The sequence below is a fragment of the Bos indicus genome, chromosome 4 (genome assembly GCF_029378745.1).
Source record: "Bos indicus isolate NIAB-ARS_2022 breed Sahiwal x Tharparkar chromosome 4, NIAB-ARS_B.indTharparkar_mat_pri_1.0, whole genome shotgun sequence".
NCBI classification, from domain to species: domain Eukaryota; kingdom Metazoa; phylum Chordata; class Mammalia; order Artiodactyla; family Bovidae; genus Bos; species Bos indicus.
Genome location: NC_091763.1, coordinates 89,382,285 through 89,654,742, shown reverse-complemented (window position 1 = coordinate 89,654,742; position 272,458 = coordinate 89,382,285). Strand labels below are relative to the sequence as shown.

Sequence of the window (272,458 nt, the reverse complement as noted above, 5' to 3'; positions counted from 1 at the left end):
GAAGGAAAGTTATGACCAACCTAGATAGCATATTCAAAAGCAGAGATATTACTTTGCCAACAAATGTTCATCTAGTCAAGGCTATGGTTTTTCCTGTGGTCATGTGTGGATGTGAGAGTTGGACTGTGAAGAAGGCTGAGCGCCGAAGAATTGATGCTTTTGAACTGTGGTGTTGGAGAAGACTCTTGAGAGTCCCTTGGATTGCAAGGAGATCCAACCAGTCTATTCTGAAGGAGATCAGCCCTGGGATTTCTTTGGAAGGAATGATGCTAAAGCTGAAACTCCAGTACTTTGGCCACCTCATGCGAAGAGTTGACTCATTGGAAAAGGCTCTGATGCTGGGAGGGATTGGGGGCAGGAGGAGAAGGGGACGACAGAGGATGAGATGGCTGGATGGCATCACTGACTCGATGGACGTGAGTCTGGGTGAACTCCGGGAGTTGGTGATGGACAGGGAGGCCTGGCGTGCTGTGATTCATGGGGTCGCAAAGAGTCGGACACGACTGAGCGACTGATTTGATCTGATCTGATCTGATCAAAAACAACAACAAGCCAACAAAACAAGCAGAAATCAGGGAGGAGTAGTGCAATGGCAACCCACTCCAGTACTTTTGCCTGGAAAATCCCATGGATGGAGGAGCCCAGTAGCCTGTAGTCCATGGAGTCACTAAGAGTCGGACACGACTGAGCGACTTCACTTTCACTTTTCACTTTCATGCATTGGAGAAGGAAATGGCCACCCACTCCAGTGTTCTTGCCTGGAGAATCCCAGGGACGGCGGAGCTTGGTGGGCTGCTGTCTACGGGGTCGCACAGAGTCGGACACGACTGAAGCGACTTAGCAGCAGCAGCAGCAGTGGTTGACAAAAAAAAAAAAAAAAAAAAGGAAGAAATAACAGCAAAACTTACAAACAAGGAACATTCACTAGAAAGTAATTCCACATGCAAGTTAAAAGCTGTACAAGTTACTTTGTCACAATTTGAGAAATACTTAATAAAGCCATCTCTTCTGTGAAGGAAGTCACAAACCAGAAATTTTAGAACTCAGAACAAAGATGGTGAGACAAAAGAGGAAATAATGTGTGAGCTGATAGTACTTGGGAAAGAAGTTAGAAGGAATAAAAACAATCACAGAAATGAAGGAACACAAATAACAGAAAGTGATGGAAGTTCTGAAGGAACACAAAGAACCGAAACTGATGAAAATATAGTAAGTGAAAGAGTAAATACAAATTTGTGTCAAACTTAAAAGTAATGGAGTTAAGGAAAATTGAGAAGAATCAGAGAGACTATATTTAAAAAGAAGACAGACAAACCAAGCCAATATAGAATAACTGGAGTCTCCAAAGATAAAAAAAGACAAAAATCTATATTTAAATATTCCATTCCAGAAAACTCTCATTTTCTGAAACTAGCAGAGTGTATCATAGCAGTAGAAGTGAGCCAGAATGACCAATAATAAGCTATATCCCAGTCAAGTTATTAAACCTTGACGATACAGAAACAAGCAGGAGAAAGTGGGCAAAGGGGGAGAACAAAGCAAGCTTCAAATTTCTCTGCAGCAACAGATAATAACAGAATAGAGTGAAAAAATATCCAAAATATCATCAAAGAAAGAAAAGCCCAGGGTTTATTATACAGACAAATATACAAGAATTATAGAAATATTATTTCCATGAACATTAAGTATCTACTTAAAAAATTGTTATAAAAATCATTTTTTCAAAAAGTCATATTGATTGACTGAGATCAACTAATTATATTGATAGAATTGAGACTAAAATAAAAATGGAGATTAAAGTGGCTTGACCATACAATTTCTATTTTCATTGCTCTTTATTTCCTCCTGCATCTTTGAGTTTCCATTTGGAAAAGTTTCCCTACTGCCTGAATAAAACCCTTTAGCATCTTTTTGTGCCATGTTACTGACAGATACTCACAGTTTTGTTCATCCAAAAATGTATTAACTTAACTTTCATTCTTAGTGAATTCTTTCACTCAATAGAGGATTTCCGGTTGGCATTTTGAAGTTGCTATTCCATTACCTTTAAAACCACAATTCTCTTTTCTAGCAAGAAATCACCTGCCAGTGATCATTGTTGCTCTCAAGATAATCTTTTTTTTTTTTTTTTAATTCAGCTGCACTTGGCATTTTCTTACATCTTTTTAAGTATTATATTCCCTATCTACTCCTTCTCTCAACAATCCTACTTAAATTAGAATGACTCACTTGTGTACTTTACATTCTCTTGCTTATTTTCAGTTTTGATTTGTCCATGTTCTTTCTGGGCATGTTCTTCTGACCTATCTGCTGCTGCTGCTGCTGCTGCTGCTGCTGCTAAGTCGCTTCAGTTGTGTCTGACTCTGTGCAACCCCATAGACGGCAGCCCACCAGGCTTCCCTGTCCCTGGGATTCTCCAGGCAAGAACACTAGAATGCGTTGCCATTTCCTTCTCCAATGTGTGAAAGTGAAAAGTGAAAGTGAAGTTGCTCAGTCTTTGTCTGACTCCTAGCGACCCCATGGACTATAGCCTACCAGGCTCCTCTGTCCATGGGATTTTCTAGGCAAGAGTACTGGAGTGGCTTTCCATTGCCTTCTGATCCATTAGTTCACAAATGCTGTCCTCATCTATATCTAATATATTGAGAAATCTTTACTGATTATTTCTAAATCTTGTTATTACATTTGTTGGCCTTAAAATAATTTATTTCTCATGGTATCCAGTTCTCTACAAAATTAAGTTCATATTTTATCTCCTTTAACTTATTTTTGGAGCGGGGGGAGACTCTCTGATGGCTCCACTATCCGGAGACCTATGGGTTTATTCCATTGCTTATTTCTGCTGGGTTTTTTTCACCCTGTTTCTTCTCCTTGTCCACCATGATATCCTGAATACTTTTTATTATGTTACCAGACATTGTATTTGCAAAATTTATTGTATAAATAATTTATTTGAGATAAGGTTTCACCATAGGTGATTTATCTTTAGTTTTGCTTGGGAGGAGAAGGGGATGACAGAGGATGAGATGGTTGGATGGTATCACCGACTCAATGGACATGAGTTTGAGCAAGCTCCAAGAGTTGGTGATGGACAGGGAAGCCTGGAGTGCTGCAGGCCACGGGGTCGCAAAGAGTTGGATACGACTGAGTGACTGAACTGAACTGAGGGGCAGTATAAACATGGGATTGTGTTTATCCACTCCTGGAAACTGAAATGTTCCAGAGCTGACATCAGTCTCCATGACAGCCTTTCTATTTCCAATTTTCCCTTCTTCTAAGGCTGTGGCCTGTTGAGAATCCTCTGCAAGGACATTGGCACCCACCAGACCCCAATTTCCTTCACAGGCCTTAGACTCCAGCTCTGCTCCCACAGAAATACGGAATAAAATTAGAGTGGTTTCTTTCCTGACATACCTCAAAAGTAATCATTATAAGCAAAAATTTAATTGTAACTTTCTTTTTTTACAATTTAAAGAAACTATAGAAGCAATGGAGGAAACTATGGAGAATTCACATATAAACTTAAAGTTGGAGAGGATATTCATACCATCACTCAAAATCCGGGGTTCTCAAAGAAAAGACTGATAACTTTCACTACCAAAAAAACCACTTCATGTCAAGAAATGCCATAAATGAATTCAAAAGGCAACCTAGGAATATATCTGTGATTCTAAAACAGATGAAGAACAACTCTTGCTAGAATGTATGTTACAAAAACTAAATTACAAAAATGAAAAATGGCAAAGGTTATGAGAAGAAAAGAAAATGCAAGCAGCTGCTAAACACATAAACAGATTTTAAACTCATCTATAATGAAAAAAATAAACTTATCTTGAAAAGTCACCTGATCTTATCATATTTTCAAAAACTGAAAATTCAAAATAACAGACTATGAGGAAACAGACATCTTCATATATCTCTGACTGGAATACATATTGCTGCAATTCTTATGAACAAAAATTTGGCAATAACTATCAACATTACAGAGATCTTTGACACCATAATCCAATACGACATATTTTTCAGATATGCTTGCACAGGTAGAAAAATGATACAGATGTACATACATTCTGTCTTATAAGCATTCTGTCTTACAGTAAAAGCTTACCTTTGTAATATCAAAATATACGTCAAGCTCATACGTCAACACAAGACATATCAAATAAATTAAGGCATGAGGACCATAATGATAGCTTTTATTTTCATAGATATATCACCATCCTAACACCTATAATGTATCTTATTATATATATAAAATTTAAATGATTACTGCTGCTGCTGCTGCTAAGTTGCTTCAGTCGTGTCCGACTCGGTGCGACCCCATAGACGGCAGCCCACCAGGCTCCCCCATCCCTGGGATTCTCCAGGCAAGAACACTGGAGTGGGTTGCCATTTCCTTCTCCAATGCATTAAAGTGAAAAGTGAAAGTGAAGTCGCTCAGTCATGTCTGACTCTTCGCGACCCTATGGACTGCAGCCCACCAGGCTCCTCCGTCCATGGGATTTTCCAGGCAATGATTACTAATATACTCTAAAATGAAAAACACAGTAGCACAAATTAATATAAACCCTATAAAGTAAACAAAATAAAGTAAACAAAGATTTATCTAAGCATTCCAATTGACTTTGCAGATGGACAGGAATAATGAGGGTTCTGTCAACAAAAGGAGAGATTGAGAAAGAGACTATCGGGATCCATCATCCTACAGTGTGTTTTAGAATATAGGAATGGTATATTTTATAAGTCTTTCAATAACAGAAAATAACTCTTGGTTGCCTTCAGAACTTCATGACAAATTGACTGGAAATAAAATTCTTAGATAAATTACCTTTTGTTTTAATATCGGGTATGTAATTACTTCACTAATAAATTCTTCTCCATCATCTTATGAAGTCCATGATAGTAGTGACTGTGATTATTTTATCTGCTTATTTTCCACCTAAGTTTGTATCTGATATAGAATTAAGTGTAAAATAAATACATTTTAAATTAATAAATGAGCAAATGAGTAATGCAAAGAAATACAGAAAGCCCCTATCTCTATTACTTCATTTTCTTCTAGCATTTACCATTTGAGAAAAGATATCTAAGGAATGGCAAGCTGTGCTCTGTAGAAAATAAGCTGTATGTTCTAAGTTCATGTTTACAGGACTTTTAAATCCTCCTTTGAATTTGGTAAAAATATATCTCTGTGTGAGATTTTTATAGTCTGTAGCATAGGACCATTTTTAGTTGAAACTATTTGGATTCAACATTTAAATACCATACCTTTATTAAAATGCAATTATGTCAATCAGTAATGCAAGATCTTGGGCAAAAATGTGAAGACATTAATAACTAACACAGAGTACTCGCCTTGTACCAGATACTCTTTCAAGGTTTCCATAAAAACAAAAAAAACAAAAAAAAAACATTTATCCCAAATTAACTTTCTGAAGGTAGGTTAATTATACAGGTGAGGCATCTGAGATAACAAAGGTTAAGGATGTTGTCCAAAGGAAAGGACCATTTGGGCGTGAAGAGATTCTTCTAGATGTTTAAGATAAACATCATCTACATGTATGTAAAATATGTATGCATAGAACAGATGTGCAGAAGAAATTCAGCAGAGGTTACTTTCAGGGGGCACTGGAGGAATAAGGATCTACAGTGAGAGGAGAATTGATGTTTTACCATAAACACATTTGTACAACCTAAAAGGTTTGCTATGTGCATATGCTACACTTTCAGTTTAAAAATAAAAAGAGGGAAAATACTACATATGTTCAATTTGAGTTACTTACACTCCATTTGGCAAGAGATGTCAAATGAAGGGAGGAAAGACAAGGCCTAAATTTTCAATGTCTTACTCATGGTCTGTCCTGTTTCACAGAGAGTATTTAGGATACTTTATAGATGTAAAAAATATGTATTTTATATATGATACAAATAAATCTTTAGGGAAAAAATATAATACAAATATAGTTTGTTTATCCTTATTTGAATTGTTTTATACTTAATTCATTTTAAAAGGTTATTGTGAAATATATGTAATATATCCATGCATTAGTAACTTTATTAATAGAATGATTTCACTAGCTACATGTTCTGAGATGCAGAGGCATTTCTTTGAAAACAGCACTGGCTTTTTTAGCCCCACAATTCCAGCTTTGTAATCATTCAATATCAAATCAGTAACAAATCTCATAATTCTCAAAGCTATGCTGAGGTGGTATGATGAGATATTGGTCTAAAATATTGTTTCAGTTGTCAGGAAAAACACCTGTAAGGAGAACTAGTCTATTTGTCTGTTTCAAAATGAGCTTTTAAAAAAGCTGTAATCTGAAAGACGAGAAATAAATGACAGAAGACAAGACTGATAGTACGATGAGCCACTACCCTTATTTTGCCTTCAGCTCAATCAGTCAACAAAATAATAATAATTCACAGGACACAGGATAGAATGGGATGTGGTTGGCAGAGCTTTCTTCACTTTTGAGATAAATACAGGTAAGCAAAGACCTTGAACCTTAAGAAAAGCACTTAATCTCTATTGAAAAATACATTTTAAATAAATACCTATTTGCTGTAAAAAGGATCATATCATTTGAAGAGAGAACAGCTAGCAATGATGGCTGACATTTAATAACACATTCCAGTCAACCCTGCACTCTACATTCATTGTCACATTTAATATCCCAGTTTCTATATGTTCAAAATGGTGAAACAAGTGCCACAAGGGTAAGTGACTTACTCAAAATGAAACACCCTAGAAACAGAAGAGGAGAAACTCAAATCCAGGACTGTCAATTCCAAGTCCTGAGTTGGGCACACAGCATTTATTCACCAGATATTTATCTCACTCCTTTCTGCTAGGTACTCTCTTAAAACTTTAGGATTCAATCATCTGAAGGAGCATACTTGTTAATGGGGAAGATTAATAATATCAAGTTAACTAACATTTTTAAAGTTATATTTTGTGATAAAATATATAATGGAAATGAAGAGTGAGCTGTGCTTAAGACTGAAATGAGGCCTCTTTCAGTGGGGACCTCTGAACGCCTTCTCAGAGGTTGTGGCACTGAGCTGGGCTCTAATGATCAGAAGAAGCTGCTTGTATAGAGAAGGAGAAAGGACATTAGAAAAAGAAGGAAAAACAAAGTTAAAGGTTCAAAGAAAAAACTTTACCTGTTTATGGAACAGGAAGGAGGCCAGTTTTCTGGACTGCGGAACCAGAGAGAGAAGTCTAAAGAAAAGGGAGTGGGGCCAGATTATTAAGACTTTATATATCAGGAAAGGAACTTGAATTTTATTCTAAATACAACAGAAATTCATTTAAGGAGTTTAAAACAGAAAATAACTAATTTTAAAATACATTTTTAAATATAAAATTGGTTTGGAAAATCAACAGTAGTACTTTTGACTTAATTGTACAACCTGTACTTGAACAACTATAGTTTTGAGAATGAGAGAAGGCCTTACTAATAATTACACCACAACAACAGATCTAAACTAGGACTGTTCCAGGTATATTAGCTGGGTTTTGCTACATAGCATTATACCCATTGGATATAAGCAACATTTACTTAGCCCATGATTCTATCAGTTCAGTTCAGTTCAGTTGCTCAGTCGTGTCCGACTCTTTGCGACCCCATGAATCACAGCACGCCAGGCCTCCCTGTCCATCACCAACTCCCGGAGTTCACTCAGACTCACATCCATCAAGTCAGTGATGCCATCCAGCCATCTCATCCTTTGTCGTCCCCTTCTCCTGCCCCCAATCCCTCCCAGTATCAGAGTCTTTTCCAGTGAGTCAACTCTGCATGAGGTGGCCAATGTACCGGAGCTTCAGCTTCAGCATCATTCCTTCCAAAGAAATCCCAGGGCTGATCTCCTTCAGAATGGACTGGTTGGATTTCCTTGCAGCCCAAGGGACTCTCAAGAGTCTTCTCCAACACCACAGTTCAAAGGCATCAATTCTTCGGCGCTCAGCCTTCTTCACAGTCCAACTCTCACATCCATACATGACCACTGGAAAAACCATAGCCTTGACTAGACGGACCTTTGTTGGCAAAGTTTCAATATGCTATCTAGGTTGGTCATAACTTTCCTTCCAAGGAGTAAGCATCTTTTAATTTCATGGCTGCAGTCACCATCTGCAGTGATTTTGGAGCTCAAAAAAATAAAGTCTGACACTGTTTCCACTGTTTCCCCATGTATTTCCCATGAAGTAATAGGACCAGATGCCATGATCTTCATTTTCTAAATGTTGAGCCTTAAGCCAACTTTTTCACTCTCCACTTTCACTTTCATCAAGAGGCTTTTTAGTTCCTCTTCACTCTCTGCCATAAGGGTGGTATCATCTGCATATCTGAGGTTATTGATATTTCTCCCCACAATCTTGATTCCAGCTTGTGTTTCTTCCAGTCCAGCATTTCTCATGATGTACTCTGCATATAAGTTAAATAAGCAAGATTCTATAGTCAGACTCATTCTGTTATCTGGGTCTGCTTAGCTTAATCCCTTGATTCAAGCAGAATGAAGAAGGCTAGTTGGTGGCCCAGTGACCTAAGATGGCCTCTGGATCACTCTAGACTCACATATCTGGCTGTTTTTCATCCAGGTAAGGACGCAAATGTGCCAATGATCTCTACTTATCCACCAGGTTGACTCACCCACATGGTAACAACAGGGTTCTACAAGCAACAAAGGCTGAGGCTACAAGGCCTCTTGAGGTCTTGGCTCATAACCCGTTATAACTTGTACTTACTTCATCATTTGTACTACATTCAGTGTGTCAAAGAAGGCCACAAGACAAGCCCCAGGTTTAATGGGTGGAGAACCAGACTCCATCTTTTGGTGACAGTTACTATAGAATATTGTGGCCATTTTGCACATTTGTCAACTCTTATGTTGACAGTTTGGGATGTTGTATAAGATGGATGTTCTGTGTTAGAATAATCCTTTAAACCCTCCATAAACCATCCATATTCTCAGAATAAAGTAGACATCTTTAAAGTAGACACTTAAATCAGACATAATCTCCAAAAATATAGGTCACACATAGAAGATATTTGCCCATTCATGCTCCTATGTCTCCTGGTCACTCAAATTGACTCTGAGGCAAAATACTCTTACAGCTCAAGGATTCTCACCCTTGAGCAGACATTTTGATGGTAGCTGAAACACTAGTGACTGCAACAGGATAATTAATTGCCTGTAGGGGGAGGAGGAGAAGGGGACGACAGAGGATGAGATGGCTGGATGGCATCACCAACTCGATGGACATGAGTTTGAGTAAACTCCGGGAGTTGGTGATGGACAGGGAGGCCTGGCATGCTGCGATTCATGGGGTTGCAAAGTCAGATATGACAGAGCGACTGAACTGAACTGAACTGAACTGAACTTGCCATATTATCTAAGGAAATTCGAAGGACACATGGTAAAACTTAAGAGCAATAGGAAGGAAGTGCAGGTCTCACAACCTGACATGTTATTAGCTTTACGCCTCTTCTGGTATACTCATGTCTTGTGCCTATGGTGCAAGATCACCACTAGCCCACAGTGTAACCAGATCCCCTCCTCCTCCTCCAAATCAACTCCCAGTAGACCAAGATTTTACAAAAGTTTTTATTTATTTTTTTTTCAGCCATGCTGTGTGGCATGGGGTCAACCAGGGATCAAACCAGCATGCCTGCATTAGAAACACAGAGTCTGAACCCCTGGACTATCAAGGAAGTCCCCAGAAGTCTTCATTTTGAAAAGCTTCCTAGAATATCTTAATGGGCCACCAGGTTTGAGAAACGCTGATGTTATGGACAAATTTATAGTTGAACCTAGATTCTCACTTAACTCTTACTCATTTGTGTTTTCTTGGAACTAAAGAAATCATAATGTATAAGTTATTTTCTAAGACAAGACAAAATATCATTTCAATTTCTGTGAAATACTTTCACTAGAAAAAGAAAATTTTGCATCACTAAGAAATCCTTCTTAAGCACAATATATCTCAAATTTCAGACACCTGGTTCCTATAAATTATAATAGTTTCTCAGGGATATGGCTGGCAGATGCCACTTTTATGGAGTGAATCGTCAAGACTGGTACAGTATTCTCCTGAAAAGAATACTGAAATGTATAAAAATGAATGATAACAACCACAGAGCACATAGAAAAGAAAATTCTGCTCAATCACACCTAAACTAATGGAGAACAGAATCAGTGCAAAGAGTAAGGTTTGCCATTTCTTCCTTTTGTGTACACCAAACATTGTTAAAGTAATAATAGCAGTAATGCTATAACCACTGAGTCCTACACTATAGCCCCCACAATGCTTCTCACTAAGCACTGTACTTGCATTAGTCTATTTAATCTTCACAAAATCATGAGATAGGAATATTATCCCTCCTTCAGATATAAAGAATCCAGAATGCAAGACTGTTAAGTAACTTATCCAAGTCACACAGCTGCTGATAGAGCTGGGATGAGACCAAGGTCATCCTATTTCAAAACCCCAAAATTCACCCATTACTTTAACCTGCCACGGAGTGAGATGAAGGAGCACAGCAAAAGCAGAGAAGTGACAAGAAAGCTGAAAACATGGTCATGATTTCTCAATATACACTCAGAAATAACTACAAATTTGGCTTCCAAACTTGAGCTTCTCCCAACCCACAATTCAGGTAAATATGAACTACTCCCAGAGGAAAATGAACACAGCATTATGTTCTATTATTATGCTCATCTTCTAGTCCTTTGCACTTAAGAGAATATTATTAAGCTAAAATGTGGGGGGGGGGGGGTTTCCCTTTTTGAGGGGGAGTATTGTTTCTTTTGGGAGAAGGCAATGGCACCCCACTCCAGTACTCTTGCCTGGAAAATCCCATGGATGGAGGAGCCTGGTGGGCTGTAGTCCACGGGGTCGCACAGAGTCAGACACGACTGAAGCGACTTAGCAGCATTGTTTCTTTTACCATATCCATAACTGCCAGTAAGATGAAAATTTATTTTGTGCTTAATCAATAAAAAATAATGGCATTCAAGGGCTTCCCACCAAGTGAACAAAAGTCATTGGTAAAAATTATTTGTTAAGTCCAACTGAATGGGTTCCATACAAACGGGCAAACAGAAAGCAATGCAAGTCATCTTCTAACACATACCACTATATGAATGTGTCTTCATATACAAGAAAAAGGACATTTCACCAATTTGCCAAGTAGGGCATGAATTTTCACAACTACTCAAGTAAAACTTAGCCATATATGGATTATTCTTAGGAATAATTTTGTTTGAAAGTGATTTATGTCTCACCTAGCAATAAACAGTCAGTGCAGATCATCTGAATATAGCTTGCACTGTAAATTTTTGCTGAAAAGCTTTTCAAATCATTAGTAAAGACTTTTAAATATATATAGCTCTATTTTTTTGCTTCTGTTATTATATCTTCTGATTGGGAATTTGTCTTGTGAAAATTCACACAGCAAATACTTTAAGTTGTTTTATTAGATGTATTCCATAGAGACATTGTTTCCAGTAAATGGAATGTGTCTGCGTGCTAAGTCGCTTCAGACCTGTCTGACTCTGTGCAATCCTATGGACTGCCTCTGTGCAATCCTATGGTCTTCAGCCTGACATGGGGTTCTCCAGACAAGAATACTGGAGTGGGTTGCCATGCCCTCTTTCCAGGGATTTTCCCAACCCTACAATTGAAACCACGTTTCTTACATCTACTTGCATTGGCAGCTGGGTCCTTTACCTCTAGCACCACCTGAGAAACCCAAATGGTGTATTTAATATTACATTTGTGGTTTCAGTCACATTGGAGAAGGCAATGGCACCCCACTCCAGTGCTCTTGCCTGGAAAATCCTATGGACGGAGAAGCCTGGTAGGCTGCAGTCCATGGGGTCACTAAGAGTCGGACATGACTGAGCGACTTCACTTCACTCACTCACTTATCTATCACATATCTTTATTTTCTCCTGGATATTGTATGTTTATTTTCTGTGCTATCATTATTAAGAATTATTAATAACTGCCTAAATTCATTTTAGGTACAATTTAATAAGTCAAATTTAAATGTTTTGCAGATATCATAAAATTCCCTTATGACTCAGAGCTGCATGCTGGGTTCAATTATTTGACTGTATCTAGATGTGAGTCAAGAAAATAAAACCATATATTTTCTGGGAGTATGTTCTCAATTTTATAAGCCCTCCAATCTCCTCCTATTTTTAAGAACAAAGAAGAGGCACGAAGGGAGGTGTAAGAGCATTTGACCCAAATATCAGATGTGTAGAGACCTGTACCTACATTTTAGAAAGTAAAGAAGGGTGATGTTTTACCGTAAACACAGAAGTCCTGAAATACATCAATGCTGCAAAATCAGAGTGAGATGGCAGGGCCAAGGTGACAGGAAAACTACACGGTCTTAACAAACTTGTAAGAGGACATTATCTTTCTTTTAAAATGCTCAGTTTAAATTAGTTCCTCATAACCGCTGTAGAAAAAGCAGGAAATAATCTTTACTCTTCAAACAACTTGATAAAATCTTTAATCTGTAGGTAAGCAGAGTGTGCAGGTGTGTCAGGAACTCCACTTAAAAGAAGTAGACAAGAAGCAGAGCTACACAGCCCATCTAGACAGGGAAAAAAAAAAAATACCTAAAACTTTGCTTTGTGGAGCTGAATAATACAACGAGTTGTTATACCAATCAAATTACATAAGAAATAGCCAAATGTCTGTTTTGTGCTGTGTGGAGACAGACACTAACAATCAAAGCTAGGGAGTTTTAATGAGGAGACTTAATTAAGACACACATCATCTTACGAAAACATGAGTCTTTAATTCTGAGAAAAATCACTGCCAAACTCAGTTCAGCTGTGCTAATTAGCAAAGACTGGGAATTCAGAAAATCAGGCTGTTAGAAAAAGGTATGCTAAAGAGTGACTATAGAGTATTGGCCACAGAGTATATTGTCGGGGTTCTGATCCTACAACAGAAACCTGCAGATGTGGAAAGGGACAGGTCTTCAAATGATACTCGACCAGACCTTTCCACGAAGAGCAGAGTTCTATAAACAACCTGATACCTGGGAACCTCAAAACCAGAGACCAAGGTTTTGGTCTCATTACATTCTTTGGCTATCCTTTAAATTTTTGAATAGCTCAATTTAATTGAAAATAGTGTCTTCAATTGAGCTACATCTGTCTCCTTAGGGTTTTCATTTATTGCTTAATTCTTACTCTCTGAAATTATCCAGATGAAGTCTAACCCCATTTCTCATACAAAAATCTGTTTTCTCTTTCCTAACACAATAGGACTCCCTGCTGTTTCTACTGTCCCTCACATAATCCCACTTCAGACCTTACCACCATCTGGGTCAGTCTCTTCTGAAAAAGATCAGTTGCTGTTTTTCTTAAAACTGTGGTACCTCGAAGTGTAATCTGTTCAGTGTGTCTCCAGTCCTCTGGATTCTGCTGCTGCTGCTGCTGCTAAGTCGCTTCAGTCGTGTCCGACTCTGTGCGACCCCATAGACGGCAGCCTACCAGGCTCCCCCGTCCCTGGGATTCTTCAGGCAAGAACACTGGAGTGGGTTGCCATTTCCTTCTCCAATGCACGAAAGTGAAAAGTGAAAATGAAGACTCTCAGTAGTGTCTGACTCTTCGCAACCCCATGGACTGCAGCCTACCAGGCTCCTCTGTCCATGGGATTTTCCAGGCAAGAGTACTGGAGTGGGTTGCCATTGCCTTCTCCCCTCTGGATTCTAGAATTTTGTAATTGCTACCCAAGTTTGCATTAACATTTTGGTAGTTACAACACACTGTTCACTGATTTTGAACTTGTAATCAGCTAAAACACCTGTTTTTTTCTTATGACCAGCTATTGAGCCAGGTTCCTCTGTATTTCATACTCTACCAGCTGTTTATTAATTTAAGTTCAAATTTGTTTAATATTTATTGAACAAGTGATCAATGTACACTTGTTGAAAAATTAGAAAATCAGCAAGATGAGCAAGAACATAAATTAAGTATAAAGCATCACTTTACTCCAAACATTTGAAGAAAACTGCTGTCTACATTTTTTAAATACTTTCCCAAGTGCCTTTTTGTATACATACACATGCTGACTGTTGGGTATTTATGTGAATTTTTGTATACACACACAAAATGTAATTATTATATATAATGTATACTCTATGATATATAGTATTATTATTGTTCAGTCGCTCAGTCATGTTTGATTCTTTGTGACCCATGGACTGTAGCCTGCCAGGCTCCTCTGTCTATGGGATTTCCCAGGCAAGAACACTGGAGTGGGTTGCCATGTCCTTCTCCAATAAGATTATTATAGTATTACTATATATACTTTATATAATAATATATACTCTTTTGATCTACCCTTTTTTTTTCAATTGCACTTTGTAAATGTCTGTAAAATTTTAAAGATACATATTTTCCACCTACGTTTTTCTTTAAAAATGCCCTCACAATATTTCAGTTTTGGAGGTAATGTTGTTCCAGGTACTACGGCTATGTATAATAATAAACCACCTCAAACTGTAGTGACTTAAAACAACAGTATTCATTTTGTTCACAAATCTGCAATTTGGAAGTATTCAACAATTTGTCTGCTCTAGTTAGAATCAGCTGTAGTGACTCAAAGGCTGGAGGCTAGCATCATCTGAAATCTCATTCACTTAGATGATTAGTAGATACTGGCTGTTGGCAGCAATCTTACCTAGGGCTTTCTCATGGAACACCTACAGGTGACCTTGCCATGAGGTCTGGGCTTCATCCCAAGCTGAGTTTCAAGGGAGAAAAATCCCAAAGGAGAGAATCAGGTGGAAAGTCTTTTGCCTTTAAAAGTCATCCAGTTTCACTTTCATCATCTGTTACTCAGTGAAGGAGCCATAAAATATTGCCTAGTTTCAAGGGGAAGGAAAACGGTAACTGGGGAGTGACAAGGTTAAGGAAGAACATGTGGGACTGAAAATACTGTTGTAACTATCTTTGGAAATCAGTATTTCCACAGCCATAATTCATTTAACCTATTTAATACTATTTAAAATTTTCACCAATATAAAAACTGCTGCAAAACAATTCTCAAATAGACATTTGTGAGTATTTTTACAATTATATCCCTAAGATATTCTGAGACCAGTGCTTACAAAGTTTAAGCACATTTTTTAAGGCTTTTGATAGATATTGGCAAAATGCGACTCAGGAACATGAATGGCAATTTAGACCTTAATTATTAGTGTATTAAAGGAAAAGCCCATTTCTTAACTCAAGCTTAAACCCTGGGAATTATCAAATTTCACAATACTAGCCAGTTCTATATTATTGTTATTTAAATTTGAGTTTCTTTGATTACATTTGAACATTTTATATGTCTACTGGTTATTTGTATTTCTTCTTAGAAATTGCTTTTTTCTTGCCCTTTGATCACTTTTCTTTTGATCTCTCTCTTTGAAGTTTGTGTTAGAGAATTTTATGTATTAACATTAAACCCTGTCAAATATATTGCAATGCTTTTCCTGATTTGTTATTTGCCTATTTCACTCTATGTAAAGTTCTTAAACTTTCCTGTTTGCAAAAGAATACTCAGCTATATGTATACATATAGCTGACTCACTTCATTGTACAGCAGAAACTAACACAACATAGTAAAGCAATTATGTCGTTGCTGCTTAGTTGCTAAGTCGTGTCCAACTCTTTAGCGATACCATGGACTGTAGCCAGCCAGGCTCCTCTGTCCATGGAATTCTCCAGGCAAGAATACTAGAGTGGGTTGCCATTCCCTTCTCCAGGGGATCTTTCCGACCCAGAGATCAAACCCGAGTCTTCTATGACAAGTCTTCTTTACCACTTACCCACCAGGTAAGCCTCTCTTAAAGACCTACACCTACATAAAAATTAACCTATATTTTCTTCTAATATTTTAAGATTTAATTTTTATATAAAGTCCTTAATATGAAATTTTGGTTTATGAAAAGAAGACTACATTTTTTTCTAAATAATTATCTCTTTTCTCAAATGCTGTTTAAAAATTCATCATCTATCAATTATTTATGTATTATTTATCATACACCAAATATATATTTTTTAAATTTTCTTTATGATTCCATTTATCTGTCATTTCCAATTTATATCAAGCTATACTACCCATTTATCAATGAATTTTTACTACACTATTCTATATACTGCTGCTTTATGGACAATGATATATAAACTTTTTTGTTTCTTTAGCTCATTTGAGAATTTGATGGACTGTTTAGATTCTCTACTTAGAGAAATGTACATATATGCATACACAAAATTGTTTTCATTCAATTTCCTACAATTACCCATCTCTGACATCCATATAAGGTGTCTTCATCTTTGCCAATATCACATGAATTTAACTCTAAATCTTTTTATTTTTTAGACAGTTATTTTGATTGAGTTCTCTTTTACATTTCATTTCATTATATTTGTTTGTTGATAACATATAAGAAAGCTGTTGACTTTGTTAATCCTTTTCATCCAGAATTCTTTTTTGAATTCTTTCAAGTCTATTTGTTTCATAAAATTTTTATGTATTCTATATAGGCTTCCCTGGTGGCTCAGATGGTAAAGAATCTGCTGCAACACCAGTCAGAATGGCTGCGATCCAAAAGTCTACAAATAATAAATGCTGGAGAGGGTGTGGAGAAAAGGGAACCCTCTTACACTGTTGGTGGGAATGCAAACTAGTACAGCCACTATGGAGAACAGTGTGGAGATTCCTTAAAAAACTGGAAATAGAACTGCCTTATGATCCAGCAACCCCACTGCTGGGCATACACACTGAGGAAACCAGAAGGGAAAGAGACACGTGTACCCCAATGTTCATCGCAGCACTGTTTATAATAGCCAAGACATGGAAGCAACCTAGATGTCCATCAGCAGATGAATGGATAAGAAAGCTGTGGTACATATACACAATGGAGTATTACTCAGCCATTAAAAAGAATACATTTGAATCAGTTCTAATGAGGTGGATGAAACTGGAGCCTATTATACAGAGTGAAGTAAGCCAGAAGGAAAAACATAAATACAGTATTCTAACGCATATATATGGAATTTAGAAAGATGGTAACAATAACCCTGTGTACGAGACAGCAAAAGAGACACTGATGTATAGAACAGTCTTATGGACTCTGTGGGAGAGGGAGAGGGTGGGAAGATTTGGGAGAATGACATTGTAACATGTAAAATATCATGTAAGAAACTAGTTGCCAGTCCAGGTTCGATCCACGATACTGGATGCTTGGGGCTAGTGCACTGGGACGACCCAGAGGGATGGTATGGGGAGGGAGGAGGGAGGAGGGTTCAGGATGGGGAACACATGTATACCTGTGGTGGATTCATTTTGATATTTGTCAAAACTAATACAATTATGTAAAGTTTAAAAATAAAATAAAATTTAAAAAATAAAAAAATAATAAAAAAAAAAGAATCTGCTGCAGTGCAGGAGACCCAGGTTCATTCCCTGGTTAGGGAGGAGAGGGGAATGGCCACCCACTCCAGTATTCTTGCCTGGAGAATTCCATGGATGAAGATACTGCTGAGCTATAAAGTCCATGGGGTCACAAAGAGTCAGATATGACTGAGAGATGAACACTTTCACTAGACAATCAAACCATCTTCACTGAATATAATATGTCCTTCTCTTTCACAGCATTTAAATATGATATATATCATGTCAGAATATTTACAATATACATCTTGGTTATAATATCTAGAACAAGGCTTCATAATAATAGATATAATATACTTTTATTTTACTTCTATTATTTTTTTCCATTTTTTTAACGCATGAGTTAATAAGAATGCAACGAAACTTTCACCTGGTTACATGTGCAAGATAAAAATCCTTTACTATGTTCAATTTCCTTCTGTTTTTCATAAGTTTTTCTTCTATTCCCAGTTTATTAAACATAAGTGCCTTTTTAGAGTTTTACTGAGATATAATTCACTTACCATTAAATTCATCTTTTTAAAGTATAAAATTTAGTGGATTTTAGTATGTGCTCAGTTTCTCAGTTGTGTCTGACTCTTTGCAGCCCCATGGACTAGAGTCCACCAGGCTCCTCTGCCCATGGAATTTTCCAGGCAAGAATACTGGAGAGGGTTGCCATTTCCAATCCCGGGGAATCTTTCTTACCCAGGGATCAAACCCACATCTCCTGCATTGCAGGCGGATTCTAGCACCACCTGGGAAGCCTGGATTTTAGTATAGTCAGAAAATTATGCAACCATTACCATTATCCAATTCCAAAACATTTTGTCACTCCAAAAGGAAATCATTTGTTTCATTTGCTAATAGTCACTCACCATTTCCTGCTTCCCCTAGGCCCTGGTAACCACTAACTTACTTTTAGTTTCTATAAATTTGCCACTTCTGGACATCTCATATAAACACTTTATTAGTGAATTCTGCCTATTATTTCAACTCTTCATGTATGGATGTGAGAGTTGGACTGTGAAGAAGGCTGAGTGCCGAAGAATTGATGCTTTTGACCTGTGATGTTGGAGAAGACTCTTGAGAGTCCCTTGGATTGCAAGGAGATCCAACCAGTCCATTCTGAAGGAGATCAGCCCTGGGATCTCTTTGGAAGGAATGATGCTAAAGCTGAAACTTCAGTACTTTGGCCACCTAATGCAAAGAGTTGACTCATTGGAAAAGACTCTGATGCTGGGAGGGATTGGGGGCAGGAGGAGAAGGGGATGACAGAGGATGAGATGGCTGGATGGCATCACTGACTCGATGGACGTGAGTCTGAGTGAACTCCGGGAGTTGGTGATGGACAGGGAGGCCTGGCGTGCTGTGATTCACGGGGTTGCAAAGAGTCGGACACGACTGAGCGACTGAACTGAACTGAACTGAATTGAAAGATTTTTCTGAATCCTGATTCTACTCCAGATCATATTAGCTATTAATTTTGTACTTCCAGATAAATGTTGGTCAATTTTACATATATGCCTCTGCATCTTAAGTCATTAATAAATTTCATAGAAATGTGTCGATTACTTATGCAACTTCTATGTAGACGTCTCCTGTTACTTTGGTATTAATATAAAAAGCTAAAAATTTACTCATCTTTAGAATCATCTTGTCTGCACATCTCAGTTTTGCCTAAAAAAAACTGTTAAGTGATTAGGTTAAAACATAATACCTTGTTTCTCCTGTATCAATCAAACTTTGCCAAATGCTGAACTTAGTTTTGGAAGCAAAGTTTATTCTAACTCACTACATACTACTCCTAATCAATGAACCTTGTTCTGTATGTGAATAAATTATCTCTTTCATAATGAAAGCCAGACTCTTTTCTAGTATTAACTACAAACTTTAATGACCCATGATTTTCAGAACAAAACTATTAAAAAATCAAAGTGTCACAGCTTTTCCTTACTTTACATTCTATGACTTTTCCCTTTTCCATTATCTGAAAAATCACAGGCAATGTGGCAATTACTAAATCTCCACTTTAGTGTCTGCTTTGTAAACTCCACAGCTTAGATAGATAAATGGTGAAAGGGGAAACAGCATAATCCACATCAATCTGCCAAGATGCTAGTGATTCTTGACCCACAGTTTATGAAATGTTCTACACTGAATGTTAACAGATAATTCAATATATCATTTCTCCCTGGAACATTTGATCACTATAAATTATAATGAAAGATGAAGAGTCAAAGACTCCGACATACACAGCAGTGGCATAGAGAAGGGCCAAAGAATGGTCCCATAGAGCACTTCAGATTTTCATGCCCCTCCTCACCAACAAGGTCTGATACCTGCTTCTGGGGCTAGGCTGGACCTGCCACCAGTGTGATAAAGGTGGTAAGGCAGGTATGGATGCTGCTCTGTCCATGCAAGCTCCTTTCCTAGCCCAATTCTTCCCACCCCTTGGGCTGTCAACTGCAACCTCACTTTTGGACAGACTTGACTTTCCACCAGAGTACAGCCTCAATCTCAGAAGACATCCATCTCCTGGAATCAATCTCTTTCTAATTCCTTCTTGTAAAAGCACTTGACCTCACAGCCCACCAGAATTTTGGCCTTGTGCAGATGTGTGTATACGTATATGTATCCTGTAGAACCAAAACGAAATGGAGTCACTTATGTCGGAGACAAAATGGAGTTGGTTAATGTAGGCACATGAAAGAAAAATTAAATGTAACTTAACCTAACATTAGTTACAGGAAATTGACAGCTCTTCTCAGAAATTAGCAGAGTCCCCCAGCCAATCCACAAATGCCAAGTGTGCTCACACCGTCTTTGGACCTGGTTGGTCCTGACTCAGCAACCTTTACCCGAAAAAGGAAGAAGCCACCAGGTCTCCGCTGAAAAAGACAATACCTTCTGCATTTACTCCATAAAAACCCTTTGGTTCTTAGAAGTCATTTGTATTATTTTATTTTCTTCTGGCTTTATTTAAATTTCCTTTGGAATATCAATGTCTTTGTTACTGGTTTCTAAGAACTCATTTATGACAAAGGACGTTAACCATTTGTCATGTAGTGCAAATGAAATATCATGTTTTATTGGCATCAATTTACTATGGTGGTCTGTATTTTTGTTATGTATTAAAATATCATTATGTAGTGATTAAAAAAACAAAACAAAAAACTGCAGTCAGTAAGCAACAGGAAACGTTGCCAGGTGCCTTGAGTTTCCCGGTTTTGCAGGCCCTAAGCCTTGAAAATAAATTCATCTTTCTGCTTTGTTTTATTCAGTGTGCAGAATTTGGTTTTGGACAATACATACCTGTGCACCCATAAGAGCCAGAAGTCCATACTGAATGACACAGCCCATGCCCTAAAAAAGAAATGACAGAAAACCTTCTTCAAAAAACGGGGAACGGAAAGTTTGTCTACACCCGGCCGCACTGTGTTGTCGTGGAGAGTTACTGAGTGTCACACTGAACTTTCGGGAGAAGTAGCAGGTATCGCGCCTGCGCACAGCAGTAGCTCCTGCTGGCGGTGGCAGGTCCGCTGACAGATGTGTGACAGAAGCAGTCTGTGTGGAGGCCCCTGCACCCCAGGGAAATCGCCACCATTAGCAGCATCTTAGCCGACACCTCTGGGATCGAAGCCGAGATGGCTCAGACTAAAAGTACCAAACCACTGCTTAGAGCTGCTTAAGGCTCTCTCTGTTAAGCTTCACAGAAAACTCGTTTCTCCAAAAGGTGGTGGTGGTGTGAGCCAGGTTTTGGTGTGGCCAAGAGAGGTGATGCTCCAATTGAGTTAGTGGGCTTTCTAACTATGGGGAAGTCCAAGCAGTTCAGTAGCTTGGCCAAAGTATATTCCGAAATGGCAGCCGGGATTCACTCCTCTGACCACTGTGTCATCAGACACAAAGGAACCAAGATCCAGCTCCTGGATCCCTCAGATATCATTGAAAGTGTCAAGGATGGAAAAGGTAGAGAGGCCATCAAGTCATTGCAGTGGCCCGAATGTGTCACTTGACCCTGATTGTTCTGGGTGCTCTGAAACCTTTGAGACATAAGAATATAATTGAAAATGAGCTGGACGCCTTTGGCATTCGCTTGAACAGCAAACCCTTTAATATTGGCTTTCAGAAGATGGATAAAGGAAGCATTACTCTGAAGGCCACTTGCTGCCAGAGTGAGCTGGATGCTGAAATTGTAAAGAGCATTCTAGCTGAGTACAAAGTTCGTAATGCTGACGTGACCATAGCAATACCACAGGGAATTACTTCACTGATGAGGTGGAAAGAAGCAATTTATATCCTCTGTAACTGTGTGTTAGTTAAAGAAGATTGATCAGATCTCCACTGAGATATTGTATATCATCTATAAGAAGTCTCACTGTACCCACCTCTGCCCATCACTGGGATTTTGATAAATTGTTGGAAAAGATCTGGTAGTATCTGAAATTTGTGAGGACTTAGATTAAACCCAAAGGCCAGTTCCCAGATTAAACATACCCAGTTCAATGTTACCTTACCCAGGACAACAATGAGGATTACTGCTGAAAATTAATGAAAATATTATCAAAGAATTTAAATATGTTCCAGTCTGTGGTTTCTCTGTGAAAGACACACATGAAAATAGTTAATGGTTGGGGAATAAGAATGTCATTCAGACATGTAAACCTTCTCTTTCCCCATCTTCCATGCCAACCACTACAGCCTTCCCCATGACTAAGAAAACTACCCCAAACCCATTCTGTATTTGGATCAGGATTCATAGGAGGGAGATGGATGCACCCAAACTGGAACTTCATTTATTTTCATGTCATCTTGTACTTGGAACTGCATGAAGGGCCAGGTTTAAAAATATATATATTCATTAAGATTTATTTATTATTTATCTATTTGACAATTTATAATTAAGATGGTCATAGGATCATAAACATTTTTGAAATCTTGTTCAGGGCATGAGTATGCAAATCTGCAAATATGTAAACAAGGACACCTTAACTGAGGTGAGGCTAATGAATATTTAATAAATTCTTGAGCGACGTAACCTTTCAGTGATGATGCTATCTCTGATTTTCATGCTTGCATATAAGACACATCAGTAATTACTTATTTAAACTTTCACCTGTCATCATTTAATTAGTGGAAATAAAGACAAACCTGAATATATTATACTATTGAAAAAATGACAAAATATTATAAATACCAAAGAGAAAAAAATTGTGAGAGCTCATTTAAGACCACTTCTGTTGTTTTATAAATATCTGTATTTACAGAGATATATTAAGATAAATATCAGCTTTATGGCAACCCAGATATTTCTGTTGACTTATGAATATGATTGATTAGAACTGCTACAAAACAGAAGAAAAGGTAAATCCTTAAAATATTCAATTTTGGAATGTGTCCATGACCTTTTGTGCCTTGTGCCAATGTGATGAATTATTCATAGAACACTGATAACACTGTGACACATAAGTCTTATACACAAGGAATCACTGAACTGGGAAATGGAAGATTGTAATTCTCATTTTGGCTCTGTCATTACCTTTTGACCTTAGCCAATTCATTCATTCATTCAACAAAATCTTAGGAAATTTCTCCCATGTGCTATGCACTATACCAAGGAATGGGATGTAGCAATTAACAAAATGTCCCCAAACTCATAAAACTTACAATACAGTCATTTAACTTCTATTCATTTACTTTCTAGTCAAGACACATGATTTTTTTTAGTCTCAAGTGCTTTCATTTTTAAATGAAAGAATTGGGTATTTATAATATCCTATCCTGAGTCCTCATCAATAAAACACATGTTTTCATATGTACTTCATAGTAATTATAGGTTGTCCTGTTGCAAAGTTCTTATGTGACCACCAGCAACTGTTTCTTGAGCCAACTGGCATTCTGTTATATGTCAGATGCTATCAGAGTACTCACTAAACAATGCACATGTCCATTTCATCACCTTGAACTAACTCAGAGCATTCCAACCAGTGTGAATGGGCTGTGGGAGTGGGAGATGACCGTAGTTCCCTCTAGTTTTAGGGTAGTCTGATAAGGATATGATAGGTTAGAGTACCTGGCTTGTGATCTCCTAAAGGAAACAACCTCATATATCTCCTTTATTGTATTGTATACGTATTTCATTTTATAGGTATACCATGATGTGAAAGAAATTGGAAAGTATTACTCTACGCAACCAATTTACAAAATAAAAATGCAAATATTACAAAGTATTAAAGAAAAAAGCAAATTATAAGAGCAGAAGAAAATTAGGAAATAGTTACTGTCAAGTTCTAAACCTCTTTTAGAGCACCAAAACTAATTTAATATTATCTGCATAAAATTGGAACCAACAGATATTAGACTATTTCAGAGAATACAAAACTATACATGATTATGCCATCAAATCTAAAGTGAAGGAATAAGTAGCATCTTTTGTCAGAAGTCTCAAGCTATAAATTAATCATTTCAGTTTATGAAGCGATGTCCCCTTCCCCTTTTTATGATACGTTTATAAATAATCATTCTCTAAAAGGGTTATAAATAGCCTCTATGTTTGTAAAGTTGAAAAATATACATTACCAAACCTAAATTCCACTGATTACATCCCTTTCATCCTAAAGGATAATTATTTTTAAAGCTTTCTTGTTCTGACTTAAATATAAATAAATAAATTGGATCAGAGCCCTGATTTATTTAAGAACTCCTGTTGATCCTACCTACCATCCCTCGAGTTTCTCAAATCTGCCCACCTGCACATTTACATAGCCACTACCTTAAGTCTGTCTTTTATGTCTATCATCCAGTCCACCTCCCCATTGTTTCCAGAATGCTTCCCTGTACTCTTCAAAGTGTTTTGAAGGATCCATTTTGTCTATAGAAATGGCTTTCACTGAAGGATAAATATGCAAGCTACTATAGCCTTAAAACTGTTTTAGGGAGGGATTTGTATGTTTTTCAAGTAGATTTTATTTAAGAATTAATGACACTGGTCAGCTGACTAAAGTCAAAGTTCTTTGATATGGCACCCAAAGTCCTTCTCGATATGCCCTCAGCATTTCTCTTTAGTCTTTTCTTTTACTGTCCATATTGGAAATGGATAGTAAACTGTCTGCATGCATGCATGCATGCTCAGTCACTTCAGTCCTGTCCGACTCTTTGTAACTCTATGGCCTATAGCTCACTAGGCTCCTCTGTCCATGGAATTCTCCAGGAAGAATATTGGATTGAGTTGCCATGCCCTTCTGCAGGGGATCTTCCAGACCCAGGGATTGAACCCACGTCTCCTGCAGACGTGGAATCTTTACCCAGTGAGCTACCTGGGAAGCCCAATGTGGTCTACGTGTGTGCTAAGTACATACCAAGTCACTTTAGTCGTGTCAGACTCTTTGTGACCCTGTGGACTGAAGCCTCCCAGGCTCCTCTATCCATGGGATTCTCAGGCAAGAATACTGGAGTGGGTTGCCATTCCCTCCTCCAGGGGGCCTTCCTGACCCAGGTATCAAACCCAGGTCTCATGTCTCCTGCACTGGCAGGCAGGTTCTTTACCACTAGTGCCACCTGGGAAGCCCCAACACTGTTTACAGTTCCCCCCAAATATTGGTGCATCAAATGCTGGTGTATATAAACATTCCTTTCCTTTGCTTATGATATCCTCCACCTGCACTTGTCACATCCTTCAAGCACACTTTTCTGATCTTCACAGATAAAATTAATCACTCTACTCCCTCCATGTTTTACATCTGCTGCTCTTACAACACAGAGATAAAAGTGTGCTTCTGTCCACCTTATCTGCTAAATAGGATCTGTCTGAGTACAGACAGTGTGGATTGTGTCTTATTCAACCAGTGTAAGCCCAAGCATATTAAGTACACAGTAGTTATAAATTAAAGGAAAATCTTTCCTACGAAGTTTTTCATAATATTCATTGAACCTTTAGAAGCCAAATTATAGTTGAGGAGCCTTGAAAGATAATATGATGTCAGCCTTGAAAAAATATTTTCAACTCCTTACAAAATTAAAAACAGTTTAGTTCTGTGTAGTGAAGAAAAGGTTTGATGTTACAATGCCTATATTCAAAAGTCCTTATTCATTTCAGTAATGACTATGAACTGGGCAGTGTGCTAGGTACTGAGATTGAAAGATGAATAAGAAAGGATCACTAGAACCTTCAGTTCAAAATTATATCTGATTATCTATACTAGTTTCTGGAAGGAAATGAATGTGAACTGGTATTTTTCAATATTTAGTTACTATTATATCTTGCCTTTGTTTCACAAAATAGACTCACCCTGCAGTCACATGGCATATGCTTTAAGATTCTGAGAAAAATTATTTTAGACCTAAACTCTATACCTAGCCATAACAGAGAAGCCATCCCGAAATGGAGTTCCCAGCACTGCTAGTTTACATCATCTTTTTAAAAAGAAAGCAGTTTAAAGAGAGATTCTCATTCTCAATGTGTTCCAGGTAAAACAAGTGTCAGTATTTCTTCTGAATGCACTAACATGGGTCATATGCCACTTTCTGAATCGATCACTCTGGCCAAGAGAATAAAATGGTTAATGGGCCAGACTTAGGTTATATCTATGTGCCTGGAAAAAGAGTAGTAAGGGTAAGATGTCAATCGCATCTGAACCAGATTGAGAGTGGGCTCTTCCAAATATAATCAACTCAATGATATAAAAAGAAAGAGAAAAAGATGCTGAAAATCAAACAACACAAGTCTGTTATAGAGTAAGAAGAAAGAAAACCTCAAAATCATATGAATGTATGCTCTGCCTTCAGCATTATTCCTCACTAAGAATGTGAAAACTGTTGTGGTTCCAGGTACAGTAGATAGGGAAAAGAATGTCTTGCTACAATTATAAAAACAGGTGTGACCTCACCAACTTCAGGGAAATGCCTGGAAACTCCCAGGCATCCATGAGCCACATGTTGAAAGCCACTGCCATGGATAATGCTTCTTAAATTTTGATGTCTTACATTAATCTCTTGGGAATTCTGTGTAGATTGTGATTTGGTTGGTCTTGGATAGAACCTAAGATTCTTCATTTCTAACAAGCTTCCAGGCAATGTTAATGCTGCTGGTCCATGAATCATTTTTTGAGTAGCAAAATTTAAGCAATAAGGACATAATCAATTCTCTTGAATCCAGAGTCAGAGAATTCATGACTGGTTTACCCTGTTGTTGTTCTCTGTATATCTATTATTCTCTTTCTCTACACTGCCATCACAATGTCAATTTTGTTTTAAGACTGATTTCACTCTTTAATTATGGGATGTCTTGTAAGAAACATCTGAGCTTTATACTTCACTCATTGATGTCCAGCTGGTAAAAGTACTTCCAACCCAAAGACTTCAGTGCATGCTTCTGAACCTCTTAAACTAATTTCTGTAGCCAGAAAAATGCCATGTGTGATTGGCTCAGAGTTTGATTGGCTCAGAGCTGGGATCTATGAGTCATTCACTGTGTTGGGGGTAGATGGTTTATTCTAATTAATTGAAAAGCTAAATGGTGAGGTATAACATTGACCAACAAATTTTAATTAAATTAGCATAAAAAAATAAAAGGGTGAATTATATGATATAAACATTGCTTTGCTTCAGTCACTCAGTCGTGTCCAACTCTTTGCAACCCCTTGGACTGCAGCACGCCAGGCCTCCCTGACCATCACCAGCTCCTGAAGCCTGTTCAGACTCATGTCCATCAAGTGGTGATGCCATCCAACCATCTCATCTTCTGTCATCTCCTTCTCTTCCCGCCTTCAATCTTTCCCAGCATCAGGGTCTTTTCAAATAAGTTAGTTCTTTACATCAGGTGGCCAAAGTATTGGAGTTTCAGCTTCAGCATCAGTCCTTCCAATGAATAATCAGGATTGGTTTCTTTTAGGATTGACTGGTTTGATCTCCTTACTGTCTGAGGGACTCTCAAGAGTCTTCTCTAATACCGCAATTCAAAAGCATCAATTCTTCGGTGCTCAGCTTTCTTTATACTTCAACTCTCACATCCATACATGACTACTGGAAAAACCATAGCTTTTACTAGATGGACCTTTGTTGGCAAAGTAATGCCTCTGCTTTTTAATATGCTGTCTAGGTTGGTCATAACTTTTCTTTCAAGGAGGGGATATGAAAAATAAATGTGGAAATTACAACACCAAAAAAGAAGGAATAGGAAGAATGAAAAAAATGACAGTGTTAAGTAAATAGATAATAATTAATTTCTATTAATAATTAAAGTGCTGGAAATGGAGCAATGATTAAAATAATGGAGTTAGAACTTTTTCTAATGTTTAAGAACAGAGGGGTCTCCTGTAGGCAGATTCTTTACCATCTGAGCCACAAAGGAAGCCTTAAAATACAACCATTAATCAAAAAATCAACAAAAGAGGGGAAATAACAAAAAACAAAAAGAGATGAGTGAGATTTACTTATTATAACCACAGACTTTTACATTATATTAAAATATTTTACATGACAGAAACTTTGAAATATGAAGCAACAGGAAACATGAAAAGAATAAAATGAAAATGTATGACCAGTATCATTGTTATGAACATATATTTGTAGACACACATATAGTCATGAACATGTAGATGTGCAAATATATATAGTTATAAAATACATGTGTAAAATGTTTCAGAAATGAGACATAAACACAAAGTAATAAGTGGGTTGAAGCTGCAGGGATTCTGCAAGGTGAGAATAGCTCACAGAATTCCCATGGGACTACAAGAAAATTGAAATGTTCCACAATATCAGGTAGCCAGAGTTAACAAAAAGATGAGGGGAAAGCCTGCTGGAACTTGAGTTTGAACCTTTAAAAGATGTCACAGACTTTTTTACAAAGAGCCACAGGGTAAATATCTTCAGCTTTGTGGGTCTTCTGTTTCTGAACAAGTCTTTAAAAATATAAAAATATATTTTTAGCTCAAAAGCCATGCAAAACTGAAAGTGACCCACCAGCAGTAGTTTCTGATCCTGTTTCATAAGAAGTTGTGAGCATAGATGAGGTGAGAGGATGGAGATGCAGCCATCTGACCAGATACTAAGCCAAGTTGCCCTTGTCCTGGAGGATAAATCTGTAATAATCACAGTATCTCTGTCACACCACTTCTAATTTCCCATCTCTCCTCTCCTCCTTTTCCTCATCCTCTCACCCCTTCTCCCTTTCTTTCAAGAGGTTCCCAATTTTCCTTTGGCTAAAAAAACCCAATTAAAATTATTTGCCTTCTAAAATTTAATATTAAACAAAAATTTAAAAAAAAATTACTTGCTTTCTCAGACTCCCTTGGAGGTCAAATAATCACATACGTTATTAGTGGCCAAGAAGGTAAAAGCAAAGTACTTAATGGAATTTCCAGAAATTTTAGAAGGTATAATTATAGCTGACATTCTACACAGGCATTTGCTTTTTTCACTTTCCCTTTCATCCTCAATATCACAAATGCATGTGGGTACAGGAGCCCTCTGGAGTGTTTGAGGAGGAAAATCACAAGGTAACAACAGGGAAACAGATTTGAAAGAAGCTTATACATCTATGATATCATGGATAGCTTATATCTTTTGTGAGAAAAAAAAAAAGATCTTTATTTGATGAAACCATTGCATCTGGTATGATCCATTGATGTTTTCTCTACCACTGACTCCATTACAGAACCAAAAGCAATAACTGATGCACCATTGCAGTGTCATAAAGAGGACTGAAACATTCTTATGAGACATAAGTAGGCTCTAGTCTGAAGCAAAGATCCAGTAAAAGTAATAACAATTTTCTAAATCCTCCAAAGGAAAAGCGCAATTAAAAGAGAGGAAAGGGAAGGAGAAGGACGTGTAGGTAGAGAAAGGAAGGAAATGAGAGAAAAGGTTCAAAATACAATCAAATATATCAGCGTGCAAAGCTTAGAATGCTCATGAAGGAAGCCAGCTGTCAGAATAAAAATCAGAACATGAATTTACTATATATTTTATTAGAGAAAACAGATAATAACTTTAAAAATAACAATGTTAGCTATTCACAAACATAAAGACTTAATATCCATGAAATGCAAATACAACTTTTGAAATGAGAAAAAATGAAAATGACACAAACAGGTTACAACGTGTCATTACACGTGTAGAATGGTGACAAAATTGTGAAAACACACAAGGTGGTATATTCATTGTGAATAAGTACATGCAAAGTAATGGTATGAATTATGTAAAGGTTTGATGAATAAATTCAAGTTAGTTGCTGTTTCTGAAAGAAGGGGAGGAAGGAAAATGTTGTTGACAAGTTGACAAATGGTCTGCAGGAGGTTTCAGTAGCATGTTATGTATTATTTTATTTAAAATTTTTTAAATTAAGAATAGAAGAATGATGGGATTTCTCTTTTTTTTCAACCCACCTCCTAGAATAATGAAAATAAAAACAAAAATAAACAAAGGGGACCTAATGAACTTAAAAGCTTTGACATGGCAAAGGAAACCATAAATGATATAAGAAGATAACCCTCAGAATGGGAGAACACATTTGCAAATGAAGCAACTGACAAGGTATTTATCTCCAAAATATAGTGCAAACAACTCATGCAGCTCTCTCTCTCTCTCTCTCTCTCTCTCTCTCTCTCTCTATATATATATATATATATATATATATATATATATACACATATATATATAATTAAAAAAATAGAAGGCCTAAGTAGACATTTCTCCAAAGAAGACATACAGATGGCCAACAAACACATGGAAACATGCTCAACATCACTAATTATTAGAAAAATGCAAATCAAAACCGCAATGAGGTATCACCTCTCACTGGTCAGAATGGCCATCACCAAAAAATCCACAAACAATAAGTACTGGATATGGTATGGAGAAAAGGGAACCCTTTTACATTGGTGGGGATGTAAATTGATACAACCACTAAGGAGAACCGTATGGACGGTCCTTAAAAAAATAAAAATAGAACTATACATATGACCCAGAAATCCCACTCCTGATCATACTTAGACAAAACCAGGTTCAAAAAGATCCATGATCCCTAATGTTCATTGCTGCACTATTTACAATAGCTAGGACATGGAAACAAATGTCCATCAACAGAGGAATAGATAAAGATGTGATACATATATACAATGGGCTTTTATTCTGGCTGTGTGGTAAGGAATCCGCCTGCCAGTGCAGGAGACACAGGTTCAATCTCTGGAACAGAAAGATCCCCTGGAGAAGGAAATGGCAACCCACTCCAGTATTCTTGCCTGAGAAATCCCATTGTCAAAGGAGCCTGGGCTGCAGTCCATGGGGTCACAAAAGAGTCAGACATGACTTAGCACCTAAATAATAACAAAACAACGTATATATAGTGGAATATTATTCAGCCATAAAAAGGAAAGAAATTTGCAGAGACTTGGAGAGACCTAGAGGAGAAGGCAATGGCACCCCACTCCAGTACTCTTGCCTGGAAAATCCATGGACGGAGGAGGCTGGTAGGCTGCAGTCCATGGGGTCGCTAAGAGTCAGACACGATTGAGCGACTTCACTTTTCCACTTTCCACTTTCATGCCTTGGAGAAGGAAATGGCAATCCACTCCAGCGTTCTTGCCTGAGAATCCCAGGGACGGGGAACCCTAGTGGGCTGCCGTCTATGGGGTTGCACAGAGTCGAACACGACTGAAGTGACTTAGCAGCAGGAGAGACCTAGAGACTGCCATACAGAGTGAAGTAAGTCAGAAAGAGAAAAACAAATATATAATATCACTTATATATAGAATCTATAAAAATGATAGGTATGAACTTATTTGCAAAGCAGAAGTAGAGAATGGACATATGGGTATGGGGGCAAGGGGAGGAATGAATTGAGAGAATGGTTTGACATATATACACTACTATGTATAATAACTGATGCTGAATCAAATCAAATTTTTAGAGCCAGCTGCCAAAGAAAATGTAAGACAAAAAAGAACAAGTTAAATTAATTCCAAAGAAGCAAACAAAAATCCAAAATCCAGTTGCTAAAAGCACCTGATTTAGTTTTTACAACAAAGCAGTAGTATAAAGGGAGAAGGAGGAGGGGGAAGTTGGGAGAAGTAGAGCAGTGGGAAGAACTGATCTAGATTTTTCAAGAGTCTTAAGAAACATTAATTTGAAATATTGATGTTAACTAAAACAATAGTAAAAAGACATTCTAATGAGTCATGGAGAGTTGAATATGGGTAGTAGTAGCAATAACAAAGGTTAGGTAAGGCAATGTCATAAAATCTTGATAACTGGGTGGTGGATATAGAGGATTCCGTTTGTTATTTTCAGTACATTCTTGTATTGAGTTTTAAATAAAATATATCTTAATATAGTACTTTCCTAAAATATCAATACATGTTAGAAAATATAACAAAATGGTCTAGGTTTTTAGCAAAAACTTAAAAGTAAATGGAGAAGGCAATGGCACCCCACTCCAGTACTCTTGCCTGGAAAATCCCATGGATGGAGGAGCCTGGTAGGCTACAGTCCATGGGGTCGTTAAGAGTCGGACACGACTGAGCGACTTCACTTTCACTTTTCACTTTCATGTACTGGAGAAGGAAATGGCAACCCACTCAAGTGTTCTTGCCTGGAGAATCCCAGGGACGGGGGAGCCTGGTGGGCTGCCGTCTATGGGGTCACACAGAGTCGGACACAACTGAAGTGACTTAGCAGCAGCAGCATTAATAGTAAATATCTAGGAATAATTGCAACGTATACATAATAAATTTTTAAAATTTTATTAAAATTTTTAAATGTCTAAAACAAAACTTGAATAAAGAGTTTCATGTTCCTAGCTACAAAAGTAGGATATTATAAAGATGTTGATTCTTTCTATAATAATGCCATTCCTATAAATATCCCAAAGGACTTTGTATCAAATAACAAAAATGATAGAAGGTTTTTCTGAAAGGATAATATAATGGAAGGATGATATAATTTTTCCACTACAATAATATAGTGGAAGAATATAATAAAGTAATATAAATGGAAGAAAAAAGATAATTTTGAAAATCACATCAGATGCTAACAATCTTAAACTTCCAGATATTATAAAATTTAGTAAATAGACTGCAGAGACCCCATGGACTGTAGCCTACCAGGCTTCTCCGTCCACCAGATTTTCCAGGCAAGGGTACTGGAGTGGGCTGCCATTTCCTTCTCCAGGAGATCTTCCCGACCCAGGGATTGAACCCAGGTCTCCCGCATTGTAGGCAGATGCTTTTACCGTCTGAGCCACCAGGGAAGACTCCAGATATTATAAAATTTAGTAAATAGACTGCAGAGGGCACACATATAGAGAAACATTAATATAATCAGATAGAAAGTACAGAAACAGATTTCCTTAGCATTTTTTTAAAGTGGCATTTTTAACTCTCAGTATAAACAATTCTTTTTGTAACAGCTGGTCAAATTCTTAGGAAATGATTCAGTTAAATCCCTTTCTTACTCTATTTCAGTTCAGTTCAGTCTCTCAGTTGTGTCCGACTCTTTGTGACCCCATGAATTGCAGCACGCCATCACCATCCCTGTCCATCACCATCTCCCGGAGTTCACTCAAACTCACGTCCATTGAGTTGGTGATGCCATCTAGCCATCTAATCCTCTGTCGTCCCCTTCTCCTCCTGCCCCCAATCCCTCCCAGCATCAGAGTCTTTTCCAATGAGTCAACTCTTTGCATCAGGTGGCCAAAGTACTGGAGTTTCAGCTTTAGCATCATTCCTTCCAAAGAACACCCAAGGCTGATCTCCTTTAGAATGGACTGGTTGGATCTGCTTGCAGTCCAAGGGACTCTCAAGAGTCTTCTCCAACACCACAGTTCAAAAGCATCAATTCTTCAGCGCTCAGCTTTCTTCACAGTCCAACTCTCACATCCATACATGACCACTGGAGAAACCATAGCCTTGACTAAATGGACTTTTGTTGGCAAAGTAATGTCTCTGCTTTTGAATATGCTATCTAGATTGGTCATAACTTTCCTTCCAAGGAGTAAGCGTCTTTTAATTTCATGGCTGCAGTCACCATCTGCAGTGATTTTGGAGCCCCCCAAAATAAAGCCTGACACTGTTTCCACTGTTTCCCCATCTATTTCCCATGAAGTGATGGGACCAGATGCCATGATCTTCGTTTTCTGAATGTTGAGCTTTAAGCCAACTTTTTCACTCTCCTCTTTCACTTTCATCAAGAGGCTTTTTAGAGAAGCAAATTCCAAACACTTTCCAGTAAATTAAAAAAATACCCTCAAAATCTAAACATTGCAAACAGAGGAAATTTAATACAGAGAATTAGTTTTTCCTATGCTGAAAATCTATAAAGGTGCTGCAAAATGTATCAACAGCAGAAAGCTTTTATTACTCCTGTGTGATTGAAGGACAGAGGGTATTAGCAATATTACCAGGGCCCAGGATCAAAGATAAAGGAGAAAAACACTGGGAAAATATTGTTGTGTTAACTAAAATAACAATTTTAAACAAAAATTATAAAAATAATTTGAGCCATAAAAAAGGGGATAAATGTGTGCAACATACATAATGTATTTAATATATAAGTAACTTTAAAGATAATTTGCAAAAGAAGAAATGTAAATAACATTTTTATTGCTCAACTTTATGTACTAGAAATTAAATACTGCAAGTAAACCTAAGATAAGTCTGTATTAGCTCAATAAATATCTAACATTTAAAAATCAATAAGCCAAAAAAAAAAAAAAGAATGTAGATCATATGCTACTTTTGCAATAGTAAATGTAGTTTTAGTTTTAAGGTTATATATATGTATATATATATATTTACTCCTAGCTGAATACTGAATGGGGAAAACTGCAAGCCCACTTTGCAAGTATTAGAACATTTGTGGAAATAGCAACTAACGTATAAAAATAGATGGAGTTGCTTTATAAACATATGCATGGACTAGGGGGATATCTTTACTAAGAGAAAGAGAATATAAAATAAAATTATAATTCTAAGAAATGGATAAAATTATTTTGAAGAATTTTCAGCTTAGTTGGAATTCTTGCCACATAAAAGTGCTAAATCTATGCTTTTTGTGGAAGGCAAACATGTTATGTTGTTTTTTTAAACAAAACTCTACCAGTCAGAGTTCTTCATTGTAAACAAGAGCATTGAGTTCTGGCCAACCAAAAGAGAGGAGGAATTTGTAAAAAGACTTAGAGATAGTCCCCAGAATCTGTTGGTATGCAGATAAGCAAGCTTGGAAAATAAGTAAAATCATGAGAGATCAAGGAACACAGTAACTGATTTCTTACTGCCTTTCTGTGGATCATTGCTATGAGTGAACATTCGGCGCTGTTCCATTGGCCTCACAAGTACCCGGTCATCAATGCAAGAATGAATACTCATGGTGTCACCTTCTTTGCCTCATAATCTCAAAATTAAATATCTTTAGCTATGGCCCTAATACAGGCTTCCCAGGTGGTGCTAGTGTTAAGGACCTCCTGCCAATGCAGGAGACATAAGAGAGGCAGTTTCAATCCTTGTGTTGGGAAGATCCCCTAATGGAGGGCATGACAATCCACTCCAGTATTCTTGCCTGGAGAATCCCATGGACAGAGGAGCCTGGAGGGCTACAGTCCATAGGGTCACAAAGAATCAAACACAACTGAAATGACTTAGCACTCATGCACCTGTTTACTGGGTCATAAGGGCTAAGAAGTAGAGTTTCTTAGCCCTTATGTGCACTTCTCTTGATCCTTATGTACACTTCTCTTGGTCTTTTCAAATCACCTGGTAGATAACTTAGATGAGCACACACACACACACATATGGTGTGCCAGAATCCCTATTAACCTATTTCCACTTTACTTTTACCTTGAGTTGAGGTTGTACTGTGTTCAGTGTGCCCAACTCTTTGCAACTCCATGGACTGTAGCCCATCAGGGCCTCTCTGCCCATGGAATTTTCCAGGCAAGAATACTGGAGTGGGTTGCCATTTTCTTCTTCAGAGGATCTTCTCAACCCAGGGATCAAACCTGTGTCTCCAGCATCTTCTGCACTGGCATGCAGGTTCTTTACCACTGCACCACCTAGGAAGCCTTTATTTTTATCTACTTGCACTTATGTATACATATACTTATGTGTGCACTAGTTGACTTATCTGCTTGCCAAAATTCCATTATATTTGTTCTAATACCTTTTGTGTATGTTGTCCATCAATCTAAAATTGCTTAAGTTAACCTACTACTATACAAACTAGTGAAATATGAATGTGAAGAGTAAGTTGATTCTTTAAAAACTAAGTTGAATATATTGACATACTCAGTAAAATTAAAGTCTTCAAAATTATTATCATGTAGGCATGAAACAATAATAAAATGTAGGGAAAATCTATATGTCTATAAAGATCAAAGCACTTAAATATTTTTGCAAGTGCTTTGAAGTTTTCAGCCAGTTTAAGAGGTTTAACTTGATGAGGTTATTTTGAAAAGTACAATAGTAATCTAAGCAGGGGGAAAAAAAAAAAAAAACCCTTTCTTTACACAAAGGAATCTTTTGTCCTATATAAAAACCATTGATAACTGTACTTTTTATACTTATTTATAGAGTTTTTTCCTTTTGGAATTACATAAAGCTGTACTCTGTCATCAAAATAACAAGTGATCTAGCAAGCATTGTTCCTCTCTTAAAGTAAGTGATACATGATGAAGCAACTTTCCCTGTGGAAAGGACATCCATCCTGATAACTGGTCCCCCAGAAAGTCCACTGAGCTTGCAGAAGCATATTTTCATGGGATTTATTGCCTATCCTTTGTTATGTACTTGTCCTACATGGGCATTGAAGGCACAAATGGTATTTAGCTTTTCATGTCTTGTCAGTGAGCCATCAGTGGGCCCAGCTGGTAACCCATGGGCTGATGACATAATGAAGATTCCTACAGGCTTTGGCTCTATTTGGCATGAATCCCTGAGATAACACTGAATTTCTATTACTGCCCCTGCTTAGTGTAATCAAACTTCTCCTGCATTTTTCAAGTATTAATATGTTGAGAAAGACAAAACATTATTTCCAAGCTTAATTCCTAGTAAACATTTATGAGAGGTGGTAATACTTTCTTCAATAAGGATTTGAATAAACAGTTTGACAATTTGATAAGTAATTAACTACATTTATGATAATCCATTAACATGGGCTTCCCTGATAGTTAAGTTAGTGAAGAATCTGCCTGCAATGCAAGAGACCCAGGTTGGATTTCTGGGTCGAGAAGATCCACTGAAAAAGGGATAGGCTACCCATTGCAGTATTCTTGGGCTTCCCTTGTGGCTTAACTGGTAAAAGAATCCCCCTGTGATGTGGGACACCTGGTTTCAATCCCTGGGTTGGGAAGTTCCCCTGGAAAAGGAAAAGACTACCCACGCCAGTATTCTGTCCTGGAGAATTCCATGAACCGTATAGTCAATGGGATCACAAAGAGTCGGACACAACAGAGCGGCTTTCACATGATAATCCATTAACATTCTTCAAAATGTACCCATCTCCTGCATTTGCCAAGCCAGATGGTGAAATAAGGATATAATAAGGACTGCCAAAATTGCAACTTTCAAATGATTGATACTCGTTGATGTTTAGTTGTTCAGTCATGTCTGACTCTGTGAGTCCATGGACCACAGCACACCAGGCTTCCCTGTCCTTCACCATCTCCCAGAGTATACTCAAACTCATGTCCATTGAGTCATAAGGCCATCCAACCATCTCATTCTCTGTCATCCCCTTCTCCTCCTCCTGCTCTCAATCTTTCCCAGCATCAGGGTCTTTTCTAATGAGTCAGCTCTTCGCATGCATCAGGTGGCCAATGTATTGGAGCTTCAGCTTCAGCAACAGTCCTTCCAATGAATATTCAGGGTTGATTTCCTTCAGGATTGACTGGTTTGATCTTGGACTCTTTGCAGTCCAAGAGACTCAAAGAGTCTTCTCCAGCACCACAATTTGAAAGTATCAAATTGGACCTTCTTTATGGTCCAACACTCACATGCATACATGACTATTGGAAAAACCATAGCTTTGACTATACAGACCTTTGTTGGCAAAGTAATGTCTCTGCTTTTTAATGTGCTGTCTAGGTTGGTCATAGCTTTTCTTCTAAGGAGCAAGCGTCTTTTAATTTCATGGCTGTAGTCACAATCTGCAGTGATTTTGGAGCCCAAGAAAATAAATTCTGTCACAGTTTCTATTGTTTCCCCATCTATTTGCCATGTAGCGATGGAAGTGGATGCTGTGATCATAGTTTTTTGCCATGATCTTATGAGTATCAATGCCATGATCTTAGCAGTATCAAGTCAATGATTGATACTACTTCTGATATATTGCCTTTGCAAAGAAAACCTCTAGGATCTTCCCTCGCTCCACACCGTCCCTACATTGTGAAGTCAGGGAACCAAAGTGAGGAGTTTGTCAGTTGCTGGGTGTACCTGGTATAGCCTTCCAGATTCATTTTCCATCCTTTCCCACCGTCTTCACCATCCCAGGAGACTGACCTGTATGAATTACACCATGGACTTCTGAAGTCCTCTGATATATGGTTGATTTTAGCCAATAAGAATTCTTTGCAAGGGAATGAAGTCAGGGTATTTCTTTTCCTGGTTTCTTCTCTTTGAGTTCAAGTCACACTAGCTACATTTCTTGATAGAAAGCTGCTGTTCTCAAGGCAGCCATGTCTGAACTCCAACTTCCCTTCAGGTTTTGATGACTTCTCCCTTCCCTTATACCTTTGGCTCTAGGGATGGTAATAACCACACTGTTGCTAGCCCTAGTTTCCCTCACTGTCCTATGTGGCGTTTCTCCCTCCTTCCTATGCCTTTGAAATTAGCCCCTTTGTTTTAAAAAACAACCTAAAAAATAAATTAAAATATCGAAAAGTATCCTAATTTGAGTGTTCTGCTTGCCTTTGAGGCTCAAATTGAAAAATCAGTGCATGTATCACCCAGTTGCCACCAAAAAAGCACAGTAATGGGCCTGGGTTCTACTAGGTTTCATATATATTTGGACTAAGATCCAATACTCACAGTCTTCTAATGGAATATCTCTGCTGCTCATTTGGGATCAAATCAAGTGTCCAAAGCCATCAAGAATTCTGGGTATATATTTTTCCTCACCATACATTTCCCCATCATTTGCCTGGAAATGGCCACAGGTCCCCCTGTGGATGGCTAAGAGGGAAATTCATCGACATACTTGTTATTATTGCAACATCCCCTTTATTAGAGGAGCTGTCTATGTATTTCAGTCCTGATTCCATCTTTAATTAGCTATCACCGATAGCTGGTAAGTTAGGTAACCCTAATTGCCACATGGATGCTACCTTCTTTTGAGCCATCTATACTTCTTTTGCCTCTGTTGGTTAACAGTCTCTCTTTGTCCTCCACATCTTGTGGACTGAACTTCTCATAGAAATTAGGAAGTCCTTGTCATCTGCAGTGTCTCTCATGGAGACAAAAATCTCTCATCATATTGATTTTTGCTTCACTGTTTTCTCCAGCACTAAGAGAGGCCTGGCGTGCTGTGATTCATGGGGTTGCAAAGAGTCAAACACAACTGAGCAACTGAACTGAACTGAACCCATGGTAGCTTGGATGTTTTGCAGGTTGATATTTTTATTTCTATCAAGAAGTAATCCATGAGTATCCCCACCTTAGGGTAAACAATTACTAAGTCATTTCTGAAAGATGTTGGCAGTCTACTCACCACTTAATTGTCATGGCCTAGGTGATGGCACCCCACTCCAGTACTCTTGCCTGGAAAATCCCATGGATGGAGGAGCCTGGTGGGCTGCAGTCCATGGGGTCACGAAGAGTCGGACACAACTGAGCGACTTCATTTTCACTTTTCACTTTCATGCATTGGAGAAGGAAATGGCAACCCACTCCATTGTTCTTGCCTGGAGAATCCCAGGGATGGGGGAGCCTGGTCGGCTGCTGTCTATGGGGTCGCACAGAGTCGGACACGACTGAAGTGACTTAGCAGCAGCAGCAGCAGAGGAAAAAAATGTTACGTCATTTTTCTTTAGAGATATACTTAGGGGGTAATTTACACCTAGTAAATCTGCTACAATTTTGGATTAGTTTCATTCGTCATGTTAATATGTTTTACTGATGAACTTTCATACAGAATTCAAGGGAAAATAAAGAATACAAAGACTGCCACTATGTTTGCAACTTGAGAAAGTTTGTAATGTTGGGAAAAGGATTGTGGGAATCATTTTTTTGTTTGTTTTATATATGAAATTTCAGGTTCCTATTAGATGTCTAAATTGCAGATAAACTATATGATCTGAAGTTCAGGAATGTTCAAAGATGCAAGTTTGAGGGTCAACTGAATGTAAACAGTATGAAGAGCCTTAGGACTAGATGAAATTATTTGTGAAAAAAGGGTAAGGGAAAAGAGGAAAAGGGCAACTCTCTGATCTATGAGGTAGACAAATTCTGAGACATTTCGGATAAGAGAAGGAACCAGAAATGTAAGATGAGAAGGAGCAGTCACTGAAAAAGTGTAGTAGCAGGGAAGTGAAGAAAATAAAGTGGCCCAGAAAGACAGTAATGGTTAATTGTGTCTAATGCTGCAGAGAATGTAGTAAGATGAAGACAGAAGACTTACCAAGAGGCTATCAATGTGCAAGGACTATTTCACTGGAAATATCAGATGGTAGCTCATCTAGAGTCACTGAAGTGAGAATGGAAAAGTGAAACTTTGCAGACAGCAAAGAAGCTTCCTTAATAAGTCTTGCTGTCAAAGATTCCAAAAAGTATTGTGAAATATAAGTTTTGCAGTCAAAAAAAGAGTAAGTTTTTGTTTTAAGGTTGTATATGCTAAAACATATCACAAGAGAAGACCCTATACATGGACATCACCAGATGGTCAATACCAAAATCAGATTGATTAAACTCTTTACAGTCAGCAAAAGAGACTGGGAGCTGACTGTGGTTCAGATCATGAAATCCTTATTGGAAAATTCAGAAATAAATTGAAGAAAGTAGGGAAAATCACTAGACCATTCAGGTATGACCTAAATCAAATTCTTTACAACTATACAGTGGAAGTGACAAATAGATTCAAGGGGTTAGATCTGATAGACAGAGTGCCTGAAGAACTATGGACAGAAGTTTGTGACATTGTACAGGAAGCAGTGATCAAGATCATCCCCAAGAAAAAGAAATGAAAAAAGGCAAAATGGTTGTCTGAGGAGTCCTTACAAATAGCTATGAAAAGAAGTAAAAGGCAAAAGAGAAAAGGAAAGCTATACCATTTGAATGCAGAGTTCCAAAGAATAACAAGGAAAGATGAGAAGGCCTTCCTCAGTGATCAATGCAAAGAAATAGAGGTAAACAATAGAATGGGAAAAACTATAGATTTCTTCAAGAAAATTAGAGATACAAAGGGAACTTTTCATGCAAAAATGGACACAATAAAGGTCCATACATAACAGAAGCAGAAGATATTAAGGAGGGTGGCAAGAATACACAGAAGAGCTACGCAAAAAAAAAGATCATGACCCAGATAATCACGATGGTGTGATCACTGACCTAGAGCCAGACATCCTGGAGTGCAAAGTCAAATGGGCCTTAGGAAACATCACTATTAACAAAGCTAGTGGAGGTTATGGAATTCCAGTTGAACTATTTCAAATCCCAAAAGATGATGTTGTGAAAGTGCTGCCCTCAATATGTCAGCAAATTTGGAAAACTCAGCAGTGGCCACAGGACTGGAAAAGATCAGTTTTCATTCCAATCCCAAAGAAAGGCAATGCCAAAGAATGCTCAAACTACCGCACAATTGCACTGATCTCACATGCTAGTAAAGTAATGCTCAAAATTCTCCAAGCCAGGCTTCAACAGTACATGAACCGTAAACTTCCAGATGTTCAAGCTGGATTTAGAAAAGGCAGAGGAACCAGAGATCAAATTGCCAACATCCATTGGATCATCAAAAAAAGCAAGAGAGTTCCAGAAAAACATCTACAAAGATCATATAAAATAACTCTTTCCTATAAATTCATATAGTCAGTTCTTTCACACAGAACAATTTTGTTGATTTTTGCTGAAGTGTTCTGTCCATGGCTAACTTATGGTTGCAACTGAACAAATGTAGCTCAATGTTAATGTTGGCTGATTTTCATTTCTGTTAACAAGGAAAATGAAAGGGAAACACTGAAGATCTATATATGAATATTACTTGGTCAATGACATGAGGGACTTCTTTGTTGAATCATATAATAATTTTTTTTAAATTGGAAGAATATTTAATTAATTTTTCAATATTTTCAATATAACAGCAACATACAAGACACTAGTTAAATTTCATCTGTTTTCTTAACATTTTTCTGTTGTTTGCTTAAGTTTAGATAGCCAGTAAAACAGTGTATCAAGTTCTGCAGGCATGAGTGTGATCAGTCTCTAAGTCATGTTGGACCCTTTGCGATCCCATGGACTGTAGCCTGCCAGGCTCCTCTGTCCATGGGAATTCCCAGGCAAGAATACTGGAGTGGGTTTCCATTTCCTTCTCCAGGGGAATCGTCCCCACCCAGGGATTGAACACATGTTTCCTACATCACAGGCAGATTCTTTACCACTGAGCCACCTGGGAAGCCAAGTTCTGGTTTTAATGTTACATCACTAAATACTGAGTTGACAAGTGGATAGTAGCATTCCATGATATGATTTTTTCCATGATTTAGACACAATAGGTATAAATAAATTCAAGATAATAGTAAAATGTAGTCAATTAGGAAGTGATGAGTTTTGAATAGTTACTACCAGTAGTCTTGCCTGGATAATCCCATGGACAGAGGAGCCTGGTGGGCTACAGTCCATGGGCTCACAAAGAGCTGGACATGACTGAGCGACTAAAACCATTGTTTCAAATCTAATGCATTTAATTATAAGTTTATGTAATAATGTCTGTAGGCTTTACAATAACATCTAGATTTAACAACCAGCTCACAAAATTCCTGAAAGTTTAGCTTTTACATGCTTGTTCAAACCAGGTCTTTTACTCGTAGGGGTCAAACGACACAGTGCTTCACAGGCTATTCTAACAATGTTTGATGCCAAGCTAAGTGCAAAGGCAAGCCATTATGTGTTTAAACATTTAAAAGTGGAATAGTAGGAAAAATTAGACCCAGAGGAATATAGCCAGTTTATTTAATAAAATCTTGTTGGTTGTTTAATACTTCATCAAAATAGGAGAATTTAGAACCACGGTTTGATGGCATTAGGGAAGAGTTACATTGGAATGTGCCACAAAGATTGGAATTAAATGATTTTTAAACATCCCTTCCAGCTTAGTTATTCTGCAATTCTCCATGACTACACCAACTGTTGGGAATATGAAAATATAGGGCCCACAGCTGATCTTGGATCTTGGATAACTGATGCTTCAAGCCCAGTAGGTTTCAACAGAAAGCATGCTGATCTCAACTATAACAAGTTATTTTGCTAGTTCCAAAATCTTCTGATAAATCTGGTGCAATTAAAAAATAGGTATGTGGAAAATAAGATGTTATCTGTGGGTTTCTAGAACTGAACTAAACATGTGTGAATGGTTCATATAATAAAAGGTGAAAATGAAATTTGTTTTTATTGCTATAAAGCTAATGAAAAAAAAAATACGTTAGGGAAAGGAAGTGAAGCCATCATAACATTTGCTGGTAAAACGCCATTCCTAGTAGGAAAATTTTAAATAGGGAGGAGAGATGAAATCACTCTACAATGAAAAGATAACCTGACCAAACATGAAATTTTGCTAAATCCTTAGGAAAACCAAAATTAAACTGCAGAATTAAAAGATGTGATTTCTACACCTGTGACATTAGCACACTGGTTGTTTCTCAGTGTCACTCTCAAAAGTGGTTTGATGGGAGCCAAAGTGTCTTTTGGCTTGTGAGCCTAAGTGATAAATTGCTCTGCCAGCATGATCTCCCTCTCCAAGCCCACAGAAGCCTTTCATTACACTCTCAGTGACAGTCCATTAACAAGTCTAGCTAATCAAACCCCAAACTACTCTTATTAAAAGTTTAAGCTTTCAAACCTCAAAACAACAAAATTCTGTAAAGCAATTATCCTTCAATTAAAATAAATAATTTTTTTTTAGTTAAGCTTTATTGAACTTGTTGAAAATAACTCAAAAGAAATGTTCTATCTAGTGAAATAACACTGAAAATGGTTAACCAACCATAAATATAACCATGGGCCTAAGAGGTAGAAATCCTTTAAAATTAGAGAAGCATGATGGTTAATAGTGAAATATCAAGAGAATTGATTGAAAGTGTATTTATCTTTCAAATTATTATTTTAAAAAGAGAGAAATTTTCTTGCAATTACTAGTAAACAATACTCTCAAGAATGTGTACCCCAATGTTGATTGCAGCACTGTTTACAATAGCCAGGACATGGAAGCAACCTAGATGTCCATTGGCAGATGAATGGATAAGAAAGCTGTGATACATATACTCAGTGGAATATTACTCAGCTATTAGAAAGAATGCATTTGAATCAGTTCTAATGAGGTGGATGAAACTGGAGCTTATTATACAGAGTGAAGTAAGTCAGAAAGAAAAACACCAATACAGTGTATTAATGCATATATGGAATTTAGAAAGATGGTAACAATGACCCTATATGCGAGACAGTGAAAGAGACACAGGTGTAAAGAACAGACTTTTGGACTCTGTGGGAGAAGGCAAGGGTGGGATGATTTGAGAGAATAGCATTGAAACACGTGTATTATCATATGTGAAATAGATCACTAGTCCAGGTTTGATGTATGAGACAGGGTGCTCAGCACTGATGCACTGGGATGACCCTGAGGGGTGGGATGGGGAGGGAGGTGGGAGAGAGATTCAGGATGGGGAATACATGTACACCCATGGCTGATTCATGTGAATGTATGGTAAAAACCACTACAATATTGTAAAGTAATTAGCCTCCAATTAAAATAAATTAAAAAAATAATAATTCAACAAAATGAATGTAGAGTGAAATTAACTTACTTATTTTTCATAATTCAGCTCTATATTTAAGAACCTCATTTATTTGCATGTTTCACATTCTTTATTGATCCATGTATAGAAAGGACAGAATAATTAAGTTATTCTTGTTGAAATAGTATATTGATTAAAAAAACATTAATAAATATTTATTACTATCCATTGACAAGCATTGATATCCAACATAACATACTAATTCAGAGGAATAAAAGATTTACCTAGAAGCATAAAAACTAAAAATATAATGAACTAAATTACATAAAATTATTTAATCTTTAAAAGCAATATTCCCCAAAATCCTTTTGAGCCTGATCCTGTATCATTAGTTAGAAAAGAGTTACCAGCTATTGGGATATAATTCTTTAAAAAAATTTTGTTGTCACATTGTCTTGAATATGCAATGCATCATGTTATGTCACCCCCATGTAATGTAATATGTAGAATGAATAGTTTTCACTATAGGTACTTAACCATCCCTTAAATTCTCCTCCATTCTGCTTCTTTATTTGATAGTAGGATTAATTCTCATCAATTTTCTTTAGAAGTCAGTTAAGGTCTTCAAGTGTCTGATTCAGAGACAGAATGATTCCATGCACAGGTTCTTAATGAGCACATGGGTATAAATTATCCATATGGATTAGAGATAATAGCTAGAGAGAAAGAGAATGATGGGGAGAATGCATCTACAATTTGGTTTGAAAGAAGGCCCTTGTCATGAGTGTGTGAGTGAGTTGGCAGAGTCATTGTCTAGTGATCCTCTGTTAGAATATTAAAGATCTTTGAGGCATAAGGAAATGTTAACAGTATTAAGTTAATGCTTTCTATACCAATTTCCATGAAAGATAAGAATACATACTACTGACATGATCAGTTATATTTTTAAAAGTGAGAAATTATTAAAATCTCAATTACTTTCTTCCAGATGAGTAAGTTGTACATAATAGTAAACACCAAAGATTTTTTTTGTTCCAAATAAATAAAAAAATCCATGCCATATGAGCACATAATAAATGGTCAAGAATGGGGACTGTAATGAGAGAAAGAATAATGAAGTCACCTCAAATGTCTTTCCATATGTGGAGTATCTTTTATGAGTAACTGTCATGCTCTGACCCAGGATTTTCCACTTTGAGAAGCTTCTCCTAACAAAAAAATTAGATATGTATGCTAAGATTTATATGTAATGATTTTCATAGAAGTTAATTAAAACAAATATATTATTCAGTTCAGTTTAGTTCAGTTGCTCAGTCATGTCAGATTCTTGCGACCCCATGGATTGCAGCACACCAGGTTTCTCCATCCATCACCAATTCTCCGAGCTTGCTCAAAATCATGAACGTTGAGTCGGTGATGCCAGCCAACCATATAATTCTCTGTTGGCCCCTTCTCCTGCCTTCAATCTTTCCCAGCATCAGGGTCTTTTCCAATGAGTCAGTTCTTTGCATCAGGTGGCCAAAGTATCGGAGTTTCAGCTTCAACATCATTTCTTCCAATGAATATTCAGGACTGATCTCCTTTAGGATGGACTGGATGGATCTCCTTGCAGTCCAACGGACTCTCAAGAGTCTTCTCTAACACCACAGTTCAAAAGCATCAATTCTTCAGCACTCAGCTTTCTTTATAGTCCAATTCTCACATCCATACATGACTACTGGAAAAACCATAACTTTTACCAGATGAACTTTGTAGGCAAAGTAATGTCTCTTCTTTTTAATATGCTGTCTAGGTTGGTCATTACTTTGTTAGCAACCTAAATATTTTACAAATGGGAAATGGTTAAATCTATCATGATTTAGTTATAAAATGAAACACCATGCAGTTGTTTTAAATGATGCTGAAGAATAATATTAGAAAAGAAAGTACATTTTAATATATTATTAAATGGCACAATTTGAACATCTGGGATTATTTAGCTATGTCTTAAATATATACATAAATACATAACTCATCTCATTTATATTTTAAAATTTATATGCAAATTATACACACACATAATGAAAAATATATACCTAAAATTAACAACTGTATCTGAGTGGTGATTATTTATGCTTTTTATACTTTCATTTTTTTCTTGTCTGTATATTTCAAATTTTCCATGTGACTATTGTATTTTTATAATGTTACTAGCTATTGAATGATCTCCTAAAGGATTTTTTAATAGATACTGATAGGACTAAAAAAGCATTTAGTGAGTACACTGATTTGATTTGATTTGATTTGAAAATTAAGGTTCTAAAGTATCCAGGAGTCATAAATCAGAGTTTATAGCCAATACTAACATGAATACTATAACAAAGGACTCTGGGAATCCAAAGTATCAACTTTAAGTATTTGTGCAAGCTGCAATCTAAAAATAACCTAGAGTCTTCAAGTACCTTAGGATAGTAGAACACTAAATCAAGTAGACACTTCTTGGACAAGTTCATTATGAGGTGGTCACAATGATTGCTAATGCCTGAAAATCCATAATTAGACAATGTGGCACTTCCTTCACATCCTGAACAAATGAGGGGAAAGCTAAGAGATCAGTGAGTGGGTATGAGAATCTAAGCAGCAGATGGCTCTGGTGGTCTTCAGCAGGTGCTCATTTACATATTTTGGCCATAACCTTCCTCGTCTTTCCCCCAGCATGGCATGATGTTCTGGCTTGAATGCACATTTAGATGAAAAACTGTGTGACCTACTGAAAAAATGTACTAAATATAGAGTCTTAGATTTGACTTGTGATCCCAGCTCTTATATTAAGTATATTCACAATCTTAAACATGTCCTTTAACCTTTGGGAATGACTTTTATCACAACCAATCTTTCTGGTTTCTTTAATATTCATTCAGAGATCAAAGGGAACTAATGGAAAAGTGTGCTTGCAAGGGATGAATTTTCACCATAAGTCAGATATTTTAGAGCCCAGATTTTGGGAAGAAACAGAATGATGCAGTGGGCAAAGCCACAAACATTGGAGATCAGGAAATTCTGGTCCTCTCCCTGTCAATAGTCCAAGTATGACCTTCAATACATATAAATTCATACATCCTCAATTTATCAATGAGCAAAATGTGGTTAGGAAAATAGGGAGAAGAGAAGATAGGAGTTAAGTTACACTGTCTTTAAGATCTTATTAAAATGTAAAATGCTTTGATCATCTATGAAGTGAATAATCCAGTAGCTTTTTTGAGAAAAGTAAATTTATTCTAGAATTTTAAATGAATACCATATGGTAATTGGATATATAACATTACCAAAATAAAAGATATGGATAAAAGACCATCCCTGCAACAAAATGATAAATGATGGGACATGAGCATGTGTTAGTTGCTCAGTAACGTCTGACTCTTTGAGACCCCGTGGACTGTAGCCCACCAGACTCCTCTATTCATGGAATTCTCCAGGGAAGAATACCAGCCTGGGTAGCCATTCTATTCTCCAGGTTATCTTCCCAAACCAGGGATCAAAACTGGATCTCCTACATTGCAGGCCAATTCTTTACTCTCTGAGCCACAGGGGAAGCCTCTTATTTCATTTCCATTTCTTTAAAAATTTCTTTGCGTTGATTGGGCCCCCACCCACTGGTGGGTAGGTCACATAGATTGCACATGTATTACAAAGAGAGTATTCAGTTCAGTTCAGTTCAATTTAGTCGCTCAGTCATGTCTTACTTTTTGCAACCCCACAGACTGCAGCACAGCAGGACTCTCTGACCATCACAAATGCCTGGAGTTTACTTAAACTCATGTCCATTGAGTTGGTGATGTCATCCAACCATCTCATCCTCTACAGTCCCCTTCTGCTCCCACCTTCAATCTTTCCCAGCATCAGGGTCTTTTTAAGTGAGTCAGTTCTTTGCATCAGCTGGCCCAAGTACTAGAGTTTCAGGTTCAATATCAGTCAGAATGAATATTCAGGACTGATTTCTTTAGAAAGGACTGATTGGATCTTTTTGCTGTCCAGGGGACTCTTGAGAGTCTTCTCCAACACCACAGTTTAAAAGCATCAATTCTTGGGCACTCAACTTTCTTGATAGTTCAACTCTCACATCCAACGTGAATACCGAAAAACTCTTAGCTTTGACTAGACTGACCTTTGTTGGCAAAGTAATGTCTCTGCTTTTTAATATACTGTCTAGGTTGGTCATAACTTTTCTTCCAATAAGCAAGCACCTTTTAATTTCATGGCTGCAGTCACCACCTGCAGTGATTCTGGAGCCCCCCAAAAATAATATCTCTCACTATTTCCATTGTTTACCAATCTATTTGCCATGAAGTGATGGGACCAGATGCCATGATCTTAGTTTTCTGAATGTTGAGCTTTAAGTCAACTTTTTCACTCTCCTCTTTGACTTTCATCAAGAGGCTCTTTAGTTCATCTTCACTTGCTGCCATAAGGGTGGTTTCATCAGCATATCTGAGGATATTGATACTTCTCCTGGCAATCTTGATTACAGCTTGTACTTAATCCAATCCAGTATTTCTCATGATGTTCTCTGCATAGAAGCTAAATAAGCAGGGTGACAATATACAGCCTTGACATCTTATTTGGAATCAGTCTGTTGTTCCATGTCCAGTTCTAATTGTTGCTTCTTGACCTGCTTATAGATTTCTCAGGAGGCAGGACAGGTGATCTGGTATTCTGATCTCTTGAAGAATATTCCACTGTTTGTGGTGATCCACAGGATCAAAGAATTTGGCATAGTCAATAAAGCAGAATTAGATATTTTTCTGGAACTCTCTTGCTTTCCTGATGATCCAGCAGATATTTGCAATTTGATCTCTGGTTCCTCTGCCTTTTCTAAGTCCAGATTGAACACCTGGAAGTTTGTGGTTCATGTTGAATCCTGGCTTGGAGAATTTTGAGAACTACTTTGCTAGCGTGTGAGATGAGTGCAATGGTACAGTAGTTTGATCATTCTTTGGCATTGTCTTTTCAGGATTGGAATTAAAACCAACCTTTTCCAGTCCTGTGGCCACGGCTGAGTTTTCCAAATTTGCTAGCACATTGAATGCAGCACTTTCATAGCATTGTCTTTTAGCATTTTAGATAGCTCAACTGGAATTCCATCACACCACTAGCTTTGTTCTTAGTTATGTTTCCTAAGGCCCACTTCACAAGAAAATTAGAGATACCAAGGGAATATTTCATGCAAAGATGGTCTCAATAAAGGACAGAAATGGTATGGACTTAACAGAAGTAGACGATATTAAGAAGAGGTGGCAAGAATACATAGAAGAACTTTATTAAAAAAAGATCTTCACGACCCACATAATCACAATGGTGTGATCACTGACCTAGATCCAGGCATCCTGGAATGTGAAGTCAAGTGGGCCTTAGGAACCATCACTATGAACAAAGTTAGTGGAGGTGATGGAATTCCAGTTGAGCTTTCTAAAATCCTAAAAGATGATGCTGTGAAAGTGCTGCACTCAATATGCCAGCAAATTTGGAAAACTCAGCAGTGGCCACAGGATTGAAAATGTCAGTTTTCATTCCAATCCCAAAGAAAGGCAATGCCAAAGAATTCTCAAACTACCACACAATTGCACTCATCTCAAACAGTAGTAAAGTAATGCTCAAAATTCTCCAAGCCAGGCTTCAACAGCACATGAACTGTGAACTTTCAGATGTTCAAGCTGGATTTAGAAAAGGCAGAGGAACCAAAGATCAAATTGCCAACATCCACTCGATCATTGAAAAAGCAAAAGAGTTCCAGAAAAATATCTATTTCTATTTTATTGACTTTGCCAAAGCAGTTAACTGTGGAAAATTCTGAAAAAGATGGGCATACCAGACCATCTGACCTGCCTCTTGAGAAATCTGTATGCAGATCAGGGAGTAGTAGTTAGAACTGGACCTGGAAAAACAGACTGGTTCCAAATAGGAAAAGGAGTACACCAAGGCTGTATATTGTCACCCTGCTTATTTAGCTTCTGTGCCGAGTACATCATGAGAAATGCTGGATTGGATTGAGTACAAGCTGTAATCAAGATTTCCAGGAGAAATAGCAATAACCTCAGATATGCAGATGGCATCACCCTTTCAAAGAAAGTGAAAAAGAAAACTGAAGAGCCTCTTGATGAAAGAAAAAGAGAAGAGTGAAAAAATGGTCTTAAAACTCAACATTCAGAAAACTAACATCACGGCATCTGGTCCCATCAGTTTACAGCAAATAGCTGTGGAAACAGTGGCAGACTATTCTGGGGGGCTCCAAAATCACTACAGATGGTGACTGCAGCCATGAAATTAAAAGACGCTTACTCCTTGGAAGAAACGTATGATCAACCTAGATAGCTTATTAAAAAGTAGACACATTATTTTGACAACAAAGGTGGTCTGTCTAGTCAAAGCTATGGTTTTTCCAGTGGTCATGTATGCATGTGAGAGGTGGACTATAAAGAAAGCAGTGCCAAAGAATTGATGCTTTTGAACTGCTGTGTTGCAGAAAAGTCTTGAGTGTCCCTTGGACAGCAAGGAGATCCAACAGTCCATCCTAAAGGAAGTCAGTCCTGAATATTCATGGGAAGGACTGATGCTGAAGCTGAAACTCCAATACTTTGACCACATGATGCAAAGAACTGACTCATTGGAAAAGACCCTGATGCTTGGAAAGATTGAAGACAGGAGGAGAAGGGGACAACAGAGGATGAAATGGTTGGCTGGCATCACTGACTCAATGGACATGAGTTTGAGTAAACTCCAGGAGTTGGTGATGTCAGGGAGGCCTGGTGGGCTGCAGGCCATGGGGCTGAAAAGAGTCAGACACAACTGAGGACTGAACTGAACTGAATTAATTTAATATTAAAGACTTCCCAGTTCATGTGAACCTGAGACTCATTTAACTTTATTTCTCTTCTATTAAGAATTGTTTGGTTTATAAGCACTTATTTTTATTTAAGCCAATTAAATAGAGCTCTTTTAGAAATCAATGGTGGCTATGCTATCCCAAAACAAAGATGAATAAAGGGACATCAGTTTAGTTCAATTCAGTCGCTCAGTCATGCCCGACTCTTTGCGACCCCATGAACTGCAGCATGCCAGGCCTGCCTGTCCATCACCAACTCCCGGAGTTCACTCAAACTCACCTCCATCGAGTCAGTGATGCCATCTAACCATCTCATCCTCTGTTGTCCCCTTCTCCTCCTGCCCCCAATCCCTCCCAGCAACAGAGTCTTTTCCAATGAGTCAACTCTTCGCATGAGGTGGCCAAAGTACTGGAGTCTCAGCTTTAGCATCATTCCTTCCAAAGAAATCCCAGGGCTGAACTCCTTTAGAATGGACTGGTTGGATCTCCTTGCAGTCCAAGGGACTTTCAGGAGTCTTCTCCAACACCACAGTTCAAAAGCATTAGTTCTTCGGCGCTCAGCCTTCTTCACAGTCCAACTCTCACATCCATACATGACCACAGGAAAAACCATAGCTTTGACTAGACGAACCTTTGTTGGCAAAGTTTTGTCTCTGCATCAATTCTTCAGCACTCAGCTTTCTTCACAGTCCAACTCTCACATCCACACATGATCACTGGAAAAACCATAGCCTTGACTAAACAGACCTTTGTTGGCAAAGTAATGTCTCTGCTTTTCAATATGCTATCTAGGTGGGTCATAACTTTCCTTCCAAGAAGTAAGTGTCTTTTTATTTCATGGCTGCAATCACCATCTGCAGTGATTTTGGAGCCCCCAAAAATAAAGTCTGACACTATTTCCACTGTTTCCATGTATATTTCCCATTAAACAAATAATTTACCAACACATTTTGATATGTGAATAGAAAATAATTGATGTATCCATTAGGTGTATGTTATTTTCTTTTCTAATAATAGTTATATATAAAAGTTCTTTCTTATGCATAATATTTCCGTCAATTATTAGTATCATTATATATAATGATATTAATATCATAATATTGTGTTAGTGGGTTACATAGTCTATTATTTGTACCATAAACATTTGTCGTGATCCTTTCAGATTGTAGAACTCTTGCCTAATTCAATTCAATTTTTAATAAAACTAATAGAACTTTTGAAATAGTATATTAAGTAAATATTAAAATGTTAAAGAAACTATTGAGACTAGCTTAAAACTTGTTTTGTGGAAAGTGACTAGATTTTTCTATTGACTGCTATTTATTTAACACTTTCCAAGTATCAGATAAGATCAGATCAGTTGATCAGTCATGTCCGACTCTTTACGACCCCATGAATCGCAGCACGCCAGGCCTCCCTGTCCATCACCAACTCCCGGAGTTCACTCAGACTCACGTCCATCTAGTTAGTGATGCTACCCAGCCATCTCATCCTCTGTTGTCCCCTTCTCCTGCCCCCAATACCCTCCAGCATCAGAGTCTTTTCCAATGAGTCAACTCTCCGCATGAGGTCGCCAAAGTACTGGAGTTTCAGCTTTAGCATCATTCCTTCCAAAGAAATCCCAGGGCTGATCTCCTTCAGAATGGGCTGGTTGGATCTCCTTGCAGTCCAAGGGACTCTCAAGAGTCTTCTCCAACACCACAGTTCAAAAGCATCAGTTCTTTGGTGCTCAGCCTTCTTCACAGTCCAACTCTCACATCCATACATGACTACTGGGAAAACCATAGCTTTGACTAGACGAACCTTTGTTGGCAAAGTAATGTCTCTGCTTTTGAATATGCTATTTAGGTTGGTCATAACTTTCCTTCCAAGGAGTAAGCGTCTTTTAATTTCATGGCTGCAGTCACCATCTGCAGTGATTTTGGAGCCCGAAAAATAAAGTCTGACACTGTTTCCACTGTTTCCCCATCTATTTCCCATGAAGTGATGGGACCAGATGCCATGATCTTCGTTTTCTGAATGTTGAGCTTTAAGTCAACTTTTTCACTCTCCTCTTTGACTTTCATCAAGAGGCTTTTTAGTTCCTCTTCACTTTCTGCCTAATAAGGGTGGTGTCATCTGCATATCTGAGGTTATTGATATTTCTCCCGGCATCATGATTCCAGCTTGTGTTTTTCCAGTCCAGCGTTTCTCCCAGTCCAGCGTTTCTCATGATGTACTCTGCATTTAAGTTAAATAAACAGGGTGACAATATACAGCCTTGACGTACTCCTTTTCCTATTGGGAACCAGTCTGTTGTTCCATGTCCAGTTCTAACTATTGCTTCCTGAACTGCATACAAATTTCTCAAGAGGCAGATCAGGTGGTCTGGTATTCCCAAATCTTGAAGAATTTTCCACAGTTTATTGTGATCCACACAGTCAAAGGCTTTGGCATAGTCAATAAAGCAGAAATAGATGTTTTTCTGGAACTCTCTTGCTTTTTCCTTGATCCAGCGGATGTTGGCAATTTGATCTCTGGTTCCTCTGCATTTTCTAAAACCAGCTTGAACATCAGGAAGTTCACGGTTCACATATTGCTGAAGCCTGGCTTGGAGAATTTTGAGCATTACATTACTAGCGTGTAAGATGAGTGCAATTGTGTGGTAGTTTGAGAATTCTTTGGCATTGCCTTTCTTTGGGATTGGAATGAAAACTGACCTTTTTCAGTCCTGTGGCCACTACTGAGTTTTCCAAATTTGCTGGCATATTGAGTGCAGCACTTTCACAGCATCATCTTTCAGGATTTGGAATAGCTCAACTGGAATTCTATCACCTCCACTAGCTTTGTTCATAGTGATGCTTTCTAAGGCCCACTTGACTTCACAATCCAGGATGTCTGGCTCTAGGTCAGTGATCACACCCTTGTGATTATCTGGGTCGTGAAGATCTTTTTTGTACAGTTCTTCTGTGTATTCTTGCCACCTCTTCTTAATATCTTCTGTTTCTGTTAGGTCCATACTATTTCTGTCCTTTATCGAGCCCATCTTTGCATGAAATGTTCCTTTGGTATCTCCGATTTTCTTGAAGAGCTCTCTAGTCTTTCCCATTCTGTTGTTTTCCTCTATTTCTTTGCACTGATCGCTGAAGAAGGCTTTCTTATCTCTTCTTGCTATTCTTTGGAACTCTGCATTCAGATGCTTATATCTTTCCTTTTCTCCTTTGCTTTTCACTTCTCTTCTTTTCACAGCTATTTGTAAGGCCTCCCCAGACAGCCATTTTGCTTTTTTGCATTTCTTTTCTATGGGGATGGTCTTGATCCCTGTCTCCTGTACAATGTCACGAACCTCATTCCATAGTTCACCAGGCACTCTATCTATCAGATCTAGGCCCTTAAATCTATCTCTCAATTCCACTGTATAATCATAAGGGATTTGATTTAGGTCATACCTGAATGGTCTGGTGGTTTTCCCTACTTTCTTCAATTTAAGTCTGAATTTGGCAATAAGAAGTTCATGGTCTGAGCCACAGTCAGCTCCTGGTCTTGTTTTTGCTGACTGTCTAGAGCTTCTCCATCTTTGGCTGCAAAGAATATAATCAATCTGATTTCGGTGTTGACCATCTGGTGATGTCCATGTATAGAGTCTTCTCTTGTGTTGTTGGAAGAGGGTGTTTGTCATGACCAGTGCATTTTCTTGGCAAAACTGTATTAGTCTTAGCCCTGCTTCATTCTGTATTCCAAGGCCAAATTTGCCTGTTACTTCAGGTGTTTCTTGACTTCCTACTTTTGCATTCCAGTTCCCTATAATGAAAACGACATCTTTTTTGGGTGTTAGTTCTAAAAGGTCTTGTAGGTCTTCATAGAACCGTTCAACTTCAGCTTCTTCAGTGTTACTGGTTGGGGCATAGACTTGGATTACCGTGATATTGAATGGTTTGCCTTGGAAATGAACAGAGATCATTCTGTCGTTTTTGAGATTGCATCCAAGTACTGCATAGTCATGTCATAAGCTGTGTGTTATAAAATCAAATTAATTATAGAAAATTCTCCCCGGCAAAGTAAAAAAAAAAAAAAAACCATCTAGACATTTGATAATTTAGTAAAATGTGTTAATACTGCAATAAGTAAACTAAAGTTTAAAAAAAATAAATGCAAAGTTTTCTACAAAGTTCATTCATTTATTAAACAAGGTTTAATCAAATTATCTGTATGCAGCACTGCAGTAGACATTAGGTAAATATTTGAGAAGAAAATCATTATAATCTCAGATTCTTTGTATAGTTCTTTAGTCCTTGTGATATGCTGCTGATCTTTGTGCTGGAATAGCAACTTCTTATCCCTTGAGAATTTTCAGTTACTTGCAACTTTAGAAAAATGTAAAGAAATTTCATATGTAAAGACCAGCTTAAAGGAATAGTACTAGAGGTCACAAAGAATCCCTTCACCCTAATTATTTTTATTCTAGGATGGAGGAAAATGAATAAGTTTCAGATACAATACGGGTTAATCATTCTGTGTATGAATTATGACATCTCTTAAAAAGATAATACCTTCCATGTTGAAAATTCATAGTTTTTGGACAGATGACAATGAATCATATTCAAAGGTGACAAATTAGTTGCTATAGATTTTGTATTTGTTGATAGAAATGTATTTCAATCCCAGAAAGAAAATAACGATGAAATTCTGAAATCTAAGCAAATTATCAGGTTTTCAAGTGAGTATAATATAATACAATAAAAATAATTACAGAGAAGGAAATGTTCAAAAAATCTGTGAACTTCATTTCTTCTGCAGTAGTTGCTTCAAATCCAAAAACAATCAAGAGCTTCCTTGTTACTAAGACTTAAAATGTTTGGAAGAACTTAGATGTGTCTAAACTTCTCTGAAACCCACTCTCCAGATAGAAATTGAAGTTTTCTAAAATTAACAGTAAGAAAGACAGGCCAAATCTATCAGAAGTGAAAGCATTTTTAAATAATGATATAAAAGTCAATCATATTACTTCAGGTAAATAGACTCAATATATGTACGCATAAATGTATGGAAGAAATCATTTGATTAGTACAGAAATGTAAAATGTTTACCATTAGTTCTCTTAAAAGGCTAAGGTGGAAATAATGCATAAATAATTACCCCAAAGTTTACAAACCACATTCCAGTGGTCACCCACCATTAAGTTAAGAGACTAAAAGGCCACATCTGACCACCTTTTACTCTAGTTGGCATTTCATGTTTTCTCTTTTATTTATTTTCTTCCTGGTTTTTAAAAGAAATCCTAAAAAAAAAAAGAGAGAGAAATCCTAATAGGTAGCAGTTCTAAAACTTACTTCTTTCTCTAATGCAGAAAACTTGCAACAGAATTATTTAAAATGATAATAACAATAAAAATTTGCAAAGCACCATGTAACTGAAAAACAATTTTACATTGATAATTTAATTTTCAGAAATCCCTTTAAAGTCTATATTGATACATTGCAAACCATTTTGTTTCTTAAAGATAGATTGCAATGCATATAGAACTTGAAGCTATTTCTGTGATAGTAAGGATTGAGTTGTTCAAATCCGTCACTGAATCTTCTGTCTTTCATGCATATTCAGAGTAAAACTGAACTACTAAATAAGCTTATCAGCAAGAAAATTAAGATTTAAAAAACTATATATATATATATATATATATATATATATACATCTCAAAATTAGGTAGGGGTACTGCATGAATGTAAACACTTGTAATCATTCTCAAGAATAAAAGAGAGAGAAAGAGAGAGCAGAGGAATCCATTTTTATTTCTTTAAAATTAACTGAGATTTCATTTTTATCCCCCAAACAGAAGAGTTATATGGATCATTTCCCTTGACAGATCTAACATCTTAAAAAGGAAGGCAAAATGTAACAAGTATTTTTATATGGAGATATGCAGTGAATCACCATGTAAGAACTTACAATTGGAGGGGCAAAGAGGGTAAGTATTTTCTCAATAAATATCTTCTCAAGAGCTTTTAGAAATAACATTCTCTTCTATGCTGCTGCTGCTGCTGCTAAGTCGCTTCAGTCATGTCCGACTCTGTGCGACCCCAGAGACGGCAGCCCACCAGGCTCCCCCGTCCCTGGGATTCTCCAGGCAGGAACACTGGAGTGGGTTGCCATTTCCTTCTCCAATGCATGAAAGTGAAAAGTGAAAGTGAAGTCGCTCAGTCGTGTCCGACTCTTCGCGACCCCATGGACTGCAGCCTACCAGGCTCCTCTGTCCATGGGATTTTCCAGGCAAGAGTATGGGAGTGGGTTGCTACTGCCTTCTTCCATTCTCCTCTATAAGGTATACCTTATACATCAGCCTCATCTTCTTAATGACAGATGGCAAATATCAAGTCCATAAGGGAAGTTTAGGAACTAGGCAAGAGAAAGTAGAATGAAGAAATTTCTTCTAAAGTCATTTGACAAATCTGTGGTGGGGGGTGGGGGGAAATAGATGCTCAAACTTTAAACTTGATCTTTGTTGCCTGACTGAATAGACCATGTTCCCTCTCAGGATATGCGGGGTTGAGTAATTCTTACGGCACTAGAAACCAATGGGAAACACTGATTCTGTTTCAAGCTTCAATGGGTGTGAACCGACAGGTAGTCTGATGAAGGTAGTCATATGATTTCTTTATAAGAAGATGTTTGACAAGCTGTCAAAACTCTTTTGGAGAGAGAAATAGTGGATAGGGTTGCTCTAAGGAATACTTGTCAATTCAGTTATCTCATTCCTACATCATATTTTGATGCAAGATGAGTAATCTCCATGGGTCTCATGCTAAGAATCAGATTAAAGTAACACGAGTCAGATTGATTTTGAAACATAAATTTAGTTAATGTCATCAGAGCAAGATGACATTCATGCCAAAATTTTACCATGAAGTAAGCTTGTTTTTAACCAAGGTTTAAGACAAAACTTTATAATAAACAGGTATAAGTCTATGGCTTAGTCAAATAATTCAATACTATAGTTCAGAGAGTTGTAATAGATCTTCAAAAGTTAGAATCTGAAGGGAAAATCTATCTGAGAATAGGGGAAAAGCATTAATTCTCTGACAGCAGACTAAAACCTGCAATCTGCCTTCTGGGCAATGAGATCAAGAAACCAGTGTACAGTTGACATGTTGAGTGGAACATGATTTTTTTCAAAACTCAATTCTGTCATGCACTAAAATATTTTTATGACTTAACATTTCTTTTTTTTTCCCCCTCTGTGTCCAGATTTGGATTTTATTCTTTCACAGCAGGATACCCAACATAGAATATCAGTTCAGTTCAGTTCAGTTCAGTTGCTCAGTCGTGTCGACTCTTTGCGACCCTTTAGAACTGCAGCACCCCAGGCCTCCCTGTCCATCACCAACTCCTGGAGGTTACTCAAACTCATGTCCATTGAGTTGGTGATGCCAGCCAACCATCTCATCCTCTGCTATCCTCTTCTCCTCCCGCCTTCAATCTTTCCCAGCATCAGGGTCTTTCAAATGAGTCAGTTCTGTGCATCATGTGGTCAAAGTATTGGAGTTTCAGCTTCAGCATCAGTCCTTTGAATGCATATTCAGGACTGATTTCCTTTAGAATGGACTAGTTGGATCTCCTTGCAGTCCAAGGGACTCTCAAAAGTTTTCTCCAACACCACAGTTCAAAAGCATCAATTCTTTGATGCTCAGCTTTCTTTATAGTCCAATTCTCACATCCATACATGACTACTGGAAAAACCATAATTTTGACTAGATGGACCTTTGTTAGCAAAGTAATGTCTCTGCTTTTTAATAAGCTGTCTAGGTTGGTCATAGGTTTTCTTCCAAGGAGCAAGTGTCTTTTAATTTCATGGCTGCAGTCACCATCTGCAGTGATTTTGGAGCCCTAAAAAATAAAGTCTCTCACTGTGTCCACTGTTTCCCCATCTATTTGCCATGAAGTGATGGGGCCAGATGCCATAATCTTAGTTTATATATAGAATATAATTGCAAATATTCAACTGTGCAACGACTTGGTATTTCTTAAGGAATACCATCCATCTACTTGGCCCTCTGTGATCTCAACTCCATTTGCCTTTCCAGTCTTGTTCCTTGTTCCCTACATTCCAGTTACACTAGTCCAGTTTTTTGATGTCTACACATTGCCTGCTAGCCTTCACTGCTAGTCTCTTTCCATGAATTCCTTTCTCTCTCTCCATTTCTGACTGCTGAAATCTTACCTAATTTTTAACACTTAGTACAAATACTCAAAGCCCATATCTTCCAAGGAAAATACCCCTGATTTCCTAGCAAGAATTATACTTTTTTCACACATATAGATCTTGAGTTGACTCTATAGCTGACTCAACACTTTTTGCCATAAATCATAGTTAATTGTATTTATTTGTCTCTTCCCTATATATAGTCCTGAAAGTAAGGAGTTATATTTTTGTCACTTTGTATCTCATTTCTATTTGAAAGGTTTGTGGAATTTAACTAAATGAATGAATAATCAGACTAGGTAATCAATGTTACATTTAAATATCCTTTATTTTTAAAAAATGAACAAAATCTCAGACTGTCTTTACAGGTTTGACTTTCCATCTTATGCAAATGGGGAAAAACACCCTCTAGGATCTTCTGCCACATGTCTACTTTGCCATTTGAGTGCCCAAGTATGATCCTAGGATCATAAAGCTCTGAACAGTATCGTGTATTCATGCCCAAAAGCACCACACAATTTCTTCTCATTTGGGATTTTAAGAACAGTCTCTGGGCAGAACATCACACCAACTGCACTCTAAATGCTAAACATTAAAGTTGGAGACATGAGATGTTGACAATAACTATTATATACTTTTAGGTATATGTGGAGTTTCATATGCCAGACTAAAATGAAAAACATTTCTTTGATGTGCAATAACTGCAGGGTATTCCACAATAACATTGTGAATTTTCCTATGCAGCAAAAAGGAAAAGGATCTTTGTGTTCACTGATTTAAAAGAAAAGCATTATGTTGGAGTTATTATCTGACATGTGCTCAGATCTCACCAGACACTCTCAGCAGCTAACATCTACTAACTAAACCTTGTCATATTAATATTTTATGAAGACACGGGCTTAAATGATCAATATAAGAACTATCTCTCCCAGAAAACCGTGACTTCCTGCTCTAGCAATCCCACAGAAGTCAGGTCTTTGTTTTTGGATGCTAATACCTATAGGCATCCAGACAAGGGTTACTCAGTACTGAAACTGATTGGCGTGAGATAAGAAGAAAGAAAGTTGGGCTGTGCGGGAGCAAATAGCCTCAGTTTCAGAATCATTTAATTCTCCATTACTCTGGCTCTGTATCTCTGTTCTCCAGTTACATTGCCCTAGCTCCTTCAAGTGATGAATATTTCTGATTCATCAATATTTTGACAAACCCATCTCCTACTGCTGCTTCAACTTCTCCAGATCTCTGTTCCTGATCACTTACATGAAGCTTAGAAGTCCTGCTCTACTTGGTTTCTTTTATCTGTTTTTACATAGCATTGGGTGCTTCTCTTACCTGGACCTACTGTTTGTCTGTCTTTGACTTCCTTCCGTACAGTTCTTTAGGGGCTTCCCTACCCACCGCCTGAAGAAGTAATCATAAATATCAGTTTTTACCTTCTCAACTTTTCTCAAATACCAGTTGTAATTCAACTGATTAAAAGCATTGAATTAAAAAAAAATTTATGAGAAATGGTTTATCTTTAAATGTTATATTTTAGAACAGAATATGATCCTTTTACTGGCATTGAGATCTAGTTTTCCCTATGAATACACTTTTACCTAATGAATACTAAGATATAGGAAATCTTGTCAACATTTATGAAAGTTAAACATTAATTCTAAGAATAAAAATCTACAGCAGATATGAAATTCTCCATTCATGGTCTACCTGCCTCCCCATCGTAGGTGCCCTGGGTGCTCCTCACCTCCCACTGATACCATCTTGGCAAACCCATTACCATGTGTTTTGCCTTTATTCCCAAGGAGACTCGAAGGATTTTAAGTGTAGACCAGAAATAATATCTCAAAACCATTCAAACTAGAAAGACTCCTATACTTCCCTTACATTAAACCAATCCTAGGTGAACATCTATCTAAAATCAAGGAAGCAAAGAATTCTCCAGAGTAAACTTCTCAGTCTTAATGTCTTGTGAATATTAGTGGGATTTAGTAGTTCTGTTTATTTTGTTGGCTATAGCTGCAAATAGTTTCACATTTGTACTATAAACAGGCTTACATCTTATTCAACAAATGTTTACATTTCTATTCATTAACAAACCTCATTCCTCTCTGGACCAAAAAATTAGCCATTTTAGGAGTCATGCCTGCTTATCTTCTTGGCAAATGTCTTTATCCAGATGCACTGAGAGAATTAGAACACATTTGGGAGCAATAGATAAAAATTTGATAATATTTTAAAATATGAATCTCTTGATACATAGACAGACATTAAAATTCTGCCAGAATTTGGAAGTAAAATTGCATTTGCAAAAATAACTTTATACATTCTTAAAAACATCTTACTCATAATTTCTCAGTACAGAATCTTTCTCCCATGCCTGCTTTTTTTCTCTTTTAAAAGAACGCTGACTTTTAGAATTTAATTGGCTATTAAACTGCCATGTCATAGATAATAAAGTCACATGTAACTTTTAAATATCACACAAAGAGACATTGAGGGCAAATATTTATAATGTTAAGTGCTCAGTGAAAGTATAATAAAAATACTTTTAAGTTTGTATTGAAAAAATCATATGCCCTACACTGTACACCTTTATTTAGAAAGTCAAAATGAAATGTTCCTAAAGATACTTAAAAAGTTATATAATAAAAATTCATTGTTTATTAAATAGTTCATTAGTAAAGTGAGTGCATTTTTCATGCTAGAATTTATCAGCAAACTGGTATTTACTTGTCTTTGTATGTGTACAGAATTTTTTATCTGCCAGAGTAACAAATGCTATCCCTGAATGTAGAGCATTCACTATGAAAAATTATTGATGAAAACAAACAATAAGTCATTGTTCAATTTTATGGAAAGGTGTTGGGTGGAAATTAAATGAATTGAATTAAATACTATCTGACAGTTGGATGATCATGCTGAACTAATTAGTACAACACTAACTGAAAGGAATGGAGAATTGGGAACCAAGCCAAGATATCTCCTTTTAAACAGGCTCTTCTGCTCCCTTTTAAAGAATGTGAAGGAAATGACAATCGCTAAATGAATGCTTCACTTACCCCATAAATAAAACACTAACAGTGAAGATGGTATAACAGTATCACAAGCATCAGTGAGATTGTGAATCATTTCACAGTTCTATTTTAGTAACCATTTTCTCCCCTCACTGTATGGTCATTTTTTAAAAAACAATTAAAACAGTAATACCTTGAAACATAATTTTTTAAATTATTGTTATAACCTGCTAAAGTCTTTCATCCAAGCAATTGATATCAATGGAATTTGCTCAAGGTAGCATCAAGGGCTTCCCAGGTGGCACACGTGATAAAGACCCAGACTGCCAATGCAAGAGACATGAGAGATGCGAGTTTGATCCCTCGATAGGGAGGATCCCTTGGAGGAGGAAATAGCAACCCACTCTAGTATTCTTGCCTGGAGAATCACATGGACAGAGGAGCCTGGTGGCTTACAGTTCATCTGGTTGCAGTTAAATTGAGATCAGTTCATTCGCTCAGTCATGTCTTTGCAACCCCATGGACTGCAGCATGACAACCTCCCTGTCCATGGCCAACTCCCGGAATTTACTCAATCTCATTTCCATTGAGTTAGTAATGTCATCCCGCCATCTCATCCTCTGTCGTCCCCTTCTCCTTCCACCTTCAAACTTGCCCAGCATCAGTCTCTTTCCAAATGAGTCAGTTTGTCGCATCAGGTGGCCAAAGTATTGGAGTTTCAGCTTCAACATCAGTCCTTCCAATGAATATTCAGGACTGATTTCTTTAGGAAGGACTGGATGAGTCTCTTTGCTGTCCAAGAGACTCTCAGGAGTCTTCTCCAACATCACAGTTCAAAAGCAGCAGTTCTTCAATGATCAGTTTTCTTTATAGTCCAACTCTCACATCCATACACGACTACTGGGAAAACCATAGCTTTGACTAGATGGACCTCTGTTGGCAAAGTAATGTCTCTACTTCTTAATATACTGTCTAGATTGGTCATAACTTTTCTTCCAAGGAGCAAGTGTCTTTTAATTTCATGGCTGAAGTCACCATCTGCAGTGATTTTGGAGCCCAAGAAAATAAAGTGAGTCACTGTTTCCATTGTTTCCCCATCTATTTGCCATGAAGTGATGGGACCAGATGCCATGATCTTAGTTTCCTGAATGTTGAGTTTCAAGACAACTTTTTCACTCTCCTCTTTCACTTTCATCAAGAGGCTTTTTAGTTCTCTGCTTTCTACCATAAAAGTGATGTCATCTGCATATCTGAGGTTATTGATCTTTCTCCCAGCAAAATTAATTCCAGCTTGTGCTTCATCCAGTCCAGCATTTCCATAATGTACTCTGCATATAAGTTAAATAAGCAGGGTGACAGTATACAGCTTTGATGTACTCCTTTCCCTATTTGGAACCAGCCTGTTGTGCCATGTCCAGTTCTAACTGTTAATTCCTGACCTGCATACAGATTTCTCAGGAGCAGGTCAGGTGGTCTGGTATTCCCATCTCTTTCAGAATTTTCCAGAATTTGTTGTGGTCCACATGGTCAAAGGCTTTGGCATACTCACTAAAGCAGAAATAGATGTTTTTCTGGAACTCTCTTGGTTTTTCTATGATCCAACAGATGTTGGCAATTTCATCTCTGGTTCCTCTGCCTTTTCTAAATCCAGCTTGAACATCTGAAATTTCACAGTTCACGTGCTGTTGAAGCTTGGCTTGGAGAATTTTGAGCATTACTTTACTAGTGTGTGAGATTGTGTGGTAGTTTGAACATTCTTTGGCATTGCCTTTCTTTGGGATTGGAATGAAAACTGACCTTTTCCAGTCCTGTGGCCAGTGCTGAGTTTTCCAAATTTGCTGATATAATGAGTGCAGCACCCTCACAGCATGATCTTTTAGGATTTGAAATAGCTCAACTGGAATTCCATCACCTCCACCAGCTTTGTTCATAGTGATGCTTTCTAAGGCCTACTTGAACATGGTCCACTGGAGAAGGGAATGGCAAACCACTTCAGTATTCTTGCCTTAAGAACCTCATGAACAGTATGAAAAGGGAAAAATATAGGACACTGAAAGATGAACTCCCAGGTCAGTAGGTGCCCAATATGTTACTGGAGATCAGTGGAGAAATAACTCCAGAAAGAATGAAGAGATGGATCCAAAGCAAACGCAACACCCAGTTGTGGATGTGACTGGTGATGGAAGTAAAGCCTCATGCTGTAAAGAGTGATATTGCATAGGAACCTGGAATATTAATGTTCACTCTTGCTATCTTCTGTTTGACCACTTCCAATTTGCCTTGATTCATGAACCTGACATTTTAGGAATCAATGAGCTAAAATGGACTGGAATGGGTGAATTTAACTCAGATGACCATTATATCTACTACTGTGGGCAAGAATCCCTTAGAAGAAATAGAGTCGCCACATAGTTAATAAAAGAGTCCTAAATTCAGTACTTGGGTGCAATCTCAAAAATGACAGGATGATCTCTGTTAGTTTCCATGGCAAACCATTCAATATCACAGTAATCCAAGTCTATGCCCCAACCAGTAACGCTGAAGAAGCTGAAGTTGAACGGTTCTATGAAGACCTACAAGACCTTTTAGAACTAACACCCAAAAAAGATGTCCTTTTCATTATAGGACATATGTTGGGCATTATAGGGCACTGGAGTGAAAAAGTAGGAAGTCAAGAAATACTTGGAGTAATAGGCAAATTTGGCCTTGGAAAACAGAATGAAGCAGGGCAAAGGCTAACAGAATTTTGCCAAGAGAACACACTGGTCATAGTGCATGACAACACCCTCTTCCAACAACACAAGAGAAGACTTGTGTTGAAGAGAAGACACATGGACATCACCAGATGGTCAACACTGAAATCAGATTGATTATATTATTTGCAGCCAAACATGGAGAAGCTCTATATAGTCAGCAAAAACAAGACTTGGAGCTGACTGTGGCACAGACCATGAACTCCTTATTGCCAAATTCAGTCTTAAATTGAAGAAAGTAGGGGAAACCACTAGACCATTCAGGTATGACCTAAATCAAATCCCTTATGATTATACAGTGGAAGTGAGAAATAGATTTAAGGGACTAGATCTGATAGACAGAGTGCCTGATGAACTATGGACGGAGGTTCATGACATTGTACAGGAGGCAGGAATGAAGACCATCCCCAAGAAAAAGAAATGCAAAAAAGCAAAATGGTTGTCTGAGGAGGCCTTACAAATACCAGTGAATAGAAGAGAAGTGAAAGGCAAAGGAGAAAAGGAAAGATATAGCCATTTGAATGCAGAGTTCCAAAGAATAGCAAGGAGAGATAAGAAAGCCTTCCTCAGCGATCAGTGCAAAGAAATAGAGGAAATCAACAGAATGGGAAAGACTAGAGATCTCTTCAAGAAAATTAGAGATACCAAGAGAACATTTCATGCAAAGATGGGCTCGATAAAGGACAGAAATGGTATGGACCTAACAGAAGCCGAAGATATTAAGAAGAGGTGGTAAGAATACAGAGAAGAACTATCCAAAAAAGATCTTCATGACCCAGATAATCACGATGGTGCGATCACCAACCTAGAGCCAGATCCTGGAATGTAAAGTCAAGTGGGCCTCAGGAAGCATCACTACGAACAAAACTAGTGGAGGTGATGGAATTCCAGTTGAGCTATTTCACATCCTAAAAGATGTTGGTCGCATAGTTGGACACAAACTGAAGTGAGTTGGCTCGCACACACAGGAGCAAGGTAGACCCCACGCAGCATATATGAGGAAGATAACCATTCTCTTCAGGTCTTGGTTCCAAAGCAGACGACTATGGCAGCAGGAATATAAGCCCTCATGTACTGTGCACTCTAATTCTTCATTTTCAGTTGTTTGGACAGGTAGTGAATGTGTTGGGCAGACCTCACAGAGGTCTACTTAGCAGGAGAAAGCATAGATCTACACTGATAGAGTATTCTAGAAGTAAATGTTGCTTAGGATAATCATTTCTAGAATTCATATAAAGCCAAGAACTGGTACCCAAGGTCAAAGTGTTGGTGAGTTTCTAACAACCCTAAACTTTTATCTGAAGCTGACCCTCTGCCTTATTTGGTAGAATTTTGTTTCATCCCTGATAATGGGAAAATGTTGGACCTGCTTTTCTTGCTCTGATCTTTTTATTTTTCTCTCTTCTACATCATTTTCACCTCTATCCAGGTCTATTACTGATTTTATATAGCTCTTCTTGCACCTATGTGTATTTCCCTGGAAGTTATATATAAGATTTGGTTTTCTGGTTTGATATTAATCCCATTACTCTCCAACTTCTTGAAAGAAGTTTGGTCATACCAGAGAAGGAATAGGAATCAGCATTAAAGAAAGTTTGTAGGTAGGAAAATGTTATTAAATTAAAAGTCTGTCAAGGCAATAAATGGAGGAAAACGATGTGAAATTAAAAGACTGAACAAACAGAGACAAATTAGAATGTGATAGTTGTAATATTGAGATTTACTTTTTAAGAGAGTTACCAACAAAAAAGGAAGGATGTTGGTGACCACTTAAGTAGAGTGCCATCTGTGTTGTAGCAGTAAGTCAGAAAACTTAATAGGACCTGTCTTTCTCTTTGAATACCTTTGTCCACCCCACTCCAATCTTCCTGAATAATTCCTGTTTGTTCCTCAACTCCTTCCACCTGTCTCTCTCATATCACCTTATTTTTTGATAACATTTGACAGCATCTGTGTCTAATGTGTTGTATTTATTTGTGAACATGTTTATCAGCTCTTTTTCCTAATAGAGTATATGTTGTGTGATACCAGAAGGCTCTCTTGTTTACAACATATAGCCAGCACTAAGCATGGGGCCTGGCACAATATTGATGCCTAATAATTTTGAGACATACATGCATGCTTGCATAAATGAAGGAATTAATGAATGAATTCAAGGTCTAATTCAAGCATCATATCCTTTGTAAAGCTTTTACTATACACCTTAGTAACTTCTTATAGTGAGAGTACCTTCTATATTCAGTTGTATTGTGTTCTACCTTAACAAATTCATTTTTTCACTTTTGACCTCTAACAGAATATTCATCCCTTAAAGGCTGGATCATGTATTATTTCTTTTTGGAACTCCCACTTAGGGTATGGTTTTGTGATTAGATGAACATTTTTGAGAATATATTATTGGGAGCCCAGAACCATCCTGACTGCAAGAGAAAATCCAAATTTTCTAAGTTATCAAATATGAAAAATATACTTTATAATTCAGATAGCAGAGAGGTTTATATTATTTACTTATGAAAATATGTCACATTTTAATTACATATATTTCTTTACTTGTAAACTCTATATTTTAATCACTTCCTTAGCTAAAAAAATAGCTGTCGATGTTGGCAAAATTTGTATGCAGGTCAGGAAGCAACAGTTAGAACTGGACATGGAACAACAGACTGGTTCCAAATAGGAAAAGGAATACGTCAAGGCTGTATATTGTCACCCTGCTTATTTAACTTATATGCAGAGTATATCATGAAAAATGCTGGACTGGAAGAAACACAAGCTGGAATCAAGATTGCCAGGAGAAATATCAATAACCTCAGATATGCAGATGACCCCACCCTTTTGGCAGAAAGTAAAGAGGAACTAAAAAGCCTCTTGATGAAAGTGAAAGTGGAGAGTGAAAAAGTTGGCTTAAAGCTCAACATTCAGAAAATGAAGATCATGGCATCTGGTCCCATCACTTCATGGCAAATAGATGGGGAAACAGTGGAAACAGGGTCAGACTTTATTTTTTGGGGCTCCAAAATCACTGCAGATGGTGACTACAGCCATGAAATTAAAAGACGCTTACTCCTTGGAAGGAAAGCTATGACCAACCTAGATAGCATATTCAAAAGCAGAGACATTACTTTGCCAACAAAGGTCTGTCTAGTCAAGGCTATGGTTTTTCCTGTGGTCATGTATGGATATGAGAGTTGGACTGTGAAGAAGGCTGAGTGCCAAAGAATTGATGCCTTTGAACTGTGGTGTTGGAGAAGACTCTTGAGAGTCCCTTGGACTGCAAGGAGATCCAACCAGTCCATTCTGAAGGAGATCAGCCCTGGGAAATCTTTAGAAGGAATGATGCTAAAGCTGAAACTCCAGTACTTTGGCCACCTCATGCAGAGAGTTGACTCATTGGAAAAGACTCTGATGCTGGGAGGGATTGGGGGCAGGAGGAGAAGGGGACGACAGAGGATGAGATGGCTGGATGGCATCACTGACTCGATGGACGTGAGTCTGGGTGAACTCCGGGAGTTGGTGATGGACAGGGAGGCCTGGTGTGCTGCGATTCATGGGGTCGCAAAGAGTCGGACACGACTGAGCGACTGAACTGAACTGAACTGAACTGTAGACAAATGCAATGCTATCAAACTCTAAAGAATTCTTTCTAAAAATTGATTAATAGCTTTTTCACTTTCTTGAACTTATCAGATGGTAAGATGCCTGAAAATAACTGTGAGTTTCTCTACAATGCTTCATAAAAACTCAAGGAGTACTAGAGACTTGACAATACATATTAATCGAAAGGAAGTCATATTCTACCATTTTGCAAATTTCCATTTAGTAAAAACTCTCTATATTTAACCAAATCAGAAGAAGATATGTAGGCTACAAAAGCACAGACATTTTCCTTTTGTAGCAATAGAAATAGAAGACTTTGATTTCTTATGGACTCTGTGGGAGAGGGAGAGGGTGGGGAGATTTGGGAGAATAGCATTGAAACATGTATAATATCATGTATGAAACGAGTCGCCAGTCCAGGTTCGATGCACGATACTGGATGCTTGGGGCTGGTGCACTGGGACGACCCAGAGGGAGGGTATGGGGAGGGAGGAGGGAGGAGGGTTCAGGATGGGAAACACAGGTATACCTGTGGCGGATTCATTTTGATATTTGGCAAAACTAATACAATATTGTAAAGTTTAAAAATAAAATAAAATTTAAAAAAAGTTGTTATAGTTTTCTCTATAATGGATATTAATTTGGTTGTTGCCCAAACATGTATGAGTTGTATGTGCTACAGATTTCTTAAAAGAAGAGTGAGATTATTGGGCAACGAAATATCCCAGTTTCCATGAATTCCAACCTGAGAAACTTGACTTTCAGTGCTAAAATGAGGCAGACCAAATGGTTGTTCACCTTACACTGACATAGCATTATTTTTTCTTTTCTAACTTAAATAATATGCTTGAAAGACTTTCTGGAATTTTACAAGAAGGTGTCTCTAAGGCACAGTTAGAGAAAGGAAGGTAACTCATTTTTGTTTGAAAGGTTGACACTTTTATGTTTTATTGTTCCCCAAGATGGTCATTATTATTTATTTATAATAGTTGTAAGGGTACATGGCACTTATAAACACATAAAATACAAAGCTCCTGTGAGATTTTCTATCTAACTCAATATAGGGTACACTATATAAGAGCATAGGGGGAAGTAGAAATGGGCTAGAAAAAAATCAATACTGGTAGGCTTAGTGGGAGAAATGTGTTCTAAACTTTCAAGGAGAGATGTCAAGGAATAAAAAGAAGTTTGTTCAAGTAGGACTAATATGGTATCAAGCCTTTTGAGAATTATACATTCATAAGTAACAGGAAAATAGATTCTTAAACCATTTTTCTTGTTATATCTTCCTAGTGAGATTTTTTTTTTTAATCATTTTACAACGACCCTTTTAACCTGATTAATGTTTCCTTCCTTAATCTGTTTTTCCTGAGAGTTACATAGTCACAGAATCTTCTTGTGGTTAATATGTATCAAATACAACATTTTTCTTCCCCTTATTTTCAAACATACTGAAGGGCAGTTAAGGTAAACACTTACTTCTAATATTTTTATTTTAAAGTTCTGATTTCATTCACATTGATGACAATGTTATTTTATATGATTATCAATGAAATACGCTTTTAAAATAAAATATTAAATATTTAAATTTTTTCTTGTCAAAATAGTTTTCTTTCTGGAAGGCTTATTTTTTGTGCTGCCAAAGACATGTTAAGAAGCAATAAATTTCATTTTAAAACCAAAATTTATTCTTCCAGATAAATATCACAAAAAATTTATTACAAATCCAGGTCTTCTTACAAAACATGAATGATTTCACATAGTTCCAAAATATCTTCTAGCCATACAGGCTTGACTAGCTTCATTTTAACTGGTGACAAAGTTAAGAAGCTGGATATCTGCATTAAATATATATGGATTTTATTCACAAAAGAAGACAAGCAGAAATCAAGGTATACAATATGCTTCAGTTCAGTTAAGTTCAGCCGCTCAGTCATGTCCACCTCTTTGCAACCCCATGGACTACAGCACGCCAGGCCTCCCTGTCAATCACCAAATTCCAGAGTTCACTCAAACTCATGTCCATTGAGTCGGTGATGCCAGCCATATATCTCATCCTCTGTTGGCCCCTTCTCCTCCTGCCCTCAACCTTTCCCAGCAACAGTATCTTTTCAAATGAGTCAGTTCTTCACATCAGGTGACCAAAATATGGGAATTTCAGCTTCAACATCACTCCTTCCAATGAACATTCAGTCTGATTTCTTTTAGGATGGACTGTTTGGATCTCCTTGCAGTCCAAGAGACTCTCAAGAGTCTTCTCCAACACCACATTTCAAAAGCATCAATTCTTCGGCGCTCAGCTTTCTTTATAGTCCAATTCTGACATCCACACATGACTACTAGAAAAACCATAGCCTCGACTAGATGGACCTTTGTTGGCAAAGTAATGTCTCTGCTTTTTAATAGGCTGTCTAGGTGGGTCACAACTTTTCTTCCAAGGAGCAAGTGTCTTTTAATTTCAAGGCTGCAGTCACCATCAGCAGTGATTTTGGAGCCCCCCAAAATAAAGTCAGCCACTATTTCCACTGTTTCCCCATCTATTTGCCATGAAGTGATGGGACCGGATGCCAAGTCCCATCACTTAGTTTTCTGAATGTTGAGCTTTAAGTCAACTTTTTCACTCCCCTCTTTCACTTTCATCAAGAGGCTCTTTAGTTCCTCTTTACTTTCTGCCATAAGGGTGGTGTCATCTGCATATCTGAGGTTATTGATATTTCTCCCAGCAATCTTGATTCCAGCTTGTGTTTCTTCCAGTCCAGCATTTCTTATGATGTACTCTGCGTATAAGTTAAACAAGCAGGGTGACAATATACAGCCTTGATGTACTATTTTTCCTATTTGGAACTGGTCTGTTGTCTCATGTCCAGTTCTAACTGTTGCTTCCTGACCTGCATACAGGTTTCTCAAGAGGCAGGTCAGGTGGTCTGGTATTCCCATCTCTTTCAGAATTTTCCACAGTTTATTGTGATCCACACAGTCAAAGACTTTGGCATAGTTTGTATGAATTTATATATGTGGCATACTTCATCAGTTAGAATGATTGTGAAGTCATACATCTAATAAATGTATATAGCATATGGTATAACTATAACTTTTCTTAGCTCCAACAGAAAGATATTGACTTAAAAAATATTGACAACCTGAAAGTTGAGAGTTTTGTTATATTCAGTGGGAATTTTAGAATTTCAAGCCCAGGAGACAGCATCTCAAATGACCTAAGTGAAAGAACTACTCAAGGAGACAAGGGGACTAGCCAGGTAAATAGAAGTTTTACAACAAAATGCAGGTAGTGTAAACATCAAAAGTTTTTTGTAAATTAAAGTAAAATAGATATAACAAGTTAAGAAATTTAGTTTTTCTTTGTAGTAGAAATGGAAGAGTCTGGGAACACTAAAATCATTCCTTTGATATGGACCTCAGCTATCTGAAGGCAGGATCCTGTTTTCACATCCTGAGCTCCTTAGATACTCCCTCAGGGCTTACCTTAGGGAGTGGCTACAGTCTCAGTTCCTTCAGTGGCTCATTTATGATTCTTTGTGACTCCATGGACTGCAGCACTCCAGGCTTCCCAGTCTATCACCAATTCCTGGAGCTTGCTCAAACTCATGACCTTCCAGTCGATCTGTCATCCAACCATCTTATCCTCTGTTGTCCCCTTCTCCTCCTGCCTTTAATCTTTCCCAGAATCAGGGTCTTTTCCAATGAGTGAGTTCTTTGAATCAGATGGCCAAAGTATTGGAGTTTCAGCTTTAGCATTAGTCCTTCCAATGAATAGTCAGGACTAATTTCTGTTAGGATTGACTAGTTTGATCTCCTTGAAGTCCAAAAGGCTCTCAAGAGTTTTCTCCAACACCACAGTTTAAAAGCATCAATTCTTTGGCACCCAACTTTCTTTATAGTCCAACTCTCACAACCACACATGACTACTGGAAAAATCATAGCTTTGACTAGATAAACTTTGTGGGAAAGTAACATCTCTGCTTTTTAATATGCTGTCTAGGTTGGTCAAAGCTATTCTTCCAAGGAGCAAGCATTGTTTAATTTCATGGCTGCAGTCACCATCTGCAGTGATTTTGGAGCCCCCCAAAATAAAGTCTCTCACTGTTTCCTCTGTTTCCCCAACTATTTGGTATCAAGTGATGGGACCAGATGCCATGATCTTCGTTTCCTGAATGTTGAGTTTTAAGCCAACTCTTTCACTCTGCTCTTTCACTTTCACTGAGAGGCTCTTTAATTCTTCTTTACTTTCTGCCATAAATGTGGTGTCATCTGCATATCTGAAGTTATTGATATTTTCCAGGAAATCTTGATTCCACCTTGTTCTTCATCCAGCCAGGCATTTAGCATGATGTACTGTGCATAAAAGTTAAATAAGCAGGGTGACAATATACAGCCTTGATGTATTCCTTTCCCAATTTGGAACCAGTCTGTTGTTCCAAGTCCAGTTCTAAGTGTTGCTTCCTGACCTGCATACAGATTTCTTAGGCGGTAGGTCACGTGGTCTGGTATTGCCATCTCTTTCAGAATTTTCCAGTTTGTTGTGATCTATAGTCAAAGGCTTTGGTGTAATCAATAAAGCAGAAGTAGAAGTTTTTTCTAGTATTCTCTTGCTTTTTTGATGATCCAGTTGATGTTGGAAATTTGAATTCTGGTTTCTCTGCCTTTTCTAAATCCAGCTTGAACGTCTAGAAGTTCACAGTTCACATACAGTTGAAGTCTGGCTTGGAGAATTTTGACCATTACTTTGATAGCATGTGAGATGAGTGCAATTGTGCGGTAGTTTGAACATTCTTTGGCATTGCCTTTCTTTGGAATTTAAATGAAAACTGATCATTTTCAGTCCTATAGACACTGCTGAGTTTTCCAAATTTTCTGGCATATTGAGTGCATCACTTTCACAGCAACATCTTTTAGGATTTGAAATAGCTCCACTGGAATTCCATCACTTCCACTAGCTTTGTTCATAGTGATGGCTCCTAAGGTCCACTTGACTTCACATTCCAGGATGTCTAGCTCTAGGTGAGTGATCACACCATCATGATTATCTGGGTCATGAAGATCTTTTCTGTACAGTTCTCTGTGTATTCTTGCCACCTCTTCTTAATATCGTCTGCTTCTGTTAAGTCCATACCATTTCTGTCTGTTATTGTGCCCATGATTGCATGAAATATTCCCTTGGTATCTCTAATTTTCTTGAAGAGATCTCTGGTCTTTCCCATTCTATTGTTTTCCTCTGTTTCTTTGCATTGATCTTGAAGCAGGCTTTCTTATCTCTCCCTGTTTTTCTTTGGAACACTGCATTCTGATAGGTATATCTTTCCTTTTCTCCTTTGTCTTTAGTGTCTCTTCTTTTCTCAGCTGTGTGCAAGGCCTCCTCAGACAACCATTTTGCCTTTTTGTATTTCTTTTTCTTGGGGATGTTCTTGACCACAGCCTCCTGTACAAGGTCAAAAACCTCCATCCACAATTCTTCAGGCACTCTATCAGATCTAATCCCTTGAGTCACTTCCACTGTATAATCATAAGGGATTTGATTTATGTCATACCTGAATAGTCTATTGGTTTTGAGTACTTTCTTCAATTTAAATCTGAATTTTGCAATATCTGAGCCACAGTTAGCTCTTGGTTTTGTTTTTGCTGACTGTATAGAGCTTCTCCATCTTTGGCTGCAAAGAATATAATCAATCTGATTTTGGTGTTGACCATCTGGTCATGTTCATGTGTGGAGTCTTCTTTTGTGTTGTTGGAAGAGGGTGTTTGATATGACCAGTGCATTTTCTTGGCAAAACTCTTTAGCCTTTGCCCCGCTTCATTTTGTACTCTAAAGCCAAATTTGCCTGTTACTCCAGGTATTTCTTGACTTCCTACTTTTGCATTCCAGTCCCTTATGATGAAAGGGACATCTTTTTGGGGTGCTAGTTCTAGAAGGTCTTGTAGGTCTTGATAGAACTGTTCAACTTCAGCTTCTTCAGCCTTACTGGTCAGGGCATAGACTTGGATTACTCTGATATTGAATGGTTTGCCTTGGAAACAGAGATCATTCTGTTGTTTTTGAAATTTCACCCAAGTACTGCATTTAAGACTCTTTTGTTGACTATGATGGCTGCTCCATTTCTTCTAAGGGATTCTTGCCCAAAGTAGTAGATATAAATGGTCATCTGAGTTAAATTCACCCATTCCAGTCCATTTTAGTTTGAAGGAGGAAACAGACAGAGCTGGACTCCATCTTAGTCCTGTTCATGCTGATCATGCTCGGCCACCTCTCCAATGGACTCTGAACTCTGTGCTTAGTGCCTATGGAAACTACAACAGAAGGAAAAGACCCCCTCTAGACAGGGGAATCTTGAAGATCATATCCATGGGGAAATGTATACCCACATACATGGGGAACACATGTATACCTGTGGTGGATTCATTTTGATACATGGCAAAACCAATACAATATTGTAAAGTTAAAAATAAAATTTAAAAAAAAGTTTAAAAAATAAAATTAAATTAAATTTAAAAAGTAAAAAATAAAAGTAGTAAGCTAAAATCCATATACAAACAATTGAAATTGGGCTATGCCAACAAAAAGTGACTTTTGAGATTTTTAAAATGCTGTTAATAGTTCTTGTGTTAATCTTGGACTTCAGAATAAAAGATTAAAAACAAACAAACAAAAAAATCATATCCAGGTTACTCATCACCTAAGAGAAAACATAATCTAATCACCCCTGCCTCCAGACTGGTCATAAATTCTTTCTGTATCTTTCAGAATGTAACCATAGGCTTATTGATTATTAACTGTTTGGAATGTAACCACAGGCTTATAGATTATTAACTCTTTGTAATGTAATCGTGGGCTTATTGATTATTAACTGTTAGAACACATAATACATGAATGATGGGGTTATTGTGATTGTATTTACCCTTCCTTTGTTTATGTAAGTCTCAAGGAATTTGGGGTGGTGGGTTTGGACACATACACAAGGGGTATAAAAGATTTTCACAAATGCTGGTCGGAGTTCTTGGCTAAGAGGAGACTGCTTTGGGCCCTCCGGTATAATAAACTGCACTCCACTATCTGCATTGTCCTTCTGAGTGAGTTTGTTTCCCGGAACGCGTGGCTATAACAAATTCACTGATTCCTAAAGTGTCGATGTTCACTCTTGCCATCTCCTGTTTGACCACTTCTAATTTACCTTTATTCATGAACCTAACATTCCAGGTTCCTATACAATATTTTTCTTTACAGCATGGGACTTTACTTTTATCACCAGTCAAATCCACAACTGGGCCTTGTTTTTGCTTTGGCTCCATCTCTTCATTCTTTCTGGAGTTATTTCTCTACTGATCTCCTGTAGCATATTGGGCATCTACTGACCTGGGGAGTTCCTCTTTCGGTGTCCTATCTTTTTGCATTTTCATACTGTTCATGGGGTTCTCAAGGCAAGAATACTGAAGTGGTTTTCCATTCCTTTCTGCAGTGGAACACATTTTGTCAGAACTTTCCACCTTGACCCGTCTGTCTTGGGTGGTCCTACATGGCATGGCTCATAGCTTCATTGAGTTAAACAAGGCTGTGGTCCTTGTGATGAGTTTGATTTGATTCCCTCAGGGTTCACCTTAGGGAGTGGCTGTAGTTTGATGGCTGCTAAATGGCTTCCCTGGTGGCTCAGAGGTTAAAGCGTCTGCCTGCAATGCGGGAGACCTGGGTTCGATCCCTAGGTCAGGAAGATCCCCTGGAGAAGGAAATGGCAACCCATTCCAATACGCTTGCCTGGAGAATCCCATGGATGGAGGAGCCTGGTGGGCTACAGTCCATGGGGTTGCAAAGAGCTGGACACGACGGAGCGGCTTCACTCACTTAAATGGCAGATATTCTTCTCCTTCCTGAGTTCCCTCAGGGCTCACCAGCTCACACTGAAGGGCTGCAACTGTTGATGACTGTGAAATCCTTTTTACTAGTATGGCAGGAAATACTCCATTTCTCAAAGGTTTTACAGAACATAAAACTTTGTTTTACATTACGTGCTGACATTATTTTATATATTTTTGAACTTGTGTTTTGGTTGAAAGTTGATCTAATTCAAACATGGGCATGTGAGTGTACTCACTCTTATCTGAGTCTTTGAGATCCTATGAGTTGCAGGAAGGGGGACCCCTTCCAGGGCCGAAAATGCGCTCTTGTCTAACACTTGGAAATAAATCTGAGGAGATACATGCGCTAACAAAGCAAGATATTTTATTGGGAAGGGGCTCCCAGGAGGAGAGCAGTAGGGTAAGGGAACCGAGGAGAACTGCTCTGCCAGCTCTGGCTAGCAGCCTCGGGTTTTATGATGATGGCATTAGTTTCCAGGTTGTCTTTGGCCAATCATTCTGATGAAGAGTCCTTCCTGGTGGTGCACACATTACTCAGCCAAGATAGATGCCAGTGAGAAGGATTCTGGGAGGTGGTTGGATGCATGGTATCACCTTTTGACCTTTCCTGAATTCTTGTATTTGGTGGTGGCTTATTAGTTCTATGTTCCTTAAGGACCTCCTGTCATAAAAACAACTAATGCAAATGGTTACTGTGGTTTCAATCAGTGTACTTCACCTAACACATAGACTGTAATCCTCTAGGCTCCTCTGTCCATGGGATTTTCCAGGTGGGAATACTGGGGTGGGTTAACCATTTCCTTCTTCAAGGGATCTTCCTGACCCAAGGATCAAACTGGAGTCTCTAGAGTCCCCTGCTTTGGCTGGCTGGTTCTTTACCACTGAGTCACCTGGGAAGCACACTTCCAATATATTAAAATATATATTTGATTTTCTGTAATTCTACAGGTTCAGTGTTGTAGGATGAAGATTTAAGCATGCTGTTGCAACAAAATTAAGAGCTAATATTGCCTGCCTTAGCTGTGAGATCATTTCATAAAGAATTGTTTTGCTCTGTTGCAATTCCCAGTGGATTTTAATCTCATTTTATCGTAATTTAATCTTTTAAAATCTTTACAAGTGATGTTATTATTATTATGTTAATACCTCACACACTAGTAAAGTAATGCTCAAAATTCTCCAAGCCAGGCTTCGGCAATATGTGAACAGTGAAATTCCAGATGTTCAAGCTGGTTTTAGAAAAGGCAGAGGAATCAGAGATCAAATTGCCAACATCCGTTGGATCATCGAAAAAGCAAGAGAGTTCCAGAAAAACATCTATTTCTGCTTTATTGACTATGCCAAAGCCTTTGACTGTGTGGCCAAAGCCTTTGACTGTGTGGTTAAACAAACTGTGGAAAATCATGAAAGAGATGGGAATGCCAGACCACCTGACCTGCCTCTTGAGAAACCTGTATGCAGGCCAGGAAGCAACAGTTAGAACTGGACATGGAACAACAGACTGGTTCCAAATAGGAAAAGGAGTACGTCAAGGCTGTATATTGTCACCCTGCTTATTTAACTTAAATGCAGAGTACATTATGAGAAACGCTGGACTGGAAGAAACACAAGCTAGAATCAAGATTGCTGGGAGAAATATCAATAACCTCAGATATGCAGATGACACCACCCTTATGGCAGAAAGTAAAGAGGAACTAAAAGGCCTCTTGATGAAAGTGAAAGAGGAGAGTGAAAAAGCTGGCTTAAAGCTCAACATTCAGAAAACTGGTTCATGGAATCTGGTCCCATCACTTCATGGGAAATAGATGGGGAAACAGTGGAAACAGAGTCAGACTTTATTTTGGGGGGTTCCAAAATCACTGTAGATGGTGATTTCAGCCATGAAATTAAAAGACGCTTACTCCTTGGAAGGAAAGCTTGACCAACCTAGATAGCATATTCAAAAGCAGAGACACTACTTTGCCAACAAAGGTCCGTCTAGTCAAGGCTATGGTTTTTCTTGTGGTCATGTATTGATGTGAGAGTTGGACTCTGAAGAAAGCTGAGCGCTAAAGAGTTGATGCTTTTGAACTGTGGTGTTGGAGAAGACTCTTGAGAATCCCTTGGACTGCAAGGAGATCCAACCAGTCCATCCTAAAGGAGATCAGTCCTGGGTGTTCATTGGAAGGACTGATGCTAAAGCTGAAACTCCAGTACTTTGGCCACTTCATGCAAAGAGTTGACTCATTAGAAAAGACTCTGATGCTGGGAGGGATTGGGGGCAGGAGGAAAAGGGGACGACAGAGCATGAGATGGCTGGATGGCATCAGCAACTCGATAGACATGAGTTTGGGTGAACTCCGGGAGTTGGTGATGGACAGGGAGGCCTGGCGTGCTGCGATTCATGGAGTCGCAAAGAGTCGGACACGACTGAGCGACTGAACTGAACTGACTGAATTACCTTCTAAAGAGCTTATTTTTTACCTTGTAGAAATAATCGACTCATTTCTCACATTTAGGTGAAAGTGTAATATTTTTGTTTTAAATATATCGTGTTTTGCCGCTCATTCACTTTTCTATATCCATTATTTAAGTTTCCATTGAGTTGTCGGGATGTCAAATAACAGTAGCACCACAAAGTGAGTATAAGGGCTTTTCATTAAAGATGCATAAGCTTCAATAGTCTTTCAATTAGTTATTGATAAATGGAAAATGACATTCTCCCCAAAAGAACAAGGGAAAAAAATGCCTTGTATTTATCTCAGAACTTTTCTGTTCAGTCAAAAAGAAAAAGCATCACTGCCTGCATTCTTTCCATTACAGTGAAACTTTAGTATCTGAACCATCACAATAGAGACTGTGAAAATGATAACAGTTTCCTAGACACCAATAATTAAAAATTAGTCCTAAAAGTCTTAAGTATTTTTGTATAAATTATCAGAACTGAAAGAATAATGTCAAGTACAAAATAAAATGTATATGTTTTTGTCACTTGATAAATTTAAATTTTCTTAAAGATTTCCATTGGTGTTATAGCTTACCTACCAATTTTTCTGTTATATACATGTTCACAGAAAGATTTTGAAATCAGTGTGAGGTAATGGTTGAACATAAGAATTCAAAGTAATATGACTGTTTTCATTTCAAAATATCTTCATTTTAAAGATGATTTACTTTAAATTTTACACAAACTCTGTATATGAACTACAGATTGTGAGGGCATACTGTTCTCAATGTAGACTTTGCTGCATTTTCACAACCTAAATTCTAGTTACTAAGTAATAAAATAACTAGCCTCTCTGGTTGCTATAAATTTATGCTATAAATCAATGCCCTAGCTACTTGTAAACAGCTTTGAAGCCAAACAGCCTGGAACAATTTAATACCAAGAGATGTGGGAATTTCCTCTATTTATCCTAATAAAGTGTTAACTTCAAAATATTTAAGTGCTTGCAGTTTTATTTAAAAGTAAAAAATACTCAGATCCAGTTATGGCAACTTAATTAAGTCACTTTTCATTCTTCAGTCTTTCTTAGGTTCTGCCATGTAACTACTGCTATAAAAAAGAATTCTCTGGAACTGATGACAATAATTGGTAAAACACATTTCTGAGCAAAGCACAAAAAACATTTTACTATACAGCCAAAGATGTTTATCCATAATAACCTTGAATTTGTCTACCCTGTAATAAAATCGCCATGTTACTGCATAGTTAGGCATTGGCTTAGAACAGAAACTGAACTTGGTTATAAAACGTTGGTTCTCCAGAGAGATTTTACTGGACTGTAAGTTAATAAACAGAAAGCTGAATTTTAAAGAGTCAGAAGACCAGAAGGGGAGCTCTCACACCCTGTGACCAGTATCTAATGAAGCTTAACAGGAAGAAGATAGACTCCTTGTTTCTTGGCAGTGAGATGTCAGCCAGTGAGAATGGTCACAAGTCAACCAATGAAAATGCTTGGATGCTTTTCCATTACCCTCTCAACTTTCCTTTTTCCCCTCTATGAAAGAGTTCACTTCTCATTCTAGGAGGTGATTTTGCAACTCTCTCTCAAAAATAAGAAGATTGGGACCTTTTCTTCCTTGTTGATTTCATTTCAAGGAGATACATTCCAGTTTCCTAGAGAGAGAAGTAGCTGGATCATAAAACTCTTCAGGATTTTATTTCGTTTCTAAAAGATTTACATGTTTCAGAGACAAAAGAAAAGCTTATCAATTGTGGCTTTCTAAAGTAAGTATTCTAAGAAAAGAGGTGAGGGAAGTCTCTCCTTTATTTTCAACATGGAGAATTGTCTCTTATTTTTAATTTATATATGCGTTTATAGTAGAATTGAAAATAGAAAGGGGAAAAGCAAAGAGAAAATCTCTGCCATTTATCATCAGACTTAAGATGCAGAAAAATAATTAGCTAAAGAGAGAAATCATGGAGAAGGAAATGGCAACCCTCTCCAGGATTCTTGCTTGGGAAATCCCATGGACAGAGGAGCCTGGTGGGCTACAATCCATGAGGTTGCAAAGAGTGGGACATACCTTAGCGACTAAACAAAATCACCAAAAAAGAGAAACAAGCATTTTTAAATTAATTTTTGATGTATACTTGTTTTACAATTCTGTATTAGTTTCTACTGTACAACAAAAAGTGAACCAGCCATATATATATACATATATATATATATATGTATATATATATATATATATACCCTCTTTTTTTTTTTCTTTCCCATTTAGGTCACCACAGAGCACTGAACTGGGTTTCCTGAGCTATACAGTAAAGATGTTTGTTTTTTATCTACTTACTAATGAGTAATATCAAGGCAGATAGTTGATATAGTTTTCATTAAGAAGGAAGTTGATGCTGTGAAAGTGCTGCACTCAATATACCAGCAAATTTGGAAAACTCATCGGTGGCCACAAGGCTGGAAAAGGTCCGTTTTCATTCCAATCCCAAAGAAAGGCAATGCCAAAGAGTGCTCAAACTACCACACGATTGCACTCATCTTACACGCTAGTAAAGTAATGCTCAAAATTCTCCAAACCAGGCTTCAGCAATACATGAACCATGAACTTCCAGATGTTCAAGCTGGTTTTAGAAAAGTCAGAGAACCAGAGATCAAATTGCCAACATCCACTGGATCATGGAAAAAGCAAGAGAGTTCCAGAAAAACATCTCCTTCTGCTTTATTGACTATGGCAAAGCCTTTGACTGTGTGGATCACAATAAACTGTGGGAAATTCTTCAAGAAATGAGAATACCAGACCACCTGACCTGCCTCTTGAGAAACCTATATGCAGGTCAGGAAGCAACAGTTAGAATTGGACATGGAACAACAAACTGGTTCTAAATAGGAAAAGGAGTACGTCAAGGCTGTATACTGTCACCCTACTTATTTAACTTACATGCAGAGTACGTCATGAGAAACGCTGGACTGGAAGAAACACAAGCTAGAATCAAGATTGCTAGGAGAAATATCAATAACCTCAGATATGCAGATGACACCACCCTTATGGCAGAAAGTGAAGAAGAACTAAAGAGCCTCTTGATGAAAGTGAAAGAGGAGAGTGAAAAAGTTGACTTAAAACTCAACATTCAGAAAACGAAGATCATGGCATCTGGTCTCATCACTTCATGGCAAATAGATGGGGAAACAGTGGAAACAGTGGCTGATTTAATCTTTTTGGACTCCAAAATCACTGCAAATGGTGACTGCAGCCATGAAATAAAAAGATGCTTACTCCTTGGAAGGAAAGTTATGACCAACCTTGACAGCATATTAAACAGCAGAGATATTGTTTTGCCAACAAATATCCATCTAGTCAAGGCTATGGTTTTTCCAGTGGTCATGTATGGATGTGAGAGTTGGACTATAAAGAAAGCTGAGCATCGAAGAATTGATGCTTTTCAACCGTGGTGTTAGAGAAGACTCTTGAGTCCCTTGGACTGAAAGGCGATCCAACCAGTCCACCCTAAAGGAGATCAGTCCTGAACATTCATTGGAAGGAGTGATGTTGAAGCTGAAACTCCAATACTTTGGCCACCTGATGCTGAGAGCTGACTCATTTGAAAAGACCCTGAGGCTGGGAAAGATTGAAGGCGAGAGGTGAAGGGGACAACAGAGGATGAGATGGTTGGATGGCATCACCGACTCAATGAACATGAGTTTGAGTAAATTTCGGGAGTTGGTGATGGACAGGGAGGTTGGAGTGCTGCAGTCCGTGGGATTGCAAAGAGTCCAATATGACTGAACGACTGAACCGAACTGAACTGAGTAATCTACATCTATGATATGCTGTTGTTTATTCACTAAGTCATATCTGACTGTTTTGTGACCTTGTGTACTGTAGCCCTCCAGGCTCCTATATCTATAGGATTTCCCAGGCAAGAATACTATAGTGGGTTGCCATTTTGTTCTTCAGACGATCTTCTCCACCCAGGATCAAACCTGGCCCTCCTGCACTGGCAGGCAGATTCTTTACCATTGAGTCACCAGGCAAGCCCACATATATGATAGGTCATGTTACTATTTCTGATATTTTTATAACATCTTGACTCAGTCTAAAGATGTTAATTAAATGCCATTCAAAGTTTCCTGTTCGGTCTCTTAAATATTGAGATTAATTTCTTCAAAAATTGGGTTTGGCAACTTATGTAATAAAGCACATGTGCTTGCTCAGTTGTTTCAGTCAGGTCCAACTCTTTGCAACCCTATGGACTGTAGTTCACCAGGCTCTCTTTGGGATTCTCTAGGCAAGAGTACTGGAGTGGGTTGCCAAGGCCTCCTCCAGGGGATCTTCATGACCTACAAATAGAACCCACATTCCCCATGTTTCCGGCATTGCAAGTAGATTCTTTATACACTGAGCTACCTGGGAAGCCCTAAAAAATATATTTTCCCCACACTAGTTCCTTATAATTTTGTTTGTTAATTTCTGTTTGTCTGGCTGTGGATATATGCTCTAATATCAGAGCTGGCCTCAGGAAACCATGGGATTGAAATGCTGGTCGACTGCCTAAGATTTATGTCTGATTATGTCTGGCTTCAGTGATGCAGGCACTGACCATCACCTCTTTGCTCTGAGGGCAAAAGCAGCTGATCCCCAGAAAAGGAGAAGATTCTGCCCAGCTATTCCACATGCACTCACCCAAGTAATCCCTTCTCTGGGGATCTCCCCAACCATTTTAATGTGTTGCTGTGTTATTGAATCATCCTTTGGTAAAGATTTCACATCTGTCCCTCTGTCCTCCTAATGTCTTTTGGGCTGTAGTTTGCACGAGCCTCTTTTCTCTGTTTTATGTATGTAACTAATTCCTCAAATTGCATGGCTAATTGATAAAAGATATTCTAGTTTTCCACCACCACTTTATATTTATTATTTTGTAAAATATATATATGGCCATTTAAAAGGGATTTGGCCAGGAGAGGGTTCTTATGTTTAGTCAGCCACCTTCATCCAATGTCCTTGTTCCACACTTCCTATGATTACTGATTAGAAGCCTGATTTTTTTCTCTGGTCCGGATTGAACTTTCCTAAGAAATTGTATAGTATCTTTGTGAATTTATTTATTCTAGAAATTTAGGAGGCTGTGTTAGCAGTACTTTTGGTGAGGAACTTTGTCACTTGCAGAATGTTTTTTCCATGTGCATTTAAGAGATGGGGCAGATTGCAAAGCCCAGAATGGCTTTATTATGGCTTACACATTAAAACACAATAATATGTGGTGCAAAGTTCTGAAGAGTATCATTAGATATTGTATTATCTAGTGGTCCTAATTGAAGGGGGCCCTTTAAAGCTTGTAATTTAATTAACTTTAGGGGTTTTAGGACTTCCTAGGTGGCACTAGTGGTAAAGAATCAACCTGCCTATGCAGGAGACACAGGAGATACTGGTTCCATCCCTGGATCGGGAAGATTTCCCTGGAGGAGGAAATGGCAACCCACTCCAGTATTCTTGCCTGGAGAAGTCCACAGACAGAAGGGCCTGGCAGGATACAGTCCTTTGGAGGTGCAAACACTCAGACATGACTAAGCACACATACATGAGGATTTTCGATATTTAATAGCGTCTTTGTTTTTCATCTCTGTGGTAGTCATCTCCACAGAATACAAATATCAGATCACAGACATGGTGTAGATGAATCCATGCAAAAATGTGGATATTTGCTCTCTCACTTAAATGAGTGTTGTTTTAATATTTGCTTTCATTAAAAAATTGGGGATATGTCAAAGATAGCTTCAAAAGTCTAACAGTTAAACTTGGAGCTATCAGAGAGTAATCAAAGTATGCAATTAAAGTTAGAATGTGCTTAGCCCATCAATCTACAAAAATGACTCTAGCAGTAGTGTGTATTTTATTATTTGAATCTGGGGAAAGCTGGAAAATTGTGAAGTATATACAAGCCTGTGGAAATTGCCCCATATACTATTCTGGAAAGTCTTATAATTTTCATATTTCATCTTATATTAATAGTTTATATGAGTATTTTTTTCTTTTTACAGTTCTCCAAGATTAGCAACAGTGCTAAACTAGGGTAATAGATAATTGTATTTGCCAAAGGGCCTCTGAGAAACCAGAATTAGATTATCGATTACAGGTCCCAGAATGTTCTGAAAAGTGTTCATATTACTGTTTTCTCATGGATTGCTGATTCATCCTCAAAAAAAAAAAAAAAAAAATAGTTTGGTGAGGTTTGTTTTACCTTGAGGTTTTTACTGTCTGGACCTTTTCTTTTTGTTTAATATTCCTCAAGGGTAAGTGCTTTACCTTCTAATTCTGTGTCCTGGAATAGATAGCTGTAAATCAGTTTTCAAAAAGTGAGATAGAGATACCTAGCATATACCATATGCCCTCTCTTTGCCTTTTTAGACCTTCTCACTCTTCTTTGATCTGCTCTCTGCCGGAAGAGCCTTACATGTATAGACCAAATCATTTGTACCCCATCCCTTCTGGTTTCCTAAGACTAGGGATCTGTGGTTTATCTTGAAGCTGGCTTCATCACTACACTGAAAGTCACATCTCTACTCAACACAGTCTTCTCTGTGTGACTTTCTCTTTCTAAGATCTAGCATCTTCTCCTTCTCCTTACTGTTGACATAAGTGGTCTCAAGTTTCACAAAGGAAAGAGTAATGGAACTGGTAATGAAAAGGAGATGGCAGTAGTTCTAATAGTGAGGTTTACATAATATAGCCAAGCTCAGATTTTGGCTCATGGAGAGTTAAACACTTGTACTAACTATTTTGTTGCAAATGAAAACAAAACAAAACAAAAAACAACCTCATGTCAAAATGTTGTAAGCAAAAATGGATTATACCTCTTATCACTGAAAAATCTAAGAGCAGATGATCAGTTATCAACAGATCTGGTGGTCAAATATTGTCATTAGGGCTGATAATATACAGTCACCTATTTGCTTTAGAACTAATACAAGATAGTAAAGAATAGTGAACAAATGGTTAGGAAATCACCCTTCAGCAAGATGACTTTTCAGTAGAGACCTCAAAGAAGAGAGCCAAGTGTTTTGAATATTTGGAGAAGAGAATTTCAGTGTGTTTAGTCTGTTTCCAAACCAGCAGAGGTCAATACTTTTTAGCAGAGAGACTGGGGGGAATATCTGAATGTAAAAGTGGAAGTGGTGAGAGGCTAGATTTTTTTTTTTTTTTTTTTTTTTGAGTGTGGTGAAAAACCACTGAAAGATATTGCTAGCAGAAGTGACATTTTCTCAATATATTTTTAAAGAATCCCTTTGGGTCCGGTGTGGGGAATTAGATGTAAAATGATAAATCTCTGCTTTAGAATATGCTATCTAGGTTGGTCATAACTTTCCCTCCAAGGAGTCTTTTAATTTCATGGCTTCAATCACCATCTGCAGTGATTTTGGAGCCCCCCAAAATAAAGTCTGACTCTGTTTCCACTGTTTCCCCATCTATTTCCCATGAATTGATGGGACCAGATGCCATGATCTTCATTTTCTGAATGTTGAGCTTTAAGCCAACTTTTTCACTCTCTTCTTTCACTTTCATCCAGAGGCTTTTTAGTTCCTCTTCACTTTCTGCCATAAGGGTGATGTCATCTGCATATCTGAGGTTATTGATATTTCTCCCAGCAATCTTGATTCCAGCTTGTGCTTCTTCCAATCCAGTGTTTCTCATGATGTACTCTGCATATAAGTTAAATAAGCAGGGTGACAATATACAGCCTTGATGTACTCCTTTTCCTATTTGGAACCGGTCTGTTGTTCCATGTCCAGTTCTAACTGTTGCTTCCTGAGCTGCATACAGGTTTCTCAAGAGGCAGGTCAGGTGGTCTGGTATTCCCATCTCTTTCAGAATTTTCCACTGTTAGTAATCCATTTTAGAAGGCTGTTAGTTTGAAACAGTGAAATGTAATTGACTTGATGGAGGTGATGGCAAGTGCCTGGATCCAGAATAGTAGATATGATGTGAAAACAGACAATAGAATTTTCAGATTGGTTGTAGAAAGTTAGAAGAAGTAAGAGCAGCCTCAAGGTGGTTTAGCCTGAGTAATTAATTGCTTGAAAGTGGTGCCATTCATTGAATTAGAGAATATTAAAAAGGGACAATTTGGAGTTCATAACATCTGGAGTTCTCTTTTGAGCCTGTTCTTGTTTGAAAGTTGGCGATATCTTCCAGAAATATGAGTGGAGATATCTAGGATGATAATGAAAATGTTAGATTATTATTAGCAATGTTAGATGTCTTACACCTATGAATTCCCTGTTGCTAGCCTGAAAGAAGTCTTCTTTTGACTGCCAGTCATGTAAAATTGAACCAAGTTCATAAAACTTGAAATTCAGAGTCATGTGAATTTCAGAGTTAGTTGATACAAGGGCTTCAAGTTATCAAATGCAGATTTTTTAAAAATCTGACATTCTGCTCCTTTACCACAGACTGGCTTCATCTTAAATTTGTTTCCTTTTTGGCCATGGAATGGCATACAGGAGTAATTGATCTACATGTTTCCTCACTTTGTATCAGAAAGATGGGAGGTTGGTTTGTCATACTGTTGCTATGACAACAGAGAGAGGAAAAAATTTTCTCCCAGAAGTCCCCAGCAAATACCTTTTCATCTGTCCTTGGGCCACATGCTCATTCCTGAATGTGTAATTGTCGCAAAGAGGAGAGAATTTTTCTGAGGGAGGAATGAATGGTTTGATATAAAGGCTAATGGGCAAAAATTGAAAGAAAAGAAGAATGTTTAATATGAGGGAAAATTGAGATTTATCCGGATTAATATTATTAGTATTGTAAATTTAACATGAATAGAATTGATTAGTGGATTACTTGGAGTACATAAACAATTCTTCATGGTCAGTACAAATGACAAAGCGGAAAAAATAAATTTTCTTTTTACCAATTCCTTTCTTTTTGATAGAGTTACAAAACTGTTAAACAAATATGCCTCTAGACTTTGGACTCATTTACACCATCTTAATATGAAAATAAGTAGGAAAAGCAAAGTATTTGTTTTTCTCCATCTGTTCTATTCCTTTGACTATGCCAGACTTTGACAGTGCCAGACTTTGACACTGTACTCTGGGTTGAATATACCCTAATTAAACTAGAAGTTTTTCAAATATGATTATATGGCAATCATTTCTATTCTACTCTAAGCATAGGAAAGATGCTTTGGACTAATAATTTTACTACTGAGGACTAGTAAAAGTAGGGCCAACACAAATGATATTTCATCTTCTAATACAGTAGCTATAACCTATCACTGTGGGGAGAAAAGATAGACTGTCATTTAGAACTTCTCACTGTTATTGTGTACAAGTGAAAAAAAAAATAACATATCCTCAATTTTCATCAAGGGGACTCTATGATATTGAATTTTCCATTTCCTCAAAAAAGGTATGAATGTAATGAATAAATGCAGATGCTATTTAAACTAATAAAAGAAAGATCTGACAGAAGTAAAAAATGTCTTTTTGTGTTAAAAACATGTTTTGAACCTAAAGCAAATGGTTCTCAATTATGCCAAATAACCATGATGAACTAAAAAACAAATGCAACCTCCTAATCAATTTTCCATTATTTAAACTATTCATTATGAAGGATTTAAAAGTGTGCCTATTTTTGATCACTCAAAAAAGATGGGTAAAAAAGAGAAAAAAAAAATCAGATTACACTTTACTACCTGATACCATGCTCTCCAACTTTCAGAACTGGACCAGAGTCTTTTAAAAACACATATGTTGAAGTCTAACACATTTTTTTTAATCCTAAGATTATAAAAAGTTCTATATGTGAGTATTATTGCATGCAGGATTTTCCAGAACTATCCTCATAGTATACTCTGCAGGACATTCAGAAAAGAGTGACTCTAAACTCAAGACATAAACCCATACATCTACAGTGTTAAGAAATTCAAAGTTCCTCTTTGACTAATCTGTCCTTCATGTCTGCTCATTTTCAGCAGTTCTTTCATTCTTATTTTTCTTTCTCTCTCTTCAGTGTGTGCTGCCTTAATTATACTTGTATCAGTCTGAACACAGACCGAGTCCCTTACTTTCTTACAGATCAATCAGTTCAGTTCAGTTCAGTTCAGTCATTCAGTCGTGTCCAACTCTCTGTGACCCTATGTACTGCAGCACACCAGGCCTCCCTGTCCATCACCAATGCCTGGAGGTTACTCAAACTCATGTCCATTGAGTCGGTGATGCCAGCCAACCATCTCATCCTCTGTCATCCACTTCTCCTCCCGCCTTCAATCTTTCCCAGCATCAGGGTCTTTTCCAATGAGTCAACTCTTCGCATCAGGTGGCCAAAGTATTGGAGTTTCAGCTTCAGCATCAGTCCTTCCAATGAATATTCAGGACTGATTTCCTTTAGAATGGACTGGTTGGATCTCCTTGCAGTCCAAGGGACTCTCAAGAATCTCAACACCACAGTTCAAAAGCATCAGTTCTTCCATGCTCAGCTTTCTTTATAGTCCAACTCTCACATACATACATGACTACTGGAAAAACCATAACTTTGACTAGATGGAACTTTGTTGTCAAAGTAACGTCTGCTTTTTAATATGCTGTCTAAGTTGGTCATAACTTTTCTTCCAAGGAGCAAGTGTCTTTTAATTTCATGATTGCAGTCACCATCTGCAGTGATTTTGAAGCCCCCCAAAAATAAAGTCTGTCACTGTTTCCATTGTTTCCCTATCTATTTGCCATGAAGTGGTGGGACCAGATGCCATGATCTTCATTTTCTGAATGTTGAGTTTTAAGCCAACTTTTTCACTCTCATCTTCCACTTTCATCAAAAGGCCCTTTAGTTCTTCTTCGCTTTCTGCCATAAGTTCTTCTTTGCTTTCTGCCTAATTGGGTCAGGCCCCAAGATTATCTCCATTTTTTGTTGTTTAGTCACTACGTTGCGTCTATTAATGCTAAAAGATAACCTCCATACTTAACATCAATTGATTTGTAAAATCCCTTCATAGCAGTACCCAGATTAGTTCTCGAATGTTAATTAAGGAAAACCAGATATCTCAAGGAATGTAATGCTTTTCTATGTATGGGAAGATGCAAGCTGGGCTTCCTGAAATCATTTCTTTCATGTGCACCTAATCTCTTTGGGGCCACTATCCTGTTTTCACATCCTGAGCTTCCTTTCCTCAGGGCTCACTGTAGGGAGTGGCTGCAGTCTGATGGCTGTTCAGTTCAGTTCACTCATGTCCAACTCTTTGTGACTCCATGGACTTCAGCACTCCAGGCCTCCCTGTCCATCACCAATGCCCGGAGTTTACTCAAACTCATGTCCACTGAGTCAGTGATGCTATCCAACCATCTCATCTTCTGTCATCCCCTTCTCCCACCTTCAATCTTTCCCAGCATCAGGACCTTTTCAACTGAGTCAGCTCTTAACATCAGGTGGCTGAAGTGTTGGAGTTTCAGCTTCAACATCAGACTTTCCATTGAACATTCAGGACTGATTTCCTTTAGGATGGACTGGTTGGATCTCCTTGCTGTCCAAGGGACTCTCAAGAGTCTTCTCCAACACCATAGTTCAAAAGCATCAATTCTTCGGTGCTCAGCTTTCTTTATAGTCCAACTCTCATATCCATACATGACTACTGGAAAAACTATAACCTTGACTAGATGGACCTTTGTTGGCAAAGTAATGTCTCTGCTTTTTAATATGTTGTCTAGGTTGGTCACAACTTTTCTCCCAAGGAGTAAGCATCTTTTAATTTCATGTGATCAACAACTTTAGCAAATTAGAAAAATTTTAATGGGTTAATGAAGGACAGCACAGGCATCAAAAAATGACGTCTCTTCAGGGACTCATGTACACCCTCTAGCTTTTCGCTGGTTCCCTCTCAATTCCTTTCTCTTCTGCACCTCTACAGAGAAACAAAGAACCATTTTGTTAGGCAACGTGTTTCATCTCACATATTGGCACCTCGAGGCTTTTTTTTTTTTTTTTTCTCGATTAACTGTTTTCTCAGAGAATCTTATTCTGAATTAACTTATGTTGATATTGTAAATGCAGATTTTTCCCAGTATTTATCTTTAGTGTAACTTAACTAAAATTTATCTCTGTTGAGACAGCCTGTTTCAATCAACCCTGTATCTCTTAGAGTCTATGAGTTACTTAGGGGCATAACAGCTTAGTTCAAAAAGGAGAGTGTCTCACTCTTCTTTCTGATAAGATCATGGTCCTTCTTGGTTTGCTCACCCTTCCTTCATGTATCTGTATCCCTGTAATGTTTACTAAACGTTCAGGCTGTTATATTCTGTTTCCAGTCATTCACTTTTTCCTTAGTGTGTGGTTTGTCCCTCAGTATTCCTCTCAGACAGAGCTTTTCACTGAACTTGATGTGACAATAACTAGAAGTTATACGTAATTTTTAAAAAATACTACTAAAATACAGGAATTGTGGTGGAATCTCTTCAATAGACTCTAATGTTTTTCTTAATTTGTGATATTCAATATTATGTTTTAAATATATCTTTATTGTTTTCATAATATACCCTGATTACATTCCTTATTTAAATTTATGCTTGAAATATAAAGTTGCTATAAATTTATGTTTGAAACATCTTTTAAACTATATAACAATATAAAAAGTTGATGCTTTAGAAATAAGATTTTATAGATACTGATATGTTTATTAGGAATGGACACAAATGCTATTAGATCGCAAAGAAATGAACTCTAAACAATGTAATCTAGTTATTACTGTTAGGAAAACTAAAGAATAAGTAGAACATGATATTGTCAAGCACTTGGGATGCAACATGATACCAAATACTTGCAGGAAGATAGCTGATTGCAATAAGAATGAGTAACAACCCCACAATTCATGCATTGGAAATAAATTTGGAGTATTGGGTGACTAGAAAATTCAACTCAAAATATCAACATTAAAAAGTAAATAGGTAAGAGCAGTATAAAAATCCTTATGAGAGATAAGAAGTGCCAGAACCTTGTAGATTAACTTCTTTCCTTATGGTCAGTTACTTAGGAGAAAAGTGTCCATCCATCATGCTCAGCTGTGTCCAACTCTTTGTGACCCCATGGACTGTAGCCTGCCAGGCTCCCCTGTCCATGAGATTCTCCAAACAAGAACACTGGAGTGTGTTGTCATTTTCTACTCCAGGGAATCTTCCAGACCCAGGGATTAAACTCATATCTCCTGCATCTCTTACAATGGCAGGTGGATTCTTTACCTGAGCCACTAGGGAAGCACTGAATCCATATATTCATGCTTTCCTTAGTGAAAAATTCTACTTTTAGCATTTATCTTTTACTAGTGAGAATCACATTTTAACTTTTCTTAAAATTGAACATTTTCTTAAAATTGAACATTCTGACAGAATGTGGTCCACCAGAGAAGGGAATGGCAAACTACTTCAGTATTCTTGCCTTGAGTACCCCATTAACAATATGAAAAGGTAAAATGATAGGATACTGAAAGAGGAACTCCCCAGGTAAGTATGTGCCCAATATGCTACTGGAGATCAGTGGAGAAATAACTCCAGAAAGAATGAGGGGATGGAGCCAAAACAAAAACAATATCCATTGTGGATGTGACTGGTGATGGAAACAAGGTCCGATGCTGTAAAGAGCAATATTGCGTAGGAACCTGTAATGGTAGGTCCATGAATCAAGGCAAATTGGAAGTGGTCAAACAGGAGATGGCAAGAGTGAACATCAACATTCTAGGAATCAGTGAACTAAGATGGACTGGAATGGGTGAATTTAACTCAGATGACCAGTATATCTACTACTGTGGGAAGGCATCTCTTAGAAGAAATGGAGTGGCCATCATGGTCAACAAAAGAGTCTGAAATGCAGTACTTGGATACAATCTCAAAAACGACAGAATGATCTCTGTTCATTTCCAAGGCAAACCATTCAATATCACAGTAATCCAAGTCTATGCCCCAACCAGTAGTGCTGAAGAAGCTGAAGTTGAATGGTAATATGAAGACCTACAAGACCTTTAGAACTAACACCCAAAAAAGATGTCCTTTTCATTATAGGGAACTGGAATGCAAAAGTAGGAAGTCGAGAAACACCTGGAGTAACAGGCAAATTTGGCCTTGGAATACGGAATGAAGCAGGGCAAAGGCCAATAGAGTTTTGCCAAGAGAACGCACTGGTCATAGAAAACAACCTCTTCCAACAACACAAGAGAAGACTCTACACATGGACATCACCAGATGGTCAGCACCGAAATCAGATTGATTATATTCTTTGCAGCCAAAGATGGAGAAGCTCTATACAGTCAGCAAAAACAAGACCGGGAACTGACTATGGCTCAGATCATGAGCTCCTTATTGCCAAATTCAGACTTAAATTGAAGAAAGTAGGGGAAACCACTAGACCATTCAGGTATGACTTAAATCAAATCCCTTATGATTATACAGTGGAAGTGAGAAATAGATTTAAGGGCCTAGATCTGATAGATAGAGTGCCTGATGATCTATGGACAGAGGTTCGTAACATTGTACAGGAGACAGGGATCAAGACCATCCCCATGGAAAAGAAATGCAAAAAAGCCAAATGGCTGTCTGGGGAGGCCTTACAAATAGCTGTGAAAAGAATAGAAGCGAAAAGCAAAGGAGAAAAGGAAAGATATAAGCATCTGAATGCAGAGTTCCAAAGAATAGCAAGAAGAGATACGAAAGCCTTCCTCTGCGATCAATGCAAAGAAATAGAGGAAAACAACAGAATGGGAAAGACCAGAGATCTCTTCAAGAAAATTAAAGATACCAAGGGAACATTTCATGCAAAGATGGGCTCGATAAAGGACAGAAATGGTATGGACCTAATAGAAGCAGAAGATATTAAGAAGAGGTGGCAAGAATACACAGAAGAACTGTATAAAAAAAGATCTTCATGACCAAGATAATCACGATGGTGTGATCACTGACCTAGAGCCAGACATCCTGGAATGTGAAGTCAAGTGGCCTTAGAAAGCATCACTATGAACAAAGCTAGTGGAGGTGATGGAATTCCAGTTGAGCTTTTTCAAATCCTGAAAGATGATGCTGTGAAAGTGCTGCACTCAATATGCCAGCAAAGTTGGAAATCTTAGCACTGGCCACAGGACTGGAAAAGGTCAGTTTTCATTCCAATCCCAAAGAAAGGCAATCCCAAAGAGTGCTCAAACTACCCCACAATTGCACTCATCTCACACGCTACTAAAGTAATGCTCAAAATTCTCCAAGCCAGGCTTCAGCAATACATGAACCATGAACTTCCAGATGTTCAAGCTGGTTTTAGAAAAGGCAGAGGAACCAGAGACCACATTGCCAACATCCACTGGATCATGGAAAAAGCAAGAGAGTTTCAGAAAAACATCTACTTCTGCTTTATTGACTATGCCAAAGCCTTTGACTGTGTGGATCACAATAAACTGTGGAAAATTCTTCAAGAGATGGGAATACCAGACCACCTGACCTGCCTCTTGAGAAACCTATATGCAGGTCAGGAAGCAACAGTTAGAACTGGACATGGAACAACAGACCGGTTCCAAATAGGAAAAGGAGTACATCAAGGCTGTATACTGTCACCCTACTTATTTAACTTATATGCAGAGTACATCATGAGAAACACTGGGATGGAAGAAGCACAGGCTGGAATCAAGATTGCCGGGAGAAATATCAATAACCTCAGATATGCAGATGACACCACCCTTATGGCAGAAAGTGAAGAGGAACTAAAAAGCCTCTTGATGAAAGTGAAAGAGGAGAGTGAAAAAGTTGGCTTAAAGCTCAACATTCAGAAAATGAAGATGATGGAATCTGGTCCCATTACTTAATGGGAAATAGATGGGGAAACAGTGGAAACAGTGTCAGACTTTATTTTTTGGGCTCCAAAATCACTGCAGATGGTGATTGCAGCCATGAAATTAAAAGACGCTTACTCCTTGGAAGGAAAGTTATGACCAACCTAGATAGCATACTCAAAAGCAGAGACATTACTTTGCCAACAAAAGTCTGTCTAATCAAGGCTATGGTTTTTCCAGTGGTCATGTATGGATGTGAGAGTTGGACTGTGAAGAAGGCTGAGCACCAAAGAATTGATGCTTTTGATCTGTGGTGTTGGAGAAGACTCTTGAGAGTCCCTTGGAGTGCAAGGAGACCCAACCAGTCCATTCTAAAGGAGATCAGCCCCAGGTGTTCTTTGGAAGGAATGATGCTAAAGCTGAAACTCCCAATACTTTGGCCACCTCATGCAAAGAGTTGACTCATTGGAAAAGACTCTGATGCTGGGAGGGATTGGGGGCAGGAGGAGAAGGGGACGACAGAGGATGAGATGGCTGGATGGCATCACTGACTCGATGGACGTGAGTCTGAGTGAACTCTGAGAGTTGGTGATGGACAGGGAGGCCTGGAGTGCTGTGATTCATGGGGTCACAAAGAGTCAGACACGACTGAGCGACTGAACTGAACTGAACATTGTAGATTTTATACCAAAACTTCCTTTTTTGCACCTTTAAAAATTATAACTTGAAATAGCTGTTACATTGATTGTTAGTCTTAGTGTAGCTTTTTATAATGCTTCAGTAAAAGTAGAAAAACAATAATGGATTGTTTTGGCATTATATGAGCTCATTGCCCTATGTAGTTGATTCAGTCTCTTTTTTCCTCCTCTTATTATCTTAAATTATACTGTATTTCATATTCAGGTTTTTTTTTATTTGTAGGACAAACTAATTGCTAATGTGAGGAAGAAAAGTGTAGGATCTGGAGCCAGACCCATCCCCAACTCAGCCACTAACTGGGAGGTTATGAAGAACAAGATTAGAAGTTGCTTGAATACGTGTAGGGAGCATTTGGGTCCTAGAGTAATTGGGAACAATCACAACAAAAAAAGAAGTTTTGTACACGTCTCTTAGATATCTTCATCATAGTAGAATATGGACATTCATAGACTTTAACAGGAAAGGAAAAAAGAAAACTTGAAAAGTTTCTGTTGATAGAGGGTAAAAGAAAAACTAAGAACGTGTGGTAGTGTTACCAAAGTTAAATTTGGCTACTCATGGCTCAAGAATCTGATACTGAGAGCCCAATATTGGGTAAAAGGAAAGAGCATTATTGAGGAAGTTGTCAACCCCAAGGAGAAGGTTGACTCATGGACCAAAGAACTGAGTCCTTACTCCCAATGGTTTGCTTGGAGATTATACAGGGGAAAGAGAAAAAAGAGCTACATGCTCGTGAGAAGGTTTCAGGGTATATGCTCAGTTCATGGACATCCTTTTGTTTGGCTGGTGATGAGATAAGCAGGAGTCAACATCATCAACTCCTGGTTCCAAATGGTCTGTGGGTCTACATGCTTGTGGGCAGCATGTTTGTGGGCAAACTCGTCTGATGGGAGTTGGGTTTTGTATCTGCAAAACAGTTCAAAAGATATGGTGCAGAATGTTTTATATAGCCCTTATAAAAAAACTGTCTTTGACTTTGTTTAATGGCTAAACTATCATTATTTAGTCTTGTTTGACAGTTTTCCTTTGTTTCTGAATTTTCTCATTTATCTGATTAAATTTATTATTTCGCTAAAGTTTTTTTTTTTTTTTTTACAGACAAGAGGCAAGTGGAGGACATGATGGGGGAGGGCCTGTCCCAGAGAGGCCCCATAAGGCCTTGTGCAGTTACAGTAGCAAGATGAAAATACTGTTTTTAAAAGTATTTAGTAAGAAAGACTAAAAAGTATCCTTTTGGCTTAGCAACAAAGAAATCTTCAGTTATCTGGAATGACAATTTAAATGTAATACGGTAAATTAGGGGTGAAATGGAATGATGGAAGCCAGAGGCAAGGAAAGAAAATTTTTTTTTCCCTTAACATTTGTTCATTCAACAAATATTCAGCACCTACAATGCGCCAGACATTGGTCACAATTGGTCACATTGGTCACAATAGCAAACAATTCTCCTTGCCTGTAGTAAGCTTAGGCTGTGGATGAAGGTGTATAAATGTCAATTGCAAATGTAAAAAATAAAATAAAATAAGCAGAAACCTCAATTAAATAGAGTTGGATTGGATACAATTAGAATTACCATTAGATACAATGACATATTATTCTCCATAGTCAAACTGACCTTTCAAAACAGTCCTTGTGTTCTAAACTTTTCCAACATATACCTGATTTATATAACTTTATTGTTGAGTAAATTGTCTTGGGGTTTATGGAGATGAACAATTATGTTTGTATTAAGATTTGGTGGGAGTGATAGGTGGACATATCTATATGTATACTGTTTGAACCCCACAGTGTTTTACTCCACTTTCAAAAAGATCAATTTGGTACTTTTCCCCATTTGTTTTAATTGAAAGTAAGATTTTTTTTTCTCATTTTAGGGCAAAGGATAACTTGAAGGACTAACTAAAAAGATAGTTTAGATGGTGTATATTTTTAAAACTAAGAACATGTATACAGATTCTGTGTTACCAAGTTTATATGTGACAGTTGAAAAAAAATTCCCCTGTTATGATCATGGTGTTAAAATTTGGGGCTTTAGTAAACTTGGAGAACCAATAGTCATAAGATCAGTGGATAGTTTCACTCCCAAAGAAATGAATTGCTCCTATGTATTTCCCTGTAGGACCCAATATTAAATCCTGTCTCAGTCCTATATATTTATAAGAACACTATAAGATGACCACCAAGGCTTTGGGCTATGCTAAACAGAAAGCCTATGAAAATATCTTCTTTAAACTTTTTTTTTCTTTCCAATAAGTTCACATTTGGATAAGTTAAAAAAGATAGTAATTACCTTTATGTTTCCAGAACACTATAACTTGGGTGATTGTTAATTTAGATATTGGGAAAAAAATAGAGTTGGGAGACTAGAAAAGTGAGATCTCACACCCTGCTGACCTCAACAGGAAGAAGACAGACTTCCCTTTCCTGGCAAAGATATTTGATACAAATGAACTTACAAAACAGAGACTCACAGATTTAAAGAATGAACTTGTGGTTGCAGGGAGGATGATGGAGGGAAGGGATAGGTAGAGAGTTTGGGATGAAGTACACACTGATGAAAGTGAAAGAGGAGAGTGAAAAAGTTGGCTTAAAGCTCAACATTCAGAAAATGAAGATCATAGCATCACTTCATGGGAAATAGATGGGGAAACAGTGGAAACAGTGTCAGGCTTTATTTTTGGGGGCTTCAAAATCACTGCAGATCGTGATTGCAGCTATGAAATTAAAAGACGCTTACTCCTTGGAAGAAAAGTTATAACTTTTAGATAGCATATTGAACCTAGATAGCATATTGAAAAGCAGAGACATTACATTGCCTACACAGGTCCATCTAGTCAAGGCTATGGTTTTCCAGTGGTCACGTATGGATGTGAGAGTTGGACTGTGAAGAAGGCTAAGTGCCCAAGAATTGATGCTTTTGATCTGTGGTGTTGGAGAAGACTCTTGAGAGTCCTTTGGACTGCAAGGAGATCCAACCAGTCCATTCTAAAGATCAGTCCTGGGTGTTCTTTGGAAGGAATGATGCTAAAGCTGAAACTCCAGTACTTTGGCCACCTTATGCGAAGAGTTGACTCATTGGAAAAGACTCTGATGCTGGGAGGGATTGGGGGCAGGAGGAGAAGGGGACGACAGAGGATGAGATGGCTGGATGGCATCACTGACTCAATGGACGTGTGTTTGAGTGAACTCCCGGAGTTGGTGATGGACAGGGAGGCCTGGAGTGCTGTGATTCATGGGGTCGCAAAGAGTCGGACATGACTGAGTGACTGAACTGAACTGAACTGGACACACTGCTATATTTCAAACAGATAACCAACAAGGACGTGTTGTATAGCACATGGAACTCTGCTCAATGTTATGTGAAGCCTGGATAGGAAAGGAGTTTGGGGGTGAACAGATAGGTATATACGTATGGCTGAGTCCCTTCACTGTTCACCTGAAACTAATCACAACATGGTTTATTAATTGACTATACTCCAATATAAAATAAGGTTAAAAGAAGACTCAATGAAAAGCCATGAATTCTTTGCTTATTAAAACTCTCCCACCTCTCTTTCCCCGTCTATACCAGCTTTCTTCTTCCCTTTCCAGTCCTTTTCTTGCATGTTTCCCCGTGGTTTCAAACCTTGAGTTGCCACGTTCTACTAATCCCAAATAAACACATCCTTGTTGGAGAATTATCTGGTAGTCGTACTTGTTTCAGATCAACACAGAGAATAAGAAGGAAAAGTTGAAAATAGGTTGAGAAAAGATGTGTAATTGACCCCTTGGATAGTTTTCCTCAAATAACCAGCTGCAGAGCTCAAATTGTTATCACAATATGAATACACAATATGAATACAGGGATGGGAGAGAAAGGGAAGATGGACTAACACATGTGCTTTCTGCTGAAAAAAAAATTTTTTTTCTTCAAATATGTTAGCTATTTCTTCCTGCAAATATATATGTACAGCAGATGTTTCAGTCCAAACAGCATTGGAAATATTTATGTGAATATTTATTTCATTCTAGTTTTGCACTGGGTGGTTTCACTTCAATGATTGGAGGGCAAAATCAAAAATAAGCAGAAGATTCACATTTAACAGCATCTCATTAATTACGGTGGCTCAGTGGTAAAGAACTCAAATGCCAATGCAGGGGAGGCAGGTTTGATCTCCGGGAGGGGAAGATTTCCCTGGCAAAGGAAACGGGCAACCCACTCTAATATTCTTTCCTGGGAAATCCGACAGACAGAGGAGCCTGGCCAGCTACACATGGGGTCGCAAAAGAGTCTGACAAGACTTAGCAACTAAACAGCTCATTAATTATAGCATAAAATCATAGTCCTATAAATCATTGAAGTGGTTGATCAAATCTGAAAAGTAGCATTCCTTCTTGCTAGATTTATTTCACTGTAAAAACTGCGTTAGAGCTCTTGCCTTTAGGGGAAGACAACTGGGAACTAAAATAAGGGCCCTGTCCCCAGGAGCTTCCAAATCTACCAAACCCGCCTAGGTCTGCGAAAGGCTCTTCATTGGTTATTGGATTTAGGAAATGCGTAGCACCGCCTCTCCTCCCTCTGCCACCCGCTGGAGAGACTGCTCGAAATTGGCGGGAGCCGCCCGAAGTGGATCCGCGGGAATTCGGGGCGCGGGAGTAGTACAGCCGCCACCCTCCCTGCCACGCGCTGGATCCTCTCTAGGTATTCCGGTAAACTTTCAGCGCATTTTAGGCCTAGACACCATCTCACAGTTCGTCCTCCAAAGGCCCGAGAACCAGCCGCTCGTATGCCCTAGCGGTCGTGTACGCATGCGTGGGACTGGGTTGCTGCCGTGCGTGTGACGTCACGAGCGCGCCCGCCCGAACGCTTCCTAGTTTTTCTTTTAAGAGAGCGGGTCAGTCAATTTCCAAGTAAGTTTGGAGATCTTGACGTGGTTACGAGGTGAGTCGGGACCTGAACCGGTATTATGAAGAGCCTGGTTTAGTTTAGATCAACATTTGGAGGAGTTATTGCAGGGAAAATCTTCATATTTGTCTTTCTCGTGAGCTTACTTGTGTCGAGTATTTTAGCGTTTTGTGAGCAGCTGACTTCAGTTAATCCATGTCTCTGCCCTCAGACGGTCATCTGGCTTGAAGAAGCTTGGTGCGCACACACTAAAACTAAATATCGATACTAGTGCGTGTCCCAGGCAATAAGTTTGGGGAAAAAAAAGAATCTGAAAATGCGCAAGTTAACAGCAGTTCAGTGGTTTCTTTCGACTGCATAGGGGCTGGAGGGAGGAGGCAACATATATTTTGGAGTCATAAACTTTTGGGGCACAGTTTACTTACACGATGTTACAACTGCCAAAGGGATTTAAAAACAAGCGCGAAACTTTTCAGCCTCCTTTCGCTTCCTCAATAGTTTGTACATTTTAAAGCACAGTGGTAAAGGCGGTTGTTAGTGCCCTTTTCACAGATCCTAAAGCTGAATTATACAAGTAGTTCTTAAAATACAAGACTAATAGAAAATGGTTAAGTTTGAATGCTTTAGGAGGATGTGTGTATTGATCATCTAATAAAATTACAGAATAATTCACCCATCCTTCTTCTCCCCCAACAGTGATGACTAACTAAAAAGGAAAAGCAAATCAAAGACGCTTAAAGCAAATTATTTACTACATTTTGGATAAAATACTGGTTTTTGTGTTTTCAGCAGTAAGTTATCAACTTCCCTAACTGAATTTGCTTTCCATCACACTATGAAGCAGATCTGATATGCCACTTGAATTAATAAAAGAAGTCAATGGAGTGCCTGAAGTTGATCTGCTAAATAAATTACACAAAGTGGATATCAGATCCCTACAGCCTGGTAGTGATTATGACAAGAAATATATCCAGGTAAGAACTGACACAACTCAGAATAGTTACTGTTTGTTTTCTGAAGTTGGATTGTCAAGTGCCTTGGAGTGGTTTTTATTTGAACTTATCCTGATGTGAGCAACTGAACTTCTTGGATGCAGAGGTCAATAGTTTTTCTCAAATTAGGGAAATTATTGAGTAATGTTTCTTGGATTTTTTTTTTCTTGCGTATTATTACTCTTCTTTTTCTGGATGTCACTTACATGTATGGTTGCATGTTGGGTTCTTTGATATTGTCCTTCTGGTCTGTCAGGTACTGTTTGTCTTTCTTCAGTACTGTTTTGTTTTGTGTTTTTGCTGAGGATTTCAGATTGTGGAATTTCTATTGATTTTGTCTTTTAAGTTGCTGAACTTTTTGGGGGGTTATAGCCAATATTTTTTATGCATATTCAGTGAATTTTTAAATTTTAGTTGTTGTGTATTTAATTTTGGGTCAAAGTTAAGAATGATGGGAAGCAGGTAAAGGGCTTACTGACAAAAGGTGTCATATAGTAAAAGAGAAATGATGTCACTTTTCAGTTTTACCCTGTAATCAATATTCTTCATGTAGACATTTGTTATCTTTCATTTTTTTTTGTTTTCCATTTTCCTGATATTTTCTGTCATATGAAATAAAGTTCTATGTATTACAGCTGGTCTTCTCTACTTCATTGTATTTAAATTCCTAATCAAATGTTGTGGGTTTTTTTGTTTGTTTTTTTGTTTTTCAAATGTTTTTTATTATTTGCAAACTCACTTCACATTTGGTTGATTAGGATGATGCTTCTTGCATCAGTTCAGTTCAGTCGCTCAGTTGTGTCCTACTCTTTGCAACCCCATGAAGCCAAGCCTCCCTGTCCATCACCAACTCCCGGAGTTCACCCAAACTCATGTCCATCGAGTCAGTGATGCCATCCAGCCATCTCATCCTCTGTCGTCCTGCCCCCAATCCCTCCCAGCATCAGAGTCTTTTCCAATGAGTCAATTCTTCACATGAGGTGGCCAAAGTATTGGAGTTTCAGCTTTAGCATCATTCCTTCCAAAGAACACCCAGGACTGATTCCTTTAGAATGGGCTGGTTGGATCTCCTTGCTGTCCAAGGGACTCTCAAGAGTCTTCTCCAACACCACAGTTCAAAAGCATCAGTTCTTTGGCGTTCAGCTTTCTTCACAGTCCAACTCTCACATCCATACATGACCACTGGGAAAACTATAGCCTTGATTACAGACCTTTGTTGGCAAAATAATGTCTCTGCTTTTGAATATGCTATCTAGGTTGGTCATAACTTTTCTTCCAAGGAGTAAGCATCTTTTAATTTCATGGCTGCAATCACCATCTACAGTGATTTTGGAGCCCCCGAAAATTAAATCTGCCACTGTTTCCAGTGTTTCCCCATCTTCTTGCATACTTGTGTTTATTAATAAAATGATTTGATTAATTTTCTTTCTGATGGATCATTAATATTATTACTGTGCTGTACCTAACTTCATCATTCTTATTTTGGGTGTTTGATATAGAAGAATTTAAGTGAAATATTTTTAAAATTCTAGCATTTTTATTGGTGTTATTAAGATAAACCCTTTTAGATATAAATGAAACGTCAGTTTGAATTCTTACATTCCTTTTTCTAACCTGCACATGTCTGCAGGTATCTCAACATTTCTTGAATTTTATTAAATGCATTTTGCTATGAAATTCACTGGTTTTTAGTATATATAGGTCTGTGAGTTTTGACAGATGTATAAAAATGTGTAACTGCAACCATAATCAAGCTGTAGAACAGGCTTTCACTCCCCCCAAATTTTATAGTCAGCTGCTACCTTAATTTCAATCCATGGCGACCACTTTTGACCAGTTTTCTCAGGTTATATAGTATTTTTTGCCTTTCAAGAATGCCATGTAAATTGAATCTTACAGTGTGTAGAGTCACACACGACTGAGTAGAGTCCTCAGTCGGACATGACTGAGCAACTGAACTGAACTGTATGTAGCTTCTTTCTTTTAAAGTATCAATATTATATGTTACACGTATCAGTATGTAGCCTTTTGATTGTGGCTTCTTTTCACTCCTTGCAGTTCTTCAAGTTGTTACATTTATCAATAGTATTACATTTTATTGATTGCTGGAATTCCACCATAGTCTGTTTATAACATTCCCCAGTGTAGCAGTACTTGGATTCTTTCCAGTATTTTGTAATGATGAATAAAGTAGCCTTAAAAACTTATTCTAATTTTAATTATGTTATTACAGTCTCTTGGATTTACATGTAACTACTTTTCTTTCACTTCAGGGAAAACTCTCACTTATCTCTTCTTTAATTTGTGGTGAAAATAGAAGAGCTGTTTTAAAGATTGGACTTCAAGGTAAATGACAAGACCATTTCTGCTTAACTTTTTGCTTATAATCTAGAAATGGGTAACATTATGTATACATACACATGTACCCTGGAGAAGGCAATGGCACCCCACTCTAGTACTCTTGCCTGGAAAATCCTATGGATGGAGGAGCCTGGTAGGCTGCAGTCCATGGGGTCGCTAAGAGTTGGACATGACTGAGCGACTTCATTTTCACTTTTCACTTTCATGCATTGGAGAAGGAAATGGCAACCCACTCCAGTGTTCTTGCCTGGAGAATCTCAGGGACGGGGGAGCCTGGTGGGCTGCCGTCTGTGGGGTCGCACAGAGTCAGACACGACTGAAGTGACTTAGCAGCATTAACAGCACACATATACCCACAAAAATCATTTTTAGTATGAACATCTATGGAGTGAAAATTTATTCTTTTACTCTAGCATCAAATATATGGATTGAAAAGTTATTATTTTCCTCTCTTAATCTTTTTCTTCAAAGTCTGTCCACTCCCCACTCCCCCATTGCTTCTGTTTTGCTTCAGATTCCTTTAATGTCCTACCCAGATATTACAATGGCTAACTCATCTCCTTATTTTCTAGTTTCATTAATGTGACCCAAACAGCAAATTGTAAGATAATGCTATTTTCAGCATGTTATTTCTTTCCTAGATGTTACGTGAGCTAATTCTTCTCCCTAGTAACCCTTAAATAATCTTGGTAAGAGTTTAGAATACTTGGAGACCAAAGTAAATCTATTCTGAAGTCTGAAATTAGTTGAATGAATGAAGAATGGCCTACAGCAGGGAATGGGAAATAAACTTTGAAGTATATTTCCAAAACTATTGGAAACCATATACATAACGGACACTGTTCTAGGTACAGCAATGTAGCTAGCAATATAACAATGACCAAAACAAAGTTCTTGCATTCATGGAGTTTACATTGTAGGGGAATAAATAAATTCAGCAAATAATTGTACAAGGTAATAATTTACAGAAATTTGGTTTGAAGAAAAATAGAGCAGGGTGTGGTGGCGTGCCTGATGTATTATCCTTTTATATATTCCTAGGTTTGATTTGCTAATGTTTTGTTAAGAATTTTTGCATTTAAATTTATGAAAAATATGGTAGGAGTCTGTCTTTTCCTGTAGTGATTTTGATTGGTTTTGATGTTGGGGTAATGCTATCCTTAGTGAAGAGTTGTTCATGGTCCCTCCTTTCCTATTTTCTGGAAGACTTTACCTGGAATTGTTTGTTTCTTCCTTAAATGTTTATAGAATTCACTGGTGAAACCACTTGTATATGGAGATTTTTTCATTTGAAAGATTTAATTCTAAGTTCAGTCCCTTTAATTGACATAGGGCTATTGAAATTATCTCTTTCTTTCTTGAGCAAGCATTGGTAGATTGTGTTTCTAAAGGAATTTATCCAGGTCATCTTGGTTGTCAGTATGTTAGTGTAAAGTCATTCATGAAATACTTTTTATATGCTTTTATTGTTGGTAGGATCTATAATGATGTTGTATTTCATTGATTTGATAATTCATGACTTCTGTCTCTCTCTCTTACTTTTTTCCTGATCACTTTGGCTGGAGATTTATTGATTTTTAAAATCAGCTTTTGTTTTAATTGATTTTGATTTTTCTGTTTTCCTATTTTCACTAACGTTTCTTTTCTGTTAACCTGCTGTTAACTTCAGTCATTGTATTGTTAGCTTCTAATATTGTATTTTTCAACTCTTTAAGTTCCTGTTTAGTTTTTTTCATGTCTCTCAGTTCTCCTCACCTATTGTCTTCTACTTTTTTGAACATGCAGTTTTAATAACTGTTTCAAAATCTTCTATGTCAATGCTTTTATCACTGTTATTTCTGAGTTATTTTCTATTGATCCCCCCCAGCTCTCCACCCTGTTCCCTCCCTACCCCAGTTCTTATGTATTTTTCCTTTCTACATTGTTGGTACTTTTTTTAACTGAATGCTGGACATTGAGAATTTTATATTATCAAATATTGGATTTATTTGTAATTCTTTAAATATTATTTGTCTTCATTTTGGAATACTGTAAATTCTCTTGGAATCAATTTGATTAACTTTGTTAGGATGGGTCTAGAGCAGCGTTTATGTCGGGACTAATTTGCCCTGATAACCAAGGAAGTGCCCTTCTGACAAGTTTACCACGTGCTTTGTGTATGAGGATTCCACTCTGGAGCCAGAGCAGTTCACAGCACTGTGTGAGTCTCAGAATTATTCTGCCTCTTTCTTTCAAGTGGTTCTAATTCCTTTCTGGGATTCTTTCCTCCTGTGCTTTTGGAGATCAGTACTCAGCCAAAGACCCAAAGGCACTCATCTCCAGAGCACTTGTCTATGCTGCTGTCTTCCTTTCAGCAACATGTCACACAAATTCTATCCACTTTGCTGTCCTCAAATCTGAATTCAGTGAGGCTGCTGGGCTTTCTTTAGATTTTACCTCCATTTTCTATTGCCTGGAATCTCCAGGAAATAAACTAGGGCTCTGGCTTTGCTTTCCTTCCCAAAGAGAATAGTTTCCTGCACTTCCTGTTGTCCAGCGTCTGCAAACTGTTGTTTATATATATAGTTGTTGTTTTTGTTAGTTTTCTCGTTTCTTTAAGGACAGAATAAATCCAGTTCCCATTACTTTGTCATGGCCAGAAATAGACATCTGACAGGGCATTTACTATACTAAAGAAGTAAGTTATATCTTGATTAGAAGCCATTGTATTTTTATTTTTGAGAACATTAGTGTTTCAATTTATGTATCTACTTATTTTGAGGAATTGGATGACAGAAGTAAGTGAAAGGAGGTTATAGGCAGATGTGTGATAGTTTTTTCATTGCTGGTGATAAAATAGCAGATTCAAGAGTTAACAAGTTACACTGCAAGTTTTGGAAAGATGTTTCATGTACTTCATAGATACATGAAAGTCTGAGATGAGAGCAGTTGGAGTAATTGAATGTTTGAAAGCTGATATTAATGAGACCTCTCTCAGATGTTACAGTAATTGAATCTTAGCATTTGGCCTTGCTTCAGTGATTCTAGGAGGTGACCTCTGGAGAACAAAGATTATGGAGAGTCTTCCCCAAAGCCAAGAATTTCCAAATGAGATTCTTCGTAGCATATCTGTTTCTTCTTTTCCAAATAATTCTTATTGTCAAAATCACAAAAAGCTCAGTTTTTACACACACACTGCTCTTTTACTCTTCAATGTATGGGTGCTACAGAGAACTCACTTGTTTAGGTTAAAACTTAAAGTTCTAATAATTATATATTACCAGAAGTTCAGTAAAAATAAAAGTATTTGGAGAGTGATGTTATACAGTATAAAAATTGAATTATTTTTATTTAGTTCTTATTCAGTATCTTCTTCAGTTCTTTTGATGGTAACCATGGGAAAGTAAATTGAAAGTGATCATTATGTGATGTTAATGTGGTATTTACAGAAATTTGTAAAGCATATTATAGTTGAAACTGGTATAATTTTGGTTTTAATGCCCAGTAGCATTCTGTACATTATTTTGGCAGTTCTTAAGGTGATAGAGTAAACTAAAAGTGAATTATAAGCATTTTAATTACTCTTCTTCATGATTTTATTTTGAAGTAACTATAGGTTTTAGAATTTAGTTGTCAGCAATTTTTTTGTGTCTATAAAAGTTCTGTATCTGAAGTGTTTTTCTGTGTGTGTTTCTCTATAGAACAAGATAATTCGAATTCAGAGATCAGCAAGATCAATATATTATTTTTTGGAAGCTTAGCCAAGGACTGTGCTAAAGTTTTCTATGAAGGGGTAAAATATTTTTATATTACTTTATCTCTTTAGAAATAGAATTATTGATCATGCTATATGTATCCTACAAGCCATTTTTTAGAAATTCATTATAGATTTGCAGATGTATGAAAAAGTATACTTTTTTAAAAAGCAACATCCTTAAAATTGAACACTCCAAAGAGATTAGTGTAACTTATCATTGACAGAAAAAGGGACAATTTTTCCTCTCACTTAAGTTTAATTTTCAGTATTCAATAGACTGTCTTAAAGATAGGTACATTTTTTCTTACTTAAAAATAGTCCTTACTAACTAAAAAATAATATGAGCTAAAGTCTATATGAGTATGTCTATAATATTTTCTATAATTATTATAAAATAAATGCCTGCTAAAATCCCAACAAGATGATACCAAACCAAACCCAGCAGCATATTAAAAGGAGAGTAAACACCATGACCAAAGGGATTTATCCCAGAAATTATGTTTGGTTCAACGTAAGAAAATCATTATACTACATTATATTACATTGTAATAGCATCACTGACTAGATGGATATGAATTTGGGCAAACCCCAGGACATAGTGGAGGACAGAGAAGCCTGAGTGCTGTAGTCCATGGGGTCTCAGAATTGGACAAATTTAGCTACTGAACACCAACAAAATACATCACATTAATAATAGAACAAAGGGGTAAAAAACACAAATAATTATCTTAATTGATGCAGGAAAGGTATTTGAAAAATTCTACATACTTTTGTAGTCAGAACACTCAGAAAAATCGAAGGGAACATCGTAACATAATAAAAGTCAATTATGAAAAACCTATAGCTAGTATACTCAATAGTGAAAGACTGAAAGCTTTCCTCATAAGGCAGGAACGTGAAAAGGATGCTTGCTTTCACCACTGCTATTCAGCCTTATACTAGAACTTCTAGCCAGAGTAATCAAATAAGAAGAAAAGAAAAGACATCTAATTTGTAAAAGAAGAAGTGAAATTATCTCTCTTCTCAGAGTAGGAAGTCAAGACATACCTGGAATAACAGGCGAGTTTGGCTTTGGAGTACAAAATGAAGCGGGGCAAAGGCTAACAAGAGTTTGGCCAAGACAATGCACTGGTCATAGCAAACACCCTCTTCCAATACACGAGAGACGACTCTACACGTGGACATCACCAGATGGTTAATACCGAAATCAGATTGAATATATTCTTTGCAGCTGAAGATGGAGAAGCTCTGTACAGTCAGCGAAAGCAAGACCGGGAGCTAACTGTGGCTCAGATCATGAACTCCTTATTGCAAAATTCAGACTTAAATTGAAGAAAGTAGGCCATTCAGGTATGACCTAAATCAAATCCCTTATGATTAAACAGTGAAAGTGACAAATAGATTCAAGGGATTAGACCTGATAGAGTGCCTGAAGAAATATGGACAGAAGTTTGTAACATTGTACAGGAGGTGGTGACCAAAACCATTTCTGAGAAAAAGAAATGCAAAAAAGGCAAAATGATTGTCTGAGCAGACCTTACAAATAGCTGAGAAAAGAAGAGAAGTGAAAGGAAAAGGAGAAAAGGAAAGATATACCTATCTGAATGCAGAGTTCCAAAGAATAGCCAGGAGAAATAAGAAAGCCTTCTTAAGTGAACAATGCAAAGAAATAGAGGAAAACAATAGAAACCAGTAGACTAGATCAATTTTCATTCCAATCCCAAAAAGGGGCAATGCCACCAATGTTCAAACTACTGCACAATTGCACTCATTTCACATGCTGTCAAAGTAATGCTCAAAATCCTTCAAGCTACGCTTTAACAGTAAGTACATGAACGAAGAACTTTCCGATGTTCAAGCTGGATTTAGAAAAGGCTGAGGAACCAGAGATCAAATTGCCAACATCCATTGGATCATAGAAAAAGCAAGGATATTCCAGAAAAACATCTGCTTCATTGACTGTGCTAAAGCCTTTGATTGTGTGGATCACAACAAACTGGAAAATTCTTAAAGAGAGGAGAAAACCAGATCACTTCACCTGCCTCCTGAGAAATCTTTATGCAGGTCAATAATCAATAGTTAGAACCAGAAGTGGAACAACAAACTGGTTCCAAATTGGGAAAGGAGTATGTTAAGGCTGTATATTGTCACCCTGTTTAGTTAACTTCTGTTACATCATGTGAAATGCCAGGCTGGATGAAGCACAAGCTGGAATCAAGATTACCATGAGAAATATCAGTAACCTCAGATACGCAGATGACACCACTCTAATGGCAGAAAGCGAAGAGGAACTAAAGAACATTTTGATGGAGGTGAAAGAGGAGAGTGAAAAAGCTGGATTAAAACTAAATATTCAAAAAATGAAGACCATGACATCTGGTCCCATCATTTCATGGCAAATAGAATGGGGAAGCAATGGAAACAGTGACTGAGTTTATTTTCTTGGGCTTGAAAATTACTGCAGACACTGACTGCAGCGATGAAATTAAAAAAGATGCTTGCTCCTTGGAGTAAAAGCTATGACAAACCTAGACAGCATATTAAAAAACAGAGACATCACTTTGCTGACAAAGGTCCATGTAATCAAAGCTATGGTTTTTCACTAGTCATGTATGGATGTGAGAGTTGGACCATAAAGAAGGCTGAGCGCTGAAGAATTGATGCTTTAAAACTGTGGTGCTGGAGAAGACTCTTGAGAGTCCTTTGAACAGCAAGGAGATCACACCAATCAATCCTATAGGAAATCAACTCTGAATATTGATTGCAAGGATTGATGCTGAAGCTTCAGTACTTCAGCTACCTGATGTGAAGAGCCAACTAATTGGAAAAGACCCTGATGCTGGGAAAGATTGAGGGCAAGAGAAGAGGGTGATAGAGGATAAGATGGTTGTATGGCATCCTTGACTCAATGAACATGAGCTTGAGCAAACTCAGGGAGAAAATGAAGAATAGGGAAGCCTGGCGTGCTCTAGTCTATGGGGTCACAGAAATGACTGAGCAACTGAACAAGTCTTCTCAGATGACCTGATCCAATATATATAAAATCTTTAAAAATCCAAAAAAAAAAAGCTGAGAGGGCTAATATATATGAATTTAGAAATGTCGTAGGGTACAAGATAGACACACCAAAAACAGTTCTACCATCCAATAGATGTGTTTGCTATGCTGTAAATGTTCTAGATCTGTGTTCTCAATATGGTAGCTACTTATCTTATTTGGCCAATGTGCACTTAAAATATGGCTTGAGGAACTGAACTTTGTATCATTTTAATTAAATAGCCACATATGGTTAGTTTTTACTGTATTGGACAGCACATCTACAGAAATTAACCACTCTGGTGTATAATACAGATTTTTTTTTCTGCATGTGTATTAAAATGATTTAAAATTGTTTTTTAATAAGAATCATATGACATCTTTGATGTTAATTAGTGATCCTCTGGATATTTGCAGAACCGGTTTTGGCAATTAACTAATATTGAAGCATATAGCTATAAAAATTACTGAGTCATAGATGTCTCCAGATAAATTGTTTAGTATTAGAAAGTACTTCTAAAATGATGCTACAGAAATATTAGATATATGGTTGATTTATGGTTGTTACTAACAAGTAAATGATACAGGGAAAAACAATGCAAAACAACAAAGTCAGATGAGATTGTCTGTACTCTGTCTCTTTTTTCATTTACATTCATTTAGGTTCAGTAAACATTTATTAAGGGCTGACATTTTGCTTGACTTTGTGCTAGGCTCTAAAGAAACCAAAATGAATAAGACACAGTGCTTGACCTTATGGTGTCCACTCTCTCTAGTCTATTGGAAATCATTTAATGGTGGTGACTATAATAGAACTGGAGTAGCAACCTCAATAAACTGAGGATGAATCTGCCTGGAGGATTTGGGAAAAGCATCAAACAGTAGGCACAGAGTTTTTAGTGGAACATTTTATCTGTTAGTCTTTAAAATTTTTATTATGAAAAATTTCAAACATAGGTATAAGTGGTAAGAATTGAATAATGACTGTCCATATTCTGAACATCTAACTTCAGTAGTAATCAGTATTTAGGCTCTTATTTCATCCATTTCATCTACTCATTTTACTGCCACAGATTATTTTGAGGCAAATAGCAGGAGTTATATAATTTAAACCCTTAAAATTTCAGCATATAAAAGAGAAAGCGTCCTTAAATTATGTATATATGTATATGTATGTATGTGTTTATGTGTATACACAAATGAATACATACACAATATAATTATACTACTGAAATGTTTTTTTTTTTTTTTTTTTTTTTTTTTTTTCCCTAATTTTATTTTATTTTTAAACTTTACATAATTGTATTAGTTTTGCCAAATATCAAAATGAATCCGCCACAGGTATACATGTGCTCCCCATCCCGAACCCTCCTCCCTCCTCCCTCCCCATACCATCCCTCTGGGCCGTCCCAGTGCACCAGCCCCCAGCATCCAGCATCATGCATCGAACCTGGACTGGCAACTCGTTTCCTACATGATATTTTACATGTTTCATTGCCATTCTCCCAAATCTTCCCACCCTCTCCCTCTCCCACAGAGTCCATAAGACTGTTCTATACATCAGTGTCTCTTTTGCTGTCTCGTACACCGGGTTATTGTTACCATCTTTCTAAATTCCATATATATGCGTTAGTATACTGTATTTATGTTTTTCCTTCTGGCTTACTTCACTCTGTATAATAGGCTCCAGTTTCATCCACCTCATTAGAACTGATTCAAATGTATTCTTTTTAATGGCTGAGTAATACTCCATTGTGTATATGTACCACAGCTTTCTTATCCATTCATCTGCTGATGGACATCTAGGTTGCTTCCATGTCTTGGCTATTATAAACAGTGCTGCGATGAACATTGGGGTACACGTGTCTCTTTCCCTTCTGGTTTCCTCAGTGTGTATGCCCAGCAGTGGGGTTGCTGGATCATAAGGCAGTTCTATTTCCAGTTTTTTAAGGAATCTCCACACTGTTCTCCATAGTGGCTGTACTGGTTTGCATTCCCACCAACAGTGTAAAAGGGTTCCCTTTTCTCCACACCCTCTCCAGCATTTATTATTTGTAGACTTTTGGATCGCAGCCATTCTGACTGGTGTGAAATGGTACCTCATAGTGGTTTTGATTTGCATTTCTCTGATAATGAGTGATGTTGAGCATCTTTTCATGTGTTTGTTAGCCATCTGTATGTCTTTTTTGGAGAAATGTCTATTTAGTTCTTTGGCCCATTTTTTGATTGGGTCGTTTATTTTTCTGGAGTTGAGCTGTAGGAGTTGCTTGTATATTTTTGAGATTAGTTGTTTGTCCGTTGCTTCATTTGCTATTATTTTCTCCCATTCTGAAGGCTGTCTTTTCACCTTGCTAATAGTTTCCTTTGATGTGCAGAAGCTTTTAAGGTTAATTAGGTCCCATTTGTTTATTTTTGCTTTTATTTCCAATATTCTGGGAGGTGGGTCATAGAGGATCCTGCTGTGATGTATGTCGGAGAGTGTTTTGCCTATGTTCTCCTCTAGGAGTTTTATAGTTTCTGGTCTTACGTTTAGATCTTTAATCCATTTTGAGTTTATTTTTGTGTATGGTGTTAGAAAGTGGTCCAGTTTCATTCTTTTACAAGTGGTTGACCAGATTTCCCAGCACCACTTGTTAAAGAGATTGTCTTTAATCCATTGTATATTCTTGCCTCCTTTGTCGAAGATAAGGTGTCCATATGTGCGTGGATTTATCTCTGGGCTTTCTATTTTATTCCATTGATCAATATTTCTGTCTTTGTGCCAGTACCATACTGTCTTGATAACTGTGGCTTTGTAGTAGAGCCTGAAGTCAGGTAGGTTGATTCCTCCAGTTCCATTCTTCTTTCTCAAGATCGCTTTGGCTATTCGAGGTTTTTTGTATTTCCATACAAATTGTGAAATTATTTGTTCTAGCTCTGTGAAGAATACTGTTGGTAGCTTGATAGGGATTGCGTTGAATCTATAAATTGCTTTGGGTAGTATACTCATTTTCACTATATTGATTCTTCCTATCCATGAACATGGTATATTTCTCCATCTATTAGTGTCCTCTTTGATTTCTTTCACCAGTGTTTTATAGTTTTCTATATATAGGTCTTTAGTTTCTTTAGGTAGATATATTCCTAAGTATTTTATTCTTTCCGTTGCAATGGTGAATGGAATTGTTTCCTTAATTTCTCTTTCTGTTTTCTCATTATTAGTGTATAGGAATGCAAGGGATTTCTGTGTGTTGATTTTATATCCTGCAACTTTACTGTAGTCATTGATTATTTCTAGTAATTTTCTGGTGGATTCTTTAGGGTTTTCTATGTAGAGGATCATGTCATCTGCAAATAGTGAGAGTTTTACTTCTTCTTTTCCAATTTGGATTCCTTTTATTTCTTTTTCTGCTCTGATTGCTGTGGCCAAAACTTCCAAAACTATGTTGAATAGTAATGGTGAAAGTGGGCACCCTTGTCTTGTTCCTGACTTTAGAGGAAATGCTTTCAATTTTTCACCATTGAGGATAATGTTTGCTGTGGGTTTGTCATATATAGCTTTTATTATGTTGAGGTATGTTCCTTCTATTCCTGCTTTCTGGAGAGTTTTTATCATAAATGGATGTTGAATTTTGTCAAAGGCTTTCTCTGCATCTATTGAGATAATCATATGGTTTTTATTTTTCAATTTGTTAATGTGGTGTATTACATTGATTGATTTGCGGATATTGAAGAATCCTTGCATCCCTGGGATAAAGCCCACTTGATCATGGTGTATGATCTTTTTAATGTGTTGTTGGATTCTGATTGCTAGAATTTTGTTAAGGATTTTTGCATCTATGTTCATCAGTGATATTGGCCTGTAGTTTTCTTTTTTTGTGGGATCTTTGTCAGGTTTTGGTATTAGGGTGATGGTGGCCTCATAGAATGAGTTTGGAAGTTTACCTTCCTCTGCAATTTTCTGGAAGAGTTTGAGCAGGATAGGTGTCAGCTCTTCTCTAAATTTTTGGTAGAATTCAGCTGTGAAGCCGTCTGGACCGGGGCTTTTGTTTGCTGGAAGATTTTTGATTACAGTTTCAATTTCCGTGCTTGTGATGGGTCTGTTAAGATTTTCTATTTCTTCCTGGTCCAGTTTTGGAAAGTTGTACTTTTCTAAGAATTTGTCCATTTCTTCCACGTTGTCCATTTTATTGGCATATAATTGTTGATAGTAGTCTCTTATGATCCTTTGTATTTCTGTGTTATCTGTTGTGATCTCTCCATTTTTGTTTCTAATTTTGTTGATTTGATTTTTCTCCCTTTGTTTCTTGATGAGTCTGGCTAATGGTTTGTCAATTTTATTTATCCTTTCAAAGAACCAGCTTTTGGTTTTGTTGATTTTTGCTATGGTCTCTTTTGTTTCTTTTGCATTTATTTCTGCTCTAATTTTTAAGATTTCTTTCCTTCTACTAACCCTGGGGTTCTTCATTTCTTCCTTTTCTAGTTGCTTTAGGTGTAGAGTTAGGTTATTTATTTGACTTTTTTCTTGTTTCTTGAGGTGTGCCTGTATTGCTATGAACTTTCCCCTTAGGACTGCTTTTACCGTGTCCCACAGGTTTTGGGTTGTTGTGTTTTCATTTTCATTCGTTTCTATGCAAATTTTGATTTCTTTTTTGATTTCTTCTGTGATTTGTTGGTTATTCAGCAGCGTGTTGTTCAGCCTCCATATGTTGGAATTTTTAATAGTTTTTCTCCTGTAATTGAGCTCTAATCTTACTGCATTGTGGTCAGAAAAAATGCTTGGAATGATTTCTATTTTTTTGAATTTACCAAGGCTAGCTTTATGGCCCAGCATGTGATCTATCCTGGAGAAGGTTCCATGTGCGCTTGAGAAAAAGGTGAAATTCATTGTTTTGGGATGAAATGACCTATAGATATCAATTAGGTCTAACTGGTCTATTGTATCGTTTAAAGTTTGTGTTTCCTTGTTAATTTTCTGTTTAGTTGATCTATCCATAGGTGTAAGTGGGGTATTAAAGTCTCCCACTATTATTGTGTTATTGTTAATTTCTCCTTTCATACTTGTTAGCATTTGTCTTACGTACTGTGGTGCTCCCGTGTTGGGTGCATATATATTTATAATTGTTATATCTTCTTCTTGGATTGATCCTTTGATCATTATGTAGTGACCTTCTTTGTCTCTTTTCACAGCCTTTGTTTTAAAGTCTATTTTATCTGATATGAGTATTGCTACTCCTGCTTTCTTTTGGTCCCTATTTGCATGGAAAATCTTTTTCCAGCCCTTCACTTTCAGTCTGTATGTGTCCCCTGTTTTGAGGTGGGTCTCTTGTAGACAACATATGTAGGGGTCTTGTTTTTGTATCCATTCAGCCAGTCTTTGTCTTTTGGTTGGGGCATTCAACCCATTTACATTTAAGGTAATTACTGATAAGTATGTTCCCGTTGCCATTTACTTTATTGTTTTGGGTTCGAGTTTATACACCATTTTTGTGTTTCCTGTCTAGAGAATATCCTTTAGTATTTGTTGGAGAGCTGGTTTGGTGGTGCAGAATTCTCTCAGCTTTTGCTTGTCTGAAAAGCTTTTGATTTCTCCTTCATACTTGAATGAGATCCTTGCTGGGTACAATAATCTGGGCTGTAGGTTATTTTCTTTCATCATTTTAAGTATGTCTTGCCATTCCCTCCTGGCTTGAAGAGTTTCTATTGAAAGATCAGCTGTTATCCTTATGGGAATTCCCTTGTGTGTTATTTGTTGTTTTTCCCTTGCTGCTTTTAATATTTGTTCTTTGTGTTTGATCTTTGTTAATTTGATTAATATGTGTCTTGGGGTGTTTCTCCTTGGGTTTATCCTGTTTGGTACTCTCTGGGTTTCTTGGACTTGGGTGATTATTTCCTTCCCCATTTTAGGGAAGTTTTCCACTATTATCTCCTCAAGTATTTTCTCATGGTCTTTCTTTTTGTCTTCTTCTTCTGGAATCCCTATGATTCGAATGTTGTAGCGTTTAATATTGTCCTGGAGGTCTCTGAGATTGTCCTCATTTCTTTTAATTCGTTGTTCTTTTATCCTCTCTGATTCATTTAATTCTACCATTCTATCTTCTAATTCACTAATCCTGTCTTCTGCCTCTGTTATTCTACTATTTGTTGCCTCCAGAGTGTTTTTAATTTCACTTATTGCATTATTCATTATATATTGACTCTTTTTTATTTCTTCTAGGTCCTTGTTAAACCTTTCTTGCATCTTCTCAATCCTTGTCTCCAGGCTATTTATCTGTGATTCCATTTTAGTTTCAAGATTTTGGATCAATTTCACTATCATTATTCGGAATTCTTTATCAGGTAGATTCCCTATCTCTTCCTCTTTTGTTTGGTTTGGTGGGCATTTATCCTGTTCCTTTATCTGCTGAGTATTCCTCTGTCTCTTCATCTTGTTTAAATTGCTGAGTTTGGGGTGTCCTTTCTGTATTCTGGCAGTCTGTGGAGTTCTCTTTATTGTGGCTTTTCCTCACTGTGTGTGGGTTTGTACAGGTGGCTTGTCAAGGTTTCCTGGTTAGGGAAGCTTGTGTCGGTGTTCTGGTGGGTGGAGCTGTATTTCTTCTCTCTGGAGTGCAATGAAATGTCCAGTAATGAGTTATGAGATGTCTATAGTTTTGGGGTGACTTTGGGCAGCCTGTATCTTGAAGCTCAGGGCTGTGTTCCTTTGTTGCTGGAGAATTTGCTTGGTATGTCTTGCCCTGGAACTTATTGGCCCTTGTGTGGTGCTTGGTTTCAGTGTCGGTATGGAGGCATTTGATGAGCTCCTGTCAATGAATGTTCCTTGGAGTCAGGAGTTCCCTGGAGTCAGGGTTTGGACTTAAGTCTCCTGCTTCCGATTATCGGTCTTATTTTTACAGTAGTTTCAAAACTTCTCCTTCTATATAACACCATTGATAAAACATCTACATTAAAGATGATAAGTTTCTCTACAGTGAGGGTCACTCAGAGAGGTTCACAGGGTTACATGGAGAAGAGAAGAGGGAGGAGGGAGTTAGAGGTGACCCAAATGAGATGAGGTGAATCAATAGTGGAGAGAGTGGGCTAGCCAGTAGTCACTTCCTTATGTGCACTCCACAACTGGACCACTCAGAGATGTTCACGGGGTTATACAGAGAAGAGAAGGAGGAAGGTAACTGAGGTGGCCAGAAGGATAAAAGGGGGGAATGAAAAGGAGGGAGACAGATCCAGCCAGTAATCAGTTCCCTAAGTGTTCTCCACCGTCTGGAACACACAGAAATTCACAGAGTTGGGTAGAGTAGAGAGGGGTTAGGGAGGAGACACAGGCGACCTGGTGGAGAAAAAGGAGGGTCCAAAGGGAGAGAGAGCAGTCAAGCCAGTAATCTCACTCCCTAGTGAAAAATGGGTCCTGAAGATTGGGTCCTTAAAGGTACAAAATTGGTAACAAATACATAAAAGCAAAAATTAAAAATCTAGAGTAGAGTTTGGAATTTCAAAAATACGACGTTAAAGAAAAGAAGAAGGAAAAGAAAGAGAGAAAGAACGAACAAACAAAAACAAACAAGGTCGCGAAAATTATAAAGAAAGTACAGGTACAAAATTGATAACTAATACCAGAAAGCGAAAATTAAAAATCTAGAGTAGAGTTTGGAATTTCAAAAATACGATGTTAAAGAAAAGAAGAAGGAAAAGAAAGAGAGAAAAAACGAACAAACAAAAACAAACAAGGTCGCGAAAATTATAAAGAAAGTACAGGTACAAAATTGATAACTAATACCAGAAAGCAAAAATTAAAAATCTAGAGTAGAGTTTGGAATTTCAAAAATACAATGTTTAAAAAAAAAAAAAAGAAGAAGAAGAAGAAGAAAAATAAAGAGAGAAAACAAACAAACAGATACGAACAATGTCACAAAAATTATAAAGAAAATACAGGTACAAAATTGATATCAAATACCAAAAAGCATAAATTAAAAATCTAGAGTAAAGTTTGGAATTTCAGATATACAATGTTATATAAAAGAAGAAGAGAAAGAAACAGAGAAGAAGAAAAAAAAAAAAAAAGTCACAGAAATTATATAAAAAAAAACTATAGGTACAAAATTGATAACATATACCAAAAAGCGAAAATTAAAAATCTAGAGTAGAGTTTGGAATTTCAAAAATACAATGTTAAAGAAAAGAAGAAAAAAACAAAGACCAAAAAAAAAAAAAAAAACCAAGGTCAAAAAATTATAAAATATATATATATGAAGTTTGCTGAAGAAGAAAAAAATAGGGTCTTTTTTTTTTTTTTTTTTTGCAAAGTAATAGGTTATAAAAGTGAAAATTAAAGGAACAATAGAGGACTTAAATTTTTTTTTTTTTTAATTAAAAAAAAAAAAGAAAGAATGATCGTAAAAATAATAAAAATATATCTAGGACTTTTTTGTTTTTTTTTTTTGTGGGTGTTGTGGGTTCAGTTCATTTTTGGCTAGTTCCTTGGTCAGATTTATATTTCTCAAGATCTATAGGCCCCTTCCTATGTAGTCCGTAGTAACCACAGGGTTTTGATCTATTGCCTGTAGCTTCCAAGGCGTTTCCCTCTGTTATATCTTCTTCTGTTTGCTAGTCTCTTCAGTATCTGGTTTCCGCCCTGACTCAAAGGGCACGGTGGAGGACACTTTTTTTTTTTTTTTTTTTTTTTTAGGCTTACTTGTTCAGTCGCGCTCCTTTCGAAGAGTTGGGTTGCTTTTCTGGGTGCCTGATGTCCTCTGCCGGCATTCAGAAGTTGTTTTGTGGAATTTACTCGACGTTTAAATGCTCTTTTGATGAATTTGTGGGGGAGAAAGTGTTCTCCCCGTCCTACTCCTCCGCCATCTTGGCTCCTCCCTACTGAAATGTTAACATCAGCTTTTATAAATCATGACATCATCAGCGCAGTCATGTATACACACACACACACACACACACACACACACACATCTGTGTATATTTCTCTTTTCCTATGTATTTGTATACATGCATAAGCACAATTTCATCATTATGCCTACAATAATTTATATATATATAATATCAAGTCTGTTCCAGCTTCCCTGATTATCTCCCATATTATTTTTCAATTTATTTTCTTCTACCAGGAAGAGATTTAAGGTAGAGGAATCAGTGAGAGCTTAACAGTAATTCAGAAACTGTAAAGACGAAAACTAATAAGGCACTTGTTGACTTGACATAGAATTGATTAGTTGTATATGTGTTTTGTGTTTGGAGTTTGAGACTGACGTGAGAAAACATTGCTACTATTTGTGTCAGAGAATGTTTTGCCTATGTTCTCTTCTTGCTAAGTTTCTGTGAAGAAGTGGTAAATCAGTTAATTTTTTTCCTTAATTTTTAATTGGAACAAAAAAAAGAATGTAGTCATTTATTATTTCCTCAGTGAACAGCTGTTATTCAATCAGTGGTGTATCTTAAAATCTTACTTTAAAACTTGAGGAAAGCAAATAGTTGCCATGCAGTTCATGTTATAAATCTCCTAGGATAGTTCATTAGGCTGTTTCTCTCACAATAGTAACCAGAGTGACTTTTGATGCAATTTAAAAATGTTTGATTGTGATACAGTTTTTAACAGTTGGTATACTGTGAAGTTCTGGAGGCAGGTATACTAAAAAAAAAATGTACTACCTGACAGCCTTATCAGGAAAGTGGACTAGGAAATAAAAGTTTATAAAGCTAGTGTATGACACACACAATCAAATCTGCTTGAGGTTGTTTAGTTAGGGTAAAAATCAGTATCTCTGTATAGCTATTTTAATGAGGCACTTCTATGAGTGGCTCCAGTAAAGGCCTGTTACTGTTATTCCTTATTATTATTCTTGCCCTTAAAGGCATGACTTTATTTCAGCTTTGTTTAAATAATTAATATTTATGATGACAATTCTGAATTACTAAGAATTTAGTGTTTCATAAAGATACCAAATCATGTCTTTTTTTAAGAAAGATATTCTTCAGAAATGATGAGAGGGAGGGAGAGAGGGGAATGAAAGTGAGAATACTTAGTAGGTGTTTAACAGGGAAAGTTTCACTCCTATCACTTACTCCCATTATTAGATAATACCACTGCTATGCCATTTTTTTGGTATCCTTCCAGTGTTATATATATATGTATACTTACATATGTATGTGTATATATATGTATATGTAAACTCATATATGTGCGTTATCAAATGACAGCATACTATCCATGTTTTGTAAATTGCTTTATTTCACAACATATCTTGAACATCTTAGAGAAGTGTTTTAAAAAATACATGGTATTGAATATTAGGGATCTATTTGCTTATATTTTAAATACATTTTTATCTTTATCTTTAAAATTCTTATATTCTTGTTTGAAAAGCAATATAAAAAGTTTATAATAAAATAAATTAGCATGTGTGCATTCTATAAAACATGTGTGATATATTAGATATTAGTATTTTTCCTAACTGATATGAAAGGTGTTTTCTGCTATTGAAATATATTTTAAGTAGGTATTCATTAAAATATGATAGAACTACACAACTAATTCGGAGAAGGCAATGGCACCCCCCGCCAGTACTCTTGCCTGGAAAATCCCATGGATGGAGGAGCCTGGAAGGCTGCAGTCCATGGGTTTGCTGAGGGTCAGACATGACTTCACTTTCACTTTTCACTTTCATGCGTTGGAGAAGGAAATGGCAACCCACTCCAGTGTTCTTGCCTGGAGAATCCCAGGGATGGGGCATCCTGGTGGGCTGCCGTCTATGGGGTCGCAGAGAGCTGGGCACGACTGAAGTGATTCAGCAGTGGTAGCATACAACTAATTAGTACTTGTCTGGTAACAGGATATTGATAATGGTGAGTCAAAGTTTCTCCTTTTTAAAATATAATGGTGAGAAGACTGAGGTCACAATTTAGTTTAAATTCTTTCTGCATTTAAAATCATGAATGCTCATCATCTAAGAGGTCTAATTAGGCTATTTATTTTAGAGTTTTTAGTGTCTAGGGTAAAGATTGTTGCAAATCAAAGGTAAAACTTTTTGCATAAAAGGATGAACTTTATACTACAGTTCTTATACCATTCTTCATCACTTGTTTTCTTAAGCTTAGCTCTGTGTTTAAGTACAGCAGTCCTAAAACATCTTTGCTAGATTAATGGCACATTTTGCAAGAGTACGAATGCTCTGATTGAAACTCCATTCATCTGAGGCATTTTTTTCAGTTTTAGCTTCCGTTTAAAGAAAGTTTTAACATTAATATGTAGATATAAAATACAACTTTTTCAAAGTACTTAAAAATTTTTTTTCAAAGATCTTACCACAAAACTGACAAAATTATAGACGTTTGTTAATATATTTTTTCCCACCCCTCTAAGATTTAGTTTTGAAAGGGCAGGTAGAGTAGTACCTGGAAATCAGAGATCTGGATTCTTGTCTTGTTCTACTATAATTAGCTGTATGTGACCACAGACTGCTCATTTATCCTCTCTGGCCCTTATTTTCTTATCTGAAAAGTGAAGATATACTTGATTATATGATTTCTAAGGTCCTTTGCAATTCTAAAATGCCAGGTTTCTATGAAGTAAGTTTTGTGGTAGTTGTATAGTTTATGTTAAGATTTAATGGAGGTTTATTTTGTATAATATGTGTGTATGTTTCATGTGTATATTCATATGTTTCAGTGTTCATTGAGTTGTCTGAAGATTTGTTGAATGTTTTTTGTCTTCTGTGCTTGATGTCTGAAAAATCTTAACTGATTAAGACAGTTATGAACCTTGCCATCATGCAGTAATTTTCAGTGGAGAAAAGTGGAATTAAACAACTATTATGTAATTAATTATTTTATCCAGATGTGATGTGTACTGAGAAGATTGAGTAACAGAATAAGAAAAATCTCAGGAAGAATGAGCACAGGGGTACTAGGAGAGTAGATCATCCCTGCATGAGGACCCTGGAATGCTAAGGAATTATGGGAAGGCAGAATTCCATAGTTAGTCACACAAAATATGACTGTTGGACTGTGGTGGGGGTATCAGATCATAAAACGATTTGAGACCACTTAAAGATTTTGGTTTTCATGCTAATATTGCATGTATTACTTCCAATTATGTCCTTGGTGTTACACAATACAATAGATGCTAGTAATACCCATGAAATACATTTCTTATGTTAGAGAAATATTTTCTGTCAGTCACTGTACTATCAGTGATATCAGGTGCCTGACTTTTCCCTGTACCCTTTCACTCTTTAGCAGTGTTCTAAGGTGTAATAACCTAACAATATTTGCAAGTTCCGTATAGTAAAAATTACTTTAGTGCTTGGTAAAGTCAGATAAATTTTTCTTTTTGGATTATCAGTTGCTTCATTTTTTCTCTGCCCTTTTCCTGCTCAGTCATGAGAAATTTTAATGTATTATCCATTAAAATTAGCAAATTAATATACTAGTTTTGTGATTTACATTTTTGATATCTATTGATTTGCTTCCTATTGCACCACTGATTGTGTTCATCATTAGGAAATATTAGCATGTAAAAACCATGTTTGTTTATATGCAAGTAAGTTGCCTGATTTTTTTTTTTCTTTTTAATTGTTCACTTTTAAAGAACACTTATGTTAAAAAGATGTGTCCTGATTTCATTATCTCAGAGACTAATTTGTGGTAGAAATATTTCTTTTGGCTAAACTAAAAATTGTTTAGTGACAAGGACTCAGTCTAAGGCACTGTAACAAAAGGGAAATGACCTCTTTGTGATTCCTGAGTATTCTGAGTTAGTTCAAAGATGTCATTTCATGTTTTTTCACTTTTATAACATTGATGTAAAGATAGCGATTAAAACCTTATCATTTTTAGTAGCACGGTTATGCTTCTCAGGCTGATTTCCTGTTTCTGGTTTCAGTAGACTGAGATAGGCACCCACTCTGATATATCAGAATATTTAGTCTCACTACTAAACTGTGTATTTCCCATTCTTGTTTGAATGGCTTCAGTATGCTCTTCTCAGAAATTTAGAACAATGTATATTAAATCTCATTTTCAACTTAGTCTAGTGAATGTTTATACAAACTAAAACAGCCTATTATATGTTTATCTTTCTTATCCTCTGTGTATTTGAATTGAGAGCCATTATGATTAATAAATCATTAAATATGAATCCTAGGCCACTTATTTTTCTCTTTGTGAAGTTCAATATTTCTGTTTTTACCAGTACTGATTAATTTATTCAGCACATATTTATTGACCACTGATTATGAACAGCAGCTTCCACCAGTCACTTGTATGAGACACCCATATGGATAAGACATTCTTCGTCCCAAGGATCTGACAGAGTTTTAAGGACAGTAAAAATATTAAGAAAGTTTATAAATAACACAGAATATAAAAAATATTAAAATGATGTATAGGAGAGTTTAGAAGAAGGAAGAATTATTTTTCCTTCTCCCTTCTTTGGGGTACAATCTAAGATAAACCTCACAGGGAAGAAACATTTACAGCCTAGATTTTCAAAGATAGTTAGGATCAGATATGTGCAGAAGAGAAAAATGCTATTTATTATTAGTGGGGGCTCAGAAAATTCCAAAAAGATATGTGGAAAAGCACTAGATATTTAAGAGAATATGATTTATGTAGTATTGAATGGCAGTATCTGGAGATAAAACAGGCAAATTCAGTTAAGATGAGATCACCCAGCCCCTTCAGTGCAATTTATATGTGTAAATTAAACACAAATTCATGTTTATAGGGCTTCCCGGGTGGCTCAGCAGTAAAGAATCTGTCTGCAATTCAGAAGATGTGGGTTTCATCCTGGGAGGATCTCCTGAAAGAGGGAATGGCAACCCGCTCCAGTATCTTGCCTGGAGAATCCTATGGACAGAGGAGATTGGTGTGTTACAGTCTATGGGTCGTAAAGAGTCTGACACGACTAAAGCGACTGAACACACGACACACACATTTATAATATAAATATATATATACATATTGGGGAGGGATAAATTGGGAGATTGGGATGGACATATACACATTACTGTATGTAAAATAGATAACTGTAAGGACCTACTGTATAGCACAGCACTACTCAGCACTCTCTAATGTGATATATGGCAAAATAGTCCAAAAAGAGGGGATATATGTATAACAGATTAACTTTGCTGTACACTTGAAACTAACACATTGTAAATCAACTATACTCCAATGAAAATTAAAAGTAAAATTAAAAAAAAAAGTATAATAAATTAGACATGTTATTTTTCCTTTCTTAGATTATTTTTGGTTATTTCCATTTTGTTGATTATATGCTAGAGGAAAAGTTGTAACTTTTTTGAGTTGTGTTGCTAATGTTAAAATAGAACACACTTGGAAAAAGTTTTATTATGAATACGGAGAAGGCAATGGCACCCCACTCCAGTACTCTTGCCTGGAAAATCCCATGGACGGAGAAGCCTGGTAGGCTGCAGTCCATGAGGTCGCGAAGAGTCGGACACGACTGAGCGACTTCACTTTTACTTTTCACTTTTCATGCATTGGAGAAGGAAATGGCAACCCACTCCTGTGTTCTTGCCTGGAGAATCCCAGGGACAGAGGAGCCTGGTGGGCTGCCGTCTATGGGGTCACACAGAGTTAAACACGAATGAAGCGACTTAGCAGTAGCAGTGTGTCCTGCTTTTAGTAATTTATCTCTTTATTTAAAATTTTTTGCCATTGTAAAAGAAATACTTGTTATTCTTTAAAAGTTTAGTTTACCCAGAAAAATAGAAAAATGTGCATCTCTACCCCTAACATTTTCATTTAGTATATATCTTTATGTTTAAGACATTTTAAAGTAAAATAGAAAATAACATGAGATAGGTTATTTTTTGCATTTTGAAGAGAATATAGAACTGACAAACCAGTGACTTCCCTAGTTCTGTTTATTTTCTTGTGTTAGTTTGATTAAACAACTTCACATCTTTGACTAAAATATTAAGTTTTCATTTAAATCAGAGTATACTGTTCTTAGGTACATTGGAAAAAATTTCATATTTTTTAGTTATAAAAGTAATTTATTCCTGAAGGAACCTTTAGAGCTCCCTAAAACAGGATAATGGGAAATCTTCAGTGGGAAGGAAAATTTTCTCCCATTTAACTATAGCATTAGCAGCACAGACACAATTATGTTTGCAGTCTCACCTGAAGAAAATAAGATGGAGAAATTTGCACAGCTAAAATATCTAGATAGAGCCAGAGATTTTAGAAAGACATTTTATGATCCTTCCTTTGATTCATGGATAGTTTATGGAGGGCCTACTTTGTGCCAAGCCCTCTAAATACAAAGCAGAATAAGACACCGCTTTGTCTTCAAGGTGCTCATGGCCCAGTTAATGGATCTAAATAGAGAATCCTGGGAATTGACACTATACTCTTGCAAATAAAAAATCAGTAATGCAGAAGACTTCTTTTTGGTAGAGATTAAAATTATTGAAGGAAATTGCCTAATGCTCAAGGATTTCTATATATCTTAAGGTTTTGGTGTTAAAATTAGAAGAGTAAGGTAAGAAAATATATACATATATTTTTATAATAGAGCAAGACAAAATTCATTAAATATGGATGTTCCACTATTTGGGAAATAAAACAGGGAGATTTAACTAAAAAACGAGATAGGAATAAATCTAGATTGACTTATTACTATTATAAACCTGAGTGGAAAGAAAATATCTTTGTTCTTATTAGTATATAAATGGAAGTTTCTTATTAATGTCTTCTACCTTGTATCTTTATACAGGTTTGTTTTATAACAGTATGGAGTTTTTGCACTAATGACATGTGCTTCTCCATGTAGTCTCTCTTGATTTAGTTTCATTTAATATCCATTCTTAGTACTGTTGGCTCATCACTATCTCTTCATTGTGTTTATTTATGTAAGTTTATGCACATAAAGTGAGATAAACATTCATTTTTGTTGCTCTATTTGATAAATAAAAATCTCTACGTGATTTAATTAGTGTTTTCCTGGTCCATTAAGAGAGGCATTGTACTTGTCTATGCCTACATTACGGATACCCATTTTTGTAGGAGATGGTATTCTAAATCTTAGAGTCAGAAAACATTAAGTTTAGGGAAACATGTTTTCCATTTTACAGAAATGATTTCCTCTTTTACATAGTAATAAAAATCAAAATCTATGTGGCTTTCAGAATTATGTTATATTGATGGTTTTAAATTATTTTATTCTATATAGGACACCATTGCAGTGGCTGGATTTGTTGTTTTGTCAGCATCTTCATCTCCAAGCAGAGATGGTAAACATTGCTTATTTTTGAAAGCATCTGAGAACTTCAAATCAACTGTTTATGTAAGTGTGCAACTTTTTTAGTCTAATCATTTTATGATTTTAATGAGCTAAAGTGATGGAATAGAAGTATTTCTGTACATCTGCAGATAAACTATTTTGTCTGACTGAATTATTATAATTAAATATTTTAAGTTTAGAAAATAGAAATCCTTTTCTTAGCTTTATGTTTAGAATGACGCCATTCTAAACATTAGAATGACGCCATTTCTAAACATGAGAATGACGTCATTTCTAAACATGAGAATGACGCCATTTCTAAACATGAGAATGACGTCATTTCTAAACATTAGAATGATGTCATTTCTAAACATAATATCCCTTAAAGATAAGTAATTTGTTAATGAAATTCTTAAAACTTCACAGGCACTTTAAACCTGATCCTATTCTTTGCAATTGTACTGTCATCCTCTTTTGATGGTCTGCTTGATTTTGCCTTAAATTAATCAGATGCCCCTTTTTAGATAAAACTGATTTCCTCCTGTTATTGTTGTTCAGTCGCTAAATCTTGTCCAACTCTTTGCGACCCTATGGACTGCAGCACTCCAGTCTCCTCCTTTCTCTAGTGTCTCCCAGAGTTTGCCCCCTTCTTTTGCCTTCAATCTTTCCCGGAATCAAGATCTTTTCCAATGAGTTTCCGGATCTTCACATCAGGTGATTACAGCTTCAGTATCAACTTTTCCAATGAATATTCAGGGTTGATTTCCTTTAGGATTACCTGGTTTGATGTCCTTGCTATCCAAGGGACTCTGGACAGTCTTCTCCAGCACCACAGTTCAAAATCATCAATTCTTTGGTGCTCAACCTTTTTTATGGTCTAATTCTCACATCCATATATGACTGCTGGTAAAACCATAGCTTTGACTGAACAGACCTCTGTTGGCAAAGTGATGTCTCTGCTTTTTAATACACTATCTAGGTTTGTCATAGCTTTCCTTCCAAGGAGCAAGCATCTTTTAATTTTGTGGCTACAGTCACCATCCGCAGTGATTTTGTAGCCCAAGAAAATAAGATCTGTCACTACTTCCACTTTTTCCCCTTCTATTAGATTGGTTCAAAAGTAATTGCAGTTTTGGACTGTGAATTTTAAATCATAATAACTAGACTCAAACACATCTTTATTAATCAAAATAGGAGTAATTACAATCAACATATTTTTGCCAATAAGAAATAAGTCTCTTTATTCCTGTAGCATAAAAATCTGTGCTTCAGGATTCGATGAACTCTTGGAAAGCATTTTCTGCTTCCTGCTCATTGTGGAAGCGTTTTCCTGCAAAAAATTGTTGAGATGCTTGAAGAAGTGGTAGTCAGTTGGATATGGCAGATGAGACAAAGCTTCATAGCTTTGTTTGTTGTTGAACCACAACATTGTGGAAGCGTTTTCCTGCAAAAAGTTGCCGAGATGCTTGAAGAAGTGGTAGTCAGTTGGATATGGCAGATGAGGCAAAGCTTCATAGCTTTGTTTTGTTTGTTGAACAAACAAAAGTTTGTTGGTGTTGGTGCAGTCAGGTATTGTGGAGAAGAATTGGAACCTTTCTGTTGAGCAGCGCTGGCTATAGGCTTTGCAGTTTTTCATGCATCTCATGGATTGGCTGAACATACTTCTCAGTTGTAATGGTTTTGCTGGGATTCAGAAAGCTGTAGTGGATCAGACCAGCAGCAGACCACCAGTGACCATGACCTTTTTTTGGTGCAAGTTTGGCTGTGGTAAGTGCTTTGGAGTTTCTTGGTCCAATCACAGAGCTGCTCATCACCGGTCGTCATATAAAATCCACTTTTCATTACACGTCACAAACCAGTTAAAACATGGTTCATTGTTATTTTGTCAAATAAGAGAAAATGACACTTCAAAACAATGATCTTTTTGATTTTTCATTCAGCTCATGAGGCACCCCTTATTGATCTTTTTCACCTTTCCAATTTACTTCAAAGGCCAAATGACTAGCATGAACCACATTGAGTTCTTTGACAACTTCTTGTGTAGTTATAAGAGGATCAGCTTCTATGATTGCTCTCAGTTGTCAACTTCTGACCACTAGCCTCTATGCTTCTCATCTTCAAGGCTCTTGTCTCCTTTGCAAAACTTATTGAACCACTGCTAACATATTGCACTGTATGTTAGCAGTTAGCAGTTCCTAGGCCAAATGTGTTGTTGATGATGAAAGTTGTCTCCTCTGTTTTGTGACCCATTTTGAACTCGAATAAAAAAGTTGCTTGAATTTTGCTTTTTGTTTAACATTATTTCTATATTCTAAAATAAATATAAATACCAAATTATAAGTCATTAGCAAAACCACAGTTAAAAATGCACATTAAAATGATGTATGACATAAACACATTTATTTAATAACGTATTCCAGTATCAAACAGCAAAATTCAGCAATGCAAAACTGCAATTACTTTTGCACCAACCTAATATTTGCCATCAAGTGATGGGACCAGATGCCATGATCTTAGTTTTTTGAATTTTGAGTTTCAGTCTAGCTTTTTCACTTTCCACTTTTATCCTTACCTAGCGGCAATGGCACCCCACTCCAGTTCTCTTGCCTGTAAAATCCCATGGATGGAGGAGCCTGGTAGGCTGCAGTCCATGGGGTCGCTAAGAGTCGGACACAACTGAGTGACTTCACTTTCACTTTTCACTTTCATGCATTGGAGAAGGAAATGGCAACCCACTCCAGTGTTCTTGCCTGGAGAATCCCAGGGATGGAGGAGCCTGGTGGGCTGCCATCTATGGGGTCACACAGAGTTGGACATGACTGAAGCGACTTAGCAGCAGCAGCAGGAGCAGGGCTTTAGTTTCTCTTTGCTTTCTGCCACTAGAGTGGTATCATCTGCATATCTGAGGTTGTTGATATTTCTCCTGGTTGATATTTCCTCCTGTTTCATTCTTTATGATCATCCTCTCCCTCTCTCTTTACCCCCCACCCCATACATACACACACACACACAAAGGTGTCCATCCTCTCCCTCTCTCTTCACCGCCCCCCCGCCCCCACTGCCACCGCCATACACACACACATACACACACACGCACAGTTGAAGACTACCTGTTTGGTCAAGGCTGTCAGGCAGAGAGGCAAAATTGGGTCAAGCCATGTGCCTGCAGGCCAGCATCTACCTGTTTTGTTGTATTCTGTTTATCTGAACAGGGCATTATATAGACCAGTGTGGTCGTATGATATTAAAATTAATGAATTTAAACTGAAGCTTAGCTTAGACAATTTTGTAACTGTCACTGTTCATTTGTAAGCTTTATGCCATTCTAGTGAACTTTAATATTTTAAATTAAGATTGTAGGTTTAATACAGTAAACATCTGTAATCACATTGCACATGTTTGGATACAAATAAATCCTCTTGTTTTTTTCAGGTTTATGTTAAATCTGTAAGAGATTGTTCTACAGAATCAATGTCTTTGGTAAGATGATGTTCATTTTAATTTAGAAATGTACACCCTCCCACAAACACATACCTATATATACATACAAATATGTATTCAGGCAACTTTATAGCTAGCTATAAAGTTTGAAATAGTATCAGTACAATGGGAAAACATAATCTCTGCTTTTTTAATACACAATGATATTACATTTTAGTTATATATTTGCATAATAATTAATATTTGGTTTGTCTATTACCTGGAATATTTGCATATATTTTTGCAAAAGTTATGTATATAAGAAAATTAAAGTGGAAAAAAAGTTTTATTGTGTGAAGACACTAGGATTTTTGCTACTTCTAAATCTTAAGCAGTCATTTCTTTTGCTTTTCATCAGCTTATGTTTAAAACTGATTATTATGCACTAAACTGTGATTTGATAAATTATGTAATTTTCAGTAAAGAAGTTTTTTACACTTGTGACATATTTTGCTTTTCTTTTACAATCATTTTTTCAATATTTTAAAAATATTGTTATCTCATAGCAATGAAAAGGTTCCCATTTTTTCAAGTAAACTACTTGTAGCTGAGTGAAACTAGAATGAAGGTAATATGTTGATAAAGTTTAATATAAAGTTTATGTTCTACCTGTTCTTAAACCTTTACTTTCTATTGGACAGAGTTCGTCAACTTTGTTTCTAGTTAACAGTAACTTCAGGGTATAGGCTTTAAATTCTGAATACTACCATAATAGTATAATATAAATTTGTTATTTAGGGAAACAATAACCAATAAGAGGATTATACTTTTTTAAAAATATCAATTAACTCTGATATTACTATTTTTAAAATTGTTATAAATAGGTCAAGTTCAAATATTTGATTCATCCATGCACCTGTAAATAAGGCAGAAGTAAATGAAAGCCTCTGAACTTAGGAAAAATGGTTTTTCAGGAAGCTCAGGTATTCTGAAATATTAGCATATAATTTAGCTGCTATACACACATATACATATGTTTTACTTACATTGAGAACCAAATTACTGTCAAGAAGTTTATTGCTAGTTGTGAATTAACAAGTATATTATTTGGAAGACCATAATGGTTAGGGTCTTTGAGCTGTGCTGGCCTTCCTCTTCATCTCTACATTAGGGAGATGTTTCTTAAGATAATTTATTTGATCCAGTTGTTTTGGGAGCTGAGCTCCTCTCAGGTCTTCCTGTCCTATATGCTGACCATTATTTTTCTTTCATTTTTTTTATCATGGTTTGATGAGATTTCTAAGCTAGCTCTGTCCTTCTTGTGTTTGACCTGAGCCTTCTTGAAAAAAACCAATTCATTTTGATTAGATTTAAAAAATTGTAACTGTTAGTATGATAGGTAACCTTATTTCAGTTGGGAGTGAGATTGGTGGGTGACAGAGCCAAGTGACTGAGCCCTTTTCAGGATTGTTTGACTAATAGTGTTTGTAATTTCCTCAGTTCTGTCTTGCCGCAGCAAAAATTTGAAGCAATGGACGGACAAGTGTTATTACAGCTCAGTGTTACTGCTTGGTTACAGCTCAGTTTTCTTTGGCAAACAAAGGAAAATACATCCTCGAGGCATGAGGGCGGGCCAACCCAAAAGAAGCACAGAGAAGAGAGAGAGAGTCTCAATTTTGGCTCCTCATTTTATTTGTTTTTCTTTTCTCCTCCCCCTGAACCTGCCCTATGTAAATTGGGCTAGCCAGGAGGGCTGTTTGTTTCACGTGAGGTTCTCACTCCACTCCTCAGGCCTTCCTTTGTTGTATTTTTCTGGGCTTTTTCCTTTCTTTCTCAGTTAGCCACCACCATTCTGGACTCTGTTTTCCTATTCTAACTACCTAACATTCCTCCCTCAAGAGACTCAAGATGGGAGGCCCAATTCTTTGGGGATAGGGGCGTTGAGGTCTCTCTGGCTACTTCCTGCTGAACTGGGATGGGGAGGGGCATTGGGCCTCCCCCTCTTGCTAGTCTCAAGCCTCAGAGTCCTTATAGCAGTGTCCATCTAAGGGTGAGTGATATTTTCAGTGGTCGGCTCTAGTTTTATGTATCCTTGTTGAACTGGCACTGAATGTTGTAGCTTGTTGACCTGGGCAGAGACAAAACGGGTTAGACAATTGATACTACATGGAGCAATCATAAGCACCATCAATATGGTGATAACAATGATTAATACGGGTATTAGCCAACTCCAAATTTCCCATCACCAGGAGAAGGATCCCCCAAAGAGAGATTGTAGCGACCCCTAGAATTCTCCTGCTCATTCTTTGAGATCCTGTAGGATCTGAATTTTTTTTTTGAGGACTGTAAGACTTTCTTTAACTTCAGTTCAGTTCACTCGCTCAGTCGTGTCCGACTCTTTGCGACCTCATGAATCACGGCACGCCAGGCCTCCCTGTCCATCACCAACTCCCAGAGTTCACTCAAACACATGTCCATCGAGTCAGTGATGCCATCATCATCTGTCGACCCCTTCTCCTCCTGCCCCTAATCCCTTCCAGCATCAGGGACTTTCCAATGAGTCAACTCTTCACATGAGGTGGCCGAAGTATTGGAGTTTCAGCCTCAGCCTCAGTCCTTCCAGTGAACATCCAAAACTGATCTCCTTTAGGATGGACTGGTTGGATCTCCTTGCAGTCCAAGGACTCTCAAGAGTCTCCCCCAACACCACAGTTCAAAAGCATCAATTCTTTGGTGCTCAGCTTTCTTCACAGTCCAATTCTCACATCCGTACATGACCACTGGAAAAACCATAGCCTTGACTAGATGGACCTTTGTTGGCAAAGTAATATCTCTTCTTCTCAATATACTATCTAGGTTGGTCATAACTTTGCTTCCAAGGAGTAAGCGTCTTTTAATTTCATGGTTACAATCACCATCTGCAGTGATTTTGGACTCCAAAAACATAAAGTCTGACACTATTCCCACTGTTTCCCATCTATTCCCCATCACTATAAAGTGATGGGACCAGATGCCATGATCTTAGTTTTCTGAATGTTGAGCTTTAAGCCAACTTTTTCACTCTCCACTTTCACTTTCATCAAGAGGCTTTTTAGTTCCTCTTCACTTTCTGCCATAAAGGTGGTATCATCTGCATATCTGAGGTTATTGATATTTCTCCCAGCAATCTTGATTCCAGCTTATGCTTATTCCAGCCCAGCGTTTTCTCATGATGTACTCTGCATAGAAGTTAAATAAGCAGGGTGACAATATGCAGCCTTGACGTACTTCTTTTCCTATTTGGAACCAGTCTGTTGTTCCATGTCCAGTTCTAACTGTTGCTTCCTGATCTGCATATAGGTTTCTCAAGAGGCAGGTCAGCTGGTCTGGTATTCCCATCTCTTTCAGAATTTTCCACAGTTTATTGTGATCCACACAGTCAAAGGCTTTGGCATAGTCAATAAAGCAGAAATAGATGTTTTTCTGGAACTCTCTTGCTTTTTCAATGATCCAGCAGATGTTGGCAATTTGATCTCTGGTTGCTCTGCCTTTTCTAAAACCAGCTTGAGCATCTGGAAGTTCATGGTTCATGCATTGCTGAAGCCTGGCTTGGAGAATTTTGAGCATTACTTTATTATCTTACCTGGAGGTATTTACCCAGAAACAACATGTCTCATTCAAGATGACTCAAGCCCCTCCTTGTTCAGGGATCAGGAGATCTATCTCATGTCTATTTTGGAGTACAGCCCCTGCCAAGCTGTGTTTGGTCTTTAGAACTGTTCTGAGAAACCTTATCCCCGGAAACTTAATTTTGGGGGTGTTCATTGGTATGACACTCATCTGTAGTCCTGAATAGGTGTCTGAGATCTCCCAGGGGCTCACAGGTATATTGAGTGTCCTCTTCTGTTTTTTTCCACGGCTTGACTCATGAGTAGTGAATCCAGCAGTCCTGTCTGAGTACCTTGACTGCTGCTGGGGTAGAAAGTATTACAGCGTAGGGGCCCTTCCATGTGGGCTGGAGTTGAGCTTTTCGGACCCATCTTTGCAGACTTTAATCAGGACTTGAGTCCCTGGAGCATATAATGGTAGCTGTTTAGAATCTTTTGGGCCCTAGTTGACACCCCACAAGTGTATATCTTGTTGGAAGTACACAATGGCCATGGTATAAAACTGGAAGGTCTGAGCCTCTGAACCTAGGAAGAGGTGACTGACATAAACAAAAGGTCTCCCATATAGCATCTCATGAGGACTAAGACCAACCTGTTCCTTAGGGGCATTACAGATGTGGAGGAGAGCTATTGGTAAAGCCGCCTTCCATCCCAGGGAGGTCTCCTAGGTTATTGTTTTATTGCTGATTTTAAGAAATGGTTTGCCTAACCCCTGTAAATCACTTCCCCTTTTATTTCCAAACTTATGTACAGTTATTTCATATATTTTCTTCTTTTATTACCATTTTAATGTCTTTGTATCATTTATATTCAAATTTGTCTTTATTTAGGCCTTAGTAAAATCTTCATAGCAGTATAAGAAAAACAAATATATGCCATAAGTTTTGAAGTGATTCTAGTTAAGGTTAAAAACTAGAACTAAAATCTCTTAAACTGCTTTTTTTTTTGAAGTTGTATACAGATTGCAACATTAATAATCAAAGATATTTATAAGAAAAACTAGTTTATACGGTAACCTTCATAAGCTGTGCATTTCCCTTTTTTTAAGCCATCTCTTTTTAGACACAAAGAAATAGATGCAGATCAATTTATTAACTTACAAATTGATCATAACATGATTCTAAAATCTAAATAAATACTTAATAATATTGATATATTCACTGTCTTTCTTTAGGCTCCAGCCACACATTATGTATATACACCCCTGAATCAACTTAAAGGTGGCATGATTGTGAATGTCTATGGTGTCGTGAAGTTCTTTAAACCTCCGTACTTAAGCAGAGGAACTGGTAGGTATTGGGTGAAGATTTTAATGGACTGAATCTGCTTTATTGGTTTCAACACAGCTCCTTCAGTACTCTAAGCCTAACAGGCTCAATTCTGATTTGTCATTGTCAAACAATACTGATGCAGATTTTTTTTGCCAGTTTTATTTATAAAATATGTGTTGTCTTTAGGTTCTAAAGAATAAACAAATTAAAAGGATGCTAAACAGTAACATGACAGATATGAAAGTATATATGAAAGAATAAGATAGAAAAAGTAAATATATAGCCAATTACAGAATACTGTAATACTGTAATGATGATTTGTAAATCATTTTAATTCTGGTATAGAAGTTAAATAACAAATGTATAAAAAAGGACCACCTGTAAATACATGTTAGTGGGTACACAATATAAAAGGATAACATTGTAATGTTGTAATGTCAATGATATAGAGTATGTGTTGGGAAGAGTAAAAGTGTAGCGTTTTTATGTGTGATAGTTTATTTTTTATCAGCTTGAGACAGTTTTAACTGTAAAATGTCTTATGTAAATTTTGTGTTAACCAAAAAGAAAATATCTATGGATGGGACTCAAAAGAAAATGGGAAAGGAATCAGACCTTATCTAATGACAAAAAAAAAAAAAATCAATGAAATACAAAGGAAGATCATAAGAGGAAACAGGGATCAAAAGAGCTACAAGTCAGAAAAGAATTAGCAAAATGGCAAGAGTAAGTTCTTCTTTAAATGTAAAAGGGTTAAACGCCCTATTCAAAAGACTTGGGTTGTTTTTAAAGTTAATTGAAAAGATATAACCTATTCTTAGCAGTGGCCACAGGACTGGAAAAGGTCAGTTTTCATTCCAATCCCAAAGAAAGGCAATGCCAAAGAGTGCTCAAACTAACACACAATTGCACTCATCTCACACTCTAGTAAAGTAATGCTCAAATTCTCCAAGCCAGGCTTCAGCAATGCATGAACCATGAACTTCCAGATGTTCAAGCTGGTGTTAGAAAAGGCAGAGCAACCAGAGATCAAATTGCCAACATCCGCTAGATCATCGAAAAAGCAAGAGAGTTCCAGAAAAACATCTATTTCTGCTTTATTGACTATGCCAAAGCCTTCGACTGTGTGGATCACAATAATCTGTGGAAAATTCTGAAAGAGATGGGAATACCAGACCACCTGACCTGCCTCTTGAGAAGCCTATATGCAGATCAGGAAGCAACAGTTAGGACTGGACATGGAACAACAGAGTGGTTCCAAATAGGAAAAGGAGTACGTCAAGGCTGTACATTGTCACCCTGCTTATTTAACTTATATGCAGAGTACACCATGAGAAACACTGGGCTGAAATAAGCACAAGCTGGAATCAAGATTGCTGGGAGAAATATCAATAACCTCAGATATGCAGATGACACCACCCTTATGGCAGAAAGCAAAGAAGAACTAAAGAGCCTCTTGATGAAAGTGAAAGAGGAGAGTGAAAATGTTGGCATAAAGCTCAACATTCAGAAAACGAAGATCATGGCATCTGGTCCCATCACTTCATGGGAAATAGATGGGGAAACAGTGGAAACAGTGTCAGACTTTATTTTTTTGGACTCCAAAATCACTGCAGATGGTGATTGTAGCCATGAAATTAAAAGACGCTTATTCCTTGGAAGGAAAGTTATGACCAACCTAGACAGCATATTAAAAAAGCAGAGACATTACTTTGCCAACAAAAGTCTGTCTAATCAAGGCTATGGTTTTTCCAGTGGTCATGTATGGGTGTGAGAGTTGGACTGTGAAGAAAGCTGAGCACCAAAGAATTGATGCTTTTGAACTGTGGTGTTGGAGAAGACTCTTAAGAGTCCTTTGAACTGCAAGGAGATCCAACCAGTCCATCCTAAAGATCAGTCCTGGGTGTTCATTGGAAGGACTGATGTTGAAGCTGAAACTCCAGTGCTTTGGCTACCTGATGCAAAGAGCTGACTCATTTGATAAAAACCGTAATGCTGGGAAAGATTGAGGGCAGGAAGAGAAGGGGACAACAGAGGATGAGATGGTTGGATGGCATCACCGACTCAATGGATATGGGTTTGAGTGGAATCCAGGAGTTAGTGATGGACAGGGAGGCCTGGCGTGCTGCGGTTCATGGGGTCGCAAAGAATCAAACACAACTGAGGAACTGAACTGAACTGAATCTATTCTATATAAAAGTGCAAACTTTTAAACAGACTAATGTAAAATAATGTGTTCAAAAAGCCTGAATTTCAGTTTTCTGAGAGTTAATGTATTTAACAGACAGTGCACTTTCATCTTGGTTTAATTCAGTTCAGCATTAAATTTCACATTTATTACTGTTAAGTCTAATTTTAAACAACAGTTTGTAAAACGCATCATTGTTTTATGTGTTATTAATAAAAGCTATACTTTACTGTCAGTTTTAAGATGTAGCCATATTTTAAGATGTAAAAATATGAAACGGGTAGTAGTAAGGAAACATTTTCTTTATATACTGTGTGTCTGCTAACTGCTGTGGCTCAAGCTGAGAACACTAAGATGTTCCTAGTGAGTTAATATTCTTTAAAGATTTAATTTATTAAATTGTTGTTCAGTCACTAAGTTGTATCTGACTCTTTTGTGACTCCATGGACTGTGGTCTGCCAGGCTCCTCTGTTCATGGGATTTCCTAGGTGAGAATACTGGGGTGGGTTTCCATTTCCTCCTCAGGGGACCTTCCTGACCCAAGGATCGAACCCATGTCTCCTGCATTGTAGACAGATTCTTTACTGAGCTACCTGGGAAGCCCTAATTAAATTACATATGTAAATTTTATTATGAAATGGCCTCTAAGTTTACTCCTTGCTTTGTTGGATGGAGGAAAATTTTATTTTCATGTGGTCCGAATATTTTGTTAATGTGTAGGTACAACTTAGTTTATGTGAAAATGATTATGTGAAGCCTATTAAATCTACAGATAAGAAGCTTTGAAATAGAAGGTAACTAAATTTGAAGAGCCCAAAGGGATGTTTTATTGAAAACCCTGATTTCTGTTGTTTTAGCAGGAGGGGAAAAAAACCCTAAGGTTGAAGCAGAGAAATTTTTGTTTGAATTTCTCAAATATTTTCATTCAACTTTACCTTTTTACAAAGTACATTCCATACCCCATCATACCATTCAAAATACACATACATACTTTCACTTTTGTAGTTTCTTCTCATTGAATTTTCCCCCCTGAATTTTACATTGCTCATTCTGAGAATTCTGTTACTGTGATCCTCTTCTGATGGTGAGTGTTATCCCGCTGGCTTTCATTGGCCTGCCAAATGTAGGAATAAGCGACATATTGGTAATAATGTTCCTCTAACTTGGTACAAGATATAATTTAAAAATTTTTTTGCACTTGGTGTGTTGCAATTGCTTATCATTAAAAGTTTACAGTAAATTAATCAGCAAGTATATTATGTTAAAAAATAACATGAAATGAAATTAGAAAATAAAAAGTTAGCTGTTTTTAAAACAGCTGTGATGACTCAACATTAATTTTATATAGCATAATCATTTTCTTCTGACAGTGTTATTAATTCACGTGTATATAATGAAAGCACTGGGAAACTATATAATAATATGTTTATTATATATTCTATGCATCTTATATGTCTCTCGGATATCCAGTCCCTATATTTCTGTTTCTTCTGAGATACTAAGTTAAAATGAATGTCATCAATTTTTTCTGAATATATTCATTGAAACTCTAAAATATGTCTGAAGATATAGGGCGATATCTTTACAAGCAAGATAATAGCAAGATAGTAGCATTTGCAGACTATCTGTCTTTTCATTTTAGTTACACTTACATTTTTATTTCTGTTTGATAGAGTTCATCCTTCAACATGCTGCAGGAGAGTCAGACAGAAAGCTCTGATTTTTGTGTTCAGGAAAGGATCACCTTCATTAGTATTACCACTGAGAAGTACTAGAATAAATGTACAGGAATAACCCACAGCTGTGCCTCTTTTGTATGATATAAAGCAACCTTATTTCACAAATACATGGCTACAACCTAAATATTACATCTTAATGTACAAAATAGTTATGTGGAGGAAAGTTACTTTTATGCAACTCAAACTTAGGTAGGTGGAAAAAAATTCTATATCATCAGCCAGAATTTTTCATTAAAATTCACTTTATAAATGTTCAATTCAGTGCATTAGAGGCAATTTGGTGCAATTTTGCATCCTTACTACTTGGCTGGAGCTTTTCTTGAAGACTTTCCTCCTCTGTGATAATGATTACACATGACCTGTGGCACATTGCCATCTTGTTTTAAAGCATTGCACAAGCTTTATTTCCTAAGCTTTGTATTCAGTCTCAGGGCAGTTGCAGCTTTTGCAGAAGTCTTATCAATCCTGTGTTAAAAGGACTACAGATACTCAGTCTCTTACTCATTTGTGATAAGATGTCATGAAAACCAAGAATATATCAGGGATAATGAGAACAACATGTATTAAAAGATCATTGTATCATCAAAATTGATTTTGATAATCACTCATTGGGGTACATAATATGGCCTCTTTCATGTAGGAAGACAAGGTAATTGTCACCTTCTTGGGATTTTGAGATTTGTAGCAGTTAGCTCCTGTGAAAGCCTTACAGTTACTTTCACTTTACAGAGCTGGATTTAGAGAGCTAGGTATGCGGTGTTTCATCTTGTACAGATAACATTGGGCATATTTTCTTAGATAACACGTGTAAAGGAATTTATTTTTAGCTTTGTCTCAGATTTTAAGAAATAGCTTAATACTTACTTTAAACTTGAGACACCTTTACGCTGTTCTTATTGTCTGTTCTTACTAAGTAAGGTGGATGGAGGCAGGCCATAAATCATTTCCATCCAGACCTGTTAACAGTGTATAGTGATGCTTACTTGGTTAGTATAATCCCCGCTCACAGAGCAAATGGGATGAGTAGGGAGAACTCTTGTTTGTGCTTATTCTTCCTAATATTTGAGCCCAGAGGAAGGGAGAGAATAGTCAGAGTATTCATATCATCTGTTTTTATTGTTTACCTCTCCTTTTTCCATTCTCTCTCCACCTTTGAGGCCCTAGAGGTCTCAGCCTTTTTGTGCCGTGTGGTATGGCCCATCACCTATGGCTTGCAAGCTTTCCTCAGGAATGCTTTATGTTGTGAAATTATTTTCATACCTCACCTTCCATCAAAAATTCTCAATATCAGAAAAAAACATCTTGGTTAAACTGACCAGTTTTGGATGTTACAGTGTTTCTAGAAGTGGACTTCTTGTATTCGATTTCTTAGAAAAAGGACACCTGTTGCAGCTCCTTCCTGAGCAGTATAATCAAATTACTAACATTGTATCTACAACATTGGATTTCTGAGAGCTCCTATCTATTTTACTTACTTCTGGTTTTTAGGTTAGAGTACTAGGATATAGAACCCCAGGACTTTATCTTTTCCTGTTTTGTTAAATGTTCTAGCTAACTCTGGATTACTAGTTTTGGTTTTGTAAAAATGCTATTTTCACTTATGAAAATGTCTTAACCACTTTTGTATTAATGTCATGTCGCATAATTTTTTGAATATTTTTGTTTTGCATGAGTAATATTGGTTGCCTATTAATGATGATATAGCTAGTATCTTTTAATTTCACAAAGTATAATAATAAATTCCCACATTTTCTACATTTAAATGATTGAAAAAGCATTTATTAAATACTGAATGATTAATGACTCTTTGTTACTCCATATAATCCAGGAGCTTTTCTGATTCATCAAAGATGAAAACATCAGGTGTAACATAAATTGTGTGTAATATTTTATTATATTTTTAATTTTTTACAATTGATAATGCATCTTTAGACATTTGACTGTTTTGTAGTCTTCAACCTTTATGTTATGAAAGTATGATGACAGCTATGTAGAACCTGCTCTAGAAAAATACATATACATGTGTAAAGACTTAAACATACAATATCAAAGATTCATTCCCTGCTTCCTTTGAGCTTCAGATTGGAAACTCCTGATCTGTGATATGTTTAGACTCACTTATCTGAATATTCAGTTAATATCAAAGCTACAGCATATGTATTGGTTTAATATATGGCATTTAAAACAAAATAAATATATAGGTTTTTTTTTTTCAGTTCACTCGTTTGCATTTATTCAACAAACATTGACAACTTTCTATGTGCCAGGTGTTATATTAGACATGAGACATTCAAAGATTTATGTAATTGTTTTCCACCCTCAAAAAATTAAAATTTACAGTTTATACAGATAATCATTACAATACAATAATTATAATTATTCACGATTTCACTTTGGTTTTAGTCTTTCCCCAATTTGTAAAATTCTAGTTGTCTATTTTATTGTTGAAAATGGGCAGAATCGTCATTGTGAAACATACTAAACTTTTTGAATGTGTATTTTAAAGCTGAATAGTGGATTTACCTTTTCTATGAGATGAAGGTTGTGGGCAGGCATGGAGTTTTCCATTTCTTTCGAGCTAAAGCATTATGTCTAGTTGAGTGAGTTGAGACTTCTCAATTGCTTGGCTATCTTACTTTCATGATGGGAGGGCAGCCAGAGCACGGCTAGTCATCACTTATCTCTTTAAGCATTTGGAAAGAAGAGCTAAGCCTCTCTTCACTGTTTTCAGGCTATTCTGTCCATGCCAGTAGGAAATATTTAGGTTTCCACTTGGAGAGTGAAGGTGAAGAAAGAACTTTCTTATTCTGTCACTGAACCTTTGTATGGATTGCTTTCTTATATTCAAGATGACTTCTTTGAGGTTTGTGGCATCGCCTCTTTCCTGTCCATATCCTAGGAATATGTCTCTCAGAACCTTTTCCTCTAAAAAATTATTAGCCCACTTACTATGTTTCATGAGTTTATAGTTTTAATTATTTCAGTGAATAAAAATATCAGTGTTTTCTCATTCTTTCATGAAACTTGTGGTACATTCTTTTATTCATTCAATTAGAAAATGTCTTTGCTAGCTTGCGTAGCATTATACTATAGTTAGTTGTTGTCTAAAGACGGAGACTAATAGGTTGTTGTCCATAGATAAAATAACTCTCAGAGAGTTTATAAGTGAGAGAGATCCAAAGGTAATCAGCTAGTTAATAAAAGGCACAGTTGTATTATGCTGCGATTAAAGGAATAAACAAGGTGCTTTTAGAGTGGGAATGCAGAGATAAATGCTAACGGAGAAAAGTTTCTAGGAGATGTAGCCCTTTGAGCTGAACTTTAAAGGATATTGGATTTTGATAGAAGAGGAAGAAGAGGTAACATTCCAGACTTTGAAAATAGCAGCAACAGTTGTCAGCTTTATAATGAAAATGTGTACTTAGTGCTGAAACAGTCGACTTAAATATAATTTGAAGCAATAGAATGTCAGCAGTATATTGATGCATACTTTTATGCTCTTGTAGCGGGCTTTTTTAGGGATTGTTATTAAGGACCTATGATACACTGTGTGATACACTCCTTGTTTATATTCTTGAATAAAATTAAAAAAAATTTTGTATTTAATTTATGGTTTTCATATGTGGTAAAACTGGCTGGTTCAGATTGTATTGGTTATATATACAGTCAACATCTTTATATGCTAGAACTGTCATGTATCAATCATTGGCAGTTGGTCTTTGCAAGGTTATTCAGAATTATTACAAATATATTTTAAGTGGACTTCCCTATAGCTCAGATGGTAAAGAATCTGCCTGCAATACAACAGACCCAGGTTTGATCCTTGGGTCAGGAAGATCCCGTGGAGAAGGAAATGGCAACCCACTCCATATTCTTGCCTGGAGAATCCCATGGACAGAGGAGTCTGGTGGGATGCAGTCCATGGGGTCACAAAGAGTCGGACACAACTAAGGGACTAACACACACTCATATTTTAAGTGGCTGTCAATGCAATACTTCATTATATTATATAATATATAATGTATTATATTATATATCCATCATAGGTCTAATGGATTCTATTAATATTGGGCTCACAAAAATTACTTCTAAGTTACAAAAAACTTTGATTTCTATCTGCATTTTTAAGACTTTCTTCTACTTCAGTATATTACTTTCCCTCCCAACTTCACATACATCAGTTAAGAAAATAAAAATATATTCTCTTTTGTATTTTTCAGTTTGGTTGTCCTTTTTCAGTGATTTCTGGCAGCTTCTTATTCTTTTTCATCATATATGTTATAGATGATTTCCCCAGCATTTTAGTTTTGTGCTGATAGTTTTTGAAATATAAATGTTTATAGTGCTTGTGGAGTCATAATTTGTTTGTTTGGAGAGTCTTACCCATAGAAGATCTGCAAAAAGATTTTTTTCTTTAAAATTATTTTATAATTTTTAAAACTGGATGTATTGCCTCGAATTTTATTTTGTATGTAGTGTGCAATGATCTCACTTTTTGTTGATAACTGTCTTGTTTCAAAATCATCTATTAAATATTATGATGTGTGTAAGTCATGTATATTATCTGTACCTCCATATAAGGATCTGTGGAAGAACAGCTAACAGAGAGCTTGGGGTGAATTCTCTTCTCCCAGTGTATGATCTGCAATAGGTCTCCTCAAAAAAGAGGACTATTCAGATGTTGCCCAATTTTTAATCATTAGGCAGAGTATTTACTACAGTCTCTACATGAGTTTTTTATGCCACTGCGCTCCTCATCTTCAAGGCTTTTGTCTCCTTTGCAAAACTCCTTGAACCACCACTGCACTGTATGTTCATTAGCAGTTCCTAGGCCACATGTGTTGTTGTCGTTGCCAGTTGTCTCCACTGCTTTACAACCCATTTGAACTTGAATAAGAAAATTACTCAAATTTGCTTTTTGTCTAACATCATTTCCATAGTCTAAAATAAATATGCAATAAGCAGCAAGTAATAAGTCAACCCAGTCAGTCCTACATGAAAGCAACCCTAAATACTCATTGGAAGGACTGATGCTGAAGCTGAAGCTCCAATACTTTGACTACCTGATGAGAAGAGCTGACTCATTGGAAAAGACCCTGATGCTGGGAAAGATTGAGGGCAGGAAGAGAAGAGGGCAACAAAGGATAAGAGGGTTAGATAGCATCACTGACTCAATGTACATGAATTTGAGCAAACTCTGGGGGATGGTGAGGGATAAGGAAGCCTGGCATGCTGTAGTCCATGGGGTCGGAAAGAGTTGGACATGAGTTAGCAACTGAACAACAATAGTAAGTCAGCAAAAAAAACATAAAGGGAGAAATGTGCATTAAAATGATGTATAATATATAACCATATTTATTTAAAAATGTATTCCAGTATCAAACAACAAAATTTAGTAAAGTAAAACTGTGATTACTTTTGCACCAAACTAATATTTTTATGCCTTTATGTTCACTTCATATAGAGAGCCTCACTTTGCTTCTGGCTTCTTTCACTTAGCATAATGATCTTAAGGCTCCATGTTATAGCATGTATTAGTAGTTTATTCCTTTTTATTGATGAATATCAATATACTTTTATAGTTATTTTAAAAGTCATTCTTTTTATTTTATCTACCTTATTTTAAGCACAAACTCTGGAAAGATAAAGAACACTGCTAGTTTTAATATAAATCCTTAAACCTAGTATACTATCTATGACCTGTGGTTGCTTAATACCTAGAGTAAAACATAAGAGGAAAATGCCCCCAGGTGTAATTCTAGAATAACATTTATAAACTTGTCGAGTGTCTGTCTACCTACCTACTTACTTTCCTGTCTAATCTGTGTGTATGTGCACACATGTATTTTGAACCTGTATCTCTATCACACTGTTCATGCTTTCTTCTCTTCCTGCTTCCCATGGTCTTTTCCAATATTATAAAAACATGAGTGGAAATTATAACTTCATACCAGCATGGTTAAAGAGTGCTGTTATGTATTATATAGAAAGTATCCTTGTAAACAGATAAGGTTGTAGCATACAGTATCACCTGAGTTCAGTGATTTGCCTTCATGGCTTTTACTTTAGTGATTCAATAATAAACTTTCATACAAATAGAAAACTGTTGGGGAAATACTGATTGGTTTAAAAGCAATGCTGCTCTAGTATTGATAATAGATAAAAGATGGTAAAGCAACTTTCATGGAGGAATTTTTTGTGGATTATATAATTTATGCATGCATGCATGCTTCTTTGATTAAAGACCTTGCTTAGATGAACTACCAGCTTTTCCTTATAATATAACTCCAAGGCAATTTACACTTAATCATACTGAGGAAATTAGGTGAATTGCTTAAGATTGCAGACTATAGGGCTTAATTTATCATTTGTTACCTTTTCTAGACTTATATCAAGTTACATGAAGTATTACCTAAGTGTTAAAGTAGTTAAAACACTTTCTCAGTTTAAACATGAAGTCTTACTGAAGCATTAAAGTAGTTAAAATCAATCCTTTATCAAAAGTTTAAATATGTGTTTTAGAGGTTATTTGGGGGTTCCAGGTGGCTCAGTGGTAAGAAAATTTGCCTGCCACTGCAAGGGACACCAAAGATGCGGGTGTAATCCCTGGGTCAGGAGGATCCCCTGGAGGAGGAAATGGCAACCCACTCCAGTATTCTTGCCTATAGAATCTCATGGATAGAGGAGTCTGCTGGCAACAGTCTGTGGGATCACAAAGAGGCAGACAGAAATGAGCACACACATGTACACATACACAGACATTATATTAATATTTAGAGAAACTAAGAAAGAATAATGAATTATTAAATGTTGTTCTACTCTCCGTACTTTCTCTACTGGTATTAGCTTTCAAGAAAATAAAGTTAAATTACCTTTGTTTTTCATACTTTTCATGGGGTTCTCAAGGCAAGAATACTGAAGTGGTTTGCCATTCCCTTCTCCAGTGGACCAGAAAGACTAGAGATCTCTTCAAGAAAATTAGAGATACCAAGGGAACATCTCATGCAAAGATGGGCACAATAAAAGACAGAAATAGTAGGGACCTAAGAGAAGCAGAAGATATTAAAAAGAGATGGCAAGAATACACAGAAGAACTGTACAAAAAAGATCTTCACGACCCCGATAATCACGATGATATGATCACTCACCTAGAGCCAGACATCCTGGAATGTGAAGTCAAGTGGGCCTTAGGAAGCATCACTACGAACAAAGCTAATAGAGGTGACGGAATTCCAGTTGAGCTATTTCAGATCCTGAAAGATGACACTGTGAAAGTGCTGCACTCAATATGTCAGCAAATTTGGAAAACTCGGCAGTGGCCACAGGACTGCAAAAGGTCAGTTTTCATTCCAATCCCAAAGAAAGGCAATGCCAAAGAGTGCTCAAACTACCCCACAATTGCACTCATCTCACACGCTGGTAAAGTAATGCTCAAAATACTCCAAGCCAGGCTTCAGCAATATGTGAACTGTGAATTTCCAGATGTTCAAGCTGGTTTTAGAAAATGCAGAGGAACTAGAGATCAAATTGCCAACATCCGCTGGATCATCGAAAAAGCAAGAGAGTTCCAGAAAAACATCTATTTCTGCTTTATTGACTATGCCAAAGCCTTTGACTGTGTGGATCAGAATAAACTGGAAAATTCTTCAAGAGATGGGAATGCCAGACCAGCTGACCTGCCTCTTGAGAAACCTATATGCAGATCAGGTAGCAACAGTTAGAACTGGACATGGAACAACAGACTGGTTCCAAATAGGAAAAGGAATACATCAAGGCTGTATATTGTCACCCTGCTTATTTAACTTACATGCAGAGTACCTCATGAGAAATGCTGGGCTGGAATAAGCACAAGCTGGAATCAAGATTGCCGGGAGAAATATCAATAACCTCAGATATGCAGATGACACCATGGCAGAAAGTGAAGAGGAACTAAAAAGCCTCTTGATGAAAGTGAAAGAGGAGAGTGAAAAAGTTGGTTTAAAACTCATTATTCAGAAAACGAAGATCATGGCATCTGGTCCCATCACTTCATGGCAAATAGACGGGGAAACAGTGTCAGACTTTATTTTTCTGGGCTCCAAAATCACTGCAGATGGTGATTGCAGCCATGAAATTAAAAGAGGCTTACTCCTTGGAAGGAAAGTTATGACCAACCTAGACAGCATATTCAAAAGCAGAGACATTACTTTTCCAACAAAAGTCCGTCTAATCAAGGCTATGGTTTTTCCTAAGAGTTGGACTATAAAGAAAGCTGTGCCTCCTGGCCTCCGGGTGCCGTGCCCTCCTCCGCTTCCCCACCGGGGGTCCTTGCCCGCGGGCTGGGCTGGGGGACGGGGGAGAGGCGTGTTGCAGGCGAGAGTCCGGGACCGGGGCGTCGCAGGGCGGCCCCGCCGTACCCTTTCCGGGGGGGGGGGGGGCGGGGGGCCTGGGGGCCAGGGCGGAAGGGGGGCCGGCGGCGCGTGCCTGTCACGGCTGTCACACGCGTCCGAGCACGTGTGCGTTCCCTCTGCCCCAGCCGATGGGGGGAGGGAAGACGGCACGCGGGCGTCCATGTGGCCCTTGCGCTCTCCCCTTCTTCAAAAACAAAGAAAAGAAAAAAATTTTTTTAAAAAGAAAGCTGAGCACCGAAGAATTGATGCTTTTAAACTGTAGTGTTGGAGAAGACTTGAGAGTCCCCTGGACTGCAAGGAGATCCAACCAGTCCATCCTAAAGATCAGTTCTGGGTATTCATTGGAAGGACTGATGTTGAAGCTGAAACTCTAATACTTTGGCCACCTGATGCGAAGAGCTGACTCATTTGAAAAGACCCTGATGCTGGGAAAGATTGAAGGCAGGAAGAGAAGGGGATGACAGAGGATGAGATGGTTGGATGGCATCACTGACTCAATGGATATGGGTTTGGGTGGACTCCAGGAGTGGGTGATAAACAGGGAGGGCAGGCGTGCTGCGGTTCATGGGGTCGCAAAGAGTCGGACAGGACTGAGCGACTGAACTGAACTGAACCTTTGTTTTGTAACTCTGTTATTAAAATACAACGTTCTAGGTTGATTGTGACTTCACACTTTTTTTTTTTTTCATTGGGAGTCAAAAATGAGGCATGGGGAAAATAACTATTTTTATTATTTTAGGTAGTCATTATTGAAGGATTATTTAGTTGGTGAAAAACTTGAAACTTGTTTGATAGTTTGCCCTGTTAGTATTTGTTAAAATGAGTAGCTTGGTTTCCAGTTATATCAGGAATCTAATGGTAATTTTTGAAAGAACCTGAAAGCTGTTTAATATTTCATTTGTATTGCTACTCTATTGTTCTTCAGGGCAAATTATTGGACAGATTTTTTTTTTAATGCCTCCTATTTCTTGGATCTGAAGTTTTGTTTCTTACATAACTGTATACATATCTAAACACCAAAATATATAAAATTTTAGTTTGAAACTCCTCATTATTTTTGTAGATAACCTTAGGAGAGTCTGAGAACTTCCTCATGTTTACTTACGCTCTTCTCGGGAGCTTGTTTTGTAGCCAGTAGATGATATTTTGAAGAACATTGGCCGCGGTGCAGGAGACCCAGGTTTGGGAAGATTCCCTGATGAAGGGCTTGGCAACCCATTCCAGTATTCTTGTCTGGAGGATTTCATGTACAGAGGAGCCTGGTGGGCTACAGTCCATAGGATTGCAAAAAGTCAGACAGAACTAAAATGACTTACCACACATGGATATATTAATGTTACCTTTTGATGTACAGATTAAGTTTGAGAGCAAAGTTGTTTTTGAAACAAAACACATTCTGCTGAAATGTATAACTTCTACCCAAATGGCTTAAAAATAGATTGTTTTTCAAGTTTCTTCATAAACTTCCAACTTTCTGAGAGTTGTATGATAACCTCACCTTCCCATCTCCTCTTTGAGTGAAAACACATACAAAAAAATTGTTTTTTGGTTAAAAAATGAGAAGCATTTTTTTTAAGAAGTTTGGAATAGGAAAACTAATAAAAATTAACTTATGCCTTGGATTATTTCTTATAATTTTTTATACTTTTAGTTTTTTACTTTTAGAAATTTGAAAAATTTTGCTTTACTTGGAAAACAGTATCAGGACTTCATAGAATTTGTGTGTATACCTAGAGGTTATTACCAGTGAAAACCAGTGAATATGATTTTTAGGGTGGAGTGATAAACCAAATACATATTCTCTGCAGAAATATCATGATAAGAAAGTTCATATTTTATGCTAAATATTTGAAAGATTTGTCATTGAATGCATTATATAAATTAGATTTAAGCAAAAGGTTAATGGTACCATGTACCAGCAACAGAATAAGAACTTAGAAGTACACATGAATTTCTGTTACCACTAAAAACAGTTTTGATCATTTAATTATAAACAGTGTATATACCCCAATCCCTACCAAAAGCTCAACAGCTGTCCATCAGTTTTTAGCAGACTCTTCAGGCTTCTCTCAACTCCTCTCAATTTCCCAGTTCATATGATACTTTTGAGAAACTGGTATCATCACCCACAATCACCTTCTATAACTGAAATAAGATCCATGTAGCATTATAGATAAGAAAACACTTCAAATTGAGAAAAGAAGAAAGATCAAAACTATGGTTTATTGATTTGTTTATTATCTTCCATAATACTGTCGAACTATTTTCTTTCATTCTTGGTACTTTTGAGATAAGTTTATTAATACCTTTTAATTTCTGATATACCTAATTCAGGATTTTTTGAGAATTTAACAGGTCAAAAGATTCTATAAAGGTGTTCTAGTCAAACAGCTAATGAAAATACTGTTATATGGGTAATATTTAATTTAAAAAAGTACTTGTTTTTCTCAGCATTTTAATAAAAATATTTAAATATACAGAATATTTGAAGGAATTATGCAATGAACACCCATATATACTGACCATTGTTGATGACTCCAATAGTTAATTTCTTTTTTGATCCATTTCAGAGTAAGTTGAAGATATCAGTACACATTATCCCTAAATATTTTAGGATGTACGTCACTAACTATCAACTAGAGTTCAGTGTTTATATGCAGTTCTTTTTTTGTGGGGGGAATCTGTTACATGCAATGAAATGTATGAGGGTTTTGTTCGTGTTGACCCACTTAAATCCATTGTATGTAGTACAAGTTTATGACTATGTTTTTGTCTATCCATAATATAAAATCAAATACTATAATACTATTGGATATTCAAAAAATGAAAAGCTTTATCACTTATTGCTAGAAAATACTCATTTGTATAGGAAATACTAAAAAAAAGGTCTATAAACTTTAAAGAAGATGGAAGAAGATAAACTTTCAAGAAGATAAAGAAGATGGAAACTGAATCTTAGACTTTTCTGATGGTCTAGGTTGCTAGTTACTTTTATTATTAGGGACAAGTAATAAGGTTACATATGTCACTGGATTTTAGTTCACCCGGTTGTTTCAAAGTTTATTTTGGTTGTTTTTGTTGTTCAGTTGCCCAGCCATGTCTGACTCTTTGTGACCCATGGACTGCAGCATGCCAGGGCTCCCTGTCCCTCACCATCTCACGGAGTTTGCCCAAGTGCATGTCCATTGCATCAGTGATGCTATGCAGCCATCTCATCCTCTGACACCTTCTTCTACCCTCAGTCTTTCCCAGCATTAGAGACTTTTCCAATGAGTTGGCTGTTTGCATCAGATGACCAAAATACTGGAGCTTCAGCTACAGCATCAGTCTTTCCAACGAGTATTCATTTGATTTCCTTTAAGAATGATTGGTTTGATCTCCTTGCTGTTAAGGGACTCTTAGGAGTCTTCTCCAGCACCACAGTTCCAAGGCATTGGTTCTTTGGCGCTTTGCCTTCTTTACAGTCCAGCTGTCACACACATACATGACCACTGGGAAGACCATAGCCTTGACTATATGGACCTTTGTCAGTAGAGTCGTATCTCTGCTTTTCAACACACTGTCTAGGTTATTTTGGTTACTTAGTTTTATAGTTTATGTAAGTTTGGAATATTCTTCAATGTGTCAGTTGCCCCATACTCATTTTATGGACACATAAGGACAGCCTTTTGACATCCCTTTTGGAGGATTAGGAAAAGTCAGCGTAGCAATTGGTTTGATATCAGGAAGCATCAAAATGAAATTTTACTTTTTTGATTTTAATTTTAAATTGTTCTCTTGTAAGTAACAACAAAGAAGGAGATAAGAAGGCAAAAAAAGAAGAGACAAAAGTGTAAAACAGTGGATAGACAGGAGATAGGTAGATAATGGAGAGGTGGGAACTGCTAAAGAGAATATCTCAAGACAACAGTGAACTGCAGTCCTGAAAAGGTGTCTGCATCTTCATCAAGTGAGTCTGTAAGTTCTCCATTTTCTCAGTAATACTTCCCTTAAAATAACTTGCAGATCTAATCTGCGTACACTTTTAGCAAAGCATTTTCAGTGGGAGAAACACCAATTCTGTGAAACATTCTATGAAAAAGTGGTAAATTTTGCATACTTTATCTGGCTCTTGAGGTTCACGATGCATTATTAGCATGTTATCACCTCTGAAAAGTTTTAAGAAAGGAACCTGTTTAACTTTATTTTTAGCATATTTTACTTGGAATTACTTGAACATGGAACCCTTTTTAATGTACTCTGATTTTTGTTTGCTGAAACTTGTTCTGTGGAGTCAAGTTTAGAGATTAGCAACTAGGAAGGGTTAGGGCCAATTCGTATTTTTTTGCAATTTTTAAAAATTTATTTATTTTTAATTAGAGGATAATTGGTTTACAATATTTCATTGGTTTCTGCTGTACATTAGCATGAATCAGCCATAAGTATACATCTGTATCTTTGCAGTTTGATTATGATAGAATTGCAAGGGCCTCATCTCTGTAGTTTTCTATATAAAATGTAGTACTTTGTGAATTTTCACTTTCAAAGAGTATAATATTGTTGATGCCCTAAATCAGTGATTTTTCATTTTTTGTTCTAAAAATTATCAAGATCTCAAGGAGCTTCTATTTTTATGGGTCATAGTTACAGATATTTAAACATACTGGAAATTAAAAGTGAAAGACTAACATTTAATAATTCATTTAAACCAAAAATAGTCTATTACATGTAAACATAAATAACATTTTTAATGAAAAATATATTTTCCAAAAACATGGAGTGTGGTATTGTTTCACATTTTTTGAAAGTATTTTTATCTTTAACACATAATAAAAGTAGCAGGATTCTCTTATCTCTTTAGCAGTTCTATATTATCTTCAACATTTTAGTATTTGAATATTTTCTACCTTATAGCTTCTCAGAAACTCTTTGTGTTCCAAATGATATTTCACTTGAGAACCAGATTATCTTGTTAACTATAAGATATTTCTCTGTGGATGCTTGATTGATGCATATCTAAAAGCCACTAATTGAAATTCCAGTGGAAATTCAAATTGGAATTCTTTTGCAATCTCTTACATCTGTACTTTTCTTTTCATGTACCAACTGCAGTCAGTTTGACGTTGTATATTGGCAGTGTCTTTAGGTTCTTTGTTAAGGCAGATTCTAAGATTATATCTGAGTTCATTAGATAAGAATGTTACAATTTATTAACAGTAAGAGACATGCTGCTATTGCTGCTGCTGCTACCACCACTATCACCACCACTGACCAGCTCTTATATATACCATTTAGCCATGTTCTAGGTTCAGTTTTAAGCACTTTACATGTGATTACATATTTAATTTTAGCAATCATACGAGGTGAATACTAATTTCCCCCATTTTTCAAATATGGAAATTGAGGCATAAAGAGGCTAAATGATTTTCAGTGTCTGCAGTAAGCTTCAGTTCAGTTCAGTTCAGTCGCTCAGCCGTGTCCGACTCTTTGCGACCCCATGAATCGCAGCACGCCAGGCCTCCCTGTCCATCACCATCTCCCAGAGTTCACTCAGACTCAGGTCCATCAAGTCAGTGATGCCATCCAGCCATCTCATCCTCTGTCGTCCCCTTCTCCTCCTGCCCCCAATCCCTCCCAGCATCAGAGTCTTTTCCAATGAGTCAACTCTTCGCATGAGGTGGCCAAAGTACCGGAGTTTCAGCTTCAGCATCATTCCCTCCAAAGAAATCCCAGGGCTGATCTCCTTCAGAATGGACTGATTGGATCTCCTTGCAGTCCAAGGGACTCTCAAGAGTCTTCTCCAACACCACAGTTCAGAGGGAGAATTTTTACAAGTACCATATATTCAGTGTAGGTGGTACTTCCCAGGTGGCGCTAGTGGTAATGAATTGCCTCCCAACGCAGGAGAGACATTGCCCGAGACTTGGGTTCAATCTCTGAGTCAGGAAGATCCCTTGGAGTAGGACATGGCACCCCTCTCCAGTATGCCTACCTGGAAAATCCATGGGCAGAGAAGCTTGGCAGGCTACAGTCCATGGTGCTGCAAAGAGTCAGACTCAACAACTGAACACACAATGACATGCATTAATTTAGTAAAGATGGTTGGTCAACTACTATGTATTATAGAATCTGTGAAGTGTGAAGACTTAATACTAAATCTGGAAGCCTATTGTCTGTGTTTTCTGGTTAAAGAATGTCTGCTTCTGGCGTGCTTTAGAAATCCTCTAAATTAATATTCTGAAAAATATTTGCTGTGTTCACATATGTCATTCATTACACAATAAATATATGTGATCTATTTCAAGACACATTGGGTGTCTTCCCACAGCTAAGTCCTTATTTAAATAAGAAACTGTCTTAACCTACCTCTTATCTAATTTGACAACGAGCAAAGTGTTTCCACTCCCCCATTGAACCCTGTTCAGTTCAGTTCAGTCGCTCAGTCGTGTCCGACTCTTTGCTCTCACAGCTGGGAACTGGTGATCCAGAACTGACCAGCCCTAATGCCCCTGCTCAGTTTCTGCTCCTGTTAGTAGAACTGTGTTCTCTCAAGGCTTGTGTTCTTGCAGTTTTGTTCCCAAATCTCTTTGTACTCTTTTTCCTTGTTATTCTGACTAAGTAATTTCATTAAATCTTATGGAGACAGATGAATATGAATGTGAAAAGACTGTTTTTTGTGTGTTTTTTTGAAAGTTGAATGCTTTGGAAAGATAATAAACAGGCAGTGGGCTGGGTGTGGCTGTGGACCATCGTTTGCCAGCTCCTAATTTATAATGCTGTGCTCTCTTCTTTTTCTTCTAACCACTCAAAATACCTCTCTATGTAGCCTCACATTTAACCATATATCTTCTTTTATTGCCTTTGTCTCTTCACTAGGATTTAACTCTTGTTCAACTACCTCAGAAGATGCTCTTTTTTGTTTTCTTTTCTTCTTTTAACTTATGAGTCAAAAAATAATTGTTGCAAAGAATGTAAAAATAAGTTCAAGCATCATCATAATGAATTTTTATAGACTTTTTCTATGTTTGTGAGGTCTGTTTCTGGAGTAAATTTATAGGTGAAGGAAGTTTCATTATAATGAATGATATGTTAATTCTTTAGTAATGAATCCTTTAATAGATGCATGAAATTGTAGATAATATAGAGTTGATACAGTATAATTTTTCCTATTTAGAAAAACTCTCAAGCCTCTATCACAGTTTTAAGCATAATATTTTACTTTCTTTGAAATTACTGTTTATGTTTGAAAAACATGTAATATGGAGACAGTACAGTGTTCTGGTTAAATATAGAAACACAGGAATCAGTTATGCTAAGCTACATGTGACTTTCATACTTGGATATCTTACCTAGACCTTTTAAAAAACTTAAGTTTTCTTGTTTGTTAATTTTAGTACACAACTATCTAAAAATTCAGGGAGACAATGCGTATAAATTGCTTAGCAGAAACCTGGTATTTAGTAAGCCCTCAGTAGTTGCTGACTGCTAAGTAACATAATTCCCAACCCCCTCCTCCTCCCCCCTCCCCCCCGCCATTTGTAGGCTTGGGAATAAGATACCTTGCATAACATAGGTACTGTGGTTTGGTTTTGTTTTCTGTCTGAAAAGTCAAATACATTCAGTTCGGTTCAATTGCTCAGTCGTGTCTGACTTTGCGACCCCATAAACCGCAGCACGCCAGGCCTCCCTGTCCATCACCAACTCCCAGAGTCCACCCAAACTCATGTCCATCGAGTCGGTGATGCCATCCAACCATCTCATCCTCTGTCGTCCCCTTTTCCTGCCCTCAATCTTTCCCAGCATCAGGGTCTTTTCAAATGAGTCAGCTCTTCTCATCAGGTGGCCAAAGTATTGGAGTTTCAGCTTCAACATCAAATACATTATTCCATTTCATAAATTAATTTGGAATGTTGACATTTTATTTTGTACATTATTATTATTATTTGATAACTCAAACTATATTTAGGAATATAAATATCTTTTACCAAAGTATATATCCTTTAATGTTAAACATAATTTCAGACTCTGGTTAAGCTTCAGTCATGGTTTGAAATTTATCTTTAGGTCTCATTTTTTGAACTCCAAAGCTAGATGTGAAATGTATGAAAAATTTTGTTTTCACCACTTTTCTGAAATATGAATGCTTATTTTACTGCTCACCAAGGATCCAGGGCCATCTTAAGCCTGTCTGTTTATCCAGTGTCAAGCTTAAATGTCAGTTTCCAGTTATTCTAGAAAATGTCATCTGGATCATTAGTTCTGTGGTTATTGTGATGAATCATTATGTATACAGAGTATAAACTCTATACACTAGCAAATATTCGCATATAAAATAACACACAAACTGAGATCACAGCATTAGTGTTAAGAGGTAAGTCAATGTAAGGAAAATGTAAACTTCATAAGAGAAGGTTCCATGCCCTATTCATTTAGTAGTCTTCCTGACTAGTACATATATATACCTAGCATTAGGTAGACACTCAATAAAATTCAGATTAGCTTATGTACTAAATTTTTTTAAAAACTGGATTGGAAAATAGCAGAGACCCAAGTAGAGTTCCTTGCTGCTGAAATACAAACTACTAACCACCACTGAAATATTCAGCATTCTGTGGTGGTGGAGGGAATTCCTAAGGAGGTTTATGTTCTAGAGAGCTTTGTCATTCGCCTATAGTTAGTATCTATGGTGATTCTACTGTTGCATAATATTTAGATGCTTACTGAGCTAAGTCTTATATGCTTACAGATGTCAGTATTTTATCACTGTATATATGTATGTAGTATAGGGGGTTTTTTTGGGTTTTTTTTTTTTTTTTTGCTTTCAAGGAAGACTTTGCTCTATGGAAAGATTCTCTTTTTTCTCTGTTAATAAAATCTTATTTTTATAAAAGGATTTGAGCACTAGGTAGATCTATTTGGCTTAAACTTGTGAAAAGCCATTGGTAGTACTTCCAATGAAAGAAAGAAAGGAAAGAACAGGGACTTGGCATGTGATAGCTCGTGTGTGAAGTGCACAGGTGTGCACTGTCTAAGGAGATGCCTTTTTCATCCACATGGAGTCACTTAGATGAAAACACAGCTGTGTAGATTTCAGGCCAAGTTCTGCTGCCACTTGGGAATGCCCTCTGCTACGTAAATCTATAGCAGCTTGTGGAGCCATTCCTTTTACCCTCTTAGAATTCTGAGCATGTATCAACAACACAACCTTTGTGTTGTTCTTTGGGCAGTCCCGAGGTCACTTCTTTCTTTCTTGGCAGTCCATTCCTACCTAACTCCAAACCTGACACAGACACTTCAAGGGGAGTGGGGAGGAGGAAGGACCTAGAGAAGGAATGTGTGCATCGCAGGTGTCACATGTACAAGTGTCCCTGTTTCTGAAGGTTTGGATAGAAAGTTGTTCAATCACTAAGTCGTGTCCAACTGTTTGTGACCCCATGGACTGCAGCACACCAGGCTTCCCTGTCCTTCACTATCTCCTGGATATCTCACTGTCTCTTGCTCATACTCCTGTCCATTGAACCATTCAACCATCTCATCCTTTGTTGACCCCTTCTCCTCCTGCCCTCAGTTTCCCAGCATCACAGTCTTTTCCAGTGAGTCAGCTCTTTACATCCAGTGACCAAGCATTGGATAGAAAGGCCAGAAAGTAAATGTGTGCCAAGACTGCTACTCTCTTGGGCTCAGTAAAGTTCCTCTTAAAGCTAGTTAGGTTGTAGAGTATTTCTATTTGAGAAAGAGGAGTCTTTTTCTAATTTGCACAAAGATACTACAAAAGCTAATGGGACCCTATATTAGACCCTCTAGAAAACGGGTCTTCACACTGTTTTTCTCAGAGTGCCATATGGAGTCCTTTGCAACCTATCAAGTTATCTATGGGAAGGCTGCATTTTCCAGGAAAAACAAAAACCTAAGGCAGTTTTCAATATTCTGAAATTTAGGTTAAGCCTGATTTTTTTTTTAACCACACCCCAGTTTTGCTTTGTTTTTCAGTTATTCCACTCTTCAGTATCATGTATATACCACAAAGACTGGGCTCTGTAAGTTCATCCTGGCTAACATTTAGATTCAACTACTGTTATTTATGCCTGCTAAATTTGCAGTTTTGTTGATGTATTGTATTCCCAGTTTACAAAAGAGGCTCATTGTGAAGCATTTAAAATGAGAGGAGTAATTTAGAATCACTGCAACTTAAAATAACACTATAATTACTAGTAGTAACTAGTTCTCTGATATAAATATGAAATGTGAGTTTGTGTATTCTAGTACAAATACATCTGTGATACGTGATTTTGCAGAAGCTGTCAGGAAACAAAAATATAAAGATACCGAGTTTGATCTTTGTGTACCTGAATTAGATTTCATTAGAGTAGTGATCTCTTTGCCCTTATGTTTTGTCTGTCATGAAATTACATGAAACTTAAAACCTTCAGATCATTTGTGTTTTATTCAAAGTACATTACTCATTATCCATAGAATCTAATGTGCTGTTGCCTGTCTTTGCATTCAGCTTCTGCTTCATCTAATAATGGTTAAAGAAATTCTATCGATTTTCTTCTCTATGGCCATTAGCAGAAAATTTCAGTTCTGAATTCTTAACTGAATTCTTAAAGCAGAAGAAGAAATTCCAAAGTTCATTTTCAAACTTGTTTTTTTATATCGTCTTGAAAGGTGTTATAACACATTGAGCAGTGCGTGCACCAGGGATGACTCTTTACACTCTTGCATCTTTCTCCTAAGCAAGTCTCTCATTTTCCCATTTTAATATTAATTTAGTCTTTTTTAAGCATAGGTAGGAATAATGATGAAATAATAGGAGAATGAAATTGAAAAAATATTTCAAGATAAAGGAAAATACATGATTAAAAATTCCATAATAGATCTTAGATTTATAAAAGGGTAAAAAAGAGCCATATGGTCATCACAAGCAAGAATATGTTTTATTCTATTAAAAAAGAATGTGTTTTATTCTATTGAAAAATAAGTGAATTTACCTTTAATCTTTGGAAGACTGCTAAGAGAAAAAATGTCACGAAATAACACTCCTTACAAATAGTTAAAACTACTGACAAAGGAAACTCCAAAACTAAAAACTGGGTCCAATAGACTCTCTACATCAAGAGATGAGGAGATAATGTATTTTCACTGTTTTTGAAGATGCTTGTTAAGGTTTTGTTTTTAAAGTTTTTTATGTTCTCTGAGTTAATTATTGTCCCCTCCTCACAGAATCAGGTTTCTGTTTTCCCTCTTTCCCTCCAGTCCTGTCTCCCCACTTTCCCATTCCTGCCCCTTTCTCCGTACTCCTCTGTTCTCTTCCATCTCCTTCTCCCTTCCCCCTCCTGGTGTTCTTCTTCCTTTTCTTCTGTTTTTGTTCTGTGTCTTATTTTTACATTTACAAACGTAGGTATCATTTATTTTAGATTTTTGACATTTGTTTTAGACATTTTAGACATTTGTTTCCTTTGCTTTGTATATGAAGAGTTTGTTTTTTCAACAGGATCTCTTTTTTAAATGGGAAATCTTATAATGTTCACACTTCTAATAAGAGACAAATCTTATAATAGGAAACAAATAGTACTCACACCGGGCACATTGAAAGTGTCAGTCTAAGGTGGGTGGGAGGACAGCTTTCTATCTGGTTATAGACCTCCTAAAGTGATAATGCAGAGGGTTTATTCTGGGTACTAACATCCTCATCAGAAGCCTTACCACTTCTTGGTCTATCAGTGAAACTTCCTTGGAAAGCAGTCTGTGTTCCACGAAGAGGTGCAGTTAGAGACTGAGATATCCCACCTGCCTACCTGAAATCATCTTCAAGGGAAGGTTAAGATGGTGATCATTGAAGCAGTTGTTCCATGTGTAAACTTTGCATTAGCCCCAATTTTAGCTGTTTTTCACTGTCTCCCTTAATCCTAAAGGCTCCCGTCTTTGCTGGAGCTGCTTCAGAGTATTTTCTGTTTGCATCCTCTCTGTCCATCTGATCCCTTAACCATTTACTTTCCAAACTTCCTGAAATAATGTTGATATCTTTTTTCCATCTCCTTCACGCTTCTCTCCTCACCTCTCCTCTCCCTTCACTGTTTTGGGTTTATCTTTTCCTCTGTCTGTACTGAGTATAGTATTGAGAAGGAAGGAAATCAACACATATTCTCAGTGTTCATTTTTCTGAAACATGTACTTTAAATGATAACATCTATTATAGTTTTTGCTACCACCAGTTTGAAGTTACTTGTTTTTCATGGCAGCCCAACTATCATTAAGTTTGGTTAGTTCTTTTTTGCCAGTTTAAATTGTATAAAATACCCCTCTTGTTCTCATGTGTAACCTTTTGTAAGTATTAATAGCAGATCATTGCTTTTCCTTTTAATTTGGTATTATATAGTTTTCTATGAATTGTTCATTTGAATTTCATATTCAGTGTAAATCCCTGGGGTTTATAACCAGTTTTTACAGTGTCTTTTTGCAATATGTTCACTCTTAATCATATTAACTGCAAATATCTTCTGGTATTTTTTTGTTTGTTTTTACTCTAAATTTAATTGTGTTTATAAATTATGTTATTTAAATATTTTATCTGTTTTACAGTTTATAAATTTGAGGTAATAAAAATGTTATTTTACCTCCAGACAATTTACATTAAGTAGGGTTTTTATTTTTGTTTTATTAAACTTTCTAAAATGAATTTTTGTGAAACATTTTTGCAAAATAATTTGGCAGTGCGTTTCAAGAGAGAAGAAAATTTCTCTATGTTTTGATCCTGTTCTTAGAAGACTAAAGGGAGGAATAAAGTTTGATGTTTTGAACTCAGTATTAATACTTTCTTATTTTATTAGATGCTTTGAAATACGAAAAGTCAAGTAAAATATTTTTGTGTTTTCCAGATTATTGCTCAGTTGTAACAATTGTGGACCAGACAAATGTAAAACTAACCTGCCTGTTCTTTAGTGGAAATTATGAAGCCCTTCCAATGATTTATAAAAATGGAGATATCGTTCGCTTTCACAGGCTGAAGGTATAACTCATACTGTTTAGAACTTACATTTGTTTGAAGAGAACTCAATGTTGCTCACTGAAACTATTTAACACTAATTAATGTGATTGCTTTGTTAGAACGTGACTTCAGGCATTTCAAGAGATAAGAAGAAATGTAAATAAGATCAGACTTCAAATGATTTATATTAGGAAACCTCTTCATTTGAACAAACTACCTGACCTCCGTCTACGAAAGTGTTAGCTGCTGCGATTCAGACTAGCTGCATTTCGTGAAAGAATTTTAGTAAAAGGGCAAAACTATTAGATAGTATGTGATTTTTTAATAATCAGCTTTTCAGTACTTAAATATTTTCAGTCTCGTAAGTTTTAAACATTTTAGTCCCTTGCTATTTTGCTCTTGTTACATGAGTTTCCATGCAACTCCTTCACTATTTTTGTTGTCTTTTCTTCTAATGTTTCGGTTTGTCTGTGGTTCTTGTGATCACTGATGCTCATAAATGAGTGAGGTACTCCGGGGGTATTCTATCAGTGGTCTTAGATATGGTGGGAAATAACTCTCTTGCTCTATTAATGCCTTTCTCCTGAGGACAGAAGAATAGTGGAGAACATTTGGTTAAAGAGAACTGGAAAGATTATTATTATAACACTATATTACAGGCTTATACACATTTCCAAAAAAAAATAGCTGATTCTCACACATTGCTGTTTCCTATAGTACAGTTGACTTTTGAACAGCACAGTTTTAAACTTCACAGGTCCACTTACGCACGGATTCTTTTCAGTAGTAAACAAGATTCCATGGTTAGTTGAATCCATGGATGCTGAAATGAGGATAGAAGTCTGCTAAGCTAAGTCGCTTCAGTTGTGTCTGACTCTGTGCGACCCCAGAGACGGCAGCCCACCAGGCTCCCCCACCCCTGGGATTTCTCCAGGCAAGAACACTGGAGTGGGTTGCCATTTCCGTCTCCAATAGAGGGCTGACTGTAAGTTAAAAGAGGATTTTTAGTTACATGGATGGTTGGTGCCCTTAACCTCACTGTTCATGGAAAACTATTTACAATTCTTGTCTGTTGTTTAATTGAAGTGGAATATACATCTCTCTTTCCACAGTATTAGCATGCTCATGTATCTAGCACTGTAGAAACTTTCATTATACCCTCACCTAGGGTTGCCATTCACACTCTCCCCACCCTTAGCAGTAAATAATCTCATAACTTCTCACATTTATTAGTTTCTCTATATTTGTTCTTTATATAAAAAGAATACACTATTAGTCTTTTTTTTTTTTTGAAACATTTGATTTCTGCTTCTTTGATTCAACTGTACTATTGCATATAGTTTTACTTTCTTCATTTTCACTGCTAAATGGTATACCATTGTTAGAACACACTAGAATTTATATATTTATTCCGTTAGTTCATGACTTAGTTCAAACAACTAACATGACTGTTAGTTGTTTAAGTAGTTTTCAGTTTGGGCTATTATGCTGCTATAGACAGTCTACTACATATATTTTACTGAATATGTATAATTTTATAACATACACATTTACATATGTAGTTATAATGTATATTATATAATATGCATTTCAGTTGATTGCATATCAAGGATTGTAGTTCCTAAGTTCAAGGCTGTGCATATATTTGCTTTAGTTTATAGCTAAACTGGGCTTCCCTGGTAGCTCAGACGATAAAGTATCTGCCTACAGCGCGAGAGACCTAGGTTCGATCCCTGAGTCGGGAAGATCCCCTGGAGAAGGAAATGGCAACCAACTCCAGTACTCTTGCCTAGAAAATCCCATGGACTGAGGAGCCTGGTAGGCTACAGTCCATGGGGTCACAAAGAGTCGGACACAACTGAGCGACTTCACTTCACTTCACTTCGTAGCTAAACTATGTATTTAATTTTCCAGAGTGATTTTTACCACTTAAACTCTCTTAGTGATACAGAAGAATTCTAGTTGTTCCACATTTTCACCAGCAGTTGATATTTTCCATTTTTCTGAATTCAACCATTCTGTTGCATTTGTATTAGTATCTTATTGTGATTTTAACGTGAATTTCCCTGAAAAATTAAGAAACTGAGAACCTTTAAAAATGTGTGTGTCTTCTCAAGTATGAAGGGTCCATTTGAGTCTTTGGCTCATTTTTTATAGGATTTTAAAATCCATTTCTTAATGATTTGTGAAAGTTCTTTATATATTTAGGCTCTACAGATTTTTTTGTCAGGTATATGAATTGTGAATATTTTTTTCACTCTATAGTGCCTATTTACCCTCTTAATGGTGTCTTTGGATGAACAAAAGTTCTTTATTTTAATATAATCTACTTTATTAACTTTTATTTTATGGTCAATACTTTTGTAATTTCTTGTTTAAGAACTCTTTGTCTACTCATTTTATGAAGATAGCTTCTAAGTTTTCCTCGAAGTCATTACAATTTTCTTGTTTCATATTTAGATCTGGAATTTCCTTTTCCTACAATGTCTTTGACAAATTTTGAAATTAAAGTTTTTCTGCCTCATGAAAACAGGAAATGGGCCCTTCTTTATCAATTCTGGAAGAGTTTATGCAAGATTACTAGGTTTTTCCTTACTTAACTGCTTGGAATAATGCACTGGTAAAGCTATCCGAGCTTGATGATTTCTTTGTTGATAGATTATATTAATGAATTAAGATTTCTTTAAGACGAATGAGTTTTTTTTTATTCTTTCTATCAGCTTTGATGTATTTAATTTTTAGAAAAAATTATTTCATTCAAATTGTTGACTTTATTGGTATAAATTTGGTCATATGTTACTCATCTTTTAGCTGTTTGGTGGATTTGTAATGATAAATCCTTTTTTGCAGTCTTAATATTATAATTTGTGTTTCATTTCTTTTTTTCCAAATCAACCATTTTCTAGGGTTATTATTTTTGTTAATCTCTTCAGAGAACTAGTTTTTAGCTTTGATTTTCTCTATTATATGTTTCTATTTCTCTTACCTTTGACTGTGTTTCCCTTCTACTTTCCTTGGATTTGAGATAATATTCTTTGTGTAGCTTCTTGAGATAGAAGCCTAAATTTCTGATTTTTAACCATTATTCCTTTGTAAAATATTCACTTATTTCTGTAAATTTTTATCTATGTACTGATTTAGTTATATCAAACAAGTTTTAACACATCACAGTTTAAGCATCCATCAGTTGACTACATTTTTCCAATTTTCCATAAATACATAAATATATTTATTAAATCAGACAGTATTACAGGAGACTTAAAAGGCATTTCATAAGTTCAGAAGGATTATTTTATGATGATGTAACAGTCATGTTACATGTGCACCTAATAACTGAGCCTCAAAATTCAGAAAGCCAATGTTTTTAAGGCTTATCTGAGTTCTCTCAGTCAGACTGATGAAACCTTAGTTTCAGCTCCGTTTTATCCACTTCAGACTCTTATATTTTGAGTATTCTAGTTTTCCCTACAATATTCATAAGTAACTATTTCTTATTATCCTTTTTCTTTTTATAAATTATATCTTTAAAAAAGCTAATGATTGTCTTGTTAGTAAAAGTGCACCGATAGTATTAGGGGAGCTACCACCTAGCTCTTTAAAAAATAAAAATAAGTTTTGCATAGTGTTTTACAGTTTACATGGTACTTAAGGATTTTGATATAGCCCAGTAGATTTTTATCATTTCATGCGCTAGTTATTTAAAAATAATGTCCTCTAATAACTGTATTGGCAAAATTTTATAGTCACCTGTTCCCAGTTCCTAGGTTCTACATCAGTAACCTGTTTGTTCTGTTTTCTACATTGCCACTTTCTTAGATCCAAGTATATAAAAAGGAGACTCAAGGTATCACCAGCTCTGGCTTTGCATCTTTGACATTTGAGGGAACTTTGGGGGCTCCTATCATTCCTCGTACTGCAAGCAAGTGTTTTAACTTCACTGCTGAGGACCAGAAAATGGTAGAAGCTTTACGTATTTGGGCATCGACTCATATTTCACCTTCTTCAATATTAGTCAAATTGTGTGATGTCCAGCCAATGCAGTATTTTGACCTGACTTGCCAGCTCTTGGGCAAAGCTGAAGTGGATGGAGCATCATTTCTTCTAAAGGTGGGTGTTTTTAAGTACTTAAAATTGTAAGTTAGCATGACCTCGAAGCCTAAAAAGACCTTATATTTCAGCATTCTGATGGAATAAATAAGCAGCTATGTATTAATAACTTAAAATCTAACCTTTTTAATGATCCTGTATTCCCATGTGTCTTTATTCTTGAACTTTCCTTCTTCATCCTAAACTTTTAGAGAAAAATAGTATTATCAGTTCTATATTTTAAATATAGTATACTTTATGCTGTTTATATATTTCTTATTTTAGTACTGGTAAAAAGAGTTGTTTCCTCTTGCTATTTTTAAACTACATTTCGAAAATGTGTAGTTTTGTTACTCCATGTGGATGTAGCCTTTCTTCTCACTTATCTGCTTTCTTTGTTTGTTGACATTGGGTTCTCTTCTGGGTTATTTCACTACCTGCTTCACGGGTAGATCATAGATGGTTTTGAAGTGTTTATTTTTCTTGTATTTTGTTTTGTTTTTAAATCCACAGGATTAAAAAGGTGGCCTAAGACCCATCTAATCTTTGTTTATACCTATTCCAGTTTATTTATGAATAGCTTCTGGAGAGGTCAGTTGTCTGATATTATCTTCACTGAACCCTGCCAAGGCAGGATGCTGTTAAACAAACACTACTTCAGCCCTGCTTCTGTGGTTCTTTCTTAGCTTCCTATTCTTTGCGGTGATGGAATGCAATGGGAAGTGGAATTCAGTGGCATTGGGCAGGTATTGGGTTGTAGCATTATTATCAGTTGTATCATGCCCATATTAAAAAAAAATAGTGAAGATAGAAATGATTGAATAAAATAAGTTTCTGAAGTTGAAAATAGCACATATTTATATATACGTGAAATAATCTAAGAAAGTAAATGTGTGCTATAAAAAAGGGTGAATGAGTTAAATCTGACAAAACTGAAGCTAAAGCAACATAAAATCATCCAAACAAAATGAGAAGGTATTTTAAGTCAACTAGTCATACTTTATGCCCCAAGTGACTTACTTAACAAATGAGCATTTGTTAATCATCAAACACTTCTAATGATAATGAATCTGCTGTGCACAGAAGTATTCTCCATCTTTTGACTGCTGTGTTGTTAGTACGCAATTCTGAGGTAAAACCTACCACCTTTTAGCTGACATAGCTGAATCTGCATTTTCTCTCTAAAGCAAGAAATCATGCATGCATCCCATTTTTATCGATAGCCTTTTCAGATAAGTAGAAACAACTTTCATGTAGAGATTATTTTAAAATATAGCATTCAGCTATGAATATAAGAAGTTATTTTAGTAAGATTTCCTTGAGGACAATTTGAAAGAAATCTCAGAAGTCTCTCTATACATCTCAACAACTCTTTTCATAAATCTATTTTATACTAATAATTTAGAATGTGAGAAAATGCCTTTAAGGGAATATTTCTCCATATATTTCTTACAGTGACAAAAATCAGAAAAAAACTTGGGTTCTAGCAATAGAGAATTTTGTGAATTATTTATGTATTATGGAATACTGTACTCTAATGACTAAAATGACATTGCAGACATAAACTTACTAAGATAGAAATTCACAATATTCTCTTTAGTGATTAATGCACCTTCATTTATATACTTAAAAATGTTTCCTATACATAGCAAAAATATATTGAGATGAATATATAGCAATATTTTACTCATTTCATATACAGGAAGTCAGATTTTAATACTTTTTTTTCTGAAGTTGATTTTCCTATCCCAAACTACAACTATATATTTTTTAAATTTTATTTTGAAAACAAAAGAAGCCAGATCTTACTCCAAATGAGTTCCGGTCACCATAGAATATAGCATAATTATTTCTCCTCTTAACTGAGATATGATACTAATATCAGTCTCCTTATTAGTAACTATAAATATTATAAAATATTATAAATATTATAAAATAGTAAACTATTCACTTTAATTATTCTAGTAGACATGATTCCCTTATATAGTGCTGTTTGTTAAAAGAAATTAATTTTAATTATAGGTTATTAAGACTATAATGTTAATAAGAATAGGTTAAAGGCTATGTCTGGTGGTATACTCAAAGACAAAATTTAGAGCCTTAAATGTCTTCATAAACAAAGAAAGAAAAAGGCATAGCATATTAGAATAATCTTTCATGTCAAGAAATTGAAAAAGTAACAAACATAACTGTAGAAAGTACAAGGTAGTATTTTAATAAGGTATTTAATTTTGGAGTAGGTAATTTTAGCATTGCCCAGAAATTTAAAATATTTTTTTAAACAGTACATAGTAAAGTTTCTCTCCTTGCCATCCTCTCTTGTTCCCATGTTGCTATTAATATAATAATAAAAATAACATTAGCATTTCAAATTGACAAAGAAAGATTGTTAAATGGTGATTGTTATCTATTTGGAAAAAAGATCTGTATATAATATGCAAATTCCTAACACATTGAGTTTTGATGCAAGATTGCAAAAGTTCCAGAATTTCAAAGCAAAGTCTGATTTACACTCTACTCTCAGTCCCTCCTTCAAAAGACTCATGAATTGGTCTGCTCAAAAACATGTACACACAATGCAAGAACAAATTCCAAGTGAAGATAAGTGTCTGGGACATAATGTTACTACTTCCAACGTTATTGTCCCGGTTCTTTTAGTAACAGAGCTAGTGACACAAACTCAAGATACTTTAACACCTAGCACTGGTACCAGCATTATTCAGTACTTCCTCTGTAAGCTGACCCTAGCAGACACTTGTATGGAAATGTGGTCTTTTCCAAACAACCCCATCAGAAAATAGGCAGAAAACCTAAAATGATATTTCTCCAAAGAAGACATGAAAATGGCCAAAATGCACATGAAAAGATGCTCAATATCACTTTATTAGAGAAACACAAATCAGAACTACAATGAGTTATCAAAACTGGTCAAAATGGCCATTGTTAAAAAGTCTGCAAATAACAAATGCTGGAGAGCATAGGGAGAAAGGGAAGCTTCCGACACTGTTGGTGGGAATGTAAATTGGTGCAGCCACTGTGGAGAACAGTGTGAAAGTTCCTTAAAAAACTAAAAATAGAGTTACCATATGATCTAGCAGTCCTGTTCCTGGTCACGTATATAGAAAAGGCAAAAACTAATTTGAAAAGATATGTCCAGTTTTCATAGCACTATTTACAATACCCAAGACATGGAAGCAGCCTAAATATCTATGAACAGATGAATGAATAAAGAAGATATACCATTTTTATGCACGCACGCACACACACACACACACACACAATAGAATATTATTTACCCAAAAAAAGAATGAAATAGTGCCATTTGCAGCAACATGGGTGGACCTAGACGTTATGGTACTAAGTAAAGAGAAAGACAGACGTCATATGATATCACTTATTATTGGAATCTTAAAAAATAAAACAAATGAACTTATTTACAAAACAGAAATAGACTTAAAAACATAGAAAACAAATTTACAGTTACCAAAAGGGAAAGGACAAGGGGAGGAATAAATTAGGCATTTGGAATTAATAGATACACACTAATGCTAATGCTATGCTAATGCTACGTCGCTTGAGTCGTGTCCAACTCTGTGTGACCCCATAGACGGCAGCCCACCAGGCTCCTCTGTCCCTGGGATTCTCCAGGCAAGAATACTGGAGTGGGTTGCCATTTCCTTCTCCAATGCATGAAAGAGAAAAATGAAAGTGAAGTCGCTCAGTCGTGCCCGACTCTTAGCGACCCCATGGACTGCGGCCTACCAGGCTCCTCTGTCCATGGATTTTCCAGGCAAAAGTACTGGAGTGGGGTGCCATTGCCTTCTCCAAGATACACACTACTATATATAAAATAAACAATAAGGACCTGTGTATAGCACAGAGAACTGTATTCAATATCTTGTAATAACCTATAATGGAAAAGAATACGAAAAAGTTAACGTGTATGTATGTGTGTGCTCACGCATGTGTAACTGATTGCACACATGTGTAACTGATCACACGCATGTGTGACTGAATCACTGTTGTACACCTGAAACTAATACATTGTAAATCAGCTCTACATCAACTGAAAAAAAAAAAATAACAGTTAAAAAAAGAAATGTGTTTTCTACTTAAGTAGCTTGTTTTCTGTAGTACAACCCAACTTCGGACATGCAGGGCCATTCCCACCTCTCATTAAAACTCTTTTGCGATGCCTTTTTAGCATAATAAAGCATCAGTCATCTCTACCAACTTAGCACAGCACAAGCTAGTTCAAGTCTTAAGGATGGGATAGTGCATGCTTGGCCTGTGCTCCTTTCCTATCTCTATCTCAAGGTAACTTAAACAGCAATCCAACATACCTTTCCCTTTTCAAGGACCCATGATTGTCATTCACTTGTGTTCATTACATCTAATATAAGATTGCTTGAAAAACTGCCCAGCAGTAAAGTAAGAAATGAAAAGCAGAGTAGAAAAAGGTAAAAAGGAAAAGACATATATATTATAAATACACAAAAGAAAAAATAATAAAATTCAGCAATGTGTTAATCATTTTTCTAAGCTCACAGTTTGAATTTTTTTACTTATATTTTATTCATTGCCTATACATATGTAGTCCTTGTACAATCAGGAAAAAATATAGATCCTATTTAAACCTTAGCAGATATTTGGGGGAATATATTTAATTACTTTTAAGCTATATTACCAGCAAATAAACCTCTTTTAGCCTCCACAGTTTTATAAAAAGATCATTAAAGTTTTGTTCTGCCTCTTGTGCAGGTATGGGATGGCACCAGGACCCCATTCCCATCTTGGAGAGTCTTAATGCAGGACCTTGCTCTTGAAGGTGATTTAAGTCGCATCCATCAGCTGCAGAATCTGACAGCAGACATTTTAGTCTATGATAACCATGTTCAAGTGGCTAAATCTCTAAAGGTGATGTTACATTGCAAACTTGTTTGTCTTTTGTGTTTTTATTAATTTTAGGGTAAATCACATGGTAGGTAATATTTGAGGTCTAGAAATTAATTCCAAATTTATTTTTTCTTTAATTTCTAATTTGTAAAATGCATGTTTAAAATAAATTATTAGATGATACATTAAAATTATAATGGCTTGAACAGCTTTTTAAAATTTAAGAGCATTTCTGAATATCTTCAAGCTGTGCCCAATTTTGCTATGAAAATAAGAAAGAAAAATTTTATCCTGTAATAAAATTTGCTGAAACTGATGGAGGATGTATGAAATATTTGTAAACCTAAAAAATGCTAAGCTTTTTTAATTGGTTTGATAAAATCCAGTCTTTAACTTTGTACTCATTGATCTAAGAAATTGTTAATCTATCTCTAAAATATATTATAAATTGTTTATGTGTATCATGCATTTTATTAGAATTTGCTCAGTTTTTGAGATAAAATTTTCTAGGTAAAAGCATCCTGCTTAATTATGGCACTTCTTGTTTATTAATAACATTTTAAGAAATATTTTTCTTCATTTTACTATATTTTATGTTTGCAAGTATCCTTTCTTGCCAAGAAGAGTATCATTAATAATAGCAATCATAATAGTAACATTTATGAAGCACTTCATATGTATTTAGCACTGTCTCATGCAGTAGGTACTATCATTTCTGTTTACAAATGAGAAAACTGAGGCACTCAGAGGTTAAGCCCAAGATTTCACAGCCACTTGGGTGAAGCATGTATCTGAATGTACAGTGTCTGCTTCCAGAGCTAATCCTCTTAAGCAGTATAAAGAAATGATTTTCTTTATTGCAAATAAGGCTTCCATCCTACCTTGAAGAAGTTATACAGCCAACTTAATAGGAAGAAAACAGTGAAAGTGAATTGCAGTTTTTTTAGATATGAATTTTAGTGCCTAATTTCTTTTTTGCAAATAAATGTTCTTGAAGAGGAAGTATTACCACTTTCATACTATTTACAAATAAGCCCACCCAACTCAATAAATTAGGTCAAATCCAGATCAAGGAAGGTGATAAGTGCACTTTTTTTCCTTTGTGAGTGTGTTCATACTTTGTCAGAAAATTGACCGTTGAAGGTATCTTTTGATGCTTTTCCCTGATTTTATCTGCATTGATTAGTTTCAAAAATAAATGTAATGATAAAGCCAATTCTAAAATCTTTTTAAGATACAGGTAGAGTTCTTTTACAAATGAAAAAATTTACATTTTAGATTGGACTTTTACCGTTTAATTCCCTTCCCTGTCTCTGTGCTGCTTCTATAGGTCGTTCTGTTCCTCTCTCTTGTCCGAGTCCTGAACAGTACCTACCACAATGCTTTCCATATTGTAAGGGTGAAGTAAATACTATCTTCTGATGAATGAATCAATCAGTAAGCCTCCTGAAATTAAAAAAAATATTTTTCATCTCCCTTTTCACTGCTTTATCTCACCCACTAGAGGGTGCTCTGAGCACACATAATTAAGAAAATGTAGGCAATTAATTTTTCTCTAAAGATATCATGACATATTTATCTGTAATGTTATAGAAAAATGGAAATAATTTTATCTGTATAAAAATAATATAACTGTAGGCTTTTATTTAATGTACAGTGATAGCATATTTTATTTGTTCTGAGGTAAACTCCAACCATTTCATACTAAATTAAGAAATCCCGAGTCAAATGATACTGATAGCCAATGAATTCTTATCAGCACTTGAAGAAAACTGGTTAAAGTTGCATATCTATAATGAAATGCATGGAATGCATGTATTTTTGTTGAGTAGGAACAGGAAAAATGTGGTTTTTATTTTATTTAATAAAGAACAATTAAGGCAGTTATAAAGTATGATATAATTGAATTCTCTGTACATTTTACAGCTTAAGTTTTTTAGCTGTAACGTTTTTAACATTTTTCTGAAAATTTGCTTTTTAAGTAAGATTTCACATTCCCTAAACATTTAATACACACACACATAATGACATTTCAAACATTTTGTCTATAAACAAAAGCAGGGTATTTTCAATCCCCAGGCTTATTCTGACACAATTTAAAAATAATTATAAAATATACCTAGTTAGTATGTTTGGCATTCAGTGACCCAAGAACTATAGTTTGATTATTTTCAGACATATACAGGTTATTAAAAATGTTAAACCTAAAGGGAAAGTTTTGAAAGTTTATAGGGAATATTTAAATTATTTAAAAAGGAATAATAATTTCTTAATAGCTAGTTTGTTTGCTTTTTTTGTTTATGTATTAAAATGGACTTTTATAACAATGTTTAGACATATGTTTTATAATTTTGGGATTATGATTCCCTCACCTGTATTTTTGGAATCTTACCACATTAACAACAAGACTATTTATTATGTATTTGTCTATTTTAACAGCCCATCGGGCATATTTTATAGTATATTTAGCAAGCTTAAAAAAATACAATGCTGCCTCCAGAAGGAATTTCTGGAAATAGCAACTTGTCATTTTTATAGCCTATGTATATATAAATTCTCTCTTGATCTTTAAAATATTATTTTGTTTAATTATGAAATGCAGTAGTAGAGACAAACGAACATCCATGTGTCTGTCACCCAAACTTAATATTTATAAATGTTTTGCACACTTATTTTAGGTATTTTTAACTTTAAGAAATGAAACTCTGTGTGTGGAACCTTCTTTGTACTTCTGCCTATCCTAATTTTTTGCTTCCCAATATCCTTTTTTATTTATCCTAACATTTAGGTATGTACAACCATTTTTAGTATGCTTTTATTTTATGAATTTTTTCTGAAAAATGCATATAGTTATTTATCATTCTATAAATTGCTTTTCTCCTTTTGCATTATATTTCTAAGATTTATCCATGATCATACATGTGTCTCCATTAATACCAGCCTGTCTTAATTTTTATATCTTTATTTTTAAATGAAACTTCATAGGTTAAGCCCTCACTCCCAGTTCAGTCTTCAAAACTAACTTAACTGTTCACTTTCAGATCAATTTTTACAGTTTCAGGAAAGGCACTGGGGATTTTGACAGAAATTGCATTAATTTTAGAGAGTAATTAATTAGGAAATTATCATTATATTTTGAAACTTTTCACTTCTGCATATGGTATCTTTCACCTGGGTCTGGCCTTAAGTACTTTGTAGATTACATACAAATACTGTTCTAGTATATTGAGTATATTAAAAAGAATTATAGAATAATAAATGTTCAAAAAGAATGAGATAGAAGTGCATAAATAGAAATAAATTTTATATTTTCTTTTTACTTTACTTTGGAGACCATGAGGAAAATCAATTTGTTATCCTTTTTTTTATTTTTCCTTTTGTGTTTTTCTTCTTGAGTTTATTTTCCCTGCTCCCCTGCTGTTCTGTCAGTGTTAGAAGTCAGGGAAGAAAAGAATAAATGCTTTACCTCTTTATAAAACGTGTGATTATTTGGGAAAAGTATCCTTGAGAATGAAGAAGTAGCTCAAGGAGTACGGATTTCCCCCTCCTTTTCTTTCCCCCACCGTTTCTCTCCTATCAAATCCAGAGTGATGACAAGAAATACAATGAACTGAGACAATAATAAGCAGAGGTGGGAAATTGATTTATAATAAATGTGATTTAGGTTATACAGCTTCTTCCTTCAGTAGAAGTCAGTTTCTTTAATAATATTCTGTATGTGTCTCTTTTTAAGTCTTCTTAAGAGAATATCAAATACTGTATATTAAAGGTATTTTTAGGACTCAGTTCAGTCGCTCAGTCATGTCTGACTCTTTGTGATCTTGTGAACTGCAGCATGCCAGGCTTCCTTGTCCATAAGCAACTCCTGGAGCTGGATCAAACTCATTTCCATAGAATCGGTGATGCCATCAAACCGTCTCATCCTCTGTCGTCCCCTTTTCCTCCTGCCTTCAATCTTTCCCAGCATGAGAGTCTTCAAATAAGTCAGTTCTTGGCATCAGGTGGCCAAAGTACTGTAGCTTCAGCTAGAGCATCAGTCCTTCCAATGAATATTCAGGACTGATTTCCTTTAGGATGGACTGGTTTGATCTCGTAACAGTCCAAAGGACTCTCAAGAGACTTCTCCACATCACAGTTCAAAAGCATCCATTCTTCAGCATTCAGCTTTCTTACATGACTACTGGAAAAACCATAGTTTTGACTAGATGGACCTTTATTGGCAAAGTAATGTCTCTGCTTTTTAATATGCTGTCTAGGTTGGTCATAGCTTTTCTTGCAAGGAACAAGCGTCTTTTAATTTCATGGCTGCAGTCACCATCTGCAGTGATTTTGGAACCCCAAATAATAAAGTCTGTCACTATTTCCATTGTTTCCTCATCTATTTGCCCATGAAGTAGTGGCACCGGGTGCCGTGATCTTAGTTTTCTGAATGTTGAGTTTTAAGTCAACTTTTTCACCATCCTCTTTCACTTTCATCAAGAGGCTCTTAACTTCTTCACTTTCTGCCATAAGGGTATCATCTGCATATCTGAGGTTATTGATATTTCTCCCGGTAATCTTCATTTCAGTTTATGCTTCATCCAGTCCAGCATTTCGCATGTAGTACTCTACATATAAGTTAAATAAGCAGGGTGACAAGATATAGCCTTGACAGATTCCTTTCCCTATTTGGAACCAGTCTGTTGTTCCATGTCCAGTTCTAACTGTTGCTTCCTGACCTACATACAGATTTCTCAAGAGTCAGGTCAGGTGGTCTGGTATTCCCATCTATTTTAGAATTTTCCACAGTTTATTGTGATCCACACAGTCAAAGGCTTTGGCATAATCAATAAAGCAGAAGTAGATGTTTTTCTAGAACTCTCTTGCTTTTTCCATGATCCAGCGGTTGTTGTCAATTTGATCTCTGGTTCCTCTGCCTTTTCTAAATCCAGCTTGAACATCTGGAAGTTCACAGTTTATGTACTGTTGAAGCATGGCTTGGAGAATTTTTAGCATTACTTTGCTAGCGTGTGAGATGAGTGCAGTTGTGCAGTAGTTTGAGCATTCTTTGGCATTGCCTTCCTTTGGGATTAGAATGAAAACTACCATTTTCAGTCTTGTGGCCACTGCTGAGTTTTCCAAATTTGCTGGCATATTGAGTGCAGCACTTTCATAGCATCATCTTTCAGGATTTGAAATAGTTCAACTGGAATTCCATCACTTCCATTAGCTTTGTTTGTAGTCATGCTTCCTAAGGCCCACTTGACTTCACATTCCAGGTTGTCTGGCTCTAGTCCAGTGATCACACCATCATGGTTATCTGTGTCATGAAGATCCTTTTTGTACAGTTCTTCTGTGTATTCTTGCCACCTCTTCTTAATATCTTCTGCTTCTGTTAGGTCCATACCATTTCTGTCCTTTATTGAGTCCATCTTTGCATGAAATGTTCCCTTGGTATCTCTAGTTTTCTTGAAGAGATCTCTAGTCTTTCCCATTCTATTATTTCCCTCTATTTCTTTGCATTGATCACTGAGGAGGGCATTCTTATCTCTCCTTGCTATTCTTTGTAACTCTGCATTCAGATGGGTGTATCTTTCCTTTTCTCCTTTGCCTTTAGCTTCTCTTCTTTTCTCAGCTATTTGTAAAGCTTCCTCAGACAACCATTTTGCCTTTTTGCATTTCTTTTTATTGGGGATGGTCTTGATCACTGCCTCTTATACAGTGTCACGAACCTCCATCCATAGTTCTTCAAGCAGTCTATCAGATCTAATCCTGGGAATCTGTTTCTCACTACCACTGTATAATCATAAGGGATTTGATTTAGGTTATACCTGAATGGTCTAGTGGTTTTCCCTACTTTCTTCAATTTAAGTCTGAATTTGCCAATAAGAAGTTCATAATCTGAGCCACAGTCAGCTCCCGGTCTTGTTTTTGCTGACTGTATGGAGGTTCTCCATCTTTGGCTGCAAAGGATGTATCTTGATTTTGGTGTTGACCATCTGGTGATATCAGTGTGTAGAGTCTTCTCTTGTGTTGTTGGAAGAGGGTGTTTGCTAAGACCAGTGTGTTCTCTTGGCAAAATTCTGTTAGCCTTTGTCCTGCTTCGTTTTGTACTCCAAGGCCAAATTTCCCTGTTATTCCAGTTATCTCTTGACTTCCTACTTTTGCATTTCAGTCCCCTATAATGAAAAGGACATCTTTTTTGGGTGTTAGTTCTAGAAGGTCTTGTAGGTCTTAATAGAACCATTCAACCTCAGCTTCTTCAGCATTACTAGTTGGGGCATAGACTTGGATTACTGTGATATTGAATGGTTTGCCTTAAAAACAAACAGAGGTCATTCTGTTGTTTTTGAGATTGCATCAAAGTATTGCATTTCAGATTCTTTTGTTTACTCTAATGGCTATTCCATTTCTTCTAAGGCATTCTTGCCCACAGTAGTAGATATAATGGTCATCTGAGTTAAATTTTTAAGATTAAGTTTGGCACAACATCTAAAATTTACAATAGGACATTTAATTCAAAAATATATTTGGTTTAATTCTACATTTGAACTCACAGAGTCTGTTTCACATTATGGTGTCCTGACAGAAATTGTTTTTACAAATGTTTTCTTTCCATCAAACTTGTGGAATGTGTGCTGCATTCAGAGTTGTTCAGTTGTATCAGACTCTTTGAGACCCCATGAACTGTAGCCCACCAGGCTTCTCTTTCCATGGGATTTCTCAGGCAAGAATACTGGAGTGGGTTCCCATTTCCTACTCCAGGAGATCTTCCCAACCCAGGGATTGAACCCCTGGCTCTTGCATCTCTTGAACTGGCAGGTGAATTCTTGTGGAATAGAGGAAGTTTATTATTTTGATATAATAACACATTTAAAACTATTCTAGTAGTCTCATAATGAGAGTGTTTTAGTTGTCATATTTAATTAAATGTTACTGAAATTGGGCTTCCCAGTGGGCTTAATGGTAAAGAATCCACCTGGCAATGCAGGAGACATGAATTTGATCCCTGGTTAAGAAGATTCTCTGGAGTAGGAAATGGCAGCCCACTCCATAATTCTTGCCTGAGAAATCCCATGGACAGATTAGCATGGTGGACTGTAGCCCATGGAGTAGCAAAGAGTCAAACACAACTGAGTGGGCCAGCTATCAGTGATATATCTTAAATTAGCTAAAGCAGGTTATTTTCAACAACCTAATCAAATAGGGGGCTTGAATTTGATTTAGGTAATAGGTTTCTCAGCTACTATATTTTACTAAAGCTAAGACTCAATCGTATTTCATGTCTTAATATCCCCAAAATGAAAATGTGCCTTTAGATTTGAAAAAAATGCATAATACGTATCTATACATGCATATGTATGTATACATACACACATTTTGGTTTCTATATGGTGTCCTTGCGGCTGATATTGAGTATACATCAGTGTAGCATACCAGTTCCCTTTCTGATGGGTCAACACCCCTGGTTATTGGTCTGTACCCCATATTAGTTGTTAAATATTGAATCAGAGATTTTTTTTTTTCATTTTCTCCATTTTCTAAATAACAAACCATCTGCTTTTAGGTTGGAAGCTTCCTTAGAATTTATAGCCTCCATACCAAACTTCAGTCAGTCAGTTCAGAGAACCTGGCAACGTCTTTAGCCCTAGAGTTTCATCTTCATGGAGGCACAAGTTATGGTCGGGGAATCAGAGTCTTGCCTGAAAATAACTCCGATGTGGATCAGCTGAAAAAGTAAGCCTATTATATACCTATCCAGAAATTGTAAATAAGGTATTAATTAAGCTGATTTCTAAGAAAATGTAGTTCTGAGATGAGGAGAGGGAATCTAATGCTGCTATTGCTAAGTCGCTTCAGCCGTGTCCGACTCTGTGCGACCCCAGAGATAGCAGCCCACCAGGCTCCCCCGTCCCTGGGATTCTCCAGGCAAGAACACTGGAGTGGATTGTCATTTCCTTCTCCAATGCGTGAAAGTGAAAAGTGAAAGTGAAGTCCCTCAGTCGTGTCCAACTCCTAGTGACCGCATGGACTGCAGCCCACCAGGCTCCTCCATCCATGGGATTTTCCAGGCAAGAGTACTGGAGTAGGGTGCCGTTGCCTTCTCTGGGGAATCTAATGAGTCCCTTGTAATTGATTCTTAGAGCCTTTTGTGCCATTATCCATTTTTTAAAAATAGCTGAACCAAATGAAACAAATCAAGTGATCATGAGTTCAAATAGCTAAACAGTAGCAGAGCTGAGTTTATACTCCTTAGTTTTCTAACATTTACTTATATTCTTTCCTACCTTTACTCTTTGCACTTTATGTTCTACCATTTTTTACCTTCTCTAAGTATGGAAACAAACAGTGGAAACTGGAGCTTAGCTAAAGTTTGGAAAACTTGATATATATATACCTAGAATGCCAAACGTACTTGGTCCTCCATGGAAAAAATACTGCCTTTCTAAAGTATGTATACCTAAGAAAATAGGTAGCAGAATTATTTCATGGTGTCATATTTTTAAAACTTTCAGGTGTGCCCAGAAAGTGAGTAGTACCTTAAATCCTGCTATACTTGTACTTCCCTTTTCCATGAAGTATTCCTATTAGTCATTGTGTGTAGAAACTCTTTGACCTATACTCTGGGGAAATAAAAAGTCTTCTGCATATTTTCAAAGAGATATACAAAATATCCTGTTCAGTAAATTAAAATGACATAACTATTTTCTGTTTTAACATATTTAAATCAAGATGACTTTAACATCAATGAAATTAGCTATTTTAATAACCTTATATCAGTTTTCCTACTTTATTTCTTAGATTGCAGAATATAGCCATAAAGTATTTCATTGCTTGAGTCTAGAGTGAGATTGTTCTTAGAATGACATGTATTATATACCCAGCTTATTTGTAATATTTCATGATCCCACTATTTCACTTTTATCTTTCTAGACTTGGGTTTTTTAAATTTTAGAGTCTCTTGGAACCTCCTGATAATCTGATGAAAGCTATAGACCTACTGAAGAATGCGTACACACACAAAAACGCACACAGAATTTTCATGTAATTTCACTAAGCTCTTGGTTTCTATGGGTAAACTGACCATTATTTGACTGTGCTTTATGCAATTAAAAGTTGTATTCTTTCAATTATAGGATTTTAGAATCTGCACATTTGCCCCCCAACCAGAGTTTTGGTGGTGTATGTCAATCAGAGCAAGAGGACAGCTTTTCAAACATTTCAAGTAAGGACAGTTTTTTAATAAATTACCTAACTATAGTTGACTTATAATATTGTGTTAGTTTCAGGTGTACAGCTTTAGATTATTTTCCATTATAGGTTATTAACAAGATATTGAATATAGTTCCATGTGCTATACAGTAAATTCTGGTTATTTACCAGTTTTTATATATAGTGGTGTATATCCGTTAATTCCATACCCCTAATAACTAAGGGTGATTTTTGATGCTGCCAGTTTAGTTTCTGTTAAGTAAAATTACTACATCAACATAAATTCTCTTTTTTAATATCTCCCTATCTCCTTTTTTTTTTGTTAAATTGATATTCATTATAAAGAAACATGCTAAAACTTTTTGTATCCTAATACAAAAAAACAGTACTCCTCCCTTAATTATGTAGTTACATTTTCAAATTGGAATGGTAAGGATTACTTGATTTGGGTTATATTAGTATTTATGTACATACATTTATGTGTGTGTATATATACCTATTGGGCTTCGCAGGTGACTCAGTGGTAAAGAATCCACCTGCCAATACAGGAAATGCAGGAGACATGGGTTTAATTCTCCGGTCAGGAAGATCCCCTGGAGAAGGAAATGGCAACCCACTCCAATATTCTTGCCTGAAAATATCCCATGGACAAAGGAGCCTAGTGGGATTGGAATGAAAACTGACCTTTTCCAGTCCTGTGGCCACTGCTCAGTTTTCCAGATATGCTGGCATATTGAGTGTAGCATTTTAACAGCATCATCTTTTAGGATTTGAAATAGCTCAGCTGGAATTCCATCACATCCGCTAGGTTTTTATGTAGTGATGCTTCCTAAACAAATTCTGAAAGAGATGGGAATTCGAGACCCCCTGATCTGCCTCCTGAGAAATCTGTATGCATGTCAGGAAGCAACAGTTAGAACTGGACATAGAACAACAGAATGGTTCCAAATTGAGAAAGGAGTACGTCAAGGCTGTATATTGTCACCCTGCTTATTTAACTTATATGCAGAGTACATCATGCTAAATGCCAGGCTGACTGAAGCACAAGCTGAAATCAAGATTACTGGGAGAAATATCAATAACCTCAGATATGCAGATGACACCACTCTTATGGCAGAAAGTGAAGAAAATCTTAAGAGCCTCTTGATGAAAGTGAAAAAGCTGTCTTAAAACTCAACATTCAGTAAATGAAGATCATGGTATCCAGTCCCATCACTTCATGTCAAATAGATGAGGAAACTGGAGAAACAATGACAGACTTTATTTTCTTGGGCTCCAAAATCACTGCAGATGGTGACTGCAGTCATGAAATTAAAAGATTCTTGCTCCTTGGAAGAAAAGCTATGACCAACCTCAGTACAGTGCAGTTCAGTCACTCAGTCGTGTCCAACTCTTTGTGACCCCATGGATTTCAGCATGCCAGGCTTCCCTGTCCATCGCCAACTCCCAGAGTTTGCTTAAACTCATGTCCATAGAGTCGGTGATGCCATCCAACCATCTCATCCTCTGTCGTCCCCTTCTCCTCCTGCCTTCAATCTTTCCCAGCATCAGGCTCTTTTCAAATGAGTCAGTTCTTCGCATCAGGTGACCAAAGTATTGGAGTTTCAGCTTCAGCATCAGTCCCATCGATGAATATTCAGGACTCATTTCCTTTAGGATGGACTGGTTTGATCTCCTTGCAGTCCAAGGGACTCTCAAGAGTCTTCTCCAACACCACAGTTCAAAAGCATCAGTTCTTCTGTGCTCAGCTTTCTTTATAGTCCAACTCTCACATCCATACGTAACTACTGGAAAAACCATAGCTTTGACTAGACGAACATTTGTTAGCAAAGTAATGTCTCTGCTTTTTAATATGCTGTCTATGTTGGTCATAACTTTCCTTCCAAGGAGCAAGCGTCTTTTAATTTCATGGCTGCAGTCACCATCTGCAGTGATTTTGGAGCCCAAGAAAATAAAGTCTGTCACTGTTTCCACTGTTTCTCCATCTATTTGCCATGAAGTGATGGGACCAGATGCCATGGAGAGAAGACCAACCTAGACAGCATATTAAAAAGCAGAGAGATGATTTTGCCAACAGTGGTTCGTCTGGTCAAGGCTATGGTTTCACCAGTAGTCATGTATAGATGTGAGAGTTGGACCATAAAGAACTCTGAGCGCTGAAGAATTGATGCTTTTGAACTGTGGTGTTAGAGAAATTCCTGAGAGTCCCCTGGACAGCAAGAGATGAAACCAATAAATCCTAAAGGAAATCAGTCCCGAATACTCATTGGAGGACTGATGCTGAAGCTAAAGCTCCAATACTTTGGCCACCTGATGCAAAGAACTGACTCACTGAAAAAGACCCTGATGCTGGGAAAGATTGAAGGCAGAAGAAGGGGATGACAGAGGATGAGGTGGTTGGATGGCATCACTGACTTAATGAACATGAGTTTGAGCAAGCTCCAGGAGTTGATGATGGACAGGGAAGCCTAGTGTGCTGCAGTCCATGGGGTCACAAACAGTTTGACATGACTGAGCTACTGAACTGAGCTGAGGAGCCTGGCAGGCTATAGCCCATGATGTGACAAAGAGTCCCACACAACTTAGCGAGTAAACAACAACAATAACAACAAAAATATATATACTTATTAAAAATCTGTATTCATTTCTCAGTCAACAATTTGCTTGTTATTTTCTAGCTGCTTTACTTCCGATAGCCCAAGTATTTTTTGATCATACATATCTTAAGAGTTCCCAGTTATATTGAGCTATTTAAGTACCTAATTATAAAATATTAGCAGATAATTGATGGTATATTTATATTATTATCTACCTGAATAGATGGCTATTCAAATATAAATTTTAAAAATTTACTCAATCTGTAATAATTTTTCCTTTACCATTTTGTCTCGGTATTTGCTTGTACATTTTGAGCTTTAAAATCTATGTCATGTTTCTATCCCCTATGTTTTTTTTTTCTACAACCTAACTTCTTCCCTACTGTGATCTATTTAATGAATATTTATGCTCTATCTATGTCAGTAATAATAAGCATTAAAATTAACATCTGTGACTTGATAGGCACTAAATAAATGCTAACAGTCATTATTTAATCCTAACCGCACTCCTGTGAGGTTGCTATTATTCTTCCCTTTTGCAAAAAGGAAACTGAGGCTTTGAGTAATGGGGATCATATAATTTGCCCAACCTCTCTTACTATTAACTGATGGCAAAGTCAGTGCCATTCACATGCTGGTGATTTGGTTATTTTGTCCATGTTTATTTCTTCATTTTATGTGCTTTAAAATTCTTCATATTTCCTAGCACCTTGATGACAGCATTTTAGCCTAATCTGTGACAACTTGAACCACCCATTATGAGGCCAATTTACTTCAGGTGACAATCATTTAGAGCCAGTATGATTTATAATTATACTTTTTGAAATCTCTTTTTTCCTAAAATGTTTTTCTAGTTATTTTCAAGTAACAGAAGTAGTATATACAACAGTATCAAGCTACGTAGCTTTTCCATGCCTTTATGCCCACTTGCTGAGGTAAAGGTAACAGTTGACTATGATTTCTTCAAACCATTCATGTTTATAAAAATATATATATAATTCTATATGAACATATATATCTTTTCCTCTGTTTAAAATTTTAACAAAAGTGAGACCTTAGTATACTGGTTGCTTTCTTTAATGATAGATCATAGACCTCTTTCTGGGCTAATTCATATAACTCAAACTCATTCTTTTAATAGCTGCATTATATTTTACGTCAATCTAATATAATTAATGCAGCCATTTTCTGTTTGATAGACAGGTGGTTTTCAGTTTCTTACTCTTACAAATAATGCTTTAATAAACATCCTTGAACAATTGTACATTCAAGCTTATTTTTTATTTAAAATAAACTCGTAAAGGTGGGGTTGAAGAATCAAAGAGTAAACACGTGTTATTTTCGTAGATGACACCAGATTATATGCCAAAATGTCATAGGATTCAAATGCAAATAGCATGTCCCTTCCTTATACTGTCAGTGGTATTGCTTTAACAATATGTGTACTTTTTTCAGTTTGGCAGGTTTTAGGTATATTTAGTTTCCCTGAGTACTTGGAAACTTTAAAAATCTTATATTTATCGAACCTTTTTACTTCTTCGAATTGTCTGCTCTTACTCTTTACCTGATTTTCTGTTGGGCTTTTTTTCTTTTTTCTTGTCAGTTTGTGGGAGACTGTTTTAATACACTTTTGCACATCTTTTCTCTTATTTTCTTATTATCTGTTTACTAATCAGGCTTTTGCATTGTTTCACTTCATGCAGAATGGCAGATATTAAGTAATCAGATTCTTTGAAATTATAGTTTGCCAGTTTAAGGTGTCCATGCAGGTTCTCTTACCATGGGTCTTTGTGCCATTTATTAGTGATGTTAAAGGACAAGTAATCCATATGTTTGTATATGATGTTTCATATAATAAATTATAAAAATGTAACATACTATTATATGTAATAGAATGTGGTAAGCTCATGTAAGTGCAAAATGTGAATACTTTTTTTTAAGTCTTGAATTCTTCATTTTAGAAAGCATTACTAAAATGTATTGCTGTGATCACTATTTTTGCTCTTTGGTTTAAGTAAAATTATATTTTATGGCATTCATCAAGTCATCCTATTAAATTTAGTTAATTTATTATTTTATCTACCTATCCCTTATTTCCATCACAGTGTACTTTTTCAACATTAAAAAAACTTTCAAACATATAGAAAAGTTGAAACAGTTGTTCAGTCAACATTCATATTCCCACCATCAGTTTCTCTGTTAACCTTTTACTCTTTTTGCTGTGTCTTTTATCTTTTTTAATCCATCAATTCATTTTAGTTTTTGATGCATTTCAAAGTAATTTGCAGATGTAAGTACACCTTCTAAATACTTCAGTGAATGAATATCATTATCTACAGTTCAGTATTTGTTTAGGATTCTAAACAAATTTAAAATGTTTAGATTTTAAATTCCTTGCCATTTTCACTTAACTGATGGAATCCACTTGTCTCTATAATAAAGCCTATGCAATTTTGATTAAGATTGCATTGAATCTACAAATTAATTTGGAAGAATATCAGTTATTAACAATATTGAACTTTCCATTCCATGAACAAATGACATGAATCTATAAACAAATTTCTCCATTGACTTAGCTTTTCTTCAGTTTCTCTCAGTAATGTTTTATAGTTTTCATTGCCACATTGAGTTTTTAATGGATTTTAAAATATAATTCTCTCCTTTTTCCTAATAGGCTCTGGATCAGTATCATTATATGAAGTTGAAAGATGTCAACAACTATCAGCTACAAGTAAGACCATTTTCATCTTTGAAATTGAGACACAATAGTAAGCATAATGAAGTCTGTCTTTATATTTATCAGGGAACTCATCATTGGGCTTCCCTTGTGGCTCAGATGGTAAAGAATCCGCCTGCAATGTGGGAGACCTGGGTTCGATCCCTGGGTTGGGAAGATCCCTGGAGAAAAGAACGGCTACCCACCCCACTCCAGTATTCTGGCCTGGAGAATTCCACGGACTGTATGGTCCATGGGGTCTCAAAGAGTCAGACACGACTGAGCGATTTTCACTTAGCGCTATCTAATATTGAGAGCGTATATCCATGAGAACAAAAACATACCCATATTTATCTTTTAATCCTCTACCTCATCCTAACTGGCATAAAATGAAACCCAGAAAGATATATGTTTTTAAATTGAGTGTATATATTTATATCATTTATCTATAAATTTTATAGATAAATTTAGACATATAAATAAAGACATATTTGTAAAAATAAGCCCCACCGCATAGCAGAGAGTATAAAATATCTTATATGGTATTAGTTTTAATCAATCCACACTATGTATTTAGTGGTATACCCAAAACGGAGATCCTTAAAATATTCCCCCAAATTTTAATGTTAGCAATAATAATCAATTCATCAGATACCCATCTTCTGTTACTTCGGCTAAGGTGAAATAGAACAATTAAGAAAATATTTATATGCACAATATATTAAAATTCTGTAATATACTATTATAAAAACATAAGTTTTTCATAACTGGAGAAAGGATGTATAACTATGAAATGGCAGAGGGCTAGAAGAAAGAAGCTTATGGTATTGTATTAGATTTGGAGGTGTTAATATGCACTCATGGTGTTAGAGACAGATAAAGAAATAGATATATGTGTGTGTTTGTATATATGTATTCACTCATGTATATATTCATACACATGCAGGCTCATATGTGTAAGTATAGGTGTAAACATATGCATATGAGCCCCAGCTCTGTTGATAAAAGGAAATGGAAACAATGACATCCAGTAGCAATGAGCACACCTAGTGTTCAGATCCTCAGAGAAGGCGATGGCACCCCACTCCAGTACTCTTGCCTGGAGAATCCCATGGACATAGGAGCCTGGTAGGCTGCAGTCCATGGGGTCTCGAAGAGTCACACACGACTGAGCGACTTCACTTTCACTTTTCATTTTCACGCATTGGAGAAGGAAATGGCAATCCACTCCACTGTTCTTGCCTGGAAAATCCCAGGGACGGCAGAGCCTGGTAGGCTGCCATCTATGGGTTTGCACAGAGTCGGACAGAACTGAAGTGACTTAGCAGCAGCAGCTGCAGCAGCAGTGTTCAGATCTTAGTTTATAAATAATATCCCCAACCAGGGCTTCTTGGAGAAATAACATATTCCAGAATTGGGAAGGAGAATTGTAAGATGATTCTGGAACATCTTATTGTGCCATAAAGTAGAGAAGTCCCCAGGTTAATGGTGACAGGGTGTCAAATCTGATGATACAATTTAAGTGTCAAAATTAAAATTATTAGTGATGAGATAGTACTGCTTGAGTAAAGTAGGAATCTATTAGTCCATATGGAGAGTAAAGAAAGAAGAAAACAAATAAATGAGGTTGAATAGAAAATTGTTATTTCAAATAGAATGGAAGCTGATAAACATAAAAGAAATAATCAAGTTAGGGAAAAAAGTCACCATTTTTAATCATGATAATTTATTAAGTTGCCAATCATTGGTGGATCCTAAGCTAGCAGGATTCTAAACATTTGATGAAATTGGGATATTTATATTTTATCAAATGCTTTCTTATTAATTATGGAGGGGGAAATAATAAGGTTATAGTGGAGAAACCTACTGAACACCACCTTAATGAGCTGAGCAAAGTTCACATCCCCAGGAATGAAAACACTAACACCACGTGCCTCTTCGTGTGCTCTTCATGTGCTCTGAGGGCCACAGGATCACTTACATGGTAGTATTCCTACCAGCAATGCATAATTGGTGTCTGATCATGATAAAAACCAGACCCACCCAAATAAGCAGCCTCAAATTCTCAGTATATCAACGTCTTGAAAGACGAAGAAAATCTTAGGAACTATTCTACACTGAAGGACTCCAAAGAGATGGAAGAAATAAATGCAATGCATTGTTCAGGATTAGATCCTGGACCTGAAAATAAAATGCTGAATAGGAACACATGTATACCTGTGGCGGATTCATTTTGATATTTGGCAAAACTAATACAATTATGTAAAGTTTTAAAATAAAATAAAATAAAATAAAATAAAGGAGCATTATGGGGCTAGTTGGAGAAATTTGAACGTCTGTTGATTCAGTCATAATCATTGGTAAGTGTTTTGATGTTGAAAATTGCATTATATTAATGAAATTTCTTGTTCTTGTAAAATACACACGGAAGTAGTTAGGGGTTAAGGGGTATAATGTTTGGAAATAACTATCAAATGATTCATATATATATAAATATGTGAATATATGTATATGTGAATCATGTATCTGTAAGATTTATATATATACATATATATATAAACAGAGACATAGAAAATGACAGAGATGATGTGGCAAAATGTTACCAAGGTTGACAGTTAATACAACTTAGATTTTATTGTATATTTTTTTCATGGAGATTCTTATCATGAATATATTGATATCCTTATAGATTTATCTAACTTAATCCAAAAATTCTTCATAGTACTTACAGATCATCAATATTTGGAGAAAACCCCACTGTGTGCTATTTTGAAACAAAACGCTCCTCAACAATATCGTATCCGAGCAAAACTGAGATCATATAAGCCCAGAAGACTCTTTCAGTCTGTCAAACTTTATTGTCCAAAATGTCATTTACTGTAAGTATTTTCTGTAATAAAACCGAAGTTTTCATTTCATAAATTTGTGTATATATATTTTCTTATGTATAAGTTTAAGTCCTGGAAGTGAATCAGTTATGGTTTAAATCTATTGTATTTTGAAAGAATGGTAATCTTTTTAAGAAAAAACACTAATTCCTTAAAGATAAATCCTTTTGATATTTCTTCATAATAGTAAAAAAAAGTAGGTGCTATTTTTAGATCTGAAATTCAATTTAGTAGCTCTCATACATGCAAACAAGTAACAGACTATGAAAATATTTAAGCAGACTTTCTCATTTGTAACAAAAAAATCTTGAAAGTAAACCATTATTAACTAAAATTCTTAAATAGATAAGATTTCTGGTTAGTTGAAATTCCTAATTGTTACCTTGTTGGAAATATTCCTGTCCTGCTTAATAACTATAATACGGTGAACATAATTTAAATTTTTGTTAATAATTGAGGATTTCTCAGTTTCTGAAAATCTTTATTCTAAGCATCAATTTTTATATAAATGAGTAAGTATATAGAACATTAGAATATATATGTACTTATTATGGCTCAAGACATATTCTGAAAATTATTTTTAATCCCTCTTCCTCTATTTATGCAATTTGACTATCTTCTCTCTATGTATGTAACAAATACATGTATATACATCATCATTCGGACATGTTGTGTGTGTGCTCTGTGCACTAATATACATATGGTTTCCCCTCTGAAATGTAGGTATAGTACTGTTTGTGGAGATTTTTAATCATCAGATCTCCTTCTGTAAAACAAGGGATTGTTTTTTATCTATTTGGGCTTGAAATAATAGTTAGAATATAAGTATAGATTTTAGATCTTTAAGTATTATCAAATTATAGTTGGTAAAATTCTGTAAAATTATATAACTTTACCAAACAAAGCCACCCTGTATGATCCTTTTTTAAACAAATGAGGAAAACATTTCAGACAGGTTAAGAGGTTTGGGGCTTTCCTGGTAGTCCAGTGGTTAAGAATCTGCCTTGTAATGCAAGGGACACTGGTTTGACCCCTGGCCCGGGAGGTAGCCACATGCCTCAGGGCAGCTCGGCCTGTGTACCACAACTACTGAGCCTATACTCTGGAGCCCACAAGCCCCAAGTACTGAGCCCATGTACAACTACTGAAGCCTGTGCAACTTAGAGCCTGTGTTCCTCAGCAAGAGAAGCCACCTCAGTGAGAAGCCCATAGTGAAGTGAAAGTTGCTCAGTTGTGTCCAACTCTTTGTGACCCATGGACTATACAGTCCATGGAATTCTGCAGGCCAGAATACTGGAGTGAGTATCTGTTCCCTTCTCCAGGGGATCTTCCTAACTCAGGGATCAAACCCAGGTCTCCTTCATTGCAGGCGGATTCTTTACCAGGTGAGCCATGAGGCAATCTCCTGAGAAGCCCATGTACTCCAACAAAGAGTAGCCCCCACTCCCCACAACTAGAGAAAGCCCATGTGCAGCAACAAAGACCAATCATAGCTGTAAAATTAGATAAATATTAAATACAACACAAAAAAGTAGAACATTTAGTAAGGTTAAAGAGATTTTACCTAAAGTTACACACTTGATTGGTGACAGAACCAAGAAAGGAAATAGACCTTTTGATTCCAGATTATGTAATTTCTACTGTATCATATTTTGCCATATGATTTAAAAAAATATATTCTAGATTAAAAGGAATCAAAATAAATACTGGTCTATAAAATAGGTACCCTATTAAAGTGAAATTACTTAAATAATAAGTGAATGTTTAGCTGGAGTGAAGATAGGGTTCCTACGGGGAGGTTTCCATTCCTTACAGAGGAGAACAATTTGGTGAAGAAATAATTATACATAATCTTGGTATCACAGAGCCAGGCAAGGAAATTGCTGGTTGTTAATGTAATTATTATATGGATCTAATTAACCATGCTGCTGCTAAGTTACTTCAGTCCTGTCCGACTCTGTGCGACCCCATAGATGGCAGCCCACCAGGCTCTCCCATCCCTGGGATTCTCCAGGCAAGAACACTGGAGTGGGTTGCCATTTCCTTCTCCAATGCATGAAAGGGAAAAGTGAAAGTGAAGTTGCTCAGTCGTGTCCAACTCTTTGCGACCCCATGGACTGCAGCCCACCAGGCTCCTCCGTCCATGGGATTTTCCAGGCAAGAGTACTGGAGTGGGTGGCCATTGCCTTCTCCAAATTAACCATGAAATGTCATCAAATATCTTTCTATTGAATGAGTCCCTGAATCTGCAGAGTGAATTATCTCAATATTTTAAAATAAGTAGATGATTCATAAGCATATAAACGTTCTTTTAATTCGATAATTTGTTAAATTTGACTTTCTAAGCTTATACCAGTTGTTTTTGTGTTATTCCATTGTTGATGATTTTAGGCAAGAAGTGCCACATGAGATTGATTTGGATAAGATTTTGCAAGAGGGTACAAGCAAAACCCCAGATACCACGCTACAAAATACATCCTTATATAATTCAAAGGTCTGGACCACTAAAGATCAAGGAGAACGAAAAGTAGCTATTCATTTTGTGAAAAATAATGGTATTCTTCCACTTTCAAATGACTGTCTAATTTTGATAGAAGGTATGATGTTTTTACCGTTTTATTAACATACAGCTTTTTCTTCTGCCTTTCTCTGATTAATTATTGTTAAATTTATTTTAGGGGCAACCTTGAACATATAAAATCAAAATATTGTTGCTTTAAATTTTATATAATATAATATATGTAACAGATTCAACTATATACGTACACATATACATATCTAAGTTTAACTGAATGACATTTTGAAATTATACATTAAACTTAAGTGTTTGCATTTGTTCATCTTGTTAGAGTCCTACATGCAATCTTAATGAGATCCAGTGTGATTTTTGAGCTGAATAATAATCAAGAAGCTGTTTATTATATATTGTTGCTGTTGACTTGGCCTCTGGATGTCACTCTTGTTTCATAAAAATACAGTGAAAGTCATCTATTGACAGCTAAATCAAGGAAGGAATCCTTAACTCAAGTAAAGATAACTTGACATACAGTATTTTAAAAGAATGAAGCTTTAAGTCAAATTTGTTTTTTCATTTCTTTTATACTTTTGTCTTATTTTTATCTAATATTTATATAACAATACATAATAAAAGAAGACCACCTCTAATTTGCAATAGAGAAAACTTTAGTTTCATTTTGTAAATGAACTGATCTTAATTACAATGGATGATGATCATTTTTATTACTGATGTTTTTCTGTTTATAAAAGTAATTCATAATCTTTTAAAAAATAATTATATATATATGTATGTTTGAATACATATGTGTTTAAACATTGGTGGTGTGTTCATGAACATTTCTTGTTTTAATACATTATAGCATATAGGAAACTATTCTAATTAATTTCTACATCTTAACTGATGTAATAATCACAATAATCCTGTGAAGTTGGTACTATTATAAGCTATTTTATACATGAGAAAACAACCACGGAATAGTGGTTCCCAGTATAGTGACTAGTGAAACTGAGTTACTTCCTGTTTCTTGACATAGTAACTCTGTGATAAACTTTATCTCCCCCTGGATGAAGTGTAATTATGGGGGCACAAAGAATTAAATAAATGTTACCCAGTTTCTCTCTAGGAAACTTATCGTAGTGTGCATATGCTTTAGTAGCATATGAAATTATCTGTTCCCCTACCCTCATCATTATGATATACTAGAGCTTTAAAAAACTTGGCCACTTTTATGAGTGAAATGTGACAACTTACAGTATTTTTACCTGTACCGGGAGATAGACATAAAACAAAGACATACACACACACACACAAATGGAGTAAGACTATTTATATGCCCTAAAAATAAAATAAAGCCATGATCCTATCAGACTGTATTAGAACTGTCCTTGTAGAGTCAAGAGGATGACAAATACGCCTTCGGGTCCTTCTGTGCTTTGCTGCCTCCCACAGAATTCTGTTCTTAGCCAAGTTGGCCTTGAAGGTCCAAAGGAAGCTTAACAGAGAAGTCCCCGTAGCTCCCGCTTCTATTTTTAATTACCAGTTATCCCTCAAACTTTCAATCTCATCTCCTACCTCAATTCCCATCCCACCCTGTAGGCGTACTAAACTGCTGATACATCTTAAACCTAGTGTATTTCTCTGTATCTCTTTGCCAATCCATTGCCGCTTTCCTGGGAAATTCTGCTCTAATACTTCTTCAGAAGTAAATGCAGCAATTCTCCAGCAATTCACATATAATATTTAATGAACACCTACATGCATCAGGCATTTTTCTGATTCATCAGGCAGATTTGAGTCGTTCTTATTACATACCATATGAACTTCTAGTAGGGCATTTTCTTCTTATATTTGTGCCTTATCTGTCTGTTTATAGATTTGTTGTCTTTATTAGAATTTAAAAATTCCCTGAGGTCAGAATACATGTAATTTTAATCTATGTAACTTCAACACCTGGAGTAGTAAACCTGATGTGTAACTGACTTTGTTTGCAACCCTATGGACTGTAGCCAGCCAGGCTATTTTTATTTTACCATATTTCTGAGTATTATAACTCCAGGCCTAGGCTAGGATCTAACGGTAGTTAGATCCTGCTATTACAGGTCTGAGAAAAGAGGTATAGGAGCCGGGCAAGTTGAAACGCCACAAAACTTGCTGTTCTCACCAAGATTTATCCACTATTTTTGAATGACCACTCCTTGAATTGTTGCAAACCTTCGGTTGGTTTCTGTGCTTAGTCACTCAGTCGTGTCCGACTCTTTGTGACCGCATGGACTGATAGACACCAGGCTCCTCTGTGGTTGGAATTCTCCAGGCAAGAATACTGGAGTAGATTGCCATGCACTCCGCCTGGAGATCTTCCCAACCCAGGGATCGAACCCAGGTCTCCCACATTGCAGGCAGTTTCTTTACTGTAATTTCTAGAGTTCTGAAAAAGTTGAATTTGATAATTTTTGCCAACGTTCTTTTTGCTGTTATAGAGCTGTGTATTTTTAAATGTTCTTACTCCACTATGCCAGAAATACTTCCCCCTCACAATTGAATTTCAACATTATAAATTTTACACAAATTTTAGGAAATACACGAAACTATTTTTATAAATCATCTTCTCTTTCCCTGGAGAGGAAGAATTATCAGTCTAAGTGAAAGTATACCAGAAAAGGTACTGGTAGGTTTGAGTAATCAGAGATAAGGCTGCCTTCTAATAATGGTATGCCATTGAACATTCTATTTCTTCTCAGCCAACCTGATGGTTTTAGTGCCCTTCCTGTCATAACATTTGGGTGTGATGATTTTTCATAGGAAAAATGAATAAACCCTATACAGGAATTTCAGTTACTTGAACTGTTCACATCTATATTTAAATTAAATGTTAAACTAAAAAGAACTGTGAACTTCCAGATGTTCAAGACAGTTTTAGAAAAGGCAGAGGAACCAGAGATCAAATTGCCAACATCCTCTGGATCATCAAAAAAACAAGAGAATTCCAGAAAAACATCTATTTCTGCTTTATTAACTATGCCAAAGCCATTGATTGTGAGGATCACAATAAACTGTAAAAGAGATAGGAATACCAGACAACCTGACCTGCCTCCTAAAGGAGATCAGTCCTGGGTGTTCATTGGAAGGCCTGATGTTGAAGCTAAAACTCCAATACTTTGGCCACCTGATGCGAAGAGCTGACTCATTTGAAAAGACCCTGATGCTGGGAAGATTGAGGGCAGGAGGAGAAGGGGACGACAGAGGATGAGATGGTTGGATGGCATCACCAACTCAATGGACATGGGTTTGGATAGACTCCAGCAGTTGGTAATGGATAGGGAGGCCTGGTGTGCTGCAGTTCATGGGGTTGCAAAGAGTTGGACACGACTGAGCAACTGAACTGAACTGACCTGCCTCTTGAGAAATCTGCGTACAGGTCAAGAAGCAACAGTTAGAACTGGACATGGAACAACAGACTGGTTCCAAATAGGGAAAGGAGTCTGTCAAGGCTGTATCTTGTCACCCTGCCTATTTAACTTATATGCAGAGTACATCATGAGAAATGCTGGGCTGGATGAAGCACAGGCTGAAATCAAGATTGCTGGGAGAAATATCAATAACCTCAGATATGCAGATGACACCACCCTTATGGCAGAAAGTGAAGAAGAACTAAAGAGCCTCTTGATGAAAGTGAAAGAGGAGAGTGAAAAAGTTGGTGTAAAGCTCAACATTCAGAAAACAAAGATCATGGCATCCGGTCCCATCACTTCATGGGAAATAGATGTGGAAACAGTGGCAGACTTTACTTTTGGGGGCTCCAAAATCACTGCAGATGGTGATACAGCCATGAAATTAAAAGACGCTTGCTCCTTGGAAGGAAAGTTATGACCAACATAGACAGCATATTAAAAAGCAGAGACATTACTTCGCCAACAAAAGTCCCTCTAGTCAAGGCTATGGTTTTTCCAGTAGTCATGTATGGATGTGAGAGTTGGACTATAAAGAATGCTGTGTGCCGAAGAATTGATGCTTTTCAACTGTGGTCTTGGAGAAGACTCTTGAGAGTCCCTTGGATTGCAAGGAGATCCAATAAGTCCATCCTAACGGAGATCAGCCCTGAGTGTTCATTGGAAGGACTGATGCTGAAACTGAAACTCCAATACTTTGGCCACCTGATGCGAAGAGCTGACTCATTTAAAAAGACCCTGATGCTGGGAAAGATTGAGGGCAGGAGGAGAAGGGGACAACAGAGGATAAGATGGTTGGATGGCATCACCAACTCAGTGGACATGAGTTTGAGTGAACTCCTGGAGTTGGTGATGGACAGGGAGGCCTGGCGTGCTGCAGTCTATGGGGTCGCAAAGAGTCAGACACGACTGAGGGACTGAACTGAACTGAAAACTGAAAAGATTCATTTCAAACTCAAGACTAAATTTGCCTAGACATTAGTAGTATATAGAAAACTTAATGGGAATCCCATCATTTTTTTCATTCTCAAATTTACCTCTTTTTAGGTCATTTGAACCAAAGTGTTCCAGGCATAAAGAGCAATTTGTATACATTTTAAAAGATGATGGTTCATATTTCACAAACCTTTTATTTGCTCATATCTGAGCATTTTTTCTCAGTGGTTTCTTTAAAGTGAATAGGATCCTAAGTTTACAAATTGCTATTTTTAACAATAAATGTATAAGTGTGTTAAATTCATGGCATTTGTTGTCTTTTTCTGTCAATCCTTTTAGTATTTTACTGCCTTTAAGGTGTTGCACAGTTAATACCCCAGTTTGTCTACTTTATATTTGTACTATTTGAAGGGTTATTTGTTCCCTTTTAATAGGAGGTACACTCAGTGAAATCTGCAAACTCTCAGACAAGTTTCATAGTGTAATTCCTGTAAGATCTGGCCATGAAGACCTGGAAATCCTTGACCTTTCAGCTCCATTTCTTATACAAGGAAAAATACATCACTATGGGTATGTTTTCAATCATGGGAATTTTTAATTTTATTTATTTGTTTATTATTTTATCCCAGTTGTTACTATATTCAGTGGACAGTGATTGAGTATCAGTTTATAGGTGATAGATTTTTTTGGTATATGTCTCTTCTTTGAATAGCATGAATATTAAGTGTCTGTACTCTGCTAGGTTTAAGGCTGCCCTAAAGGCAATGGCACCCCACTCCAGTACTCTTGCCTAGAAAATCCTATGGACGGAGGATCCTGGTAGGCTGCAGTCCATGGGGTCGCTGAGGGTCGGACACAACTGAGCGACTTCACTTTCACTTTTCACTTTCATGCATTGGAGAAGGAAATGGCAACCCACTCCAGTGTTCTTGCCTGGAGAATCCCAGGGATTGGGGAGCCTGGTGGGCTGCCATCTCTGGGGTCGAACAGAGTCGGACACGACTGAAGTGACTTAGCAGCAGCAGCAAAGGCTAATATTCATTTGCTTTCTAAAAATTTAGATGCTTGTTACAGAGAAAGTTCAGAGCTGCATCCTAGTAAAAGGTAAGTAATTGAATTCCAGAATTTCTGTGCCACAGAGTTATAAATGAGTTGCCAGTGAGAAGGTAAAAGATATCAAAATACATTAGGAGCTACTTACTAGGTTTGGAAAGAGGCAGTGTAGGTAATATCTGTGTTTCCACCTGATCAAACAGTCAAAGGGTTCTGCTTTGTGAAGCCTTGGGTTATAGAATATTTTCTGCTTTATTGGAAAATGCCAGATTGTTTTTCCAGTGATTATGGTCCAGTCGTGCATGTGTGCGTGCTAAGTTGTTTCAGTTGTGGCTGACCATTTGCGACTCTATGGACTGCAGCCCTCCAGATTCCTCTGTCTATGGAATTCTCCAGGCAAGAATACTGGAGTGGATTGCCATATGGTTGAATCAGCAATGTGTAAAAATTTGTTTACCTCGGATTCTCTTTGACACTTAGCTCTTGGTATTAGTCTGACTTGTGATTTTGATAGACTGATGAGCATCAAGTAGTAGCTGTTGTCTTTGTGAGTTTAAACATCTCATGTTTATTGGCTATTTAGGTTTTCTCTTCTGTGAATTCCATATACACATTTTTCACTTGTTTTTCCTATTGAATTATTGGTCCCTGTTTTGGTTCTTGTGTGTGTTTGTGCCATATGCTTACTCACTCAATTGTGTTTAACTCTGTGACCCCCATGGACTGTAGCCTGCCAGACTCCTCTGTCCATAGGGATTCTCCAGGCAAGAATACTAGAGTGGGTTGCCATGCCCTCCTCCAAGGGATCTTCCCAATCCAGGGATCGAACCCATGTCTCCTGCATTGCAGGCGGATTCTGTACTGTCTGAGTCATCAGGGAAGTCCTGTGTGTGTTTAGCTGATTGTAATAATTCTACAAAGAGATGTAGAAAGAATTTTTGCAAGCTTTTGTATGCAGTTACATGCATCTCATGAAACTTCTAGTCCGCCCTATACTTTTTTAACTCTATGGTTATTTTTATTTTACAGATTTTTCCAATATTAATGTAGTCATATTTACCAAAATGTTTGACAAGACCTTAAAGTTTTTATAAAACTTTACTTAGATTTCTGGATATGATACTTTTTTAATAGAACTGAAACTACTGCTTCAGTTTTTTAGCAGTTGCACATCTCTTAAGAATTTGTTTGTCCTTGAATCTATTTTAGTAATGAAAGTTTTCTAGAATAGTATTTCATTTGTTTTTCAGGTTTAAATTTATTGACATAAAATTATTCATAGTGCTTAAGTCTTCTTTTTGTCTCTTCTTGAATTCACTTTATATTATTTGCAACTTTTTAACCCTTGGCCTTTTTTGCCAAAGCAACTAGCTTTTGTTTTTGTTGATGGTCTGTATTTTGTTTATTATTGTTCTTTACTTTTTTCCTTTACTTTCTGTAGGTTAGTACTCCATTTATGTAATGTTTTAAATTGAATGTTTGCCTTACTTAATTCATTGTTTTTTAGTATACGTTTAAATATTTATATTGAAGTCTATAATTTTCCCCTGAGAAAATAGCCGTAGCTTTAACCGAAGGTTTGATAGATACTATTTTTCTTGTCATTTCTAAATGTTTCACAATTTCCATTATGATTTCTTTGGCCCATGAATTATTTCACTGTATGTTTAAAATTTTTTACACACTCATTTTATGTGCTACATTCTTATTTATATTTTAGTTAATTACTTTTTAACCAAATAACTTGATGTATTTCATAATGATTCATCTTTGCTTTATCAAGGAATATGTTTGTTCATAATTTGTACATACTACATAGATTTTTAAAAGAATGTGTATTCTAACAGTTGTGTTTAATGTTTAGTAGTGTTTAGTTATGTCCATTAGACAAGCTTATTAATTGTATCCAAACCTTCTTTCCTTTGTGATTTTAACTATATAGTACCTTCTTAGAGGCTGTGGTTAATGTCCTCTGTGATTGTAGGTTTGTGGCGTTTTATTCTGTCAATGTGTACTTTATAAGTTTTGAGTCTTTTTTGCTTATTCATTCAGGTTCAGCATTTCATCTTCTTGGTGAATTCAGTGTACTATATATCCTTATGTAATAACTTCATCTATAATCATGATTTTTTGCTGTAATGTTTATTTTTTTTCATATTCTTATAACTGTATCAGCATTTTTGGTTGGTAATTGCATATTGTACCTTATTCTCATCCCATTGCTTTTATATTTCTTTGTTATTATATTTTAGTAGGTCTCATAAATAAATACCAATAGATTTTAGTTGTTTTTTGTAGATGATTTTAAAATAAGTTAATTACTGAAACATCTAGGTTTTATTTCTACACTATATTTCATGTTGTTTCACACTTGGTGGTGGTGGCAGTGGTTTAGTTGCTAAGTCATGTCCAACTCTTGTGACTCTATGGACTGTAGCCCGCCAAGCTCCTCTGTCCATGAGATTCTCCAGGCAAGAATACTGGAGTGGGTTGCCATTTCCTTCTCCACGCTTACCATAGTATTGTTGTTTCCCTTCTCACCCTTTTTTGTTATTACTTTATTTTTTTTTCTCCAGTCATCTATTGGATTAATTTATTAAAATGTTCTTATTTTTCTCCTTTTTCCTCTTTCATTACTTTGGAAGTAATGAATTCTCTTATTTATGCTTGTTACTCTAATTTTTAATTTGTATACTTACTTTATCAATGTCTAAAGTTTAGTATTAGAGCCATTTTTAAAGGTAACTCACCCAGTTAGCTTTTTCTGTTAAAGAAAACACTTCAGTGTATTTGAAGAGTGAAAGGAGATAATATTTAATATAGTTATCCTCTGTTCCTCCCTAGATTGCAAATGAAAAGTATTCTGCATGAACCTTTTAAATGTTAATTTTATATTTTTATCCAAGTGTATTTTCTTATCAACATCTCCTGAATATTAATATGTATAATAAAAAGTCAGTTCACTTCAGTTCAGGTCAGTTCAGTCGCTCAGTCGTGTCCAACTTTTTGTGACACCATGAATCCCGGTACGCCAGGCCTCCCTGTCCGTCACCAACTCCTGGAGTTCACTCAAACGCATGTCCATGGAGTCGGTGATGCCATTCAGCCATCTCATCCTCTGTCGTCCCCTTCTCCTCCTGCCCCCAATCCCTCTTGGCATCAGAGTCTTTTCCAATGAATCAACTCTTCGAATGAGGTGGCCAAAGTACTGGAGTTTCAGCTTTAGCATCATTCCTTCCAAAGAAATCCCAGGGCTCCTTGCAGTCCAAGGGACTCTCAAGAGTCTTCTCCAACACCACAGTTCAAAAGCATCAATTCTTCGGCGCTCAGCCTTCTTAACAGTCCAACTCTCACATCCATACATGACCACTGGAAAAACCATAGCCCTGACTAGATGGACCTTAGTTGGCAAAGTAATGTCTCTGCTTTTGAATATGCTATCTCCTATTGGCTATATTTATAAATTTAAGGTCTTAGGTATTACATATTATTCTCAGAGCCATAAATCGAAAGAGTCTTTAGAGTTTTTCACTTTACCAAATAAGGAAATTAGCCAAATTAATTAATATCCTGCACCTGGAACCTTTCTCATTGTCAGCTTAGCAATGTATATTCTGACTGTACTATCTTTTTTGATTGCTTGTATTGTAAGAAGTTTATTTTTTTAATAATTTTTTGTAATATGCACATTAAAGTACAGAAATTGCAGTGCTCTTTTGTTTAATAATATACTTTTTAAATTGTGTGTGCTTGCACAGCAAAGATTTATAATAATTAAATGAGTTATAATAATTACTTATAATAAATTATTTTTTCTTTTATTGATTTCAGATGTAAACACTGCTCTAGTTTGAGACCAATAAAAAATCTAAATTCCCTGGTTAATAAAACATCGTGGATTCCTTCTTCTGTGGCAGAAGGTTAGCTAAATTTCTATGTCCTATAATTATAACTGTCTTTGTATAGGATAGTCTCACTCATATTTCAGTATTTGTGGATATTTTAAAATCAGAATAAAGGTTATGCTAAAGTTTAGTTTTTCGTAAGCAGAACCATTCACAGTGATCATAATAAAAATTTAAATATTTAAAAAACCTGAAAATGTACTTTTAAGAATCTGCCAGTATTTTTCAGTTACTACATTTTAATTTTCAGTAATTTAGCATTAATCATAAATACAACTTGTGAAAAATCTCTGCAGTTTATGGTATCTTGGGTTTGAAAAGAATTTTAGAGCTAGCTATTACAATTTTTTACCCAATACAAGTCTTTAGCTGGAATAATAAGAGTCTTTTTATATCACATCATTAACTATGGTCATCCAACCTTGGCTTAAAACTCCCCAGCGACTGGGGACCCGTTTACATTGCTAAGTCACTTCAGTCATGTACAACTCTGTGCAACCCCACGGACAGCAGCCCATCAGGCTCCTCTGTCCACGGGATTTACATTGTAAGGTAACAAATCTCTTACTTATTAGATGCAGTACTTAACAGTGGGGCAAAATCTGCTTACTTGCAATTTTAACATGGGCCACATTTTGCCTACTATTAATAGAATTAGAGTCCACGTGTTCCCTCTTGTATAAAATCAGTAGACTGCATTTGAAGGTAATCTGTCAAGTATTCATTAAGTCCTTATTTCTCCAAGCAGGTGCCCACACTTCCTTTGGTACTTTCCCATGATTCTTACTGCTTTATTTCTCCTCTTCAATAAGCATTCCATTTTACCCATGTTCTTCTCAAAGTTTGGTACTCAAAGCTAGAAATAGGGCTGCAGATGTTGGCCAATTTGGAATATGGAGAAAACCTTTATTCCCTAAAATTGGACAGTGCTCCTGCTTGCCTGAAAATTTTATTGTGTAGATATTGGTTTGTATTCTTGGTTTTGTTTTCTTTGTCTTTTAATCTAGCTATATGATACTACTAATTTATATTTTGTTTGTGGTCCAGTTAAAGTCCAGGTTAACTTTTGCATGAGTTTCTTGCTGTGTGCTTCAAGCTTGGTCTCGTCATCCTGTACTGAACATAGTTCTTGGTTTGCTTATTGGTCCCTTAGAGTAGGTTTTATGTTCATCCTTCTTGGTTTTAGCCCACAGTCTATTGAGGACTTTTGAATCTTTAAAATCAGTTCCTCTATATTAACAATTTCTGTCATGTCTCTAATTTATTTTTCTTACTTGCCCCCTTTATTAGTCATATTTGAATATGAATCCCACAGATGGAAGACAATATTCCATTATATAAGCATTTTGAATGTCTTTCATTTATAGACACAAAGTAAGATATTCATTTTAACCTATACATTTTCATAGGATTTAGTATCACTTTAATTTCTTCCTTTTTCCTCATCTTAACCAAATTATGAAATCTCAGATTCTGGCATCATTCAACCAGATGCTATCTTTTAAAAAATAAGTGATCTCTGTGCTTAAAATCCAAAGGATAGAGACAGGTTACAAATCCTAACCATTGAACTGTATGCTGTTTTTTGTAAGAACATTCTGGCATTTAAATTTTCTCTTTCATAAGGTAGCATTCATTGAATTGCCTTTCTTGAATTCATTTTTATATTTTCTATGAACATCGACTCATTTTAAAGATAATGCTATATCAATATTTAGTTTTTTAAAAATATACTGGGACTTCTCTGATGGTCCAGTGGTTAAGAGTCCACCTGCCAATACAAGGACATGGGTTCCATCCCTCGTCTGGGAAGATCCCACATGCTGCAGAGCAGCTAAGCCCTTGCACCCCAGTTACTGAGCCCATACTCTAGAGCCTGTGCTCCGCAACAAGAGAAGCCACCACAGTGAGAAGCCCCTGCAGTGCAATGGAGAGTATCCCCTGCTTGCCACTCACAACTGGGAAAAGCTCTCATGCAGCAAGGAAGACCCAGTGCAGCCAAAACATAAATTTTTGAAAATAAAATTAACAAAAAAAGATACCATTGCTCTTGAGTCATTGTCTCTATACAGGTATAGTGTAATATTCCAAAATTACCCTTCTGAAATGAGCTTAACATATTAGTATTCAGGAACAAAAAGGAGTACCTTTTGTTTTTTTTTTTTAGTCTCTTGATTTATTTTAGTAAACAAGATTAACAGGAACATAATATCCCAAAACAACTTTTTTCTTTACTTTTATTAAAAGGCGTAGTGGGACTTCTTGGTGGTCCAGTGGTTGTGAGACTCCATGCTTTTACTGGAGGGAGCACAGTGTGGTCAAAGAAAAAAAGACATAGATTCATATGGTTTCAACTTTTTTCCTTCATTAGCACTGGGCATTGTTCCCCTCCAACAAGTGTTTGTGATGACATTTACTCTTGACGATGGAACGGGAGTATTGGAAGCTTACCTCATGGATTCTGTAAGTAACAGAGGTAGTGAAGATATTTCTAAAATAGTACTTTTTTGAATTTTAATATATTTATTCATGCCTACCTTATTACTGAGAACATTTAAGGCAACTCAGAAGAATAAATAAAACACAAGCACATAAATCTTAAATTATGTATGTATTTACTCTCTTTTGATTTGACACTATAATCTTAATATGTGAATAGTGAGAAATTGAAAAATAAGAATTTAAGGAAAGACTTCTCCATACCATGCTGAAGTTCTACTCCAAGAAAGGCAGAGGCGTGGCCATACCCTCAGGCAATATCTATTAGCATTTCACTGGGCTTTTTAAGTCTCCAACATTTCATATTAGAAAGAATGAAATTACTTTTATGGGGAGATCCTTTGTATTATGTGAAGCTTGGTAGCTATCCACAAGACCACCTTTATTTCTAACAATTTGAAGTTGAGGGGTTCCCAAGACCAAGACCTTTACCTCTGACATCAATCAAAAGTACAAAGGTCTCCATGACCACTCTTTTACTACAAAGATTCACAGAACTTACTGTGTGCCATTATGCTCACTGTTAACAATTTATTATGGCTAAAGGGTATAGTTAAAATCATCAAGGGAAGAGGTGCATAAATGAATCCAGGAAAGTTTCAAACATGGAGCTTCCATTTGTTCTCTTCCTGTGGAATTGTGGACAGTGTTACTTTCCTGGTAATGACATTTGGCAGTACACATGAGGTGTTGCCAACCAGGGAAGCCCAAAGGAGCCGTAGTGTCCAGTTTTTATTGGAGCTTCATCAGGTAGTCATTGGCTGCCCATGTGACTTATCTCAGTCTTCAGCCCCTCCAGTGGTCAGGTTAAAACCACATGCTCCAAACTTTCTACCCTAAATCACAATGTTAGAGTGACCCAAGTTCCCCAGGCAAATGCAGACACGCCTGTGAGGCATGATGTCCCAAGGTTTTAGAGATTACCTCTCAGAAACTGAGAGCAAAGGCCAATGAGGTTAAATTTTTTACAACACACATTGAGAAAAATCTGGGATAAAGAGGAGGACAGCTTTTCTTCTGCCTAAGCAGTTTATCCATTTGTTAAATATTTAATGAGCACCTGTGCTATGCCAAGTGCTATTCTTTGTGATAGGAATGTGGCAGTGAGTGAAGCAAGCAAACTCCTTTCCCTCCTGGATCTTACAAATAGTAGAGGAGAAAAAAGTTAAATAAATATATAGTATATATTATACTCTTTTAAACTTGACACTTAGACATTGTAGGTGCTTAGTCTGTGTGCTGTCAAGAGAACAGAAAACTTCACTGTGTTCTGCTCATTACTTCTATCATTTGTCAAAACAATTTAACTTGATTTTATATGTATCTCAAAGCTGTCTTTAGATTAAAGTAATGAATTAGATTTTAGAGTTTAGCACTCCAGTTTACAAATTCTCCAATATAAATAGAGTAAAATAGTATAGATGATTTTAATTAGATAATATTCAAATACTTTCACATTGATTATAATTTCTGATCATTTCCTTGTTTCTTCATGTTTTTCTTAAGGAAAATTTCTTCCAGATTCCAGCATCAGAAGTCTTAAACAATGATAATCTTCAGCACAGTATGGAAATGATCATGGATATGTTTTGTCCTCCAGGAGCAAAAATTGGTAGGCAGTAATATTTGTTAATGCCGTTCATTCTTTTTCTTGAAATAATACTTAGCTTATGGCTAATCTCTGGACTTTTAGAGGTTAAAAAGTTTTGAAATCTGAATCCAAATAAATTTATAAAGTAGTGATTGATGAGACTGTATGACCTACCTACTGATGAAGGCTGTGGCAAGGATAAGACAGGTATGAATCGTAATTCCTGAAATGAAAAAAAGATTTTTTATATATTTTGAAATGTATCAGGGGGAGGCAGTTTCGATCGCAAACACATTTGATAAGCTGCTTGTGCATGCAAACAGTTGAAATTAAGCCAACAGGGACGAAATTTTGACAAACATTTCCTATAAAAAACTCACTTACCCAGTTCACTGATGAATTGTTTATTCAATATTAACTAATTTCAGATTTTATAAGTTTTTATTTTAGTAAATATTTTGCTAGCTTTTGTTGTTTTCTGTGTAATATTTGATTCACCAGCCAGTCTTCAAGTCAGATTCCATTGATTACACCTACTTCCTTTTGTGGCCGTTATTTCTCTTTGCCTTAAATGTGCAGATCTAAATCATTTTAAAGCAATTTGACTTCTTCTAACAATTTTTCATCAGTAACAGATTCTACCAGCAGCAAATTTAGCTGTTGTCAGTTTAACTTTTATAGTTTGTCTTAAATCAGGTTTTATTTTCCCCTGGTCAGTCTTTGCATTTTATAACAATTCCAAAGAGAGAGTTTTTGTACATCCATAACTAAGTCTAACTTCCATACTTTTATTTGATGTCAGTTTTCATATTTATTGGCTGTTTGGATTCTTTTGGATAGATATTTGAAAATAAAACACTCATGTCAAAAACCATAGATGTGATAGGCTTTTGATACATACTGCCAGATGGCTTTTCAAGAGCATTTTCCCTATTCATGGTTCTACCAACAGCGTGGGAGAAGCCTGTCTTGCTTGACCCTTGCCAATAGTTAGGATAATACTAAGTGTCTTTCCAATTCAAACTTGAAGAAATGTTACCAGACTATTCTAGAAGCTATATATAGATTCACTGTGGTCATGACCAAAGCTTGGAAATGGCACCTGTGACTGCCGTATTGCCTGGACAGAGTACCTGGTACCTGACAGGGCTTTCAGCTAGACAGATGTAAAGGGGAGCTGGTTTTCTTCACAGTCAACCAAGAAAAACAAAATAAGGGAGATCAGTAAGCACTCAGCAGAAAAAAAAAAAAGAAAAAAGAAAAGTCCCCACCAGGGACTTCCCTGGTGGTCCAGTGGCTGAGAATCTGCCTTCCAATGCAGGAGACATGTGTTCAGTCCCCGGCTCAGGAAGATCCCGCATGCCGCGAGGCAGCTAAGCCTGTGTGCTTGTAACCACTGAGCCTGCACTTTAGAGGCTTCTGTGGCTCAACTGCTGAAGCCCGCGTGCTCTAGAGCCTGTGCTCTGCAACAAGAGAAGCCACCATAATGAGAAGCCCATGCACTGCAAAGAAGAGTAGCTCCCGCTCTAACTAGAGAAGAAAGCCCAAGTAGCAGCAAAGACCCAACACAGCCAAAAAATAAAATTTAAAAAAGTTGGGAATGATTTAGATTCCTACCTGTGATATCAAATATTTTGAAAACCCTACATTGTTACTTTTTCTTGTTATTTGGGAAAAATTCAAATTAGTCAGAATTGCTGCAAAACAGTAACATGAAGCCACCGTGTATTTGAAAGAACAGATGATGTTAAATTTGGTGAGTGCATTTATTTACTTCTCAAGCTAAATTAAATATGTTAATTTTACTAGTTAAGTGTTATGCTTAGGTACATCTTTCAGAGTTATTTGTTTAGTTTGAATGATTCAATATCACTTCTTTTTTTGATTTGTAGATGCATATCCATGGCTGGAATTCTTCATCAGGTCATATAATGTCACAAGTGGAAAGGAGCAGCAGATATGCTATCAGATTTTTGATACTACAATTGCAGATGATGTTATCTAATTTTGACATTCAGCTTAGAGCATATGAAATATTGTAATTTTAGAAAACATTACCATTTTCTATGAGATTGCTATAAAACACATGAAACATCTAATTCTGTGGTTTATTTTCCATTTTAGCCAGTTTTTTTTGTTTTGTTTGTTTGCTTTTTTTGACCAATAGGCATTGTGTTATCTTAATGCCCTCTTGTAAGTTCAAAATGTTCCTGTTGCTCAGAATCTCCAATATGATAGCTGTGAGGGGTATAAAAGAGAGACATCAAATAAATAAGGACTGTGTTTTCACTTACTCTTGACTCTTCTCCTTTCAGAGAAGCTATTTTGCTACCCTGACCTAACAGTTGGAGTAGGAAATGGCAACCCACTCCAGTATTCTTGCCTGCAAAATTTTGTAGACAAAGGAGCTTGGGGGACTGCAGTCCATGGGGTCACAAAGAGTTGGAACCGACTGAGCTGCTGAGCACAGGCACCCTAAAAATGCTCCCCCTGTTGGTATTTCCATGTGTCACCCACTGATTTCTCTGCCATCTACCATCCCGGTTGAACTGCTTTTTCTGAAGAAAAAGCATCAGCATTACATCAGCCATGTGGATGATTTTAGCAAGCCTATGGGCTTAGGAAATGTCCTCACCTTAAACCTTCAACTTTTACTGAATGCAAGGATTTGATTTGTTTCATTTTTGTACAAAGGGATCTGCTTAAACAAGTACTCCTGGAAGAAGTGCTTTTCTGCGTGAGCTACAGTGTGCTTGAAAGAGTGATTCGCTTTAAGTGAAAGTAGTGGAATTGCTTTCCTCAGGTGCTGATTATGACCCATTGAGGATAACTCCATTTTTTCAGAATCATGTGCTTTGATTGCTTGTTTCTCTACATGATACTAGAAGTTATTCCATTCCTTCTCAATCTAATCAAGCGGTTAAATTTGCAATGTTCGTGGCTTACTTGTATTAACCTTTTTGTTAGGATCTTATGTAAAATATACTTCTATTTCAGGTTGAACATTGAGAGAAAAATTAACTCAGTATGATAGTCTGCTTTTTACCTGATGATATTTGTCAAATTTAAAATCATGAGTATTCAGTTTTATACAAATACTTGTATATATTTGTATATATGTACAAATTTTTGTATGTTATTTGCTAACAACTGAGAGATACAGATCTGCCTAGTTCAGTATTAATAAAGAATAAATAAATATATAATTTCAACTGTTTTTATTTATTTGCCCTATGTTGAGCTGAGGCATGATTGGAAGTGAAGAGTCAAAGCAGATGTATCAATATAACAGATATTTAGGACTGTCCATGCACCAAGTACCATACTAAGTAAGTACTTAACTTGTATTTTGAACTTCTCTGGTGGCTCAGATGGTAAAGAATCTGCCTGCAATGCAGAAAATCCAGGTTTGATCCCTGGGTCAGGAAGATCTCCCAGAGAAGGGAATGGCTACCCACTTTAGTATTCTTGCCTGGAGAATTCCATGGACAGAGGAGCCTGTTGTGCTACAGTCATGGGGTCACAAAGAGTCAGACAGACTGAGTAACTAATATGTATTTTAGTTTCAGGTAACCCATTTTCCTGATAAGAAAACTGAGACTTGACAAGCTGACTTGCCTAAATGCATACAATTATTAAGTGTCAGTCAGCACTTGAATTCACACCGTCTCTGCTCAGAGGCTACACTGCTAATAACCACTCCAGGATTCTGGAGCAAAAGTTAGCATGGGATTTTTCTGCAAGTGAGTTCTCTTAAATATCTGAAGTAACATTGGAGATAGGTTAAAAGAGGAGTCAGTGATGTGTTCTCTTACACTAACTAAAAGGTTTTTCACACGTTATTGACAAAAAGGGATTGGATATCTGATTTCCTCTGTTCACAATAACTCTAAATTAGAGTTCCTGAGTATATTAACACATCTCCCTGGCTAAATGCCCATCTCCCCATCACCAAATTGTCAGCATGTTCAAGACAGTGAAGGAGACTGATGCTGCTGTTTTGGATTCAAAACATTGAATCAAGAGTTTGAATCAATCAAACATTGGAGGAAGAAAGTGTTAAGAATCATACAATTGAGTCAGTATGTTTCCGTGTTGGTGGTACGCCAGGGAGACAAGAATGAGAGAGGCATTTTCTCTTCCTTCGGGAAGCACCCAGTCTAGGGGAGTCGGGGTCAGAGGTGCAGTGGGTACCACAAGTGTCAGCCTGGGCTGTCTTGTTAATAAAGTAACTCTTGCTATGCGTTTTCATGCTTTATCTTTGTCCGTTTTGATAAACCCCAAGACTGTCATCATTTGTTTTCTAAATTGTCAGTTTTGAACAAAAAGAGTTTGTCAGGCACTAGTGTTTATCCAGTGATACATGTACCTTACCCTCATTGGGAGCCCTAAGTTTTAGAGGAGTTCCATTTCTGGAGCAACAACTAGTTCATTGTGCCCAGGTTGAAACCCTGTCCCTTTTGTGGTCCCTGTGAATCGTGGTAGGAACTTCCCACCAGACCTTAAATTACATAAAGTTAAGAACGCAGTTTGTGTTCAGCCTCTTCCTCAGTTTCTAGTCTCCGTAACTTCCATTGTTTCAGACACTACTGGATCAACTGTTGAGTCCCCTGCCCTGTTGTGTATGAGGAAGAGAGTGCATGTCTTAGAAAATCTGAGGCAGTTGATCCTTCTTTATCTAGATGTGACCAAAAAAAAATACCTGCTCACAGGCTGTTTCTGTGGCCACCCTCATACTGCCTTATTTGAAGGAATTATACCTGCCAAGGAGTGCATCATTCCCCACTTCTTTTTTCCTTGGTCACGTTGTTGCACATTAGGTATTGTTTCTAAATAAATAGAGAAATGTTGGTGTTGATAGTCTGGAAGGAGCTGAATACGTGTCTGACTACCTGGGAAAGCAGTTGCCACACAGTACTGGCTGCTGGATTTTTGAATCCTGTACCCAAGCTTGAGGCTACCCTGGTGTCTCAGGAATAAAGAATTCCAGCAATGCAAGAGACACAGGTTCCATCCCTGAGTCAGGAAGATCCCCTGGAAAAGGAAATGGCTCTCACCTGGGAAATCCCATGGACAGAGGAGCCTTGAGAGCTACAGTCCAGGGGGTTGCAAGCGAGTCGGACTGGACTTAGCAACTAAACCACCATCCAAGCTACTTGCACTCACAGGACTGGACCAAAATCTTCCTCCCGCCTGCTTACCAGCTCACCGCCATTTTGTTTCCAAAGTCAAAGCATGCGTTTGTCACTAATTGTGACTCAATCCAGCCAACTCTCTTCTATATCTTCTGGAAACTTTCACTGGTACCTGGGAAAAACATTACTACATTATTTTGATTATTTTCAGTGTCTTGAATTTCTACCATGCATTTCATTGAGTTTTGCTTTTATCCAGCATTTTTAAAAAATGAAAGTACCATGTACTTGTAAAAATTTGAAACAGCATAAGCTATGTAAGTTTGTATTAATTGCTGGTTTAACTAGCACCCCAGAGGAAAACACTTTCAATAATTTGTTATATAATTTTCCAGACTGTTTTTCCTGAGAACAACTATGTATGTATGTATATATATATATATATATATATATATATATATACATATTTAAAATAGCATCATGTTACAAATATATTTCTGCAACTTGCTTCTGTCACTTTGTAGACTTTTTGTCAGTACACATATAAGGGAGCTTCCTTGCTGGCTCAGGATGGTAAAGAATCTGCCTGCAATGCAAGAGACCTGGGTTTGATCCCTGAGTCAGGAAGATTCCCAGGAGAAGGGAATGGCTACCCACTCCAGTATTCTTGCCTGGAGAATTCCATGGATAGAAGAGCCTGGTGAGCTACATTCCATGGGGTTGCAAAAAGTTGGACACAGCTGAGTGACTAACACATACACATATAAGGAGAAACTTGTTTGTAATCACTCAGTAATGCTTTAGTGGGCAATTATTACTGTTTAGACTGTTTTATCTGGTATTGTTTTCCTTTTGGGCTTCCCTTATGGCTCAGCTGGTGAAGAATCTGCCTGCAATATGGGAGACCTGGGTTTGATACCTGGGTTGGGATGATCCCCTGGAGAAGGGAAAGGCTACCCACTCCAGTATTCTGGAATTTTATTTAAAACTTTCATTAAAAGTTTTTTTAAAAGAATTTTCCCTTTAAATAAATCTGAGCTCCTGGGACATCATTTCACTCTTACCCCCTGGGGGTTTTCAAGTGATCAGAATTTTGAAAGCCTGTCGATATTTCCTAATACAGGTTAAGACTCTGCCATAGACATAGCTGCCTTGATATATTCTTCTATGCTTTTTTAAAGAACTCATTGAAAAAAAATTACGTTAATGTGAAAAAAGGAAAATGCCTCCTGTAGCGCTTTTCATTAGGAAATTCAGGCTCTTTGACGGCTATGATGAGTCACACTCAAGTTCTAGAGCATCATTTTAGGTGAAATGAAAAAAATTTCTTCCTGTTTTGGCCCCTCGGGGTCTCTCGATAGTGTCAAAGCCTCCCACTACTCTAGGAAAGGCAGAGTGATCTTTCTTCTCCACCCTCTGGTACTTGGAAATAATATCAGAACTCACCAGGGTGCTCAGGTATGTGAGATCATATCTTTTGGTAGTCAGGAAATGAATCAGTAGCACTCTGTATTGTTCCCTTCAGCGTTGTGATTTAAGCTGTTAGGAAATGTGAGATCACTTAGGATTTCAAAGTGATGATCGTCTTACAAGGAGATTAATGTCCCTTCCATTCAAGACTGCTTTTGATGGGTAGAAAAGCATTAGGCATCAATTACAATGATAAAGATAATGCATCAATGTGTAAGGGAGCATTCCCTCGGATATGCCAATTGGTGAAACATGGATAGTTCAGAGACTCCTCTACTATTTTTAGACCATAGCAACATCCTGATGAATGTCTGTCTTGTCTTCCCCTTGGAATCTAGGCCACAAAGTCACATTGGTATTCGTGTGTGCATGGGAGTGTATGCTCACGTTTATTCTCTGCTTTGAGTTCACTTTGCAGGGCGCTGTGTTGGAATTTACTTGACAACCTTAACCCACGATGGCCAAAGCAAGACATTTTCAACTTGTGTGAAAATTTTCTTTTATTTCATCTATTCTACAGTACTTTGAAGATGTGGAGCATGTGTTTACTGAAAGCCTTATCATCTATTAATAAAATATTCCATCAAATATTGTTGCAGTTTCTAAATAGGTACCTTTGGTACCTTTTCATATACAACCCTGAAACCCTGGTATATACTTTTTTTGTTTTCCTGTACCTTCAGAATGATTTTTCCCTGCTGTGCAATATGGATTCCCAGATAAAGCCAATTTGTCTTTACATAAAACTATCCCTCAGCAGATTTTTGTCCTCCATTAGAGAGCAAAGTCTTTGTAGAATTTCCCTTGCCAAGTTTAGCTACCTCTTAAATGATTTTCTGTCCCAAGTTGCCATAAGTGTTAATAAGAAAAGTAATACATTTAAAAATCACAATTGCTGAAGTCAGGTGAAAACACCGCTTGTCATAGGTAGGCATAGTTGTGGTTTTATGGGGTCGGGTGGGAAGTACCATGGGCTTTCCTGTGGCTCAGACTTAAAGCCTGCAATGTGGGAGACCCAGGTTCAATCCCCGGGTTGAGAAGATCCCCTGGAGAAGGGAATGGCTACCCACTCCAGTATTCTTGCCTGGAAAATGCCATGGACAGAGAGTCCTGGTGGACTACAGTCCATGGGGTTGCAAAGAGTTGGACACGACTGAGCGACTAACGCTTTCGCTTAGGAAGTCCTATGTGCTTACTCCCCATGGTTCTTAAATGTTAAACTTGCCCTTAAATTTTGGAATCATTAGCAAATACTTCTGCACAATGATCAAAGCTTAAATGGGGGTTAGATCAAGAATACAGAGTAGGCATTTAAAAGTCAGCTCACACATTTACATTCATTTATAATTCATATTGTGTTTATCCAAAGAGTTGGATGTGGTTTACAATAAAACAGAAACATGGGACACAGCCTTTGGAAATAGAGCAAAAAGACAAGAACTAAATAAAGAGAAAAGTGTTAAAACAATTCAAAATTCCAAACCTATGGGCTACTGCAGGTGTTGAACAATACTAATACATGAACATGTAACAGGTTATACAGTTCATAAGAATTACATCTTTTTTAGATACAACCTTTTATTAACCTCAATTTGAAGACAGGGTAGATTTTTAAACACATGAAACAACAATGATTTGGGGATTAATAGTACTTATTTTAAAACTTGATCCAGGATGGTGGGAGGTAAGCTCTGAAAATGAAAGAAATAGAATAAGGGAATTTTCCACTGGCTGTCTACCTTTTGGTTCTTATATGAGGCACTTTTTTGTTTTTACTATTAATGATTAAAGTATTTCAAATATCTATGCATATTGAAGAATTTCTATATGCAAATGAATTAACACAGGGGAAAAAGTCAATTCCCTTCTGATATAAATATCACTGAGAAAATTAGCTTTTTACCTTTTTCTTTTTTAGTCGCAGGTAATGAAATGAAAGAGATGTCATGTGTTCAGTGTTTCATGTCAAGAAGAATGTGGGTTTTAATGAATCACAGTTCTTTGCAAGATAATATGCTCCCGTATTTCACCTTCAGTGTTCCAGGGAAGGAACTTACTTTAGTCATAAGTAAAAGAAGCTCCACACTGGTGCCCAACTGGGAATTTGCTGGGAAGAGTATTTTATCTTTATCAGATTTACTGAGCACTAGCTGCCCAAACAGGACTTCCCTGTAGCTCAAACAGTAAAGAACCTGCCTGCGATGCAGGAGACCAGCCTTTGATCCCTGGGTTGGGAAGTTCCTCTGGAGAAGGCAATCCACTCCAGTACTCTTGCCTGGAGAATCCCATAGACAGAGAAGCCTGGTGGGCCACAGTCTGTGGGGTTCCAAAGACTCGAACACGACTGAGTGACTGACACGCACAGCTGCCCAAACGGGCTTCCCTGGTGGCTCAGTAGTAAAGAATCTGCAATCCAGGAGACCCAGGTTTGATTCTTGGGTTGGGAAGATCCCCTGGAGGAGGGCATGGCAACCCACTCTAGTACTCTTGCCTAGAGAATCCCCTGAACAGAGGAGCCTGGTAGACTGCTGGCCATAGGGTCACACAGAGTCGGACATGACCAAAGCAGGTAAGCAGCAGCGGCAGTGGCAGCAGCTGCCCCAAACAATCGATCTCGTCATCTTGATGCCTCTTTCATTCACAGCCCACATCCAGTCCGTTTGAAAAATCATCATGGATTGCTCTTAAAAATTCATCCAGAATTTGACCACTTCTTAGTGCTTCCTCTGCTACCACACTGGCCACACAGCCATCTTCTCCTGCCTTGACTGCAGCCATATTCTCCAACTGGTCTTCCAGCTCCCTCAATTTCCCCACATGGAATAGTCTCTGTTCAGCAACCTGACTGATTGATTAAAATGTAAGATGGATACCATCATTTTCCAGCATTTTCTAATGTCACACAGACTGAACTTACCATGGCCTTCCCCACCCAGTGTGATCCATTTCCTTACTACCTCTCTGATGTCTTTTACTATTTCATTTTTCCTCTCAACCTTCTCCAAACACTAGTTCCCTTGTTTGCATTTTATAACTCGATGTTGTTACTTTATTCTGGACATTGTTGAACTCTTCCAGTTTCCATGGTTCATCCTGCCACATCCTCTGTGGCATAGAGACTTTATAGGAAGGTCCTCCCTGATCATGTAAAGACCCCTCTACCCCCTCAGGCTTCATCCCCCATTCCTGACTTGTTTTTCTCCATTGAACCTATCCACCTGACATCTTTTTTGGTAGTTCATACTCTGTTTCCCTTTTCCAACAAAACCTGGACTCAGAAGCAAGGCGTTTGATTTGTTCATTGCTGTTTACCTAGTGCCTAGAAGTTCCTGGCATGTAATCGTTGCCTAGTAATATTCCTAGAACCAACAAAATATTTGAAACTCAAATCTGAGAATACTAGAATTCACTAGCACCTATGGTGATACTTGGAGAAGGAAATGGCAACCCACTCAGGCATTCTTACCTGGAAAATACCATGGACAGAGGAGCCTGGTAGGCTACAGTCCATGGAATTGCAAAGAGTTGGACACACCTGAGCAACTTCACTTTCTTTCACTTATGGTGATACTACCACTTAAACTGATTTCTGGCACCCAGAAATTTGCATTTAAAAATAAAACCTAGGGTAACTTTGATATAAAATGAACAAAGTTTCTGTAGGTCAGGCTCAGCAATTTGCATTTTTAGCAATCTCCCTTTCAGGTAAAAGATTCAGAACTATTATTTTACAAACTATTTAGAGTACAAGGTCTGTATCTCTTTGCTTCATTTATTTTATCTGCCTGGTCTTGAAAGCATTTGAGTTGAAGCAACTTAAACCAGAATCTAAACCAGTCCGTGGGTTTTAGCCTTGACTTCATATTATAATCACCCAAGAGGGAGCTTTAGCAGCATCAAATCCTCGGGCTGTCCTCAGGACTGCGTAGATTCAGCCCCCATCTGCACCCCAATCTAGTTGTTGACCACAGACAAATTGGTTAGCCTCTCATGAAAACTGAGAATACTGCTAGTGCCCACCTCAGAAAACCATGGAGTGGGGAGAGGGCAGGGGACAGTGGATTAAATGAAAGGATAAATAAATAAATAGGTAAAACACTTAGAATCTGGCACATAGGAAATCTTCATAAAGGATTAGATATGATTGCTCAACTTTGATGACAAAAACTAAGCTTTATTGCTATTCCCTTTTTTAAAAAATGTGTTTATTCTTCTACTTTAGAATCCTTAACATCCAAGCAAGCTCTGCTGCAGTTGTGACAAAGAGAAAGAACTACACACTTGGGGTCATTCCAGCCCAGTCCAGTGTAGCTATTACAAAAATGGGAATGAGATGAATATCACTGGACCAGTGGACCAAAGACTCCTCTCCTAGGATGATTATCTTGGATAATTTCATTATTTCAAATCCCATTTTCTCAATATCTCACTTTTCCTTTTTTCCTTTTCTTTACTGTGCCACAGGTATATAGGATCTTAGTTCCCTGACCAGGGATCGAACCTGTGCCCCTGCAATGGAAGCACAAAGACTTAGCCATTGGACCATGAGGAAAATCCCTCAATATCTCATTTTTATTGTGAAAAATACAGACAAACAAAGAAATGCAAGTTAAACCTGGGCTTGTATGATTTTTATTTTTAAATAGAGAATAGCTTGACTAAGTGACAAGAGGAGGACTCTGAACACTGCACAGTGTGCAGTCACTGGGAAAGGTGAAAAATATGTTTTCTGATTAAAAAAACACAACTCTGAAACAATGGTGGGAAAGGAAGAAAGGAAAAATTGTATAATAATTTTATGGAAGATTTTTTGCAGTATAGTCAGTTTGAAAAAGTCTCTTCAGTTTCTGCATCTTAGACACTTAAAATACAAATAAAGCTATGGATTTCCCAATGCCTGTATCATTCAAAAATAGTAACATTTAATAAGTCTTTCACTAGCCATTATTTGTTTTTCAGAGAGTCATCAAGAAAGTTTCTTTTTAATATTGGATAGTATCTAATTTTGGAATGGGCTTATATAACTCCACATACCTGTCTCTTTTTCATGTAATGGAGCTTTGAACAAAGAATAATGATATAATACACTGCTAGTGTTGAATCCCTATAGTTTTAGCTGAATCTAAATGCAAATCAAAGTGCATTTTTTATACTGGTATATTTGGTGAGATATTTTAAATGCTTATTTTATGGTTGTACAGACTATAACTGACACCTCTTTGAAAGCACTGAATTTTCAATATTGAATCTGCAAAATTAGTTTCTACTCTCAGATCACACACACACACACACACACAAAGCATGTGATACATATCATAATTTATCTACCTCAGAAAATAAGACTTGGTTATTACAGATAGGTCACATATTAGGTATTTAAAATTTGCTAAAACCTGGCTTCTGTGTATCTCTGTCTTTCTCACATAATACTTACTTATAGTAAGATAGTGGTAAAACCAATCTTTCAGAACTAGACCACACCTACAGGATCACGGCATTCTGCTATGGCTTCCTAGGTGGCCCTAGTGGCAAAGAATCTGCCTGCCAATGCAGGAGATGTAAGAGATGTGGGTTCACTCCCTGGGTTGAGAAGATCCCCTGGACTAGGAAAGGGCAACCCGCTCCAGTATTCTTGCCTGGAAAATAAGGGAAGCCAACACCGCAAACATTCGTAACATGATTTTCCTAGATCCACTCTAAATAGATCAGTGTCTTTTTGGAAAGTTAAAATCCACTTCATATGTGCCCTAATCACTGACTCTTTACCAGAAATTCCTGTCTGTCTAAAGAATATCTTGTGAAAGGCTAAACCTCTTTTAGAAGAGCTTCAGTTCTTTGGTTTAAAGCTTTAGACCTTCATAAAAAGCAAAGAAGCCGGGAAAGAAGACAACACTTCATGTTGTTATAAATATTTAAAATTAGTATAAAATCTTCAGTGACATTTTATTTGAAATAGAGGACTGGACAGGGTTCCCTAGCACAGGAGTAAGAAGCCCACATCACACAACTCTGGGGATCACCTCTAAGGCATGGGCACCAGTCAACTCTGGGCACCAGTCTCTAAGAAGTTTGCAGTACTAGAAGATGCAGTTGTTTACCCTGCCTCTCACCTACTGGGATTCAACAAACTGGGTATCCAGTCCTAGCCTTCACACTAATTCACTTAACTCCTCTGGACTCTCATCTTTACAGACCATTTGTTTCCAAAGTTTTCATCACTGGTTAGTTTGTAAAGATTTTACCTGTGAAATTTCATCTATTAAATAAGAATTTGTTTCTTGTTTTTATTAAAAACAACACTAAATAAAAGTTTTTAGTCTGATTAATGTAACTAAGTGCTGTCTAACTAAATTCATATAATCCTGAACAAAGTTAAAGAATCAGAGCAGATTTCTCACGAGTCATTGTATGTTTTAAGCATTTTGAAAAGTTAAAAATGGTTTAAGAATCCCATTTTCTACCCATTGTTCCTTTAAAGTTCTCTATGCCTGCAATATGGAAGACCAAGTTTCAATTGCTAGGTCAGGAAGATCCCCTGGAGAATGAAATGGCAACCCACTTCAGTACTCTTGCCTGGAAAATCCCATGGACAGACGAGCCTGGTAGGTTATGGTCCATGGGGTCGCAAAGAGTGGGACACGACTGAGCAACTTCACTTTCACTTTTCACTTTCACTTTCAATAGTTCAGAAGCCCAGATTGTAAACCGGTGAACCAGGATGATCTTTAAAATTCCTCCTAGTTCTGACATTTCTTTGATTTAATGAACCTTGGTTTCACTTTCACAATTGTTGTTGGTTTAGCCACTAAGTCATAGCCTAGTCTTTGTGACCCCATGGACTGTAGTAGCCAGCCAGGCTCTTCTGTCCATGGGCTTTTCCAGGCAAGAATACTGGAGTGGGTTGCTGTTTCCTTCTCCACGAGATCTTCTCAACCCTGGGATCAAACCCAGGTCTCCTGCATTGCAGGCAGATTCTTACATTTTTGCCAGAGACACTTACCTTTATTCACTTTCACAGTTCCTTTACTGTTGGGTTTCTTTCCTCTTCTAAAATGAAAATGTCTCTTTGGAATCTGAAAGATCTTTCTTGGAGAAGTTTAGATTGTCTGTGTTCATTTCAGTGTTTTAAGAAAGGGGAAAAATAATTACTTAGATCCTTCTTCATCTGATTGGAACTTTTTTACAATTAATTTCAATCTGTAACATTGAACATTAGTGTTCTGGCAAACCAAAATGGAGTCATTAATATTCTTTAAATGCCTGGCAGGTGATTTAGGAAATAGGTGTTATTTTAAATGGAAATTTACAGACTTAAAGAAATAATAGTGTACACTCAAATAACCCTTTACAATTTATAATGCATTTCCATAGAGTACAGACTGGCAGTATTGATTTGCCCTGGATACTCCTATGTTCTTTCTCCAACCTTGGAGTAATAATTGATTTGAATTTTTCTATTTGTAGAGAAAAGTCACAAATACGTCTCCATGCATGCAGTATGAATTAAATAGATGAAGGGATAAATATGCTTTTATAGCATTTATTTAACATCGACGTCTTTCCAGTTTTTTCTCTTTTATAAACTATGAAAAACTGAGAATGACAATAATGCCCCTAAAACACTATTTAGAAAAAGTGGGAACAACCATAGTGTCCCAAAATATACCAATTAGACAAATTATAAGTTATCCCCAACGCAGCCCTCAAATATGAGTTTTAGAAGAATATTTAAGAAAATACTTATATTTACTGTTATAGGTAAAAAGAAAGGTTTATGCTAACAATCTGACCCCATTTGAGTATGTGTATCTATACATTTATTCAATAAGCAAGCATATTCATGGGTATTTGTTCAGAGCAGTGATGAGAATTACAATACAGCTCTCAAAGACAGTTCCTTCCTTCAAAATCATATGCATGCCAACAACTAAAGGTAGAACAAACCAGAATGCTAGCAGTTTGGATTTTTTTTTTTTCTTGAACCTGACTGTGTTTTTCTGAATCCTATGAAGTTCATGCATCGACTCACATTCAAACTAAAGCTTAAACACATTTTTGTAATTTTACTCATTTTATGCTTAGATGAGGAAAAATTCTAGCAGAAAGAAAGCAGTCTCATTACATCATAGCAGTTATGAGAGTCTTCACAACATGTTACTACTCTCTGAAATAAGAAGGAAAAGTAATAAAAAGAAAAGAGCACACTATTTTCTGGTATTTTAATTTTGCAACCAAGAGAGGCATTCTTTAAAAATTTAGGGTGGAAGAAACGTATTATATTATTAATGCTTTGGCTATTCAAAATGTGTATAAAATCACTTAATTCAACATTATTTCAATAAAGTAGAACACTATGTATAATCTGTCATTTTTAATTATGCTCAAAATCCCATTTAAAGATCTCAGCAAAGAGTTTATCAATTTATAATTATCACTGGAAAAACTTTTTGATTCCACTAGGCTTCTAGACGCAATGCATAATTCAAGAAACCCCTTGCTGATTTTAAGTTAACATCATGTAAAATAAGTCTTCTACATTTTTCATAAGCTTCACATTAAGCAGAATTTATTATTTCTTATGCCCTTGATGAGAAGGTTAATTTTTGTTAGGACTTCATAGGACTTATATTAATTTGAATAGAAGTTCAAGTTAATATTAAAAGATTTGACAGGAGCTTTTGGCTGCTTTGTCAGTTGTAAATAGACCATGATTTCAATTATTAACTTTTGTTATAACCTTAAACAAATATCACAAGCATGTGACAGAGAAATTGAACCTGGGTCTCCCGCATTGCAGGCAGATGCTTTACCCTCTGAGCCACCAGGGAAGCAGAGAAAATAACAGTAAACTGAAATAACCAAGGAAACTCACATTTCTGCTGTCAGTAGACCATTTAAGCCTTATTCCTAAAATTAAGGTAATTGATACATGTCATTGTCTTCACTTCAGTGATTTTACACAGTGATTACACAGTGATTTTACACATCTTCACACAATGATGTGCGTGCTGAGTTGCTCAGTCATGTCCAACTCTGTGCAACCCGATGGACTGTAGCCTGCCAGGCTCCTCTGTCTATGGGATTCTCCAGGCAAGAATACTGGAGTGGATTTCCATTCCGTTTTCCAGGGGATCTTCCTAAATCCAGGGATGGAACCCACATCTCCTGCATTCGTTGGTGGATTCTTTACCACTGAGTCACCTGGGAAGCTCTAGGATTTGATAGGCAGAAAATAATCCATTTGATAAATCTTTTCTACAATACTCAAAATTTTCTATTTCACCCACTCTCAACAGATACGATTTGTGTCCTTTGGATTTCTTTATTCCTCCATCAGAAATTCATTTGCAATTGCTTTCCAAAAGGAGAAAGGGATGAGTTTGGGGCTTGTGAATGCTAAAGAATCTTACCGCACACATTACAAATACAAATACTTGCTTTCAACTTCAACAACTTAAAATGTTGACTTTGTTTCAGATGCATAACATTCGAGTATAAAGAAGAATGTCAGAATACTAACTGGTTTTTCTGTGTAGCTACTATCTATATCTCTTTAAAGATCTTTTGATCTCAATCCTGAGTAAAAGGATCAGAAGTTCTATGAGATCAGTCTTGCATTAAATCCAAACCAAATTGTCCTTGTTCTTGTCCTATCTTATCCTGATAGAACAAATAAGCTAAAAAATCCTGACTATTGGAAAGCCAGTATTTGTCTAAAAGTTAAAAACCATGAGTGAATGTTGATGGGTTTAGAAATCTATGATCTCATAATTTGTTTCTTTGTTTAAGCTCTTATTAGGTAAAAAGTTTTCCTGGATAGTTTACCTGGTTTATTTAGGAGGCTCTTTTGTACATTCATTTAACATATATGCATGAATCTGCCATGTAACAATAATAATTCATAATCCATTGTACTTATCAAGAACAAATTGAATAACTCTATATATGTGAGATTCTGAATAAGAATGGAAATATCTCGTGGGCAAGAAATGCCTTCATAACTGAGAAGTCAACTGGACTCAAATGTCTTACTGGTTTTGGTATTAATTTAGCACATGGATCTACCACAGAAGCCTACTTCATTGCATTGTATTTTTTTTTCAAGTTCAAGAATAAATATATTTGCCATCTTTGAAGTATTACCTATCTTTTGTAGTGAATTTTATAAGAACTGAAGAAACTTTTGTGACATTTACCAGGGTATTTGCCTGTTATAAAACTATTTTAAAGTATTTTCATTAAGGTAAGCAGAAAGCGCAAGATCTTACAAATCTTCATTTTCTGATCTCAAATGCAAATACATTTGGCCTTTAAATTGTCTCCATAATTTAAATCAAAATAGTGAAGATTATTTATAATTTTTAGGCCTCTAATAAAAACACACTGGGTTGGCCAAAAAATTTTTTTTTTTTTTTGTAAGATGTTATGGAAATTGTTGGCCAACCCAATAATTATTCCATAGTTTTATTCAAGCACTTTTATAATCTAATTATTTTTAAAAAATCTTTGATCTACCTAAAATGTATTTTGATGTAAGACATGAGATAAACTGCAACTTTCTCAATTTATTAGAATGTTGCCTCTAGCATATAAAAAACAAACCAAACCAAAACATAAGATCCTGTGTATTTTGTCAATAGCTGAACTTTCCATTCTTTCCTATTGGTCTCTTATAATAAAGAATATCCTTTTCATAATCATAGTTAACATCATGACTAATAAAGAATTATAGGAAGCATTTCCTTTATATTTAGGAAAATTAGAAGTATGCATTATGATTCTATAACTTCTTAAAGTTCTGGAGATCATGGCCAATGTATTAACTTATGAAGCAAACCCAGCAGTATAAATATAGGAAAAGAAAACATAAAATTTAAATATTTGCAAAAATCTTTATGACATTAGAAAAACCTAGTGCTGAGAAACTAAACATTAGAATGAACCACAACAACTCAGCAAATAAGCAGAACAAAGTTTAATATTCTCAAATCATGAGTTTTCTTAAATATCAGTGAGACTAGATAAATGTTTTGAGATTATCATTTGTTTTTTCCAAGTTTTTCCTTTATCTCCCTGCCATCCATGCCACACACTGCCACCCACACCACACACCCCCCCCCCCCCCGCCCACCCCCCCCCCCAGCTCAGCTGGTCAAGAATCTGCCTGCAATGTGGGAGACCTGTGTTCGATCCCTGGACTGGGAATATTCCCTAGAGAAGGGAAAGGCTACCCCTGCTAGTATTCTGGCCTAGATAATCCCATGGACTGTATGGTCCACAGGGTCACAAAGAGTTAGACACTACTGAGCAACTTTCACTTACTGTATTTATTCAGAAACATTGACTGAGCAAGAAGTAAAAATGGCTTGTAATATGTTCTGACTTCCTTCTGTCCAGAGATTTTTGAGTAATAATACTTAGGAGAATGTGAAGGGTTTATTGTGAAGGTAAGATCAAATTGCCAACATCAGCTGGATCATCGAAAAAGCAAGAGAGTTCCAGAAGAACATCTATTTCTGCTTTATTGACTATGCCAAAGCCTTTGACTGTGTGGATCACAATAAACTGTGGAAAATTCTGAAAGAGATGGGAATACCAGACCATCTGACCTGCCTCTTGAGAAATCGTATGCAGGTCAGGAAGCAACATTTAGAACTGGACATGGAACAACAGACTGGTTCCAAATAGGAAAAGGAGTACGTCAAGGCTGTATATTGTCTCCCTGCTTATTTAACTTCTATGCAGAGTACATCATGAGAAACGCTGGGCTGGAAGAAGCACAAGCTGGAATCAAGATCGCCAGGAGAAATATCAATAACCCCAGATAGATGACACCACCCTTATGGAAGAAAGTGAAGAGGAACTAAAAAGCCTCTTGATGAAAGTGAAAGAGGAGAGTGAAAAAGTTGGCTTAAAAAAGCTCAACATTCGGAAAACGAAGATCATGGCATCCGGTCCCGTCACTTCATGGGAAATAGGTGGGGAAACAGTGGAAACAGTGTCACACTTTATTTTGGGGGGCTCCAAAATCACTGCAGATGGTGACTGCAGCCATGAAATTAAAAGATGCTGACTCCTTGGAAGAAAAGTTATGACCAACCTAGATAGCATATTCAAAAGCAGAGACATTACTTTGCCAATAAAGGTCAGTCTAGTCAAGGCTATGGTTTTTCCTGTGGTCATGTATGGATATGACTTGGACTGTGAAGAAGGCTGAGCGCCGAAGAATTGATGCTTTTGAACTGTGGTGTTGGAGAAGACTCTTGAGAGTCCCTTGGACTGCAAGGAGATCCAACCAGTCCATTCTAAAGGAGATCAGCCCTGGGATTTCTTTGGAAGGAATGATGCTAAAGCTGAAACTCCAGTACTTTGGCCACCTCATGCGAAGAGTTGACTCATTGGAAAAGACTCTGATGCTGGGAGGGATTAGGGGCAGGAGGAGAAGGGGACGGCAGAGGATGAGATGGCTGGATGGCATCACTGACTCGATGGACGTGAGTCTGAGTGAACTCCGGGAGTCGGTGATGGACAGGGAGGCCTGGCATGCTGCGATTCATGGGGTCGCAAAGAGTCGGACACGACTGAGCGACTGAACTGAACTGAACTGAACTGAACTGAAAGGGGGAGTGTGGGATGTGTGCGATTATATTATTAAGGTAGTAGAAGTCTAGCTATCGAAAGTCATAAACCATCTCCTTCCTCCTTTGTATGCATTCTCCACTGCAGCTTAGGATGAGGCTTAAAGATAAATAAATATGTTACATCTGCTTCTGACATGGTGTGAAGCAGGCCAGCAGCTCATATTGCCTCCATAAGGCTAGTGTGAGCCTGGAGGGCCAGGGGCTCTGAATTCTTTGCCTCCTTTTAGACTTGGTTCTGCCAAGCTCTCATGCACTGTTTTTGAAGACCCAAGAGAAGCTCTTCAAATAAAGTAAAGAATCCACCTGCAATGCAGGAGACTCAGGTTCAATCCTGGGTCTGAAAAATCCCCTAGAGAAAGAAATGGCAACCCACTCCAGTATTCTTGCCTGGTATATATCATGGACAGAGGAGCCTGGGGGGCTATAGTTCATGAGGTCACAAAAATTGGATACAGCTGAGAGACTAAACCATCACAGACTATCTCCAATGCAATATTGACTTTACTTTTATATTAAATTTTAAAAATCTTTAAGAATCTGTGCTTCTTAGAGTTAATATTTTGATCAAGGCTATATGTTTGTTAAAAATACAGATAAGTAAAGATGAGGCTTTCATGTCTTTATCATTTCTCATTAGTAGGTTTGAGTGGATGTAGGAGATTGTTTTTTCTTTTCTTCTTTATAACATCAAGTTTGGGATTTGGGTTAACTTGATAGTTATTAACAGTACTTATGTAGTATTACTACATTATGAACTCTCTGCAATATTTCTGCTGGCAGTCTTAGGTGAACATTTACAGAACATGCATCTGGAAGGCCATATCAGGTCACTAATTAATCAGATAGTAATACTGTATCTTTTAGTATCTTCTGTGTAGCAAGCATGGGCTTCCAGGCAGCACAGTGATAAAAAATCTGCCTGCCAATGCAGGAGACGCCAGAGACTCAAGTTCAATCCCTGAGTTGGGAGGATCCCCTGGAGAAAAAAATGGCAACCTATTCCAGTATTCTTGCCTGGAGAATTCAATGAACAGAAGAGCCTGGCAGGCTATAGTCCATGGGGTCCAAAGTGTCAGACATGATTGAGCATGCATGCATATAGCAGATTCTACAAAGAAACAAACGTTAATAACATACAATTTCATAATCTATTTAGGCAAACGGAGCATAACCTTTCAGGAAAAGATGACCATGTTACATAACAGGGGTTCCAGTCTCCTCCAAGATTGGATTTGTTCAATTAAGCATTATTTTCTCTTCACTGATTCACTTAAAATGTTCTAGATTGCCCCTGGAAATTCTTTGTATTTAATTATAGCCACACAACTACTTTAACATGTAAAAATTGTATTCAAATATAAGGAGCATGCATATCTCAAGAAAATGGTCCTGCTTTTTTTTGCAATTTTAATCTCTTTTAATGACTAAGATAATCCACCTGGCCATAAATCAAAAATTTATGTTTGAAGCTATTTGAACTATAAATCATCTTTCTGTTTTTGATCTGGGTCTATTCCATCTATGACATGGAGTACTTGTGGTCTTATGGTTTTCTTCCTTGTATATATTTTGTGTGCATCTAGTTAAAGAATTCAATGTGAGATTAAGCACCACTTTAGTCGGAATCCTTTAAAAAATATCACCTCCTCTTTGGTGTGTATGTGTGTGTCTACATGGATTTTTATGGATACATTTTAAAAGGAATTCTTTAAATGAAAAGTTTAAAAAGACAGTGTTACTGCACCTTCAATCACAAGGCACAGTTGTTTAAAGCCTAAACAAAAATACTAAAGACACCACTATCAGTATTTAAAATCAGAAATTTAATGGAGGAAAATGGGTTGTTGGGTAATGGAAGAAGCTGAGAAGCTACCTAGAGGACAGTGGGGCTCTGCATAGCTTGTAGAGCTCCAAAGCTCTATAACCAACCCTGCCAGCATTGGCGAACTGAAGGACAAATGAGTAGGAGGTATGATGGGAACCCACGGTCTTGAGTTACTACATGAAGGCTGAAGCTAGTGGGCTTTTCTGGAAGGAGATGAAACCTTGAAAGTGTTGATAGCTACCACCAAAGGCAGAAAAGGGATACCTTGAGGTCTCCCTCCCTCCTGTCCTCTACTCTGCTGATGGCGCCTGAAGCCTGGGAAATACAGGTTCTAGAGCAGAACTGAGAAAAGCAAGGGCCAACGTGACACAAGAGGCACAGAGAGCAAGCGAGCCTTGTTGTTTTCAGAAGGAGGGATGGACTTGCTCTGAACTGCCTCTGCTACTGTTCTTGTCAGTCCCTTGCTGTCACTGCTCTCCTCCTGTGGGACAATGAAAGGGAGTCATGCAGCGGTGATGTCAGAGCTTGTATGGGGCTGAAATCAATGGCAATTGCCTCACTGACCCACTAATGCATCCTGCTGATCAAACCAAGTCACATGGAAAGTGATTCTTTTCCATAGCTTATTTTTGGCAAAATTATGACATTGCCACTTCTCTTTAGCAGTAGTCACAGGGAATACTTTTGGACTACAGAGTAGTACAAATGATTTCCCTAATGAAGAAATTTATTTATTTATTCTCTTAGTGGTTCTTCTATGAATAGCTTTACTTACATGTGACACACCAAACTATTGAGCTAATAAAAGTGAAAATATAGATTAGTTAAATGATGCTGAGAATTAGGAATTTAAAACTTGGAAATCTGTCAGAGGAAAATGTCAGTGACCCACTATTGTTGCACTCCTGCTGCTGCTGCTGCTAAGTCGCTTCAGTCGTGTCCAGTTCTGTGTGACCCCATAGACGGCAGCCCATCAGGCTCCCCTGTCCCTGGGATTCTCCAGGCAAGAACACTGGAGTGGGTAGCTGTTCCCTTCTTCAGGGTGTCTCCCAACCCAGGGATTGAATCCATGTCCCCAGTGCATCACAGGTGGATTCTTTATCATCTGAGCCACCAGGGAAGCCCAAGTTTACTGGAGTGGGTAGCGTACCCCTTCTCCAGGGGATCTCCCTGACCCAGGAATTGAACCGGGGTCTCCTGCATTGCATAACTGACATAGAACATCGTATGTGTTTGGACTTCCCTGGTGGCTCAGAGGGTAAAGAATCTGCCTGCAATGCGGGAGACCTGGGTTTAATCCCTGGGTTGGGAAGATCCCCTGGAGGAGGGCATGGCAACCCACTCCAGTATTCTTGCCTGAAGAATCCCCATGGACAGAGGAACTTGACGGGCAACCATGGGGTTGCAGGGTCAGACACGACTGAGCGACTAAGAGCAGCACAGCACATCCTATATGTTTAAGGTGTACAACACAATGATTTGATACATGTAGAATATGAAATGATTACCACAAGTTTAGTTAACATCCTTTACTTCACATAGAAATGACAAATTCTTAATGAATAAATGAAGCCATTGGAGAATGCCCGAAAGTGGAATTTGCCCTTCTTTTTCACCCAAACTTTGTATAGCATAGGGCCGCAGGAACTCAAAGAGAGCTGTAGGATTTCGGGCTTGAATTTCAAGGGACAGAATCTGGAGCTGCCTAAAGGGCTGAGAATTTCTTCCCAGTAAGGAGAGAGTTATGGAGGAAAGAGTACCACTGTAGGGTAAGGGAGTTAGAGAAGGCGAGGTTCTGAAAAAGAACGAGACCGGTACTTTACAGGAAGAGTCCACCATTAATGAGTCGAGAAGGGGCAGCAGTCAGTTTAGTGAGCTGCTGCACTAACCCAAGAAAAGAGTAAGTATATATAGGCATATATGTGGAAATCTACTGTCTTAAGGGGGCCTGTTCTTCTCCAAGGTTGTTCAGATTAGTTATCTCTTAAACGGCTGGGGCAAGGAATTCTGGAGATCAGCCAGAAGCTGGGATGGGCTGGGAGCTGGGAGTAATCAACTTTAATATCTATTTTTTTCTTTGGGTGAGAGAGTTCTTGTTTTGCATAGAATGGTGGGGAGGACATGAAGGGAAGTTTTAACTCCAGGCTATTTTGAGCCGTGTAACTTCCTTCAACCACAATTAAATATAAACCTTTCTCAAACCCTTGGTGACTGCGTAAGTGTAAGGGAAAAATCCAAGGAACTCAGTGGAAGGCAGTATCTTGGAAGTTCAAAAGGTTCAGTAGAGATTTTAGCTGCTTCCCACTATGAGGAAGACAAACATTTGGAGTGTGAGTCGTGGCAAGTTAAGTGGCTTGATAAATACCTTAGGTTTTCCACTGAAACCCCATGCTTTCAGGTTAAAAATTGTATCACAGAGATTTTCCCTATAGGTTTTTCCCCTAAGATATGAACCATCCAAAATGAATCCTGCTCTAAGAATATGTAAAAGCGAGCCTTCATAAGTTCAAGGTGAGTAGTGCGTGTGCATGCATGTGTGCATGTTAATATAGTCAATACCTGATAGAAAAAAAACAATAGTTCTTAGAGAACGATTTAGAATCCAGCTTCTCACTGATGTATCATCTACAATGTCCTAAGGGGATCTTCCCAACCCAAGGATAGAACTCAGGTCTCCTGCATTGCAGGTGGATTCTACCAGCTGAGCCACAAGGGAAGTCCAAGAATCCTGGAGTGGGTAGGCTATCCCTTCTTCAGGGGATCTTCCCGACCCAGGAATCAAACCAGGGTCTCCTGCATTGCAGGTGGAATCTTTACCAACTGAGCTATCAGGGAAGCCCTGAATATAACCAACATCACTAAATATGCACAATAAAATTATGACACTAGATCAAGAGGAAAATCTGTCAACAGAAATAGCCCAACAGACTCAGAGATGGATAAGATGTTGCAATGATTAGAAAACCCCTTTAAAACTACTTCTTTCAAAGTGTTCAAGGACTGAAAGTAGAAGACGGTCATGTTGAGTGAACATGAAGAGAATCTTGGCAGAGAAATGCAGAATATAAAACAGAACATAATGCAAATGCTAGAGCTGAAAATTAAAATATCTGAAATAAATATTTCACAGAATGGGATAAATAGTAGGTTAGAGATGGCAGAAAAAATAGTCAGCTGAATTCAAAGACAGATCAATAGAAATTATCCCATGCAAAGAACAAAGAAAAAAAATATTGAAGACAAGGAACAGACATTCAGACATATGTGGAATAATGTTAGGTTGTCTAACATACATATATTGAGAACCCTAGCTAACAAGAAAGAAAATGAGAAAGAATCTACATTAAAAATATGTCTGAAACTTCCCAAATTAAGTGAAAAACAGAAATTTCAGGTTTAAAAATCTCGAAGAATCCTGAGTAGGGTTAATACATATAAAACCTTAAGTTTACATATCATAATCAAGCTGATAAAAAAAAAATAATGAAAAAATCTTGAATGCAGCCATAAGTGCATATGCATGTGGTGAAATATTATATACAGGGGAACAATGATTCAAAGATGACTGATTTCTCATTAAAAATAGTGGAGACCAGAATAAAACATTTAAAGGACTGAAAGAAAATTCTCTCAGAATTCTATCTCCAGAAGGAATATATTTCAAAGAGAAAGGCAAGACAAAGACTTTTCAAATAAGTAAAAGCTAATAATTTGCTAATAATTTGCTAATAATTTGGGAGGGATTGGGGGCAGGAGGAGAAGGGGACGGCAGAGGATGAGATGGCTGGATGGCACCGACTCAATGGACATGAGTCTGAGTGAACTCCGAGAGTTGGTGATGGACGGGGAGGCCTGGTGTGCTGCGATTCATGGGGTCGCAAAGAGTTGGACACGACTGAGTGACTGAACTGAACTGAACTGAATAATTTGCCACCAGCAGTCTTGCACTACAAAGAAATGCTGAAGGATTTTCTTCAAGGTGAGGGGAAATAATGATTGGGGAACTCAGATCTTCAGGAAGGACTGAAGAGCAGAAAGAAAGACAAATAAATGGATACATGTAAAGGGATATCTTTTTTTCTTTTAACTTTTTAAAAGGACCACTGCCTTTTAATGAGATATTATATGGAAGACTGTATTATAGGTTTTAAACTGTGTGTAAAATTGAAATGTGTTAATAATAGCCCAGAAGATGGGGGTAGACAGGATCATGCTCTAATTGTTGTTCAGTCACTCATTTGTGCCCGACCCTTTGCTACCCCATGGCCTGCAGCGTGCCAGGCTTCCCTGATGTTACTAGGCTCTAGCGTTTTATATCAAGTGAAAAAGTATTAACTCTAAATAGATGGTGATAATGGCACCCCACTCCAGTACTCTTGCCTGGAAAATCCCATGGATGGAGGAGCCTGGTGGGCTGCAGTCCATGGGGTCGCTGAGGGTCAGACATGACTGAGCGACTTCATTTTCACTTTTCACTTTCATGCATTGGAAGAGGAAATGGCAACCACTCCAGTGTTCTTGCCTGGAGAATCCCAGGGACGGGGGAGCCTGGTGGGCTGGCGTCTATGGGGTCACACAGAGTAGGACACGACTGAAGTGACTTAGCAGCAGCAGCAGCAGCAGATGGTGATAAATTAAAGATGTATATGATAATTATATATAAATTACGGCTATAAAAACAGCACAGACATGTAGCTAAAAACCAAGAAAATTTAAGATGGAATCTAATTAATATTAACTAACTCAAAAGGGGGAAAGAAAGAGATCATGCTTTTCATTCTATGTAAAATTTTAATAAAAACATAAGAAAAAATACAAACAAAATAAAAAAAATCTGGTGGATCTGAATATCACAAGCAGGATTCAGGAATTTATATTTGATAACACCCCCTCCCCACTAGTTACATGGCTCATCCATGTTTGAAACTACTGATGTAGATAGACCTTACCACCTTTCCCCTGGTTTTGAAGCACAAAACCTATCCCAAGGCCCTTAACTCCTTCCTACAGACACATCACTCAATCATAAGAGCAGCAGGAACCTCAGACTTGTCAGCTGGAAGAAGCAGGCTATGGCCTAATGGTCTGCAAGAACGATGTTATCAAAATGACAGCAGTTATGAAAGCCTTGGTGAGTTTAACAGCTTGCTCTTTCCTCTTTGATTCTTACATACCTCTTTCTAACTTTCATCTTCCCTCAATTTGTTTGCCTTTTTTGATGGAGAGAGAATTATCATAATCTGACACTTCCATTTTTGCAGGGAAGAGACCTGCAGGGGAACATCAATGTTTTCTGTCGACTCACACATTTATGGCCTGAGCAAGTATGGCACTGAGGTTTCAGGGACACAAGTCTATAGCACTTACTGTGTTTGTATGAAGTCAAAACTGTGTGGGAGATGGACAGTCTGTCAGAAATGCTGGTCCTGTGGGGCCAGCAGTGCGTCATAAGGTGAGTCCTGATGGATGGGCTATAAATCTGTGTCTTATGCCTCTAGATGTCACTTTCCATCACACTGAGGCAGAAAAGGAAACTCTTCAGAAAATATTCTGATTTGAAATCAGAAAATTAATTTCCAGTGCTAATGTGTATGTGCTGAGTGTGGAGATTACATGTACAACTCTCAACCGGGATTTTTTAAAAGATGGAATTTTTGGATCATAAATTCCTATTTCATGTAATACAAAGCAAATTGTATAATCATTTTTGAAAATGCTCATTTACTTCCAATAGCCTTCTAGGATAGCAGATAAGGTTCCATATGCCTAGGTATGTAGTCCCATAGAAATCCTCTAGTTTCTTAATATCCTGATTTAGGGTTATGTCCAGTGTTCTTGCCTGGAGAATCCTGGGGATGGGGGAGCCTGGTGGGCTGCCATCTATGGGGTCACACAGAGCTGGACATGACTGAAGCAACTTAGCAGCAGCAGCAGCAGCAGCTACTCAATTTAATTCTTCACCTGACTTTCTGAGTTGGGATTTTTTTCCATCAGTTCAGTTCAGTTCAGTCATTCGGTTGTGTCTAATTCAGTCATTCGGTTGTGTCTAATTCTTTGTGATGCCATGGACAGCAGCATGCCAGGCTTCCCTGTCCATCACCAACTCCTGGAGCTTGCTCAAACTCATGTCCATCAAGTCAGTGATGTCATCCAACCATCTCATCCTCTGTCATATCCTTTTTCCTATCGCTCCGTATTTATTGAGTAGCAGTGTTTAGGACTCTGTGCTAGACTGTGGAAATACTGTCTCTATCCTCACAACTCTCAATCCAATGAGAGATGCCCACAATTAAAGACAATTATGAGACGCCGTGCTCAATGCCACAACAGGGAAATAAGGACGTGCTCTTTCCTACAAGCACATGGGAAAGAGCATGTAGTTCAGACTTGGGAGGTCAGAGGACACTTCTTGAGAGATGTCTTCTCTAAGGTGAGACTTAAAGAATGATTAGGTATAGGGGAGTAATGGGGAAAGAGGAGGAGAACAGAAGACTGTTCCAGGAAGAAGAATCAGTTCAGGGAAAACCGTATAGGTAGAGAGAGCAAGGAGAATTTAGTTAACTTCCCCACAAAACTCAGGCTATCTGAAAGAAGAGGTGAGGTAAAATAAGAAGGTTAGTTAGTGAGAGAAAGAGGCTTTTGAGGAAAGTAGATGCCAGATCATGGAGAATAATTAACATATTTAGGAACTTGTTGTAATGACTGGGAGTGATTACAGTGTTTTAAAAGGGAAATTAACAAATCAGCTTGGTCTGATTTGTATTGTGGAAAGATCACTCTGGCCACAGTGTAGAGAATGGGCTAGAGGGTAAGTCTGGAAGGATCAGGATCAGAAAAATTAGTGTGGTTATTGCTAGGTAATCCATATGAGGGGTAATGGTGACTTGAACTAAGGTGGTGACAGTGTGATAGAGAGAAGAGTACAGACTCTTGACAGTTCAAGTGGTAGAATTGCAGGCATTGAAATATAAGAGAAGGGTCCTTGGAATCTAAACTGAATTATAAATGATGTGGATATCAATAAGAGTTCATGGAAATGTCTTCAAGAGAACTGAGATCACTGTGAAGTAAAATGATGTTAAGGGACAGTGAGAGCACTGGAAGAGTGACCATCTGTACACAGGGTGGGACTTTAAAGTTAAGATTTCAGAGGTGAAGAACTGTCAGGTAATGATAAAGACCAGGATGTGGCACTGGGAGCCAGTGACTGAAGGTGAGGGATGTGAAGCTCACTGGAGAGAAAGCCAAGGAGGCAGTAGGCATACCTCCTACTGGATGAGATTCATATATTAATAAATAAATGAAAATTAAGGCTGAGATGAAAATCACGAGTCAGACACTAAAGGCTTCAGTGAATGAGAGGGAGTTACCAGGAAGTCAGGAGGTGACAGAGGGAAGGAGTAGAGGCTAGTATACAACACAGTAAGTGAATCAGCTTGTATTTCTCAGGAGAAAAAAGTAGAGATTTTCCTTTAGTAACATTCTTTCCTATCATGCCAGATCTCCCAGACGGAAGCTGATGAGCACACTAGCTGCTCTTACTTCTTAGTTACGTCTCAATGACTCAAACCCTTCAACCCCAGCTAGCCTCTACTCACTCACCAATCACTCACTGGGTCTCATCATTTTGAGTCCCAGTTCTCCTGGTGTCTTACTCCAATGCTTCCCCTATTCTAATATTTACAGCTCCTTGGAAATGTGTGCAAGTGTATGTCTTGCCTGTGTGTGTGTTATGCAGAAATGATGGTCATTCTACCCATACAGTCTTTGTGTTTTATTTTTGGCTCATAGAAATGATGATCCTTTGGGTCCAAAAGAGAAAAAAAAAAATGAGTCATTGTCTGAGAGGTCAGCTAAGTGTACAAAATCAAGAGTAACACAGGGAGGCTGTAGACAAAGACAGAGACATGAGCTCTAAAGATTGAGTCCAAGAGAAGGCAGAGAGTCATGAAGAGCATCGCTGAGAGAAGAGCAAGTCAATCTCTACCTTGTTCGAGATCAGCTGCTGATTTTGAGATTCTGGATTCTCAGGACTTCACTGGAGCCAGAATGAAGTCATGTCTGCAAGAATCACTCTTTCTGTGAATGGAGGGCATGGGAAAAATGAAGGTGGGATGGGAGGGAAAAATAGTTTTTATAGAAACAACCCTCATGAGGGCCTCTCATTCCAACAATAACTGCCATAAAATGGGGAAGGCAGAGCCATTTACAAATGTCCAGACTGTGAGATCACTGAAAGCAAAAAGTGTGTCTTATTATCTTTTCTTTGCCTTTAGGAGTTCCTACAATTTTATTATATTTGGAGGTGTGAATTCATTTATCATTTACTGCTTGAGATTCATTGAGTTTTGAATCTAAATATTGATGTCCTTTAACAGTTCTGTAGAATCTTTAGCCATCATCTCTTCAAATATCTCTCGTATCCTATCTGGAATTTAAGTAGCTGCATAGTCCTTTTATTCTTACATGCTAGTTACTCTCGATTTCACTTTTTGGATAATTTCTTTTCTCTACAGACTCAATCATTCTCTCTTTAGCTGTGCAAATCTGCTGTAAAATCCTTTCACTGGGTTTCCTAACTCTGATGTTTGTCTTTTCCACTTATTAAAGTTTTATTTTTTAAAAAATTAAAATCAGGACTACTCAATTAAAATCTCCATGCCAGCTTTCTTCAGACAACAAAAATGGTGATGATTTGGACTGAAGCTCAGGCAAAAGCTTACTAATGGTTACAAATCCTCAGAGGAGGCATCAGTTTCTAGACAGACAAGTTTCTTTGTTATCCTCTTCTAAAGAGAGGATTTATTTCTCATTCACCTTTACTCTGAGGGTTTCGTGTGCTGAAGTCCAAGCTGTTTTCAGGCTTTAGTCTCTACCTCCTCCTGCCTGCTTACACCCCAGTCCTGTCATGGCGTTGTCAGAAACCACTGATAACAAAGCTAGTTTTGTCACTTACCTCTCAGAGTTCTTGCTTTTACCTCAGATTTGGACTCTCTATTGCTCCATTTGTACCATATCTGCTAGGCACTTTAAAAGATTTTTTGCTGTTATATCTAGTATTTCTGTTGTTTCAGTAGGACGACCATTCAGGGCATCTAACTTGAAAGTCTTTGAGGTCACTGTTGAGAAGGTAGAAGTCAACTTTTGAGAGCAAAAAGACAGGAGGACCTTCTCAGACTCAAAGAGAAAAGCTACTGGGAGTCATAGAAGTGAGGACTGTTACACAGGCTTCTGAAGTCACTCAGGATGAGGTTGGAATCTAGTCTTTGATGAAAGTGGAGGTATGTTCAGGGGCTGAGACAATGGTGGTCAGAAAAGGCTGGCCTCACTATGTTGAAATTCAACTATACTCCCATATAAAAATAAAAGAAAAGGCTGGCTTAGGTTAAGGAAACATGAAGTATGCCTTGTAGAAGACTGCCTTTTATATTATTATGGAGAAAAAAAATTGCTTCTCATCAGCAAGCGATCGAGAGACCTGATCTAGATAGAGATCTAAATTGAGTGCATTTTGTATAATTAAGTAAAATATGCTTCTTTTATTAAACATGAGAAAATATGATAATCATAATGAACATGAAAGCAAATTATACATTTGAATCTATGAATTTAATGTTTATTCCTTTTATTCCTTGGAAAGGAAAAGAGTTATAAAAGCAGAAAAACTGGAGCAAAAATTAAACTAATCATGGGAGGTAAAGTAAAATGGCAGTATTGCTTCAACTTTGTGGGAAAAAGGAGAGAGATAAAGGGAGTGGTTCAGGTTATAAAGGACAAAATAGGAAATGTGGATGATAAAAATAGAAGACGCATGGTGAGTGGACACACGAAAAGATGCCCAACATCACTGATCATCAGGGAAATGCAAATCCAAACCACAGCGATATATCATCTCATACCTGTCAGAGTGGCTATTATCAAGAAGACAACAAACAAGTGTTGGCAAGAATATGGAGAAAAGGGAACCCTCATGCACTGTTAGTAGGAATGTAAGTTGGTGAAGAAGCTGAAGTTGAACAGTTCTATGAAGACCTACAAGACCTTCTAGAATTAACACCCAAAAAAGATGTCCTTTTCATTATAGGGGACTGGAATGCAAAAGTAGGAAGTCCAGAAATACCTGGAGTAACAGGAAAATTTGGCCTTGGAGTACAGAATGAAGCACGGCAAAGACTAATAGAGTTCTACCAAGAGAACACACTGGTCATAGCAAACACCCTCTTCCAAAAACACAAGAGAAGACTCTACACATGGACATCATCAGATGATCAACACCAAAATCAGACTGAGTATATTCTTTGCAGCCACAGATGGAGAAGCTCTATACAGTCAGCAAAAACAAGACTGGGAGCTGACTATGGCTCAGATCATGAACTCCTTATTGCCAAATTCAGACTGAAATTGAAGAAAGTGGAGAAAACCACTAGACCATTCAGGTATGACCTAAATCAAATCCCTTAGACTATACAGTAGAAGTGAGAAATAGATTTAAAGGACTAGATCTGATAGACAGACTGCCTGATGAACTATGAATGGAGGTTCATGACATTGTACAGGAGACAGGAATCAAGACAATTCCCAAGAAAAAGAAATGCAAAAGGCAAAGTGGCTGTCTGAGGAGGCCTTACAAATAGCTTTGAAAAGAAGGGAAGTGAAAAGCAAAGGAGAAAAGGAAAGATATACCCATTTGAACGCAGAGTTCCAAAGAATAGCAAGGAGAGACAAGAAAGCCTTCCTCAGTGATCAATGCAAAGAAATAGAGGAAAACAGTAGAATGGGAAAGGCTAGAGATCTCGTCAAGAAAATTAGAGATACCAAGGGAACATTTCATGCAAGATGGGCACAATAAAGGACAGAAATGGTAGGGACCTAACAGATGCAGAAGATATTAACAAGAGATGGCAAGAATACACAGAAGAACTGTACAAAAAAGATCTTCATGACCCAGGGAATCACGATGATGTGATCACTCACCTAGAGCCAGACATCCTGGAATGTGAAGTCAAGTGGGCCTTAGGAAGCATCTCTACGAACAAAGCTAGTGGAAGTGATGGAATACAAGTTGAGCTATTTCAAATCCTGAAAGATGACGCTGTGAAAGTGCTGCACTCAATATGCCAGCAAATTTGGAAAACTCAGTAGTGGCCACAAGACTAGAAAAGGTCAGTTTTCATTCCAATCCCAAAGAAAGACAATGCCAAAGAATGCTCAAACTACCACACAATCGCACTCATCTCACATGCTAGTAAAGTAATGCTCAAAATTCTCCAAGCCAGGCTTCAGCAATACGTGAACCATGAACTTTCAGATGTTCAAGCTTGTTTTAGAAAAGGCAGAGGAACCAGAGATCAAATTGCCAACATCCGCTGGATCATGGAAAAAGCAAGAGAGTTCCAGAAAAACATCTATTTCTGCTCTATTGACTATGCTGAAGGCTTTGACTATATAAGTCACAATAAACTGGAAAATTCTGAAAGAGATGGGAATACCAGACCACCTGACCTGCCTCTTGGGAAACCTGTATGCAGTTCAGGAAGCAACAGTTAGAACTGGACAAGGAACAATAGACTGGTTCCAAATAGGAAAAGGAGTACGTCAAGGTTGTATATTGTCACCATGCTTATTTAACTTACATGCAGAGTACATCATGAGAAAAGCTGGGCTGGAAGAAGCACAAGCTGGAGTCAAGAATGCCAGGAGAAATATCAATAACCTCAGACATGCAAATGACACCACCCTTATGGCAGAAAGTGAAGAAGAACTAGAGCCTCTTGATGAAAGTGAAAGAGGAGAGTGAAAAAGTTGGCTTAAAGCTCAACATTCAGAAAACTAAGATCATGGCATCTGGTCCCATCACTTCATGGCAAATAGATGGGGAAACAGTGGCAGACTTAATTTTTGGGGGCTCCAGAATCACTACAGATGGTGACTGCAGCCATGAAATTAAAAGATACTTGCTCCTTGGAAGGAAAGTTATGACCAACCTAGACAGCATATTAAAAAGCAGAGACATTACTTTGCCAACGAAGGTCCATCTAGTCAAGGCTATGGTTTTTCCACTGGTCAGGTATGAATGTAAGGGTTGGACTATAAAGAATGCTGAGCACTGAAGAATTGATGCTTTTGAACTGTGGTGTTGGAGAAGACTCTTGAGAGTCCCTTGTACTTCAAGGAGATCCAACCAGTCCATCCTAAAGGAGATCAGTCCTGGGTGTTCATTGGAGGGACTGATGTTGAGGCTGAGACTCCAATACTTTGGCCACCTCATACAAAGAGCTGACTCATTTGAAAAGACCCTGATGCTGGGAAAGATTGAGGGCAGGAGGAGAAGGGGACGATGGAGGAAGAGATGGTTGGATGGCATCACCGACTCAATGAACATGGGTTTGGGTGAACTCTGGGAGTTGGTGATGGACGGGGAGGCCTGGCGTGCTATGGTTCATGGGGTCACAAAGAGTCAGACACAACTGAGCGACTGAACTGAACTGAAGTTGGTATAATCACTATGGAAAACAATAGAGATGCACCTCAAAAAATTAAAAATAGAACTGCCATTTCCACAAAAGATATATGTACCCTTATGCTCACTGCAACATTATTTATAACAGCTCACATATGGAAGCAACCTATGTAGCCATTGGTAGATGAACTGCAATGTGGGAGAAGCAGGAAACACAGGTTCGATTCCTGAGTCAAGAAAATCCCCTGGTAGAGGGCATGGCAACCCACTCCAGTATTCTCGCCTGGAGAATCCCATAAACAGAGGAGCCTGGAAGTCTACAGTCCACAGAGTTGCCTGGAGTTGGACATGACAAGCGACTGAGCATGCACACACTAAGTAACTGTACACACAGTGGAATATTACTCAGCCATTAGAAAAACACTAAATCTTACCATTTGTGACAACATAGATGGATCTAAGAGGTATTATACTGAGTAAAATAAATCAGACAGAGAAAGACAAATAGTGTATGATATCACTTATATGTGGAATCTAAAGAACAAAACAAATCAAAAGGAAAACAAGACTCATGGATACAAGAATAAAAGGATGGTTGTCAGAGGGGAGGTGGCTGGGAAGGGGCAAAATAGAAGAGGAGCAGAGGTATAAACCTCCAGTTATAAAAATAATTAAGTCATGGAGATGGAATATACAGCAGAAGGAATATGGTCAATGATATTAAAAGTTCGTATCAGGGCACGTTATTAGTAGACTTACAATGGTGATCATTTCATAACGAATTCAAACGTCAACTTACTGTATAGCACACCTGAAACTAACATAATACTGTAAGTCAGCTATATTTCAATAAAACAAAAAAATATAGAAATAACAGGTAATGTCAAAGAGCAAAAATAAAAGGATAAATGTCAGCTAGTACATCAAGAAAGGAGACTAGGAAAAACACATGAAATAATGACTCTTGAAAACCTGAGAAACTGCCTGAAGAAAAAAACTAGTAGACCAAAGAAACATATAGAGATGAGGAAAAGGAAATTAAAAAATGAAAAGAATTTAGAGGATAGGTAAAAAATGGAAATCCTGAGGAAGGAAAGCAAGTATAATCAGGAAGTATGTGTGTCTGTGGCTTTTATTTTTTTATTTTTAATTTTTTTTAATTTTATTTTATTTTTAAACTTTACAATATTGTATTAGTTTTGCCAAATATCGAACTGAATCTGCCACAGGTATACCCGCGTTCCCCATCCTGAACCCTCCTCCCTCCTCCCTCCCCATACCCTCCCTCTGGGTCGTCCCAGTGCACCAGCCCCAAGCACCCAGTACCGTGCATCGAACCTGGACTGGCGACTCATTTCATACATGATATTATACATGTTTCAATGCCATTCTCCCAAATCTCCCCACCCTCTCCCTCTCCCACAGAGTCCATAAGACTGATCTATACATCGGGGTCTCTTTTGCTATCTCGTACACAGGGTTATTGTTACCATCTTTCTAAATTCCATATATATGCGTTAGTATACTGTATTGGTGTTTTTCTTTCTGGCTTATTTCACTCTGTATAGTAGGTTCCAGTTTCATCCATCTCATTAGAACTGATTCAAATGTATTCTTTTTAATGGCTGAGTAATACTCCATTGTGTATATGTACCACAGCTTTCTTATCCGTTCATCTGCTGATGGGCATCTAGGTTGCTTCCATGTCCTGGCTATCCTAGTGGTTTTCCCTTGTCTGTGGCTTTTAAATTAATTGTGACAATGTTTATGCATGTCTCCAAACAACATGATTCCCAGAATTTGGGAGAACTTACTGATTATCCATCCACAGGAAATTTAAATGATTTTTTCTTAGTAGTAGTCTGGAACAAAATGGAAAGGAGGTGAGCAGTAATCTTCCCGTGGTCGTGAAACAAACTTTCATAAATAATATTTGCTTAGAATTTTTTAGTTTTTATAGGATTTGACCTCCTTCTTAAATATTTTAAACTGAATTTTTAAAAATAATCTTTTAAATAATATATGGAAAAAATTCCTTACTCTTTCAATAGATCTGCAAACAGGTATTGAGGACCCACTGTGTTTAGATCTCTAAATAGGCAGAACCCAGTCCAATTGTGACACATGATTACATATCAGACAAAAACATTTCATCCATTTATTTGAGAACAAATAAATGGGTAAGACAGTTATAATCTGATTCTTGCATTCATACAATGTACTTAAGCATAATTTGAAATATCTTCTAGGTGTGCAAATATACAAAAACATAATTACTTAGATGGTTTCCCTGAAGACATTTTCTAGTTTTGAAGGGCTTAAGGTTTACTTCATTAAAAATGTATGAGGATGAATAACATGGATGGACCTAGAGACTTCCATACTAAGTGAAGGAAGCCAGACAAAGACAAATATCAGATGATATCACTTATTTGTGGAATCTAAATAATAATAATAATACAAATGAACTTATTTATAAAACAGAAATAGACTCAGAGACATAGAAAACAAGTTTATGGTTACCAAAGTGGGAAAGGTGGGATGAGGGATAAATTAGGAGTTTGGCTTTAACAGATACACACTATTATATGCAAAATAGGTAAACAACAATGACATTCTATACAGCCCAGGGAATTACATTCAATATCTTATAGTAACCTATAATGGAAACAAATTGTGTGTGTGTGTGCGCGCCTGAATCATTTTGCTGTACACTTGAAGCTAACACAACATTGTAAATCAACTATACCTCAATTTAAAAACTGGAGAAGGATGGTCCCTTCAAAAGGGACTTAGATTTATGATGGCCACATTTCACAAGTCTAATTTCCTCTATGAAGATTGCTATTAAAATGACCAGTGGATTATTTAACCAGAAAAGAAAGAAACTCTTCACTAGTGCAGTTAAATACAGAACAGTGATAACCACTCTCTGCTGCTGCTGCTGCTAAGTCACTTCAGTCGTGTCCGACCCTGTGCAACACCATAGATGGTAGCCCACCAGGCTCCCCCATCTCTGGGATTCTCTAGGCAAGAACACTGGAGTGGGTTGCCATTTCCTTCTCCAATGCATGAAAGTGAAAAGTGAAAGTGAAGTCGCTCAGTCGTGTCCGACTCTAGCGACCCCATGGACTGCAGCCTACCAGGCTCCTCTGTCCATGGGATTTTCCAGGCAAGAGTACTGGAGTGGGGTGCCATTGCCTTCTCCAATCACTCTCTGCTGCTGCTGCTGCTGCTAAGTCGCTTCAGTCGTGTCCGACTCTGTGGGACCCCATAGAGGGCAGCCCACCACGCTCCCCCATCCCTGGGATTCTCTAGGCAAGAACACTGGAGTGGGTTGCCATTTCCTTCTCCAATGCATGAAAGTGAAAAGTGAAAGTGAAGTCGCTCAGTCCTGTCCGACTCTAGCGACCCCATGGACTGCAGCCTACCAGGCTCCTCTGTCCATGGGATTTTCTAGGCAACAGTACTGGAGTGGGGTGCCATTGCCTTCTCCAAATCACTCTCTAGAAACTGAAATTTCTACTCCATGTAGAGCAAGTAGAAGAAGAAGGAAGGGTAAATTTCAAGGGCCATCTTACAGTAAAGAGTACCTGGGCACAAGTGGGTATCTCGAAGAAATCCTTGACACTCACCATCTGGAGAGCCTGAGGCTTTACTTGGTGCTAAAGTCACAGTGAATACCATGCATCCTCCAGATTTAACGTGTCTTGGTTTATCCTGGACAGAACTTCCCATTGCCAATCAAAACAGAAAATAACACCTTCAAAGAAAAAGTCTGCACCTCTTCACTTCCTCCAGTCTGCTGAATCTCTTAACTGGTTGAGTAAATGCACAGTCTAGATTTATCCCTCTCTTCTTCCTCCAGCCCCAAAAGATTCAGAGACCTATATTGACATGGCATCTGGTCCCATCACCTCATGGGAAATAGATGAAGAAACAGTGGAAACAGTGGCAGACTTTATTTTGGGGGCTCCAAAATCACTGCAGATGGTGATTGCAGCCATGAAATTAAAAGACACTTACTCCTTGGAAGGAAAGTTATGACCAACCTAGATAGCATATTCAAAAGCAGAGACATTTACTTTGCCAACAAAAGTCTATCTAGTCAAGGCTATGGTTTTTCCACTGGTCATGTATGGATGTGAGAGTTGGACTGTGAAGAGAGCTGAGCACCAAAGAATTGATGCTTTTGAACTGTGGTGTTGGAGAAGACTCTTGAGAGTCCCTTGGAGATCAGTCCTGGGTGTTCTTTGGAAGGACTGATGCTGAAGCTGAAACTCCAATACTTTGGCCACCTGATGTGAAGAGTTGACTCATTGGAAAAGACTCTGGTTCTGGTAAGGATTGGGGGCAGGAGAAGAAGGGGACGACAGAGGATGAGATGGCTGGATGGCATCGCCGACTCGATGGGCATGAGTTTGAGTGAATTCCGGAAGTTGGTGATGGACAGGGAGGCCTGGCGTGCTGCATTTCATGGGGTCACAAGGAGTCGGACAGGACTGAGCAACTGAACTGATAGCCCATTTCAAGCATAGACCATCCTTTAAAAGATGGAGTAAACAAGCACAAAAATGATAATTACCTGACTTATAAAAATACATTCCAATTATAAAAGAGTATTGAAAAAATATTTTCAATAAACTGTAGGAAATTTTAGAAAATTTTTTTCCTGTTTTCTAAAAATAAATATGTACTACAATGGTTACAATTAGAAATAATATACAGAATATTTCCAGTGGAGCAACTGAATGATGCCCATTCAAGGTCATATACAACATTCATCTTTATTAATTGGCTCCTTCCTTGTTCTAAAACATATGTCAGCACTTGGAATCAAAGGTGTGGGCTTCAGTTTGGACTCTTTAAATTCTATCAGCTAAAATAAATAAATAAATAAATAAATTCTATCAGCTAAGTGTGCTCCAAAATGTTTAGCACCTCCATCTGTAAAAATGAAGAAAAGTATTTTAAGATATTTTGTGCTTAGAGTAGTTAATATGAAAATTAATGGATTGAACATATTAAAAATGCCTAATCTGTGAGAAATTCTAAATATAGTTTAGTTTCCCATCCTCTCTTTTCTCTTTGTTCTTTCCATTACCCCTTTTCCAAGTACTGGTTCATTTTTCTCCTCTACTTCATAGCTACATTTCTTTAATGTACATTTTTCCTTTGACATTCTGCATTTTCTGACACCCATTCCATTCTGTACTTCATATCTTGCGAACCCAGGTCTCCTGCATTGCAGGCGGATTCTTTACCAGCTGAGCCACCAGGGAACCCCCTGCTATCTTACTGAAGCCCTGTCATTCACTAAGTTAATCTCTGCCCATATCCACTTATTTTCTTTATTTCTCTTTTGATCTTCTCTTGTCTTTCACATCAAAAGGTAAAATTTTTTCTTCTCGAACTCTTTCTTGGCATCAAAGTTGCTATCCTGGACCTAACCTCCAACTTCAGTTCCACATAAAATTCATTAACCAGTAGTATATCCAGGAAATGGCAAAGGACTATGGGAGAAACATAGTTGATAGTAAATTTTTTGGTCTGAATTGTACAGTGTAGTGGTTAAGTGCATGGGATCTAGAGCTAAGACCTGGTTAAAAATCTAGCTTTACTATTTCCTTGAAATGTGAGCTTGGTCAAGTTGTTTCACTTGCTTGACCTTAGTTTGCTTAAATTTTCTTGAAACCCTGAGGTTTAAAAGGAGATAATGAATATAATGCAATCAGCACAGTGCCTTGTACATAATAGCAGCTAATGTCTATGGAGCACTCAGTAAGTGTTAATTCAGATTAATTTGAGGGTCTTCCAAATGAATGATGAGAATTAAATAAAGAAGAATGTTGAGTGACATTACTGAACAGTAATTACTTTTGTGTTCATCTTTTAATCTCATAGTTTTCCAGAACAATTCCCTTCTACTATTCAGAAAATTGTAAAGTTCCTAATGAAAGTTGAACTTTCATGATTAAGATTCAGAAACAGTAGTACATTTTCAAATATTTATGAACTGAAAAAAAAAAAAAAAAAACAGTTCTATCACAGAATGGTCGCTTACCTATACATATACTCACTTCAATTCTGCAGACAGGTCTAAAACCTCTAGAATGACTCTTACAACAATGAATTTTGCTGGAAGAGGCAGGTGAAGTTTTGAATACAAGAATGTTTTCTTGTTTCCAGCATTTTGAACATTTATACTTTATAATTCAACTGTTATCAATAAGTGAAAATTATTTGCCAAGTATTAATTAAACTCTCTTGATCTTCAATATCTCTACAGGTAAGGCAGATCTTTCTCTTTTCTGTCATTTTCATTAGGAGGCTAAGGCTTTAAGTTTTAATACTTGGCAGTCGTTCATCTGTCAAAATTCATTTAAACTCATCCATAAACATGTCATTTGCATGTTGATTAACTGTCACAATTTCCTCTAAAACAATATCAGATTGGAACGGCACATAAATCACAACTGAACAGATTCCTATTAATTCCAAAGCCTCATGTGAAATAATTGATTTTCTGAAGAAAATTTGTAACCAATGTGCAAATTACACATTTTGTTTATACATGCGATCTATAGTTGATGTTTTAATTATGCATTTGTTTATATGTAAAACCTGGATTTCCAAATCAAGGACTATAAATATAAAAAAGATCTAGCCAGTCTAAAATGCAAACCTCCTGATTGAATTCAACAGTTTGGCAGCGGGAAGCCATAAATGGCAATCCGGCGCAGTGCATTTTCTCCTGAAAGGCAGGCGAGGGCGCTCTTCCCCACAGTATTTTGGTTTAATCCTCCAGGAGCAAGTCAGGTGTGAGAAGCCCGCCAAATCAGAGGCAACGCCCCAAACATTTAAGCAGCATCTTGGCGGAGTCCTGTTCGGAGACCTTGAAAAACTGAATTAGACCTGTCACAGCTGGGGGCGGGAGGACCTTTCTCAGTTTTGGTGAGGTTTTCAGAGATTCCAAATGGCTTTGGAGGAATACTGAAGTTACAGTGTCCACTAAGATATATAAAAGGAGGATTTTCAACCCATTTAGTGCATCCTAGTGAATTCCCAGCCAGCAATCTTAAATGTGCTGAGGCCAAACTTTACTAACTGGATGAGTGCCTTCTAACCGGATTTCCCTGGGTAATGAAGGCAGCATTTACTCCTGAGGAAGGTTCTAGAGAGCTTCCCTGTCGGCCTGCCAATGCAGGAGACACAGGTTCCATCTCTGGGTAGGGAAGATCCCCTGAAGGAGGAAATGGCAACCCATTCCAGTATTCTCGCCTGGGAAGGCCCATGTACAGACGTGCTTGGAGCGCTACAGTCCATTGGCTCCTAAAACAGTCCGACAGGACCTAGCGACTAAACAAGAACAACAACAACAGGGTTCTAGAAGATGGAGGATTTCACAACTCTGAAAATGCAGCAGACTTTAACTTCTGAATGCCTTCCTTCACATATCCTTTAAGCCTTTGAAATACAAAATAAAAGTTCACAGTCTTAAGAGAGTTGAAGTTTTAAAGAATGGTTCTAACGGTTTTGGGAATTCAAGAGTTAGAATTCTCCAGCATTATTATTTTTATCCTCCTTTAAATTTCACTATGATTGTCATGAGCTTCATTTCTTTACTTAAAGCATTATTGACAGCATGGAAACACTTCAGTTAACAGTGAGAGGGAGATTTCTGCATCCCCAGCCTTAAGACTGAGCGACTATACCAATAACATTTAGGTCTATTTTTAATTGAATTGTAATCTTTAGTCCTGTTCTTCTGAAGGAGTTTTATGTGTTCTACATTATAGAGGCTTTGAGGTGCTCATCGTTTTATCCCAGTTACTGTTATTCATGCCCAAAGAGCACTGTGCTCTTGCTTTTAGCAAATCAATGGGCATTTCTTAGTTTCAAGTTTTCAACCCTGAAAATAAAAACAGGATTGACGTAGAATTGTGATAGGATGATAAATAGTTCACCTTCAATTTGTTCTCAAAAATAAATGAAAGAAGAACATCATCTATAAACATAGGTTATCATGTTGAAATGATGACATCTTTCAATAGGTTTCTAACATTCAGAAAATAATTTGAAGGGGTATGTATGTTCTCAAAGAAAAATAAGGAAAATGGAATGAAATGGCATTTTATTGGCAAATTAACATCTAGCTAGTCTTCAACTAAAACCTTTATCTAGGGAGACAGTTTGTGCCCTAGAGGAAAAAGTAGGAAAGTGAGGACCCCCTGGGTCTGGGGTCTGTCACTAATTAGCTGTTTCACTGTGATATTTATTTCCAACTCTGAGTCTTAGGCTATGGAGTTGTGAAATGTTCAGGATGTAAAAGTTATCTGAGGAGTTAAAAGTATTCACACTAATATGGTGTTTATTAGAAAAAATAAAAGCATATGTTATATATATATGTGACATATATACATCTATACATATAGCTATAAAGAAACTAATGTCTATGCGATAGATACAGATCTAGGTAGATACAGATACATACTCCTGGCCAGTAAGGCATTATGATGAAACACATAGAATTGGTAAAGGAAAGAAGGGTAAGAGAGGAAGGAGAAAAACAGTTTGTGGGTAATATTGTTCTTCTATTTTTTTCTGGCAAAGTTAATTCCAAGTTTCTTGAGTTAAAAAGAAAGAAAATTATGTAAAAACATATTTCTATCCCATGAAAATATGTTTTGTTCATTTCCAAACTGAATGGATTTCTTTGACTTAATTACTTAGGTCAAAATATCAAGGATATTTTTTTCCAGAAACTAATACGTACGTTTTACAAAGCACTTTCCCCCAACATCTTTTCAAGTTTGAAATGCAGCAGTTTGCCTGCAGTCCCACAGCTTTGCACAGCTCCTAATAACTGACCCATTTAGTTACTGAGTCCAAGGATATGTCTTACAGCTCCTTCCCTCCCTTCCTCAGCCATCTCCCCGCCCCGGCCCCCATGCTCCTCCCCCTCATCTTCACCCTCTCCTTACCTGGCTCACTGCCCCCGCCCTCCCCCCACCGCGGGCCCCCACCCCCACCCGCCAAATCTCTCCCTAGCCCACACTGTTCTTTCCTGAAAGTTCCCTGACCCATGAATCTCCTTTATCACTTTTCTTTATCTCTTTCTTAGTTTGTCTCTCTGCCTTTTCTAGTCTATTCTTCTCTCCCTTTCCCTTGGTCTATCTCCTTTCTTCCTTCTTCATTAAGAGTAATATACATTGGACCTGTAGTTTAAAAAATATTTGATGTGTAAATTAATAAAATTGTGTCCCATTCTAATTTCAAAATAGGATAAATTGTTTCAATGTTTCTTTTAAAACAGCAATCAAAGCACAATAATTAAAAGAAGGCTCTGTGCAACGTTTAGGTGTGCAAGCACATGTGAGTGTGTGAGTGTGTACACTGCACTGTTATTAATCGGTTATCTGGTCAGGAGAGCAATGCAGGCCTCCCGCTAAGACAACAATGCAGTGTTTCTGTTTGCCCTTCAGGATCCAGGCTCCACCCTCTTCTCCCCTGGCCACGCCCCTTGAGGCTAATTTGCATAAACGTCATCAGCAGAGATCCTGTTCCCTCAAGTCAGGCTGGCTCAGCAAATGGAAATTCTAGGAGGATGCAGGAGGAAGGTCACTGCTCTGTGCAGACTGACCCACTCTTTGCTTCTGAGTTTTGGTACCTCTACTCCCAATAGCTCTTTAGCTTGGGTTCCTGCCCTGTCCGTTCACATCCCCAGCACCTAATTTATTTTTTAATCTTTCTTTTTTTTTTGCTGCTCTAGGTTTTTGTTGCTGCACATGGGCTTTCTCTAGTTGTGGTGAGTGGGGGCTACTCTCTAGTTGTAATACACCAGATTTTCATTGCTGAAAACCTCATTTATATCTTTTAATTAGATTTTTGATAAATAAACCCTCTTCAAATTACCCTAGATCAGGTGTGTCATCTGTAGCCTGTTTGGAAACCTGGTGGACACAGCAACCTTCACTCATGTATTCATTCATTTAATAAGCATTTTTTCAGTGCCCACTAAAGTGCCAGCCAGGCTTGGAACTGGACTTCAGGGATATGACTGGTTAAAAAGCAGCCGTAGCCCCTGACCTCTTGGAGATGAAAATTTAATATAGAAATGTTTCTCTGCCTCTTTGGTTGGCCAAAACTGATTGGACTTATTATTGTTTTAAATTTGATACTTGATAAAAATCCAGCTCAAACTCAATGTAAACGTTACTCTCCAAGTGTTGTAAGCAATTGCTTTATCTCCTTAGACTATTTCCTAATTGTTGTTCTGCTGTTCTGCTGGAGTACAGGTGGGAACAGCAGGTGCAGGTATTGCCAGACAGGAGCATACTAATTAGCTGCCAGCATGGTCCACCTGTTGGAGCTGAAGTCCACTGGCAAAATTCCTTCTTGCTTGGGGGAGGTCAGTCTCTAGTTCTATTCAGGCCTTCAACTGATTGGATGAAGCCCACCCACTGTATGGAGGACAATCTGCTTTACTCAAAGTCCACCAACTTACCTGTAAATCTCATCCAAAACATCCCTCAAAGAAACGTCACTTTTCTATATCCCCCAAATGCCAAACTATATCTTTTCACATTAATTAAATGATGAAATATTTCAGGTCAAATGGGTTTTGAAAATTTAGAAATGTAAGTACGTACTGCATGACTATGATGTGCAAGGGCTATTTGCTTGATACTGACCTTACATGGATATATGACAGATTTCCCATGCTCATAGAATGTACAGTTTGATGGTAAAGTAAATACATTCATGTGATCATATGATTTGTATGTATAACATGAAAAGGAACAACCTAAATTCTCTCCATTCAGTATCACAGGTACACATTTATGAAACATTCTCCCCCTTTTTTTTTCTCACAGTGCTTGTCTTATAACTGTTCCATCAGCCTCCCTGACCTTTTCCAATAGTTACATCACAAAGACCTTGGCTGTGTTATCGGGACATCAACGCTGTTGCTTGTTAATCTGGATGAGTTACTATAATGCTCAGAGCCTCTGTGTCTGCATTTCTAAAATGAATGTAATAATTTCTAGAGTGTCACGATGGAATGGTAATGTGATTGACAGAAAGATAGAAAGTTTTAGCGGCAAATGGTAAGGAAATTTACAGCGATGGGAAGAACAGAGAAGAGTTACATAAAGCAGAGGTTTATGCAGTGAGGTTTCAGTGACCTTATGGCTTTTTATACTTCCCAGCATTCCAGTGAGATTATGCAGCTTCACAAGCTGCTGCCTGAAGGGAGTGAGGATCCCTCTAGGTGGGAGATGCTTCCTTTCCCATTTTCAAGGGTTTGTTTTGTTAATACCCTACTACTGGTATGAGCCTGGAGACTGGCTAGATGCCTGCCTCCTGACTAGGTGCAAATAACTAGCAACAAAACAAAATTAGCACCTTTTCAAGTGTTTACATGGAGGTGGGATGAAGTGAGCTTCTATTACCCTATTCTGTTCTATTCTATACCCTATTCTATTACCCTTCTATTACCCAGGCTTCAGCAGGTCTGGGCTTCAAGCTCTAGGAGGGTCCCTCCTGCAAACAACTAGCTCACAAAGATTCTATATGGAAACTTTTAAAGTACCCAGCCCATGATGGGCACCCAATCAATTAAAAACTAGAATTCTGTGACATGAATAATATTGGTTATATTGCTATATTACTAAAATGGCAAAAAAAGGATAATGTGCCGTAGGCTGGGTTCTGTTTATTGCTGAAGTCACTCATAACAGTAAACTATTATTATTATTATTTTATTCTGTATATGATTGTTTAATATACTGTACTTAGGGTACATTCAGATTTTTTATATTCCCAACCTCTTGTATATTTATTATATCCTGAGTTTCCCATAAACAAACACTTCATCTTTGAATGTAACTAATATTGGTGGTTATGTATTTTATTCATTCTTTTTTTTCAGGAACAGCATGCATGCTTAAACAGCATGCATGATTATTCAATTATTAAATTGGTTTTAGTCAAAATGAGCTTTCTCTGTAATTTCTTCATGTTAGGAATAGCAAACTATACTATTTTTGAATGCAAATCATACATTAGAAAGCCATTCAATTGCATTACATTACAAATGAAAACATGTTAAGATTGTGATAGTGTTTTTACGTATACTGCTTTAATATTTTCTTTACATACAATGCTATATTTGTGTTTTCCACAATCTAAATGTAAAACCCTGGTAGCTCATCAGGTAAAGAATCCACCTACGATGCAGTAGGTTTGATTCCTGGGTTGGGAAGATCCCCTGCAGAAAGATAGGCTACCCACTCCAGTATTCTTGGGCTTCCCTGGGGGCTCAGATGGTAAAGAATCTGCCTGCAATGCAGGCAACCTGGATTAGATCCCTGGGTTGGGAAGATCTCCTGGAGAAGGGAATGGCTACTCACTCCAGTATTCTTGCCTGGAGAATTCCATGGACAGAGGAGCCTGCCGGGCTACAGTCCATGGGGTCGCAAAGTGTCAGACATGACTGAGCAACTAAGCTCAGATATAAAACCACTTTATATTCAACTCCAATTTCTCTTACAATGTAAAGAAACTGTTACGAAGGACTATAGTCTGTTGGTAAAATTAGGAAGTGATCAAAGTATAGAGTATGAATGCAAATCTGATCATGCCATGCTACTCAAATAGCATGACACCTCACTACCAGCAAATACACAGCCCTCATGGACACACAAAACTGAAGTGTTCCATTGGCTTTATTTTTTTTTTAATATTTTTTCTTTGCTCTTTCATTTGTTTGTTTTTTGCTGCATTCAGGACTTTAGTTCCCTAACCAGGGATAGAACCTGCAACTCCTGCATTGTAAGGGTGGAATCTTAACCAATGGACCACAGGGGAAGTCCTCTGTTGACTTTATATTATCTCTCAGGATAGAGACAAATCCCTTTACAGTGCCTATAGAGGTCTTTCAGGATCTGGTTCCATCATAGCTCTTTAGCCCCATAGCATTCCACAATGCCTTGGCACTGCCTGCTTTAGCCACAGTGACCTCTGTCTAGTGTCTCAACTGATTATACCCTCTCCTGCCCCCATGCCTTTAAGACATGGATGCTCTAACAGAAGAACATCTGTTGAGTGGTTAACTTCTAGGAATTCCTCTGTTGAGTAGTTAACTTCTAGGAATTCTTCACAATGTCTTTGTAGAAGTTTTCTTTGACCTTCAGGATTTGCAACAGTACTCCAACCATAGAATCTAAACATCACACAGCTCACAATCAGATTCATCTCCACTGCAATTTCACATCTGCTTGTGCAAATACCTCAATACCTGCCTCCCCATCACCATTAGAATGTGGGGTTGGTGAGGGAGCGTCTTTGTCCATTTCTGTTCATCATTACATCTCCTCAGAGCCCAGCACTGTGTTTTGGAGTAGTACAAGCTTGATGAAAGTCAAAGTGTTAGTTGCTCAGTTGTGTCTGACTCTTTGTGACCCCATGGACTGTAGCCTGCCAGATTCCTCTGTCCATAGAATCCTCCAGGCAAGAATACTGGAGTGGGTAGCCATGCCCTTCTCCAGGAGATCTTCCTGACCCAGGGATAAAACCCGGGTCTCCTACATTCAGGCAGATTTTTACCATCTGAGCCACAAGGGAAGCCCTAGGAGCTTGATAAATACCTGTAAAAAGGGTAAAAAAGTACATACAAAGCAGTGTGTGAAAGTGTGTAATGTTGGCCAGATTTCAAGCTCATGTATTAGTGCAATTGAAAGTCAGAAGACGTTAATAGAGGGTTTAATTTATGTTTGGAATATTGAAATGTAAAGATTTCCATGAATGAAGTGCAATTTGTCCCTGCCCCTCTTTTGATTCCTTGGAGAAGCATTTGCCAAGTGCCTTTGATGAAAATATTTGCATTTTGCTCAATTTTTGTTTATTTTCTTGTTGTCCTTGGGGAGCAGAATGCCTGTCTGACTCCCCCTGACAGGTCAGCTGTGGCAGGTCTGCTGTTACAGAAAATTCTCCACCTCAAAGGCTGTAGATCTCCTACAGGGAAGACTCTGAGCAAATGCTGTCATTAGCAGCCACGCACTGCTGCAGACATGCAGTGAGAAAATATGTCAGGCTTTGTTTCAATGTATAGGTTTTAGTAAAAAAAAAAAAAAAAAAAAAGGAAGAATTTTCAGGATATTGATTAAAGATTAAAACAACCTTTAACTTAATTCCTGAGAATTTCTCTTTTCATTTTTATTTTCTTATTTTTCTTGCCAATTTTTAAAGTTGATGCATTTGCCCCCCTATTTTTTCAGGGAAAGGTGATTTCATCAGATAATTTTTTACCTATATTATTTCATTTCACCTTTTACATAGACTATTTAATATTTCTTGGTTTAAAACCACCAAACACAACCTTCTCTAAACCTAAGACAATAGGCATATTGAGCTTCCATTATATAAAATCTGCGATTCATGGGGTCGCAAAGAGTCGGACACGACTGAGCTACTGAACTGAACTGAACTGAATGTACATGGAAGCACACTGCACTGTCTTGGGCATAACAATCTGAATATTTGTTGAATTAGTGAGCACTAAAAATAGTTATGGGCTTCCCAGGTGGCACTAGTGGTAAAGAACTCATCTGTCAATGCAGGAGACAAAAGAGACACAGGTTTGATCCCTGAGTTGGAAAGATCCTCTGGAGAAGGAAATGGCAACCCACTCCAGTATTCTTGCCTGGAGAATCCCAGGGACAGAGGAGCCTGTTGGGCTGCCGTCAGACATGACTGAAGCGACTTAGCAGCAGCAGCAGCAGTAGTGGTAAAGAATCTGCCTGCAAAGCAGGGGACATGGGTCCAATCCCTGGGTCGGGAAGATCCCATGGAGAAGGAAATGGTAACCCACTCCAGTATTCTTGCCTTGAGAATTCCATGGACAGAGAAGCCTGGCAGGCTACAGTCCATGGGGTCACAAAGAGTCGGACACGACTTGGTGACTCAACAGCAACAACAATACATCTAGCACACAAAGCACCATTCTTGGTGCAGAGGAGGTAAGCAATAAGTATTGTCTTTTTTTTTTTAATTTATATTTTTGGTTGTGCTGGGTCTTTGTTGCTGTACGCAAGCTTTTCCCTAGTTGTGGTGAGCGGGGGCTACTCTTTCTGGCAGTGAGCGAGCTTCTCACTGTGGTGGCTTTTCTTGTGGAAAACAAACTCTAGGGTACAAGGACTCAGTAATTGTGGTGCATGGGCGTAGTTGCCCTGAGGCAGGTGGGATCTTCTCGGACCAGGGATTGAACCCATGTCCCCTGCACTGGCAGGCAAATTTTTATTTGCTGCACCACCAGGGAAGCCTAAGTACTGTTGAATAAATGAAAGATAAATATATATATTTAGATATCACAGAGTAAGTAGATCTCTGAGTCAAATATGCCTAAGTATTATAATTACGCGTTCTTCATAAAATCGACATTAAGCTCTTTTTTAATTATCCCTTGTGGCTCAGACAGTAAAGAATCTGCCTGCAATGCAGGATACCTGGGTTTGATCCCTGGGTTGGGAAGATCCCCTAGAGAAGGGAATGGCAGCCCAATCCAGTATTCTTGCCTGGAGAAATCCATGGATAGAGGAGCCTGATGGGCTATAGTCCATGAGGTTGCAAAGAGTCAGACATGACTTGGTGACTAATACTTTCACTTTTTTCAAGCTCTTTTTTAAGAACAAAAATCCTCATATTCTGTTCCTAGCAACACTGAACTGCTTGTTCTGTACACTTCATTCTTTTTCTCTTCTCCTCATCTTGGCTGGAGTCTGCCCCTCTGCTTACAGGGTACTTCCTCCTCCACTTAAGTAACTAACTCTTACCATTCTACCCTATTATCATCCACCTCCTTCAGGAAGCCTCTCTGAACCACTGACTGGTGACCCTTTCTCTTCATTTTCAAAGAACTTTGTTTTTAGTCCATGATATAGGGCCTGGAAAATCCCATGGATGGAGGAGCCTGGTAGGCTGCAGTCCATAGGGTCGAAAAGAGTTGGACAGGACTGAGCAACTTCACTTCACTTTTCACTTTCATGCACTGCAGAAGGAAATGTCAACCCACTCCAGTGTTCTTGCCTGGAGAATCCCGGGGATGGGGGAGCCTGGTGGGCTGCCGTCTATGGGGTCGCAGAGTCGACATGACTGAAGCGACTTAGCAGCAGTAGCAGCAGCATAGGCAAATAACCTCACCCACTTTGGCCACGGTTGCCTTATTTCTAAAAATGAAGAGGTTGTATTGGATTATTCATCTCTAAGTTCTTTTTAGCAGCCAAATTCTCTTATTTTTATAAGTAAGATTCTTCTATGAAGTCCAATCCAGGGAAACTATCCCAAACTACATTGCCTAAAAGGGATCACCATGGGGAGTCCCTCTTAGACAGAGAGTAGACCACTGCAAGGGGCCTGGGTCATATTATCACTTAAATGTCCTTTCTTGATTACAAGAGGAGATAATTGGCTTATTTCTGATCTGAAGTAGAAATAAAAGCCTTCCCCTCTCCTAAAAGTGGATGCTCAGGGAAGGAGACTGAGTTCATGAACAAGGGGACCTGAAAATGCAAAACACTAAGGAACTAGTTGGACCATAAATAAAGCTGAGCACTGAAGAACTGATGCTTTCAAATTCTGGTGCTGGAGAAGACTCTTGAGAGTCCCTTGGACAGCAAGGAGAACAAGCCTAAAATCCTAAAGGAAATTAGTCCTGAATAATCCTTGGAGGGACTGATGCTGAAGCTCTAATACTTTGGCCACCTGTTGCAAAGAGCTGACTCATTGGAAAAGACCCTGATGCTGGGAAGGACTGAGGTCAGGAGGAAAAGGGGACAACAAATAATGACATGGTTGGATGGCATCACCGACTCAATGGATATGAGTTTGAGCAAACTCTGGGAGATAATGAAGGATAGGAAAACCTGTGCTGCAGTCCATGGGGGTCACAAAGAGTTACACATGACCTAGCAACTGAAAGACAACAACAAAGAAATCGTAGCCTCAAGTGTCCAAATTTGATGACATTGGGCCACATCTTAACATTTTATTAATTTGACCATTCAAAATATGTATGTTATCAAACCAATTTGTTGTAGTGATAATACCCAATCCCACCCTCTCCAAATACTGTTAAAAATAAATATAAAGCAGACCTCCTTCTAAAAAAAGTGAAATATATCATAAAGATTATACTAGAAAAGTCCATTGTTTCTTCTTTGTTAACTAATCTTTGGGGTAGAGTTTTATGACTCTCACAAAGCAAACCTAGTTTTGGCACCACTTGCATTTCAACCACTAGTCATGAAAATAATGGCTAAAAGTGGCAAGATTCAGGCTTAGATGAATCCATTGAATCGATTTCTTTGCTGGAGCTAACATTTAATAGCTTGGCAAGAGAGCCAAATCAATGATGCATTCTTAAAAAAAAAATCCTTCTAACGATCTCAGTGTTTCACTTTTCATGTCGAAATGCGTGCTCTTCTTTACTGACTTTGTATAGAAAAATTACATTCCAGTCAGCTAAAAACTCAAATTTCGTAGTATTTTAAGGTATTTAAAAAATTTTTACTTTTAGTTGGAGGATAACCACTTTACAATGTTGTGTTAGTTTCTGCTGAACAACAACATGAATCGGCCATATGTATACATATATATACTCTTTCTGGAGCCTCCCTCCTATCTACTCCCCATCTCACTCTTCTAGGTCATCACAGAGCACTGAGCTGAGCCCCCTGTGCTATACAGCAAGTTCCCACTAGCTATCTATTTTATACATGGTAGTGTGTATATATTAATGCTACTCTCTCAATTTGTTCTCCCCCATTCTTCCCCTCTGTGTCAACAAGTCCATTCTCTACATCTGCACCTCAATTCCTGCCCTGCAAACAGGTTCATCTGTATACCATTTTTCTAGATTCCATATTTATGCACTGATAGATGATAAATAAATGGTATGGACCTAACAGAAGCAGAAGATATTAAGAAGAGATGGCAAGAATACACAGAAGAACTGTACAAAAAAGATCTTCACAACCAAGATAATCACGATGGTGTGATCACTCACCTAGAGCCAAACATCCTGGAGTGTGAAGTCAAGTGGGCCTTAGGAAGCATTACTAATGCTTAGGAAGCATTAGGAAGCTAGTGGAGCTGATGGAATTCCAGTGGAGCTATTTCAAATCTGAAAGATGATGCTGTGAAAGTGCTGCACTCAATATGCCAGCAAATTTGGAAAACTCAGCAGTGGCCACAGGACTGCAAAAGGTCAGCTTTCATTCCAATCCCAAAGAAAGGCAATGCCAAAGAATGCTCAAACTACAGCATAATTGCACTCATCTTACACGCTAGTAAAGTAATGCTCAAAATTCTCCAAGCCAGGCTTCAGCAATACGTGAACCGTGAACTTCCAGATGTTCAAGCTGGTTTTAGAAAAGGCAGAGGAACCAGAGATCAAATTGCCAACATCTGCTGGATCATGGAAAAAGCATGAGAGTTCCAGAAAAACATCTATTTCTGCTTTATTGACTATGCCAAAGCCTTTGACTGTGTGGATCACAATAAACTGTGGAAAATTCTGAAAGAGATGGGTATACCAGATCAGCTGACCTGCCTCTTGAGAAACCTATATGCAGGTCAGGAAGCAACAGTTAGAACTGGACATGAACATCAGACTGGTTCCAAATAGGAAAAGGAGTCTGTCAAGGCTGTATATTGTCACCCTGCTTATTTAACTTATATGCAGAGTACATCATGAGAAACGCTGGGCTGGAAAAAGCACAAGCTGGAATCAAGATTGCTGGGAGAAATATCAATAACCTCAGATATGCAGATGACACCACCCTTATGGCAGAAAGTGAAGAGGTACTAAAAAGCCTCTTGATGAAAGTGAAAGAGGAGAGTGAAAAAGTTGGCTTAAAGCTCAACATTCAGAAAATGAAGATCATGGAATCTGGTCCCATCACTTCATGGGAAATCGATGGGAAAACAGTGGAAACAGTGGCAGACTTTGAATAACTGTTGAAAAGTTCTGCCTATTATGATTATTTACAGGATTTAAAACTAGTATGATGTAATTGCTAGGGAAAATATACTATTTGAGAAGTTATAGAGGACAAAAGCCCAAAGTGATTGGGTCTCTTGCTATTAACATATCACCTTGACTAGGTGCCAGCCAAGAACTTCTGAGTCTCAATGAATTTTCACCAAAAGGTCGGATTGAATTTCACAGAGAATTTACTTCTAAAGAGCTGAGAAAGGTTAAAGCATTTATTTATATATGTGTCAATGACTCTTCAGTATTATCCTTTTTTACATATAAGTTTCTTTCCAATCAAAAAAAAAACTTGATCATGCAATATAGAGTAGTTTTTTTAAACATATTTTATGTAGCCCAGCAGCTACATTTTTTTCTGTTAAAGGACTATTTTTATTATTGTTGATTCATTTAAAATTGAAATATGTTTACACTGATAATTGATTTTCAAGATTTTCATTGATTTTCAATCATATTGGTGTTTTATCCCAAACAGTACAATTTGTTCCCATTCATCAGTTTTAGTTGGGCTCTCAATAGGGCACAGGGCAGGATGGAGCACGTAGTTAATAGAGGCTTCTAAATGAACAATGTGTAATTTAGGGACAGAGTTTGCAACAACAGTTTGTAAAAAGACATAGTTTGACTCTCAGAGCATAATAATCTGTTGGTTGCATGTTATAATTTCTTTTAGAAAGTGGTCCTTTTGAATTGTCCTATTTGAAGCCAAATAAAAGAAAAGAAAAATTACTAAAGCGCATTGGGTGCTGAGTAAAACTTGTCTTGTTAAGTGATGTATCTTAGAACCTGAAATAGTAATTTCCTTATTTTATAATGTGCCTTATTTTAGCACACAAAACACTAAGTGAAGTGTAATAGACTGTATAGAAATGCCAAGACAGGTGATAATTTACATGTTCTCTTTTGTATATAAAGTCACTATTGTATATTATAAACTCTGTGGAATGCTGACACAGAAAAATCCATGTTCAAATCAGTTCTTACACAGATAAACTATCTCTGATGTAAACAGACAATGATTAGCCAACATCTTTTCTGATCTATTTTTCTAAAATAGAAAGTATAGAAACAGATAAATTGTGACTATTACCATTTAAAAAAATTATGTGGAGTTTGTTAAATAAGAGGAATTCTCATTACAAATGGTAGGAGTGGTGGGCTAGTCAGTAAATGGTACTGAAACTCACAATTCATATGCTTGTGGGCTCAGTTGCTTCCATCATGTCTGACTCTTTGTGACCATATTGACTATAGCCTACCAGGCTCCTCTGTCCATGGGATATTCCAGGCAAGAATACTGGAGTGGGTTGCAATGCCTTCCTCCAGGGGATCTTCCCAACCCAGGGATAGAACCCATGTCTCCTCCCTTGCAGGCAAATTCTTACCACTGAGCCCCTGGGGAACCCCGACAACTCATAAAGATAAAAATAAAATTATGTATCTCTCTTCATATTATATATAAAATATATTTCATATTAAAGACCTCAGTATTAAAACTAAATAGTGAAAACTTTGAAAAGAATGTTGGGAAAGATGTGATTATGACATCGGAGTAGGAAAGATTTAATAAGCAAAACTCAAGAAGCAAAAGTATAAAAGACAATAATGATTAGTATTTCTAAATGTTTTACATTTCTGAACCAATAAGGACACCATCAGCAAACTAAAAATCAAGCCACAAGTTGGAAGCAGACTGTGGTACAGTAGTTGTAAGACCCATTGTTCTAGGATGGTCTCAGGAATGTCACAAAAGACAAAATCCAGGTACCAGTAAAATGTGGAAGATGCTCAACCTCATCAATAAGTATAGGACTGCAAATTATAGTAGCAATGAAATGCATTTAATCTCCACTGGACAGGCAACAATGAGTGAGAAAGACAATATGCAAACAACTTTTTGAGGGGATGGGAAGAAAGCGGGGGCTTTCATATCCTTCTCTTGGAGGAGAAAGCTGATGGTGTTAATGCCCTATGAGCCTGAAACATTAAGCCGGCCTAAAAGTTTGTTCAGGTTTTTCTGTAAGATGGTACAGAAAAATCCAAACAAACTTTTTGACCAAACCAATATCATGCCTAAGTATAAATGCTAGAGGAGCTCTTGCATGTGGGCACAAGGAAACTTCTATGCTTGTGTTTAAGAGTAAAAAGAATGGAGACAGCACAAATGTTAACCAATATAGGAATGAAAAAATTAATTAGAGCATACTCATAACAAGGACAAATTAGACTTACATGTATAGATAAGGCTGAATCTCAGAATTATGAATGTAAGAGGAAAAGAACAAAATTCAATGTCTCAACTATTCTATGCACCATTTGTGTAACTCTTAAAAAGCATGCAAAACCATATGATAAATCATATATGATCTATCATAAAAGTATAAAATATATGGATGAAATGGAACACATCAACTTCAGAATATTAGTCACCTTGGGTGACAGAGTGATGGGAATAGAGTGGGAGAAATCTTCTACTTTAACTGTAGAATTTCATTTAAAAAAAAATCAAGAGGGGGCAATTCAGGTTGGTTGTGAACAAGAAAAATAAAGTTGCCAAAATAAAGCCAGAGATACTGCCTCCCCTCACAACATCTCATTAGTTTTAAGTCTGGGTTATACATGTGAGCTATTTTTATATCCTTACATTAGACCACATTAATGTGTCACAAATTTCTACCTCTACCCATAGCGAGGAATTCAAGTTCAACAAGAAAATATCTTTTTGTACTCTCCCCAGAAACTCCATTGTATAATTAATTGTATTAATTGACAGGTGGCTTAAAGTGGTTCAAAAAACCACAAATTCATTATCTTATCATTCTAGAGGTCAGTAGTCTAAAATGATCAGGCAGGGACTATTTCTTGCTTTTTACAGTTTCTGGAGATCTCCAGCATTACTTTAGTTTAGGGTCTCACTTCATTCAGACCCTCCTACCTCCCTTTTGTACTGGCCCTTGTGATTTCAATGGACTCACTTGGATAATCCATCATCTTCTCCCCATCTCAAGATCTTTAACTGAAGCACACTTGCAAAGTTCCTTTTGCCAGGGAAGGTAATATTCTCACAAGTATTAGGAATTATGATGTGGATATCTCTTGGAGGGCCATTATTCTACCTACCACCATTGGCATTATTTCTCATTGTGTTTTTCTTCTGTCTCTCTAGAGGTTTTTCCATCTTCTACTTTTTGGCTTTGTTGGCTCTTAGTTTCCTGACCAAGAATGGAACCCTGCACTCACTGCATTGGAAGCAGAGCCTTAACCACTGGACCACCAAGGAAGTCCCTGGATGTTCTTTTTCCAAAATGTGTTTATTTCTTCCTCTATCACTTGCTCTCTCTTAATCAAATTGTCTGATATTTGTCTGTTGAATTAGCTATACCCTGACAGCAGTGGCCAGAGTGTGGGATTTTATAGTATAAAGGTTGGAAAGGCCTGGTCAGCCAGGCTGAAAGTTCTAAGTTAATTTCCCCCTACCTGTCATCTCCCTCTGCTTCATCAAACAAAAGTACTTTCATTGTGCTCTAAGTGGTTCCATTGTCACCCCTGGTAGGATGCCTCCTAAAGTATTAAAAGGGTGTTAGTCGCTCAGTCGCATCCAACTGTTTGAGACCAGGCAAGAATACTGGCGTGGGTTACCATTTCCTTCTCCAGGGGATCTTCCCAACCCAGGGATCAAACCTGTATTTCTTCTGTCTTCTGCACCGGCAGGCGGGTTCTTTACCAGTAACGCCACCTGGGAAGCCCAGGGTATTAAAGGTAGAATGGTTAAAGATCATGGGGCATCCTGAGCATCCCCGTTCTGCGTCCCACTCCCCAAACTGCTCATTGTCTGTGATGGAAGCTTCTGAACATCTTTTCTTTCCCGTCCTCAATTCTTGGGAATACCTAAAGAGGTGAACGCCTCACCTTACCACTCCCTCCGGGACCCGGGCCTGAACAAGCTCAGGGGCCACAGCCGATTGGAAGCGAACGCATGGGTCTCTCCCCTCTCTCTTCCCGCAACCTGGCTCTGGGACCGGTCTGGCTGGCTTAGACATCTGGGGAATTAACATGTCCCGCCCATCCCTAGCCTCGAGCCGCGCAGACTCCGCGTCTCCGCCCTTGTTCCCTCGCCGCTTCCAGCTCCTACGTGTGAAAGCCGCTACAAAGGGCTTGAATGAAACGTGTGTGGGTTTAGTGAGTCGTAAGCCACCAGGGGATCCCGTCTCCCCACAAACCAGAATCTCTCGCAGGAGGCTGAGGAAGGGGAGGAGGCGAGGAGCGGAGCACTGGATTTCGCGGGCGCGCGCCGCGGCTGGAGCGGCGGGGAGAGGCCGGGCCACCTCCCCCCTTCCCAGCCATGCACCGCCTCGCCCGCGGCGGTTCCAGGCACCACAGTCTCCGCCCGGGCTGTGCCCGCCGTCGCCGCAACGAGCTCCTGCGGCCGCCGGCCCCGTCCACCGAGGAGCAGCGCCAGCCCTCCCCACCCCACCTCCACCACCGATTCCCTTCTCCGCGGGGACGCGCCGCCCAGCAGCCCGCGCCGCCCCCTGGTCAACTTTGAGCGAGAGGAGAAACAACTTCGGCAGTGGCCGCGGGTTTCCAAACCCTCGCCTCCCGGTCCGCAGCAGCCTCGGGTTGCCGGGGTTAGGTGGGGCAGAGTTTCCTAGGCACATCTGAGCGGCGTCTGGCAGCTAGCAACCTGTTTCCAGCGAGCGGGAACGGGACTGTGGCTCCTAGGGATCCGAAGGAGGGCAACTTGTTTTTTTTTCCCTTCAGCGACCTCGGCTTGCCGCTGGATAGAGCCGCCTCGAAAGGATGTAAATAGGCGGAGCAACTGTTACCGAGAAGGCAACCACCCAAAAGGCAGGGAGGAGCGCGGGGCTTCGTCCGGGCTTCTCCCAGTCGCAACATTAATCATCAAGCAGGTGTTGGTTGCAAGTTTTCAAGGTCAGCCACTCGGAGCAGCGAGTCCCTCCCTGAACCTTGGGGATACGTAGCGCCCGGGTTGGATTTGACTGAGAAATGCTCAGGACGCCAAACAAGGAAGGATCGTAGAGGGGGAGGGTTGTGACCCCAAGACCCATCCCCCAACATCCCCGTAATCTCCCGTCCCCCGCTGCCGGGGCGGGGGTTAGTATGTGACATGTGCCTAACTCTCAGCGGCAACTTAGGCAGCAGGTGTCGGTCCTAAGCAGGAGCCGCTGCTGCTGGGTGCGCCCTCGCCCAGCCATGCGGGCCGCGGGCGCACCTCTCGCCCGCACCTCGCGGCTGCTGCTTCTGCTATTGCTCAAGGTGTCCGCTTCTCCTGCCCTCGGGTCCGCCCTTGCGCCCAGGAAGGAAAATTGTCTGGGAGAAAGATGTTCACCTACACTGATCCAGCGTCGCAGCAGGGACGCTTGGGGACCAGGAGATTCTGCAGGAGACCTTCTGCCAACTCGTGAGCCCAGGGAGGAGGAGCAGGAGGCAGTGGTGCGCTCGGCGCCCCCGTGGGACCTACCGGCCGGTCCCGGCGGTGACCCAGGTGTGGGCAGAGGGGCGGAGGCGTTGGCAGCTGAGCCCTCGGGACCACCGGCTAGGCCACCTGGAGCCTGGAGGTGGAAAGGTGCCCGGGGTCAGGAGCCCCCTGAAACTTTGGGGAGAGGGAACCCCACGGCTCTCCAGTTCTTCCTTCACACCTCAGAGGAGAAGAAGGGTTCCAGAGGCGCTGGCCTTTCTGGGCGTAGCCAGGAGCAGAGTGCAAGGAAAGAACCCGGAGCCAGCGACCTTTATTATTGGCCAAGGAGAGCTGGGAAACTCCAAGGTTCTCACCATGACCCCCAACCCAAGACGGTCCATGGGCCGTCGGGGTACGAAGGGCGGACGATTGCACCCCCTGGCAGGGCGCTGGCTCAGAATGGGTCCTCCCTTGAAGGAGTTCATGAACGTGGGGGTCCCCGGCGGGGGAACAGCACGCACCCACGCTTGCGACTGAAGAACCCGTTCTACCCGCTCACCCAGGAGTCGTACGGAGCCTATGCGGTCATGTGTTTGTCCGTGGTGATCTTCGGGACCGGCATCATTGGCAACCTGGCAGTGATGTGCATCGTGTGTCACAACTACTACATGCGGAGCATCTCCAACTCCCTCTTGGCCAACCTGGCCTTCTGGGACTTTCTCATCATCTTCTTCTGCCTTCCGCTGGTCATCTTTCATGAACTGACCAAGAAGTGGCTGCTGGAGGACTTCTCCTGCAAGATCGTGCCCTATATAGAGGTAATGCCGTCCAGGGGGTCTCAAGCTACTGGCTTTATTCATTTCCGGGATTTATAGCATCAGGACTGCTGCTCCACACACCTACCTGGCTGCTGAACCCCTGCGCTTTTCCTGAGTCTCTCCCCCATTTCTCTTGCCAATCATGTATATGCATTGGCATTTATACACTGGGTGTGGGGGGCAGACCTGAGCAGGCTTTGTCCGGTCACCTTCAAACTCATCTGCTCCTGAATTGGGAAATAACTATGATCTCATTATACATAGGATTGTTTAGGTTTTAAACGTATTTCTCTGAATATGGTGTTTTATGGTGTGTGTGTGTCTGTGTGTGTGTGTATATTTGGAGACTGTCAGATTCTAGGGTTAATAAACAATCAGTCCTTGACTGTCATTATTAGAGCCAAAGTCCTATATCATTTATCTACTAGGTTTCTAGTGCTCCAATATGATTTATTCCCCAAGAATATTATTAAATTCTTTCCTTAAATATAAAAAAAATTGAGTAATATTTTGTTTAACAGAGGAAATCTACTTTTCTTTGTTTGTCACTTGCTTCAATACATTAGTAACTTCCCAAATTAGTTTTAGGGTCTGGCTGTCTGCCATGCTATCCTATCTGAATTCTTATATTCTTATGTCATTTCTGTCCCTCTGTTTTCATTCCTCAATTTTGTAACCATTTTATTTATTTTGTATGAATGACCTTAAGCAAAAATAACACTTTGAACCTCATGGCACAGAATTTAATGAACATTCTCAAAATATATAGTATATATTTGACATTTGTTAGGGTGTGATGGAGTGACTACTTTTCTAAGACTAGAAATTTTCTTAAGACGTAGGGGACACTTAATAGGTTCTGAAGTTTGGAAATGAGAATCTTAGAGTAAAATTTTACTGTAACATCCTACAGCTAGTGTCCTTAACCGTTATTATGGTAGTTGGAATCTGCTCTTTAAATGGCTTCTCTTTAAACACCAGCTCTTGGATGGAGCCCAAGTGCTTTGTTGCCAGTTGTGTTTTTAGCCAGCTGGCCCTTGATTTCCTCCATTCAGACTGCCCATTTCATTTATGGAAGCAGAAGAGAAACTGTAAATATTCCAGAGCCCCTGATCCTGTCTGGCACCAGGGCCAGTGACACTATGTTCAGCATTGTTCCAGGGCCCAGAGCTAGGGGAAAAGTAAACAGAAAACAGTACCTACTTAGAAGGACCAAGGCAAGAAGCTGTAAATAAGACCCTCTGCTATTCTGGCAGGGATCAGCTGCAGGATCATTGCATGCTTGCTAAATCAGCTGTTGCTGCTTTACCAAGATCTAGGATTTCTCTTGTTGCCAAGCTCCAAGCAGCTCCGAAACATCTAATTTATTTGGAAGACAGCTCATTTTTGAATTGCAGAGAAGGAAGTTAAATTTATGAAGAGAATATGTGTCTACCAGTCATCTTTTCAAGGTCAATTTCAATGTAAGGTTTCTCTGATTGTTTAAATAGTGCAGAAGAAATTGACATATGCAAAAAAGAGACAAAAGTAAACTCATAAGTAAATAGGAGAGTTACTTCCAAGAAGAGGAAAGCATATTGGCTTGTTTTAAATGTACTGGACAGGATAAAATCTTCATACAGAAGAGGGAAAACAATAAAGAGGACAGAAAAAAGAAACTGGGAAAGAAAAAAAAATACTAAAGTTCTTTAAAAAAACACACACACAAACTTTAAAATAATTTAATTCAAAATCAGAAAAGAATAATCAAATTTTGGTGAGTTTTATGAGACCTATGAGTTTCGAGTGATGGTATTTATTATGTATGTGTTTTAATTTTCTTTCTCTTTCTAATTCTGAGGATTTTAGAAAATACATGTTTTTTCATTTGTATTCAGTTTTTAAATTTAATTCTCATCTCATTAAGAATAGCAATTATTGTTATTTTTTACTTTGTATTTTCTCCTTCTTCATAGCCCTTTCTGTTTTTTTAGTTTTTGGTACAGAGCTTTTTTTTTTTTCCTCTAGAGAAGCAAAGGCTTGAAGTAAAGATTCATTCATTTTTTTTTCTTGAAAAATTAAACTATAATATACATTTCACTGTTAGAGTAATGAATAAAGACCTTAAGATTTAGCGTTTCTATACTCATACTTAATCCTGTTCTTCTGAAATAATTCTATAATATTTCATCATTTTCTATGAAAATGATCACTACTGTGATTAGACAGTAGTATTAGCTCCACAGTTCCTGATTATGAGTGCAAGAAATACAATCCAAATTTCAGAATAAAGCATTTCTGCCTCTAAGAGGTATTGCTGTTTTCACAGAAGTAAGAGGGATCTAATGCCTATTCCATGTTGGGTTTCTGGGAAAAAACAGGGACATTGAACTGTGATGCAGATGTCACAAAGACTTCAACAGACAACACAGGAGCTCTACAGGCTCTACCATCCCCACAGGCTGGGATGGTTCTACAGGAATGTCCTGAATGTAGGCAAGAGGACCCAGCCCTTATGGACCTGTCACTGGATACAAGTTGCTCCCAGGCAGGGGGCATAACCTTGAGCTGGGTGCATCTCTTTGGTCAAGGGAATCCTATAGAGGAATGCAGCTAAGAGCCATCAACTACCAATAGTCCCAGCAGCTGGGAAGTCAGCATTTGATTCCTTAAAGGACTTTGGGGTGGAGAAGCAATGTGTGTGGGAACAATAGCATCCACTACATTGACCTTTGAATTATCATGTTGAATTAGAACCAGGTAACATTCTAACTGAATCCCCTCATTTTAAAGATGAAACATGACACTCAGAGAAGAGAAATGACCCTCCTAAATATATACACTAGTCAATGGCAACCAGACCCTTCGTCTCAACCCTTAATGTTGATATTTGGTTATTAGGCAAAAATCTATGAGGCAAAACAGTGTCCAGTAACTGTTTTCTTTTTCTGCTCCTCGTTATCTTTTAAAAAAACTTTTGAACCCAACAGACAGGAAAAAAAACAATAAACCTAGTTGACATCATTTGTTTTATGATGAAATTTATGGCTTTTTATATTTTTAAATTTCATCTTCCTTCCCATAAACTGACAGTAAATTCCCTAGTTGGTAGCTCATTAAATTTTTACAAGTTGCAATAATTTGGGACAACTGCACTTTTAAATGTGCCAAAGATGATTATCTTAATAATCAAATACATATACATAGTTTGTACTTTATGTTCTTAACAACTACAAATTGTCTTAGATTGGGGAGCACATGACAAATATTTTTTAAAACTTTTTCCACAATTTGCCTTCATTATGAATCTTTTTCTTCTTGGCTGCAAGACTCTGAAAATTATTTGACATTTCATCTCCTTTTATTATCTAGATTTGATCCTTTCTTTACTTTTTACTTTTTTATATTTATCTTATTTGTTGGCTATTCTTTTCCCATCACACACTCTCTATTGATTTATAATGTCTGAGCTACCATTTTTCTAGTAGTTGTTTTTGCCTTTTTCTATGTGTTTATTTTAAAATTTTAACCACAATTCATTTTGATTGATCTTTACAGATTTTCTCTACCTTCTCTTTTGCCTTCATTTCCTTCTCTACTATAGTTCTTTCTTCTTGAGCTTGAGTATTAGCATCATCTTAAGTTGGAGAAGGCAATGGCACCCCACTCCAGTACTCTTGCCTGGAAACTCCCATGGACAGAGGAGCCTGGTAGGCTGCAGTCCATGGGATTGCTGAGGGTCGGACATGACTGAGGGCCTTCACTTTCACTTTTCACTTTCATGCATTGGAGAAGGAAATGGCAACCCACTCCAGTGTTCTTGCCCTGGAGAATCCCAGGGACGGGGGAGCCTGATGGGCTGCCGTCTCGGGTCTCACAGAATCGGACACGACTGAAGCGACTTAGCAGCAGTAGCAGCAGAAGGAGGTAGAAGAATTTAGGGGAGAATTCTGTTTGACTTTCCTGGTGGTTCAGACGGTAAAGCATCTGTCTACAATGCGGGAGACCCAGGTTCGATCCCTGGGTTGGGAAGATCCCCTGGAGAAAGAAATGGCAATCCACTCCAATACTATTGCCTGGAAAATCCCATGGACAGAGGGGACTGGTAGGCTACAGTCCATGGGGTCGTAAAGAGTCTGACACAACTGAGCGACTTCACTCTGTTTGCATAGAAAAATAGGTGTTTCTTCAGCAGAAAGAATAGGTCTTTGCAATTTGCATTCAACTCTTCTTTATTTCAGAGTGTTGACATAAAGTGTAAGGAGAACACTGAGCTTCCAGAGTCTATCTCTAGAAAGGGAATTCTATTATATTTAATGTTACTGTGAGTGGGATCATAGCGGGAACATATGTAGTTGATAATTTCTCTCTTTCTGTTTCAGGATTATGAAGTCTTTGTGGTCTAGTGATAAGTCCCATAAAGACCAAGGGTAGATGGAATGGTAGGAAAAGGGGACAGGAGAGAAGGAAGTCTGGGTGGATGGTGGCCATCCTAACACATACATCATTTTAAACTGGTTTATCAGAAAGTCACCAGAAAAAAAACAAAACAAAAAAACACTATACTCCAAGCAATAGTTGTTTGTGGAGAGAGAATGTATGTGCTGCTTGCATATGGAGGTCTGGGTGTGGACTGCAGTAGGAGGATGGCAGAAGAGATCCCTACCGTACCATTCTCTAGGGATCTAACAAATGCTTCAGTTCAGTTCAGTTCAGTCGCTCAGTTGTGTCCAGTTCTTTGTGACCCCATGGACTGCAGCACACCAGGCTTCCCTGTCCATCACCAACTCAATGGAGTTTGAGCAATGAAGCTTGCTCAAACTCATGTCCATTGAAGTCAGTGATGCCATCCAACCATCTCATCCTCTGTCGTCCCCAATATTCTTGCCTTGAGAGAACCTCATGAACACTATGAAAAGGCAAAAAAGATATAACAAGTGCTTAAAGCCAAATAACTCAGACAGTGAATGTGGCAACTGGAACAGCCCTTTGCTCATTACTTGATGAAAGCCGACCAGATGGAAGTATATCATCTGATCCAGATCTGCTGCTAAATGTATATTTCTCTTTGGATGTCAGTTGGAGGTTTTGAATAATATGTTGTTTTTTAGTTGCTAAGTTGTGTCTGACTCTTTTGCCAGGCTTCTCTGTCCATGGGATTTCCCAGGCTAGAATACTAGAGTACTAGAGTGGGTTGCCATCTCCTCCAGGGGATCTTCCCAAGCTGGGGATGGAACCCTCCTCTCCTGCACTGGCAGACAGATTCTTTACCACTGAGCCACCAGGGAAGCTATGAGAGAATCCTTGTTCTTGTTGTTCAGTTGCTAAGTCCTGTCTGACTCTTTGTGACCCCATGGACTGTAGCCTGCCAGGCTGTTCTGTCCTTGGAATTCTCCAGGCAAGAATACAGAGTGGGTTGCTATGCCCTCATCCAGATGATCTTCCTGACCCAGGGATCGAACTCCCATCTCTTATGTCTGCTGCATTGGCAGGCATGTTCTTTGCCACTAGCACCACCTGGGAAGCCCTTATATTGCCATTGCTACTGCGAAGTCACTTCAGTCGTGTCCGACTCTGTGCAACCCCATAGACGGCAGCCCACCAGGCTCCATACAGGTATGCTATTCTACACAGATTTCCCTAGAACTCCTACATTAAAGTACTAACATGCTGATCACAGGAGATAGTAACTTTGCTTGAGGAGTGCATTAGACATTGGTTTGTTTAGTCGCTAGGTCATTTCTGATTCTTTGTGGCCCCATGGACTGTAGCCCACCAGGCTCCTCTGTCCTCTGGATTTCCCAGGTAAGAATACTGGAGTGGGTTGCCAGTGGGCTTCCGTGGTGGCTCAGAGGTAAAGAATCTGCCTGCCAAGGCAGGAGACACAGGTTAGATCTCTGGGTAGGGAAAATCCCCTGGAGAAGAATTAGTTATACTGATGGACTTTTAAGTGGAAGAACACAGTTTTGAGAGCTATTTGAAAGTTACTAATAATGTTCTCAGGGAAAATAAACACACTGAATGAGAATGGTACTTAACAAATATTGTATGACTTCCTATTAATCCTTTATAATAATTTTCACATTCCCATGCAAGAGAAATATTTGGCTGATAACTCCAAAGAGTTAACCAGAAAAGAAAAAAAAAAAAATAGAGTGTGCGCCTATGTATAACTATTCATGAACGGTGTACAATGAAGTTTATTGAACTTGGGTTCCACCTGAGAAATGTTGTTCAGTTGCTAAGTCATTTCTGACTCTTTGTGACCCCATGGACTGCAGCACTCCTGGCTTTCCTGTCCTTCACTATCTCCCAGAGTTTGCTCAAACTCATGTCCATTGAGTCTGTGATGCCATCCAACCATCTCATCCTTGGTTGTCCCCTTCTCCTCCTGCCTTCAATCTTTCCTAGCATCAGGGTCTTTTCCAGTAAGTCAGTTCTTCACATCAGGTAGCCAATGCATTGGAGCTTCAGCTTCAGCTTCAGTATCAGTCCTTCCAATGACTATTCAAGGTTGATTTCTTTAGGATTGACTGGTTGGATCTCCTTGCAGTCCAAGGGACTCTCAAGAGTCTTTAGCACCACAGTTCAAAAGCATCAATTCTTCAGGTGTCAACCTTCTATATGGTCCAACTCTCACATCTGTACATGACTACATACATGACATGTCATAGCTTTGACTATATGTACCTTTGTTGGCAAAGTGATGTTTCTGCTTTTTAATACACATGAGGAATGAAAGTTTTATAATAATCAAATGTGAAATTCAAATACTTTCCTTAACTATTGATTATAAGAATGCCAGTCCAGGTTCAATGCACGATGCTGGATGCTTGGGGCTGGTGCACTGGGACGACCCAGAGGGATGGTATGGGGAGGGAGGAGGGAGGAGGGTTCAGGATGGGGAACACATGTATAATTTTTTTTAAATTAAAATTGAATAAAAAAAAAGACAAAAAAGATAAGAATGCTTTCCTTTTGTAAAGCTTGCCAATGAAGTAGAAACAAAAATATAGGTTTTTTTACTTGCCTCCTAGAGATATCAGTTGGCTTTCAGCTTTTAAGAATTATTCACAAAACACTAGCACCCAATAAGGACTAAAGAGCAGCTTAAATAATTCATTATTTTCTATAGTCCTCTTCCATAGATGTCATTATTCATTCATTTATTTACTATCCATTCATTCATTAAACATTTATTGGGCTTTTCTTCTATGCTAGGCACTAAATTAGGAGGGAACAGGAGGGATAGAGAGGAAAAAGTTTCCAGAGTTCAGTAACATAGATGTGTTACTGCTATTATAGACAAGTGAAACCACATGCTATACAGTGTGATAATACGATAAGAGGGGCTTAAACAAGCTGTCATGGAGGCTCAGGAATGGCCCTGGAATCAGTCATCTCACAACTGCTCTCTCCAAAGATGAAAAAATTCAACTGAAAACTATGTTCCCTTTCATTCCTTTTCAATCATATTCTTACTGTTAGTTTTCATAAATATGTACAGCCTAGAGCCATGGTGAGAAGGCAATGGCACCCCACTCTTTGGCACCCCAGTACTCTTGCCTGGAAAATCCATGGATGGAGGTGCCTGGTAGGCTGCATTCCATGGGGTCGCTGAGAGTCGGACACGACTGAGCGACTTCACCTTCACTTTTCTCTTTCATGCACTGGAGAAGGAAATGGCAACCCACTCCAGTGTTCTTGCCTGGAGAATCCCAGGGACGGGGGAGCCTGGTGGGCTGCCGTCTATGGGGTCGCACAGAGTCAGACACGACTGAAGTGACTTAGCAGCAGCAGCAGCAGAGCCATGGTGAAAAGCTACAACTATTAATTCTTGCTTTCTTGCTTTTTCAATTTGTCTTAGGATATGAGGTGTATGAGATATTTCAGCAGATATGACTGTCCTAGACATTTCATTTAGAATACAGAATTATTCTAAATATTGTTAAATGTTAAATTATTATTTGGAAATACAATGCCTGAGATAACCATTTCCGAGTTGGAATTAGTCATCCTTATTAGTCATAAAGACATTAAGTAAATCGAGCTTTTAAAATTGTACTTAAATGAATGGTTTATGTAGCAGTGCAATAGCAGAATGTTAAATGATGTCCTTTTCTTCCGAAAATCTCTTAAACATACCAACTGTTTAGTTTGACCTTAGAGGACCTGGGAAGAAAGGCTGACAAGAGAGATACTTTACACCTTATTATAGAGCCAGGGAAAATGGAAGCATGGAGAACTGGAGTCATCCCTCTAGCCCACAATCAACTTTAGGACTTACCCTCAGTTTTTGAGGGCTTTCAAAGTATCTGGTTATATCAACAAAATATCCCTCAACAGCGAAAAAGAAGTAAATATTTATGTGAAAGCAAAATAGATCTGAGCTTCTGAGTCTACCCAAGACTGAGCAAGTAAGGCTCTGACTTGTCCTCCACCCTTGTACTACATGGGCCATGAGAGAAGTCCCACCTTTAATAGCTCTTCCTGTGAATTGTAGGGTTTCCCTGGTGGCTCCGTGGTAATGAATCCACCTCCAAGGCAGGAGACTTGGGTTAGATCCCTGGGTTGGGAAGATCCCTTGCAGAAAGAAACAGCAACCCATTCCAGTCTTCTTGCCTGGGAAATCCCGTGAACAAATGAGCCTGGCAGGCTACAGTCCTAGGTTTAATGGTATCCCATTGGAAGCACAGGGCTCTGAGTCTGGGATGTGGACCAAGTGAGGAGAAGAATGTGTACACCTCTGTGCACTGAGGTTTGTCTCTGACACTGCACTTCTGCACCCATCCTCCAGAGATCTTCTGTCATATTTCTTACCACGAATTGACCTGCCAGAGTCCCATAATTAACTCAACCTTGTTGCCAAGACTAACTTTTAGGTGTCCTTATGAGAATGGTATTCTTTGTGCCAGAAGAGATGATCTCTTCGAAAATTTCAAGGTGGAGTGGAGAATGGAATTGCTACAACCTCAAATATGGGCTCTTTCTATTTGCAAAGTCGGTACAGACACTTTCCATAAAACTTCCATAAAAACCGGATATAATCACAGTTCCAGACTTATTCTTGAGATAGAATACTTTCAGCTTGTGAATTTATGATGGTTTTCAATGTGATCTATCAGCACACTTGAGTGGTTCACAGCATGAAGGAGGCCAAGGTCACTGATTTGATCCTAGCCTACAATGAGTCATTTCAATTAGGTCTATGACTGTACTTGGGGCTGCCATTTTTCACTCCCTTCTCATCACTTCCTGCCTTCAGGGAACTTTCCTCCTACCTCTGATGCTTCTCCTTGGTTCAAATTTCTCTCATATAGGAAAAGCATCTGTTAACTAATTCACAGTAAGATGTGACATTTAGAGATACATGTCTTTTAAAAGAAGGATGAATAAAGAAAGAGTACTACTTCCTTAACCTATTACCCAGAATGGGATTTTGGTTAAGAACAGAGAAATTGTGTCTTTAAATATGGTCTCTCAATGTCCTTCAAATCATAATTACCTAACAACAAATGGATGAGGCCAGTTCTGATTTTGTCTTTAGTTTAGGTTCACCACCATGTGCCAGGGACTGCTTGCTATCCAAGGAGTCCCGTGGACAGCAAGGAGATCAAACCAGTCAATCCTAAAGGAAATCAACCCTGACTATTCAGTGGAAGGACTGATGCCGAAACTGAAGCTCCAATACTTTGGCCACCTGATGCAAAAGAGCTGACTCGTTGGAAAAGATCCTGATGCTGGGAAAGATTGAGGGCAGGAGAAGAAGGGAGCAACAGAGGATGAGATGGTTGGATGGCATCACAGACTCAATGGACATGAGTTTGAGAAAACTCTGAGATATAGTGAAGGGCAGGGGAATCCTGGCATTCTGCAGTCCATGGGGTCACAAAGAGTCAGATACCACTTAGCAACAGAACAACAACAACAGGACCATATGCAATGGTGCAATGTCATTATTCACAAGAAAAAACAGGTGAAAATTTGTTATAGGTCTTTGGAAACTCATCAGAACCCCTAGGTGAAAAACAGAAATTCCAGTTCATTTTAAGATTGATTAGAAACAACATTATAATATCAAGAGTTGAAATCTAGACTTTGGGCTTGTGGCAAATACTATACTTTGAAATGAATTTCTAATTATTGAGAATAAATTTAGAATGCATAAATTCCTTAAGAACTGTTGATTCCAATAGATGGCTTACATTTTAGGACAAATGATGTTAATCTTGCTTCAGTTGCAATTTTTTTTTAACCAATAAGCATTGGTATAGTTATATTTAAATTATAACCTTTTAGATAAGTTGTAGCAAAATGATTTTTTTCTAACTGCAAAGGAATGTACTTCTACAGAAGTCAAAAGTTGCAATTGTTAGGAATGTCAAGGTGGGAATGATAAAAGTAAAAGGATAAATACGAATTTTAGGATGATATGTTGACTTTTAAATAGTCTCCATTTTTTTTTAACTTAGTAAGAACATGTTACCAAGTTTAAAAATGAGGGTGTAAAGTTGAGAATGCAGCAATAATGATAGTTGATACCTTGAAACTTCTTTCCCTGACACTGGATACCATGTAAAGATGAAATAGGCTGGGTACAATTGAAATCAATAGATATGTATAATATGCAGTTGTATCAGATTAAATCTCAGTGATTTTGACAAAAGTAAGAAGCCCTTTTTTTGACTGTGGAAGAGCGCCTGTGAAGGGCTTTGTTTCATTTCAGAGGCCTATGCGTCCTTGCCAGGACTGAGACACATCTCTCCTACTCACTCTGTATTTTGGTTTGGGAACACTAATACAAGTGTGTCGCTGCCGCAGGATCGTGATTAGCATGTGCTCCAAAATGAAGACCTTTTGATAAAGGCCATCACGTTGATAGTGATGAATA

General features: G+C 37.5%; 2 protein-coding genes and 1 pseudogene across 13 annotated transcripts in view; all 3 read left to right on the top strand.

The window, feature by feature from the left end:
• The first annotated feature begins 9,418 nt into the window (after positions 1–9,418).
• Positions 9,419–22,086, top strand: LOC109557939 (developmentally-regulated GTP-binding protein 1 pseudogene; annotated as a pseudogene).
• A 78,035-nt stretch (positions 22,087–100,121) lies between these two features.
• Positions 100,122–205,056, top strand: POT1 (protection of telomeres 1). Of its 12 annotated transcripts, none has more exons than XM_070788092.1 (21): positions 100,122–100,258; positions 101,307–101,436; positions 103,728–103,800; positions 107,496–107,587; positions 124,293–124,433; positions 126,768–126,881; positions 130,251–130,298; positions 135,060–135,174; positions 160,331–160,461; positions 164,257–164,547; positions 169,288–169,443; positions 176,969–177,138; positions 178,539–178,627; positions 183,886–183,942; positions 186,650–186,806; positions 189,207–189,412; positions 194,150–194,285; positions 198,600–198,688; positions 201,045–201,136; positions 202,679–202,784; positions 204,656–205,056. In XM_070788092.1, exons 2-21 carry the CDS (start codon positions 101,314–101,316, stop codon positions 204,766–204,768), a joined length of 2,499 nt encoding a protein of 832 aa, XP_070644193.1. In that variant the 5' UTR covers positions 100,122–100,258; positions 101,307–101,313; the 3' UTR covers positions 204,769–205,056. The 12 variants fall into 12 exon arrangements, with proteins under 12 accessions (XP_070644193.1, XP_070644191.1, XP_070644188.1 ...); XM_070788090.1 differs by having other exon boundaries at positions 100,134–100,258; positions 101,304–101,436; XM_070788087.1 differs by lacking the exon at positions 100,122–100,258 and adding an exon at positions 100,300–100,498.
• Positions 205,057–259,511: 54,455 nt separating this feature from the next.
• The window catches only part of GPR37 (G protein-coupled receptor 37), an 18,813-nt gene continuing 5,866 nt past the window's right edge, over positions 259,512–272,458 (top strand). Inside the window, exon 1 of the mRNA XM_019959018.2 lies at positions 259,512–261,588. Within this exon, the coding sequence (XP_019814577.2) occupies positions 260,566–261,588 (1,023 nt within the window). The 5' untranslated portion in view covers positions 259,512–260,565. The remainder of the gene's footprint in view (positions 261,589–272,458) is intronic.

Excerpts from the sequence above, each read along its gene's own strand:
- POT1 (XM_070788092.1), top strand. The coding sequence starts at position 101,314 with ATGCCACTTGAATTAATAAAAGAAGTCAATGGAGTGCCTGAAGTTGAT. Across the intron at positions 177,139-178,538 it reads GATGTGGATCAGCTGAAAAA|GATTTTAGAATCTGCACATT; the intron begins GTAAGCCTATTA and ends TTTCAATTATAG. Across the intron at positions 178,628-183,885 it reads CAGCTTTTCAAACATTTCAA|GCTCTGGATCAGTATCATTA; the intron begins GTAAGGACAGTT and ends TTTTCCTAATAG.